This window comes from Periplaneta americana, chromosome 10 (genome assembly GCF_040183065.1).
Source record: "Periplaneta americana isolate PAMFEO1 chromosome 10, P.americana_PAMFEO1_priV1, whole genome shotgun sequence".
NCBI lineage: Eukaryota > Metazoa > Arthropoda > Insecta > Blattodea > Blattidae > Periplaneta > Periplaneta americana.
In genome coordinates, this window is record NC_091126.1 from 34,657,892 (window position 1) to 34,864,254 (window position 206,363).

Genomic DNA, 206,363 nt, shown 5'->3' on the forward strand with positions numbered 1-206,363 from the left:
TCGAAGCTGCAAGTCACGTTGCCATTGTAGAAAATTCTACTTTAAGTGCTCCGTGGAAATTGTAGGCCTACTTACGTTACATCATGGTGATATTTAACGTAGAAACAGTGGGACACTGTGAATAGTAGTACCCACGCAAACTTCCTCGAACACGTGAATTGCACGTTATTCACTGCAAGTTGAGGTAGAGATAGTATGGTCCGTCCCAGGAATGTGTGGAGTAGAAAGACGAAATAAGACCTGTGCGCAAATAATATGTGGGAGGGCTAGAACCAACGACCGCTCTGGGGGGAGGCATTGGTTGAACGAAACTACCAATGGCTTTCAGAGAGGGGATCATTTCTATCTGAACCCTCTTCCACGAGCAACTTACCCCTTAGCGGCCACGAGCTGATGCTGCCCGCAATACACTCCAGCACAGATAGACTTCGCCCCCACATGCGCCAAGTCATTCCACAGATTCCTGATTCCTGGAACGGACCATAGGTGCTTGTCGGGCGGAACATGGAGAATCCCTAAACACTTTAGCCCAAGTAGGCATTTTGCGCTTTCGTTATGGAATGAGTTGCATGCCGGTTAAGCCGACACCACCATCCACCGCAAACACGCATTCCTCACCAGCCATGAAATCCGTATAGCATAACTCTGGTGGTGGTCTGCCGTTTCTCATTGTTTTATCCCTGATCACATAAGTTACTGTATAATGAATTGATCAGCCTAGTGCACTTTCAACATAACCTTTATCAATTTCACTATGCTGTCATCTAGCGACTGCAAAAGAAATCACGTTATAACTCTGATAGAATTGCATGGAGTAATAGCTTCCAGCTGTACTTCAATCTAGCGGTCGTTATCAAAAAAATTACTTTCGACAGTGGAGATCCTAGTGGTTGTTCTTTTTTATATGTTGCCATTTTATAACATGGGAATGGTCAATCTGATATAAGTATATGTGGTTAGGGGTTTTACGTAGTCGTCATTCTTTGCCATTTTTGTTACCCAAAGTGAGATAACTGACTTCAATTTATTATAAATTTACAGTTTAACTAGGCCTATACCTTATATGATGCAGCTCCTAATAAAACTGCTATTTACCAAAATAATCAGAAGGCACCAGTTCTCAAATGTTTGTAATGTTGTAGTTACTTTTCAAGCAACCAGCAGTAGGTAGGTAAAAGGGTACTGTGAGAGGAAAGGGAAAATTATTTTCAGGACACTAGCCGAAAGAACAAAAGTGGTCCTCTCAGCTGACCATGGAAAGAAAAGGTAACCCTTTGTTACAAACAGCGTCCCAGGTTATCTGACGACGTTGTCTACCTTTTAAATTATTTGAAGTGATAAATCAGTTCTCACTAAATGCATGCATTGAGAGTTGTACATAAGATTTACAAATTTATACTGGGTATTCAGTTCAAAATGTGTCTTGGCTCGCTGTATGCCGTCATGTGGCTAGCTGATGAGCCTAGAGAATTCAATCTTCCTACACTTCCGCAGCTCAGGTGTATAATCTAAGAGGCAGAGAAGTTGGCTAGCAAGTACGGCGTTCATTCTGAAGAGTACGTGCCGATACGTACGGTAACGCCGGTAGTGGCAGGAATGTGAACTGTTTGGAAATACGTACTGTCGGGATAAGGGGAGAGGGTTAAGACGATTACTTACGTATTTGTTGACATTAACTTCGACGGTCAACATGGACACGGAGCATTTGATTTGTGTTGTGGAATGTTACCGTACGCAACCGATGATAACAAATACCCTACGTACGACTTGCCGGCGCAAAACACAGTTCGAAAGAGGTTATGGTAGTACACAGACCGTACAGACCGCCATCTGTTGCTACGACGTTCAAGTTATACCGTACACGTTCTCAAGTTCAGATTGAAGAACGCCTTAAATAATAGGCAAATTCTCTAACATATAAGCTGAAACTCGCTTCAAATCGGTGACCCAACAACAGTGACGTCATGACACACTTTGAAATGAACACCCAGTAGAAGAATGATCCTTCCCTGTTCCGTTTACTTTTAGGCCACAATTTCGTTAAATTTACAAATTATAGTGTGGTAAATACCGTAAGCATTAAAAGGTTTGTCAGAGGAAATTTTTAATTTCATTTATAATATTCAAGGTAGCCAGACTTTCATCAGGAATCCAGGACGGGTGATCATACTGCGTACCTTAGCGTGACTATACATTTGAATTAATTCAGTTTGTAATACAACTGATCTGGAGAATTTTTAGGTTAAAGTTATAATTAACTTATTATATGAGTAATAATAAATGTTCTTCACAACAAAAGAGGTTTGCGAACATGTTGATGAAACAATTCATTTATCACTTGAAAAATAAAACTATAAAAATAGACGCGACGTCGAATAAATTACAATATTGTCCCTTCATATGCATAAGGGCCAACGTTTCTTTTTTTCTTCACAAATTGAGTTATGTTTATTATGTAGCCTAATTACCGCATATACCATATTTATCATAAATTAGGAAAGGACTGACGAACGTCAAAATATTGTGGCCATGTGTGAGAAAATAATGTTTGTTGGTGGGGTCACACCTGATCAGCAAAAGTGCCAACGGTCCTATGATCGCAGTGAATAAACAATGTTATAATGAGTTTCATTATTTACTTTTTCTTTTTAAATACATCAGCGTTAGAACGAAGCACAAAAAGTAACTTCCACAAACATTATTCTTCGTTTATAATTATGTAGGCCTATTTGTGCAATAGGTATATTTCTTATTTGAATCCATTTCCTTAGACTGAGCTGTGAATCGTTTATGTTGGATGACGGGTTTTTGCTAATAGATGGCCTATATTTGGAATTATTATTAATATGCCACATATCAAATATAAATCCTATTTATCACCGCTAGATATTTAAAAATGAGCAATATTTACAAGTAAATTTGAATTTCATTCATTGTTTGTGTTTTAATATTCAGAAGCTCTGTTAAATTGTTACAACTTTAATTGCGTGATTCAAAAGTGAGGTTAAGGTCTCAGTTTCAACGTTAATTTTGCAATTAAAATTAAGCTCTTTTACGTATTTTGAAGCAAATACAGCGGCTTAAAATACGGAGTTGTACCAATAATTTAAGAAAATTATTAAGAACATTATTAAACTGGTGATTTTTTAAAACGTTTCTTCTTTGACCTGTAAAATCAACAAATTTGCTACTTTGACTCGTCCATAGGGACGATATTCGGGTTACTTTTCAACATAAACGTCCACTTCGTAGCAAAAATACCTAATATTTACAGAATTATATTCAATAATTTTGTGGCGAGACCCATGCAGTCACGATGTGGGACCCTACGTCGGAAAGAGAGGACAGGGAAGACTACGGCTCCGATGGTCTGACATGTTTGCCAAAGAGGCGGGGAAACAATGGTCAAGGACAGCGAAGAACGGAGTTTTGTTGAAAGAACTAGGGAAGGTCATTGTAAATAGATAACATAATCAGTGTTAAGATATTGTAAATGATATGATATGATATGATATGATATGATATGATATTTATTTGTCATTCAACTTTACAATTCACAGTTATGGTGGACCTTCACATTTCTGTTTTTCGATCCACCATCACTTTAATACATATAACTCTTTTCTATTAATGTATTCTTTGCCGAGAATTTCTTGATTACTTTCTAATGTTCTGTTATGACTGAATTGCTATATGTCCTTCCCCCTCTATCCTCTTCTATTCTCTCCCTCCTACCTAGACTGTCTCCCTTCCATTTCTCTCTCACCTATTAAGTATTGCATATTCCTTCCTTAATAATTTGCGTTATTTATTTATTTTCTTCCCTACCCTCAAATCCTACCTACTCTTAATCATTGTTTTCCCGCTACTTTCTTCTACATTACTTGCTGACATTTCCGTTTACTCTATTTTACAACACTTACATCACTTTTTTTTTCCTATCCTCTGTTTATTTACATATTTATCTCTTTCTTTTCGCTTCGCTTCTACATTTCCTATTTTATTATCTCTTTCCATATATTTGATATTGTAAATAGTAAAGTCAGTATTAGTGAAAGTGTGAGATAAATTTTGTAAATAGTAAAGTCAGTGTTGAGAACGTGTCAGGTAAATGGTGTAAATAGCAATCAGTGTTTGTCAAAGTGCCAGTGTCAGTATAATGTGGATAGTGCAAAAAAAAAAAAAAAAGAACGAAGAACAGAGTGCTGAGACTAATTAAAGTTTTCAAGGTTATTAACCATGTTACAAAAGTAGTATACACGACAAGCTCGCCTGGATTGGCTCACCAAGCGAGTACACTTGAGTCATCCCTGTCGAGGGGGTTCTAACCCCATCACAGGAGGTCTGTGCCCAACATGGCACATCATGGCTAGCATTCATTCATTGAATAATTTAGGAATATTTTAATGTTCGGGACTTCACTTTGAGAAGCAAATTTTTCTGTGAATATTCCATAAATGTAATTATTTAATTTAATATAAATAATAAGTAATAGGCCTATTATTATTACTATTATTATTATTATTATTATTATTCGGAGCATTATTAGTATTGCTATTATTATTAATCCAGCTATAACGGCTGGGGGGATCATCGTGCTAACCACACGATACCTGCATTCTGGTTGGATGATCGTCCACCTCTGCTTCGGCATGTGGGCGTGAGGCCAGCAGCCGGCTGGTCGGTCTAGGCCCTTCACGGGCTGTAGCGCCACGGATTATTATTATTATTATTATTATTATTATTATTAATGATTTTATTATTATTATTATTATTATTATTATTATTGTTGTTGTTGTTAAATTGTTTCTCTCTGGCGTATAGGCTAAAAATAAAATTGATTTGTAAATGAAAATAAGATACTTAATATACTGAGAAAAACAAATGTATTCTCATAGCATAGTACAATATCTTGCTTAACTACACCGTTTCAGTAAATGTCTAATTTAAGAGTTGCGTTTCTTATAGCGCGAAAGTAAAGTATGAAAATGGAAATACATAGCAACACAAATAAGGAATTTCATCTCCCAATTTGTGCGTATGACTGTTTCATAGAAACAATATACAGAGCAGGGAGCTGCGTTCGCTGGATACTTTAACGTCCAAGGAATTTCCATAAGCCGGACTTGGGTGTGCCGAGGCTGAAGGCACGATAATTGTTACTTCCCGCAGCCCGTCTGACGAGAAGCCACCACATAATTGCTGTAGATACGCGGGCGTTGTGGGTCGGGCCAGTGAAAGTTCAGTCTTCGTGTAGTGAGGAATAAATCCGACGTTTCGGAGAAACTCTGCTACGTCTCGAGGGATCGTTTAGGAATGTTGAGTTTTATTATGTATGACACGGCCCAAAGTCGAAGAGGTGGATAAATGTTACCATTCGCGATAATAATCAGGCAGGTTGGTAAACATTTCGATTAAACTTACCGCACTTTGTCGAGAATTCGTTCTCATGTTGAACATTCAGTGATGAATCATTGTACTAGATGACCCCGAACTTCCATACCCGGTCCTATTTAAATAATTTCATTACTTCCATTGTCTACTCCAGAAGACACCAATGTAAAACTATTATCCTACATTACATGCTAGGCTGGTGATAAAAAACAAATTCTAGGGAGGTGATAAAAATTGTAGGATAAGCTTTCCGTACCGTTTTATTGTTGAAAAGTAGTATGATATAGTAAAAGTGTAATAATCAAGGGAAAACATTGATTTGTGAGAGATTATTATTTTGTGCTACATTTTGCCTAAGGACTTCAAATACAGTAAGTTTCTGTTGTACTTAGAATACTTACTTACTTACTTACTTACTTACTTACTTACTTACTTACTGGCATTTAAGGAACTCGGAGGCTCATTGCCGCCCTCACATAAGCTCGCCGTTGGTCCCTATCCTGAGCAAGATTAATCCAGTATCTACCATCATATCCCACCTCCCTCAAATCCATTTTAATATTATTTTCCCTCCCAACTAACACTCTATATGCATTTCTGGATTCGCCCATACGTGCTACATGCCCTGCCCATCTCAAAGTCTGGATTTAATGTTCCTAATTATGTCAGGTGAAGAATACAATGCGTGCAGTTCTGCGTTGTGTAACTTTCTCCATTCTCCTGTAACTTCATCCCTCTTAGCCCCAAATATTTTCCTAAGAATTTTATTCTCAAAAACCCTCAAACTCTGTTGCTCTCTCAAAGTGAGAGTCCAAGTTTCACAGCCATAAAGAACAACCGGTAATATAACTGCTTTATCAATTCTAACTTTCAGGTTTTTTGACAGCAGACTAGATGACAAAAGCTTCTCAACTGAATAATAACACGCATTTCCCATATTTATTCTGCGTTTAATTTCCTCCCGAGTGTCATTTATATTTGTTACTGCTGCTCCAAGATATTTGAATTTTTCCACCTCTTCGAAGGATAAATCTCCAACTTTTATAGTTCCATTTCGTACAATATTTTGATCACGAGACATAATCATATACTTAGTCTTTTCGGGATTTACTTCCAACCCTATCTCTTTACTTGCTTCAAGTAGAATTTCCGCGTTTTCCCTAATCGTTTGTGGATTTTCTCCTAACATATTCACGTCATCCGCATTGACAAGAAGCTGATGTAACCCGTTAAATTCCAAACCCTCTCTGTTATCCTGAACTTTCCTAATGGCATATTCTAGAGCGAAGTTAAAAAGTAAAGGTGACAGTGCATCTCCCTGCTTTAGCCCGCAGTGAATTGGAAAAGCATCAGATAGAAACTGGCCTATACGGACTCTGCTGTAAGTTTCACTAAGACACATTTTAATTAATCGAACTAGTTTCTTGGGGATACCAAATTCAATAAGAATATTATTTAAAACTTCTCATCCTTAGGCTAAATTAAATTCTATGCCTTCGTTAGTCCTTTCAGTTCATGAACCAGGTGTCACATTTTTTTTTAATATATCAATAACTTATCTCCCTGCAAACAGTTCCTTCCCATGCCAGTATGTTATTTTCCTCCTTCAAACCCGATTTTAACAAAAAAAATGCAGCCCACTGAGTGGTCAGACTTTCAGACTATCGAGTAGGCGGTCGGGTTCGAATCCCGGTCAGGCCTGGGGTTTTTCAACACTTGTGGCGAACAAGGTCTCGGGATTCTCCTGTTTTCCCATATTAGGAATCTACATCATTCCGTCAACGTTTGACAGTTTCGTCATCATTAATATCATTCCCAGTCCACACCTGTGGAATAACGGTTAGCAAGTCTGGCCGTGAAACCAGGTGGACCGGGTTCGATTCCCGGTCGGGGCAAGTTACCTGGTTGAGATTTCTTCCGGGGTTTTCCCTCAACCCAATATGAGCAAATGCTGGGTAACTTTCGGTGTTGGACCCCGGACTCATTTCACCGGCACTATCACCTTCATCTCATTCAGACGCTAAATAACCTAATCTGTTGATAAAGCGTCGTAAAATAACCTATTAAAAATATATATATCATTCCCCGAATGCCGGCTGGCGATTGCAGGAGGGGGCTGGTTTAGGGATTAGTGAGGTGGCCTCCTCGAAATTTGGGTACGCAGCGAACCTTAGTGTAGTCAACCGGTGTGGATTTGGGAATGCGCCTAGCTTGAAGGTTAGCGCAATAGAACGTAAAAGGTCGCAGTGCTGGGTCATAGAGTCTCCTCTCAATAATTTCATTCCATTCCAAAAAAAAATGCAATTGACAGTAACTTAAGTCTATTTGAAATATTCGAGGCTACTATTGCTGCAAAAAAAAAGTGTGGCGAAATTTAATGGGCAGTGTTCAACTATTTCGATTCTATAATAGTAATATGCGTTACAATAGCAGTATGTTGAAGTTTTCATGATCGAGGAAAAGTTTGAAAAAGCGAAACGTAGTTGAACTTTTTTAATTTCCGAGAATTGAAAGAAAACATACCGCTCGTGTATCGTACATTATTTTGTGCGAAGATCGCTTATTACATACCTGAAAGAGGAATGTCTAATTAGTTGCAATGAAATCTCCATCTTGGTTTCTGTTCAATGACGGCAAATTTGCAAAACAAAAATATCTATCTTCAACATTGTTGCTTTAAAATGTTTTCTGTGTTTACTATACTCCAGCAGGCCGTGATATACGTTTGTCTTTTTTCCCCCAATCTATAAATGCGAACTTAAAACAAACGGTAAGGTTATGTAATGATTTATTTTTCATTTTAATATTTTAACAATATTATTTATATAACATATTGCAGTAATAACATCGGCAAGTTTAATTTTGCCGGTCTTGTTGATTTTTTCACGGCTTCCTTAATGTTACTTGCATCACGAATGCAGTAACTTTAGTGGAGTTGTATAGTTTACTTAATTTTTGCAAATATTTAAAAACAATAATTAAAAGTGCAATTTAGGTGAAATTGCAGTTGTAAGTTTCCAATTTATAATTATTACTATATTGAACGTCTCTAAACATAATATTTTAAAAGCCTAAAGCAGTAAAATCAATATGTCACTTAAGCGGTAAGAAGAGGGAAATTGTTATGTGTGTTAGGTTGGGAATACTGAATGTGGAATTTTACACTTTCCGCGATTGGTTTTGTGCGGAAACCAAGCAAATACGCACAATCTCGCACAAAATACGTTGACGGAACTCAGCCCTAAAATAATCAGCGTTTCTTAATAATTGGCCCCTTGTAATCGAATACGAAAAATTTGCGGCAAATAACAGCCAGTTCCGGGTTAAAAATGATTCAATTGCTGCCTTAATTCCCTACAGAGTAGAATCAAATGACACGATCTCGCACATGGCAATTACTGTTAATACCAACAATATCAAATACAAGAGAAACTCATTGTTCAGTTCTCTTGAGAACGAAATTTTTGTATTAGGACAAGGATCGGCGTCCTGCCTACCTCACTTTACAGAGTTCCACCGTAAATCCTGTAGCATTAAGTCGACAAACTAATATAGCCTATAAAATAATGTTAAGTAGGCCGAGGTCCATAGGCCTACTGGTCTATACAACCAAGGAAGAAACAATAAGTAGATTGGAGTTTTTCCAGTGCTCATCTTTTATGAGAAGAAACATTCTGAAGGTTCGATTTGCTATCATCTTCGATCCGAATTTGCAAGCATAATTTTGTCCTTTTCCAGTGTCCGGTTCATCAATTGTGAGCGACAGAAAAGCACTGTCGTAACAGCTTGTACAGTATTACAGTAGAGCGTCTCCTTTAGGCACAGTGAAAACGTAAATTACAGGTAACGTGTGGGGGAGGACGAGCCGTACGACAAACACGAGGGATGCACAAGTTTTTAGTTACAACATTTATGGCAGAGCATTAATTATTGAAATTATATTTTCCAAAAACACACATAACAAAAGAACGCAAATTGCATAACGTTATCATACACATTTTAACAAAGGAGCAATTGTAACTTTGAAATAATTCAATATAACAAATCAAATTTTACTACTTATTGCTTTCAAGCAGCATTTTTTATGGTCATGAATTTCATTCTGTGTATGACTAACATAATATCATCGTCTGTAGAGTAGGAAGACGAAACAAGATCTCTGCTCAAGTGGTATGTGGGAGGGCGAGGTGTTGGTTGAACGAAGCTAGCAATCGCTTGCAGGAATTGGATTATTTCTATCTGAACTCTATTCTACCTTTTACCACGAGCATCTTACCCCTTAGCGGCCTCGAGTTGATGCTGCCCGCAATACACTCCGATACAGATAGTTTCCGCCTCCCCATATGCATGAAGTTACTCCATAGATTCCTGTGACGGATCATAGATATACAACATTGAAAACATCATATTCATCATCATTCAAAATCTTACCATTGCTCTTGTTGAATACGCTACCCGGTGACATAAAGAGGCTGACGAAATTTAACTGAATTCAGAAACAATCTTAGTCAGCATCTATTTGCTGAGTAGAGTGTTATGTAGAGAAATGAATTTTCTAACTTTATCGCAAATATTTTGAGATTTTTACTGTTCTGCTTCTCTTAAAACTTCTACACTAAGCTACTTATTTCTTAGACGTTTAGTAATTTTATTTTATCATTAAATATAGGCCTATTAGGCAATCAGTATATTATATTAGTACGTTTTTGTGATTACTGTGATTTTATCTTTGCACTTGCATTTTTTCCTCCCCTCTTTTTGCATTTTTTCCATTAGTGGTTTTTGTATTTCTACTTTTAATTTTATTTTTATTTCTTATTTTACTTATTATCTTTGCATTTGTTTCTTGTATAGGCTTATTTGTATTGTGGTGGTGTGGTAGATGGTCTTAAATCCACCAGACTAAATAAATCATCTTAACTACATGGATTAGGTTTTACAGCCTGTTCTGTAAATAATTAAATAAACAAATAAACAAATGAGTAAATAAGTAAATAAATAAAACGAAGATATAAAATAGACAGAAATACACATTTCTGACCTATGGACTGAAAGAGATTTGACATTTGGAGAAAAAAACTGCATTTTTTATTGAGGAAACATGTGTAATCACAGAAATATTCCTACGAATAAATAAATAAATAAATAAATAAACAAGTAAGTAAAATAAATATTTATTATTATTATTATTATTATTATTATTATTATTATTATTATTATTATTATTATTATTGTTATTGTTATTTGAAGCAAGTTAAAGGATTCCTGTCATTTTCACTAATATAGGTAAAATATGAATGTCACTTGAAATAACTGTCAAAATTGCCCCAAATAATAAACATTCCACCGGAGAATTAAAAATAAGTTACAGTATATAATTCACGTATCATATTAAACGACTTTCTGGCTGAAAATCTAAGTATTTGGACAGAAAATCCCGTTTTGTGGGACTGGGTAGGCCAATATGTCTCTTGTCATGTGTTGCCCTCTGTTGTCTCAGCGTTGGTCCTGCGCTGTGTTAACCGCACGACTAGGGAGTCCTGAAATGTGTGCTTGGTCCATAGACATATACTGCCCCACACCGCATTGTAAAACCGGAAAAAAATATAAGTTATATAAATGATAGTACAAATTTCGCCATTCCAAAGCAAATTTGTTTAAATGTAGGCCTTCGTGCTTTAAAAGGCTCCCTAGATATATTGAACAACCATTTATACAGTATGAACTGAAGAAAAATATGTTTATCATATTTGTTTCTCTTACCATGTAGGGTCTATCAACAAATTTCACCATAGTTACTGTTGCAACAATTGTACCAAGAAATGTAATTTTGTACAGTATTCTTTGTCATTTAGGTAGTCTGTTATGACAGAAAAAATTAATAATAATAATAATAATAATAATAATAATAATAATAATAATAATAATAATAATAATAATAATAATAATTAGAGCCCGGATGTTAGGCAAAATGCGTTTTTTTAACTGAGTGTATGTATGAAAGAACTATTGGAGATAAACACGTTTCCACACATTTGGGGACTATAGGCCCAATTTTTATTTTGCCTTTTTTGCCTATATAACTCCCGTTGCCTATTTTAAGGTTAAATGCCTTTTTTAGCCTTTTACATCGTTATTTTACATTTTCTGTATTTTTAATGCATTTAAAATAAACCGCACATAAATTATATTTAAAAAAAAGAAACAAAAAAAGAACAGTTGTACAAATTAAAAATATATATTCAACGCACACAAATATTTGCTGAGAATGTTATTGTCCAGCAATACATATGTTTCCAAGAAGTCGTACACTTTGCTCCCCTACCGATTCCATTTTTTATGTCACTTAACAACAAAGATGTTGAACAGCCCTCAATGCTCAGGTCATTTCGGGGATTACCAGCGAAAGAAAGGGGATGAAGGAAGTATTAGAAGCAAGTCTCCAGGTCCCGTTACTGTTGTCGCTTGCACGCACAAGTCACGCATACTTTGAAGTCACAAGTCACGCCCCTCTTTTTGAGACAATACACAGTCGGTTTTTCCCGATCTCTGAAAGAAAGTAGAGACAGTCCTTCTGAAATAAGTTCTTTAAGTTTGCTCCAATCACTTCAGTAGAAGTAGAAGGATCTTTTTCCACCATGAAAAACGTTCTCTATGACAGGCGGTTCATATGACAGTTGACAACATAAAAAAAGCATCTTGTTGTGACTTGTAACCAAGGAAAGTGAGTATCGTATGGGATAGTTTTTTTTTTAAGTATTTGTCTATTTTTTGTCTGTTTCCATGAATAATAAATGCCTATTTCACTGCCCGTTTTTACTATTTTCAGTGCCTGTATGCCTGCCTATTTTAACCGAAATAAACGCCTAAACGTCTAGGCCGTATTCATAGACATTTTTAACGCGGGGTTCCGGTAGATGATCAGCGTTTTTCGTATTCATAAACCAGTGTTAGCTATAGGATATGATTTGAATTCTGTACTAAGCCCCATTTCAGTTTGGTTGATAGGCTTTCCCCTCTACTCACACTCTCTACCATCAGTGAAGGGGAAGCTGCTACTGTCCATCTTACTAACGTTCGACTAATTGACTTTCAACACAGTGACAAAATTTTATTATTGAAAATGTTTACAGGTAATCTATATTTGGAAAGTCTATACTAAGCGTTAATATTTCATTTTATTGTTGTTTATATCAACTGGCACATTAAAAAGCTACTGACAGCAGAAGATAAATGTTTTCTTCACCGCTAGTTGCTACTCTAAGCACACACAACGAGACAATCTGCACTGCGTCACTCCCCCCTGACTTCATAATACAAACTAACATTCCTTAATTTAATTATTAGTTGGAAATATTGTAAGAACGACACTAAAATATACACAAACATGTCATTGTCAAACATCTGTGTCACTGTATTTTATATTCACTTATGTACAGGGACATCATTTTATTTTTACTTCATTTTTTATTGTACCTGAGTTTTTTAATGTACTTCACTCCCACCCCTTCTACTAATGAAGTTCAACCGTCTTCCACACAGATCCAAGACCGGATATACAATCATAGTAGCCTTACCGTCACAGTACGTTCCAAAAATATGTTCGCGTTTTCCAATGACGAAAGAGCTTTCAATATTGCATCATTTTCGCATAGGTACTGTCGTCCATTTGCCTACGTCGCATTCCGGTTTTCCCCGCCAGTTTCTATTCGCCTCTCTGTAAAGGCTAGTGGCTGGGCTGTCTTAGCTCTTTTCTGAGAAGATTAATTTCTGTTAGGAACTGGACATCTACGTAATATTATACCCATACAACTGTTTAAAATAACTTAAATAAAAGGGCCTCGTTAAGTAATTAACTGTCATGTGATTTCCCTCCTTTCTACGATCCTGCGACATAACTACTTGGACGGACAGTAGATAGCATGTCTGAGTAATTTTATCTTTTCGGATCGAGCAGAAGTGAAGATTGAATTTACAGTACGTAAGGTACTCTTTTACAGAGTAGGTACAGAATTATTTCAACATGAGTTACTAGTACGAAGAACGAAACTGGTAATTGGAATTACATACATTAGAACTGAAGCCTGTATCAAAATGAACCGCCACCATTTTGAAAAATGTGTTTAAATATCCATATTATGATTATTTTTCAATTTAACTTCATTCTCTATAGTGTACGCTAATGTGCTATACACAGTATAATATACACTGCATAATGAATACGTCCGTATGGACAGCTCAGTTCGTGAGTAAAAACACTCATTGTTAATACTGTATTGTATTCTGATTAAACAAAAACCTAAAGAAAATTATCAAACTCAAAAGCATGATATTTCATAGTTTACGTAAATGGATGAATTACTTTTCTTCCCTCCTATACCTAGTAAAGTGATTTGTTTGTATATTACGCCATCGAACTCCAGTCGTGGTAGGGGATAGCAACCGTTGATTCAAAGGTATAGCCAGGTTAATATCAGAAATGTTAGTAAAAATAAAATGATGTCCCTGTACTTTATTTAATATTTTATTTTCTTGTGTGTACAACTTGGGGGGTGTAGGTATAAGAGGTAACAGCTACCGTTCTGTTGCTGACGGACTCTGGGCAAGTAGAAGGGGAAAGAAATGCCTTCGCATCCTCTCAACTTGTATGAAATGTCGTTTAATAACCAGTGGATAGCCGAGGCTAGCTTAGTACGCTCGTAGCGCGTGCTGCGAAATGTCTATGAATAGCACTCTTGGGCTCTAATAATAATCAAGGAAACTGAAATGTCAGCATCAGCCACAAAATTGAATGAATGTCTACAGAGAAAGTTTCGAATATACATAAATTTTCAGAAGAAATTAAAAGTACACAATTTCAATGTTAGATGAAAAGATAAACATAACCATACGAGAAGCAAGACTTAAGCTGTTGTTAGAAAGTTTCCTGTTGCGATGCATCTAGCATAAACACGTTTGACAACTACGATTTGATTTGTTCTCCACCATAATCATTTGCATATAGAAAGTTTAAGTTAATAATAACAACAGTAGTATTTGTAATAATAACAATAACAATAATAATGAGAAGAAAAAAGCTCTATAACCATCTAAAACGAATTATCTGACGAAAGTCCTTGCTATTGCATCGTGAAAGAAGATCACGCCACTTCCATTGTATTAGACGCTAGTTGACAAAGCGACTGGATGCGCTGTGATTGTTGGCCGGCGAGCGCTGACCTCTGCTACCGCCGATGCGGTTGCCCCAATTACGTTGCCCGTTCCTTTCAGGAATGTGGATGGACCCGTCCCACAAACAGCGCTCCCAAGGAACCGCACTACCGTGCCTTGGAAGAGAAGAGCCTTTTGTGTAGAGGTGCCGAAAATAGTTTGCGTGCGGCGCGAAATACGAGTATGTCGAGGGCATTATTCACCTTCACCCATTTACGACGACGAGTCCTAGAAACATGATTGACAATGGCAATACCGACAACATAATTAAATACAACAAACACACACGTTCTATCTATTTCTCTACCTGTCTGTATGTATGCCTGTCAGTCTCTATCTGTATGTGTGTCTGTATGTATGTCTGTCTGTCTGTCTGTCTGTCTGTGTCGATCTGTCTCCGTGTCTATACACCTACTCACCTACGTACCAGTCTTTCTGCAATTTTCTTCTTACTAACAAAGGCAATGCATGTCTTTCTATGTTTATTAGTCGTCGTAAGTTCTGAATATATTATTTTTTTATTTTATTAATAATATAAATTTAGAATATCTTTTAATAAATAATTTTAATATTTTAGGATTGACCATTAATTCCATAAAATCATATACTTACTGGATTTTAAGGAACCCGGAGGTTCATTGCCGCCCTCACATAAGCCCGCCATTGGTCCCTATCCTGAGCAAGATTAATCCATTCTCTATCATCATATCCCACTCCCTCAAATTCATTTTAATATTATTTTCCCATCTATGTCTCGGCCTCCCCAAAGGTCTTTTCCTTCCAGGACTCCCAACTAACACTCTATATGCATTTCTGGATTCGCTCATACATGCTACATGCCCTGCCCATCTCAAACGTCTGGATTTAATGTTCCTAATTATGTCAGGTGAAGAATTCAATATGCGCAATTCTAATATATTCGTCGTATGTAAGTTCTGAATATTATTTTTAATTTTATTAATAATATAAATTTAGAATATCGTTTAACAAATAATTTTAATATTTTAGGATTCACCATTAATCCCATAAAATCATATACTTACTTACTGGCTTATAAGGAACCCTGAGGTTCATTGCCGCCCTCACATAAGCTCGCCATCGGTCCCTATCCTGAGCAAGATTAATCCAGTCTCTATCATCATATCCCACCTCCCTCAAATCCATTTTAATATTATCCTCCCATCTATGTCTCGGCCTCCCCAAAGGTCTTTTTCCCTCCGGCCTCCCAACTAACACTCTATATGCATTACTGGATTCACTCATACGTGCTACATGCCCTGCCCATTTCAAACGTCTGGATTTAATGTTCTTAATTATGTCAGGTGAAGAATACAATACGCGCAGTTCTAATATATTCTTGAATAAAGTTATATTTACGAACTGGATTTCAATCCATAAGTCGGCCTAGGTGGCGCAGTCGGTAGAGTGCTGGCCTTCTGTGCCCGTGGTTGTGGGTTCGATCCCGGCCCAGGTCGATGACTTTTAAGCGTGCTTAAATGCGACAAGTTTATGTCAGTAGATTTACTGGCATGTAAAAGAACTCCTGCGAGACAAAATTCCGGCACACCGACGACGCTGATATAACTCGGCAGTTGCAAGCGTCGTTAAATAAAACATAATTTACATTTTTTTTTCCAATCCATAAGCATCATGCTAACTTCACAATGCCCCATTATGAAAATGAGCGAAATGGTCGAACATTTGAATGTCGCTGCTTGTGAGGATGAGGGTTGTGGTAATTGGACATTTGCCACTTCTTTTCAAGTAAAGAGGCATTCATAGACCATGACGTCACGATGATAAAGCAACAACAATTCAAGTTTACATGTGGATGCAGTGGAAGTCACAATACTCGGACCAATTCTGCTGCATCTGCATCTAGGTCGATATGGCGTGGATCGGAGCCAGAAGACAAGTGACTCATTGCTGAAATAATATAGTTACAAGAGAACACTTGACTACATTCCAGGGTTAGTATCGAACGTGGTTGGAGAAACATTATGAGCTACAGACCGGATTTTAAAGGGAATTCTTTTTTTTTTTTTATTTCAAGACGAAACATGAAATAATTAATTAGATGTTCAAAACTATCTTCCACGGACCAATTTATTTATTATTTATTCATTTATTTATTTAATCTGGTAGAGATAAGGCCATCAGGCTTTCTCTTCCCCTCTACCAGGGGATTACAACTACAATATTGTATGTATGTATTTATTCACACTGCAATGGGTATATACCCGGTGGCAGTGGTAACTAATTACACTCAATAATGACAATAATAAACTTGTTAATTAAAAATACACTTAATAATAATACCAATAATTAATACTAACAATAATTTTTTTATAATAAAATAATAATAATAATAATAATAATAATAATAATAATAATAATAATAATAATAATAATAATAGGGAATATCCTAAATTAAATTCAACACTATCATTTAAAATAACATTTAAAATAAATCTAATTTCTATCTTAAATCTAAGTTCGAACTAAAACCCACGAGTATGATATGTTCATATCTGCACAAGCACCTTTCCACATTACACTCATTTCGCTGTCAACTCACTCACTGCACTGGAACTACGACACATTTCACTGATTCTATCTTGATTTCACTAACAGTTCAAAAACATTTCACTGTTCAAATACTATGCAATGCCACTATAAACTATAAAGCTTCCCTGACAGGAACACGTTTCACTGACACAACACACTTCACTGACACAACATAATTCTTCACTGATACAACACTTCAATAACAAAATATCATTTACATCCTTTACATACTGTGTATAATTATCGTCTATTAGTAAAGTCCTTAAGACTATTTTTAAATACGTTTTTGGTTGTTGGTAAAGCCTTTAGTAAGTCTGCAGGTAAAGCATTCCAGTCCCTGATAGTACGATTGAGAAAAGAAAACTGGAACCTCGAGCGGGATCCGAACCTGCGACTTCCTGCAATACAGAATACAATTACAATTATAATTACAATTAATATTAAATTTACAAATACAATAAAAATCAAAGTACTAAAAGATTAACTGATTAATAAAAGCTAGACAGTTTATTGTAAAAATTAAGAAGAGAGAATCATTTCTTTTAGCCTATTGATTAAGTAAAAGTTAAACCTACTTTACGCAGTAAGAAAATGCTTAATAAGCTTGCTTTTGAACGCTACTAAATTCCGACAGTCTCTGATGTCACTGGGTAGGGTATTCCACAAGCACGAGAGCGAGATTGTGTATGATGATGAATACGATGATGTCTTATGTGTTGGTATGGCTAGTATGCGGCTATTTTGCGTGCGTGTGAAGAGATTATGATATGACAGGTAACTGAAACGGGAGGCAAGGTAGGCAGGTGTAGAAGTGTGAAGGACTTGGAAAAGGAGAACAAGAGAATGAAAATTTATACGTTCGTTAAGCCGTAGCCGTGATTTTTGAGTTCCTTTTTTTCCTTTTATTAGTTCTTATTCCCTTTTTACCGCTTTTTAAAAACATCTCTTATTTTGGTTCTTTTTTGACAGAATATCGCAAACATTTAGATAATTTTGCTATATTTTTTCCTATAGGCCCAATAACTTCCTGAGAAAGCGAAAATAAATATCGTTCTTCTTCTGATTCCAGACATTCAAAAACTAATAAAGTGTGCTGATTCAGAGTTATTTCAACACGAAACATGAAATAATTATGGTGTTCAAAATTATCTTCCACCGACCAAGTAGAATTTCGCACTTTATCTGGTATAATCGATTCATGCTCATCGATTTACGTGGACACAGTTGGCGACACCGACTAAACAAAAGAACGACCATGCGATAAATTTATAGTGATAAATCGAGCTGCAGAAATTATCGCGAGGTATGACTGATTCGTTGGAATTCAAAATTTCATTACATTTCGTTGGCCGAAAATGGAATGACGTCATGTAAACTTCAGGGTGTTATAGGTGTAGTAGTAGATAGTGTAAATTTAACCACGCTTTCAGCCGCGGTGATTATTCAGTGTCGAAATTAAACATGAGCTAGAAATGGCAGACGACTTTTTCCTCAAGCTCTCTCTCAGGGACAAGGTTCTCTAAAAATCGATACGAGACCCGCATCTTTGCTTGCCTCCTAACGGAAGCCATACTCAGAATTTGGCGTTATTTAAAATCACTTGCCCTTCTGCAGATTTGAACCCAGAACTTCGAATTTAACAACCATCACAATAATCGTAATCGTAATGTTATAATCACCTGGTTCATATGAGAAATAGGATTGTTTCTGTTTTTGGGATAGTCCAAGTAGCAGAAATAGCACGGTAGCTTTCGATAAACGAAACTTACACTGAAATTTTTGTCAGCCAATTCCTTGTAACGATTTGTTTCTTTCCAGTAACACAATCTCAATGTCATCAACGTCCCACTCCAAGTAACCCAAATGCAATAATTTTTGTGCGCGATCGTGCGTATTTGCTTGTTTTCCGCACAGAACCAATACACGGTAAGTGTAAAATACCACATTCAGTATTCCCAACGTAACACACATAACAATTTCCCTCTTCTTACCGCTTAAGCGCGACATTCATTTTACTGCTTTAGGCTTTTAACATATTATTTTTAGAGACGTTTAACATAGTAATAATTATAAATTGGAATTACCACTGCAATTTCACCTAAATTGCAATGTTAATTATTGTTTTTAAATATTTGCAAAAATTAAGTAAAGTCTACTACTCCATGAAACTTATTGCATTCCTGATACAAGTAACATTAAGGAAGCCGTGAAAAAATCAACAAGATTCCGGATGCGGATGTTATTACTGCAATATGTTATATAAATAATATTGTTAAAATATTAAAATGAAAAATAAATCATTACATAAGCTTACCGTTTGTTTTAAGTTCGCATTGGGGGGAAAAAAAAGACAGACGTATATCACGGCCTGCTGGAGTACAGTAAACACAGAAAACATTTTATAGCAACAATGTTGAAGAAAGATATTTTTGTTTTCCGAAGTTGCCGTCATTAAACAGAAACCAACATGGAGATTTCATTGCAACTAATTAGAAATTCGTCTTTGAGATATGTAATAAACGATCTTCGCACAAAATAATGTACGATACACGAGCGGTATGTTTGTTTTCATGTTCTGGAAATTAAAAAAGCTCAACTACGTTTCGCTTTTTCAATCTTTTCCTCGAACATGAAAACTCAACATACCGCTCTTGTAACGTATATTACTATTTCTTCGAAATCAGTAGCTGTGAAATTGGTTGACATTTTATTTTACTACTATTCACTGGTTGTCTGCTATAACCGCTCGAATATAGCCAATGAGAAATTACCATGGTCCATGGTAACCTAGGGCCAAATTCATAGACATTCTTAGCGCGGGCTTCCGGTGGATGATCAGCGAACTAACGTTTTTCGTATTCATAAACCAGTGTTAACGATATGATATGATATGAATCCTGTACAAGTAATCAGTCGATAGCCGGGGCTAGTTTAGTACGCTCGTAATGTGGGCTAGCGAAATGTCTATGAATAGCACCCTTAGTGTTTAAGTCCTAACACAGATCTATGCACAGTAAAAATTCTTAAATGCCTAAGGGAAAAGATTAAAATTGACAATTTTTTTTATTTTAGCCCAAAAATACTTCATAGTATTGACTTCATTTGAGCGAAATTTCAAGGTCGATAGGAAGAAAGTAATTGAAGAGTCCACTGCAAGAATGATGGATGTCACTTTCTTGTCGAAAATGAACCAAGACTGTCAATGCATAGCTTAAGACATATAGAATGTACATACAGAGTTATATGGCATTAACACTGATAGTCATTGTCCAGTAATGATCGGAAAATCACAGTTAAGCTTTGAGCGCTAAGCATTTCAAACTTTCAATTGCTTCTCCTGCAAAATGTATTCCAAATGACATCCATCATTCTTGCAGTGGACTTTTCAATTGCTTTTACACTATGTTTAAACAACCGCTACGCTCCAGTCCCCCTTGAATATTCGGAGTTCATTTGTTTTCCAGTTTTAAACATTTAATATGTAATATTTCAGACAACAATAGAGATAATTGAATAAAATTGTCAGGGCATATTCTCACATTATACATGAATAATACTGTACTGTAAGAGGAAATTGTCAAATTGAAAATTAAAGAATAAGTTAAAAATAGACGTGCAATCTTTCTTTGTGTTTATAAAAGTGCAAAATAAAAATATAAAAATTACAATTTTTAAAAATCATCAAACAAAATTCATTACCAGTCTTTTAGCTTTCATTTAAGGCAAGATTTGTGATTCTGTGATATTCTTGAGAGCAGATATATCATTTTCTTTATAATACTGCATTTTTGCATCTTTTTATATCTGTGAATGTACCATAAAGGGCAAAAGTGAAAATGTTGTATTTAAAATGCTTCATGATTTGATATGAAACTATGTTACGGAAATAGAGGCTCTATTAAAATAATATGAGAAAAGAGATTTCCTGTAGGTCTTTCCCCTTAAGAGGAGAGAATGGTTGTGATATCGTGGAAAATCAGTGAAAAATTTTGCTTTAAAGTAGTTACACTTTGTAAAATATGTTATATAAAATTTAATTAGCATTTATGTCTTTGTCAGATGCTGTCACGTAATTTTTAAAACTTTGCATAGGGTTTTCAAGGGGAATGGGTTGTTAATTATGGTGTAAAACCTGTAAATTGTCAAAAAAAATTGTTTTAAAATTATTTTTTGAATTATGTGAAAAATTTATTAGTCTACATAAAATTTAATGACCATTTATAGCTTTTTCATCTGCTGTGACATTTTCAAAGCTATGGTGCACAGGGTTTTCAAATGACACTGAACTTTGAAATTTCCAGTAACTTTAATTTTTGTTTTACTCTCATAAAATGTGATATATATTTGGAACACACATTCTTTAGACTATTGGGGAACTTTTCTCTGGAATAGAAATGTGTACTTTTGTTGGATTTGAAAATTATCCCTCTATATTTCTATAAAGTTACTTGTAAAATTAATTCTCAAAATGTAATCTTTGATCTTAAAATCTTGAAAGCCATTGTTAAAAATTGCGCTGCAGATATTTTAAAGAATGTGCTTCTATAATTAAAATGCAAAAGAGCTTTAGAATTTATCTTAAAAATGACTATCAATTTTAGTGATACTGGTAATATTTTTCAAAATTTTGGCTCACTTTTTTCCAGGAAAACTAATCTCGAATTTAATATGTTACAGCAATGACATTTCTTCACGCAAAAAATGAAAAAATATGCAGCAGTTAGGAAAATAATTTCAAATTACAGCAACTTCTCCTTTAATCAGAGATTATGTGGCAATTTTAACCGGTGATTTTACTAACCGATGTTGGTACACGCAGCCATTAATCTTACAGATAGTTATTCCTGTACTATTCTTAAACGTTGTGTAAGTTGAGTGCATCACGACGATGCAGACACATTAGGAATCGATGAATTACTTAATGCAGAGATGGGCATCGTGCCTCACTTGAGAATTTGTGCCTCACTGACCTTCACAGAGCGTATCGCTCTGAGTGACATCAACTTCACAGTCCCCGTCCCTCCCTCACGCAGTTCCTAGGCGTGGGCAGGTTCTATATCAGTTTCATAAGCAATATCAGTGGTGGCATAATGGCATTATCAAAGCAGTGTGTACGCGTTAGAAAACGATTATTTCATGAGAAATGGGAGGAAGAGTTTTTTGCTGTTTAGAAGGGGAGAACATACGATGTATGTTATGCTCGAAAATCCTATTAGGCATTAATAAATTTAATATGCAACGACATTACTCCTTATGTCATAAAGAACATGCTGAATTAGAAGGTAAGACAAATATTATTTTTCGTACTATTCCGAAGACAATTTATGATCTTAACATTTGCATAGTATACTAAATACGACATTATACCTTAAACACGCTGCATTAAAAGGTAGCCTACGAGGAATGAAATGTTGTTTGTACGTATTATTTCCAAAAGAAATTTATAAAAAAATATATCAAATGTGCGTAGAAAACGAAATATGGTTTTCTGAAATTATTTTAGGTCGAGAACGTGCAAATCTATTAAGTAATCTTGAGATATGCCAGAATATTCGAGAAAATAACGTAGACAACGTGATGGAATATTATTGGCTAGTTCCGCAATTTCTCGCCTGTGATTTAAATCAATTCAGCGACGGAGAAACAGTAAAGAGGTTTATGATTAAAGCTGCCAAATTAATTTGCCAAATTGAATAAAAGTTTTCGAGTCCTTCACGTAAACCAAGCGCTTTCCTAATAATTCGCCACTGACCGCCTTAGCGATTACGATAAGGTGACGCAGGTCACAGCAGTTTATATTTCCCATCCTACTCTGCAGTCTCCTCTCTTAGTAAACAAACTACGTGGTCATGTAGGGAACACAGGAAACGAAAGAGCAGATCATCTAGCCAAGATGGCCGCAATTTCGGAAACAGAACACACATACTCTAAACAACCCCTCTCTTATGTAAAAATGCAAATGAAGGTGGACATCTTAAATGACTGGAATGCAATGTGGTTAAATAGTACACATAGTCAAATCACAAAATCACTATATTTTCCCACAGTTAAAGATAGACTAACCGTAAAGAATTATGAACCATCTTACATATCCACGCAATTTATGACTGGACACGGAAAATTTAATTCATATTTTGAACGTTTCAAAATTGACAACCCAAATGGCTCTTCATGTCCCTGTGAACACCCCACACAAACAGTCGACCACCTGTTATTTCAGTGCCCACTACAGGAACGCAAGAGATACCGACTAGAAACCCACCTTAGCATGTGCGATACAACTTTCTCACCACCAATTACAAAAGTTCTTCTGAAGCAATGTTGCATAAAGGAATTTCACATATTTATTACAGGTGTATTTAAGACCTTGTAGAAATAACAGTATTTAGTAACAGTGTCCTATATATTCTTTTGCAGCCAAATTTGTAACTTTTAAATGTATGGTTATTGTGTTGAAGTGTATGTGTTGTAGAGGATGCTTGATTTGTTGTGTATGTGAGTCATAGTTATGGGATGCTTGATTGTATTTGTGTGACTATTGTGTATTAATTTATTATGTATGTTAGGGAAAGTTGCTTAATTGTGTTATAGAGTACCGCTATAAGAAATGTTTTGTTTATGTGTTGTAACTGTTTTCTGTATGTCTCAATTGATGACTGATGTTTGATTTGCAATCGCAATGTTTAAATTACGGATTGTTTAGGTTTTATTTCCATTGTGTAAGCTAATTTATTTTTCTTTTCAATTTGTTTTATGGTTAGGAATATTTTTTGTGTAAAACTATAGACCTAGCATACATATGTAAAATAGGGCTACCCCCATTGTAGATACAATAATAATAATAATAATAATAATAATAATAATAATAATAATAATAATAATAATAATAAACAAACTATTTCAAATCGAGTGCCTCACGTATTGTGCCCATGTATGGCTTAATGCGTCGAAATCTTTCTTATCTCTCAAGCCTCAAGTCGTCTTACCGAAGCACACATCTCACTGATCCTCCAGAAAAGGCAGTACAAAAGAGGAGTAGCCAGAACACGACTTTGTTTGCATTGATATACGACCAGCAACGAATGGTCTGTTGTGCCTTTCACGTCTTCCTAGCCCAACCTTCTACCCCTCGCCATCTTCCAAGAATTACAACCTAAACAACTTTCACCCTTTCATGCTTACAATGAACTGAAAAGAACCGGAAGGAACATCTGTGAATTTTGGGGTTTGAGATGCAGCGAGAGTCCAATCTGTCATTTATGGGCACGTTCGTGGTACCCTCGTGGGACAGCTATCAGCACTTCTTCCTTCTCTGTGCTCCTCCAGACAACAGTTACTTTGTTGTTTAGTAAACTGTCCGAAGACAGATTTGAACCTCATAAGGTATCACTCATGAGGCAATTAAGCCAGGAGATAATTGTGTAGGGTGGTTAGTGTCTTTCCCCCCTCCATTTCATACATCGCTGATTAGTTACATATTAGTAATACATTAATGAGACTTCAGATGTAAAGGCTTTACCAACAACCTAAAACGTATTTAAAAATAGGCTTAAGGACTTTACTAATAGACGGTAATTATACACAGTATGTAAAGGATGTAAATGATATTTTGTTATTGAAGTGTTGTATCAGTGAAGAATTATGTTGTGTCAGTGAAGTGTTTTGTGTCAGTGGAGTATGTTGTGTCAGTGAAGTGTGTTGTGTCAGTGAAACGTGTTCCTGTCAGGGAAGCTTTATAGTTTGTAGTGGCAGTGCAAAGTATTTGAACAGTGAAATGTTTTTGAAGTGTTAGTGAAATCAGGATAGAATCAGTGAAATGTGTCGTATTTCCAGTGCAGTGAGTGAGTTGGCAGCGAAATGAGTGTAATGTGGAAAGGTACTTGTGCAGATATGAACATATCATACTCGTGGGTTTTAGTTCGAACTTAGATTTAAGATACAAATTAGATTTATTTTAAATGTTATTTTAAGCGATCGTGCTTCATTTAATTTAGGATATTCCCTATTATTATTATTATTATTATTATTATTATTATTATTATTATTATTATTATTACTATTATTATTATTATTATTATCATTATTATTATTATAAATTATTGTTAGTATTAATTATTTGTATTAATTATTGGTGTTATTATTAACTGTATTTTTAATTAATAAGTTTATTATTGTCATTATTGAGAGTAATTAGTTACCACTGCCACCGGGTATATACCCATTGCAGTGTGAATAAACACATACATACAAACAATTGAGTCGCCTAGAATTAAACTGCGCTTTATAAAAAAAAATCTGACTTTTCACGAAAGACGAAAAACTAGTGCAGTTAGACTGCAAACGGTGACTTTACTAGTAAAGTTAAGGGTCCAAACGAGCAGTTTATCACATTTCCTGCAAAATTATGCACTGAAACAAACCTTAATCCCATATTTCATAATTTGGAGAAACTACAGTTTGATTCTAGATGACTCAATTTTGTTCTTCCTATGACACATATCGTCAAGTGAGATGTACTGCTTGATAATTAAGGAGCGGATTCCTATGTAATTAAATATTCTTTTTGCGTGTGATAAAACACAATTAACGAAGTTAAAAATTCCGAACATGAAGTTTCAAGTTTAAAACCCGAATTTTATTTCGCATAAAAACACATATTTTCACAAAAAAAAATATGTAAATACATATTTTCAGGAAATCTATTATAAACACATAAATCTTAGAGTTTTTTAATTAAATAATTTTTACAAGAAATTTTAAATATTTTAAAACTAAATCAATTATATCAGTCAGACGTACGTTATCTTTTTTAAGAATTCTTGGTTGCTTCGTGTTTCTAAGCGCTGTGTGGTGTATCCGTGATCCATTTTCGTAATAGTATCGCCTCAAGTTCTGAGAACTGCTAGGCAGCATATCAGTGTTATTATTAGAGAATAAATTAACATGGACAAGGAGGAGAGATCTTGTAACACATAATTAGGAATGTTTGTTGTTGCTGAAGATGATTTCATTCCACGTTTTGTTTGTGAAACACAACAGATAAGAGCTCGGGTATAAATATTATTTAATTTAAACAAATCTCTCGCCTCTCGCTCATGCCTATCAAGTAAGGCAATACATCTTGTTGTGATTCCCTGTTATCAGGCTTCGTCAATCGATATCCTTCAAGATATACTGAAAGATGGTTATTTAAAAAACGATTTGGCTTTCCTATTAGCAAATTTAAGCTTTTTGTGTGACACCATAAAAAAACTCGAAACATCCAAAAAAACCTGTTGTCTGAAACAGGGAGGTGCGTGCCGTGGAAATTAAACTAGACTCGCTACCAGGTTCAGAAGCACAATTACTAAGGGACAAATTCCAGAATGTGTTTGGGAAAAACAGTGGATATAAAAAAATATGTAAAGTTGCTTAAGTATTGGAAGATGTGCCTTACGTGAAATTGACAGTGTATGTGTTTGTGACATTCCTCTCTTTAAATATGCACGTCTGACGTCCTGTGATGTGGAAAGATCGTTTTCACAGTGTAAGTCGTTGTTCAGAGATAATCGGTATGCATTTGTGATGGAGAATTTGGAGATGACCTTTGTTGGTCACTGCAATTCTCGGCCAACTACTAGCACTCAAGTGTGGTTGATGAGTAGGCCTACCTAGTAACATTTTTTTTTTCAAGCTAAGTAAGGTATTTTTGTCATATTAAGAAAAAATTTTACTTTTAGCAAATATTTTCGTACTTTTTAGCACATAAAAAATAAATATATTTAAATTTGTTAATACATAAAAATCCGCTCCCTACTGATAATAGATGTACATATCAGCCAGAACCGCAATCAGAGGCACAGACAACAGTAGTTTCCTTAGTTGGATATTTAACGACGCTGTACCAACTACTAATGTTGCTTCTTGTTTTATGGGCAATAATATACGTACTAATGCTGCTCTTATTTCTGCTGTTATTATTGCTGCTTGTGCTATTGCTACGTAATTATTTCTACTGCTTTATCACTTGGGCTCCTGTTGCTCTGGTACGACTGTTATTACCTCTGCTTTATGATCACTTCTGCTCCTGCTGTTACCATCGCCGCTTGTTGCTTTTGTTGCTGCTATTGTGCCTAATTATGACATCACCGCTGCTCCTACTGCTGCTACCGCTACTCCTATTTGTGCTGCCGCTGATACTACTATTGCTGCCGAGTTCTTTATGTCCGTCTAATAATCGTTTTATTTTGCAGTCCGGTTCGAAAATTTCGCGTGTGTCCGCATGCACTTGGTAAACTCGCTCATTCGGGGAAGTCGAAACCTGAGGGACACACTTACTGACGTGGAAGACAGACAGCAGGCTCTATCTGTCAGTTCTAACGGCCTCGCATCGTGTTCCCAAGGCGCTGTTTTTGAATACCGCAGGCCTCAACCTCCGTATTCAGTCTTCCTTCCATTTTATGGTTTGGTTTGTGATACAGTACAACTAACTCGATTCATTTCGTTTTCTCCTTGTCTCAATTAAATTTCAAAACAATTGATGACATTTATTTCATCATATTATAATCGCGAAAAAGTCTGTGTACTTATACAGGGACATCATTTTATTTTTACTTACGTTTTTACTATAACCTGGCTATACCTTTGGATTGAGGGTTTGGAATTGAATGGGTTGCATCAGCTTCTTGTCTATGTGGATGACGTGAATATGTTAGGAGAAAATCCACAAACGATTAGGGAAAACGCGGAAATTCTAGTTGAAGCAAGTAGAGCGATAGGGTTGGAAGTAAATCCCGAAAAGACTAAGTATATGATTATGTCTCGTGACCAGAATATTGTACGAAATGGAACTATAAAAATTGGAGATTTATCCTTCGAAGAGGTGGAAAAATTCAAATATCTTGGAGCAACAGTAACAAATATAAATGACACTCGGGAGGAAATTAAACGCAGAATAAATATGGGAAATGCCTGTTATTATTCGGTTGAGAAGCTTTTGTCATCTAGTCTTCTGTCAAAAAATCTGAAAGTGAATTTATAAAACAGTTATATTACCGGTTGTTCTGTATCGTTGTGAAACTTGGACTCTCACTTTGAGAGAGGAACAGAGATTAAGTTGACAATAAGGTTCTTAGAAAAATATTTGGGGCTAAGAGGGATGAAGTTACAGGAGAATGGAGAAAGTTACACAACGCAGAGCTGCACGCATTGTATACTTCACCTGACATAATTAGGAACATAAAATCCAGACGTTTGAGATGGGTAGGACATGTAGCACGTATGGGCGAATCCAGAAATGCATATAGAGTGTTAGTTGGGAGGCCGGAGGGAAAAAGACCTTTAGGGAGGCCGAGACGTAGGTGGGAAGATAATATTAAAATTGATTTGAGGGAGGTGGGATATGATGGTAAAGACTGGATTAATCTTGTTCAGGATAGGGACCAATGGCGGGCTTATGTGAGGGCGGCAATGAACCTCCGGGTTCCTTAAAGCCAGTAAGTAAGTAAGTAAGTATACCTTTGGATTAACGCTCGAGAACCGGAACCCCCTTCCACGACTGGAGTTCGATGATACTGGCATAAATTACAAACAAATCACTTTACTAGGTATAGGTGAGAATAAAATAGTTCATCCATTTAAGTAAACTAGGAAATATCGCAATTTTGAGTTTGATAATTTTCATTAGATTTTTGTTTCATCAAAATACAGTACAGTATTAACAATGAGTGTTTTTACTCACGAACTGAGTTATCCATGCGAACGTATTCATTGTACAGTGTATATTATACTGTCTACAGCACATTAGCGTACAATATAGAGAATGAAGTTAAATTGAAAAATAATCATAATATGGATATTTAAACACATTTTTGAAAATGTGTGGCCGTTCATTTCGATACAGGCTTCAGTTCTTTTGTACATATTATCGCACTATAGACTTTTGCATCTAATTCCAATTATCAGTTTCGTCCTTCGTACGAATAACTCATGTTGAAATAATTCTGTACCTACTCTTTAAAAGCGTACTACCTTACGTACTGTAAATTTAATCTTCACTTCTGCCCGATCCGAAAAGATAAAATTACTCAGAAATGCTATCTACTGTCCGTTCAAGTGGTTTTGTCGCAGGGTCGTAGAAAGGGGGGAAATCACGTGACAGTTAATTACTTAACAAAGACCTTTTATTTAAGTTATTTTAAATAGTTGTATAATATTTCGTATACATTCAATTCCTATCAGAAGTTAATGTTTTCAGAAAAGAGCTAAGACAGCCCAGCTACTAGACTTTACAGAGGGGCGAACAGAAGCAGATGGGGGAAACCGGGATGCGACGTAGGCAAACGGACGACAGTACCTGTGCGAAAATATGATTCAATATTAAAATCTCTTTCGTCACTGGAAAACGCGAACATATTTCTGGAACGTACTATACTCACTAACTCAGTAATGCATACGCGGTCTTGGTTCTGTGTGGAGAACGGTTGTAAGTTTGCTAGTAGAGGGGGTGGGAGTGAAGTACATTAAAAAACTCAGGTACAATAAAAATTGAAGTAAAAATAAAATGATGTCTCTGTAATGCTATCACGCTGTAATAACTTTTGATCCTTAAAAAACTCGTTTAGTTGGCTATTTCACGACGCTGTATCAACTACTAACTGCTAGGTTATTTAGTATCGATGGAATTTGTGATAGCGAATTGGGTTTTGGCGAGATGAGGCGAGGATTCGCCATAAATTGACCGACATTCAACTTAAGGTTGGGGGAAAATCTCAGGAAAAAAACAACCAGGTAATTAGCCCAAGAGGGAATCGAAACCACGCCCGAGCGCAGCTCCGGATAACAGACTGCTCAGTAATATCATTGGCATAGATTAACATAGAAATTACGCCTGTTTTCAAACGGTCGCATGGCGTGCCAAAAGCGCTGTTCCCGCAAACTCCGTTGGCAATTCTCTCGCCTGAAATTATGATAAAATATTAAACAACATAATTTGAATGTGGCCCAAGTTCACAGCAGTTCCTAGAAATGAACAGTTTTCAAGGGGGCAAGAGTATGCGAATAACAAAACATACGAATGCCATATTGCATTTGTTTACGATGACAATAGATAGATAGGTAGAGTGAAAATTTTGATTATATAGTATATGGCTACTTTGAAATTGCACATGACAACAGCTGGCTCGGCATCCACGTGATGCAGTACGCGAGTTGTGCAGTTGTAATGCACGCTCCAAAGATCTCATCGCACCTTTAAATGACTGCTCAATTTGCATAGTGTTTTAATTTCTCTTCTTAATAAAAAGTCGTGCATTTGTGATACAAACATGCAGACAGACAGGGACAAGAAGGAATGGATGGATGATTGGATGGACGGATGGATGGATTTATGGACGAATGGATGGATGGATCGATGGACGGATAGATAGATAGATAGATAGATAGATAGATAGATAGATAGATAGATAGATAGATAGATAGATAGATAGATAGATAGATAGATAGATAGATAGATAGATAGATAGATAGATAGATAGGTTGGTAGGTAGCTAGATGGATGGATGGATGGATGGATGGTTGGATGGATGGATGGATAGATAGATAGATAGATAGATAGATAGATAGATAGATAGATAGATAGATAGATAGATAGATAGATAGATAGATAGATAGATAGATAGATAGATAGATGGGCAGGCGCGCGAACGAACAGACGGATGGATGGCTGGGTAGTTGGATGGGTAGGTGATAAGTGAGTAGGTAGGTGGATACGTAGGTGGACAGACGGGCGGGGGGCGGGCGGCTTATAGTTGGATGGAGGGACGGACGAATGTATTGAAAGGTTGACAAACGGATGGATTGAAGGATGGACGGATGGATAGATGGATATGGATGGGTGGACGGAAGGGACGGATGGATTGACGGATGTGGGGATGGACGGACGGAAGGACCAACGGACGTAGGAAGGACGATTGAATGGACGGACGATACAAATTTTTTGTGTTAGTGTTTCCTTCTAATTTTCATTTTGTGATTGCTCGATTATTACCATATCATTTCATTCTCTCAGTAAGGATTAGGAATTGCTCTCAGAAGAGCGACAAGAACTTGAACAACTAGCGAACTGAAAACCGTTAAGATAGAGAATAATAATAATAATAATAATAATAATAATAATAATAATAGTAATAAATTTGTATTTCCCCTGGCAGAGTTAAAGCCATCAGGCCTTCTCTTCCACTCAACCAGGATCAAATCACATACAGAAAAATACATACCGGTATACAAATATTAACTTAAAAATAATAATAAACATAATTAAGTAAAAAACAAAGATTGAATACATATACACAATCAGTATTAACTTTAAAATAACAATAATAAAAAATATATAATAAAAAAGAGACTGAATACATAATCACAAACAGGAAAATACATTCTAGTATACAGTATTAACTTTAAAAAAAGAATTAATACATATGAATATAATCTCACAACTAAAGGAATAGTAGAATTAGTATGATCAGCACAGCACGTGTTACATTGAGACATTGACAATTACCTAGATATAAGTTTTAATGGAAAAATAAAGTAATGACTGTGTAAAATAATAATAATAATAATAATAATAATAATAATAATAGTAATAATAATAATAATAATAATAATAATAATAATAATAATAATAATAGTAATAATAATAATAAATAAAAATTATACCTAAAAAACTAATTCTTTGCTATACATCCTTTTACGACCAGTTCCGAAGATGACCGAAAATAGGTCGAAACATGTTAATAAGGTACGTTAATAATATTTTACACAAGAAAGTTCTTATCATACATATTCCGAAGTAATTCTTTACATTTAAAATATTTCTAAACAACCTAATTTTAAACAACTGAGGACTAAGACTACGCCTGATTTCCAGCGGTAGCGAATTCCATGAGCGGGCCATGGCTATTGAGTAAGAACTTGAGTACAGAGATGTCTGATGACGTGGTATTGATAGCAACTCTGGAACTATGATGAATCATGAGTCCCTCTGTGGTTTCTTCTGAAGAACATCATTATTTCTCCTTAGGGGAGGGCCCAGAATGGGACTGCCATCGCTCGCAGGCCACTTGGGTGGGCCCATTATACTTCCCAGGATGGAATGGTGTGCATGTCCTATGGCCTTCGCGATCAGATCCCTCTGGGTGTCGCCTCCAAATTCCCCTACAGCCTATATGATCCCTTTACATTTTCGCGTAGGCCTCACCGCGGTCCTTCAACCCCGGTCCCACGAGTTCCTATAAGCCCGTGGAGAGCCCACGATGCATAGCACTACCACCAACAACGGTGACCACATATTCACGGGGTCCGAGTCCGGCGGTAGACCGCAGCCGACTCTACATCGGAGCAATGTCGGACGCTATAATAATAATAATAATAATAATAATAATAATAATAATAATAATAATAATAATGATTTATTTTAGCTGGCAGAGTTAAGGCCGTAAGGCCTTCTCTTCCACTCAACCAGCAAAACGTATATATACATATGCATGAACTTACAAAGAATTCAACAAGCTAGGAGGGAAACAGAGATGATGAAAGAGGGGAAGTGTAATTATGATGGCGAAATGAGTTCGAGGACCAGAGCCGAAAGTTACCCAGCAATTCTGCTTCGACTGGTTGAGGGAAAACCTCGGAAAAAACCAAAATCAGGTAACTTACCCGAACCAGGATTTGAACCTGGGTCACCTCGTTTGACGGTCAGACGTTACTCCACAGCTTTTTGTTTTCTTCCAAACAAGTTTTAGGTCCCCTACATTTCTAATTTAACGTTTGAAAGTGCAATAGAAAATGTTTATCCATATTTGTCACAAACAAGCTGTACCGCTATAAACAGATTGCCTAGAGATCTATAGGTTTTTGGGTAGAATCTGAACCACTGGAAGTGCAAAATACTACCTCCTACAAAGAAGTTTTATTCCCAGCAAAGTAATAGCTGTAAACAGTATGAATTTATGACAGGGTCTATTTCTCTATTACAGAATGAGTCACTTGTAGCCTACATTTGGACACGTACAATTGCGACCCATACTCTCGACCTCGGTAATAAAATTTTATTATAGGGTTAGTCAGTAGTACGTAAGGCTTCAAATTGTAAATCCGCTGATTAGAAAGCTTAACCATAAGAGTAAGTACACTTTGTCCATAGCCTAAAAACGTAAGTTCTTCAGTCATAGCAAGGAAATACCATTAGGAATATAAATTTTTCTCACATTGACTTACGAAGCGGATGATGAGTATTTGTAATTGTATTTTATACAAGAATGCTGAGTAGTCAAAGAGCTACTTTGAGTGCTGTTAAATTACAGACCTGATATTTTAAACCTCTGTGTTCTAATACTACTAAAGAAAGTTAAACGAACCTGTACCACAACAAGAAAGCAATTTAAGAGTCATTTAATGCATATACGTAGTAAGCAATAATTTTTTTACAGATTTATTTATGAAAAAATCAGGAGCAGCATTCTGATTTTTGCACTTATTTAGGTTTACTTTTCCCAAGAATTATTTGACTTACCTTAATGAAAATTTTCGTCTACATTTTACGGATAAATTCTACAATTTTCAGCTAGAATTATAAGTCAATGTATTTTAGTTGTTTATTTTAAAATAATTTTTATAAAACTAAAATTTAACATTTTCTGAACAAGTTTTTATTTTTTCTTTATATATATATATATATATATATATATATATATATATATATATATATATATATATATAATTCAGGATGCAAACGATATAAAATGCCTAAAATTACTGGTGGTGGAGTACAAATAACTGAAGGAAAATGTCAAATAAGTTTTTCTGTAACTGTCAAGATTTTCTCTGAAAAAAAAAATGTGTTTTGTGAGTCTAACTTGTCCACACCTGTGGAGTAACGGCTAGGGCGTCTGGCCGCGAAACCAGGTGGCCCGGGTTCGATTCCGGTCGGGGCAAATTACCTGGTTGAGGTTTTTTCCGGGGTTTTCCCTCAAACCAATATGAGCAAATACTGGGTAACTTTCGGTGTTGGACCCCGGACTCATTTCACCGGCATTATCACCTTCATCTCATTCAGACGCTAAATAACCTAAGATGTTGATAAAGCGTCGTAAAATAATCTACTAAAATAAAAAAAGTGAGTCTAACTTTTTCGGAAAAGGGAATAAACAGTCATTATTTACTTTCTCGATACATACGCTGAAGCAGTCGTTCCTTACTCTGTTGTGTATTCGTATGTGTTGGGCGCAAGGTCATTGGCAATGGTATTCAGGTTCAGCCGAAATGTAAACAAATAATTTGAGTACTATCAGTCTTAGAAACATAGGGTGCTATTCATAGACATTTCGCTAGCCCGCTCTACGAGCGTGCTAAACAGGATTCATATCATATCATATCGCTAACACTGGTTTATGAATAGGAAAAACGTTAGTTCGCTGATCATCCACCGAAAACCCGCGCTAAAAATGTCTATGAATACGGCACATAGTATTTTACAAATTAAACTTTACAAAAGATTATTAAATTCCACTAGACCAGAGGTCGTTATCACTCGCTGAAATGGGTAGAGTGCATGGAGGGTAAGGAACTCTGCTCCGTCGTGCACAAGGGATAGAGAGACAGCATATCCGCCAGCAGCGACGATCGCACACTAGGGCAGTGTCTTGTCCGCGGGTAAGAGACGCTAGCCCGAGCGTGCAGTGTTTTGATGACCGCTGCACTAGACATTTGGTTGATTAGACCGATATGTATTATCTATATAATTATGTCGTTTACACTCTTTATGAAAAGTTGACAGTCATAGCTCAAGGAGCACCTAAATAACTGGAAACAGCAAAACATTCCGAATTATTCTTCTGAAAAATATTTTTCATAAGGAACCTGTTAATTAATGCTTACTATATGCATTAAATTTTTCTTAAATCGCTTTATATTTTGGCAAAGCTTCATTTCATTATCTTCAGTAGTATTGAAACACCAAGGTTTAAAATATTATAATTTTAAGCACTCGAAACAGTCCTATGACTATCTAGGGTCCTTAGGTTAGGTTAGATAACAGTGGCTAGGGGCGGGTTAGGGACGACCCTTGGCACGTCGGCCATACTGAGGCCTATTGTGCACCCCGAATATTATGGGATGAATGAGGTTGAGGTGTACTAGCTCAACGGCCGCATGTGATCCCTCACCCGCTCACCCAATGGGAGCCCCCTACCCCCGCCGCCCTAAGTTCATACCTCCAAGGTGACCAAGCAGCACAGAATCCATTCCAACGGCCCTTCCGATGTGTCGAAACGCCCTTGGAAGTGCTTTTAAGGGATGATATACTGCGGAAGGCTGGGAACTCAGAAACGATTGCGGAGAGGACCCCCCCCAATAAGAGGACGAAGACATGCGTATTGACCTGAATATGTCTATGAAATGAGATAAAGAGGATGAAAGATATTTATTTATTTATTTATTTATTTATTTATTTATTTATTTATTTATTTATTTATTTATTTATTTATTTATTTATTTATTTATTTATTTATTTATTTATTTATTTATTTATTTATTTATTTATTTATTTATTTATTTATTTTGCTAATAATTGTAAAATAAAATACAATATATACAGAAAAAAAATATGAAATCTAAATTCTTTTTATACACGGGAGGGGAAGGAAAATGGACCGTGGCAATGAAAATTCTATCCCGGCATTTGCCTAAGTAACTGTGGAAAACCGCGGATAAACCACAGTCAGGTTGGTCGGTCTGGGAATCGAACCACGGAACCCCCGAGTAGACTTAGGGCCCTACTGTACATCTCTTTGGAATGAGTTGCATGCCAGTTGTGTGAGCTGTCTCATCAATTGATTTCTCCATCCGACGAATAACGCCTTTCTCTCCATCCTTATACCCTTAGTGCCATTGTCTGGTGTTGACTTACTTCCGTACATGGTATATCTTTAGTTGTCGAGATCCCCAGGAGATAGTCTTCCGTTCCACAAGATCCCTGAATCGTTACCACTACTATAGCCTGCCAGTCGTATACCACGAAGGTACCTGTGTTGTTGCAGGCAGACGAGCTAACACCATACAATACAAAAGACCTCTCGAACAAGCTGCAGCGTGTGCACAATATGAGTGTCAGATTCATCAGCAATGCTCACAAATTTGACCACATTACACCCTCGTTCACATCTTTATCCTGGCTGCAATTTAATAACCGTAGAACACTTCATTCGCTCTCTCTTCTGTTTCGAATTCTCCACACTTCTACTCCAAATTATCTTCGTTCCCGGCTTAACTACTTATCCTCCAATCACAATCTAAACACCAGGTCACAGGAGAGCCAAATCCTAGCAATTCCTGCCCATAGAACATCCCACTATTCATCCTCTTTTACTGTCTCAGTCCCTCGTGAATGGAATTCTCTACCTCAGAAGATTAGGGGCTGCCAGACAACCACTTTCAAGAAAAGGCTAAACGATTTCTTACGGGCGCAGTCAAATTGAAGTTATAATTGTGATCGAGTTTAATAATTTAATTTAATTTAGGTATGACTATCATTATTATTATTACTATTACTATTATTATTATTATTATTATTATTATTATTATCATTACACAATTATTTTATTGGTGTTGTGAAGATGAAAAGAATTGTCATTGTATTGTATTAATTATGTATTATATTGTCTTGTATTGTAGTATTGTATTGCTTTGAATTGTATTGTATTGTATTAATTATGTTATATTCATAGCATTGTAGTAATTTTCTATCATACTGGTTGAGTGGAAGAGAAGGCCGAATGGCCTTAACACTGCCAGTTAAAATAAACCATTATTATTATTATTATTATTATTATTATTATTATTATTATTATTATTATTAGAAAATACCGTATTTTCGGTCCATAGATTATAATGGAGGGGAATGTGAAGAATGTTATGGGAATTATGAGGGAAAAACAAAAGAATGCCGAAAGAGATTGCAGCAACGTTTACTTCGTCCACCACGAATATGTGGTTCACCAGAACCGGGAATAAAACAGCTTAAGGCTGGTTCACAATAAAACGGAAACGAGAATCGGAACGAAAACTAAAACGGTAAAATTGTTAAAATGTGTACATTTAAATGTAGGCGGCCGGGTAGCTCAGTTGGTAGAGCAGCTGGCTACGGACTGGAAGGTCCGGGGTTCGATCCCAGGTGGTGGCAGGATTTTTTCTCGTTGCCAAACTTTCAGAACGGCCCCGAGGTTCACTCAGCCTCCTATAAAATTGAGTACCGGGTCTTTCCCGGGGGTAAAAGGCGGTCAGAGCGTGGTGCCGACCACACCACCTCATTCTAGTGCCGAGGTCACGGAAAGCATGGGGCTCTACCTAAATGTCCCCCAAGTGCCTTCATGGCATGTTACGGGGATACCTTTACCTTTTTACCTTTTACATTTAAATGTAAGCATTCACAATTAACGAAAATCTTGCCGGAGCCCAGGATCGGGAACGGAGAGTTGGCCAAGTTTCAACTTTGGCGTTCACGTTTCCGATCACAGCCCACTAGATTCATTCTATTGCCATCTAAAAGCTATTTTGTCGTCATATATTTTGTAGCAAGAAGACCGTGACATAACGTATGCATTATTTTGTTCTGTGCTGTGCATCATGGAGCAAGTTTTATTTGATGAGATTCTAATATTGAGTGTTGAGGAAAATCCTCGCGTTTACGATAAGCGGCGCGCCTCGTATAAAGATGAGAAAATGAAGGAGAATACGTGGCTTTCAATAGGTGCATCTTTGAACACCGATCGTAAGTGAATCATATTTTATATAAACTTTAAATCAACTTAAACAATTTAAAATTTCTGATGCAACGATTGATGCCATAGGATCTCATGTGTTAATATCATCCTTAGCTATAACTAGTAATCATTTGTACGCAACGAACTTTTATTGTAAATGATTTCCTGTTTTCGTATCATTTATCTTAATGTTTTATTTTTACTTTCAAATTGTCACAAAATTGGTTTTAATGATTATTTTTTATGAATTGATTAGTAGGCCGATCTATTCGAACCCTTATTTAGGGCGGCTTTTTTATTAAAAAATTAATAATTAATTGGTTGTATTACACACTACATATTCATGCTTTAATTAAATAACTACCGTTGTGTTCATTTTTGTTCTATTACAAATGTTTCTTCTCTAATTATTTTACGTTATGGTAGACTTAAAATAGGTTGTGATAATAAAGATGCATGGGCATATTTTGTAGTACCGTACCTAATGAAATTTTTCAGTTGGAATTTCGAAGTTGGTTAACCTGTGTTTATGTTGGCTGCCTTGTACTCGTGAGAGAACGTCATTTGTCATTTATACACGAATAACATCAGAATGCGTAATATCGGCTTTACATATCGTTATTGACATACATATCGATATGCATAGTCGTCTACGTTCTCGGTTTATTGTGAATCAAACATGTTCATATTCACGTCCTCTGCTTCTCGTTTACATTCTGGTTCTCGTTCTCGGTTTATTGTGAGCAAGCCTTTACATGGGAGTCTCACAGGACAGCTGTGAATCACAAAGGCGGTAAACGGGGTGTATTGTTTCGGTTGTTGGCTTTTCTTTGATGGAAGCAATAATAAATTCACAAATGCTTGCTGTGATGATCAGTTGAAGACTGAGACTGTGGTTAGCAAAAAGTTCTGAAACTTGAAACATCGATCATTCATCTCACATCCTGTTTAACGTTCTTGGAAGAAAAATAAATGAATTTTGCCAGACTTGCTAAAGGGGAAAAAAGCAAAAAATAGAAGCTATACTCTCGCGCATACTAAATATAATTTTAATATTAGAGCGTTGTAATATACCTTCCCGTGGGCATCATGAAGGATCTGATTCTCAAGATAGAGAATATTTTCTTAGTATTATTGAACTGGTTGTCATTTATGATCCTCTCTGAAGGTTCATATTGCTAATGAAAAGAGTACATCAAAGTATTAAGAGATAAAAAATGAACTGGTACCTTTTCTGTCAAACTCGATTTTAATATCATTTCTACGTATAATTTAAGAAGTAATTTTCTTCTGTTATGTTGGGTACGGTTCAGAACATAGACCTGGTTATTCGGAATGTGATTATTCGGAATAAGCTCATTGAAAGCCATAACTTCGCGAATCGGATTCTGTGAACTGGGAGAAGAAATTGGAAAAAGCCTTCTGAATTTGAAATTGCGAAGATGTTGGAACGCAACCAATCAGATACAAGTGTCGTGGCCATGAGCTCAGGTTGGCGACTTAAGGTAAGCTTTCACTACATCGTATCGCACTCCTCGTACGAATCGCACGCAACGGATATTTTAAGTGCAGTGCGTTCACTGTAACGGCTCCATCTCATCGCCTCATCGGATTCCCCTATCAGCTGTTTAAAATATGACGTCGTACGATATTGACATTGCTGAAAACAGAGGACTTGAGGTTAGGTCTATTAATTATGACTGTTGGCGAATAAGAATTTGTAATTGCTTCATGCGTCTTAATTGAAGAGGAAGAAACGAAAGAAATATTGGTTACATAATATATATGTAAGAAATGACTTGATTACTGTAATGGAAACGCCTCAAATTATATAATTCTTCGCAATTTTCTACAAGTGAAATAAGTTTTCCGTCTGTCATTTTGGCACGACACTGAACATGGCACAACATAATAGTAACAGTTGACCAATTAAAATTGATTTATTAAAGAAGGCCATGATCGCACGCATCGGAAAAGTTGCTGATCCGAGAAACGTGGACGGATTTGCCGAGAGGCGATCCGTGCGATACGATGCAGTGAACGCGGTTACATAACAATTACAGCAAAGATAGTCTTTTTCCGATCCGTGCGATTCGTCCGATGAGTGCGATACGATGTAGTGAACGCTTACCTTAATACATGTGAGTGGAATGCATCGCTGTCTTCAAGCGTTAATTAATCGAAGATAGATTGGCGAGGTGATCTCCCTGTATGTCAGCACATTACGCGGTAGCCTATATGATATGAATTGTGTACTAAATAATTCCGTAAGTGATATTTCAGAAATTGCAAACTTTTACTCATCTATATTGAAAATTGATATGTTTTTAGTGAAAAATTATCGCAATGACTGAAAATGAACTGATCTCTAGAAAATGAGAAGCAAACGAAAAGCTAAATTTTGTTTTTAAAAGATGGTTCTCACATTTTGACTGTTGATTTGAGTGAGGAATTGAGTTGCAAAAGTGATTATATACCTTCAGAATAGCCTTCTCTTTTCAAACAAGCCATCTGAAGTAAGGGAAACCATAATCATTTTGTCATTCTACGAAATTACTTCACTATCCATACTTCACGACTTTACGACTTAATAAAAATAAGATAAAATCGCGTTTAAAAACAGAAAAATTAGAAAGTTTATTAAAAATAGGAAACATTCAAGGGTCAGATTTTTGCTGGGAACAAAAGAATGAATTCGGAGACTGTTCCCGGGAAACAGGGACGTCCGGTAGGCCTGACCCTATCGCAGATAACTCTGCCACTGCTAGTAGAGTTTCGGGTTTGCGTACAGTTTTGCAACTCTGTCTCACCTTGACGGTGAATATAGTAACATCTGGCAAGCAAACATTCTCATGGAGGCAGATAAAAGAAGTTAATTTTTTCTTCCACTTTGTTAATAATGACAAAAGAACTACTTGTACAAATTTAGGCCACTCGAGCGCAATGTCGAGGGCCGTCCAGAAGTAAGCTTCCCTGGAGCAATTTACAGAAAGGAAATACAATTTCATGGAAAGATTTATTGCAACAGAAACAGCAATTGTTGAGCTATTTTTCAACGTATTCCCCACCGGAATTGAGATATTTTCATACAGTGGGATCAACTTTTGTATCCCTGTGTCGTAGAAGTCTGCCGCCTGGGATCGGAACCAGTTTGTGACAGCCGTCTGCACCTCTCTGTTGATCTCGTGATATGACAACTGACTCAATTCCAGTAGGGAATATGTGGGAAAATAGCTGAATAATTCCTGTATATGCTCCAATAAATCTTTCTATGAAATTGTGTTTTCTTTCTGTAAACGGCCCCAGGCAAACTTACTTTCTGAACGGCTCTTGAAATTGCGCTCGAGTGGCCAAAATTTGTATAAGCATTTGTTTTGGCATTATTAACACGTGGAAGAAAAAGAATAACTTTTCTCTCTGCTCCCATGGGAATGTTTGCTTGTGAGCTATCATCCAGCATGGTAAATGCTATCAAAATAATCCTTGTAAAGGAAGTAGTAACATTGCTATGGACAAACTTGTTAAAAATGTTGCAGTAAAAGAAACAGTACTGCTGTACAAAGCTGTGAGTAAGGCCCGGCTTTCCTTTGTAGGTTTTTTCTTCACTTTATTACAAACATGCATATATTAATTAATCAACAAAATGAATTTCCCTTAATGGACTGTAAATGAATGGAGACTAGAGAAAGGTGGATGGTTATTTCATATTTTCGCAGAGACAGCAATGTGTCCTTAGTCCTGCCTTTGAATAGGTAGCATTTAAAGTGAACATAATAAAACGGACTAGACTAGAGAAACACACCTGAGTTCACAACTCTGTCAACGGTGAACATTTTCATCTACATTCCATTTCATTTCACAACTCAGAGTGGGAGGTTATTTTGTTAATTCTATTGAAGCGATTTTGTAAGCTTATATAGTAAAACAATGGTCCCGCGCCGTGGCGTCGTGGTCTAAGGCATCCTGCCTATAGAGGATTCCACGTTAAGAAAAGAGCATTGAACATATGGGAGCTGTTCAATCAACTATTTGTAAGTATTTTTCTTGAGAACTGGGAATTACTTAGTTTCCTTTAATTCATAGAATATAATTTCATTGAAAACTAGAGCGATTTCATGTGCTAAACTTGTGTTACACCTCTAAAATTACTATATATTTAATTTAAGAATAACTGTATAACAGCTAAATTGGTGGGATAGCCTTCCTCTTTCTTGCCAAACATCCCCGCTGATCAATTTAACAGACAAGTAGGGTGGTACACAGTTGAGGCTAAGATTTCACACTGTTAAAACACGTACAACATTGTCTGCGCCTGTTATATAAAGTAGAAAAAAAATTAACTGTCAGTAAAACAACAAAGGCATTAGGTATGTAACTTAGGTTTTTGATTATAGTGTGAAGTTAAGAACGGTACATAATCTAAATTTGTATTATAGGCACTTCTTAACATTTAATAAAGGAAAACATGTGCTGCACATAATCTTAATTTTGTATTATAAGCGCTTCTTAACATTTAATAACGGAAAACGTGTGCTACACATAATCTTAAATTGGTATTATAAGCGCTCCTTAACATTTAATAAGGGAAAACGTGTGCTGCACGTAAACGTAAATTAGTGTTATAAGCACTTTTTAACATTTTAATAACGGAAAACATGTGCTGCACATAAACGTAAATTAGTATTATAAGCAGTTCTTAACATTTAATAACGGAAAATGTGTGCTGCACATAATCTTAAATTGGTATTATAAGCGCTCCTTAACATTTAATAAGGGAAAACGTGTGCTGCACATAAACGTAAATGAGTATTATAAGCACTTCTCAACATTTAATAAGGGAAAACGTGTGCTGCACATAAACGTAAATTAGTATTATAAGCAGTTCTTAACATTCAATAACGGAAAACGTGTGCTGTACATAATCTTAAATTGGTATTATAAGCGCTCCCTAACATTTAATAAGGGAAAACGTGTGCTGCACATAAACGTAAATGAGTATTATAAGCACGTCTCAACATTTAGTAAGGGAAAACGTGTGCTGCACATAAACGTAAATTAGTATTATAAGCAGTTCTTAATATTCAATAACGGAAAACATGTGCTGCACATAATTTTAAATTGGTATTATAAGCGCTCCTTAACATTTAATAAGGGAAAACGTGTGCTGCACATAAACGTAAATGAGTATTATAAGCACTTCTCAACATTTAGTAAGGGAAAACGTGTGCTGCACATAAAAGTAAATTAGTATTATAAGCAGTTCTTAACATTCAATAACGGAAAACGTGTGCTGTACATAATCTTAAATTGGTATTATAAGCGCTCCTTAACATTTAATAAGGGAAAACGTGTGCTGTACATAATCTTAAATTGGTATTATAAGCGCTCCTTAACATTTAATAAGGGAAAACATGTGCTGCACATAATCTTAAATTGGTATTATAAGCGCTTCCTAACATTTAATAACGGGACACATGTGCTGCACATAATCTTAAATCTATATTATAAGCACTTCTTAACCAAATAAAATAAATGTATCAACGTTTAACATAGTTTCATTATTATTATTATTATTATTATTATTATTATTATTATTATAGAGTAAAGCAATAATCGCACTATATTACATTAATTAAATTGTCCATACAATGCCGCACTCAATACAAAGCACTTCGCTAGTCTCTTCCTTAGTTCTTTCTCCAGAGGTCCACAGAAGGTACTCCTTTTTCTATTAAAAGCTTTCTTCGTCATTACTATCCTTCTTTTGACTTCCTGGCAGCAGCTCTTGTTCCTGCTTATAGTACACCCCAAGTATTTGAAGCTGTCCACTTGCTCTACTACCTCTCTGTATACAATAGGAACTAAAATAGAAACATCGGCAATTTTTAACCCTCATTATATCTGCAACAGAAGCAATACCGCAGTGGGTTTTCAGGAATGTGATCAAGAAGCACCTAAGGCTATTTACGACAACCCTTGTCTATAGCAGAATTAAATTCTGAAGAATACCCCCTCATCCAGGGGCATAAAACTTCTTACCTTACGAAATAAAGTCTATGGTTATGTCTTTAAAAACGCATACAGTATGTCTGAGCCCGCCAACCTTGAAATCCAACGAGGAGCATTGTAACTGTTCAACCGGCGAAACTGAAGCATACCGGCTCCCAGCATAGATGTACGAAATGCGATGCATCATGGCTGCGAATGAGTTTAAAGGTGACAAATGTGCAGCCAATGCGACGCGACGACACCTCGCCCGCTTGTTGAGCTAGGGCATGGATATGTCGAACATCGCTCGGCTGGCGGCGTGGCCAGAGAGGTCAACGCTGCCATTCCAGCGTTGTCGCATAAATCCAGCCGACCGGCCCGAGTGTTGTAAACAAACCAACCGGTTGCCAAGAAAAAGTCACTTCGACATGCAGCTAGCACAGTTTTCTGTAGCGAAGAGGGCAAAAAAATGTCCAAACGGTTCATCTGCAAGGATGACGTGATGGCTGAGTTAGCGGTTCCCAACATTGTTCCCCGCGTCACGGTGCAAGAATGTCGCTTGTGCAGCGATCCCTGATATCTGCAGCATTATTCGTCTGGGTTGCAGTTGCCATTGGTATAAGCAAAGCAGAGAAAACAGTCGCATTGTAAAAAAAACCAGAGTCAATCTGTGAGGTAGGGTAAATTATAAATCTGCAGTGCTTATTTTTTCAAAAAAGAAGAGAATCGAACTGAAATAGACTAAAATATTTCAAAATCTATCACTTAAGTAGCCATTGACAGCTTCCATAAGATTAAGACGTTACTTTTTGAGGCCATGTACCGAGTCTTTTCCATATGATTATCCGTAAACGACTGGTGTATTACGAACACAATTGTATCATTAACATCATTACTATTAGAGCCCGGATATTTGGAAAAATGACATATACTTCTGGGTTGACATATGTCAGAGTTATACAGGATCAATCGTAAGTAATGTCAAGGGCTAGGATTTTGATGAAATTACATCTTTTTTCTAGTAAGCCAGAAACATAACTGCTTTAGTATTTATGTGTTATGTGATAAACCGAGTGTTTTAAGACATATTTGTTAGTGCATTTTTTTTTTCACTTTTTGCCTGTTTCAACTCATAAGTGTATCTTTTCTTTTATTCGGTCATTTTTAGGCATTTTCATTTAATTCTGGTCATAAATCCCCGTTATTAATGTAAAATAATGTCTATTTCCTTTTATATTTTCTTTACATATTTTGTCCATTAATACTCATTATTTTGTATAATATTTTAATCGTTTTTCTACACAAATATTGCCATTTTAACGTAGTACACCCCACGTAATGGATCAGTCCAACCAGCTCTTCAATATAGACTCCTCTATACCTGCTAATTCCAGATAAGAGTAGCCTTGTGGTAGACTACACGGAAACTAAAAGTAAAGTAAATCCATGGTGCTACAGCCCATGAAGGTCCAAGACCCTTCCAGCCGACTGCTGACATCACGTCCACATGCCGACGCAGAGGTGAACGATCATACATGGAAACTACATCAGATAAAATAATGAATTAAAGGGTACTACTTAGAAAAAATTATGTAAAATTTAATTTAATTACTAGTCTAAATATTAAGTAGTATAAAACCTCTTTTCCTACTAAGGCAGTTACGTAAGATCAATTTTTAGGGAATTTTTAAGGGCATTTTTGAAAGATTTTTAGGTCATAAATGCATTGTTTTAGGACATTTTTTCATGATTTATAGGTCATCAAAATCCTAGCTCTAGTAATGTCATTCATTTCAAGGGTATTCTTTGAGATATTTCAAACAAAAAAGTTTAATACAGTTTTGCCCGAAATTAATGACATTACTTACGGTTCACCCTATATAGATGGAAATGCATTTCGAGATAAGGAGCGGCAGGACCAACTTTTATTTTGCGTATTTTTCCTAATTAAGTTCTTGCTGCCCAATTTAAGAATAAGTGGCTTTTTTATTATTTTTTTAAGAAATTGAAAGGTTATTTGCTATTTCAAAGTATTTTAACAACCAACATTTTATTCCTTTGAGAACTAATACTTCTAATGTTTATTGTTGAAAATCCGACAGCTACAACATTTACAGAACTTAATTCGTTACATAAACGCGTTTACAAGTATGCTTAAAATCTCCTTCCCACTCAGCCAATTGTCATTAATGAAAAGTGCAAACTGTATTGTCTCTAAACACTGATTTATATGAAGTAAAATCCACTAAATAATAAAAGGTAATATTACAGTTGTAGTAGACAGAATTCTATCTATACTAGCTCGCTTCAAACATGCTCCAGTGACGTCAGTTAAATTAGAACAATTTCTTTCCTGATGAAAACTCTTCTGTCTGATAAAGTTTTTAGGAAAATATTTGCTTGTTAACGGGTACTTTTTCAGGAACTTTTATAATTATATCAATGCATTATAAAATATACCAAAATCAATACCTAAACTAAAAATTTGCGAATAAGAGAAACATTTTAATAAAAATGTGTAATTTTATCAATATAATTCTAAGACTTTGAACATCCAGTAACATAAAAATATTTAATAAGGGGAAATTTCTCATACAATTTTTTAATATGAATAAAATTACAAAACTTAGCAAAATCAACATGCTGAAAAGGAAGTTGCTTAACAAAGGAAACATTTTTCAGGAACATTTATGATAAAATTACAATAAAATTATGATGTAGCAAAATCATGAAGCTACAGAAATTACTTACTTACGGATACACCTTCAAGGAATATTTATAATTATATCAGAACAGCTGTTATAAAACATACCAAATTAATAAAAAAACATTACATAATAAGGGAAGATTTCTCAGGAACATATATAATAATATAGCAGTAAAATTATAAAACATAGGAAAATCAGTAAGCTACAAATAATTCCTTGATAAGGGAAAAATGTGTCTGTTTATCTAATGCTGCTCACTTCACTTGCGTGATTCGGGTTCCGCATACTGCGGATAGATAGCAGGACTGTGGCCCATTCTAAAGTTGCACACCACTTCGGCGGGCCATGTTATGCATGATGTGTATCTGTGAAGAATTATGTCGTGTACTAGGGTGAGTGTATATAAGTGTTCGTGTAAATGTAGTGTAGGGAATGAGTGAGGATGATGTTGGTGAGGAAGGGAGAAGGGGAAACCCGGTGCCGGCACGTAGCCTTATCCTGTCGAATAGCCTGGCTTAACATCCCCATCCGACCAACGAATCACTATGAACAGTGATATGTGCGTTTTCTTCATATGCGCTGCGAAGAGATTTAGGATTTAACCCAGGCATATTGGTGTACAATTTAAGGATTTGGTGAACCGCCATCTCTCCTAGTCCCGAGGTAGAAATTTTATATGGAAATTTCTGACCCTGCCGGGAATCGAACCCGGGCCGGCTAGTCTGGAGGCAGTTGTGCTACCATATAGCTAACTCAGCGGACTAAGGAAGAAATATTCGCAAAAATTTAGGACTACCTCAGTACAATAATTTATTATTTATTTTAAATTATTATAAAATGTAGCAAAAGAATAAGCTAAAATAATTCATGTTGAATCTTTCATACTCTACTTTTAACACATGAATATAAATAATTGATTAAATGGCGATCTTACTTGTGTTAATTGTGTAAGCATGTGCGGCTTACAGCTGTTTCGGTGCTTCTTCACACCATCCTCAGAGCCTACTAGATCTCGGCGAACAGGCAGCGAAGTTCGAGATGACGCCGAGATCTAGTAGGCACTGAGGATGGTGTGAAGAAGCACCGAAACAGCTGTAAGCCGCACATGCTTACACAATTAACACGAGTAAGATCGCCATTTAATCAATTATCTAAAATAATTGCTTAATAAAGGAACATTTATATCTGTATCAGTACGATTATAAAACTTCACAAAATTATTAAGCTAAAACAATTTCTTCAATGGGAACATTTTGAAGAAAATATTTCTGAAAATTTCTGGAACAATTTTTCAATTAAAATTTTCTGGATCATTTTCATCATGACTCCGGCGAGTCGTGTATTTCACACCTATTTAAGTTTTCATACCTACACTATATATCATTTCTTTTATTCATTCTATACAATAATTGTTAAGTAAGAGAATGATGATTGTTGTTCAGTCAACTGTCCGAAGACAGGTCTGGCCGCCACAAGTGACACCAAAAAGGCATCACTCCTGAGGCAACTAAGCTAGGAGATAATGGGGTAGGGTGACCAGTTCCTTTCCCCTAATGATGACTGAATGTTCTTAATAGTAATTTACAGCAATTCCAATATGCATAACTTAATGTTTACATAAATAAATCAACCTAAATGTAAATACTTTAGACCAAGCCCTTCACTCCCTCATGGGCGCTCATGGCTATACGATTATACCTGGTAAGGTTTATCATGTCTCAGTAGCAATACAACCAAGTCCCTTCAAATGAGGGTGGAGATTATAGGAGGGTTGTAAATTTTCAGGATTCTTTTCAAAATCTTGTTATTTTTCAGGCTACCGGAACTCAATTTATTGAAAGACAAGCTCAGTGACGGAACTACACAGTACGAAGAGAGATATTTTGTTATTTTATTTTGCGCTACAGAATGTATCAACTAGTTCCTTCCGCCACTGGATGGATAGACGGCACCGCTCCACTCCCTCATCGCCATAACAATACAGACGAAGTAAGATATATTCTCCTTTCTCTCTCTTTTCACAGTGAGACAAGATACATTACACAGGCTTTAATATTAGGTATTTTGCTGATTGCTGAGACAACTCTCGGGCTGCAGGCCTCTAGAGGCGTGCGGCCTGATGCGACTGCACTACTTGTAACACCCAAGGGACGGACGGCCCTGATGTTAAATGTCATATGAGGAATACTGCCTGCAGGCTTGTCGAGTTCCATGAAAGTAGCAGTAAAACACACTAGTGTGACTTGTCACTCCCGACGCCTTGTGGGAATATGACGTTGGGTCATGGCAAACAACACCTCTTCTGGGAACACGCCGTTTAACGTAACAAACTGGACACATTCTGATAAAAAACACACACTGGACGGTTGGTGGGGATACACCGGCGCCTTGCAGCACACTAGACGTTAACTGGCTACAAGGCTGTGTCCAATCTTACACTGGGCATCTGAAAACCGACATGACGTAGAACACTATGGACCGTATTCATAGACATTTTTAGCGCGGGCTTTCGGTGGATTATCAGCGTTTTTCGTATTCATAAACCATTGTTAGCGATAGGACATGATTTGAATTCTGTACTAGTAGCCAGTGGATAGCCGGGGCTAGCTTAGTACGCTCGTAGCGCGTGCTGCGAAATGTCTATGAATACGGCCAAGATTTATTTTTGGCAATATCAGTATGTCATGCCACAATGGGCATATGAAAACTCCCATTCACAATGAAAATTAAACATAACGCAAGCGTTAACTTAAGAAATTAAACGTTAATGTAAAATCAAGAAGTCATACCATCATTCACGGTGGGAACATAAACATAACAGCAAACATACTTGGTAACCATGGAAACATATCAACGACGCCATTTCCTCATATTCTGTCGTATACTTCAGCGCTCCACGATTGTGTTCTGTTTGCAAATCACGTAAGCGTAAGTATGAAAGTTTGGAGTTTGCAAACTTTCATGTTAACGTCTTACGGTAATGTTTATGTCAATGCTTATGTGAATCATTGTGAATGATCCCATTTGGTAGCCTGGGCGCGAACTTCTGTGTTTATGTTACGGTTATGTTTAATTTTCATTGTGAATGGGCCTTAAATGTTTTACCTAGCAACACGACGGGGTGCCATCACACAGCGGGCTTCTGAAAATAGAAGTGTCGCAGTTAGTCATGGACGATAGTCGATAGTACTATCGATAGTTATGACTTCAACTATCGAAGCTATCGAGTCAGATTGCTTCCAATACTATCGAAAGTTCAGGAGATATTGGTAGACTCGGAAAAAGGGAAGATCATTCATAATAGAGTATAAGAATTTTAAACTGAAGCTGGGCAACACGATTCTCTTCAGAAGTTGAATCCAACGATTCAGTCAGATATTATGAATCGTTCGTTCACAATTCATCCCAGTCAATGATTCAAAGTATTCTTTTGAACCTTAAACAAACGACTCACACGACTCTTTCCTTTGCAGCTAAGGGTAGACACTGGAAAAGATTCAAAAACGGGCTCTCAAGTGTTGTCGGAAAAATTCACCATTAAAATGGGACACACTCACGGACATTAGAACGCGAATTCGATTATGGGCACTGTTCAAAACATACAGAGGCGAGCCTGCCTGGAGAGAAATAAAAAATAGGTTGCAGCCGCCAAATTACTCTTTAAGGAACGACCACTCATATAAATTGAGGGAAAGAAGACAGAGGACGGACACTGGAAAGTTTTCTTTTCTCAATCGTACTATCAGGGACTGGAATGCTTTACCTGCAGACTTACTAAAGGCTTTACCAACAACCAAAAATGTATTTAAAAATAGGCTTAAGGACTTTACTAATAGACTGTAATTATACACAGTATTTAAAGGGTGTAACTGATATTTTGTTATTGAAGTGTTGTATCAGTGAAGAATTATGTTGTGTCACTGAATTGTGTTGTGTCAGTGAAGTGTGTTGTGTAAGTGAAACGTGTTCATGTCAGTGAAGCTTTATAGTTTATAGTGGCAGTGCAAAGTATTTGAACAGTGAAATGTTTTTGAAGTGTTAGTGAAATCAGGATAGAATCAGTGAAATGTGTCGTAGTTCCAGTGCAGTGAGTGAGTTGACAGCGAAATAAGTGTAGTGTTGAAAGGTACTTGTGCAGATATGAACATATCATACTCGTGGGTTTTAGTTCGAACTTAGGTTTAAGATACAAATTAGATTTACTTTAAATGTTATTTTAAGTGATCGTGCTTAATTTAATTTAGGATGTTCCCTGTTATTATTATTATTATTATTATTATTATTATTATTATTATTATTATCATTATAAATTATTGTTAGTATTAATTATTAGTATTATTATTAATTGTATTTTTATTAATTGTGTTTATTATTGTCATTATTGAGTGTAATTAGTTACCACTGCCACCGGGTATGTACCCATTGCAATGTGAATAAATACATACATACAGAATAAAAACGTTCTACATCTCTCGGATAGATGATAGAGTAGGCCCGGGAAAGATAGAGTCCCTTTATAAGTTTATAATGGAAACTGGAATATTCGATGGTCTCTTTCTGATTGGCTGAAACCAATGTTCATGACCTCCATTGACCTACAAAATTATGGAAGATAGTGATCCTCAGTTGTAATTTATAAACAAAACCTTATTATCAAGCACATATTTTGCCTTACATACCTATTTAATTACTACGCAAATTTCAGGCCTTCATTTTATTTAATATTTTCTCTTTTATTTCTTCATTCCACCAAGCAGTTCTCTTCCTCTTTGTGTTTATTATTGTTTCTCCACATATAGCTTTAGCGCTATTTAGCGTTATTTTTTTAAATACATTCCATAGATGATTTATATCGTGCTCTTCCTCTCCGAATTGTTCTTCTTGTAGTTTTAATTTAATTAGTTTTTTATATCCTTCTCTTTTTTTCTTGTTTTTTCAGTTTTTTTATTTTAATTACTTTGATTTTCTTGGTTCTACTATTCCTTGGTTGTTGGAATCTCGTATCTACCACCACTAGTCTGTGATCGGTTGTTAATTCTGCACCTCTAATTACTTTTACATCCGTTATGTTTCCTCTGATTGATCTTGAGTATACAATATAGTCTATAATGCTTTTAGCATTTCTTTCCTCTCCTTCAAATTTATTTTGCGTGCTTCCTTATGTTGATAAAAGCAATTTTCAGTTAGTAATTCGATCATCCTTTTCCGGTTTTCGTTTAATATTCTTTCACCTCCAAATTTACCTATACAGCCATGTGCAATTCTTTGGTCTTTTCCTGTTCTTGCATTGTAGTCTCCTGATATTATTATAGGCCTACTTCTTCTATTTATTTCTTCTCTATCAATTGTTCTCTGTAGCTCCGCGTTGAATTCTTCTTTTTCTAGTATGTATTCCAATCTTAGTACAATTACTCTGGAATTAACTGCTATCCATCCACTAACTTTCTCTTCACATTGTTCGTTTGTTATTATTCCAACTCCTTCCTTTGCTCTTTTATCAAAGCTCACACTCGAGTACCTTAATGTGTATCCTCCTTCTATAATTTTGGTTCCACTCCCTTTCTCTTTATCCTCGCTTAATCCCAATATTTCAACTTTGTGGTTCTTCATTTCTTGTACTAATTCCGGTTCCTTTCCAACTATGGTTTTAATATCCCAGGTTCCCATTTCAAAGTCCGTTTCCAATCCGTCGTCGTCTGAAAGAAATGTCCGTTCAGAGGCTAGTTATTTGTCTTTGAATCAGTAATACCCCCACATGGGTAATTAGCCCAATGTAGGGTGGTTTGATTTTGGGGTTACCGTCCTCTAGATCAGCTGTCTTCACTTCGACTATTGAGCCTGATCCGCCCATCGTTTATTCAAGTTGTCTCATCCGCCTTCTCCTCTTCTGCCTTCGGAGCCGTTGGACCTACTCTTCTGGGTTACTTCTTCGCCTGGACCTTCACCTTTGGCCTGTCCGACAACGGTGGCCCTACCTGTAGTTACGCTACGGTCGGTTTAGCCCAAAGGATCATTAGGTCACTCAAGCCCTCCCACCAGCGACAAGGTCATGCAACCCCTAGGCGAGAGTATCACCAATCTCATAGACGCTAAATCACCTAGTAGTTGTTACTGCGTCGTTAAATCGTTAAATAAAATTAAAAAAAAAAAAAAAAACATTTAGATGTGTCTGCGCTAACTGCTTTTAAATCCATTCTTGCTTTTATGCTCGTAATTTAGAACTGTCAAATAAAAACTCTCAATTAAACTACAGTAAAAGCGTTTCTTTAATACCTGTCCAGAGGTGATGATGTTTGCGGGAATTTATTTTCCATGCATGTAATTATTAGCACGCAACAAAGAATGTCGACTTTTTTCTTTGCACTTTGTGATAGAAAGAACATTACAAAAATCTCTTTCTGCAGTGATTTCTTACAGTTTTTCAAACAATTTTCACTATAATCACCAAAAGAATCAGCTATTCTTAACACCACCTTCCTCCATTAACATAATTTCTCCCAGCTTACATTATTATTTCTGCAACAATATTGCAAGGTTTTTTCCTCGCGAATTGCGGTACAGTTAGAATCCGATTTTGTAATGATGGCAAAAAAGAAAACCCGACCGAATAATTTTATTTATTATAACGATGTTCATATTTTGTAGTCACATATTTCAAGACCATAAATTCTTCAAGTTTGAGGAAACTGACTATAAGAACTCCATCTCTGACTTTCATTCACTGCTTTTCGTTAGACATATGTTTCCAAATAAAGCTTATCGAACGCTTAATTAGTTTCAAGAATAATTTTTCGGTGCTTCATGTCGATGACCAAGTCATGATTACAGCACATGGAACGGGATGGATTACAATTGCCATTCCTTCATCATTAGTAGGCCTAGAGTCTTGCATTTACAGAGGTGTGAAAATTATTAGAATAATCTTAATTTTAAAGGTTTTTTAATAGTTCCTTCACAAATATTCATTGAATTGATGAATATTGGTATATAATATTACTGTACCGATGTAGGATATATTTACTACTAACAATGCCGGAAAGCATTGTTGTACATTGGTATTTTCTTATTTTACAATTGTTATGGGAATTCAGAAATTATTATGTTATGTTGGCGGAATTGGAAACATAAAAAATTAATTAAGAAATGATTTAAACAAATTGTTCTTTGCGTTTACATTGTTGTGAAGGTTCAAATGAACGTATACATCTGTTTTGTGCATATAATTTTTTATGTTTCCGATTCCGCCAACATAATATAATAATTTCTGAATTCCCATAACAATAGTAGAACCTAAATGTCTCACATCTGCTGGTCTAAAGCATAGCATAAATTTTGGCCCTCGGTTGTACAATGCTTTAACTAAATTACACCCAGAACTTCTAACATGTAACCCACTAACATATAACAAGAAAATTAGAAACGTGTTAATATCTTCAATTTGATTAAATAAATTTATAGCCTATGTGTATGAATTAATCAACCTATATTATATTTGTATTCTATAATTTTGAAATATATATTAGTCCTACTTTTCACGTGCGATATTATTCTTCTATAGTGTTAATATTATATTATATAATTCCATTGCCGCTGTAATTATATTTTAGTTCCTATTTTATTTTACTTATTTATTTACATTATTATTATTATTTTTTATTTTAATATTATATCTGAACTGCGACCGAGCACGAGCGCTGCTCATTCGGTCTCAAATTTTGTTAATACTAGGCCTACTGTATCTTCTTTTTATATTGCTTGTATTATTTTATTTGTATTTCTCTTTGTTTGTTTTGTAATTATATTTCTTTATTCTGTATATTTGAAATAAATAAAATTGAAAAATAAAAATTGAAAAATTGTAAAATAAGAAAAATACCAATGTACAACAATGCTTTCCGGCATTGTTAGTAGTAAATATATCCTACATCAGTATAGTAATATATACCAATATTCATCAATTCAATTAATATTTGTGAAGGGACTATTAAAAAACCTTTAAAATTAAGATTATTCTAATAATTTTCACACCTCTGTAGTTACCTAATGCCTCCAAGCAACTCGCAACAGTGTAGGTATGTATAGAGTGTAGTTTGACGGCATCCCACGCTACTTAGATCAGGTCTGCTGTTCGGTGAACATACGAAAACAAAACAAAGCTAGGCGGTTGAAAATGAGTGCTCCAATAGAAGAATTTGTTAGCGGACACGTCATTAGGAAAGAATAAAATGTATTTTATCAGAAAGTAGGAAACTTTCCTTTCATTTGAAACACTTAAAATGTTTACAGTCATTGATTCTGATGAAGTAGAGACACGTAAAGCACGCACTCATAATTTGTTTTATTTCAAGTTTGTGCTGACATTTTAAATTTCTTAATTACAAACATTAACAATTAGACCTAAAGTATCTAGCTGCGTTTTACTTATTACAAAACTCAGGAGTAGACAAATTCCTGGCGCCAGGTAGCCATGGCGACTAAAAATTTTATGAGGCGCCTGAATTCAATGTATCAGCTTCTTTTGTTCCTGGCTAAGTGGAAGAGAATAAATAATTTCACTTCGCCAGAATAAATAAATAAATTATTATTATTATTATTATTATTATTATTATTATTATTATTATTATTATTATTATTATTATTATTATCAATTCTTTATTGAGTTGAACAGTTTTTAAGATTTCTATTGCTTTCATGACACTACGAATAATACATAATGTTAACAAAAAGCGGTTGTAGGAAAAAATTCGAATGTGATTTTTAAATTAGCATCATTACATTTATAGTGCATCTCAAGATATTTCCCTACATAGCTTCAGAGAGTCTCTGAGAGCGTGTGTTTGCATGTCATAGATACTTAGTATTGTTTAATATATTTCAGTAAATGCACAGTCTAATATATACAGTCACGAAGCTCAATACGTAGTAAATATCCATCCATAGATAGTTGCTAACCACTAGGATCGCTAATATCGCCTCATTACAGACAATGTGAAATAGTACCGGCACAGTCTATTGTTCCTAGCACCCTCACAACTCAAGCTTCGTGACTGTATATACTAGACTGTGGTAAATGTATCTTAATCTTAGTTCGAATGGGTTTCTCATTGAATCTGTAGAAAAATGTTGTGGTTCCTGAAAATAAAGGGGCTTGCTCTTGAATTTTTTTAGTTTTATCTACTGCTGGTAAAAGTTGTCTTTTATTGCCTATATGCTGCCTTTAAATAAATACTTTGTTATTGTTATCAAATCCAAGTGGTATTTTGTACATGAGTACTATAAATATTGTTCACCGACATACACACAGGTACACGAATAAACAGATTTTAAGACATAGTACTGTCATCCTCTGAGGAGTTTAGTGCTGAGAGGAATGCAGTTCCGACTGGTCTAGCGCTGTACTGGAGTGAGAGGGGACAGTGACAGCGACAGTCTGGAAGGAAGTACAGTCATACTGAAAACATTCGCTCAATTTACGAGAGCAGTATGCCTATTAGTTTTCTAACGTATTTTTGGCGAGATGGAGATACAACCATTCGTACTTACGTGTTCAGATAAGGAAAGTATTGTAGAACATTTTATTTATTTATTATTTATTTATTATTTATTTATTTATTTATTACTTATTTATTATTTATTTTGGTGAAGTTAAGGCCATCACAACACCAGGAATGCAAATACAATAAAATAAATAAAAAAAATTATAATACAACTACAATAATATAAATGGAAAGAAGAATCATACTATAAAATGTAGTGATTAGTAGAATTGAATTAAATTTGTAAAGTAATCAATTTAAATATAGTCTACTGTACTGCTGAACTCACTTGAGAAGTATAACTAACATATAACATATTTCAGTAAATGAATCTTAATTTTAGTTCGAATGGCTTTCTCATTGAATCTGTAGACAAAATGTGGTGGTTCCTGAAAATAAAGGGGCTTGCTCTTGAAATTGTTCAGTTTTGTCTACTCCTGGTAAAAGTTGTCTTTTATTGCCTATACCCTGCCTTTAAATAAATACTTTGTTATTGTTGTTGAATCCAAGTGGTATTTTGTAGGCCTGCATGAGTACTATAATTGTTGATCACCGACATACACACAAGTACACGAATAAACAGATTTTAACACATAGTACTGGTGCTGTGTAAACTGTTAACTCGCAACTTGCTCTCCGTACCAAGCTAGTATGATCGATGTACACCTAACTTGTATTCAAATTAACCAAACGCAGGACTGTAATTATCAGCTACGCTTTTTCTCTGGAATCCGGATGTGAAAGAATTATATGCCATTGACATCGCCAAATCCAAGGAGTAGTTGGAATTAGGTGATTACAAGGTGCAGTTTGTTCTCACTCAACATCTTAAAGTCTGAAAAGCAACTCCTGAGACTGTGCACGAACTCTTACTAAAACAATGCAACTCTATACGAGATATATCCTTCAGCAACAGAGACACTGCTGAGATGAATACAGTTTAAAGACTGTCATTCGTGAAACAAATTACAACGCACAGAATTTGCTGGAAGGAAAATTGTAAGAATGAGAAAACACAGGATGCGGGTAGAAGCAGTGCAAACCGCACCTGTAATAAACTCTACATCTGGTGCACGAATTGAGTGATACTCATGATCTCTTGTGTTATGTGCATAATCATGTTAATCTCTGGAGATAAACTGCATACTAAAACTCTATTAATTTTCCAGGGAATAGATTAAACACGGCTAACATGTGAAAAAGGTTTTTCGTACATCTAACAAGAAACGTAGAGTTCTATTCTCCGCTCAAATGTCATTTATTTCAGGCACATTGGGAAAGATTCTAGGCACATAAGAAAATCGGCATATAGCGAAAAAAATACAGCATTACACTTTCTTCTGCGATTATTCTTGAAATAACTGACAGTGTTGCGAGGGTAATGTAGTTAAAATGCGACAGGCAGTGAAAAGTTACCGATACGTTAAATTTATAAGTAATGTTAGCTGATTTTTTTCTTTTTTCAATTTTTGTAATAACATTTTTCTTTAAAAACTTTGAACTCCTTATTGTGGTGTTGTTTCTATACTAGGTTACATTCTTAAGTTGGTTTATTAACAGGATCTATAAAGAAGAATGTCATTAGTTTTTTTTACAATAAAATAAAATTAACATCCTCTTTTCATAGTATTTTAATGTATTTTTCGAAAAATCGGGACTTCATAAAGTATTGTTCAAGCGCCTTGGAACTCCAGGAATTGACTAGCTCAAGCCGCCATTTTAAGTAATTTCATGTCCTATAACTTACTGAAGTAACCTACAATATCATATTGAAAACGAATTATGTGTCTTTCACGTGTTAAATTTTATGTTACCATGTTAACAAGTTTCGGCCCGCTATTGGCCATCATCAGAACTGGTTGTTGCTGATCATGGCGCCAATAGCAGGCCGAAACATGTTAACAAGATGACATAAAATTTAACATGTGAAAGACACATAATACGTTTTCCAAAGTGATATAGCGTTAAAAGTTGTGTAATCAAGATGTATAATATCATATTATTGAAAATCACCATTTATAAAAAGGTGAAATAAGTTGAAGAAATGGAAGAGCCTATTGAACTATAAAAACAATAATTATTAGAGTAGAAAGTGTTTAACTATTATGAAGAAAAGTCCAATAAAAAGCTATGGTCGTGAGAAGAATTGGATAAGTTAAATCTAAGTCCAGAAATTGAGGTTATTTTGCTCTCACATGTTATTGTTAAGAGTCACGAAATTAAATTAAATTTATAAAATATTTCATAACTGAGCTTCAGTGTTAAATATTTAAAATACAGTACTGAGGTGAATTGTATTTCCAATGGTATTAGTGTATTAGGACATAAAAACTACAAAATTCACGTGCAGAACGCAAACATAAGTGTATAGCTTTCTTAAACAGAAGCCTAGATCATATATGTAACAGATAGGTCGACCTTATAGGCTTCAACGTTAACTTTTGTCAGGTTTACTACGCTGCCATCTAGTTGTTACATAAGGAGTCCCGTCATAATTCCCATTTGAATTGCATTAGCGACTGTACTGCCATCTCGTGTTCGTTTACGGCGGATGGGTGGCGATCCTGGCGGTTATTCTCTTCAAAGTGCTGCCGATTTTAACATAGCGATGAGTTATCTGTTACGTATATGATCTAGGACAGAAGGTAAAATATTGCTTCTTATTTATTTCTACATTGAAGTATAAATTATTATTACTAATTATTATTATTATTCGACCACCGGCGTAGCTCAGTGGGTTAAGGCGCTTGCCTGCCGATCCGGAGTTGCGCTCGGGCGAGGGTTCGATTCCCGCTTGGACTGATTACCTGGTTGGGTTTTTTCCGAGGTTTTCCCCAACCATAAGGCAAATGTCAGGTAATCTATGGCGAATCCTCGGCCTCATCTCGCCAAATATCATCTCGCTATCACTAATTTCACCGACACTAAATAACTTCGTAGTTGATACAGCGTCGTTAAATAATCAAGTAAAAAATATTATTATTCTTTAAAGAAAACTTTTATTACAAAAAATTGAAAAAAAATCAGCTTACATTACTTAGAACTTTAACGTACCGGTAACTTTTCACTTCCTGCCGCATTTTAAGTGCAGTCCGTTAGATGATCTGAAGAATTAAATTACATTACCCTCCTAACACTGTCAGTTACTTCAAGAATAATCGCAGCAAAAAGTGTAATGCTGTATTTATTCGCTATATGCCGGTTTTCTTATGTGCCTAGAATCTTCGTAAAAAACGGATTTTATGAAAAGCTTACGATAGATACATTGTCATCCAGGATAGTCCATTGCGAAAGTGCGTTGACGTATAATTGCAAGCTCTTGGTTGACGGCCGAAGATAACGACAGCTATAAAAGATCATAAATTCTACAACATGCAGACGAGCAGATACTACGTACCCAATCATATAAGCAATAAAATTAATTGCAATGGCATAACATCCGATAATGAGAACTGCAGCCGTTTGTTGCAGGTGCAGATGAGAGCGTGTAGTGCCAATTTCATCTGCTTCTGTAAAGTCGGGAAGAAAGACTGGTAGTTTGTCTTGAACACTAATCCTCATTTCAGTTTGGTTGATAGGCCTTCCCCTCTACTCACACTCTCAACCATCAGTGAAGGGGAAGATGCTACTATCCATCTTAATAACGTTCGACTAATAATTGACTTTCAACATAGTGAAAAATTATATTATTGAAAATGTTTACTGATAATCTATATTTAGAAAGTCTATACTAAGCGTTTATATTTCATTTTATTGCAGTTTATATCAACTGACACATTAAAAAGCTACTGAGAGCAAAAGATAATGCTTTCTCCACCGCTAGTTGCTACTCTACAACACACACAATGGGACAATCTGCATTGTGTCACTCCCCCCCCCCGACTGTACAGCAGTAAAATTGTGCAAATATTCAACATATTTTTCCTCCATTACTCTATCTTGTACAATAATGAAAATTAGTATGTGTAAAACACTGTCCTTCTGCTATATGAAAAAAATATTCACATTTTTTTTTTTTTCAAAATTCAATTCACTGTGCAGTGATGAAGCATTTTCCACATAACTAAAAAACTATCCAAAATTCTGTGAAATTTTTTGTGTGTATTTATGCATCTCATATCTATAATATGATGCAAAATCACTTCTCTTTAATAGAGTGTCTGATAAAAATAAATTCATTAAAAATGTCAAATATCAGTATTTTCTTCTAACACAAAATAAAAAAAAATATATATTGTTTATTAAGGGGACACTCAACTTAAAAATTGCAGAAAAAGTGTCATAGAAATGAAAAATTAAATTTCTACACTAATTTACGTGACAGAACTAAATCAATACGCAGAATTCTTCCCCTATTCATTGAGAATTCACAGTCAAATGCACAAAGCCAAAAAATAAAAAATGATAATTAAAAGTGATATTTCAAATAATGATTGATTAAAAATTGAAATATTTTTTATTTTGAAAAGTATTGGACCTGATGAGCTGAGATTTTGCATGTTACTTTCCATGTGTATATTAAACTTTTTCTCCAAATTTGAAAAATATTGGTCAAATAGGAAAAAAGTTACAAAATATAGTTGAGTGTCCCCTTAAGGAATGTAGTTGAAAGAGCATGATATTGTAAACATGAGTTTCAGCAATGAAATAAAGAGAGAGAACATGAAAAGTTAACAAGTTTATGAGTTATGAGGGAAACGCTTCATTACTGCACAGTGAACTACCACCGTTATGAATTTTGAAAAAAAAAAATATTTTTTTTTATCGGAAAAATATGTTCTTCATATAGCAGAAGGACAGTGTTTTACACATACCAATTTTCATTCAATTCAATACAATTCAATTTATTTGGCCATTAGACATACAGTTTTAGGCTTCGTCAGAATACTTTGAAAAACATATAAATACATTTTTAAAAACCACTAATAACAGAAACAGTAAAATTTAAGTAATACAATGAAAACATGAAATAATTTGAAACTTTTAAATTGAAGAAAACTAACTAAATTGCAATTAAACTTATTTATTAAAATACAATTTCATACAAATTTGTGTTGAAAAACTCAGCAACAGAATAAAAAGGATTATTTAATAACCAATTGTAAAATATAGTTTTGAAACTATTGATTGGTAATTTATAATATTGACTTGGGAGCTTATTATATAATTTCATCCCCATAATTAAAAAGTTTGTGTTGCTCTTGTTTAATCTACAATATGGAATATTAATTTGTTCACTATTTCTAATTTCATGATCATGTATATTGGCCACTAATGTGTAATTGTCGATATTTTGTAGAGTGTAAAGTACTAGATCATATATATATACAAATTTATGATTGTTAAAATCCGTGATTGTCTGAAAAGTGACCGACAATGTTCCAGATAGTTTGATTTACATAAAATTCTAATGACCTTCTTTTGTAAAATCAAGACGCTTCCAATTTTTGTTCCATTTCCCCAGAATTATCAACTGAAAGAAAGAAAAGTAGGCACATCTTAAATAATTTTGAGAAACGCAAGTAGTTAATTTCTTTAGCAAATATAAAACTCTTGAAAGGTTTGTGCATATGTATTCGATGTGCTTATCCCATGTTAAACTGGAGTCTATAAAAGTCCCAGAAATTTTGTGTAGTGAGTCTGTTGTTCTTATTTATTACATAGTTTAGGCTGAAAGTTAAGTTGATAGTTTTTCTTGATTAAGCAAGGAACCATTAGATTCAAACCATAAAGCCATCTGTGATAGATTGTCGTTGTTGAGATCATGTAATTGATTTAGAGCAGAGGAAGAACATAGGAAAGTAGTGTATAAGGTACAGTAATGAAGGGAAAAATGTTGAATATTTCCAAAACTTTTACTTCTGTAAGCTGTACCTAACCCCTTAAACTGAAATAATGATTTAAATCGGAGTAAAATTCAAGCAAGAGAACGTAGGCTATTACATTTGACACGTGTGCGAAGTGGAGCCCGAACGTAATAAATATATGATTCGGCAGAATGATATCCCTGATGAGAAATAAATAACAAGAGCAACATCAATTATTAATTTAAGAGAGCAGTGTACTATGATAATAAACGATTGAAAGAATTTCAGTTTTTCCTTACAAATGTGTGGAAATTTGATCCGAATAAATTTAACATTTCAAAATTCCTTTTCAGAACAAAAAGTTGCAATTGCACGGATCAAATTTCTCCACATTTAAAGGACAAAACAAATCCTTCAAATCATTTATTATCATAATACACTTCTCTCTTAAATTGACTGAGCATATTGGGAAGTTTTTTTTATTTTTAGTAGGTTATTGTACGACGCTTTATCAACATCTTAGGTTATTTAGCGTCTGAATGAGATGAAGGTAATAATGCCTCAACCAGGTAACTTTCCCGACCAGGAATCGAACCCAGGCCACCTGGTTTCGCGGCCAGACACGCTAACCGTTACTCAACAGGTGTGGACGGGGAATTAAATCGATAGCTTTTTTAAACCACGCTATGAAATGTTTAATATAAAACAATTTTTATCTCTAAAAGGAAGCAGAAATGATGAACATTGTATTAAAATTTTGTTTAAAATATTTCAAAGAATAACCACCTGAAATTAATGGCATTACTTAATTAATGACTCCTGCATATAGGACTCATAATTGGCCACATCAAACCCAAGTGCAAGAATCCGTCCCGGTCGGACCTTCGAGTTAGTTAGTTAGTTAGTTAGTTAGTTAGTTAGTTAGTTAGTTAGTTAGTTAGTTAGTTAGTGGGGTTTTTAAAAAAGGGCGCGTCAGCTACTATGGCTATTTACGCCCTTATATAAAATCTTTCACCAAACACAAATACAATACAATAACCAGATACTTAAAAGAACTAAAAAGCGTTGACACGGTTAAAACGAGACAAACAAATGCAGTTTCAACAAGGCGATGCATAAAAACCATAAAAGTGAGAAGTTCTCAGACCCTGTGTAGTATTTAAAAAGAAACAACAAAACAATAAAACAAATGCCACCAGAAATAAATTGTCTGGCGCGTTTATAAAATACACGGATGTAAAAGGTCCGAATGTCAAGTTTGTTAAAATCATATACTAAAAAATGTAACCTGCGGATGTAAAGAGTCCGGAGGATAAGTAAAGCAGGTCGTTAAAAAACTACATCACCCTGTCAAGTCCTGTATTCGATAAAAATCTCAGAACTGCACTTGTACAATTAAAATTATTTCCAAGAGCGGGGACCTTTGATATACCAGCCGAAGAGGCTTCTCTTCTTAATATTTTTCAAATGTCAGTTCTGAAATCTCCATTTGCATTATCTCCTGGCATATTCAAATGTAACGATTTCAACTAATAAATTCTCTCCCGTGTCTTAACACGAAACTATATCCGAAAATATCCACACGTTGTCAGGAATGTAAGTCTTTCAAAGAACTTCGTTTCAGAGTTATATTTCCTCAGAAATCAGAGTGAGGCTCGCTCACAATGCATCCTGTTTCGCTTGTAAAATATACTCTACATAAATACCTTACAGTTCGGAGGAAAATCTTGTGACACTGTTTGTGATGCAGTCGTGAGATGAACACGGAAATCTTACGCCGCGCGCCGACAGCTGCGGAAGGAGGGTAGTAGAACTTTCTCATTCGCGCTCTTATCTTCCCACTTCCAACCAGAATTACACGACGAAATTAAATTAGGCTCTTGTAAAATTGCGAACAAAATTGAGTCTGGAACTTATCCATAAATTAACCCTCATGTAAGAAAAGTAGTCCATTTCACGTAATGTGCATACTTCTTTCTACTACAGAAACAGCCCTGTAGTAGGGGTTTATAATAGAAAATTTAACCTTAAAATGATTAAAATACAGTTTCAATAACTAACAAGCCACCGGCGTAGCTCAGCCAGCTAAGGCACTTGCCTGCCAGTGCAGAGTTGCGCTTGGGCGCGAGTTCCATTCCCGCTTGGGCTGATTATCTGGTTGGGTTTTCTCCGAAGTTTTTCGCATATATATATATATATATATATATATATATATATATATATATATACTGTCTTACTAATAAATCGTGTATAGTTTTTATACGAGACTTATGCAGAGTTGAGACAGAAAACGTTACTAATAAACCGTGAATAAGCTATGGACGTATAAACAGGCTGTAACTATACAATGGGAATTGCTTTGCAGTAGTTATATACACGAAATCCCTTGTTTAAGCGTTGTATATAGCGAAAAAATGGCCTCCCCTCTAACAGCTGGTCGTATCGACTGTCATTTTATGATGATGGTTACCTTGTAATCACAGAAAAACAAACCAAAGATCATAGAATTATTAGAATAATATTGCTGTAGCTTGTACTCTTTGACTAAAATGTAGTGAGGTAATCGATTAGAGCCAGTTGTACTATCGATATTTAACACGCCACACTAGAGCGCTCTACCGGATGCAATAGAGGACCTCAGATATTCTATTACCTTTCGTAACGAAGTAATGACGAAACTATGACGTAGGTGTGTAACAGTTATACTGTTATACACGACGTATGTAGTGATTATTAGTAAGGAATTTACACACGACTTATAAACGAGCTACTCATTGGATAAGTATAAGACAGTTAAACGTCTGTATATAGAGTTTTTATTAGTAAGACCGATAGACGCTAAATAACCTCATAGTTGATAATATAGTGTCGTTAAATCATCAAATAAACATATACATACTTATATATACATATAAACATGTGATCAGAAGGTACAGATCGACAGTTCGAGCTCGCAGTACATTGTGCACGAGATCTAGGAACTTAGGTTAACGAGAAGCAATTATTCTTGTGTAAAAGGAACGTCGGGAATGTTACATTTTTACAGTGGCGTACGTGGAATTTTGTCTTTATTAAAATTGTTTACAATATATATTATCGGTATTTTAAATGTTTTGTATTTATTACTTATATCCCTAATTACTTTCTTACTTACTTACTTACTTACTTACTTACTTACTTACTGGCTTTTAAGGAACCCGGAGGTTCATTGCCGCTCTCACATAAGCCCGCCATTGGTCCCTATCCTGAGCAAGATTAATCCATTCTCTATCATCATATCCCACCTCCCTCAAATCCATTTTAATATTATCTTCCCATCTAAGTCTCGTTCTCCCTAAAGGTATTTTTCCCTCCGGCCGCCCAACTAACACTCTATACGCATTTCTGGATTCGCCCATACGTGCTACATGCCCTGCCCATCTCAAACGTCTGGATTTAATGTTCCTAATTATGTCAGGTGAAGAATACAATGCGTGCAGTTCTGTGTTGTGTAACTTTCTCCATTCTCCTGTAACTTCATCCCTCTTAGCCCCATTTGTATTTATTGTTATTATTATTATTATTATTATTATTATTATTATTATTATTATTATTATTATTATTAAAATATGAACTGTCAAATGCGTAAAACGTTAAACGAACGTTTGACAATAAAGTCAGAACTAACTAACAGGTGAATACCGCTCTTAAAATGACTTTAAAATCGATAATGCACAATATTAAACATCTACACTGAATAACTGTCAAAACAACCTTTTCAATGTGTCACAAGTTAAATTTCATATTATGTCGGCTTCATTTCATTACAAAGTCGGTACTAGGCGTTAGGTCTTTCTATAATAAAGATAGCACTGTTATAAATCGAACGTGCCGCAGCACCAAGCACAAGGATTATATTGAAGGAGGGGTAAGAGGACTATGCATTATGTCGATGTAGATTTTGTTACTCTGACACGGAAAAATTATAGAAAGGAAAACAATTATGGATAAAACAAATATTCAAATCTAAATATATATATATATATATATATATATATATATATATATATATATATATATATATATATATATTAAATTCAAGGGGGATGATTCAAACCCGGTAACCCCTCCCCCCTTGCGTACGCTCCTGCATTTCTACATTTTAAATCTTGTGCTAATGATGCAATTTAATTGTATAAGCATTAATTTCAATTTGTCTTTAAACGAAAAAGCAAGTAGAAGTTTTTGGATAAATAAATATGGAAATAAAAGTAATTTGAAGTTCTAAGGAAGAATGCAGTACATACCTTTCTACATTAAAGTTAGTGCGGCATGAAAATACTTAAAGATGGGATTAATATTCAAGCCTTTGAATGAAACTTTTACGCACCACTGGGACAAGTTCACAATCAAATCGTTTCGGGAATGAACGGCTAATGAAAATGAGTCATCCATTACCAAGTCTGAAGCTTTGTCCTGGCTGTGGGAGGTTCCTTATCCATACCCAACGTGTGATGAGCTCATTGACACGCCTTGGACATAGCTTGTGTGAGCCAAGGTCGGCGTAATCTTTAATATAATCCTACGTTAATATGCTATAAAATTAATTTTAATTTAGGCAGTATATTAATTTACACAGCATTGATATTGTGATCCCCAAGTCGGTTGAACGATGCATACATACTGTACTATAGGCGCACCAGGAGAGTTGGCTGTGAAGGGTAGGCGGGGGGAGAAAGGTTTACGCTACACTCAGTACTGAAAATATCACTTCACTAACATTCGTTAACGCCACGCACACAAAAAGCACGTGGGTCCAACATTTGCTGCGTTGGACAAGGAGCAGCACAAGTCCACCAGTCATCCCGACTCATTGCGACTTCTGGCGCGCCCATATTAATTTCACTGAAAATTGATTGCCGTGAAGTTCAACAATGTAATACCAGCTTCTCAAACAACTGCAGTAGTCTGAAAGTGTGGATGATACTCGTATTACCTATAGCCCCTCTCATTGAAGGACAGGGTTCTTTACATTCAATATAACTTAGCTTCATTTCTCACCCGTAGAAAGGCATGCTAGCGATATTGATTGCCTTTATATTTCTATCGCCCTCGGTCGCGAACCTTGGATCCATTAGCAAGTATAGTACCCATTACAATACGGAGGGCGAAAGAAGTCTTGGAGACGTTGAGGACAGGGTTGTCCGCGTAAGTTCATGATACATATTTTAATAAATTATATATAATTTACGCCGCGTAGAAAAAATTTATACACGACTTCCTAGGCGGCGTAATAAATTATTTTCATATAAATTAATTAATGTCATGACAATACAAATTGCAAGCATTTATTTTAAATTGTTTTAATTTATAATCACAGAATTGAAAACAATTTCAGTGGTGAAATGTAATGAAAGTACAGTAAATGTAATATGAATTGAGGGCTCAGAGCCAAAGGCGACTAACCCACAATTACAAAAAGAGTAAATAAGAGTTGAAATTAAGAGGATCCTGACAAAAATGATTGGCTTCACAATTTGTTTTAATTGCTCTACATTGAATAAATACAAAAAAAAAATATCATTAATCTGTAACAACAATGTATAGTTTGGAAAAAGGCTTAATAATGAACAATACAAAATTGTGGGTTGGTCGTCTTTGGCTCTGAGTCCTTCAATTATTATAATTCTAGGCTATCAGATCAAAATATGGAGTCGTTCGCAGAATAATTTTTAAGAGATTGAGTATAGAAGTGAAAAAGCTAAAGTAAGAGTTTTAAATACAAGAGCTATACTTATTATTATTATTATTATTATTATTATTATTATTATTATTATTATTATTATTAGTAGTAGTAGTATTATTATTGTTATTATTATTATTAGTATTATTATTATTGTTATTATTATTATTATTATTATTATTATTATTATTATTATTATGGTGTACAGAGGATACTTGTAGGTTCAATATGTATTAGTTCTTGTAATGTTTGTATAGAGAGTGATGGCGGATTAAGAACTGGAACACATCTAATCCGCCACGACGCGAACAAAGATTGATGAAATAAATAAATAAATATTGATATGGAGTCATTCCACGCCATTTCGGACAGATTAAAGAGAAAAATGGCCTTCGTGTCACCAATTTATTTTTATGAAACTTTTTAAAATTATTCTATGAGTGAAAATACAAACAGAGTTCTTTTTATTGTCCCCAAACTCCTTTAATTGAATAGTTATGAAACTCTTTACGGCATTCTATGAGTGAAAATACAGACAGAGTTATTTTTATTATCCCCAAATTCCTTTAATTGAATAGTTACAAAATATATGTTTCCATAAATGTGTACACATTGTTTCATATTAACTTTAATATCTAGTATTCTAATTGTCGCAGGAGCACCGATATAGAATCGTTTTGAACCTAATTAAACACGCCATCGACACATATGACGTTGAAATAGATGAAATGTATCAGTTTGTCTGTAAACTATAATTGTTTTTTTTTAGTTTTATTTTAAGAAATTTCGATAATCTAAAACAATACGACAAAATTGATAGTTGCATTATCCATTTAATTTTCAGTATGTGTGCAAATTTTCAGGATGGACTTGAAGAAATTCATATAAAATTAATTGGCTTATCCAACAAGACGTTACACAGCCGCTGCGCGCGTGTTGTAAGCAGAGCAGTGTACTATAGGTGATCAATCACAGGAGAGTACATTAACACACGACCCTTGCATTAAACTAATATTATTCACAGAAAAATAAACTGTAAAGAATAAAAGTGCTAATATATCTCTTCATGTGAGGCTGGGTATTGTTTCGTTACTGCATTGTTAGTTGAAACCTAGATCATATATGTAACAGATATGTCGGGGTTATAGGCTTTGAGGTTAACAACTTTTGTCAGGTTTACTACGCTGCCATCTAGTTGTTACATAAGGAGTCACGTCATAATACCCATTTGAATTGCATTAGCGACTGTGCTGCCATCTCGTGTTCGTTTACGGCGAACGGGTGGCGATCCTGGCCGTTGTTCTCTTCAAAGTGCTGCCGATTTTAACGTAGCGAGGAGTTATCTGTTACATATATGATCTAGGGTTGAAATGGGGATGGAAGAATGTATTGTTAGTTTCCTCATTTTTTTTAAGAAATTCATACTATATATGAAACTCGTTGCTGAAAAGTTTGAAGGAATTGCTACTAATACTTTTCACAGCCCATTCGAACAATTTCTTATGTTGACACTCTTGTATGAAATAGATTACAAATGGATGCACCATGACCTGTGGTCTGATCGTTATTTCAGTGAATGCTCTGCACAGAATCTTGAATGACGAAGGCATAATTTTCCGAAACATCACATCCTTTCTGCACGTTTTCGTTCTTTGAGGAATTTAGCTTGCAACTGTAAAATACTGTAAATGCATGGGGTGCAAGGGCTTCTAATTTTTTGGACAACTTCTGTAAAAAAAATACTTATCTTCTGACTATGATTTCTAAATTTGTTCCATCACTGCCACCCATTGCTTGTAAGTAATTTTCTCAATAAAGTTTTCTTCACAGAGATCTTGCATGTTGTTAAATACGAGCCCTTTCTGGAAGCACATCTGTTATACATTTTCGAAATATTAATGGCAAACTTACGGTATTTCTAAACACGTGGAGATAGTATGATATTTGAAGTAGCTGGAGAACTAATTAAGGTTGTGACGAACAGTGGCGTAGCGTCAATGTAAGCTAAAAAGCTCAGCTTCCCCAGTTAATAATAATTTCATAATAAACCTGAAGTTTATGAACAAAACCATTTATTAATTTCAATACAATTTATATTTACGCGTTAAATCTTGTGATGCGGCAGCTCAGGATGATTTTTGATGCAGCAATAAACATGAAGCCTGCACACACCAGCTTCCAATCCCCTCATTCTTCTGTGTAACCCTACCCGCAGATTTTCCATTTCTTTCTAACAAAACTACCCTGGTCGCAAGGCTCGCAAGAAGCTAGCTTTAACATTGAAAAGCATTTAGTTTCCGAGTTATCCCTTTCGTGAGTTGTGTTTAGTTGAAGTGTTAGTGTGCATTGTGGCTGATATAATAAATAATGAGTGAAATAACTGTTGCTGACACTAATTTACTTGAAATTTTAGGACAATTTCATTATCAAAACTGACTTATGAACAAAAGTGCGATTTAAAAAAACAAACGACCGACTCCCTTGCTGCCAGTGAAGGACACAACCAAGACAGACGCATACTTACGTAATTAATTACTAATACTGTATTTATTGACCGTTAATATTGTGACTTCTCTAAATATGACAGAGAGTGAGCTAATGTTAAATTATACGTAAACGTGTCTATTTGTTAGAGATATGTGTAAACCATAAAATCATATTTTACTACGTACCATTTGAGGTAATGCCTTATTGATATTACTTAAGAGGTTCCAACCAATCTTCGGACTCCTGACTTGACATTGACTACTATTTACTTTAAGACTATATTTTTCCAATATGTACATGGAAGAGAATTTGAGTTAGCTTCCCCTGCTCAAAATTTCATGCTACGCCACTGGTGACGAAATATGTGTTTTGTAGGCGAGATCCATAGCGAACCATTGCAATGATGCGTAATACTTAACAAGGAGGGCGTGTAATGCTGCGTCACCACTCAAAATTCTAACCCAAATAGATGTGGAAACGATGGCCAGTCAATCAGTTTCTCTTACTGTTTGATGATTTTGCTGTACTATAATACGCGTGTTTTGTCGATGCCGTACAATGTTAAATTGCGTGTTGATAACGTCCTTCGACATAAATATGTGCAGTAATAGTGCAAGCTATAATTGCTAGCCAGTTACCGGTAATTGAGGCCTAAAACATTAAATATAAGGTCATGAGGAGAAACTCTTTAGGTACAATCCCGTACCTGACGTGGAAATTTAATATTGTAAGTATTTTCTTGTAAAAATCTCGCATGCATTCATTGTTTTATGTTAGGCTGTTAGTTTAAAATAATTATCTGTTTATGTCATGTCATCTGTCTTTGCTCCACACTTGTCCATGCATGCCTCATTTTGCGGCGCGAACACAGAACCAATCATCGGTTGGGGCGCGGAATGATTTTTCGGTATGTTTGTTGAATATATCCGGAGTGTTCATGTGTAAAATGAGGATAAGTGTAATTTTCCGAAATAAAGTGTTTACTCAACAGCATTGATGGATTCTTTTATGATGGTCAAAATATAATCTCACGTCAGATATTTATACCACGAGTAGTACAGGTAGCACACACACTTACTAAACATTAACTTTACAATTCAGTTTCCGCATTTCCATCTTCGCATTACACAAACACATTGAGAAAATTAAACTGGGAATAAATTGAGTACCGTATTTTTTTATTTTTTTGCTTTCATTTCCCGAACATGTTGAAAACTTAAATTTAGAAATGTAATAATATTATATTTATAATAAATGATTCCAAAAAAAGCTATATTAATGATGTGAAATAAAATACAATTCTAAACCTTTCAATTGAACTGTAGATGAGTCTGTGCAGCACATAGAACCAAATACTTCGCTCTTGCGGACCTGCGCATGAGAATGTCGCTCTTGTGAACCTGTGCTTAAATACGTCGCTCTTCTAGACCTGCGTTTAAGTACGTCGCTCTTGTGGACCCGTGCATGAGTACGTCGCTCTAATGGGCCTGTGCATAAATATTTCGCTCTTGCGGACCTGCGCATGAGAATGTCGCTCTTGTGAACCTGTGCTTAAGTACGTCGCTCTTATAGACCTGCGTTTAAGTACGTCGCTCTTGTGGACCTGTGCATGAGTACGTCGCTCTAATGGACCTGTGCATAAATATTTCGCTCTTGCGGACCTGCGCATAAGAATGTCGCTCTTGTGAACCTGTGCTTAAGTACGTCGCTCTTCTAGACCTGCGTTTCAGTACGTCGCTCTTGTGAACCCGTGCAAGAGTACGTCGCTCTAATGGACCTGTGCATAAATACTTCGCTCTTGCGGACCTGCGCATGAGAATGTCGCTCTTGTGAACCTGTGATTAAATACGTCGCTCTTATAGGCCTGCGTTTAAGTACGTCGCTCTTGTGGACCTATGCATGAGTACGTCGCTCTAATGGACCTGTGCATAAGTGCTTCGCTCTTGCGGACCTGCGCATTAGAATGTCGCTCTTGTGAACCTGTGCTTAAGTACGTCGCTCTTCTAGACCTGCGTTTAAGTACGTCGCTCTTGTGGACCTGTGCTTAAGTAAGTCGCTCTTATAGACATGCGTTTAAGTACGTCGCTCTTGTGGACCTGTGCAGGAGTACGTCGCTCTAATGGACCTGTGCATAAATACTTCGCTCTTGCGGACCTGCGCATGAGAATGTCGCTCTTGTGATCCTGTGCTTAAGTACGTCGCTCTTCTAGACCTGCGTTTAAGTACGTCGCTCGTGTGGACCTGTGCATGAGTACGTCGCTCTTGTGGACCTGTGCTTAAGTACGACACTCTTGTGGACCTATGCTCAAGTGTATCGCTCTTGTGGATCTGTGCTTGTGTGTCGCTTTTATGCATCGATGCTTGAGTAAGCCGCTCTTGTGGGTCTGTGCTCATGCACACTGCTCTTGCGGACCTTTGCGTACTTGCGACGCTATTGCGTCTCTTGCCTGATTTCCATAGCAATACATAGGCATACACCTACGTTTAAATATCGTGAGCCTTGAAACACGGATGAGTTTATTTTATTGCGTGTTAACAGAACTCTTTCAGGCAGCCGTTAGCTATATGTAGATTTCATTGTTCAAGCCCTGATCAAATTTTGCATTGACGGGAGGACTAAGTGAGGAATTAAAGCAAATATTTGCAGAAATAAGGCAACGTGACATTCCCATTCATATTAAGAAAACAATATTTTTCTCTATACTGCACATTTATTGGCTATTTTCTATTGACGTGTAGCCTAAGTGCCGATGGTCGTCGTTAATCAGGAACGTGCCACGAAATAAGTTTCCTGGTTTTTGAACTATAGATTGACTCCTGGCATTAATTTTGGAGACGCATTAATTTCATATCTGGAGGCGCGCTGTAGTTGTGTAATTAGCGTTTGAAGTCGGCAGGTCGCAGTTCCGATTCGTTACTACTGATGGACTATAGATTTTCTCCAGTGATTTAATCCGTCCGGCCGCAACGTGACCCTCTGGTTCACTCACATTTGTCAGCCTCCAGATGTGAGTAGCAAGAGTATTTCTTTGATAATAATGGCGAACAGCACATAGGACTGATACCCCTACTGCTACTCAGTACCGATTGTCTATTATGTGGAAGCCTTGACATCATGCCACAGTGAGTGCCTCTCAAAGCGTCAGATGAAATAACTTACGTTTAAACTCTTCAGCTATTTCTAAATAATCCGCACACCACGAACATCTTGATCGTAGTGAAGCTGCGACAATCCACCAAATTGTGTCAATTGGACAATAACTCTCGAGTGGGCGTACACTTTGTGCACCTGTTCGATCGTACTCAAGATTATGCCCAGTTTTCTCCTGTGGCCCTCTGGTTCGCTCACAATTGTCAGCCTCCAGATATGAGTAACAAGAGTATTTCTTTGATAATAATGGCGACCAGCACATAGGACTGATACCCCTACTACTACTCAGTACCGGTTGTCTATTAGGTGGAAGCCTTGACATCACGCCACAGTGAGTGCCTCTCGAGGCATTAGATGAAATAATTTACGTATAAACTCTTTAGTTATTTCTAAAGTATCCGCACACCACGAACATCTTGATCGTAGTGAAGCTGCGACAATCCACCAAATTGTGTCAGTTGGACAATAAATCTCGAGTGGGCGTACACTTTGTGCACCTGTTCGATCGTACTCAAGATTATGCCCAGTTTTCTCCTGTGGCCCTCTGGTTTGCTCACAATTGTCAGCCTCTACATATGAGTAAGAAGAGTAATTCTTTGATAATAATGGCGACCAGCACATAGGACTGATACCCCTACTACTACTCAGTACCGATTGTCTATTAGGTGGAAGCCTTGACATCACGCCACAGTGAGTGCCTCTCGAGGCATTAGATGAAATAATTTACGTATAAACTCTTTAGTTATTTCTAAAGTATCCGCACACCACGAACATCTTGATCGTAGTGAAGCTGCGACAATCCACCAAATTGTGTCAGTTATACAATAAATCTCGAGTGGGCGTACACTTTGTGCACATGTTCGATCGTACTCAAGATTATGCCCAGTTTTCTCCTGTGGCCCTCTGGTTCGCTCACAATTATTGTCAGCCTCCAGATATGAGTAACAAGAGTATTTCTTTGATAATAATGGAGACCAGCACATAGGACTGATACCCCTACTACTACTCAGTACCGATTGTCTATTAGGTGGAAGCCTTGACATCACGCCACAGTGAGTGCCTCTCGAGGCATCAGATGAAATAATTTACGTATAAAGTCTTTAGTTATTTCTAAAGTATCCGCACACCACGAACATCTTGATCGTAATGAAGCTGCGACAATCCACCAAATTGTGTCAGTTGGACAATAACTCTCGAGTGGGCGTATACTTTGTGCACTTGTTCGATCGTACTCAAGATTATGCCCAGTTTTATCCAAAGCAAAGAGCTATGCTACATTATCAATACCAACAGAATGCGCCTAGTAATAGAAGGACGAGGAAGATATGTTCACAATCTTACGTAACTATTCCCTTTGGTTTACGAATACTGTAACGCATGTCTTTCGTGCAAGAATTTCCATTCAATTTTCTACTTAAATCTCCTGTCGGTAGATGGCACTCTGATAAACAAGAAGTAGGATTACTGTTTTGATTTGTTCGTTAACTTCATATTTCTTCAGATTGCAATATGAAACTCGTTAAATTTATGCGGTCCCTTTCATTTGGAGGAAATAATGATTCTATTGCAGATATGCGACACTTCTTTTTCGACTGAGGAGGCGTCCGACGGCGGCACGGCGCGACAAGTTAGGCGTCGTGGCGCTCGGCGTCTCCACTGCCGCGTCCTAGTGGGAGTGGTCCGCGAGACAACATGGCGGCAGGTGCGTGATCGATCTGTGGGCAGTCTGAGCATGGGCTTCCGCCTCTGCAGCACGAGCTAGCATGGACCGACTTTTGGAAAAGCTTCGCCAGAATATGGTAAGAAGAACAAATATTATGGAAATGTCCGATACTGTGGAGTAGTGTTAGCATTGACGACGTGGTGTGCGGATTCGCGGTGGGCCGCAAATGCGAAGTGCGAGGTGGAAACGACCGAGCTTCTTCATTCATAAGATCCCCACACAGCTTGCAAGCACATTCGAATCTCGAGTTTTAACCAAAGTTCTGTCCCGATGGCATGGGTTGTTTTTCGAGACGTTAGCACCTGTTGTGGACGTAAAAACGCGTCAGGGGGTGTATTTCACTTGACCACAGTGAGCCGTACCATTATTGGAAGATTCCAGGCGACAGAGAGTTGCAAGGGGCGAGACGCCTTGCTCATTTCTATGAATGTGTGTGCGAAACATGTTAACTTACTTTAAAGATACCTAAATGTCCATCTTTGTTTCTAGAATGAGTGCAAGTTTTGTGCTAAGGTGTGAATACTGTATATCATTTAACATTTTTTATATGACTAAGCTCTGTTTCTTACGTAACTTCTTTATTATTTAGAATATTAATTTACAAATTGTGAATATTATTAAAAACCGAAGTGTCTGTCATTTAATTAATGCCGAAGACCACGGAAACTTACGATCACGCCCTCTCGGGTATACTAATCCTATCGAATTCTGGAAACACGTAACTTTTTAAGTGAAGACAATGTAGAGTCTATCAATTGTCTGAAACGCAATAAGAGGGAGTTTTTGAATGTGATTTTCCCATCGTCAGATATAAAAAATATGGATCAACTCCCAACTTCAAATAGCCAATGAGAAACATTTTAATAATCCACATTATCGTGATATGAATACATGTTTACACCACTCACCTATTGAATAATTTGTAATACATATCACACTACGAATCTGTGAACGCCATCAATTTGTTTCTTGGTCGTAATGTATTTATTGCTACTGTAGCAAATCTCACAGTTTGTTTGCTGAATAAAGTAATGAATATCGTCGACACTTAACCTAGCACTTAGCTTTATAATAATAGTATTTCTAACTTGTCGATAAATACTCCCGGTTAAATGTGTGAAATTCGACAGCCTTAACCATAACAAATATATTGAAGTGAATTTTAGAGTTTATAATTTCATTTTTAATTATTCTCGATATATTCTCATTATTTTATTTATACTTATTTTTATATACACGACATTGCTTAAGAAGGGAAGAAGGGTTTGAATATTTACCATCACTTAAAATAAGATACGATATCAAATATTATTAATGAGTAAAGAATAATTGAAGAGTCCACTGCAAGAATGATGGATGTCACTTTCTTGTCGAAAATGAACCAAGACTGTCAATGCATAGCTTAAGACATATGAAGGGTACACGGGAAAAAGGAACAATGTCACAATTCCTTTAAGGCTGATTTCGTTATCTAATTCACTGTATTACTACAAACTTTAGTGTTATTTTTACCAAAAGTGGTAAAGGAGAATTAAAACCACGGATACACTCATCATTTCCTTCAATTCAAGTAGAAACAGCAGTAAATTTTGCAGTAATGTACTGAAATAGATCATTATCTAAACCTTAATGGAAATGTGACATTGTTCTTTTTCCCGTGTACCCTTCATATAGAATGTACATACAGAGTTATATGGCATTAACACTGATAGTCATTGTCCAGTAATGATCACAGTTAAGCTTTGAGCGCTAAGCATTTCAAACTTTCAATTGCTTCTCCTGCAAAATGTATTCCAAATGACATCCATCATTCTTGCAGTGAACTCTTCAATTATTTGTCTCTGATTACCAGTGATCTTCCTCTCAAATGCTTACAAATACAGTCACTTGTGAATGGGTGAACACTTATGGAGGAAGAGTAGCTGCCGAAGCTAGTAAATGAAAGCAATGTTCTATAATTCCATGCCGAGAAAGTGTAAACACATTTTACTATGAGTAACGTTACATCTTGTGGAGCTGTATGTGCATCTTGTAATGCATGAGTACTTTACACATGGAGATGGTTAATATGTTTGTATATGTCTTGAATTTGATTTTTCACAGAATAAGTCCATTATAAAGTAGGTGTTCAAAATTTATTAAAAAAACAATAAAAATATTGATCTTATCTCTCGCTTTCGTATAAACATGCAGTGTAAGGGCTCCATTTTAAGAGCTGGAGGTTGCGAATACCGTTAGGAGAGAGGGGGAAGAAGTATGTGAGATGCCCAAAATTCTCCAAGAACTCTAGCGCCAAGATTAACTAACAATAAGTAAGGGCTCCATTTTCATGCGAATTTTTTTGTTATATTCTCATTATGCAAAGTAAAGAGGAATTCAATCTCACATTTTAGAAAGGAACTAAGTCAAATTTTACTACTTTTCAGAGGAACAAAACACCTTTTTCTCATGATTAAACATCAGTGTACCAGTACCGTACTATAAACATCAACTTGATATTAGAGGTACAAGGAAATGTTTGACTCATTTCCTTTCTTTGCCAATCAATACGTATTGGAAGTATTATTAATTTCGTCATTAAAATAGAAAAGGCAAATTTTGACTTGGTTCCTTTCTAAAAAGCGTGATTCAATTAATCTTAATATATGAATGGTGTGATTAAAAAACCTGCTATTTTGCTCAAAAAGCGATTTTGTCCCAATGATATAATATACCTGTATTTTACACTGTGAATCCAAAGGTATTTTTTTTACAATTGCTGCTATTTGTCACTGAAAATAATGTTTAGGGTATGATTGTTTTTTTTTCCAAAACCTTCTATTTTATATTTCCATTTTGAAGGTAGTTTTAACCGATAAGCAGAAGTACAATGAGTATATGATAAATGGGGACGTCAATTTATTTATCATATAATATATAGTGTTATTAACTATATATATATATATATATATATATATATATATATATATATATATATTGGGTTTCATACAGTTTTCTGTTTAGGAAATCTTTCTTTTTGTGCAAAAACTTAATCTCATTTCGAATACGTAACAACTGGTATTGGTGATTAGATCTTTTTGCTGGGTATGAATAAGGTTTGTTTCTTAATGTCGCATATTTTGGTATAACTTGGCTTGCTAACCATTGTTTGTTAAACCATATGTTGGCATTGGCTTTTAAGATTTTTAATTTTGTATTTAAGAATGTACTGAATAATTTTGCTTGACTAGCATTGGACATTTTCATTTTGAAGGTAATTTTAACCGATAAGCAGAAGTACAGTCAGTATAGGATAAATGGGGCCGTCAATTTATCCTATACTCACTTCTATTTTATGTTTTTCAGGCCAAAACTTAATATCTTATATTTTAATTTATCTTTACTATAAAAATAACTGAAAGTGAAATAGATTTTGAGAACAAACCTTTCATATCAAGTATTGGTATGTTTCGGTATAAACAAATTTAATTATCCTTGATTACAAAAATTATTCGTAGTCTCTCTTCGTCTGTGACTGGCTTCTATCTTAAGATACTGGACTGATTCTGAAGGCAGACGAGAAGCCATATCACTCGGAAAATAACAGTACTGTACTCCTTCAAGCAATCTTTTCTTACAAACATTGTGTTAAATTATTTCATTTCTTATTTACTCGTGAAGCTTCACAGTAACAGAATGACAAGGAAGGTCGAGACTAGATAGACTGGACTCTTCAGTTAGCGTGAAGTGATCGTTTAATATGGAGCTAATTAGAAACTACTGTGAAATTTCGATAAAAAGAACTTCAACTCTGGTCATAAAAAATTAAAGTATGATTCATCATCATCTGTAGCTCTGCAGGTCAGACTTTTTTAATTGTTGATGTGATGAGAAGAAATAAAAAATGACTTTCTCCTGCCATTCTTCTCTGAGAACATTTTCCACCGCTTCTTGCCAAAGTAGCATGCGCATTTCCCAGAGTTTCAAGTAAGATTACATTTATTATTTAATGGGAAAGTATGCAGTGATGAACTGGTGCTCTTAAGAGAGCTCAGATACTATAATAGACTGGAAGTAAAATTGAAGGGGTTTTTGGAAATTACAACCATAGTCCAAAAACATAAATTTTCAGGGGAAACAAGAAACTATCTGGCATTGGTATTGTTTACACTTCAAGTATGAAATTCATCATGTGATTTCTTAAGGTGTTGTAGAAACTTGGGAAAACTGAAGTACATTTATAACTCAAATTGCCTCATAGAAATACGTGTGTAAATGTAAGTCACTGTGGACAGTGATTGTTTTAAGAAAAAATACTCTTTTTGGCGGAAGTGTGCCCCTCCTTTAATCTCCTTTGTCTTTATTATATCCTGTTTCTTCTCCTTTCGTTGCTTACGTTTCTTCCATGATGTTACTTCTAGTCCTAAAGATGACTCCATAACTAATGTAACAATTTACGTGCTAAAGTGTTTTTCTCTGAGGTGGCTTTTGCCGCGGACATACGAAGTAGTCTGTCAATATGCTATAGTTTAAGGTTAAGATATTTTACGACGCTTTATCAACATCTTAGGTTATTTAGCGTCCGAATGAGATGAATGTGATAATGCCGGTGAAATGATTCCCGGGTCCAACACCGAAAGTTACCCAGCATTTGCTCATATTGGGTTGAGGGAAACCCCTGGAAAAAACCTCAACCAGGTAACTTGCCCCGACCGAGAATAGAACCGGGCCACTGGTTTCGCGGCTAGACGCGCTAACCGTTACTCCACAGGTGTAGACACTACAGTTTAAAGTTGTAAGGATAAATGTTTCAAGATGATATGAATGGGATATTTGTAAATGCTACCATCGTTCTAGACAAAGGCTATTTTCACAAAAAAAATCTTTGGAATATGGTTGTTTTATGAAAACCACTGAAAATTTCCACTCCTATACCATAGTGCTATGGTATCTTTCCTCACTAAGAACTAATTAACTAGATGGTCGCTACAAATGTTCACCACATGCTTACTATCTCAAATTTGCATTGTTTGGACTATGGTTCTTTTTTAAAAGAACTTCAGTTGCATTGAGACTCTGTATGTGAGCTTTCTTGCGAATTCTCAGTTATCATTCAAGCGACTAATGATCTATAAATATGTGTCAAAAGTTTAAATTCAATATCCACTTTAAGATATAATCAACTGAACATTTCTTGAGGTTGTAATGTCTTAAAATAATAGTTTGTCAATAAAGTAATAAGAATTTCAATAGGTACTGTCATATGACTATTCAAAGGTGTATAAAAACTCTCTTCATATAATTTTGTATAAAGTTTTATCTTATAGGCCCTCATTGTTCAGGCGATATTCTTAGCCTTCCTGTTATGTTCAGGTCTAACTGACGCATTGCATTTATTGAAGTTAATACAAAACGAAAAATAACAGCGACAGTGTGACAGGGCTTTGAGTAAACTTAAAATAATCACTAAGAATACCTTTCATAATTTATATCCGAGAAATATGATAATTCATGAGATTTTAAAATGTGACACGTTTAATACGAATGGATCATATAGACCCGGCGAGGGAGTTGTTTGTCTTGATTTATTAATTATGTATTATCGTAATCCGTTATTCTATTGCGGCGCCACTATATAGGATGAATCGTAAGTAATGTAATTAATTCTAAGGGGTGATTCTTCGCGCTATTTCAAACAAAAAAGTTAAATGCAATTTTGCTCGTTTTTGCTTCCTTTTCCTTTGCTTTGCTCACATGATCTAGTAAGTGTCGTAATATCAATTTTGTTGTGCTATTTTTTTTCTTTTTGTAATATGTTAATATTCTATTCTTTAACTTTTTGTTAAATTTTCACTGCTTGTATACTTTGTGACCTGATAGATTGTAAGAGAAAGCCTTAACTCTGCCAGTATTAATAATAATAATAATAATAATAATAATAATAATAATAATATTAATAATAATAATAATATATTATTATTATTATTATTATTATTATTATTATTATTATTATTATTATTATTATTATTAAGTGTGAATATTCTCCTTCCAAAAGATATGCCCTTGATCCAGTTCATCAAAAGAGAATGTTTGTACAAAATGTTATTTACTGATTTGTTAAGAGTGAAACAAGATCACAAAAAACTGCTGTTACGGAGATGACACATACTTTCCCATGCGATGTACGTTTCGCAGCAAATCAGTATTTTTTTTCGAGTTGCGAGTAATAAACCTATAGCATATCGTCGTTGTTCCTGCAATAACTCCTGTGTGACATATTTATCGATTTTCAGATTTTTGCTCTATTAAATAACTTAAAATAATAGTGACAAAGCAAATAATAAAATCTCCTATATGTAATTCTATTTGTTTGTTTCGAAAATGTAAGAATTCACAATCTCCTATGCACTACTGCCATAGAAGAATAAATGTGTTTTCTCTTCCTACTGAAAAATTTCATATTGCAGGAACAACGACGATATATAGCTTATAAGCTTAAGTATAGTTTATCTGTAAGTATAATTCCAAAGATATATATAAAAAGTAAATAATTTATTATCAATTGAAGTAAGCTGAACTTTTGTTTTCAGCCTTACACACAAAAAGGCACCTTTTGTAAAAACAAAAAATAAAAGCACTGAATTAACGTACGAATTTTTATATTATAATAATTTATAGCATTATTATATTTTCATGCTTACGAAGTGATAAACATTTTCCAGAATATTTGAGGTCCAACAATTTTCCTGATATTTTCAGAAAACTTTAAATCGAAAAATTTCCTCTTAAAGAGCGCTTTTTTTACTGATACAATTATCACTCACTTCTTATCCTGATTGGTACATGAATTAACTGGTGCTCAAGTAACCACAATTTACGCAACACATATTTTTTATTGCACAATCACTGGAATACTGTAATATAAATTTCACTTATGTTCCTACTAATTTAGATATGTGTAATGAAAACAGTTAGTTCTAACATACCTATGTATTTCTTTTTAACAAGAATGTCACTGTCATTATCAGAGTTCCCTGGGGCCTCTTGTACAAAGCTAAAATTACTATTTTACTAGCGACAAATTACTAAATGGGCAAAAAATAAAAAACAGTAATTTCCGTTGCATAAATCTGTATTGGTAAATTTGTCACGACAAGTGACAAGCACTAGTAATTACTAACAGTTTCATTTCTTTTACCAACGAATTATTGCATAACAATTTGTCATTTGTAAAACAGAATCGCGAGAACGTTTTCTGCCAATCCTTTGTGCTTGGTAAACTTACTTAAAAGCTTAGAAATAAAATTTGTAAGTATAATTCATACATAGGCGGAGGTGAACATTTAAGCCAAAAATAGAGGAAATGTTACAAATAGGAAATAGAGGTACAAATATGAAGTAATGTGATATACGACCTGAGACGTGTTGTATTCTAGCGGAAGCCTTCCAGATTACTACGCACTGATACTGTCTTTCGCGGGAATGTGTTGGTTTGTAGTTAGAAGCTGAACTGTTGAATCGTTTATATTTCGAGGAAAGTGTACATTTTGTTAGTAAGTTCCTTTCTTGAATATACATTGCTATTCCTCAATGTTAGAACTATTAATTATATACATTCTTAAAGAGAAATAATCTACGTTTATAGCAATGTAAGTTTAATTGATTTCGTTTTTAAATATGTTTTGAGATAATAACTTACAAAGTCAGTGTATTACCACAGTCTAGTATATACAGTCACGAAGCTTGAGTTGTGAGGGCGCTAGGAACAATAGACTGTGCAGGTACTATTTCGCATTGTCTGTAATGAGGCGATAGTAGCGATCCTAGTGGTTAGTAACTATCTATGGATGCATATTTATTACGTATTGAGCTTCGTGTCTGTATATACTAGACTGTGGTATTACTGTTTCGTTACTGGTATTGGCACCTATGGGAGGAGGGAAAACCTCAACTTCCAACAAACTTAGAAAACAGAGGAATTAAAAGACAATGCAAGAAGCCATAAAATAAGTACGAGAAAAATCGTGAGAGACGATTAATCTGGATTCAGTATTACTGTTAGGAAAACACTAATGAAGATGCTGAATGCTTGTTTTGTGCTTTTCTTAGTAGAGGCCGTTTTGACTTTGCAATTTTGTTAATCTTGTAACTTGTTAATAGTATTTCATATTTGTACGTCCATTTTTATGAGGGAAATATGTTAGATTTTGAGGGAATTATTTTTTATTCAAACATATTATAACGTCTTTCGAACTTCTAAGTCCGGCGTACCATTCACAGGGACATTCAGCAATAAACAGGACGATAATTGAAGGTTTCAGAGCCATAGTGGGCCAAGCGCCATTTATTAAAAACGGAGAAAGCAAGGGTTAAAGTTAAGTGAATACCACAATTTAATGAAGATAGGCATATAATTTAGTTTTAGTGTGCACAATTTATATTATTTGCTATATGTTTCATTGAATTATGGTAAGCACTTAATTTTAACCCTTCTTTTCTCCGTTTTTAATGTATGGCGCTTGGCCCACTATGGATCTGACCCCTTCAATTTATGTTCAGTATTCGAAACATGTAGGTTCCAAAACGAAAAAAACCAAAGTGATATTCCATATTGGTAACGTTTTCTATAAATATTGATTTTAAAGAGTCCAGTTTAAGGAAAGATTTCGCAAGTCAAGAATTAAATTTCAGACATTGCTTGCTACTGCAGAGCCGTACTTACATTCTGCAACACAGAGGCTTTTAAGAGAAGGCTATTTTAATATTAATCAAACGTATGTTTAAAAAATTAATTTAAAATATTCAGTTGAAAGATAATATATAAATGCATACTATAACTCTCTTCCTAAAGATGGTCAAGTTGTGTATCGAATACATTTCGAAAACTTATTCAGTGTACCAGATCATTAGATTGAGCACTGGTGTGGAGTCCATTCCGTGTACTTGATTTTACTTTCTTCGTCAAATTGGAAGAAAACTGTCCAAATAACAACAGTAATAATAATAATAATAATAATAATAATAATAATAACCTTTCTTAATTTTTCAGGAAACATGATGCGAAAATAATTTAGCGCCATTTTTACAACAGTAAAACACACAAATTATTAAATATTTTTGTACGTCATTGACTATGGTTGTCTCTCTTCTTTCGTAATTAAATTGATGCAAAATTAAATAACACCGTACTTAAAACTTATTTTAGTATTATAGCATTGTTTTCTTTTCTCAATATTTTAAAACTGAATTTCTCAGTATGGTTGCCTTCGATTTATAACATATATGCTAGTCATGACAAACTAAGACTTGTCATTTGTCATCCATATATGCCTAATGGTAAATTGCCACTTGTCACTGGTATCTTTTATGCAATAGACTCCGGGAATTGGAGAAGCTGACAAGTTGCTCGTTCTAAAATCTGGCACATCTCTAGAACACGCAAGTGACGAAATTTGTTTCTGACTGTAAAAAAAATATTGATTTCGAGGTATTGCAACTGACTTCTCTGTTCTTTTATTGTTAAGTCTACTCCTCTTTGTGGTGATCAAGTTGAAGCTCTTCTGATTTGTTCACATGGAGTAGCAGTCACTGGAATGCGTTAATATTCGCGTTGCAACAATGGACAATGTCTCATGCTGAAATAACCCCAAGGGAGATAATTATGTTTTCTGCAGGTCACCAAATAATAATAATAATAACTAGGCTCTATGACTTTTTTATTGTTTCTATATTCTGCCATGTCTACCATAACGGCTACTTTATATTCACATTGCTGTGCAGTGTCTACAATAACATCCAAGACTTCCGAAACCTCTTGTTCTGAAAGGACATCACGCCAAACTCTTTCTTTCTTTCTTTCTTTCTTTCTTTCTTTCTTTCTTTCTTTCTTTCTTTCTTTCTTTCTTTCTTTCTTTCTTTCTTTCCTTCCCTTAGTTTAACCTCTCCCTTTTAACGACCCACGCCACACGGGCCCTAAAGCCTTGGTTTCTCTGAACCGACGCATGCGACGTGCGAGGTGCGATGCCCACCTCGCACAAATCCGGACGACACGAGAGATAGTGAGTGGTTTCTATAACTGCGAGATGCGAGGTCTGCGCACCTCGAAACTATAGAAACCACTTACTATCTCTCGTGTAGTCCGGATTTGTGCGACGCGGGCCTCACACCTCACATCTCGCATGCGTCGGTTCAGAGAAACCAAGGCTTTACAGGGCCGCGACACCAAACTCTTGGATATAAAATATTTGCAGCGCACTGAATAGGTTGTGAGCAAAACGATACCTTTTTTTTTTTTTTCAAAATGTTATTGATACTTTAATTTCCTGCGCTATGAACAAGATGGAAAATTTTATTGTTCTTGTTCGCCAGACTAAGCAAAACATCTTATGAATAGGATGGAAATTTTGATCCTGTTCGACAGACTATGCAAAATATAATAAACTTCTGATAAATTAGGATTGTCGTCTTCGAATCTTTGTGACTTCAGAAATCGATTTTAGAATTTCGAGAGCCACTAGCACATCTCCCAGAAGCCATTACTATAATTATCAAATCTTTACTTTGAGGTCCACCAATAACATTTCAAATACTTCTTTCTCAAAAGTAGTACTTTAAAGGCTGCTTTGAGATTTGAGAAAGCTGTCTAAACCTCTCACTGTACAGCTCCATCTTGTTTCAGTCAAGATTGACAAGACGCTTTCTTTTTCATCTTGTTCCTTTTTAATGTTCTTCAGGGTTTGATTTGCCACATTATGGTTAGAAAAGAAATTTACGATCATCTTCTAGAATTTAACGGCATTTTCATTTGAATAAATGACTTTATATTTTTTTCGAGCAGATATTTTAGACCAGCGGTCATCAGCACAGTGAACCCTCGGGCTAGCGTCTCTTACCCGCGGATAAGAGATGCACTGACGTTCATCCGTATCTGCTGGCAGGTATGCTTTCTACCTCTTCCGTATGCACTACGGTGGATATTCCGATACACTTCTTATCTTTACCCGTTTCAGTGAGTGCTGACGACACGACCACTGTTTTAGACCAACAACTACGGATATTTATCTTTCAGAAATTTCCAAGCGAGATTCAAACTGGTAAAATTCTCGGTTACTAATGTTTTTACTCTTGAGGCACTAACACTCTCAGCCTCTGCACTTATTACTTGAGTTATACAGAGTAAACTGTAAGTAATGTCATTAATTTCAGGAGGTATTTCAAAAAAATAAAATTTAAAAAAATTTGCTCGTTTTTGCTTCCTTTCCGAGATGAACATTGTTTTATATGAAACATTTCATAGCGTGTTTTGGGGAAGTCACTGATTTAATTCCCCATATGCTCAGTCAATTTAAGAGAACGGTGTATTATGATGACTATTACACTTTTACTAAGTCACACTACTTTTGACCAATAAAACGGTGCGAAAGGAAGTCTTTCATCCAATCATGGCTGCTTATCGCACAATTTTATCGCGTCCCTAGCATTTGTTTAATTTTATCGCGTCCCTAGCATTTGTTTATTTTTATCACTACCCTAGCATTTGTTTCTTTGTTTGCCAACATTTCAAACTGCACTGGTCTGGACATCAAAAAACATAAAATTACAAACCACTCCTATCGATGCACAGCACTTTCAAATATGACTCGCATTGGCATTCAAGAACAAGAATTAATAAAGATCACTGGACATAGCTATGCATCTTCTCTGAAACCCTATTTACAAATAAATGAAGAGCACCATTCGGAAATCCTGAATAAGTTGAGGAATACACCATGTACATCAACAAGTTCACTTCTTTCACGCACACGTCCAATATAACATCAACTGAACCACCAACCACTAAAACATTCAAATTTGAAAATTGTACTTTCAATAATTGTTTCTTTTAAAATTATTCATGTTTATTTTTTATTTCATCATCGTTAATTAAAACGTTTCTTGTTTATTTCATCATCCCTAATTAAAACTTTTCTAACACTCGTTTATATTATTTAGTTTAAATCTGTTTGAATAATAAAATAATAGAAAGAATAAATACCTTCACTTATCTTGGCTATACACTATCACCTTATGATGAAGTAGATATTGCTGAAAAAATATGTAAATGTAATAAAACAATGGGGATCATTAATAAATCATGAAACCCTCACTAATACAAAGACACACAAGAATAGGCTTGTATAAAACCTTAGCACAGCCAGTATTAAGCTATGGTAGCGAAGCGTGGACTGTGAAGAATAAAGATGTCAGTAGAATAACAGCAAGTGAGATGAGGTTTATGAGAGCAACAGCTGGATATACTCGCTGGGATCATAAAAAAAATGAGGACCTAATGCAAGAACTTCAAATAGAACCCATTATGCAGTTCATCAGCAAATATCAACTTCAGTGGAAGGGTCATCTCGAACGAATGAATCGATGCAGAATTCCAAAAGCACTGCTTCATTACCATCCATATGGCAAAAGATCTCTAGGCCGTCCAAAGAAGAGATGGACTGAAAATTCTAGTTTGAGACCGTAACAGGCCACTTGGCCTAATACTTGTTAGGAAGATGATGATGATGATGATGATGATGACGTTTGTTATAGCTTCTGCTATGATATTATGAATAGTCACGTATCAGAGATTGTTTAATACTAAGATTTATTGAAAATCATCTGTCAAGTGACGTTGATTACTGGGATCGGGATAATTGAAGAGGAATGCAACTGTTTTAATAAAAATGAAACTGAATCAACAAAGCCTTCTTGACCAGTAACCTTCCACAGTGTTCAATGAAGATTCCATAGTTGGCACAACTGATATCAAGAAAAGAGCTAATAATAACACACTATTGCCATCTACTAGCGTAATATTTATAATGTTGAGATGGTACAAATTTGAAGACATTTTTGTATTTTCGTAAGTCAATTAATATTTTATTCTATTGGAATACTTTGTTACTTCTAATCTTTATGTACTTTCTTCTAACCGTGTAATAGTCAGTTAAATCCCACTCGAGTTTTGATTTTCTCTAGACAAATCGAAACCTCTAGTGAGATTACTATTGATAAATTACTGATAAAAAATTGTTTTGTTCTTTAGAATTTTGATCCGAACAGATGTAATATTTTTTTTATTTATTTTCAGAACGAAAAGTTACATTTGTTCGGATCAAATTTCTGTTCATTTAATCAAAACAGATATATATTGGTGTAATTTTATAATTTTAGATGGTTTAATTAATTCATGTTCACACCTTTATGAATTCTAGATTTTATGCTCATCTAAACATGTTCTTTGTAATTTATATTGTTTAATTTATTACATTTTAAGATGATTATACAACACAGCTTCAATTATTGCGTTGATAAGACTTAATTTTATACGCTACCCGATGATGCCTCAAAGATGTAAGTACTCGCAGTCACTACTTGATATTACATGTTGTTCACGTGTTAAGTGATTAACAATAAAATGTGACGTCAAATAAAGATTCTTTATATAATTATTTACTTGATTATATTGACAAGTAGGTTCAATATGTTCTCTAAATTAATTTTATAACGCTTAATCTCCGAAACGAATCTCACTTGAATTTGTTACATGTACAAACATTCGCGAAAAATGTTGTAAAATTATTAGGCTAATTTAATTTATTCCATCTCCTTTCTTTCTTTCCTTTCTACTTCTTTTCTTTCGCCCTTTACTCTTTCTGTGTCATCCATCAATTCGTTCTTTAATTATTACTTTCACACTTCAATTGTTTCTTTTTTTATTTATCTTCCTTCATTCTTTTCCTCTCTTTTTATATATTTATTTGTCCACCGTTGTGGCTGAGGGGTTAGCGAGTCTAACTCCGAACCCATCGGTCCCGGGTTCGATTCCCGGTCAGAACGAGTTGCCTGGGTGAGGTTTTTTCGGGGTTTTCCCCTCACTCCTATGGATAAATATCAGGTAACTTTAGCAGGCGATCATATTTGCCACTTCCTTTACTCCCACATCATCCTTTCTTCATCATCCAGTTTCTAATTTTTCAGATCACTCTACAGAGGCCTCCCGGAACTACTGGCTCTCTCGACCGGCCTCCGTAGAATGTAGCTCAACGACGTTGGATGGCTTCTGTAACGAGCACCCGAGGCGGACCTACTCGGGGGAGGAGTTTCGCCTCGGACCGACAGGGGGGCCTTGGGGGAAGTTGCCGAAGCAGGAATGGTATATGGATTTCTGTTGACTGTAGGGACCGGTCGTCAGGGAGTTATGTGGTTGGGTTGGTGCGCGTAGGGGATCTATGGCACGCAACTCATTTCATATTGAGGGTTAGCGCAATAGATCTCAACAGGTCGCAGTGCTGGGCCATCCGTGCTCCCCTCACTTAAATTCCATTCCATTCCATATATTTTTCCTTTCCGTTTGTCCTTTCTTCTTTCCTTTATTCTTGTACATACTTTCTCTATTTTTCCTTTACTTCTTTCTCTTCTGTGATATAATTTCTTCCTTACATTATTTTTCTCTCCCTTTCTTCTCAATTTCAATTTTCCTTCATTTCCTCCCTTTTCTTCATTTCATTGTCTTTTTCTCGTTCTTTTCTTCATTTCTTTCTCTCTCAAACTACAGGCTACACCTGTGTCGAAATAGGTCCGTCTAACACTAAGGTACATTAACTTTTTAATATATTTTTAACACATTTAACATTTTAATTTTAAGAAAGTTTTATATTTTTAATTTATATTTTTCTTTCTCGCATCCTTTATTATTTCTTCTTTTGCTGTCGTTTCTTTCTTCTTTTATTTCCTACTTCTTTGCCCAATCCTCACTTTATTTCTTTATCTTTCTTCCATCTAACCTATTTCCTTCTTTTCTCTCGCCCTACCTTGTTCATTTATCTTCGTTTTATCTCTTTGTTTCTTTTTTCATGATGTTACGATCTTTGCAGGCGACATAACCTAAAGCAAATTTTTAATAACATCCCTATCCTATACCATACAATCACACAATGCGATTCATGGACAGGCAACTTCTGCCTAAAACAGGGCTGGGCACCAAGAGCTAATTCTACTCCTTCACGGGGAGCCATATGACTCCTCTTCAACCCGTTTCTTCCCCGCCGAACATCGCGCAGCGTTGAAGCCGTGACGGATGAATATTAAGCGTCCCCGTTTAGAGTTTGGATTTGCTCCCGGTGCCCAGCCCTTGTCCCAAAACTTAGCTAGCTAGACAACTGATTTCGAACACACTAACATAACTTACATGCAGCGGTAAATGTGCACGTGCACATTTTAAGTTCTATAAACATTAATAATTTGTCGATACATCTTTACTTGTGATATTATTTCTGTAGTGGAAATAGTTCAAACAAATCCTAAGAATCCCCATGTGCCATTTCTCTCTCATTTTCCTTTTTTTTTTTTGTTATTTAACGACGCTGTATCAACAACGAGGTTATTTAACATTGAAGAGATTGGTAATAGCGAGATGGTAATTGGCGAGATGAGGCCGAGGATTCGCCGTAGATTACCTGGCATTCACCTTACGGTTGGGGAAAACATCCCAACCAGGTAATCAGTCCAAGCGGGGATCGAACCCGTGCCCAAGCGCAACTTCAGACAGGCAGGCAAACGCCTTAACCGACTGAGCCACGCCGGTGGCCATTTCTCTCTCATTCATCCCATAATATTGGGGGTGCACAATAGGTCTCAGTATGGCCGATGAGCAAAGAGTCGTCCTAATCCGCCCGTAGTCACCGTAACCTAACCTAACTTAACCTAACCTAACCTAATCTAATCTCTTGAAAAACTAAACCTTTCATATTTTCCCAAATGACCCGTAGCTCTGATATAGTCGATGAAATTATTCCTTGTCTAATAATTGAAGTGGAAAGAATGATATAATCCAAAGCCACACTTTGAACAAAAATCCTTTTTGTGCGAATTCATTTCTTACAAATATGGAGAAGCTACTAGTAAAAGAGTCACGCGCCGTGGCGTCGCGGTCTAAGGCATCCTGCCTAGGACTCGCGTTACGGAATGCGCGTTGGTTCGAGTCCTCATGGGGGAAGAAATTTTCTCATGAAATTTCGGCCAGTGTATGGGACCGGTGTCCACCCAGCATCGTGATGCACTTGGGGAGCTACGATAGGTAGCGAAAATCCGATTCAGCAAACCAGTTATAACGGCTGGGGGGATCATCGTGCTAACCACACGATACCTCCATTCTGCTTGGATGATCGTCCACCTCTGCTTCGGCATGTGAACGTGAGGCCAGCAGCCGGATGGTCGGACTTGGCCCTTCAGGGCTGCAGCGCCATGGATTTACTTTTTTTTTTTACTAGTAAAATATTATGAAACTTACTCAACAAATAACACAAGTATGAGCTTAAGAATTCGTCATACCGACCGTAATAGCATTGGACTATAAACTTTTAATACGCCATCCTGTAAAATTTTATATTTGTGGCTTAGGACTATATAATTCTCACCCTTTCAATTATATGACCGAGGAATCGTGAACACACCACTGAAGTACGAAAATAAGGATCCACGGCGAAACACTTCATTACCGGTATCCAAAGAAATTGTCAGTGAACTCGTGTCGAAACTTCCCTTCAAATTCTTCACATCTTTAAATCTCCTCAGTAAATAGCCGAATGCAAAACAGCAAGCCACAGCTGCCCATACTAACTGTAAGGTTGAGAATTAAAGCTTGAATAAAGATTATGAAACCTGTGCTTACACACTATTCGTTCGTTTATTGTGCTGGAAGTGAGGTCAGAGATACGTGTGTTCGTCCAACATCACTAATGGAGCCAGGTAAAGAACAGCGAGGTGTAGTGCGATTTTTGACTGCTGAAGGAGTAGGAGGACGATAAATCCATCGTCTGCTGTTTATGACGAACACAGCATGCCATGTTCGCGTGTACTGCAATGGCACAAGAGATTCCAAGGGACGCGTGCCACTGCAAGACGATGCTCTCCCAGGACAGGCTCATCGTGCCATCACTCCTGCTGTTATTGCTGAGGTTGATGATCTTATACGGGGAAATCGACGGATCACCGTGGAAAATCTTCGTCGTTTGGTGGGAATAAGTCACGAAGCACCTGCATTACCGAAAAATCTGCGCGCAATGGGTTCCACATCAGTTGACGGAGGAAAAAAAAAACAAACAGAATGGCTGCTTCACTGGGTCACTTGCAACGATACCATGAGGAAGAGTGTGCATTTCTGTCCTCTATTGTCACTGGGGACGATTCGTGATGTCACCATTTTGAACCGAAGAGCAAACGACAGAATCAACAATGGAAACACATGGATTTCCCCCACCGGAAAAGTCCAAAGCAATACACACAAGTTCCGGTAAAGTCATGTTGACATTCTTCAATTCTAGGGGTCCTCTGCTTGTTGAGTTTCTCGAGCATGGGGCCACAATCAATGTACAGCGTTATGAAGAAACGTTACAGAAACTGAGACGCGCCAAAGTCAAAACGCCCTGGAACACTTTCGAACGGCGTTTTCTTCACTATAATGTCGCCCACATACTGCTAACTTCGTGAGGAATACGATTGAGAGATTTGGTTTGGGAAAACTTCAACACCCCTCTTTACAGCCCAGATCTCTACCCATGCAATTTTCACTCTTGGAGAGTTGAAGAAATACATTCGTGGACTTCGTTTTGCATCGAACGAAGACGTGTGTAACTGGGTAAAGAACTGGTTCGGTAGATAGCCCACAAGCTTTTTCAATAATGGGACTGATCACCTTGTCTCGCAGTGGGATAAATGTGTAAACAATTTTGGAGATTACTTTTGAGATAATAAATGTTCTATTATACTTTTTGGCATCTGACCCGTTTTCATTTGAATGCCCCTCATATTTAAGTAAATAATTAAATATATGCAGTTATTTAACTATATTTTTAACTATAAAACGCTACAGCGCTTGAAGAGAGTTGGCCTCTTTTTTGAGGGGTAGGGAAATTGAATCTGACACTAGACACCCGGATGAACTTTCATGACATGGAATCAGCACGACTCTGATTATGCACCGAAACAATACAGGACATCTCACATTTTTTCTTCTCGTTTCTTTTCTTTCCTTTTCTTTTGTTTTCTCTTCTTTTTTCTTTTCTTTTGTTTTCTTCTCTTTTCTTTTTTCTTTTTTATTTTCTTTCCTTTTGTTCTATTGCCTTTCCTTTTTTATTTTTTCTTTTCTTTTGTTTTCTTCTCTGTTCTTTTGTTTTCTTCTTTTTTCTTTTGTTTTATTCTCTTTTCTTTTCCATTTTTCTTTCTTTTTATTTTCCTTTGCTTTATTCTCTTTTCTGTTTTTTCTTTTCATTACGTTTGTTTTCTTTTCTTTTCTCTTTTTTGTTTTTTTCTTTTCGTTTTTTTTTCTCTTTTCTTTTCTATTCTCTTATTTTAATATATTTTCTTCTCTTTTCTTTTCTATTTCTTCTTTTCTTTTTTGTTTTGTTTTGTTTTCTTTTCATTTCTTGTCTTCTCTTTTTTATTCTTTTCTTTTATTTTCCCTTGTTTATATGTTTCATTTCCTTTGAGCTATTCGCAGCGTAATTTAATTTCTCATGTGTAGATACTTGAATTGCAGGGTTTCTATGACGTTTGATCGACATAGTGTGGAGAGAATGGCAGACATATTTTATCATATATGTGACATACATGTGACATATCTGCCATTTCTCCTCTCGTTATCTTCACTGCTTCCGTTTTGGTTTCCTCTTTCGTTCATTTTTCCTTCTTAACACTTTACTCTGCTATTTGAGACAATTCCACCTTCACAATATAAACTAATATGTGATGGGACTTTCGTGTACTGGTTTGAACACGACGTCGTGTCGGACCAATATAATATAAGACATCACATTGGCAACGGGTAGACATACATATCTCAGGTTGGTTTCGAACACAAGACCATATTCTCCGAGTAACACCAAAACTATGCCTTAAAACCCTCAAGTTTATTTATACTCTACGTTCGATACGATACCCACACTCTAAGGCATGGTGACCCTGTCTGGAGGGAGTTGCCCGAGGTGAGAGTTATTTCTTCCGAAGAGTAGTTTGGTTAACTGTACAAGACCTACTTCAGTCTGATTGAAGCGAATGCCTACGTTGAACTGCTCGTCTTCCTACCTGTTGAGCTAGCAGGCCGGCCTGCCGGCCGGTCGGACGAGCTGTGGTTAGTGTGGAGCGGGTGTCCGTCGTGTTGAGTCGAGAGCAGCTGAGAGGTGTCGTCTAGTTCGCACCTAGCGATTCATCATAAGTTCTGACCACTTCTGTGCGAACGAGAACTGTTATTCCGTTGTGATTTGTTAATAATTCAGTCTTGACAACGTTTCATTGGTTCAAATTACGTACGTATGTATACTCTCATAAATTCTCTAAGTTTTAAACTTTGCTGAATAGTTGAGGTTAAAGAACGTTCATTAGCTACATTCCTATTTTGTAAACAGTATATCTGGAGACTTTTATTCCGGTCCAAGTGCTGAGGAAGATTCTTTGGAAAACAATGGATTCGTTGACGCATAGACTACAGTAGCTTTATCTTTCATTGCGCATATTGTGTTGATGTGTGGAGTTTTGTGTAATAGTGATACGGACAAGAATTGAACTTCTCTGCGGCGAACGACCAATTAGGTAAGAATTCACAGTAAACACCAATTTCATATTAATGTACGGAACAGTCTGCTATTGGCCTGTTCTTGTTATTGTTGACCATATGCATACTAATGAGTAATCGCTCTGTATGGTACGTCTTTTAATTGAACATTTGACGTTTTCGATCAGATAATGTACATTTATATCCAGACACTGGATTAAAGACGACCTCCGTTAAAGAATTAATTTGCTTAGACAAGCGTATTGCAGCATTTCTCCTCGGAGGTATTCTTTCAATCCTGACGTGAATTGATGTGTATTGAAGTTGACTGAACACTACCTACTCCTCCAGACAAGGACTTTCGTATCCCATTTATTACACAGCATTACAAATAGAAGTGTGAACATAACTGTAAAGTTTAACTTGATATTGTTTCCAAGCAAATGGTCAATAAAAACTGAAACCATGAAATGTTTCTAAGTCTACAGGACATTCCATCATTTGATTTTTTTGACGTAGAATGCTGAAATCATCGATGAACCTCGGCATTTCAATAGCATCTAAATTAATTGTTTTCATATTAATTGTCGCCATGAGTGGTGCAGTTGGTATAGCGCTGGCCTTCTGCATCCGAGGTTGCGGGTTCGATCCCGGCCCAGGTCGATGGCATTTAAGTGTGCTTAAATGCGGCAGGCTCATATCACTAGATTTAGTGGCATGTAAAAGAACTCCTGCGGGACAAAATTCCGGCACACCGACGACGCTGATATAACCTCGGCAGTTGCGAGTGTCGTTAAATAAACCATAATTTAAAAAATGATATTAATTAGTATTATTTAAATACTAAAAAATATATGTTATTTAATGTTGCACCTATACATTTTACTTTGAATAGAGATGTTAAATAAATTTGTGGTACTGTGAAATTCGAGTTTCAGATCTTAATGTGTTCTGCAAACCTGCTATAGAAAAAAAGACTGTTCCATTTGTCTCGAGCTGTATGTTAGGCAGTCCGTGTCAGGCTTAATGTTTTCTGCGGTTTTGTTTTGTTTTCTTCCGTATTCACTGTTACGAATAAATCTTCAAAATTCGAATGTGTTGCAAAGATGAAGATCCGCCAAGTGTAATCTTTATTTAAATATATTACACTGAATGAAGCATTTTAAGAAGTCTCATAATAGCCCAGTGTTAAATACGACATTAATCTTTAAGAGAACAATCAGAAATCAGTGGAAGCGATTGATGTCGTATGTCAACATGCCCCCAACCTTGCATTCGGTCTTCAACCAAGATGTGTACCGTTATTTCTCGAGCAGACGTTCCAACACTTCATGACCATTCTTCTTTGAAAAATCGACTTGCAATGAAGACAACTGCAGTATTTACTGGTATGTTGGAGTTATACTGGAAAAATCTATGACGTTCAAAACACAATCCTCCAAATTCTTTGGGACGATAGATCAATGGAATTAATGTTATAGATGAACTTATGTTTTTATACCCTATAAGTAATAAGATGACAATAAATGTAAAACTAGAATCAGGAGCGTTGTTAAAGAAAACAATAAACTACGAAGAATAACTAAATGCGAATTGTTACCAATAGTTCCGGTATGCGTACATTACTGTTTGCTAATATCGCTACGTCTGACCATTGCCTCACAGAAACAACAGTGGCAATTTGCATTCCATCCAAATATTAATACTACATCATAAGCCATGCATGCGATTTGAATATACTCAGTGAGCTGCAGGTACTCCAGGACCATACGTGATCATTAAACTTATTTTATGCGAAGAAATGAGCTTCTGATAAAAATGTCATTGATTGCAATATTTGATTTTACTGTAAACACACCGACTATGAGTAAAAGCAGAAACTCGGGTTTATTTAAAATATATCCTATTCGTTAATATGCGTTCGTCATAATTAACTGGTGGGATAATAAAATTAAATTATGCTGAAAAACGAGCGGCAAAAGCAATTTCATTAGTAAACATAAGGAAATATTATGATAAAATATGAGCAATTATGATTGGGGAAACCTAACCATCCCAGCAAAATCTACCCCACCGTATGCTTCATCCCCCGAAACACCTTATCGATGTCTAATTAATAATTCAGTAGTGTATGAGATTCTAATTTGTATTTGAAATTTTATTGACGGGAACGAGAGGGCCTGAGAGAAATATATATATATGGCACAGGCAGCGAGAAAGAGAAAGTAATGGATGGGAACTACCTCGCTATAATAATTCTAATGATGCTAAAACCGGAAGTTTTCATACCCATAGCTCACAGAGTCTACAACCTTATGTCGACCTGATTCTAGACCAGGCATGTCAATTGATGCCCACAGGAGCAAGCGCGCGCTTTAGAGCTCAGGAGAGCCTGAGCACTTTTCGGCGGAAAGGAAAGAGACAGACGAAAGAGGTAGTATATGCCGCTTGGTCGAGCTATATTCAGGGATGCCTAGCACTGATTCAATAGGTAAAGGGAAGAGAACTTATTGAAACTGTATCCAATGTTAATTTTTAGATTTGCCTGAGAAGTTTAAGTGCATTATAAGAATGTAAGTTTTAATTTTAATGCTCATTTTTCACAAGTTTGATTTTTTTATTCAAAATAAATATTTTCTCAACTTTTCGTATAGAAAAGTAAAATTTTCAGGTATAGGCCTATTTATTTAGTAGCCTTACAGAATGTTTTCGTAAATCTAATATACCGTATATACGTATTACTGAAGATAGTGTATCGAAAATTTTGAAAATATTCGCATGGAAATTGTTTGTAGGGAAATGAATTAACAAAGCAAAAGATACGTGCCATGTGTTGTAAAAATGTCAACTCTATAGCTTCAGCAGATTTAGAGGAAATAATTTAATATTCTGACGATAGGAAGTTGCTCACAAATATCACCTTAAACGCATATTGCGATAAGAGTTTTGTTATGTAATATTAGTTACACTTAAAACAGATATAATACCTAGGTAACTTTGCTTTGTACTGTAATATTGTTTTGATTATTTTATTGATTGCTTTTGTAAGGCTAAAGATACCATCAATATAAATTCCAACTTATGTCATACTCATTCTCTTTCTTTGGATTATCACTTTCTTTATGAATTATGTGTTTCATTCACTTAAAACAGTATAATTATACTACTATGGAATTTAAGTGAATATTCCTTCTTAACTCTCTATTATGTTATTAAGATTTAAAACACAAGTGCAATATTAAGAAATCAGTGTTAGTACTTTTGTTTTACAGACAATATAGATAATATTAAACAGAAAGAAGCCATATAAAAATAACGACATAAAATTTCACGTTCCTTTTGAAGTTTCTGCACCAATGTTTTCTTAATCTAACAGGTTGTTTATTCATATACACAACCCTTCCTCTTTTCATACTTAGCGCTTGCTGCCCGCGCGCGACGTCAAGGTCAGAAAAATGCGCTTGCTTTGACATCACTGTTCTAGACGAATATGTGATAAGACTCCTGCGACAGTCAGCAAGGACGCCGGGCTTTCATCAGAGGCAATACAAGACGTTAGACCAGTGATGTCAAAGCAAGCGCATTTTTCTGACCTTGACGTCGTGCGCGGGCATCAAGCGCTAGATATAGAATGAGAAATAAGCGGCCTGTTGGATTAAGAAAACAGTGGTGCACAAACTTCAAACGGAACGTGAAATTTTATGTCATTATTTTTATATGGCTTCTTTCTATTTAATATTTTCTATATTGTCTGTAAAACAAAGTACTAACACCAATTTCTTAATATTGCAGCTGTGTTTTAAACGTTAATAACATAATAAAGAGTTAAGAAAAATATTCACATAACATATCATTCATAAAGAAAGTGATACCCCCCCCCCAAAATAGATTGAGTATAATATGATAAGTTGGAATTGATATTGACTAATTATGCCTTTCGAGTTCACCGAAATTCACAGCGAGTGTTAAATATCAGTTCTATCAGGGTTTTTGACCCGATCAGAGACCGGGAATTGCCTATCCGCCTTTGTCCCCCTTGTCTACGAAAAAAAATATTCAGATGATTTTTTTATTTTACTCTTTTTCATAACTACTGCGAAGTTATGCATCAGTTTTATGAATTAATTCGTGTAGCTATTTTTAATATCTAAAAATTTAGTCATTGAGTTATAAATATATGTCTAATTATTTTTTCTCTATTTTCATGACGCCTAGTGATTTCTCAATTTTAGAAAATAAAGCTTATAGATATTTTAAGCCATAAAATTGTCGTCTGCGGTTTTAGATGGAGTCATAATTTTCTGAAACTGTCGCCTTGTGGACATGGACAAACCACCACATATTGTGTAACAAAAATCTTCACGTAGAAAATCTATAGAGCCGGTTTCATGACAGCCTCTGTTTTGAAAATGAAAATTATCTTGCTGGAAAAGAAATCTTTCACTTACTTCTAGGATTGCCAGATGTTCCGTATTGTACGGAATGGAATGGAATTTAAGTGAGGGGGGCACGGATGGCCTAGCACTGCGACTTGTTGAGATTTATTGCGCTAATCCTCGATATGGAATGAGTTGCGTGCCATAGATCCCCTACGCGCACCAACCCAACCACATCACTAATGACCGGTCCCTACATCCAACAGAATTCCATATACCATTCCTGCTTCGGCAACTTCCCCCTGTCGGTCCGAGGCGAAACTCCTCCCCCGAGTAGCTTCGCCTCGGGTGCTCGTTGCAGAAGCCATCCAATGTTTAACTACATTCCACGGAGGCCGGTCGAGAGAGCCAGTAGTCCCGGGAGGCCGCCTGTAGAGTGATCTGAAAAACCAGAAACGGGATGATGACAAAGGATGATAGGGGGAGGAAAGGAAGTGGCGAAGATGAGTGGGGTTCCAATCGCCTGATAAAGTTACCTGATATTCATCCATAGGAGTGAGGGAAGAACCCCGAATAAACCTCACCCAGGCACTCGTCCTGACCGGGAATTGAACCCGTGACCGCTGGGTTCGGAGTCTTATTGTACGGACTATTCCATATTTGAGGCCTGAAAATCTTATCTTGTGTGAAATCCTTACAGGCACCAAAAATTCCGTCTATAAAGATATTACATCACAAACGGACAATGTTTTTTTTTTTAATTTTTATTGTATTCTTTTCCCTTACTGTTTGTAGGAATATCCTGTTGTACAATTACATAAAAAAGTCACTTTTTATTAACATCAATATTTGTAGAAACGTAATTTAAACCTCTGTTTCAGTTAAGAGTAGTTTTATTCCCAAGCAATAGCTGCTGATTGTTATTGGTACAGTGATATTGCTGTTGGGTTGTGTGTTGCATGACGCAAAAAACGTTTGAAGCCAAAATGAGTGCTTCTCGTCCACATGAAACAAAGGGGGCCAGTTGCATTTAGAAAAAGAGAACATTATAAACACAACCTTTGCAATTATATCTTCCCTATATATTTCATTAATGCCCCTTGCAAATTTTATTTATATAAATAAACTAATAGTTAATAATACAACAGTTTCAATGGTGTAAGACAATTTTTTTCCTTACACTGCACTTTAACGTGCTATAAATAGTTCCTAGTATGCTCTGAGATGGCGCTCAACAAATTGCGCTCTCTCTCTTTCTCTCTCTCTCTCGCCCTCTCTTAGAAATTCCCTCCTCATATTTTCCTCGAGTTGCATGTTGCAACTGCCCGTTATTTACATTCTGAAAAAACTGACAACCCTACTTCCTTCCTTAATAATATATTTTAACTTAAAAGTACTTTTTATATATAAATTACCGCGGTACAGTATTATGAAGAAGTTGAACAGGTGCCCTATACACGCTCCGTTGTCAACTTCCTTTTGCTTTGTATTCTTAATGCCTTTAAATTCTGTAATTTTTACAAATTTTGAGGAAGGCATTACAATATACGGACTTATTACGATTTTAACATATATTTATGCAACTGAAATTTTTCATGCTGTCTCTGTACACTTACTCTCATATATATATATATATATATATATATATATATATATATATATATATATATATATATATATTGGTCTTCAGTAGCATTGGCGACAATGACGGTCTTCATGTGCCAATATACAGTATGCTGGCTACAAGTTCCTGGATCAGCTGTGCGATGCGCATTCACACATGCAGCAATGTTGCTCTCTTTCCGTTCAGAATATACAGGGCGAACCGCAAGTAATGTCATTAATTTCAAGGTGTTATTCTTTGAGATATTTCAAACAAAAAAGTTTCATATAATTTAGCTCGTTTGTACTTTTCGAGAAAAAAAATATTTTATATAAATTAATTCATAGAATATTTTGGTAAAGCTATTGAATTAATTCCCAATATGCTCAATCAATTTAAGAGAGCAGTGTATTTTTTCAGTAGGTTATTTTACGACGCTTTATCAACAGCTTAGGTTATTTAGCTTCTGAATGCGATGAAAGTGATAATGCCGGTGAAATGAGTCCGGGGTCCAGCACCGAAAGTTACCCAGCATTTGCTCATATTGGGTTGAGGGAAAACCCCAGAAAAAACCTCAACCAGATAACTTGCCCCGACCGGGAATCGAAGCCGGGCCACTTGGTTTCGCGGCCAGACGCGCTAGCCGTTACTCCACAGGCGTGGACAGGGCAATGTATTATGATAATAAATGACTGAAGGAATTTTAGTTTTGTCCTTTAAATGTGGAGAAATTTGATCCAAACGAATGTAAGTTCTCGTTCTACAAAGAAATCTTAAAACCTCGTGGGTTCTGCAAAGGAATTTTAAAACATTGTGTTTCCACTGTGACAACGCTGTAAAGATACCTAGACAGATGCGGCTCGCATATACAAGGAATGGGTGAGACAACGAGAAATGTACACATAACACAATTGCTTTTAAATATGGCTCGGGAAATTTGATTTCTTGTGTGTAAGTTTACCGATTACTACTTTAAAAATTAAAGTGGAAGGGAACTATTTCTAACCGGATGAAAAAAAATGCTCGTAGTGCGACAAAAACGGAGATTTTTTAAATCATTAATTACGTTAAAATAACTTAACATTAACTTTAAAATGTCTTAACATTAACTTAAGTGGAATGGCCCCTGAACACAAGTATGTAACTTACTCTTTCTGGGGGTGCTAGAGAGTTCTTATATAAAAAAATTAATGTGTATCTATTATTATTATTATTATTATTATTATTATTATTATTATTATTATTATTATTATTATTTGTAGAATGTAAAATAAGCATTTCTTTTTGGCTGTGTTCACCGAAGAGTTTAAAGATAATACATTTTTGACTCGATTACAAAACAATCTTCATCGTTAGTGAAAATAGTGCGTAATATGCCACATTATTGTACTAGTGCTGTAAAAACTGTTAAAATACTACCATGCCAACCAAAACGTCATGATTTCTATTAAGAAGGCACAACTTGTATCATAAAGTTAACATTTTGAAACGATTTGCCAATGCTATAATAATTATCATTGTTGTCAATTGTTGTTATAGTAACCTCTTTCTTCATAGATCATGATACCAAAGCACAAGTCATTACAAATGTTGATGTTATTTCTTTATTAATATTGTTTTATAATACTGTCGTACAAAATAGACTGTATGAAACTCATCTATAATGTTATACAATTATTACAGGTATCACCACGTTCGTTTCATAAGATTTACTCATGTAATAAACTGTAACAATTTTAACTTGTTTCATAACATTACTATCTTAATTTTGTTCGTTACTTTAACGTAAAATAAGCATATAGTATTTTTATTTTTTCCTTTAGAGTTTTAGATGTTTCGAAATTTTGTTTTTATAACGTGAAATATGTATCATTATCGCTTACGATCTTTAGAATATTCAATTGAAATGGGAGTGTAGAAATCTTTCATAATCTTTTCACTTTAGTTTGAAATAAACGTGTCTTATTGTCTATGTTCTCTGAACATTTAATTAAATTTATATTGTAGAATTTATTTTAAATGTTCCAAGATTTTAACATGAAATGAGCATTGTTCATTCTCCGTTCTCTAACACAGTTTAAACACAAAACTTAAATGCTATATCGTCTGTATTTTTTCTTACGAGCTTAAAAACAATATACATGGCAATGACCTTCAACAAACCAAGTGAAGGGGTTGCTCAGAGCAACACAACTTAATGTGTACCGCCTGCTAGTGGCAGCGTTGCAAGATCTCATAATTAATGTATTTTAAAAATGCACGTTTTTCTTGCAAACTATTCAAAACATAGTAAAATAGTATGTGACTTTTTTTTTGTCGCTCTTTACTGAAGGAATCACCCACCAGAATTAACGACATTACTTACGGCTCACTCTGTAGAAGTTGCAATGCCATGCATTTTAGCCAAACATATCTCACAGGTGTTCAATGGAATTGAGGTCTAGTCTGCGTGCTAGTTAGCTCAGGGTTCGTATCCTGACGTCGCGATATATTCCGTCACGTAGCAAGCGGCATGTAAACGGGCGTTGTCGTGCATAAAGGTGAAATATTTGCGAATGAAGGGGCAAAGGGGATTACAAGTTCTGGTAACACCCCCACTATATATCGATGTGCATTCAGAGCACCTCCATCGACGAAAACAAGCTTAGTCCGGGCTTCGAAACTGATACCGCCCTATACGAAAAAGAAACCTCCTCTAAACGTTGCTCTCGTGGAAAAATTGCAGAGAGAATGTTACTCCCCAGGCCTTCCGCATACTATCTTCCATTAGGTGACAGTAAGCTCATCTTAAATTCCAACGTGAACAGTACGAGATAGCAGAGTCCTAAGTCAACATTTACGTGGAAAATCCTTCAAGAGTGAGAAGAAAATACTGTTCAGTTTGAGGACGAGTGTGTCTGCCGATCCGAAGCTGCGCACGAGCGTGGGTTCGATTCCCGCTTGGTCTGATTACCTGGTTGGTTTTCTCAGACTTTTCCCGAACGTAAGGCGAATATCAGGTAATCTACAGCGAATCTTCGGCCTCCTATCATCGCGCTCGCTATCATCAATTTCATCGACGCTAAATAACCTAGTAGTCGATACAATGTCGTTAAATAATCAAAAAGATGAAAACAAAATATGTGGTAATAGTGGAAAGTTATTTATGGGTTACATTACTCTTTCAATATTTTTGTGTGTTTCATTTTTGCTTGTCAATATATTATAAAGTATCAAAATAGATGCAATTGTAGTTGGTTTATTTTAACGAACTAACGAAAGTTCCAAGAATTGTCTTTAAAACGCCCACATATATTCATTGTCTCTTCTGTTTAGAATCATGCATACTTCTACTCCGAATTATCTGTTATCGCGCTTTCAATTTCTTACAACTCTTCGAAACCGACATCAAGCATTGCTTTCTATCCCTCATCATAGAACGTCTTTATACTCATCTTCCTATACTGTAGAAATAGGCCTACCTCGCCTCTGGAATTCGTCACCTAATGACGTCAGGGTCTGCTGGACTTTATCACAATTCAAAATTAAATTGGAAAATTTTGTCTTAGTTAATGTTTTTAAGTATTGCTAGAAGTATTGATTTGTGTTTTTTTTCTCTTTTTCTTTTTAATCTAGATTAAAATTCGAAGTTTCTTGTTTATGTTAGTTAATTAGTTAGGATACAATTAATTATGATACTTAATCACTCATTTAAAGTTTGCGTGACTGCAACCTGTGTATATTTTTGTGTGGCTTTACTTTGTTTATAGTGTTTTTTCTCTCTCTTTATTCCTTGTGTAGCTGTATTTTGTATATAGTGTATTTTTTTCTGTTTATTTCTATTATTGTATTTGTATTCCTGGTGTTGTGGAAGAGAAGGCCTGATGGCCTTACCTACACCAGAATAAATAAATAAATAAATAAATAAATAAATGAATGAATGAATGAATGAATGAATGAATGAATGAATGATACTAAAGTTCAAAATCAAGTGGGATTGTTTCGTGAAGGAAAAGTGTCATGATCGGGAAATGCTTTCTGCACCGGTGAAAAAATTGATGTCAGTGAGAAATGAATGATATCAAGAAGAACAAGAGTGACCACGAGAAAAGTTACACGAACATCACCATCTGTATTTATTTCGTTTTGCTTAGATTTAAACTCTGTTGTAAGGTGTGCATTGCTGGTGGTCCAGTTTGACTAACGGTTCACTTCTGCACGCACGAGTACTCCTGAAATAATTGAAATATATGCCATAATCCTTCTGTCAGTAGTTATGGATATAGAGTTTTTGTGATAAATGAATTCTGAAGTATTGGGGTTTTGCAGAGAGGACCAAGAAAACGATTTGGGAACGACTCTAGAATACAAGTAACTGAAAACCTTGCCATAACGTTGAGAGAAAAAAAGGCTAACTCTACAGAGAAGTAAAGGGACATCATTTTATTTTTACTTCAATTTTATTGTACCTGAGTTTTTTAATGTACTTCACTCCCACCCCCTCTACTAGTAAACATCCAATGCAGTCAAAGTCGCCTTACGGTCATAGTTAACATTACTGAGTTAGTGAGTATACAGTAGTATGTTCCAGAAATATGTTCTCGTTTTCCAGTAACGAAAGAGCTTTCAATATTAAATCATATTTTCGCACAGGTACTGTCGTCCGTTTGCCTACGCCGCATCCCGGTTTCTCCCACCCGCTTCTGCTCGCCCCTCTGTAAAGGCTAGTGGCTGGGCTGTCTGAGCTCTTTTCTGAAAACATTAATTTCTGTTAGGAATTGGACGTCTACGTAATATTATACAACTGTTTAAAATAACTTGAATAAAAGGCTCTCGTTATGTAATTAACTGTCACGTGATTTACCCTCTTTCTACGACCCTGCGACAAAACCACTTGGATGGACAGTAGATAGCATGTCTGAGTAATTTTATCTTTTCGGATCGGGCAGAAGTGAAGATTGAATTTACAGTACATAAGGTACTTTTTATAGAGTAGGTGCAGAATTATTTCAACATCAGTTGCTAGTAAGAAGGACGAAACTGGTAATTGGAATTAGGTACAATAATCTGTAGTGCGATAATATGCACAAAAGAACTGAATCCTGTATCGAAATGAACGGCCACCATTTTCAAAAATGTGTTTAAATGTCATATTATGATTATTTTTCAATTTAACTTCATTCTCTATATTGTACGCTAATGTGCTGTAGACAGTATAATATATACTGCATAATGAATACGTCCGCATGGATAGCTCAGTTCTTGAGTAAAAACACTTATTGTTAATACTGTACTGTATTTTGATTAAACAAACACCTAATGAAAATTATCAAACTCAAAATCGCGATTTTTCCTAGTACACGTAAATGGATGAACTACTTTTCTTCCCTCCTATACCTAGTAAAGTGATTTGTTTCCATTTTATGCCAGTATCATCGAACTCCAGTCGTGGTGACATTGTGATACATTTTTGAACTCGTCTTAATGTGTGTAATCAATGCAACAAGATTAAAGTATGTAGTGCTATTTGAAAAATTGATGTCACGTGTATCTTGTAGGCCCTACCATAATGTTGTTACATGCACCAAATCTCCATACTCATGTTAGCCCCTCGTTTGAACATAACGCTCAAAAACAATAATTCCAATACCTCTCATAACAAAGTTATACCAAGGTTGCGGGTTCGATCCCGGGCCAGGTCGATGGCATGTAAGTGTGTTTAAATGCAACAGGCTCATATCAGTAGATTTACTGGCATGTAAAAGAACTCCTGCGGGACAAAATTCCGGCACATCCGGCGACGCTGATATAACTTCTGCAGTTGCGAGCGTCGTTAAATAAAACATAACATTTAACAAAGTTATAATAGGTGCACAAGATAAATGGTACACCCTGTATATATATAGTGTAAATCGCTCTATAGACTATAGACCAGGCCTGCACAAAGAGCGCTCATCGTGCGCGCGCGCTCCTTCGGAGCGGGAGAGTGGTGTTTACCGCTCGCCGAAACGGAGAGGAAGATACGTCAGAATGACATAGACTTGCTACAGGTAGAGGAGAGGGAAACGACCACTCAGTTATCTAGCGGAGTGCAGTGTGTAGCCTATTGTCATTAACTGTTTCACGTTGCTTACCTATGCTACAGTACAGTATGGAGGAATCTAAAAGACAGAACATAACATTTAACATTTAACGATTTACAGCTCGAACTTATTGATCTTCATTGTGACCTAAGAGCTAAAGATCGTTTGAATAATACTACTAGCCTGGTTGAGTTTTACAAGACTAAACATTAGCAATAATATCCACGACTACACAGGCTGGCTGTGAAAATGATTGCTATGTTTGGCTCAACATTTATATTTGTGAGCAACTGTTTTCTATAATCAACTTGGCATCGAACATCTAACTGATGTTTCATTACGACCAGTAGGCTACTGTTCCTTTCAGCTGCCAACAGCATAAAACCTCGTTTTGATGTACTGATAAATAAAAATATAACGAAATGATATTGTACATTTAAGTAGCTATAGAATGTATATTATTTCTGTAAAATAAATATTTCTTTATTAATTAATAATAGTGCAAGATAGTTTTGTAAACACTGAACGGGAATTCATTTCATGAACACCTTGTGTACATTTTGTACGAGATCACCCCTTCTTCCAGTCCACCCTCATACAGAGCGCAGCTAATACCTGCATCCCGCTCATGAGCTGTGAGCCGCCTCGGAGAGCGCAAACCTTGTGCAGGCCTGCTATAGACTTTCCTCAACAAGATTCGGCCCATCCTTTCTTTGGGAAAGAATACATTTAAGTAAGTTTCTTGCATTTTACTGAACTCTGTTCTTGGCTACAGCTTGTCTCTTTGGGGGGGTAACGTTTCCAACTAGTAACCTATGTCTTTTTCTCATTACCTGGCAAAACATGGGAGCTGGATCTACGTTATTGGAGCAATTGATGGAAAAGCTGCACAATAAACGGGGATAACTCGCGAAAATCTGGCCGCGACACCGTGTTTTTCTATCACAGATTGCACTTGGACTGGCTCGTGATTCGAACTAGTGTCTGCGGCTCAGGCCCAAGCTCTTCGATCTACAGAAAAAAATAAGTAATTGGCATTTCCGAACCTAGGACCTCACGCATACCAGTCTCCGACCTCACCCTCGGCTGCACTTGCTATTGGGATTCAAGATACATCCCATGCTTTGTCATAAAACGTAACGACTGCACCGTTTTAAAAAGTATTTTTTAATGGTTGTGCTTCTTAGCTTGTAATCTAGGTGTGTTGGAATCTATCCCTTAAGTCCTGCAACTTGTTATGGATAATGGTTTTTGTTTACTATCGGATTGTTTACGACTTCCCTTTATTAGAATATTATAAATGGATAATCAAGCCTCCGTCATTAAAGCATATGAGATATTTGATCCCAATAGACTAGTGGCTGACGAGATATCACGAGAGCTACGTTTCACCTATAATTTCGTCGTTGTTCTTTACTTGAAAGACTGCTCTTCTTTTAGTCCTGCCCTCATTATTTTGTGGAATATGACTAACATCGGGCTTTAAAAAATAGCGGGACACTCTGTTCATGTGATCAGCATGGCGCAAGAAAACACAAAATTATGTCATGAGGTCACTTCGGAGAACTATACTGTTGCTAAAATGTTTAAGCACACCTTTACATTTCAGAATTTTGTGTATTAACCCTGTACTCTACTAACACATAAAGGGCCTAATTGATTTTAAATATTCTGAAAATAAAACAAAAAAAAATCATATTTCAGGCAAATCTGAGGTCTATAGCTCAAGTAGTTTGTGAGGTATGCACTTTTTATTCTTTTTTAATACCCAAAAACAATGTTTTGCAGGATACATAAGTTTATAATTGAAATTTTACTTAGCGTGGGATGTTGAATTTTACGCAGTTGAATTTGTTACAGTATTTGAGAAACCGTACATGTACAGTACTGGCAAAATGAACCGGACCGACCCTTGTAGCTGGTTTCAGAGCCTTGTTCACTCCACAGCACGATAGACTGGTAACTAAGACTTTCGTGGTTCGAATCCTGCCTGGGAAGGAAACTTTTTTTGTTCCTTATTCAAACTTATTCCCAATACTTTTCGATTGCTGATGAAATTCATGTTCTGGGAATAATAAGTTAATTAAGTAATAAAATATCGCTCCAATCGAAAGTATTGGGAATAAATTTGAATAAGGAACAAAGAAAAGTTTCCTTCCCAGGCAGGATTCGAACCACGAAAGTCTTAGTTACCAGTCTATCGTGCTCTGGAGTGAATAAGGCTCTGAAATCCTCTACAAGGGTCGGTCCGGTTTTTTTGCCACTACTGTACATTATTTAGCCAAAACGAGTTTGTTGAGTTTTTGAAAATACATCTATTTGCAAGTGTGTAGGAGAAAGTATACATGTCCGCTTTATTTTAAGTGATGCTGTTATAACAGTATTTCCCTGAAGAGGATGAAATTAAAAGATTTCATGTAGTGATATTTTTCTGGCCTAGTCATAACAGAAATGTCGCACTTTAAAATATTCTAAAATTTTGATTTTGATTTTGTATTATGAAGGACAATTGCAGCGATATTTTATTACTTAATTAACTTATTATTCCCAGAACATGAATTTCATCAGCAATCGAAAAGTATTGGGAATAAATTTGAATAAAGAACAAAAAAAGTTTCCTTCCCAGGCAGGATTCGAACCACGAAAGTCTTAGTTACCAGTCTATCGTGCTGTGGAGTGAACAAGGCTCTGAAATCAGCTACAAGGGTCGGTCCGGTTCATTTTGCCAGTACTGTACAGTGATATTTTTCTGGCCTGGTCATAACAGAAATGTCTCACTTTAAAATATTCTAAAATTTTGATTTTGATTTTGTATTATGAAGGACAATCATACATTATATACTAAATTTGTACTTACATAGATTTTTTTTTGTTCTCATTAACTTAGATACGAAACAAACACAAATTATTATAATTTTTATTGTAAACATTTTGGGTACTTAAGAAACAACACATGTCCACGAACTTTTAGGGCACCCTGGCGTTTTCAAATATAATTGAACGTTTCTTTAAAATATTCAGAAATATTGCAATTCTTATGGAAAATTCACCTTAAAGATAAGAATGTATACATCCAATATTTATAAGTTTCAGACAGTATTTACAGTTCTTTCGAAACTTATACTGTAGTTAAGGATAAGTGTATTTTCTGAATAACCGATTCAATTTTTAGGAGAGAACATCGCCTTTAAAATGGCGAATAATGTCACAGAAGCAATATTCTTACGCATTTCGCCAATATTTTAGTAAAATTCTTTTTCCAAAAAATTTCATTCTAAACCAGAAGATTTTGGGTTGCTATAACCTTTGAACGAAAAAAGCTAGCACGGCACGGTTTACTGTTTCCACTGCTGGATTTCTTGCTTTGATATCAATCGCCGTGTAAAATGGTACAGCACGCTAGTTGCTTTTATTCAAACGTAGTAGCAAGCCAAAAATTCGCTGTTTTAGACTTAGCCTATATTTTCTGAAGGGAAAATTATTAAAATGTTGGAAAAATGAGCAAGAACTTTTTTAGACTACAAATCACGATATTTTAAAGCTGTAGTTATTTCCTAGCAACTAGGAGACAATCAATACCCTGTGTTAGATAGGCTGGTTCTTATAGACTTTGTTTCTTGAAGAATGGGCTTGTATTAAAGACAAAGAAATTCATAACTCAGGAACTATTCGAGCTGTAGTCTTCATATTTTCAATAAAACATTATATTTTCCTGGATTATTTTAGTATTACTTAAAATCATTCATACTTTTAAAAGTATAGAATCAATCAATCAAAGGACATTATGGAGCATGTCGACTCCATGTCGATTTCACAAAACGCTTTCACTCTGTTCTGTCTTTTGCAGTTCCTTAAAAGTATAGAAACACTTCCAAAATGTTTAAAATATATCGACGTCTAAATTTTTTGCAATACTGTAGCCTACTTTGTAATTGAAAGTTAAAGCCTTGGTTTTTCTGAACCGACGCATGCGACGTGCGAGGTGCGAGGCCCGTCTCCCACAAATCCGGACTACACGAGAGATAGTGAGTGGTTTCTCTGGCTGCGAGGTGCGAAGACCTCGCTTCTCGCAGTTATAAAAACCACTCACTATCTCTCGTGTAGTCCGGATTTGTGCGAGACGGGCCTCGCACCTCGCACGTCGCATGCGTCGGTTCAGAAAAACCAAGGCTTTAGGTATAGTGAAATTAAGCGCATTCAACTATCAATACTCAGAGTCTAGATCCCGTCAATTTCTATACATATTCTCTGAAATATATTACACTTACAACATTCTAGTTGATTGAGTTGCAAACTACTTCATTTATTGAAGTATTGAAGTATCCGTTGTAAATATAAAATTGCTCCACAATTTTCACAGATTTAGACTGTACTTTTGAGACAAGCGGAACTTTTACCTCTTGTAGACTTGACACTGACTTGTACTTGAGCGTCGTCAGGAGGAGTTGACAACCGTTTTATAACTCTTGAGTGTGCGATATATCCTACCAATTGCGTTGCAAGAGCTGTCAGCTGGTAAGTACTGCATTCATCAAAGGTACAGTGCAATTTGTTCTAACTGAAATTGTGTATTCGATCCATTGCTGACCCTCAAATCAACATTCCTCTGTCTTTGTGTTGTGACTAATATCGCACATCATTTGTGTGTTCCTTACATAGCATTATACAATATTACGCGATAGAATAAAGTGTACAGAATGTTACAAATTGAGTCAGATTTGTTGGGTACTCTTCGCACGCTACCGTGTAATATTCAATTTTTAACAGGCTTTCCTAGTATCAAATTACCCATGTATTATGTAAATACGTCTCTAAAATTAGAACAACACATGGCGTACAAAGACGGAAATGGCGATGTAACGTTTGCAGGATGATACATTCCGACACAATAAATTCGTGACTAATAACAGATTGAAATAAATGTGGTCTCGTTCGATCGGGTATACGAATAAGACAAGAGAATGACCTTGAATAGGCCCCGCATATGCACAAGGCGCTGATAAGGGCCCATGGCGACTGGCGGTCATTTTGAGTGTGGGCGAAATTTTCAAGACAGTATCCCATAAGCTAGCTCGCTAATTTTGGTGCCAAGCGAAAAATTGCGTATAGATATGTCGATTTAAGCCAGACGTTTTCACGTAAAATCCATTGCCGTGTTACCGACAGCCTCAACCCAAATTTTTTTCTGAACAAAAAATGTTATATCTAGATTTATCTCTAATTTTCGTTGCAATTTTAGTCTATTATTTTACTACCTTACGCTAGACAGCTACACAGACAGGTAGGGGCTAAACCTTATTAATGAATTGGCGGTCATTTCTTGTGGCATCTCTTCTTATGCGTAAGTGAATTTATCAGAATCAGTAAGTGAACGTGGGTTCGATTCACGTTTGGGTTGATTAACTGGTTGAGATTTTTCCGATGTTTTCCCTAACCGTAAGGGGAATGTCAGGTAATCTATGGTGAATCCTCTGCTTCATCTCGCTATTACTAATTCCATCGACACTAAGTAAATCAGTAGTATATACAGCGTCGTTAAATAACCAAGTAAAAAATAGTCTACGTATGGTGAGGGTTAAAGTCCTCATCATGTACTTATGCAGTGGCAGGGATACAGTAGGCCTATATGACGGTAAATAAAGATATACTCTATATTATCCAGAACACCAACTATAGGTTAGGTAACGGGGCAAGGAACGGGTTAGAGACGACCCTTTGCACGTCGGCCATACTGAGGTCTATCATGCACCCCGAATTTATGGGATGAATGAGGATGAGGTGTACAAGTCCACCGACTGCATGTGACCCCTTACCCGCTCACCCAATGGAGGCCCCCTAACACCCCTTGCCCCAAGTTCATACCGCCAAGATGACCAAGCAGCACAGGATCCATTCCAACGGCCCTGCCAAGGTTCGAAGCGCCCTTGGATATGCTCTTAAGGAATGAATCCTGACAGAGATATTGCGGAAGGCTGCGAACCCAGGAACGGTTGCGGAAAGGATGCTTCCTCCGTAAGTGGAGGACGACATGCATCTTGACATGAATATATCTATGGAATAAGATGAAAAAGATGGATATCAAATCTAAATTCTTTTTCTACACGGGAGGGGAAGGGAAAAGGACCATGGCAATGAAAATTCCAATTCGGCATTTGCCTAAGTAACCGTGGAAAAACCATAGTCTGATTGATCGGTCTGGGAATCGAACCACGGACTGCCCGAATGCGAGAGTCCCATGCGGAACGCATGTGCTACCTCGCTCGGTCAATTATAGGTTTAGTCCACACAAAGCGAGGCTTCTACAGTAAGGTAGCCGTATGTTTTGAATTAGGATAATATCTATTCCAGTCCATTAGCTTCCATTAGTGTACGCTGGTCTTGGCGGAAGCAAGCTTAAGCTAAACATTATTTAAAGTTAGTGATGGTAATGTTTGAAGGCTGTTCGTTCTGACCGTGTTTACTATCCTTTGAAATTACATTTCCTATTGATAAATTCATTTCTCAGTATTTTCGCAAGGAAATGAAGTCAGCAGTTTTCACAATAACCGAGGTAAGCACACCCAAACACCTTCCTGTTGACTGAAGATTGTGGTGGTGGTTGCTGGTCTTCTTGTAGGCTTGCGTAACCACTACTTTTACCACTATTTGTATCATATTCTTGTAATTAAATCGAGATTGAATCGTAACTTCTTCCAATGGCATTTTTTTATTATCCAATTTAATAAACCCTATTTAACCCTGAGGTATATTAGGGTTATAGTTGGCATCAAAATACATATTTTACAACCAATAAACAATAGTAAAGTTATAATATAAAATAGTGGTCACAGTTACAATTCACATGAATTATGTTGAAGAATGCACTTTAATGAAAAATGGATCCTGTTAAAGATTAATGAGATGTTAGAGGAATAATCAATGCAAAAGATATACAAGAATGTCTAACCGTTTCAGAGTAAATACACGACCTAAAAAGATAATCAATAGTAGATTAATATAACAAAGTTTGAATTTCACTTTCAAATTAATACTTAATTCATGAACAATGGAACAGTTAAGAATAATAAAGAGATATTACAAGCAATGATTTACGGTTACAAGTTACATACGTGATTCAGGAACAAGTACAATAATTAAAATAATAAGACAAGTAATGACAACTAACGAATAACGAAATTCTTGAAGGGCAATATACAACATTAGGGGCAATACAAAAGATTTAAAAACAAATGTAAACAATGAAGGATAGTAGATAAATTGACTTAAAATTACAAGTTAAACACATTCTTTTTAAAGCAATAGCTAACAACAAAGAGATACTAACAATACACTGACTGTAGTTACAGATTAAACACATTATTTTAAAAACAAACACGCAAAGGATCAATAGATATTTTCAGGCATTCTATACATGGACCATGACTTTAATTCACATCGTCTTGACGTTACTTCGTATATTATTTTGTGTTTCAATCTGTTTCAATTTATTTTTCACTGTAACAACAAAAATATGTTTCATAAAGCCTCAAGACATTTCTCTATATTTATTGTATCATGGTACTCTTTGTCAATGGCAACCTGTAATGTTTATAGGAAGAAATATATATAAATAAAAATAAAATAGATATTAAACACATTATTTTAGAAGCAATGAATAGCTATACTAAGAGATGACTTAAAATTTAAGAATTAAATACGTTATTTAGTAACAACAATTGGCAATAAGGAGGTATTACAAGAAATGGCTCAAAATTGAATTAATCCTTTCTAACCAACGATTCATTTAAGGACAATATGGCATTTGATTCAATTCAGTCCAGTGAGGTGTGACAATTACTCTATCACCCGTCTTATGATCGGAATTCTCAGTCATGTCTCGTGTGCGCGTCTAGCGTAGCAAGTTTACAAACGGAGCCGTTGGGAAGGAAAGAGTGAAAGTTGAATTTTTTCCCTAATTGATGGACAATTGCCATTTTTACTGCTAGTCCATCTCTGACTCCGACTGCTACTCCATCTTCGTCTCTCGCTCTCTTTCCCTTTATTCAGTTATCCATTCTCTCTTACTGAGAGCCAATAAATGCATTCCTGCTCAAGGAAGGCAGCTCGAAACAATAATCAATTAATGAATTGCTTCACTTCGCTGAAGAGTTCAGAAACTTCGTCTGCATCTAATTTAACGTTGTTAAGGAGCGGGTGCTGTGTTAAAGACTCCGTACAAAGCAACGGTAGGTTTTACTTCCTCATTAATGAAACATACATGGAAAGGTTTGTGATGCTGTTAAAATAAATACAGTAGAACTTGGTTATAGCGACCTCGTTTTGTGCGATACCTCGCCTATAACGTCAAATATTCTGTGGTCCCAACTAATTCCCCATAAGACATATACTTTCCTACCTTGCTTAATACGACAAACGCATATGCGTCTACCTCGCATACGTCATTTTCAACCTCAGTTTGGAATAAGATTTAAGAACCAAAGTATTTTAAGAAATATTATGTTGAAATCTGGCCCTGACAAATTCTCTACAGTCTCCTTCTGTCATAGACCTCTGGAATGCAGGCGGATTCCCCACCCCATTGTAACCTGCCCGAATTCATGCGGTATTAGGTCAGTTTCGATAGGAATTTTTCACTAAGTACACGCATTTTAACGCAGTATGGCCACTAAAAGAAGTGAGTGACGCTTTAGAAGTCATTATAATAATTATGAACATGTTCTATGAAGGTAGGGAAGGGAGCAGTGAAATTGCAACTGAAAGTGTGAACATAGAACGTAATTTAGCCCTAGAAAGTGTGTATTGGGCAAGTAGAAGACAACAGAGTAAAATGACTGATTATTTCACTTCTATGTAAAGTAATCTGGTGAGTACTGAACAAACTGTTTTAACACAGAATACTGTATTTATAATTGTAGGCCTAAGTGTATTTTATTATGTTCATTGTAGGCTTAAAAGTCAATACATAAATCCAAAATAAGTCTAATTAAATTTGTTATTTTTCATTTTCCACCTCACTAGATTGATAATGTGAATCTCGGTTACTACGACACTCGTTTATAACAACATAATTTTTAAGACCCCTTGGCTGACGTTATAACCAAGTTCTGCTGTATACGATTTCTGCATCACAAACACGAAAAGAATGTTCTGACACACCGTTTGTCAATCCGTCCGTCTGTCTGTGTGCTGGTATTTCTCACTAATTACTGGACGGATTTATTTATATTCAGTACATATGAGTAAGTCCCGCGCCGTGGCGTCGTGGTCTAAAACATCATGCCTAGGACTCGCGTTACGGAATGCGCACTGGTTCGAGTCCTCATGGGGGAAGAAATTTTCTCATGAAATTTCGGCCAGTGTATGGGGTCGGTGCCCACCCAGCATCGTGATGCACTTGGGGAGCTACAGTAGGTAGCGAAATCCGGTTGCGAATGCCAGCTATAACGGCTGGGGGGGGATCATCGTGCTAACCATACGATACCTCCATTCTGGTTGGATGATCGTTCACCTCTGCTTCGGCATGTGGGCGTGAGGCCAGCAGCCGGCTGGTCGATCTAGGCCCTTCACGGGCTGTAGCGCCACGGATTATTATTATTATTATTATTATTATTATTATTATTATTATTATTATATATGAGTACATTTGTCCTAGAATGATACACATGTAATATAATTTATGTAAAATATTAATAGGGCTCTACTGAAATCGAAACTCTAATCTGCCTTTGAACTCGGAATCAAATATAGCTGCATTTTTTATTTATATTTTTCATTAAATAGAGGCGTAAATGAAACCAGGTGCCTGGTAAGTACACTGACGTTCAAAGATATCTGACCCTACTATTCGATAGTGATCGATAATTTGTTTGTGTAAGTGTGAATTCTTTCAGTTATTAGTTCTATGAATAGATGGCGATGATAATAGTTAGTGTTGCCAATCGTACATAAATATACCCGCATTATAAAATTCAATTTTTCATATCACTCTACTGATTGTAAAGCAACACTGGGTTTAGCTGGAAACCGCTGATATTGTCAATTATGAGAATAATTTATGCTTAATCTACATCATCATATTCCCCGACTAACGGAACTTTTTCCAAGTTTTTCACTTTGTTATATCTTTGGTTATGATTTATCCCGTGATTAGAAAGTTCGCTTACACGATCATAAAATCGTAGGTCAGATATCTTTAAACGTCAGTGTACACAGTCCTGCTTTTTATTCCAAATCTGTGCGTGTATTCAAGGTCTATCCACTTCACTTGCGTGATTCGGGTTCCGCATATTACGGATAGGTGGCAGAACTGTGACCCATTTTCAAGTTGCACACCACTTCGGCGGGCCATGCTATGTCTTTTGTGTATCTGTGTGGAGAGTTATGTCGTGTACTAGGGTGAGAGTATTTGTAAGTGTAGTGTAGTGTAGGGAATGGGTGAGGATGGTGATGAAAGTGACGAAGGGAGAAGGGAAAACCCTTGCAGACCTCGCATCTCGTTGATATAGAAACCACTTACTATCTCTCGTGTAGTCCGGATTTGGGCGAGGCGGGCCTCGCACCTCGCACGTCTTCTGGAAACACTCGTTACGCGTGAATAAACCGAAACTAAATATGAAATATATCACTTTTGAGCGCCAATATTCATAAATGGAAGAATGTTAGAAATAACTACAACACACAGATTGCTATTTTATGTAAATAAGTAAAATTTATTACAGGTTATCTACTTTAACTGCAGAAAAATAAATAAGTCAAATGACTTAATTTTAGGGTACGCCATTTGTGTAGAACCAAGAAAGGACGTTCATCTTCTTTGAGTGAATATTAAATAATTTCATCCGTGAATACCCTTAGAATAATAAACTGCGAACATTAATATCATTTGCAGCAATATGAATGAATTGAGTTCTTCCGAAACGTGTAAAAAATAATGGATAGTTATAACAAAATGTTTTTGTGTAGTATCAGTATAATACCGCGCCTATGGTTCAAGCGCTAACTCGCCGGTTTTCCATCCAGAGACCCGGATTCGATCTCCGAAAAATTGAGTTGGAATTCGTGGTGGACAAACAGACGTTGCAGAAAGGTTTCTTCGGTGTACTCTCGTGTTCATCATTCCATCAACACACACTGTCTTCCCCTCATTTCACCTGTCCTCTACAATAGTTACATATTGGCTAGGTGAAGTTATGTAGGAAATACGGGTTTTCAGTGCTGATACAAGTAATTATTGTGTGATTTCTCCGCTCTAGCCCTGCATTATGCCGACCATACGGATAGAGTGGTCCGCATGTGGTATATATCTAGTATTGGTCCAAAGACATACTCTCCCGCCGTCGATAAAGAAAAGCTGAAATAGAACAAGGAAATCAATTCCATACGGAACCTTGGAGGGGAATTTTGCCAGAATTTTCAAGTCTACTGGCATGTTTATAAATATTTTCCATCTTTCCGCTACTAGGAAATATTTACTACATAGGCAAGCCGGAAGATCGAGGGGTTCGATTCCTGATGGGTCATGAATTTTTTTTCCATTTATCTAATTCTTCCGTCCACATCATGTGCCTGGAGTCTACACACTCTCTAACACAGTGATGTCAACGAGAGCGCAAACATGCTCATAGCCCGTATGCGCTGATCAGAGCACGTAGACACGCAGGTACAAGTCGCTGGTGAACACAAGGGTTGTACAGTAGTGGCAAAAAAAAACCGGACCGACCCTTGTAGCTGATTTCAGAGCCTTGTTCACTCCAGAGCACGATAGACTGGTAACTAAGACTTTCGTGGTTCGAATCCTGCCTGGGAAGGAAACTTTTCTTTGTTCCTTATTCAAATTTATTCCCAATACTTTTCGATTGCAGCGATATTTGACTACTTAATTAACTTATTATTCGCAGACTTCGCATCTCGCAGTTACAGAAACCACTCACTATCTCTCGTGTAGTCCGGATTTGTGCGAGGCGGGCCTCGCACCTCGCACGTCGCATGCGTCGGTTCAAAAAAACCAAAGCTTAACAGGACCTCTCCGACAAAGTTTGAGCAGTGATACATAACACAAAAAGGATCATTTTTGTTAAGAAACATTTTCTCTATGACATGTTTTTCATGAATTATGCGTCCTTTTAGAAACGGATTCCGGAAGGGCAGGTCATTCACTGCAAACCCAGCATTCTCCTATTTTCTCTATTTTATATATAAATGGCATTAATACATGTATTTTTTACATTTCAATGTCTGGGTTCATTGACACCTTCCGCTGTTTAATTGTAATTAATGTAAGTCATTAAAAGTGTGGGCGATAAACTACATCCTTGTCGTATTGACGATTAGTTCAAATATTTTTGGTTCTGATAGTTCCAGTGTCAATTATTAGGCATGTATTCGCAAATAAAATTCCAATAACTATAATCATGCGTGGTGGGTAGCCCTTACATTCTAAAATTTGCCGTATTTATATTCTGTTTACTCTAACAAAAGCTTTATGAATATGCAGGCACTATAAATGTTTTCTATTCTTATCCCTTATTTGTTCTGTAATTTATGTGTAAAAATAATTATCTGTAGGGTAAAGTTACCAAATTCCGTGATACTCCTAATTCCGTGATACGTTTCTTTCACTGAATGTCACGGGATTGGGTATCTTGGTAGGAAGTTCATCGATGCCTCCATAGTAGGCGAAAGATGTATTCTTTCGAGAAAAATGTCTGGCGCTTTGGTCGAACGGCAAAGCTTTGACTGACCTTGAATTTAAAAAAGTATCACGGGATTAGGGGTATCACGGAAATAGGCAACTTTACCCTAAATTATCTCAAATTTGTCTATTCTCTCCCAAGCATATATTCAGTACCGATTTTTAATCTGTTAGTTATAATTTTGTTTTATGCTTTTTATCCAGTATTAATGAGATGCCTCCATATACCGATTTTTCCCCGATGTAATTTCATAAATATATTTTTAATAGTAGATTATTCATAAATAGGAAGCTCTGCAACTTTACCAAAATTCATTAATTAAGTATATTAATCTTACCTTGCACTATTATGCCGCAATATACATTAATTTTATGTAATCGTGGAGCTTTTCGATATTTCATAGATTTCAGTCCTTCTTAAAATTCTGAGAATGTTATTGGATCTACTTTCATTATTTTAATCGATTTAATTATTCAATTAATATCCTTGGTTTTCATCAAATTCGAAATAAAGTCATCCTCAATACAGACCATAAAGGGGCAGTGGGGATTAGTTTCCTCAGTGTTCGAACATGAAAAAGGTAACCACGACATTACAAACTTCGTTTTATTTCATACGAGAAACCACTCGCAAGATCTGCGCAAAAATGCTTAAAGCCTTGATTTTTCCGAACCGACGCATGCGACGTGCGAGGTGCGACGCCCGCCTCGCACAAATCCGGACTACACGAGAGATAGTGGGTGGTTTCTATAACTGCGAGATGCGAGGTCTGCGCACTTCACAGCCATAGAAACCACTCACTACCTCTCGTGTAGTCCGGATTTGTGCGAGAAGGCCTCGCACCTCGCATGTCCCATGCGTCGGTTCATAAAAACCAAGGCTTAAAGCGGTTGAAACATGAAGGGTTGGGAGTGGAGGACAGTGAATACTTTTATAGCACGATGAAACAAACACTACAGGCCTCCTCGTGCAGAGCGAACATCGGCAAATATCGAACTTCGCCATACTCGACAAACTTGAACCAAATATAGCGCCGTAATGCACGATGTTTGTGGGGATGCCAGTGCTATATGCTCGACTCCTTTACCCCAAAGGTAATACCTCTGGTACTCATTTTTGTTAGAGCCGTAGTCCGACCGGAAAGATTAGATCATTGGTGTAAATCGATGACTCCATCAAGAATCGAACCCGTGACCTTTCGGCTTGAAGCGTTACGTCTTAACCGCAACGCTACCGCGTGCCTTTTATTATCAAGTTCGCCATTGTATTAAGTAGACGTCTTTATAATATTCTGTATGTGTTTATTGCATTTAAACTTGCAGTTTATCTTTCTTGTTTGTTTAAGGCCTGATTGTATAAACCATTTAATCTTAGATCAGAGGTTAAATTGATCCTTGTTTTAGCTGAACTTGGAATTTTGTGTTGTATAAAGTCTAATCTGAGATTAATTTTTCTCAAACTAAAGTCAACTTTGAAGACTGAAGAAATTTCTCCGATTAAGTTAGATGATCCAAGTTCAGTTATTTATTTTCTATTTGAAATATACGAGTGACAGATTGTGCAAATAAAATATCCATTATTATTAATATTAGTAGATATCGTAGGTACATTTACATATATTTCTTTCAATTTCTTGCCTTAATACACAAACAGTCTTATATTTTATAAGGCTCTACCATGTTCAGCAGTGTCAAATAACATAACCTATAATTATATTATGTTTATAACAACCATTAATTATTAATGGATATGATAGGTACATTCATAAATTTTCAATTAACTGTATTAGTAAACGAAAATTGTCGTTTTATAAAGCTTTATTATGTTTAGCAGTATCAAACACCATAACATGATAACAACTTGGAGAACAGTCAACCTTCTTCTTATTGTCCGCCATTATTTACATTGCAAAAAAAAACAGTGTGTAATACGGAAAGTCGGGAAAAAGTAGTTGTAAAGTCGCTAGATTTCTCATTATGAACAAAGAAAGATTAAATTTTGTCACTATGGGGTGCTAAAAAGGTCACTAAATCCCTATTTAAGCAATATAAAAGTTAAAAGAAATTGTTGTTGAAAAAGAGTTAAAGTCGCTAGATTGGCAACACTGAACAAACCTGTATAACATTGTCCGCGCATCACGTATTTCACCTGTTTATGCGATGTTGTCAAATCCTTTTCACTTGAACTTAGATTGCATTTGAACCAAGGTAATTTGATCGCAGAAAAGTTTTATACAATAGAAGAAGTGTCTGAACTCGGTTCACTTTTCGATCTTCGATCAAAGTTGATCTTTAGTCAGGGAGTTTTATGCAATTGGGCCTAAATGTTTTATTAACTTCAATGATTTTAACTCCTGTCACGTGTATGCCACGTTTCTACCGCACTTATAAAATTTTCCAGCGCTTCATCACGAACCTTTCTTACCTATTTTGGTTATTTTTCCTTTTTTATCTGCATTTTTATGTAGTGTTTCCGTTTTAGATTGGAAATACGGTACATTTTTTCACGATCGTGTTTTTGTTGTATTTACAGCTATTGTTGTTAGGCCTTGAAAGTTAGAATACACATACAGAAACTTGTTGTTAGGGAAACCATTCTTCTTCACATAAAACTATACTGAAATAGACCCATTAGAGTGCATTTATTGTTATTTTGTTACCATTACAGTATAGCTTTGCGAAGGCTTTGTAATAATATTGATCTAAATTTTCAATGCAAAATATATTGTATTTACAAATTTTAAAAATATGATCGTGCAAAAAATGTACAATAAACGTTTGTGAAGCGCATTACAAAATCTCGGAAATTGAAAAACTCTCTGTGCTCGTTTTTCAGATTTCTCCTCTATTTTGTAAAAAGGACTTCCCAAACCTTGTATCGTAATGTACTATTATAGGCTTCCTAGTTTTTAATTTATATCTTATCGCTGAATTCCGTATTCTTAATCACCTACTATTACCAAACCTTTTCCTTTCCCTCAATATTTAAATTTGCTCTCTCTGAATTGAGTTATTTTGTCCCATTCCAATAATTTGACATTTTCATCTCTTGGTATTTCTGAAACATGTTGTCCATTGTATTTTTACAGAATTTTCTTACGCTCTTATGTTGTAATATATACACATTTTATGTATTCTCTTTTTTGTGTTTGGGTTTAATTTTTTTATCTCGCTATTATTTTTATTTTATTAATAACGGGGTAGCGATCTGATATTTTCTACTAGGTCTTGTACTAGAGAAGTTAATTTATTACTAGTCATTAATCTGTTAAATAATACATCTAAATTGACGACGGATTTTGCACTGTCAGTAACAGGGTTCTCCTACGTACCATTAATTAACGAGACATGCCTCACGGCTTTACTTCCATACCGGATGAAGCCATGCTCAGAATTTTATCACAGTCTAGTATATACAGTCACGAAGCTCAATACGTAGTAAATATACATCCATAGATAGTTGCTAACCACTAGGATCGCTATTATCGCTTCATTACAGACAATGCAGAATAGTACCTGCACAGTCTATTGTTCCTAGCACCCTCACAACTCAAACTTCGTGACTGTATTTACTACCATAGACTGTGGTTTTATCACAATTTAAATTCCATCGCCTCGGTTGGATTAGATCCGTGAACCTCGTACGTAAAAGTTAGTATGACGTCCGCTAGATCATCGACGACGACTCTAATATATTTCAACATCATTTTAAAGAGTATGACGAATTCTATGCTGTTACTTAAATTTATTTCGAATTAGTACGTTTTCAATGTCCATATTACTGAAAATGATTTAATATCTTTTTGTCATATTTGGTTTTATGAATCTCAGAAAAGAAGGAACACATAACACAATAAGGAATGTAACACAACCAAAAAAGAAAGGGGCCTGCACTTTATTTTCGTTTCATCAGCGTGGAGCATCTTGGAAATAATTGTTAGACAATGGAAAGATGAAAGAATGATAAGTTTGCATTTTAGTAATGGATCCGTCATCCATTACTGTCACTTCAGTCGCCTGAATGGAATGTGAGTGTTTTTGATAATGTTTGTTTCACGAACACGAACAAACAACTTATGCCTGATTCTTTAATGTCCTTTCGTCCATTTACGAACTATATTGCCCCTTTTTGTATTGTATAAGATTGAAGTCGCGCAACATCGCTGGCAACATGGACTTTCGTTAAACAATTACCACTATCGTTTATAAAATTCTCAAGACTAATTTAAGCGTAATTGTTACTAAAGCTGGAAATAGCAATCATTTAGATGTGTTGGATTCTTATTTTCTTATTTCCAGCCATAAAAAGTCGCATTTGTTTTGAGTTGTAGAGGTTGGCACATTATTTAAGCAATATGTGATACGCAATAACTTTATTTAACCCTACTTGGAGCATATAGCTCACCTCGTGTTCGAATAGTAGTCTTCTGCCAGTATTACGTTGTGTTCTCTTCTGTGGAGACGCAACGTGGGTATGCAAGATTAAATTAAAATATGTTAATTAACGACGCTCGCAACTGCCGAGGTTATATCAGCGTAGCCGGAATGTTGTCCCGCAGGAGTCCTTTTACATGCCAGTAACTCTACTGACATGAGCCTGTCGCTATTAATCACACTTAAACGCCATCGACCTCGGACGGGATCGAATCCGCAACCTCGAGCACAGAAGGCCAGAACTCTACCGACTGCACCACCTAGGCTGACGGTATGCAGTCTATGAGGAGAGGCAAAGAAAGACACCTAAAAGTCGATGATACGCTTTCCGGTATATAAGGAAGTAAACTTCTTTTATTTATCCATGCAAACCAAATGTGAAAAACTTAGACAAATATTATTGTATAGTGCAAGGTAACCTGTTAACGACCTTCACGAAATTTTACACTATGTAAATTGTATTATAATTAAATTTGCATTACTGCAGTTAGATAATACATTGAGGATTTTTTAGTTAAACATGTGCATTGCAGTAATAAATATGTTATTGCTTGCACGTACTGTCTGGGATATCCAACTGTATAGAAGTGCTAATGTAGGCCTAAACAAATGGCGAAAACGTCGGCCGTTTACAAGCCACGTATTTGTTTCTGGTGATCTGTGCAGGCGAATGAAACAGACTGCATTCGTTCTATAAGGAATGATTTCGTAAGTTTGTCATAAGATTGAGCCATTTCGCACTGCCTTCATAGTTAGCAGTCAAGTACGTCTAAAGCCTTGGTTTTTCTTAACCGACGCATGCGACGTGAGGTGCGAGGCCCGCCCCGCACAAATCCGGACTACATGAGAGATAGTGGGTGGTTTCTATAGTTGCGAGGTGCAAAGACCTCGCATCTCGCGGTTATAGAAACCACTCACTATCTCTCGTGTAGTCCGGATTTGTGCGAGGCTGGCCTCGCACTTCGCACGTCGCATGCGTCGGTTCAGAAAAACCAAGGCTTTATAGAGCACTTCATTCTGAGGGATTTTTTAATTTAATTTGAGAAGGGGAGCACTAGGACCCAGCATTGCGACCTAGAACATCTACTGCGCATCGAATTCCCTACCCACATACATTGTTTTGTGAAGAATTTTAGATAGGGGCGCAAATAGCCATAGTGACTGACGCGCCCTTTTCAAACCCCACTAACTAACCTACCCACACTGGCTGACCACACTCAGGTTCGCAGCGTACTCAGGTTTCGAGTAAACAACCTCACTCGTCCCTAGGCCAGTTCTCACGTGCCTCACTAGCCGGCGTTCGGGGAATGCTTCTGAATAATATTTTGTCGCCGAACGGACGCGCTCTTGCACGAATACAACACGCTCCAACGTGAACTTATCCCGGGCTACGGTAAAGATGAAAACGAATGTGAATAAATGATAGTGAAACGAGTCCGAGGTCCAACGCCGAAAGTTACGCAACAATTCCACAATTCCGCTGCAATTGGTTGAGGGGAAACATCAGAAAAGCCTCAACCAGGATTTGAACCAGGGCCGCTCGTTTCACGATCTCACATTCTAAACGTTACTCCACAACGGTGCATCATTCTGAGGGTATTCCCCTCGTCACTACAATAGTAAGCTTCCGTCGTGAGTTCGAATACCACCTACGGCATGGATGTATGTTCATCTCTTGTCAACGTGCTGTATTAGGCGGAGATCCGCCATTTAGCGTGTAGGTCGAGTGAAACAACCGCAAGATATGAAGAGGACGGGCTACAAACCAGCTAATGGAACCATTTCTTGTAAAGCGCTCATACTGATATGTCTCTATTCTATCTGCTTACATGTATACTGTAAATACATCGGCACATTTGCTCTGTTATCTTATCTAACGTCGGCCTGGGTAGCGTAATCGGTATAGCGCTGGCCTTTTGTGCTCGAGGCTGCGGGTTTGATCCCGGCCAACGTCGATGGCATTTAAGTGTGTTTAAATGCGACAGGCACATGTCAGTAGATTTACTGGCATGTAAAAGAACTCCTGCGGGACAAAATTCCGGCACACCGGCGACGCTGATATAACCTCGGCAGTTGCGAGCGTTGTTAAATAAAACCTAATTAAACATTAAACTATAATAAAATTTACATGGTGTAAAATTTCATTAGAGTCTTTAACAGGTTGCCTTGCACTATACAATAATATTTGCCTAAGTTGTTCACATTTGGTTTGCATGGATAGATAAAAGAATAGTTTACTTCCTTTGATACCGGAAAGTGTATCATCAACTTTTAGGTGTCTTTCTTTGCCTCTCCTCATATACTGCATACCGTCAGCCTAGGTGGTGCAGTCGGTAGATTTCTGACCTTCTGTGCTCGAGGTTGCGGATTCGATCCTGTCCCAGGTGGATGGCGTTTAAGTGTGATTAATAGCGACAGACTCATGTCAGTAGAGTTACTGGCATGTAAAAGAACTCCTGCGGGACAACATTCCGGCGACGCTGATATAACCTCGGCAGTTGCGAGCGTCGTTAATTAAACATATTTTAATTTATTCTTGCATGCCCACGTTGCGTCTCCACAAAAGAGAGCACAACGTAATACTGACAGAAGACAAACTCAGTAAGAAAATAATTACACAAGACAATAATAACGTTGCCCTTCTTATATTGTTTAGTCAACTGTCCGAAGACAGGTCTGAACCTCAAAAGTGATTCCAACAAAGCACCACTTATGAGGCAACTAAGACAGAAGAAAAGGGGTAGTGTGGCTAGTTCATTTCCCCTCCATTGCATACATCGCCTATTAGCTAAATATTATGGTTTCCATGAATTGTAAATTCATATCAGGTACCGGTATCGGTTCTCTTTCCGACCTCCATGAAACACTTGGTAACTTGAACTTTCAGATAACATCCGGTAAACACGGGAAAACACACAGCTAGATGGAGCCGTTCGATTTGGAAAACGACGTCTGTGTTGCTCAACAGCAGCCAATGCATTGCCATCACAAAATCCATAAAAAAACATATCTGCATATTTATTATGCGAATACACGAATTAAATGTCAAGTGAACGTGTATTCAGTTGCGTGTGTTGTGCTGGCGTTACGGTGCTCAGTGTGCAGAAGATATAGCGTGAAACGTCAAGTATAGTGTATGGAACTGCAAGACGTTCCAATATTCCTCATATTAATTTCTCTCCAACCGTTAGACTTCGGAAATAGATATGTAAGTTTAAATTGATACAGGTTAGCCCTAACTACATTATCCTTAAGTATTTTATATTTCTCTTGAGATACCCTGTATAGGGCGAACAGTGGACCAAAGCAAGTCTAAGTGTGAAACCCTCGAAAAGGCAAGCGAAGAATATCACAAAAGGAAGTACAGGAAAAGTATTAAATATGAAGGTTCAGAACCATAGTGGGCCAAGCGCCATTTACTTAAACCGTAGAAAACTAGGGTTAAAATAAAGTTATTACCATAATTTAATGGAAACATATAGCAAGTAATATGAAGTATACACATTCAAACTAAATGATATATCAATCTTCATTAAACTATGGTATTCACTTAACTTTAACCCTTGCTTTCTCCGTTTTTAATAAATGGCGCTTGGCCCACTATTGCTCTGAACCCTTCATATAATTATTGAAAATAATTAAATAGAAATAAATAAAGTTCCTTTATTAATATGTTTTGTTCCGGAGAAAAGTTTTCCAGTCATTGTACGTATGTAACGAGTTTTCAACAAACTATCCATTCATAACGTGCACAAGCAACGGGATTTCCATAGCTCGCAATATTTCGAAAACAGTTTCTGATTCGGAATTCAAACATATTCCCATAATTCTAGCGTGTGGGAATTAACAGAACAGAGACAATTCTATATACATCAGTGATGATGCGAAATAAAAGACTAAAACTATATCCAAAAGCTGTAGCAATTCCCTCAACTTGTTTCAACTGACAGAAATGTTATCTGTTATTCTCGTGGGAATTAATAGCTTGAAATGCTTAGCAAACTACTGCGTATGTGTTGATTCGGTCGGACAGGAACAATATGATGAAATATGCTGCGCAAGAGATTGCTGATTTGTAAAGTTTTTCGGGCAAGAAGCTCAAACTGAAAAAAAAAAAACCTGAAGCATGAATTGCGAGATTTGCCACTAAATCGTGTCATTTCTCATGGGATAGTAATTGAAGAAGTGGATTCCAAACTGGCCTAGGTCCAAATGACAAGTTATGAGAACAATGACAAAAACTGATAAAATAAATTTGACGTCTTTAGTTTCTGCGCATATATATATATATATATATATATATATATATATATATATATATATTTCTTTTAAACGAATCTAAGACAAGACTTAGGAGAGACTGTCAAATAAACTTACACAGTTATATATGGCTTGAAAAGGACAAATTAAAACGTGAATGAAACAAGTTAAAATCTTACAAAAAGGACTTAGGATACTTTGGAATCTACCTCTTCAATTAATTTCAAAACTGACGTGATTATTCCAATACAATGTTCGAACAGGGCGATAATGCAGTGACGAATTGTAAAGAATTTGCCAGATACTGGCATGTCACCAAGCAAGAAAATAAATAATAAATAAAATAATGATCAAAGACCTTAATAACACCAGAGAAAATTACCCAGTTTATGCAACAATGGAAAAACGAAGTAGGGAAAAAAAATGTGAAAATGTGGATACAATTATTTTAAAAAATAACATCAACAATATGGAATTTTTCCTTCTGATTGAGGTTCTGGCTACATCTATTAACAGGCAGTATATCTCACTTGACGATAAGTTATGTGTCAATTTAAAAAAAATAACATCAACAATCATTGGCGGCTAATTGACTGAGGCAAGTGAGGCCGGGCCTCAGTCACTTGGCTTAACTGAAATCAAATTTTGTGTTTTTATATAATATATTAGTTATTTGAATGAAGCATATATCGCTGTAGAAGCATTTGAAAACTTTTATGTATATAGAACTGTTTTGCAGTAAAATTTGTTCCTGAGGCCGGGATCGCTCGTGCCGGGTCTGGCTTGTGATGTATATAGAACCTGTTTTGCAGTAAAATTTGTTCCTGAGGCCAGAATCGTTCGTGCCGGGTCTGGCTTAATGCATTTCATGTCATTTCGCGGGCTTTGAGTTTAAGTTTAAAACGTTGTAGCTGAGGCACAATTCGGCTGGCCTGGTCAGGTTTCACTCCTCCCATCCATGGGCCGGCCTCAAGGGTAGAGTGGGGTGGGAATAGCAGTGGTGACTTGTCTCCTAAATAGGCCATAAATAACAAAATTCCAGCTCTTTGGCAGGCAGAGACCCACTCGATTCTCTCCCCTTATGTCTCAATTTATGACATAAGCGAGGGTGTTGCACTATTGTACTTCGTAGTACAGTAGTGAATCTGGGCCAATGTTGTTATGTATTTTGGGAAAATATAAACAGAAACAAATGCGAGAAATAATGCTGGTGTAGTTAATTCATTGTTAGAGTGTCCTTTTTCGAGAAGAAATAATACTGAAAGAAAGGAAGTTTTAAATAAAGAGAGAGACTACCTACGACATCGCTGATAATTTTTCTGACACATAATCTTAAAACGCGAGTTTCTATTGCATCCTGGTATGGGCAACATAAATGGTTATGTGGTAATGTGAGGCAAAATAAACTTCTCTTGGCCTTGTTTGCTGTCAAAGGAAAAAAATAAAAAGAAGAGAAAGAAAGGGGAATTTCAACACATAATATGGGTTGCTTAATCACACTGAAACAATCACTGAAACTCACAGCATAACAGCTTATTTGGTGAGTGAAGTCATTATTTTTCTTGATAGTAATAAGAATAGACTAATAATAATAATAATAATAATAATAATAATAATAATACAGTAATAATGACATTAAAATATAACAATAATAATTAATATCATAAACAAACATTTCCTATCGGAAGCACTTAAACTAGTTGCATCTGGCCTCACCGAGGATTTCGATCACCGGCCGCTACTGTCAACAATACGGAATGTTTCCTTCTGATTGAGGTTCTGGCTACATCTATTAACAGGCAGTATATCTCACTTGACGATAAGTTATGTGTCAATGGAAGAGCATTTGTTTGTATAAATCTGAAGTCTGATTAGTGTAATGTGAAGGCTTCGGTCGTGGGCACAGAAACGAATGAAGTTCAGAACGCACGGGCGATACTGTTGTGTTGGTCGAGTTGAGTGGGAGATGGAGCGCGCCGTTACTTCGTGTCTCAACATGTAAACAGTCCGTCACAGTACGGCATAAAATATATTTCACCCAGTACAGATGCAGTATATACAGTACATTCCTAGTGTAAACAATAAATGTCTACCATTATAATATTAACGTGAGTTGTAACCTTCAATCAGGTGTCCCTACGCCGAAGCCTGTTACACCTACCGCAGCCAAGCAGCAATACACACAACGGTAATGCACATTACGGACCCACCTGTGCTGTTGCAGTCACCCTTCCACACGGGTCATGACGTCATTAAATTTATACTCCGTGTGCTCTAAACCTCATACTGGTTACTCTGTGTCCCTAGGCCGAAGCCTGGTAATGTATAACTAGTCAGCGCCCGTAATAATGCAATGAAGGAGGAAAGAACTTGCCACCCTGCCCCATTATCTCCTGGCTTAGTTGCCTCGTTTGTGATGCTTTACTCTTACGTGATCCTCACTATAGTTCTAGTTGCATGGTGCTGCTAAAATATTTACCAATGCGCATTAGAGGATTAAAACCCCAACCGTGGCGCACATGGTATACACCCGCCCATAGATTAGATAGGCCTATCTAGTATCAGCAGTATCCGCACAATAAGAGAACTCGCTGTGTACAGATAGACGACGTGCCCAATATATAGGCGTATATATACGGAGTGAGCCGTAAGTAATGTCATTAATTTGTGAGGTTACTCTTTGAGATATTTCAAACAAAAAGTTTAATACCATTTTTCCGGTTTTTGCTTCCTTTTCGAGATAAAAATTGATTTATGTGAAAGATTCCATTGCGTGTTTTTGGGAAAGCCATTGATTTAATTCCCAATCTGAACATTCAGTTTAATAGAATAGCGTATTTTGTCAATAAATCATTGAAGAATTTTGGTTTCGCCCTTCAAATTTGCACAAATTTGATCCGACCAAAGGTAACATTTTAAAATGTCTTTACAGAACGAAAAGTTACATTTGTTCGGATAAAATTTCTCAAATTTAAAGGATAAAACTAAAATTCTTTGAATCATTTATTATCATAATACATTGCTCTATTAAATTTACTGAGAATATTGGGAATTAAATCAATGCCTTTCCCAAAACACGCTATGAAATATTTCACTTTTTTTTTCTCGAAAAGAAAGCAAAACGAGCAAAATTGTATTAAACTTTTTCGTTTGAAATATCTCAAGGAATAACCTCTAGAAATTAATGACATTACTTACGGTTCACACTATGTATGTATGTATGTATGTATGTATGTATGTATGTATGTATGTATGTATGTATGTATGTGTGTATGTATGTATATATGTATGTACGTATGTAACCGTAAAAGTTATCCAATAAAGTGAAAAAGTGATAAGTGAATCGAACAAGAAATATCAAGGAGGTATCACTAACATTTGAACATTGCAATAATAATTGAGACAAATAATATAATAAGATAAAGTAGATGAGATAGTAGAAATATTAGTGAATACTAGTCAGAGGTAAAAAGGTTTTTAACGATAAACATAAAAGTAGGGATAACAGTAATGAAAGATGACAATGATAGTAGTAGAGATGGAGGAGTAGATGTAGATGCGAATGTTTCTATATAAGAGTAAGGTGGACAGTATTGCATAGCATTCGGGGAGTATATTGAGAGAAGATAAATAAGGTTAAGAGTTGTAAATACTGTACATCAGAAAGGATGGAGGAAGAAATAGACAGAAGCAGGGTTAAACTTTAGATAATTGGAAGATTTGGGGAGACATAGATGATAGGAGAAATATAAAGGATATATGATGTAATGTAAGCAAGGTAGTGGTGGACCGTATGCAGAAATGTGAGGGAAATCACTACCTGAAAGACGTATGATGACAATAAATATGAATATATATATATATATATATATATATATATATATAGCACTTTTTGCCATCAGGTTACTGAAAGAATGTATTTACGCGAAAATCGCGAAATCCTTTTTCTTTCCCCTGTCTCACGATACGTTCTGATTATTCTGAGAAAGTGATCAAGTGATCATACTGGACTAATGGTCGTGTTCAACGGTGCATACACTGTACGGCTCGTTTCGGTAGAAGGAAGCAAGTGTATAAAAATATTTGTTATTTTTTACCGCCACAGTGTTCATTTTCCTATGGTATACTCAAGGTTTACACCCAGTGATATTTCCTTAACAAAAATGTGTCATGGCTCTGGAATTTCGATAGTAGGCTACCGGTAGTAGTCGCCTTCCTCCTGCTCCTCCACATCATCATCATCATCATCATCACCACCACCATCATGATCGTCATCATAATCATTATCACCACCACAATCCGCAGGAACACTTTGGAGTGTCAGACGAAAATATCTCAATTCGAATCTAGATATACAGGTTGTTCGGTCTGAGGAGTAGACTTCAATATGAAATTGTTTAAATATGAATTCAAATTCAAATTCAAATTTATTTACAATTTACATTTGAAATGAATACATATGAATAGATACCCGAAATGAGCATATGCTCGTGCTCGGGCACAGTCCAGTAGTCTACATAAATTTTACAGAGATCGAATAATAATGCTGATGATAGAAATAATAGTAACAATAATAATAATAATAATAATAATAATAATAATAATAATAATAATAATAATAATAATAGAATAATCGTGACGGAGATGATACAAAGATGGTAATACAAAATAATTAATTAATAATAATAATAATAATAATAATAAAACAAAAATATTTACAATAATAAAATAAATACTAACAGGATAAAATAAAATATAAAACCACTAGCGAGAGTTAGCACAACTTAAATAAGCATATAAATAAACGGAAAAAAATGACGAACTCAAAATCAACAGAAAAGTTCGTTGTATCGCAGACGACAGCAACCGCCATATTGACATTGTGTTATGCATTAATGGTAGTAGGGGTGAGCCGAAAGTCTACGTAACTGCCGTTCTCTTCGAATCTTCTCGTACAATCATGGGAAGTTAATGCTGCAAAAACAAAATGTCTACGAGTCAAACTGTTCATTATTACCAGGATAAATACAAATAATACTGAAATATATTAATCAAGTCTCAGTTATAGATCTTCCCTTTTGTGCAAGAGGTATCATATCAAAATATTTTATGAATGGCGGGGAAAATATAAATTTTAAGAACTCTCTTGTGACAAGAGATAGTGACAAGTACAATCAAGTGTATCTGTGGCGATGCTAAGAAATCATTTATTGGAGATATACACTGTTATTAACTAAGAAAAATGATCTATTTATATTTATTACAATGTTTTATCTTATAGATTACACGCATCAGATAAATACAATAATGGCAATAAATACAATGAATAAAATATGATTTTTTATAAGTGCAAATTTGACGATAGTAGGAAAATTACAAAAGTACCCTTGCGCAGCCAAGGCTCGCCATGTCTGAAATACACCCCTGTTTACACTGCAGTTGAGACCAGAAGACGATTTGAAGGAGTTTTCATACATTGTTGTACCCCATAAATGAAACAGGAGATAGAGACCACTGTTCCACATATTTTGAACAAATCTGTTGCCTATTAAATTCTGTGAGATATCCGATACTTGCATGCACAGATACATTAGCCTCCGGGCATGAACTTGAGCCATTGGAGCCAGCGGCGCGGTGCGTCGCGTCCAGCGGATAGCCTTGAAATTTTGACACGAAGTGTCCATCCCCCCCGCATACCCAAGCCTGGGGCTTCAAAAAAGATATCGCCCTAATTCCAAGCACTCAGTCGAGGATTTTTATTGCAGTTTACGTGCATCAGTGTACTCAAATGTAAAGAATGGCTGAAAGAAACTATTACTACCGTATTATTTGTGCTTTGGTAAATATTTTTGAAATTCTAAGGGTGCTATTCGTAGACATGTCACTAGCCCGCGCTACAAGCGTGCTAAACTAGCCCCGGCTATCGACTGGTTAGTTGTATAGGATTCATATCTTATCATATTGCTAACACTGGTTTATGAATACGAAAAACGTTAGTTCGCTGATCATCCTCCGGAAGCCTGAGCTAAGAATGTCTATAAATACGGCCCAAAATGTTTAAAAAATTTCATTTCCTCAAAGGCAAATAATTATAATTTAAATTAGGAACTGCATACCAAGATATCACAATATTCTTCCCACTCGATGTAGTACAGCTTAAAGTGTCCAGACACTAACTACTTCACAAAAAATTAGTGTCCTTTAAGTTGGAGAATTTATAGAAGACGGCAGTTCATGATGTTCTGTTAAGAGTATTAACTTAATACATTCAGAATGCAATAATTATTAATCATTCTAAATTCACGGAAACCGAAACTAATTTTTGTCCTGAAACTTTGAGGAAGAAATTAATTTCTTTGGGTTTAGGTTACAGATATTACTAGGCCTATATCTTGTTTAGAATTTTTAAGGCCAAACCAAAACAATAGTAAGTCGTTAAACAATATCGAATTAGTTTCTTCGTTAAGCCTTGGTTTTTCTGAACCGACGCATGCGACGTGCGAGGTGCGAGGCCCGCCTCGCACAAATCTGGACTACACGAGAGATAGTGAGTGGTTTCTATGGCTGCGAGATGAGAGATCTACGCATCTCGCAGCCATAGAAACCACTCGCTATCTCTCGTGTAGACGGACTTGTGCGGGGCGGGTCTCGCACCTCGCACGTCGCATGCGTCTGTTCAGAAAAAGCAAGGCTATAGGTAGGGTGGAAGTGTGATCGTTGTTTTGTAATGTATTATTGGATGTTACCCAACGGGATAATAGTGTTTGTAAACAGATGTTTCCCTGTCAGCGGTGAAAGCTACGAAGAAAAATGTAATATTATTAAACCATTTTCGAGGTTCTGAAGAAGATATTTTTGTACAGTCTTAGACAAAAGTCCCCTACGGAAGACTTCGGTTGATTCCGTGAGAGCTTAGGTTCACACGTGAAGGAATTTCTTATGCACGACTCCGCTCTGTTTTTCTTTGTTTTGTTTGTTTGTTGCTTCTTCTATCTGTTTATAGGCCAGGTGTTATGAATAATCTGTAACGAAGATAAACCCAAGGAATAAATTAGGTGCAAAATGAACATTCTTTCCCTAGTCGTATGAACCAGGCGCTGCCTGAAGTGGACTTAGGCCTAGACAAATTTTACGCTACAGGAGAGCGGTCATTTTTTGTGTCTAAGTCTGTAAAATTTATCTCGGCTTCTTAAGAAATTTAATGTATTTTATTTATTTTAACTAGCTAGCTAGAGTACAAATTAAAAGTATAAAACAAAAATGTTTCTAGCAACTACGGTAAGAGCCAGGCTCGTGTACGGTGTAGTCTTAGCCAATATATAAATAAATATATAAATAAATGTTAATACGATATTTAGCCATTATGTATGTATGTATGTATGTATGTATGTATATGTAAGAAGTATGTGGCATAAGTCATGGCAGCTATTTTTTTTCGTGAGAATGCGAACGCCGTTCATTATTTTGAAATACGCAAATGAAAGAGCAGGATAATGTGTAGCCTACTAGTAGGGAAGGGTTCGGATAGGGATTAAACAACCATAAACGACACAGCATCATGCTATACAGTCGACTTGGTTGGCAAGTTGGTATAGCGCTGGCCTTCTATGCCCAAGGTTGCGGATTCGATCCCGGGCCAGGTCGATGGCATTTAAGTGTGCTTAAATGTGACAGGCTCATGTCAGTAGATTTACTGGCATGTAAAAGAACTCCTGCGGGACAAAATTCCGGCACATCCGGCGACGCTGATATAACCTCTGCAGTTGCGAGCGTCGTTAAATAAACCATAACATTTTCATGCTATAGATCTTTCGTTATCTCGTGAAACCAAATGCTTTTGTACGCCGTAGCTCATGCCAAGAATCTTATGGTGGGGGTAATTGAGCTCGATAGGTATAGGCATCCGACAAGGAAATCTCAGTGCGCAGAAACCAGCGGGCGTGACTGTCGCGCAGATGACGTATGCTCCCGTTCCCAGCATGCTCTCACGTCTACTCCAGGGGGGTAAGAGGAGTATAGCATGCTCGCCGCGAGGAGTCAGAGCTGAGTTTTGCTTGTAGGATACCTATACCAGTGGAATCGCGGCGAGAGATGGAAGCTTCTCAGTCTACTTTCTTCTTCCCCTGACATGTAGGTAGGTTTCACGAGATAACGTATGGCCTATACTTGAAAGGGCAGGGTATGTACATGTTCTACTTGAAAGGGTAGTGTGTGTACTAGTGGGTTAGGCTAGAATAGAGTAGCAATCAAACATCCATAAACGACACAGTATCATGTTACTCGTGTTTACAGGGTAGTTTGAACAGCATTACAGCACACTGCAGATACTCACCCTAAAACCCATCGGTTCACATCCACTTAGCACGGTGGTCGACTCACAACTGTGTTACGCATTACGTCGATACATTTTGATGGCATTGTTTGACCGGGTTGCATTTCAGTGGCAAGAGAGATTGCGGTTCTTATCAAATCATTAACCCATACCATGTTTTTATGTGTGAAGAGGAGATTTTAACATATCTAAGTTACAGTCTCAGACGTCAACTATAAAAAATACCTTAATTAATAATGGCGCTATCATTACATTCCTTAACTATACATCAGTTGCACCTTGCATTCCATTAGTGGACTAGTGACTAAATTGCACATTAATTTGTATGAAAAGAAACTGATTGAAACCTACAACTTCATACAAATGTATTTTATTAAAAATCGCGTTTCCAGGTCGCCATTTCGCGTTATGTCTCACCCGTGGGCTTACGAAGACCAGAATTGGCCTCCTGGAAGATGCTGCAATTCTCACTTAACCATTTCATAACATCACCAGCTCATCATCTTTGAATAGCTTCTGTAGTTTCAAATGGTCGTTAAAGTTAACCACAGTTTTCAAACTTTCAGTGGGTTTCAGTGTGACACCATGCAAGCATTATGTACACGAAAGACGTTTCCAAAACAAAAACCGGTCGACAATTAAACGGAAATAGTAATGTAAAACAAATGTTTATTTTGCTTGAGCCATAGACCTACTTCAAACCATTATTATTTATCTTTTAATCACTATCACAGTTGAGACATTTTTCTTAGAATGGGTTGAGAAACATGTTGTCAATGAAAGATAGCCAATTCATTATCGCTGCTTTTATAGTAGGTGCTGTCGTTTATGATAGCTTGTCAGCTTTCTTGTAGAAACTTTTTGAGGCACAGAAAGAGGTGGTAATCGCTGGGACCAGATCAGGGCTGTAAGGTACTTGTTGAACAAGTTCCAATTTAAACATAGAAAGCAGCTGAAAGGTGTACTGTGGTGTGTGAATGCGTGGAAAGGAGCGATACAACAAGTTCAAGAGACTCGGTTTTTCGTCGGTCTCGCAATAAGTTTATTAACCTCTTCCCTTACTAGGCCTATATATTTTACCAGTTTTGTGAAAAAAAGTGTCATATGTTTTTATTTTCGTAAAGAGGTCATTTAATATTGCAGAATCACTGTACAGTACTAATTTTCTTATACACCTAAAAAATCACTATGAAATAGACATACATTCATACCTGAATTATTACCCCGAATTATCTCGTGCACCTTGATTCCAGCTCTGATAGTTGTCCCACTTTGATTTTCTCCTGAACTATTTACCAACTTATGTTTTTTTTAATGATTTAATTTATAAGGTACAATACCAGTGCTGTTATTAAGGCGTTAAATGTTGCTCGTCGTGTGATAGGCTCGAAAGCAGGGTATTACGCACAGTGGCACATTGCATTCCATGAGAGCGTTTTGGGAAGAATGGTGTAGCAGCCATTGGATATTTGTACCAGTACATATGTTCTTCAGGTTTGTGAATAATGTTCTGCAGTATCACTATGCAAAAAGGTACACGTATTTCAGAATCTGTAGACTAGTAGGCCGCCACGAATTATTTTCAGCTTTCTGTGAACACTTATTAGCATGCCGAATCGTCTCCTCGAATATAATGTTGATGAGGTCATTATTAAAGAATAATTTTAAAAATTGAGAATTGTCGTTATCAGAAACAATGTTAAAATTTCAGGAAATGGGGACCTCGGAGTTGCAGAAGAAATGGTTCCAGATGTCTTCCATTCAGAGCACTGTCGAAAAGACGCGACACCAACTGATCTGAATTTGTTTCTTCTGATACCGATGTTTCATTTCCTAATCTTCTACAGGAATATATTCCTGATCAAAAGTTTCGGAATCACTAACTTGATCCATCTTTACACAAAACAGCACAAAAAACACTAAACACAAACAGAAACCACCAAAACTAACTAGCATCTACTCACTACTGTGTGTGAATGCTATATGAGCATAGAATTCCACTCTCAAGGAAGAAGTACAAAAAACACCACCAGATATAGCAATATCACTAACTTCTATAGTCATCTAGTGAGGAAAAGGTTAATGAAAGAATGGAAACGTATATATTCGGGATATCATCCTTAGCAGCGAAAATGGGACTCAAACGAGTTAACTCGGGTTAATAAATTTTGACACAAGTTAGCAACCCGAGTTAACTCGGGTTAATCAGGGCAGTGGTTAATTATGGTTCCTCATTCGAATTCAACTAGCAGCACATCTCTGCTATTCTATTCGTCGCCATATGTCTTACAGCACTTAAGCTTTACATTGTGTTTTATGAATGTCCACAAAATTCGTTGCTACACATTTTGCATTGGATTTATTGTACTGTAGTCTATGCGTGACAGTTTCATATAACTTAGTACTGTACAGTCTTAGAAAAACGTTTTGTCGCACAGACACTTTATAAAGAGGCAGTGCACATGGTCAGACATACAGAGGAACAAAACTAATGTTATTACCTTAACTATTCCTCTTGTGAACCAGGTCGATCGTCCTCTCACCATGCACAATGTCTCCTTTCTGTGCTACAATTTTTTTCTAATACAATACATAGGCCTAAAATCTGTGCAAACTGAGGTGCCAGTTGAGAAAATGTGAGATACCTATCTTTATTAAATTTCTTGTTCAGACGCTCCACATCTGATCACTGACAACAGACAGCCGATCACTTATTTCATTATTATGCACGTTTATTCACTCATCCCTGAACTTCCTTTCATTAGTTATATTATCGTTATAATACAATATCTTTTATGCTCGACCATGCCGAAATGTAGTAATTATACACCTGGTAGCAGACCTTTAATGCATGTCATTAAAGTACACCTACTCATTAAAGGTCAGGTTTTTCAGCCAATGACGACTCAGGTTACAACTGTTCAGCCAATGACAGGTCAGCTTTCTACCGTTATAAAACCGCAAGTATCGATTATTCTCGGATATGCAATCGAAAGAGAATTAGCGAAAAGTCACGGAGGCTGGAAATCCAATACTGTCGCAGAAGGTTATGTTCTGTTACTATAATAATTAGCGTTAATTGTAAATAATATTCAAATAAATTCAATTTGTCATCTCGTTTTTCAATGTCTAATTAAATTTCAGTGTTATCTCTGTAGGTTCTTATGGCCTAGCAAGGTCAATGTGGACATCTGTTCCTCGGAAAAAATCAATACTTTCGCGTCTGCGCACATCTCACAACATACGGGACATTGGTCAAGGTCAGATACAAAGAAAATTAATAATATCAAGTTAGAAATATGGTCGAGCATAAAAAGTCGTATGAAACTCGTTTCATAAATATCCATACTCGCTTCTTAATTACCTTCATTATAGGCTCGTTGCATAATGTACTATTAAATTCCTACCAGCCGACACTGGAATTTACTGTTTTATTCCACACAATTTATTTTGGATTATTTCATGTTAATGCTGTTAGAATATAAACAAACACTTCACTTACTTACTTACTTACTTACTTACTTTTAAGGAATCCGGAGGTTCATTGCCGCCCTCACATAAGCCCGCCATTGGTCCCTATCCTGAGCAAGATTAATCCATTCTCTATCATCATATCCCACCTCCCTCAAATCCATTTTAATATTAACTTCCCATCTACGTCTCGGCCTCCCTAAAGGTCTTTTTCCCTCCGGCCTCCCAACTAACACTCTATATGCATTTCTGGATTCGCCCATACGTGCTACATGCCCTGCCCATCTCAAACGTCTGGATTTAATGTTCCTAATTATGTCAGGTGCAGAATACAATGCGTGCAGTTCTGTGTTGTGTAACTTTCTCCATTCTCCTAACTTCATCCCTTTTAGCCCCAAATATTTTCCTAAGCACCTTATTCTCAAACACCCTTAACCTATCTTCCTCTCTCAAAGTGAGAGTCCAACTTTCACAACCATAAAGAACAACCGATAATATAACTGTTTTATAAATTCTAACTTTCAGATTTTTGGACAGCAGACTGGATGATAGAAGCTGCTCAACCGAATAATAACAGGCATTTCCCATATTTATTCTGTGTTTAATTTCCTCCCGAGTATAATTTATATTTGTTACTGTTGCTCCAAGATATTTGAACTTTTCCATCTCTTCAAAAGATAAATTTCCAATTTTTATATTTCCATTTCGTACAATATTCTGGTCACGAGACATAATCATATACTTCGTCTTTTCGAAATTTACTTCCAAACCTATCTCTTTACTTGTTTCTAGCAGAATTTCCGTATTTTCCCTAATCGTTTGTGAACTTTCTCCTAACATATTCACGTCATCCGCATAGACAAGCAGCTGATGTAACCCGTTCAATTCCAAACCCTATCTGTTATCCTGGACTTTCCTAATGGCATACTCTAGAGCAAAGTTAAAAAGTAAAGTAAACACTTCACATTTTTTTCTTTAATTAAACATAAATACTATATATCAGCAGCGTAAGTTAGTGGATGCCAATAAACAAATCACTCTGGATATCGCGTTGACATTGGAATTAAAGTTGTATCTACATTTCAGTTGCTATTATTAACACTGAAGGTTTGGCCATAATTTCATTCAAGATCGGTAACAAAGTGTGTGGCAGGAATACGTGGTAACCGTACATGCAGTGACGGTAGAAGCATGTCGGAAGACTGGAGCGGGAAGGAGGAAATGCATAGCCACCAAAGTCCCTCTGTAAAGCATTAGGTTACTGAACCTTTCATGCAGTTACGCACCTACATAATTTTGTGATTCAATCGCTAGTTACGTGGACACGTCTTGCAATGTTGCCATCTGTTCGCTTTTATTTGTATGTATATCTCAAAAACAGTTCACATACAACCACAATGGTAACAGACCTTTATGTTTAATCCCCTCCATTATTTATTTCTCAAAAGTAGCCTATTTAGTTCCATTCCATCAAAAGGCTATTATAGGTGCTTCTTTCATTTAGTTTCTCGAAAAAATTAAAGAGGACTTGCAAAATGATATACGAGTAGCTGACATTGAAATGTAATGCAATTCAAGTCTGACTTCAAACGAATGAGCAAGAAGACGACGAAGATAACAAGGGGAGTGCAATGTTCTTCAGTCCGTAAGGACTCGCAGCCTTTAATTTTCGATAAGTATTGCTTCAAACGTTCATACTTTGAGGGTTTTCACGTAATGAAATCTCTTCATTGTCTCTTAAACTCGAATTCACAGTCTTCTCTCTTACGAGTTAATTTTCGTGGATAATATTATGTATACCTATATCTTCCTTGTACTTAAACGACGTCCTGATGGAAATCGCGAAAGTGATTTTCTCTTAGCCGTCTTCCCCTCATTGACGACTTGTGTGAAATGAAACACATGTCCTCTATTTTGTCCGCAAGCGCTAAAATATGCACTGAGGAGCGCTGCCTGTTCAGAAAGTTTGAAGTTGGAAATTGACGCAAGAATGGCTGTAGGAATAGACTTTAGAACGGCCGTTCTTGTGATTTTCACTGACGTGAGATCCAACTTCAAACTACTCAATGTCTTAGTCTGAAATATTATGTATCCGGATGGTTGTCATTTTTAGTGATAACTACTTCATATATATCAACATTTTCGAAACAAGTGGTCCGTGACATCGTTTTTCAAGATCAAGGGACTGCAATTCTTCAGTTTTTGTCAGTTCGGAACCTCTGTTCTATATCACTTCCATGTTTGTGGTGGGGGAATTCTAGCAAAGCTCAACGTTCAGCAATAAAATATTTACAACTTGAAGCTAATTGTACTCCATGATACATGTCGAATCAATTCTGTCTCTGTGGCATCATGGTGTAATATGAGTGGAATATACCGCGTTGATGGTAATAATGATATGACAGGGTTAAAGAATGCTCGTATAGCTCTAGAAGACCTCACTAACCCTGAATAAATTTCATCCTCATTGGACTCTCCAGAATCCAAAACCATTCAACTATCATAACGGAGTTTCATTGATATAAATATGAATCAGAGTAAATGCATCAGGACGGTAAAATCTACGTTCGAATTCCGTCTTAACATGAGTGGTTGTGATTTTCTGTTTTACCTTGTCGTCGTGTTGACACCATATCACGGAAGTCCACGCGGATGTACAATGTGCTTACGGAAACTTTTTTCTGGGTTCCGAAAACTCTTGAGAGATAGGTAAGAAATTATCCACCTAGTATGTTATTGTAATTAGGCCTTTATGTATAAACTACAGGATTGATTCGAGCTCTAAAACATTCTGCAAATCGTTTCTCTGTTGCAATTTGTACCGAGTTCCGAGTTACAAATATTGACATTAGAACTCATTAGCTTACACGCATGATGACTAGAGTGTGTGTATGTGTGTGTGTTGACAGGTACTGTTAAATTGCCCGGAGTTCTGAAGTGTCGCATGAAAGCAGAAAGTAGCGTGTTAAAAATGTGATTTAGTTAGCGAACTTCAAAACTACTATTGACATTAATTGCAGTCATTTTAACACCATTAATAATTGGCGTAGTGAGTTAAGAAGAACAGAGTTTGTTGACCAGGCATCATGCGGCATCTTACATCATACGAATGGTGGCTTAATTCGCTTTGAAGTCATTCTGCATTTGGTGAGGTTATGGAATGACTATGAAATGAGGAACAGCAAGGAATTTAAAAAAGACGACCGTGATGAATTTCAGGTACTGCTCCAGCATTTGCCTCTGGGGATTAAGAGAGCCGTGGAAAATATCCTCAGGTATCGAACACTGGACCTTCCGAATACAAAACCAGCACGCAACCCCGCGGCTTGCATATTCGACTAAAACCAAGGGCATTTATGTATAGAGTGGAGGAAAATAAGTGCATTCCTATTCAGATGGGTTTCCTTAAACCACAACGATATAAGAAGTTACTTTGGCCTTCGGTTGGTCTTCATTTAAATTTCTCAGAAAAAGGCAAAGACGCTGGTAATAGCAATATACGTTACAAGAGCGGTATGTTGACGTTTTCACGTTCGAGGAAAAGATTGAAAAAGCGAAACGTAGTTGAGCTTTTTTAATTCCCGAGAACATGAAAACAAACATACTGCTCGTGTATCGTACATTATTTTGTGCGAAGATCGTTTATTACATACCTGAAAGACGAATTTCTAATTAGTTGCAATGAAATCTCCATGTTGGTTTCTGTTTAATGACGGCAACTTCGGAAAACCAAAATATCTTTCTTCAACATTTTTGCTATAAAATGTTTCCTGTGTTTACTATACTCCAGCAGGCCGTGATATACGTCTGTCTTCCCCCCCCCCAGTCTATAAATGCGAACTTAAAACAAACGGTAAGATTATGTAATGATTTATTTTTCATTTTAATATTTTAACAATATTATTTATATAACATATTGCAGTAATAACATCGGAATCTGGAATCTTGTTGATTTTTTCACGGCTTCCTTAATGTTACTTGTATCAGGAATGCAATAAGTTTCATGGAGTAGTAGACTTTACTTAATTTTTGCAAATATTTAAAAACAATAATTAACATTGCAATTTAGGTGAAATTGCAGTGGTAAGTTTCCAATGTATAATTATTACTATGTTAAACGTCTCTAAAAATAATATGTTAAAAGACTAAAGCAGTAAAATGAATGTCGCGCTTAAGCGGTAAGAAGAGGGAAATTGTTATGTGTGTTACGTTGGGAATACTGAATGTGGTATTTTACACTTACCGCGTATTGGTTCTGTGCGGAAAGCAAGCAAATACACACGATCTCGCACAAATTGTGCATACTTTTTCATTTTATATTTTACTTAGTAAGCCTTAAAACTGCTACTTTGCATATAGCTGTGAGAATGAATTTTCCGTCATAATTTCCTTTCAGAATATTTTTCACTGACTATTACACTTTTACTACGTCACACTACTTTTGAACAATAAAACGGTACGAAAACACATCTTTCAACCAATCATGGCTGCTTATCGCACAATTTTATCGCGTCCCTAGCATTTGTTTAATTTTATCGCGTCCCTAGCATTTGTTTATTTTTATCACTACCCTAGCATTTGTTTCTTTGTTTGCCAACATTTCAAACTGCACTGGTCTGGACGTCAAAAAACAGAAAATTACAAACCACCCCAGTCGATGCACAGCACTTTCAAATATGACTCGCATTGGCATTCAAGAACAAGAATTAATAAAGATCACTGGTCATATATGAAGAGCACCATTCGGAAATCCTGAATGAGTTGAGGAATACACCATATACATCAACAAGTTCACTTCTTTTACGCACACGTCCAATATAACATCAACTGAACCACCAACTACTAAAACATTCAAATTTGAAAATTGTACTTTCAATAATTGTTTCTTTTAAAATTATTCATGTTTATTTTTTATTTCATCATCGTTAATTAAAACGTTTCTTGTTTATTTCATCATCCCTAATTAAAACTTTTCTAACACTTGTTTATATTATTTAGGTTATGTTTGTTATAGCTTCTGCTATATGATATTATGGATAGTCACGTATCAAATACAAAGATTTATTGAAAATCATCTGTCAAGTGACGTTGATTACTGGGATCCGGATGATTGAAGTGGAATGCAAATGTTTTAATAAAAATGAAACTGAATCAACAAAGCCTTCTTGACTAGTAACCGTCCACAGAGTTCAATGAAGATTCCATATTTGGCACAACTGATAACAAGAAAACATAATCATAAAACACTACTGCCATCTAGCGTAATGTTGAGATGGTACAATAATACATTTGAAGACAGTCGTATTTTCGTAAGCCTATTAATATTTAATTGTATTGGAGTACTTTGTTACTTCTAATCTTTATATACTTTCTTCTAATCGTGTAATAGTCAATTAAATCCCACTCGAGTTTTGATTTTCTCTAGATAAATCAAAACCTCTAGTGAGATTACTGTTGATAAATCATAACTGAAAATAGATTCAGTCTCTGAACAGCTCCCTTAATTCAGGCTCCAAAAGCCCGGGCTTAATCGTAGATGGAGGAGGAATTATTTATCCCGCCGTAATTTGCAGAAAAATTCGGAGGGCCATTTAGCTTTCTGCCAAATTGATTAACCGGCATTTTTTAAAGGTAAAAGTCTGTGCTATCCACACAATTATCTCATGTTGAGAACAAAAGGCATGGTAGCTTCAATTGAAGAGTGTGATCCTAAACGCGTTCAGTCCATTTTTATGAAAGGATTGGGCTAGTTTTTGTATCCACAATTCTACGAACTGACATGTGACATGCCCATGTGTGATTCTTTTGACTATTATTCGGAAAATTATCTAAGAAATTGTGAGTTCAGAAGTAAAGAATAAAATAGGTGAAGACCTATAAACCCGGTCCATAATCACAACTTTCAAGGTATACTTAGGTTCCATTATATCAACAATAAAAGGAATAGGTTTGCAACTTTACCAGGGATGAAAGAAAAAAACGTGAAATTTGTTCTTTTACTTCTATTGTAACGTTGATAAAATGAACTTATCACACTATACCTCTGAAGTAAAGAAAGGGACTTATCTGCAGAACCCCAGGACATTATATTATTATTATTATTATTATTATTATTATTATTATTATTATTATTATTACTCCTATTTGCTACCACTTTACTACTACTACTAATACTACTCTACCTCTACTACTACTACTACTACTACTACTACCAACACCACCACCATCACCACCACCACTACCACTATCGCCACCGGCATAGCTCGGTCGGTTAAGGCACTTGCCTGCCGATCCGGATTTGCGCTCGGGCGCGGGTTCGATTCCCGCTTGGGCTGATTACCTGGTTGGGTTTTTTCTGAGGTTTTCCCCAACTGTAAGGCAAATTTCAGGTAATCTGTGGCGAATACTCGGCCTCATCTCGCCAAATATCATCTCGCTATCACCAAATTCATCGACGCTAAATAACCTCGTAGTTGATACAGCGTCGTTAAATAACCAAGTAAAATTTAAAAAATTAAAAAACTCCCACTATCACTACTACTACTACTACTACTCTACCACTACTACTACCACCACTACCACTATCACTACTAGTACTAGTACTACTAATAATAATACTCTACCACTACTATCACTACTACCACTACTAATACTACTCTACCACTACTACTACTACTACTCTACCACTACTACTACTACTACCACTACCACTATCACTACTACTACTATTCTACCACTACTACTACTACCACTACCACTATCACTACTACTACTACTACTACTACTAATAATAATAATAATACTCTACCACTACTACTACTACTACTACTACTACTACTACTACTACTACTGCTAATACTACCCTACCACTACAACTATCACTACTATTAATACTACTCTACCACTACTAATACTACTACCACTACCACTATCACTACTACTACTACTACTACTCTACCACTACTACTACCACTACCACTATCACTACTACTACTACTACTAATAATAATAGTCCACACCTGTGGAGTAACGGACAGCGCGTCTGGCCGCGAAACCAGGTGGCCCGGGTTCGAATCTCGGTCGGGGCAATTTATCTGGTTGAGGTTTTTTCCGGGGTTTTCCCTCAACCCAATACGAACAAATGCTGGGTAACTTTCGGTGTTGGACCCGGACTCATTTCACCGGCATTATCACCTTCATATCATTCAGACGCTAAATAACCTAGATGTTGATACAGCGTCGTAACATAACCCAATTAAAAAATAATAATAATACTCTACCACTACTACTACTATTCTACCACTACTACTACCACTACCACTATCACTACTACCACTACGACTACTACTACCACTACCAGTATCACTACTACTACTATTCTACCACTATTACTACCACTACCACTGTCACTACTACTACTAATACTACTCTACCACTACAACTATCACTACTATTAATACTACTCTACCACTACTACTACTAATACTACTACCACTACCACTATTACTACCACTACTACCACTACTACCACTACCACTATCACTATCAATATTACTACTACTACTACTACTACTACTACTACTACTACTACTACTACTACTACTACTACACGACTGTCGTCAATTCGTCAGCTACTTCATTCACAAGTCCTAGAGACATTCCGCTGTACAACCAACACTATAAAAAATATATTAATCAAGTGCCGTAGTGGGTTTTGCCCGCGCTAAAATGATCTCGCAGACCTTTGTCGATTTCTCTATAAGAGAATAATTTACAACGGCTGTATTAAATGACCTTCAAGATACCACTTCTCTTTGGTATTTTCTCCGCAGCCACATTTCGGATTAATTTCCATATTACGATATCGTTTTGTAAGTTCTCTTCCCACGGTTGGAAATAGAAACAGCAGAATTATACATTTTTTCTGCTCATTATAATACGTAATTACCTTTTAATACCTCTTTCAGTTTCCAATATTGGTATCCTCTGACAGGAAAATATTATTATTAATAAATTATACTACATTTATCACTTTTATGACACCGCATTTAAAAGCAGTTTTCAGCCAAAAGAAAGAAAAGTAACTAAGTTTTCCATGTTTTTATTTCGCGGAAATAAAATTTAAAATTATATTTTATTTAACGACGCTCGCAACTGCCGCGTCGCCGGTGTGCCGGAATTTTTGTCGCGCAGGAGTTCTTTTACATGCCAGTAAATCTACTGACATGAGCCTGTCGCATTTAAGTACACTTAAATGCCATTGACTTGGACCGGAATCGAACCCGCAACCTCGGCCACAGAAGGCCAGCGCCATCCAGGTGGACTCGCGGAAGTAATATATAGTAGATCGAGTAGGGTAATTCTACATACTTATACAGAATGCTTTTGATATATTTTACAAACTTCGAGAATGAGTACCCCACAACATATCTGAAAGTCATGAACGTATATACAGGGTGTTTCAAAAATACAGGGCATAATTTCAGGTATGTATTTCCCACATGTAGACAATCAAAATAGTTCATTACAACATGTGTCCGGAAATGCTTCATTTCCGAGTTATGGCTTTCACAACATTGAAATTCACCGGAACGTTTCTCTTTCCGCAGGTCGTTGTCATTACAGAAGATTTTCAAAATGTCCACCTCCTGCTTGAATACAGACCTCACATCGATGTCTCATTGACCTGCGAACACGATCCCAAACTCCAGGAGTATTGCGTATGTCCTCAGAACATGCCACAATTCGATTCCGAAGGGATTCCAAATCAGGCACCGGAGACGAATAAACCAATGATTTTAAATGGCCCCACAAGTAGAAATCGAGAGGGTTCAGATCAGGTGAGCGTGGAGGCCAAGCAATTGGGCCACCTCTACCTATCCATCGATCAGGAAACCTTCGATCCATGTACCTACACAACACTGAATGTAACCTTCGCCTCGGAATGAACTGTCAGAGTGCCCTCTTAATGTCCCCTTTGACAGAAACGACCTGCGGAAAGAAAAACGTTCCGTTGAATTTCAATGTTGTGAAGGCCATAACTCGGAAATAAAGCATTTCCGGACACATGTTGTAATGAACTATTTTGATTGTCTACATGTGGGAAATACAGACCTGAAATTATGCCCCGTATTTTTTAAACACCCTGTATAGAAAGTGTTAGGACTCGTATGCAACAATGCAAGATAAAGGCCGTTTGAGTGTTGAACGAGTTAAAATTGTTGCGGTGAGTACTAAATTGAGTGTTTTGCTTTAGTTCAGAGCCCTTTTTAAGCTCACTAGGACACAAAGTGGGCACCATGCAGAAACACTATTCTGAATACGCACAAGAGATTTGAAGAAGGAAATGTATTGGACCCGTTAGGTAACGGTGGCTAGGGGCGGGTTAGGGATTACCCGTAGCACGTCGGCCATACTGAGGCCTATTGTGCACCCCAAATTTATGGAATGAATGAGGATGAGGTGTACCAGCCCACGGGCCGCATGTAACCCCTCACCCGAAGATATGCGTCTTGACCTGAATATGTCTATGGACTAAGATGAAGAAGATGAATGATATGAGATCTAAATTCTTTTCCTACACGGGACGGGAAGGAAAATGTATTGTGGCAATGAAAATTCCAACCCGGCACTTGCCTAAGTAACTGTGGAAAAGCACGGAAAAACCACAGTCAGGTTAGTCGGTCCGGGAATCGAACCACGGACCTCTCAAATGCAAGACACCTCGCTCTGTTACGTGAGTCTTTCCCCTGATCATATATGTAACAGATTGGCCATCCTAATGTTAAAAACGGTACCATGTGGAAGAGAACAACCACCAGGATCGCCAACGTTGATTGAGAACGACCGCTAGATGGAATTACAGCTGCTCCATGCAAAGCAAATGAGAATTGTAACCATGCTTCGGCGTAGGGACAAAGAGTAACCAGTATGAGGTTTAGAGTACACGGAGTATAAATGACGTCATGACCCACGTGTGGTGACTGCAACAGCATAGGTGGGTCCGTAATGTGCATTACCGTTTTGTGTTACGTGTAGCAGGCTTCGGCGTAGGGACACCTGATTGAAGGTTACAACTCACGTTAATACTTTAATGGTAGACATTTATTGCCTACACTAGGAATGTACTGTATATACTGCATCTGCACAGAGTGAAATATATTTTGTGCCGTACTATGATGGACTGTTTACATGTTGAGACACGAAGTAACGACGCGCTCCATCTCCCAGTCCACTCGACCAACACAACACTATCGTCCATGCGTTCTGAACTTCATGTGTTTCTGTGTCCAGGACCGAAACCTGGTTATAACAACGTGACTTCTTATTGAGTAGCTAGATGGCAGCATAATGAAACTGATAAAAGTTGTTGCCGTCAAAGCCTATAAGGCTGAGGAATTTTTTATATTTGATCTGGGATCTCTTCAAACAGGTCTCGTCCGATGTGTGACCTGCATTCGTTCAAAGCGAATGTCGAATCTTCCAATTATTAAAATTAAGCTGGATCTCATTAGCGTTTACGGTATTAGTCTACTTCAACTTTGAAAATTTCTCTTGATGGATCAGCATTTATATGAAGAGTGATGACACATTCGTAATCGCATGTTTGCAAAGACGTAACTGCAACCATGAACTTCAACACTAAAGTGAGAAACAGAGTTCACGACATATCGAGATATTTTTATCGTCAACCGATCTTTACTGCTCTACCATGATCTCAGTGTCCTTCTGACTTGTACTCCTCCGACTGGTTAGTTACAGGCTGCTTCATAAAGTGGCGTAATGTACTGTACTTATTTACATGTGAACTTGGATTTCAGAAGCGTGCTTTTTTACGTGAATGCGTCTTTAAAATCAGACCGACACATGGGGTGCCAGGACGGAAACGGCGATGTAACATTTGCAAATTGATACTTCCGACGCCATAACTTCGTGACTAATAAATAACACGATTGAAGTAAATGTGTACTCGTTCGATCGGGTATACGAATACGATCCGAGCATGACCTTGAGTTGGCGCCTCGCATGCGCCAGTCGTGGGTGTAAGTTCGCGGCGACTGGCGGCCATTTTGGACGTGGGCGAAAATTTCCAGGCACTCATGTACTAGCGCTCTGATTTTGGTACTAAATAAAATAACTCGTCTAAATCTGTCGATTTAAGCGAGACGTATTCACGTAAAACCCACGGCCATGTCCCCGATATAGCTACGTTCAGATTTTTTAACGGATTTTCCTGTTTTAAAATATATCCGCACTATTCTGGGTTTGCATGTTATATTTAGGTGCCATATTCGTGTCTCAAGCGCTAACGCGCTGTCTACTATTAAGGCGGCCAGGGTTTTATCCCCGTACAAGTCGTGATGGAATTTATGGACAAAACACATGTTACAAAGGCGTTTTCTCGAGGTATTCCCATTTCCCTCTATCATTCCACAAACATACCATATCTTCACTCATTTAAGCTATTATCTGTAGTTTATTAAAAATAGGATTTGGTGACGTCTTTGGGGATTAGTATGTGTTCCCGATTCTGATATAGGAAAGGCATGGAGCTCTGAATACTGAGGCTCATTAGCTACCTATCTGGGAAGGTATAAAACAATAGTACATTATGCAACGAGCCTATAATGATAGTAATTAAGAAGCGAGTATGGATGTTTATGAAACGAGCGCAAGCGAGTTTCATAATTTTCATACGAGCTTCTTAATTACCATTATAGGCGAGTTTCATACGACTTTTTATGCTCGACCATATTTCTAACTTGAAATTATTCAAATGTATACATTTTATTTGTATCTGACAAGATCGGAAGTGACCTTGTTCTAGGTCGTGAATTGTGAGATGTGCGCAGACGCGAAAGTATTGATTTTTTCCGAGGAACAATAATGTCATTGACCTTGTGTAATCCCGTTAAACTTGGTATAACCTTGATTATTGAATTCGACATTGAAAAACGAGATGACAAATTGAATTTATTTGAATATTATTTACAATTAACGCTAATTATTATAGTAACAGAACATAACCTTCTGCGACAGTATTGGATTTCCAGCCTCCGTGACTTTTCGCTAATTCTCTTTCGATTGCATATCCGAGAATAATCGATACTTGCGGTTTTATAACGGTACAAAGCTGACTTGTTATTGGCTGAACACCTGTAAGCTGAGGTGTCATTGGCTGAAAACACCTGTACTTTAATGAGTAGATGTACTTTAATGACATGCATTAAAGGACTGCTACCACGTGTATAATTACTACATTTCGGCATGGTCGAGCATAAAAATATAAACACAGCGTAAAATAAAATCTTAAAACCCCCTGAAAATTTCTCTGACCACTGACAGCAGTTATCTCCCCTCTGAACACTGCCTAAAGTCCACCATATTCAGTGGGAAACCACCGAAGTTGATAGCACATGAGTTACGAAATAAAAAATTATAAATTTAAACATCTCAGCAATGGAATTTCATGAATCTGATTATTTAACCCCCCTAAATATGTTTTTCCGAAATTCGGGACCTGACTAAATCGCTTTCTCACACCAGAAGACTGTACATTTCCCCATTTCATCAAAATCCTTTGGCCAGTTTTCAAGATAATTTACAAATGTATAACATATAAGAATTGCTCCTTTAATAATATAGGTTGAACAATGGTTGATGTATACATTGTCTGTATCGAGTAAATACGCATTTCACACTAATCTCATAATTTTGTATTTTGCTAATTTTCCGAATAAAGCAATGGGCTTTCTGGGGACTAGGCATCTAAGGACCAAAATAGTAATAGAGGATAAAATAATTGAGCAGGTGAGTAGTTTTAATTATTTGGGTTGCAACGTATCCTATTGCGAAAATAACGATGTTAACAACAAAATAAATAAATTCCAGAGAATGTGCGGTACAATAAAAAGAACTTTATCCCGGAAAACACTAAAAGAGACCCAACTAAAATTCTATAAAGTAATGGCAGTCCCTGTTCTTATGTATGGCAGTGAAAGCTGGGCATTGACTCGATCAGAAAGAAGAAGGATAGAGGCTGCAGAGATGAGATTTTTGAGATCAGTGGCAGGTTACACTCTATTGGACCAGAAAAGAAGCACAGACATAAGGACGGAACTGGGAATTTTCAACTTAAACGACAGATTAGCAAGACAAAAGAAAACTGGAAAGAACATATATTAAAGATCAATGAAGACAGATTCCAAAAAAAAATGCTGAACTACAGACCGGAAGGAAGGAGGAATGTCGGAAGACCCCGCAGTAGATGGGAGGACACTTTCCAAGAGGAAGGAACAGGCACCAGGCCTAAACCTTGAAGATGATGATGATGATGATGATGATGATGATTTTCCGACCCGTAAACATCAATGTACTAATTCCATGTAACAGCAGAAAAACGAAGAGGGATATACGGGGTGTTTAAAAAATACGGGGCATAATTTCAGGTATGTATTTCCCACATGTAGACAATCAAAATAGTTCATTACAACATGTGTCCGGAAATGCTTTATTTCCGAGTTATGGCCTTCACAACATTGAAATTCACCGGAACGTTTTTCTTTCCGCAGGTCGTTGCCGTCAAAGGAGACATTAAGAGGGCACTCTCACAGTTCATTCCGAGGCGAAGGTTACATTCAGTGTTGTGTAGGCGTTAGATTGTGCGACATGTATTCAAATCAAGAGCTGGCAGAGATACACTTCATGTACGGTAAGGCGGACGGCAATGCTGCGCTGGCTCGTCGTTTGTACCAGGAGAGGTACCCACAGCGACAATGTCCAGATCGGAAGATATTTGTACGTCTCCATTACCGTCTGTGCGAGTATGGAAAATTTAACTCTCCTGGTTTGGGAAGGGGATGACCAAGATCTACAACTCCAGAAGTACAGGAGGAGATTCTGGAGGCTGTGAACATGACCCCTTCTATCAGCACACGAAGGATAGCGTTGCAAGTCAATGTTCCTCATACGACTGTCTGGAGACTGTTGAAAGAGAAGCAATTGTATCCTTATCATTTGCAACGTGTACAGGCCCTGTCACCAGCAGATTACCCTGCACGAGTTAGGTTCTGTCAGTGGTTCTTGCAGCAGTGTGGTGTAAATCCGAACTTTCCTGCCTTAGTATTATTTACAGATGAAGCACAGTTCACACGAGATGGCATAACAAATTTCCACGATCAGCATGTATGGGCGTATGAAAACCCACGTGCAACTGTTCCATCTCATCACCAGGTGCGGTTCTCCCTCAACATGTGGGCCGGTATCATTGGTGATCGATTAATTGGACCCCATGTACTTGTAAACAGACTTACGGGGCAGGCGTACACAAACACCATACAGTACCTCATGTTTTGGAAGACACTCCACTGATCAATCGTCAACACATTGACTTCTTGCATGATGGCGCTCCTGCACACTTCAGTCGTACGGCTCGCCGGTACTTGGATCGAAGGTTTCCTGATCGATGGATAGGTAGAGGTGGCCCAATTGCTTGGCCTCCACGCTCACCTGATCTGAACACTCTCGATTTCTACTTGTGGGGCCATTTAAAATCATTGGTTTATTCGTCTCCGGTGCCTGATTTGGAATCCCTTCGGAATCGAATTGTGGCATGTTCTGAGGACATACGCAATACTCCTGGAGTTTGGGATCGTGTTCGCAGGTCAATGAGACATCGATGTGAGGTCTGTACAGTATTCAAGCAGGAGGTGGACATTTTGAACATCTTCTGTAATGACAACGACCTGCGGAAAGAAAAACGTTCTGGTGAATTTCAATGTTGTGAAGGCCATAACTCGGAAATGAAGCATTTCCGGACACATGTTGTAATGAACTATTTTGATTGTCTACATGTGGGAAATACATACCTGAATTATGCCCCGTATTTTTAAACACCCTGTATATTTTTTGAATTCCTACATTGTTAATGCACCGTTAATTTCGTACTGACCGGGTAAATGAATAAATATGTGTAAACAGTCTCATAAGTAGAGAGCGGAATTTTAGACCCTGAAAAGTGGCATTTTAGGCGCCTAAAGTCCTTTATTTTGGCTCTATAAAATAAAAAAATAGGCTTTTTTGTTAAAGAATGACACTAATATAAGAGTGTTTTTCATTCACATTTCCACAGCTAGCTTCACAGTAGATGATCAGCACCTATTGTGGCTATTGTGTCGCTCACTGTTGTACTTACAAATGGTGAGAAAAAAAGGAAGGGGGTATCTGTCTTTGAATGTAAACAATGCTTATTCGGGTACAGCTCAGCGAGTTTGTGTTAAATTGCTGACAGACAGAGGAAGATATAATAATAATAATAATAATAATAATAATAATAATATTAATAATACTTACTTACTTACAAATGGCTTTTAAGGAACCCAAGGTTCATTGCCGCCCTCACATAAGCCCGCTATTTGTCCCTATCCTGTGCAAGATTAATCCAGTCTCTATCGTCATACCCCACCTCCCTCAAATCCATTTTAATATTATCCTCCCATCAACGTCTCGGCTCCCTAAAAGTCTTTTTCCCTCCGGTCTCCCAACTAACACTCTATATGCATTTCTGGATTCGCCCATACGTGCTACATGCCCTACCCATCTAAAACGTCTGGATTTTAACTTCCTAATTATGTCAGGTGAAGAATACAATGCGTGCAGTTCTGTGTTGTGTAACTTTCTCCACTCTCCTGTAACTTCATCCCGCTTAGCCCCAAATATTTTCCTAAGCACCTTATTCTCAAACACCCTTAACCTATATTCCTCTCTCAGAGTGAGAGTCCAAGTTTCACAACCATACAGAAGAACCGGTAGTATAACTGTTTTATAAATTCTAACTTTCAGATTTTTGGACAGCAGACTGGATGATAAGAGCTTCTCAACCGAATAATAACACGCATTTCCCATATTTATTCTGCGTTTAATTTCCTCCCGAGTGTCATTTATATTTGTTACTGTTGCTCCAAGATATTTGAATTTTTTCACCTCTTCGAAGGATAAATCTCCAATTTTTATATTTCCATTTCGTACAATATTCTGGTCACGAGACATAATCATATACTTTGTCTTTTCGGGATTTACTTCCAAACCGATCGCTTTACTTGCTTCAAGTAAAATTTCCGTGTTTTCCCTAATCGTTTGTGTATTTTCTCCTAACATATTCACGTCATCTGCATAGACAAGAAGCTTATGTAACCCGTTCAATTCCAAACCCTGCCTGTTACCCTGAACTTTCCTAATGGCATATTCTAGAGCGAAGTTAAAAAGTAAAGGTGATAGTGCATCTCCCTGCTTTAGCCCGCAGTGAATTGGAAAAGCATCAGATAGAAACTGACCTATACGGACTCTGCTGTATGTTTCACTGAGACACATTTTAATTAATCGAACTAGTTTCTTGGGAATACCAAATTCAATAAGAATATCATATAATACTTCCCTCTTAACCGAGTCATATGCCTTTTTGAAATCTATGAATAACTGATGTACTGTACCCTTATACTCCTATTTTTTCTCCATTATCTGTCGAATACAAAAAATCTTATCAATAGTCGATCTATTAGGCCGAAAACCGCACTGATGATCCCCAATAATTTCATCTACGTACGGAGTTAATCTCATAATAATAATAATAATAATAATAATAATAATAATAATAATAATAATAATAATAATATTTCCCGCAGGAATTCTTTTACATGTCAGTAAATCTACTGACATGAGCCTGTCGCATTTAAGCACACTTAAATGCCATTGACCTGGGCCGGGATCGGGATCGAACCCGCAACCTTGAGCACAGAAGGCCAGCGCTATACCGACTACGCTACCCAGGCCAACTGAAAGTTGGAATTTTAGGATTGAAAGATTGTAAGAATGAGAAGGGGTGTTCCGGAGGTACTTCTCTATTGTGTTGTTCACTGCTAGGAAGGAGTTGTTGTTATCCGTCTTGGAATGTAAACAGTACAGGATGTTAACAAAAACAGTAAATAGTTACGAAAAAGATGCAAAAATTAAAAAAAAGAATCTTAAAAATAGGCACTAACGTTTAAATAGGCATTTTAGGCACTACAAAACTCCTTCATTTATACATATTTTCCCACGAAAAATGTAAATATTAAATCTCAAGCCTGTATGTATCAAGGAAAAAGATAGATTTTTGTCTAAATTCCGCTCTCTACTCATAAGTCATAACTTTGTTATATCTAAGAGCTTCAGTATTGTGTTCCGGAACACGGTCTGAGAAGAAGTAAAGACAGACCTTGCCTTCTAGCAACGTAACCGATAAATACCTCATAACACGTTCAGTTTCATTGAATTCTTTTTAGGAAAGGGGCATCAACACAGCCTGAAGCTCTTCCAGTTAAGGGAGAAAAACTTACACGGAAAGAAATAGTCTTAGCAGGCGATATGTCGTGTGGCGTCAGAAGAGTGGTTATCTAAAGCCAGGAAGAGTGCATAGGTGTTCTTTAACCGTTGAAAGTTTCAAGTCGCTTCTATTTATGGGTATAAGGTATTTATCAGAATGCGTACAGTATGTGGGCAGACATGCCACTGAACCAGCAGGTTTAACGTTGCGTGAGTTCGAATACCGGGTAAGGATGGATGTTTCCCACAGTCATTATCAAGTCGATGCCGTGTTATGTTGTGCGATATGAAAGCTCAGCGTCGCGTTAATAACATGTTACGGTCAGTGTTGGGCGAGTAATTAACTATACGTATTTTACGTATGGTTACATCAGCTTCTTGTCTATGTGGATGACGTGAATATGTTAGGAGAAAATACACAAACGATTAGGGAAAACACGGAAATTTTACTTGAAGCAAGTAAAGCGATCGGTTTGGAAGTAAATCCCGAAAAGACAAAGTATATGATTATGTCTCGAGACCAGAATATTGTACGAAATGGAAATATAAAAATTCGAGATTTATCCTTCGACGAGGTGGAAAAATTCAAATATCTTGGAGCAACAGTAACAAACATAAATGACACTCGGGAGGAAATTAAACGCAGAATAAATATAGGAAATGCGTGTTATTATTCGGTTGAGAAGCTCTGATCATCCAGTCTGCTGTCAAAAAATCTGAAAGTTAGAATTTATAAGACAGTTATATTACCGGTTCTTCTTTATGGTTGTGAAACTTGGACTCTCACTTTGAGAGAGGAACATAGGTTAAGGGTGTTTGAGAATAAGGTGCTTAGGAAAATATTTGGGGCTACGCGGGATGAAGTTACAGGAGAATGGAGAAAGTTATACAATGCAGAGCTGAACGCATTGTATTCTTCACCTGACATAATTAGGAATATTAAATCCAGACATTTGAGATGGGCAGGGCATGTAGCACGTATGGGCGAATCCAGAAATGCATATAGAGTGTTAGTTGGGAGACCGGAGGGAAAAAGACCTTTAGGGAGGCCGAGACGCAGATGGGAGGATAATATTAAAATGGATTTGAGGGAGGTGGGATATGATGATAGAGACTGCATTAATCTTGCACAGGATAGGGACCGATGGCGGGCTTATGCGAGGGCGGCAATGAACCTTCGGGTTCCTTAAAAGCCATTTGTAAGTAAGTACGTATTTTACGTGTAATATACATGTAAAATACATAATGTAGAAAACTGTTTTATACGCGGAGTAATAAACTAACATTTATTTATTATGACAATCTAGACATCAATTACTTCATCCCTTTTAAGTCCTGATAACAAAAAAATGTCTGTTGCAGCAGAAAAAGTTTATTATTTCATTTTTTTGTGATTTTATACTTTAGCTATTACATAGATTATAACATTTATTCATACTTACTTTCATTCACTCTAATACTTAGAAAAGTAGCAATGCTTTACTTACTTCCAGTTTAATATTTTAGGAGAAAAATGCGCTCCGGCGCCGGGGATCGAACCCGGGTCCTTGGTTCTACGTACCAAGCGCTCTGACCACTGAGCTACGCCGAATTCAATCCACAGCACCGGATCGAACCTTCCTCCTTCGATGTTTCCCTTTGTGGCCTGACACCAAGTTAGGCATATATGTTGACGTGTATCCAATGTCAACTGCCATTATACTAGGAGCGCACTCAGCTGAGTGACTTGTTGGCCGGGAATCCGCAGTTATTATGCACTGCTAGCTGAGAGACTATTATAGATATATATTAATTTGTCCTACAGAATTTATCTGTAATATTGACACTTAATATTTTAGGAGAAAAATTCGCTCCCGGGTCCTTGGTTCTACGTACCAAGCGCTCTGACCACTGAGCTACGCCGAATTCAATCCACAGCACCGGGAAACATCGAAGGAGAAAGGTTCGATCCGGTGCTGTGGATTGAATTCTGCGTAGCTCAGTGGTCAGAGCGCTTGGTACCAAGGACCAGGGTTCGATCCCCGGTGCCGGAGCGAATTTTTCTCCTAAAATATTAAGTGTCAATATTACAGATAAATTCTGTAGGACAAATTAATATATATCTATAATATACTTTCAGTTTGTTTGTTGGAAAAATCCCGTAACTAATTTATTTTTGGGGTATTTTATGTATATTATAAAACACAACTAATAGTGAAAAAAGTCCACACCTGTGAAGTAACGGTTAGCGCTTCTGGCCGCGAAACCAGGTGGCCCGGGTTCGATTCCCGGTCGGGGCAAGTTTCCTGGTTGAGGTTTTTCCCGGGGTTTTCTCTCAACCCGATATGATCAAATGCTGGGTAACTTTCGGTGTTGGACTCCGGATTCATTTCACCGAGACGCTAAATAACCAGAGATGTTGATAAAGCGTCGTAAAATAATCTACTAAAATAAATAAAAAATAAAATAGTGAACAAAGCTAACATTTAGCAACTCATATCACTTGTAAAATACATTTTGACAATTAAAATGCAATTAATTAAACTAAACAGTTTTTATTGATTTCCCGAAAGTTTTGTTTTTGTCACTTGTGGAGATTTAAAAATAAACGATTCTAGTGATAAGGGCATTTTTATAGTGTAACAGTTAAAGATAAATATGATTTGAACATAATAAGCCATTAAATTTAATAATCTTCAAAATTGTATGTGGTTAATGACTAATCATCAAAGAGTTGGGAAACATGGCTGAATAGAATAATTTTTGAATGTCAGAACATTAATGAACTCATTTTTTTCAATCTTCGCTTCCGTTGGTATTACTATCTTTGTTGGTTGTAGGCCATGTGTACAATTCTGTGTAGAAACCTTTCACTTCATCCGGTATCTATTGCAAAATCTTCTCAAAGTCTATATTTTTTTAACATTAATTGGTAGCCTCGAATTATTAGTTAGGCTTGTTAGCAGTTCAAACGGTAAATTTTCATCACAAACTGAACAAAGAATGACTAAAATAAAAATTCTTGGAGGTTTTTTTACGTATTTCATATTTATTACGTAAATTACCCATTACTTACGCGTATTTTACTGTAATGTAAATAGCCTTTTCTTAAGCGTAAAGTCCCAACCCTGGTTACGGTAAAACCGTAATGTGTTGGTCTAAAAAGTATCAGATCTCGAGAAAGTCCAAGTAACCTATTGTCCTTAACCAGGACGCAATGGAGGAATCTAGTCAGTCCGTGTTCAGCAAGCAATTGTGACATTCATGAATGCATCAATAGTCACTGCAGAAAGTTGAAGGAGAGATAGGACTGAAAGTTTCAAATTCTGTAACGTTGTAGCAATCGTTACCTAACTTCAACCACATACTGCTAATATTCATAGCCAACGTTATGCAAAATTTCTGTCAACTCAATTAATTAGTTTTAGTTAGTTACAATTTCCTCCTTTTGTTTAAAAGTTTAAAAAATATCTCGCGTTGCAATGTTCAGTTTGATGAGCAGTAAATTTGTAGAATAGTATCACATACATATATGTACAAAAATTAATATGAGTTTTGTTGTGTAAAAATTATTTTAAGAGAAAAAAAATTATATTGCTTTTCTGATTTTTATATGGAAAAAAAATATATAGTTTGTTACTACTTCAGTATTTGGAAATATACAGTAATATGCAAGTCATCTCAAAGCTTACAATCAGACCAATTCAAAATATTTTTACACAATATTACAGAAATTCATGAAGAAATGTAACGTTTCGTTATGAAAAGAAATTTTAATGTAATTACATTTGTTCGGATCAAATTTCCGCACAATTAAAGGACAAAACCGTTCATTTATTATCATAATACACTGCTCTCTTAAACTGCGTGAGCATATTGGAGAGTAATCAATGGCTTTCCCAAAACACGCTATGAAATATTTCATATAAAACATGTTTATCTCGAAAAGGAATAAAAAACGAGCAATTTTGTATCAAACGTTTCTATTTTCAAATATATCAGAGAATAACCCCCTGAAATTAATGACATTCTTTGAGATATTTGAAACAAACAAGTTCAATACAATTTTGCTTGTTTTTGCTTCCTTTTAGAGAAAAAAAATTGCTTTATATGAAATATTTCATAGCGTGTTTTGAGAAAGCCATTGATTGAATTCTCAATATGCTCGGTCTATTTAAGAGAGCATTCCACTGTATTATAATAATACGATTGAAAGAATTTCAGTTTTCTCCTCGAAATGTGCAGAAATTTGATCCGAACAAATATAACATTTTAAAATTCCTTTTCAGAACAAAAAGTTATATTTGTTCAGATCAAATTTCTGTGCATTTAAAGGCAAAAACTAAAATTCTTTCTGCCATTAATAATTATTATAATACACTGCTTTCTTAAATTGACTGAGCATATTGGGAATTAAATCAATGTTTTCCCAAAACACGCCATAAAATATTTCATATGAAACAATTTTTATCTCGAAAAGCAAGCAAAAGCGAGCAAAATTGTATTAAACTTTTTTGTTTGAAATGTCTCAAAGAATAATCCCTTGAAATTAATCACATTACTTACGGTTCACACACACACACACACATATATATATATATATATATATATATATATATATATATATATATATATATATATATATATATATATATATACACAGTATATTTTGGAAAATGTTGAAAATAGGAAAGCGAGAAACATGAGATCGAAGTTGTGTATTATCACTTTAATAATGGGGCTTAAAACATGGCAGATTGGCAAAATGCTAACTTTATGTAAAGAGGAAGAATTAAAAAAAACTTTTACACGCGGAATAAAAAAAATAATAAAAATGCTCAATGACCCCATGTCAACTAGGCGATCAATTTTCGCGAACCAAGGATCTGTTTCATAGTTTTGATAGTGCTGATGTAATAATACCGTGTAAAAAGTGCACAAAATTATTATTATTATTATTATTATTATTATTATTATTATTATTATTATTATTATTATTATATAGAAACAGATATCGAGTTTTCAATATTATTCGGAAAGGGTAATCTATACTAATAATAAATCTGTAGCCAAAATTTTTCTGGTAATTTTCGATTTTCCAAAAATAATTGGTGTCAACATGTATAATTAACCGCCCTGAAACTGAAAATCGCTTTCTTGAAATTTTTGTTTGTATGTCTGTCTGTCTGTCTGGATGTTTGTTACTTTTTCACGCGATAATGGCTGAACCGATTTATATGAAAATTGTAATATATATTAAGTTCGTTGTAACTTAGATTTTAGGCTATATGTCATTCAAAATACTTTATTTAAAAGGGGGGTTATACGGGGGCCTGAATTAAATAAATCTAAATATCTCGCTTATTATTGATTTTCATGAAAAATGTTACATAACAAAAGTTTCTTTAAAAATAATTTCCGATAAGTTTTACTCTACACAAAATTTTGATGGGACTGATTTTAATGAGATAAATGAGTTTTAAAATTTACATGCTCGTATGAATGTAAAACCTCGTAAGTCCTGAGAACCAAAATTTTCACGGATGTAATTTAACTTTTCTGTGTGAAATTTCCTTATATGAACAAAATATGATTCACAAAATGACCTCAAACATCATTTCACATACATTTGTAAAATCTCCGCAGTTCTCTCTCGTGCTCTGTTTCGCCAATTTGCTGATTTCCACTAAGAAACCCGATTTTGATTTTCAGTTATTTTTCTGTATCAAATATTTAACTTCATTACCGACTTGCAATAAATCACTCTGATATGAATACACTGGCAGAAGTTTCGCTGCAGCCTGGCGCGCCCCTCTCGAATGTAGCCCTACGTGTTGCCTCTATGATCGATCGTCTCGCGAAATGCGCTTACATACGCAAGGAGCGATTTAATACGACAGTGATTGGGGCGCACTCGAGCGTAGCGATGTAATTTGAGCTCTAGTGTAGTAGGGAGGAGCTGAACTGTTATTTTTGGTAACAGTTATAAGTATCCCCGTTACATAAGCTTCAGTTACAAGTAATTTCTAAACAGATTAAGTCTCGAGATGTTGAGTTTCACAACTGGTAGCACACTATTGAAAGAAACAATTAAGGGGGCATGAACCAGTTTGGTGAAAAAAAATCTGTATTTTTACTCTTATGCTTTTATCTTTTGAAATATTACCTCTTTATTCATGAAATTTGGAAAGAATATAGAGTACATGCTGATACTCATGTGTGCATGATCACAGTTTAAAAAAAGTAATTATGTAACTGTTTACGCTTGATAATTTAGTAAAAAATTGTATATAATTTTAAAAAGTACCTTTTCTCTGTAACCACTGAACCTACAGACTTCAAATTTTTTCTATAGGCCTATGTATTAATAACCCGTACTAATAATTCTAATAAATTACATTTTCCATTGAACCTTCAGCATCTGGCAATTGAGAGCGCGGTGCTGGCTCTGTCACGTGGTCAGAAGTGGATTCATACATTTCATTGCAGTAGATAGCACTTTAAAATTGAACAAGACGAAATCCGTCGTTCCGAATATTGAAAAAACTTGTCGAAATGAAAATGCTTCAAAGAAACTTACACCTAAAATCTCCTAAATTAACCAAATAAATTTTTAATACATTTTTATCGACTGAAAAATATTTAAAAAATTGGTAAGAGAAAAAATATTTCTTCTACTAGAAATTGGGAATTTCTTTAGTGCGTTTTGTAAATATTTAGATATGAACAAATATATAAGGATTGTTTCAAATTTGTAGGATACAGCAGATATTTAGGCGTATATTTGTCTTATATTCTTAACAGAGTTCAAACTTATTCAAATGAAAAAATCTAAGTTCTTATAACTTTTGTGCACACTCAATTGTTTCATGAATTTATATCAGCATTTATTACTAGTTTGAGAATAATTACTATAAAATTGATGAGAAAATAATTATTAATATCTTGCCCAACTAGAAAATTTGATATTTCACAAATACGTTTTATTAATCTAGCTGTTTGTAACGATCCCAACAGTAGGTTTTCACCTGAAGACGAAGAGAGATCCACTCTTCGAACGTTGAGTTATTTCTGACAATTAGCAATGGAAAAAGTCCAAACAGCTCAACCATTGAAATACTTTTTAGTTCATTATTGTACATATTTAAATTGTAAATACATAGGTATAGTTGTCACATATTCTTTGGAGAAATGAGACAGATGAAGAATTTTTTTTCAGTAAGAGAAACGAAGATAAATGGAATTAATTTTTGCGTTGTCACCTTACCTTGAAGAAGGAAAAAGGGAACAACTGGATAATACGCACGGCAGACCAATATCGATAGTCGACTCTACTCGCTGGCCACTAGTCACCGGGCCGTACCGAGCCGTATCAAACAAAATATAATCGAAATGGTGGTAGTCAAATTCGCGACTATATTCTTAAATAATTCACTCCATTAGTCTGGTTCAAGGTTTTATGTAGTACAACGGCGGTTTTTTGAATGCATTAAAAGAAAATGAAGATGTAATAAGATAATAAACTAGGTTATCACAAGGAAATTAACAGGAAAAAAGGTGTGTTTCACGGAATACAATTAAAATGACGGAAAGTAAATTTCCGGTTAATGTTCGCCAAAGCGTAAAGTACGTAATTATGACGGCGTTGCTGTTTTATTTCTGGCCTATCGAAAAATACCTAGCCTTTTACGAAAAAAAATTTAAGGACTATGAAATTATTCACCGCTTTCATTATAGGCCTATTATTTTTTAACAATATTACGAATCAAAAACTGTCATATTATATAATTTTAACTACTACATGGACGAATCAAATCAAGCTAACCTAACCAAAGCTAACCTAACCTAACCAAAGCTAACCTAACCTAACCAAAGCTAAGCTAACCTAACCAAAACTAATCTAACCTAACCAAAGCTAATCTAACCTAACCAAAGCTAATCTAATCTAACCTAACCTAACCTAACCTAATCTAAGCTAACATAACATAACCTTCGTAAATGCAAGGCCTGTAACCGGAGCAAGAAGGGATCTCAATCATTTAATCTGCAAGTACACGCAAAAATAAATTCAAGTAAGGATCACGCTCCCACTGCATGAGAGGTCCGCGCATGCGCTACAGCAAAACTGTTTCTGTCCCGAGCCTCTCATCTAAGGCACTCGTCATAATTTACTCGCAATATTTACGCAAATACACATTGTCGCTAACAGTGGTGCTATCTCTCAATAATGTTCAGAACGAAGGAGGTAGACAGAGAGAGAAAAAATTTCTCCCGCCAACTACGCCACACACCAACGTCATGTTCTTATGTTGGTGACATTGTGTATTTACTTAAATTTGGTGGTAAACGTAACGGCACGGTTCAAAGTGGCCGTGCTAATTCTCCAGTATAGCGGGAAAAAGAAACTAAAAATCATTCCTGGAAATATGTGATTTACGCCACATAAAAGAATCCTTCAGGTGTGATAGGTTTCTCTCGGTAAAATTATTGTTTAATAGTCCCTAAAAGTGAATTTTGACGCTACATAACCCAGTTAAGAAATGTCGTTAACTAGGACAATATTAAGTATCACGGATATTTATAATATATTGACTGTTGACAGTGTTTTGTATTTTGTTGCATAGTATTGAATTATTGTATGTCACTAGGAGAATGCCTGACGGTAGTTATAGAAAAAGTAAGTCATTTATGCATACATGCTGTATACTGTAGTTGAGCGTCATTATAATATTCATACTATGTATGTATGCACTCTTATTAAACCCTAGGCATACCGATTTTTATAAATTTATATACTCAAACACGAATGTTGTAATTATTTGAAATATGTTCATTCTAAATCCATTGAAAGCCAGTTAATTGTTGAGATAGTGAATACAATTCCTATTATGGCCATGCGCGATAGTTATCTGTAATTTGTAATCCGCGTCCACACAGCTGTTTCGCACTGGAGAGCTGGCAGCAGTATTTCGTGAGCAAGAGCTGCTCTCCGTTGCTCAAAGGAGCGTTCAGTTGCTCGGCCCTGTATTATATTTAGTGAGGCCGATAAGTAGTTCAATGTGACTGGTTTCGATTACATCGGATACTTTTAAATAAAATATTCATAAAGTATTCACACTTTGTTTTTCTTGAACATCTTCTCCAATCATTTAGGCTACCGGTAACTCGCCGGCACTTAATGTCTTAAGTATTGTAAGAAATATTGCAAAATAAAACAGTAAACAAACATGTGTAGCAATTATTGTTCAAACGCACCTCGAGTTAATAGCGGCTAATTAAATGCATTAAAAGCTCGCTGTAATTATAGGTAGCAAAAACTATCACTCTTTCACACAGGTTACCATTTTCGAAATCCAAATGTTGTGTTAAATTTGCAGTTAAAACGTTCTTTAATGTGTTATGGAAGAAATCATTTAGATGCTCTGAAAAGGGATATGCAATTTGCGCAGTTTCTCTTATATCGATATATAATGCGTATTTTGCGTAGGCGGCGTCATGCTGACCCCATGTCATACAAGAGAGACAGCAAGTCTAATAAGACTGTTTATAGGCGTCATCTTCGAATTGTTTACACAAACGACGACTATTACTTCTTTTTGGCCGATTTATTTCAAAATGTCTCCAAAACCCTTGCACCATTATCGCGAAGTCAGGCTGCTGTGGGGTGATCGAGCTGCTGTCAAATGTGTCCTGTGCACAGAGTTGCAACCGTGTCGCTCTCATGCTTATTGCAGGCGGAGCTGTCGGTGCAGGGCGACGACTTCACGCGGCAGATATGGCACATGTACGCCACATTTGAAGAGTTCATCGACACGCACACCAGCTTCGGCAAGTTCGGCGAGCCGAGCGAGAGCCCCAAGACCAGTTCGAGTCCCGGCGGGAGCAGCAAAGGAAAGCGGGATGACCTGTCGGCGGGGGCGTCCCGTCCTCGACCCCGCACCGGCAGCAGACACCGCAGCAGACCCGGACCCCGGCAGGTAATCGGGGGGAGCGCCCTCGAGCTGGCCGTGCCGAGCCGAGACATGGCGGCCCCCGCACCCGTGGCGGCGGCCGTCGAGTTCAACATGGAGACCGCGCCGCGGCTCGGCAACTCCAAGGACGACATGAGCCTGGTGTACAGGCGCCCGCACCACCGCTGTCGCTACCGCCGCAGCCGTCGGCGCGCGGACGTGGCCAACCCGCTGCTGGAGACGATCAGCGCCATCCAGGACCCCTGCGAGTCCGACGACCACGACTTCGGGGACCCGGGCCCGCATTACCACCGCCTGGCCGGCGCACGCTACAGCGTCGACGCCGACAAGGATTCCGTGGGGTACGCGGGTTCCAATTCCATCGACTCGGGCTACAAGAGCTCGTGCCCCACGCCGGAGCCGTCGCCGGGCGACGCCCTGCTGTACGACGCCGGCGGCAAGCGCGGCACCCAGAAACCGCGCATCGCCATGGGCACCAAGGTGATGGCGCGCCACGCACGCGACCTCGACCACCTGATGTACCTGCGCCAGTCCATCCTCAGCGCCATGCAGCGCTACGAGCAGGCGGCGGGGGGCGCGGGAGGGCCCGGACCGGGCTTCCGGCCCCGCAGTTCCAGCGCCAGCAGCCCCGGCTACCGGTCCGCCAGTCCCAGTCCCGGCCCCGGGCCCGGACCCGGCGGCGGGGGCCCCAGCTCTAGCCCTCTGCCACAGCGGCGTCCCCCCATGGCCAGCTGCCCCAGCTCTCGGACGCACAGCCCCTGCTACAGTAGCGCCAGCAACGGGAGCGGCAAGAGCTCGCCGGGCTACCACCGCTCTCGACTTGCCACGGCCGAGGAAGACATCGACAGCCTGCTGTACGGACGCGCCGAAGACATGCCCTGCAGCTACGTGAGCATGCGCAGCAGTTTGGCGCGAGTCAAGAAGCTCAGAGGTATGCTTGAATCATTGGAGGAAGTACAGATACCGGTAGTTTGGTAGTTGCTCCTCGGTAAATTGAATACCAGATAGGTAATACTCAAGAAATGTGATGCTCGGGCATTTTTGACATTGTCACTTCAGACATCGCAACAAGTTTAACGTAGCCATTCATTATGCACTGTTTAATAGTGAAGAAATACTTCCCGGTATTTCACGCTGAAAGAAGGTTAAAATCACTCCTGTCAGCATTAAAGAAAACGAGGGAAGGTAATTAATTTTGTTTTATATTGCTTACCGATGGCTGAGAAGTGATACCTCGTATCCACAAAAGGGTCATTTAGTTTAACTACATCATTGTGTTCGGAAAGTTGGACATTTAGGTAATATTTTGTCGTAGAATAGGTCTTGCAAAGCTGAAATATACGTATATAAAAAGTATATTTTGAGAAAAATCGATTTTTAAAACAGTTTTTTTTATTCACCTGCAAATTCACAGAAACGAGGTATCACTTCTTACAAAACCATCGCTACACCCTATCTCATATTAATAAGCGCCACCATGACCTACTCGGTATATATATTCCCATTAAACGTGATTTCTTGAATGAGGTGTTGTTCATTGTATCATAACCTTAAAATAGCCCAGCATTTTATTTTACGTAGCCTATGCAGAAGCGAAATATTGAATTCAAACATCTCTTTCGTAATGCGAGTCCTATCAATCATGCGAGTATGAATGAGTTAGCTTATACTGTGACCTGTAAAAAGTATGTCCTTAAGGTGAACGTTTCTCATACGTCATCAACATTGAAAACAATCAAATACACGAATAAAAATATTTGCCGTGCACCCAAACAAAAGACAAACTTGCGTCATACACAGAGTGAACCGTAAGTAATAGAGAGCTGTGTATTATGATAATAAATGATTCAAATAATTTTAATTTTGTCCTTTATATAATAAATGATTGAAATAATTTTAATTTTGTCCTTTATATAATAAATGATTGAAATAATTTTAATTTTGTCCTTTATATATAATAAATGATTGAAATAATTTTAATTTTGTCCTTTAAATGTGCAGTAATTTGACCCGAACAAATGTAAATTTTCGTTATGCAAAGGAGATTTACATTGTTACATTTGTTCCGATCAAGTTTCTGCACATTTAAAGGACAAAACTAAAATTATTTCAATAACTTAGTATAATACTCTGTTTTCTTAAATTCATTGCGAATGTTGGAATTAAGTCAATGGTTTTTCCAAAACATGTTATGAGATGTTTCATATTAAACAATTTTTATTTCGAAAAAGAAGAAAAAACGAACAAAACTGTATTACACTTTAATTAATTACTTACGGTTCACTGTGTATATTGCATCCCAGATGAATAATTATAGTACCAAAGCGTTCGGTATCTGACTTACTTTATAAACTGTACGGTTTAAATATTTTCTTCTATTTCTGCTCCGAAATAGACTTTAATAGCCCGCGTTGGTTTTCAGATATTCCCGCGACTAGTTCTTGAGCATTCCACGTCTCGACGTCCACATGATTTACTTTATAAAATAATATTTTTGGCCCACTTTGATTCATATGTCGTAGGTTTATATTATATAGTGTGTATATTCAGTAAAATTCAGTGTACAGTACAGTACAGTAAAAAAACCTTACCGACCCTTGTAGCTGATTTCAGAGCCTTGTTCACTCCAGAACACGATAGACTGGTAACTAAGACTTTCGTGGTTCGAATCCTGCTTGGGAAGGAAACTTTTTTTTGTTCCTTATTCAAATTTATTCCCAGTACGTTTTGATTGCTGGTAAAATTCATGTTCTATTTTACTACTTAATTAACTTATTATTCCCAGAACATGAATTTTACCAGCAATCGAAAAGTATTGGGAATAAATTTGAAAAAGGAACAAAAAAAAGGTTTCCTTCTCAGGCAGGATTCGAACCACGAAAGTTTTAGTTACCAGTCTGTCGTGCTCTGGACTGGACAAGGCTCTGAAATCAGCTACAAGAGTCGGTCCGGTTTTTTTGCTACTACTGTACAAAAACGCATTTCTTCCGGCTCAAATTTTCTTTTTCTTGTCCCATTTGAGATCCAATTTTCACTTCCATACATGAATAAATACAGACATCGCCACTAATTTATATTTTAAGATGGTATCTTTCCTCGCTTTATTCTCTAAAATTTCCGAACTGTTTCTTATACAGTATATGTTGAAACTTTTAAAAACTCTGCTGTAGGCCTTTATTGTAGCCATAACATATTTGGCTCCCTAAATAGTAAAGATGTGCACCTGCTCGAGCAATGGAACGAAGTGGGTGTGACCTATACAGAGAACATACCATTAGCGAGGGTTCTTCTCTCGAGGGTGAACCAAAACAGGAAACGAACATTCCCACAAGTCGCTCCAAAACGCACGTAGCTCTAGTGCTGGTGGAACAATTTCTAGCTTCTGGTACAGCTAAGTATTATTCACCTGCACTTTCATAAAATGATTTCCACATTTCAAAATTAGAATGTAGAAATTCTAAAATCAATATATTACTTTAGTATTTGCTTTTGGTGTTCACTCAGCATTGGTTACGCTTATACCTATTTTCGATCAGAGAAATAGCTTGTTTAGAAATACTACATTCCAATGCTTTAAAAATAATAAAATTCAAGCTATTTAATTGTATAACCTCTTTTTATTCCTCTCGCTTTCATTTCCATTTTCGATTATAATTTCAGTCTCTTGTAGCTATCACCAATTAGTTTCAAAATTATGTTACAATTAATTTGAAATTTGTGTGTGTATTTAAATCGTAATGTGTAAATCTTGCGGTATTTATGTATGTATGTATGGCATGCATGCATGCATGTATAGGGTGTTAATGAAGTCATATTACAACGTCTCAGGTTAGGACGCAGGTACTATAAGAAATATATAGTAGAAGAGATAAGACTTGTCCTCTGTCCTTATCATGTGTCGTTACTATATCACCAATGGAGATAGAGGGGGAAGATACGTTTTAGTCTGAGATGAACTTCCGTGCCTGTAGATTTCTATAAATTAACCATCATGAAACAAACTCTTTCTGATAGCTCATTCATTCCCCTATCGCACAGCTTATATGCCAGGTAATGCCTCTTCATCTATATTTTCATATTAAACCTGTAGTCGGAAATCCATCCTTTCTCTACTAAACATGAGAAATATCACTACTAATGGGTAAGCCATCCATCGTGACCGACATTCAAAAGGTTATTATGGTCCGTCCCAGGTATCTGTGGAATAACTTCACGTATATGGGGGCGGAATGTATTTGTGCCGGAGTGTATTGCGGTCAGAAACAGCTCGAGGCCGCTAAGGGGTAAGATGCTCCTGGTAGAAGATAGAGTAGAGTTCAGATAGAAATGATCTAATCCCTGCAAGCGATTGCTAACTTCGTTCAACCAACACCTCCCCCCAGAACGATCATTGGTCCTAGCCCTCCCACATAACACTTGCGCAGAGGTCTTGTTTCGTCTTTCTATTCTAAAGATTCATGGACGGACCATAGGAGGGTTGACCTTGCGATAGACTAATTGTCGTTCCATTTCAGACTATTCGTGAAGTAACCATTGTAGAACTTTTTTTTTATTTTTATTTTAGTGGGTTATTTTACGACGCTTTATCAACAGCTTAGGTTATTTAGCGTCCGAATGAGATGAAGGTGATAATGCCGGTGAAATGAGTCCGGGGGCCAGCACCGAAAGTTACCCAGCATTTGTTCATTTTGGGTTGAGGGAAAACCCCGGAAAAAACCTCAACCAAGTAACTTGCCCCGACCGGGAATCGAACCCGGGCCACCTGGTTTCGCGGCCAGACGCGCTGACCGTTACTCCACAGGTGTGGACTGTAGAACTGGGTGAGCGGGGTTGTGGAGGGAGTACAAGTAGATTCATCAGCGCTCTATTCATTTATATGTCGAGTGGCTAGCTGATAAATCTGTAGCACCTCACCCAAACGTTTGGTGGTCGCTGGATAGGTACAAAGGAGCCTTACAATATGACCGACCACCACGTTCACCTGACCTCAGTCCCTCAGATTTATTTCTGTGGAGATACATGAAGAGCCTCGTGTACGAGATCCCCCTGCAGTTCGAGGAGGATCTGATCGCCAAGATTCACGCCACTATCGTGGCGATTAACATAGTCAACAGCTAACGTAGAAAATGTAATACTTAAATGTAAAATCACATGTAAAAACTGTCGTGAAAGACCTGTAAAATAAATGAAGACCTAATACCAGGAAAATAAAAACAAACCCACACACAAATAAAACATGAAAACAGTCAAGCGAAACGCAAACATCGTCTTGCGAGTGTTCCGTGCACGATGGGCGGCCTAGCCATCAGGAGCGAACTTTCGTTTACTCTAGCGGCGAAAGGAGGTATTTCCGACTACTAGTTTATTACATGTGTTTCTTATAATTGGAGTCCTGCGTTTGGTTACCTAAAGCCTAAAAACGACCCGCAACAGTGTAGGAAGCATATGTATGGAGTATAGATCGGCGGCACCCGACCTAATACACAGTGCAGATCTGCCGTTCAGTGAACATGCGAAATGAAAACAAATCTGGGCGCTTGGAGATCAGTGCCCTAATAGAAGAATTTGGTAGTAAGCACTTATTTAGGAAAGAAAAATATGTTTTATCAGAAAGAAGGAGACATTTTTCATTTGGAACACTTAAAATGTTGACAGTCATTGACTGTAATGTGTAGGGACTCGTAAAGACGCAATCATAAATTATTTTATGCTCGACCATGCCGAAATGTAGTAATTATACACCTGGTAGCAGACCTTTAATACATGTCATTAAAGTACACATACTCATTAAAGGTCAGGTCTTTCAGCCAATGACGACTCAGGTTACAACTGTTCAGCCAATGACAGGTCAGCTTTCTACCGTTATAAAACCGCAAGTATCGATTATTCTCGGATATGCAATCGAAAGAGAATTAGCGAAAAGTCACGGAGGCTGGAAATCCAATACTGTCGCAGAAGGTTATGTTCTGTTACTATAATAATTAGCGTTAACTGTAAATAATATTCAAATAAATTCAATTTGTCATCTCGTTTTTCAATGTCTAATTTTATTTCAATGTTATCTCTGTAGATTCTTATGGCCTAGCAAGGTCAATGTGGACATCTGTTCCTCGGAAAAAATCAATACTTTCGCGTCGGTCACATCTCACAACATACGGGACATTGGTCAAGGTCAGATACAAAGAAAATTAATAATATCAAGTTAGAAATATGGTCGAGCATAAAAAGTCGTATGAAACTCGCCTATAATGGTAATTAAGAAGCTCGTATGAAACTTACCTTCATTATAGGCTCGTTGCATAATGTACTATTATGCTAGACTATGCCGAAATGTAGTAATTATACACCTGGTAGAAGCCTTTTAATGGAACTCATTAAAGTACACCTATTCATTAAAATTCAGGTGTTCCACCAATCAGAAAATACCATTGTAGCAATATGAAAGCGCAAGTATCGATTACTCTCGGATATGCAATCGAAAGACAACAATAAATCAATAAATCACCTATATTTGGAATAAAATCAGTTCTGTTACTATAATAATTAGCGTTAATTGTAAATAATATTCAAATAAATTCAATTTGTCATCTCGTTTTTCAATGTCTAATTCAATTTCAAGGTTATATCAAGATTAATGTTTATTTTACTCTCTAGATTATATCAAGGTCAATGACATTTGTTTCTCGGAAAAAATCAATACTTTCGCGTCTGCGCACATCTCACAATTTACTAGGTATTGCACAAGGTCAGTTCCGCTCCTCAGTCAGATAAGAATAACATGAGTACTTATGTATAATTTCAAGTTAGAAGTATGGTCGAGCATAAAAAGTCGTATGAAACTTGACTATAATGGTAATTAAGACGCTCGTATGAAAATTATGAAACTCGCTTGCGCTCATTTCATAAATATACTCACGTCTTAATTACTACCATTATAGGCTCGTTACATAATGTACTATTATTTCATCTTTGTGCTAACATTTACATATATTTATTAATTTTATGTTAAATTCCAACCTTTAATTAAATCTAAAGTACTTATGGTAAAAATCAGGAGTAGACAAATTCCGGACAGCATGTAGCCATGGCGACTAAAAAATTTTATGTGGTGCCTGAATTGTTTATTGAGTTCAATTTTTTTTAAGACTTCGATTTCTTTTATGTCACTAAGACTAATACATAATGTTAATAAAGCAGTTACCGGAAGAAATTCGAATGTGCTTCTTAGGTTAATATTGTTATATTTGTTGCGCATCTCATGATATTATCACTACATTGCTTCAACGGAGAGCACAGAGCTTTGCATTGCATAGACATTTAATATTGTTTAATATGTCTCAGTAAATGTGTCGTCTTAGTTCAAATAGTTTTCTCATTGCACGTGTGGGCAAAATGTGGAGGCTCCCGAAAATCCTGAAAATGTTTAGTTTTTTCTAACCGTGGTAAATATTATCTTTTATTTCATATACGCTGCCTTTAAATAAATACTTCGTTATTATTTTTATTAAATCCAAGTGGTGATCTGTGCATGAGCACTATTCCTGTTGTTCACCGACTTATAGACACAGTTACACGAATACTGCGTGTTCAGTTCAAAGTGTGTCATGGCTCGCTGTATGACGTCATGTGGCTAGCCGATGAGCCTAGACAATTCAATCTTCCTACACTTCCGCAGAGGCGTATTACCTATGTGCCAGAGAAGTTGCCTATCAAGTACGGCGTTCATTCCGAAGAGTACTTACCGATACGTATTCTAATTCCAGTAGTGGCAGGAATGTGAACTGTTTGGAAACACGTACTGAGGTGAGTTTTTTTCTTACTGTCGGGATATGGGGAGGGGGTTAAGACGATTACTTATGTACAGTATTTATTATTTTTATTTTATTGGGTTATTTTACGACGCTGTATCAACATCTAGGTTATTTAGCGTCTGAATGAAATGAAGGTGATAATGCCGGTGAAATGAGTCCGGGGTCCAGCACCGAAAGTTGCCCAGCATTTGCTCGTATTGGGTTGAGGAAAACCCCGGAAAAAACCTCAACCAGGTAACTTGCCCCGACCGGGATTCGAACCCGGGCCACCTGATTTCGCGGCCAGAAGCGCTGACCGTTACTCCACAGGTGTGGACTGTACAGTATTTATTGACATTAACTTCGACTGTCAACATGGACACGGAGCATTTGATTTGTGTTGTGGAATGTTGCCGTACGCAACCGATGATAACAAATACCCTGCGTACGACTTGCTCGAGCAAAAGACAGTTCGAAAGAGGTTATGATAGCACACAGACCGTACTGACCTCCATCTGTTGATACGACGTTCAAGTTATACCGTACACGTTCTCAAGTTCAGATTGAACGCCTTGATTAATAGGCAACTTCTCTGACATAAAAGCTGAAACTCGCTTCAAATCGCTGACTCACAACAGTGACGTCATGACACACTTTGAAATGAACACCCAGTAGATGTAAACACAGTACCGGAGCGTGCGGAGGCAGACCGTAGCGTGAACTGTTAACAGCTAAGCTAGGCTAGTATGATAGACGTACACCTAAGTTGTATTGAAATAACCAAAAACAGGACTCTACTTACAACATTTCCTTCTTGCTTGGACGTTGTAAAATGAGTTCCTTAACACCCTGTATGTATAGCACTTAGCATGCAGTCTAATCCTGTTCCGTATCTCTGCAACTTCAATAATAATTATTCTTCCCATACTTTTTCGTTTTCCATCCATCGCAATGCGGATAATTTATTGATGACAGGCATAGATATGCTTAATGCCGTCAACTTAAACATTTATATACGTTATCAATTAACAAAAAAATCTCACAAGTCTTCAAACCATTATGTCATAGTATTAATTCTAGTAATATTGATGTGGCTACGGATAGTATTATATTATAGAATGTCAAAAGTGGCAAAATGGAGATCTAAGATTGATTTTGAAATGTACGCGGTTAGTATGACCTATAACGTCCAGGGACTATTTTTTATCCAATTTAATAAACCCTATTTCACCCTGAGGTATATTAGGTTATAGTTGGCATCAAAATACATATTTTATAACCAATAAACAATAGTAAAGTTATAATATAAAATAGTGGTCACAGTTACAATTCACATGAATTATGTTGAAGAATGCACTTTAATGAAAAATGGATCCCGTTAAAGATCAATGAGATATTTGAGGAATAATCAATGCAAAAGATATACAAGAATGTCTAACCGTTTCAGAGTAAATACACGACCGAAAAAGATAATCAATAGTAGATTAATATAACAAAGTTTGACTTTCACTTTCAAATTAATACTTAATTCATGAACAATGGAACAGTTAAGAGTAATAAAGAGATATTACAAGCAATGATTTACGGTTACAAGTTACATACGTGATTCAGGAACAAGTACAATAATTAAAATAATAAGACAAGTAATGACAACTAACGAATAACGAAATTCTTGAAGGGCAATATATAATAGTAGGGGCAATACAAAAGATTTAAAAACAAATGTAAGCAGTACAGTAAAGGAATAGTAGAAAAAATGACTTAAAATTACAAATTAAAAACACATCCTTTTTAAAGTAATGGGCAACAACAAAGAGATACTAATAACAATACACTGATTGTAGTTACAGATTGAACACATTATTTTAAAAACAAACACGCAAAGGATCAATAGCTATTTTCACGCATTATATGCATGGACCATAACTTTAATTCACATCTTCTTGACGTTACTTCGTATATTATTTTGTGTTTCAATCTACTTCAATTTGTTATTTTTCACTGTAATAACAAAAACATGTGTCATAAAGCCTCAAGGCATTTCTCTATATTTATTGTATCATGGTACTCTTTGTCAATGGCAACCTGTAATGGTTATAGGAAGATATATATATATAATAGTTAGAGGTGGGGTATGATGATAGAGACTGGATTAATCTTGCACAGGATAGGGACCGCTGGCGGGCTTATGTGAGGGCGGCAATGAACCTTCGGGTTCCTTAAAAGCCATTTGTAAGTAAGTAAGTAAGTAAGTAAGTAAGTATTAAACACATTATTTTAGAAGCAATAAATAGCTATACTAAGAGATGACTTAAAATTTACGAATTAAATACATTATTTAGTAACAACAAATTGATAATAAGGAGGTATTACAAGAAATGGCTCATAATTAGAAATCAAATACCTAATTTAAAAAATTAAAACCAGTAGTACATTATAGTATGCGAAATTGAAGACTTACAGTTTTGTAATAGTTGATTAGAAGTAATACGATTTTTTTTCCCAGAATAATTTAACATTTTACAGTTTCACGAATATTCTATTCAAGAAGGACATGAAATAATTAACTCATATGACTTTGTTCCATTTACTTGTATGTAACGTTCTTTTGTGAGAACCAGTTGCGACCACCAAATTTATTTTATTTTATTTTTTACTTTAGTTTACTTTACTTTTACTTTTCTTATTTTATTTTATTTATTTAATAATATAGCAAACATAAAACGTTACGTGAAAGTACCCCGAAAGAGCAAAACTTTGGGTTAACTTATATCGATTTAAACTGATCTACTTATGTGCGAAGTCTAACGTTTTTGCGTATACCTTAAATATAAAATTGTAATGATAGTTCCTCCACCTTCCCAGCCACCGGCGTGGCTCAGTCGGTTGAGGCGCTTGTCTGCCGGTCTGAAGTTGCGTTCGGGCGCGGGTTCGATCCCCGCTTGGGCTGATTACTTGGTTGGGTTTTTTCCGAGGTTTTCCCCAAACGTAATATGAATGCAAGGTAATCTATGGTGAATGCTAGGCCTCATCTCGCCAAATATCATCTCGCTATCACCAATATCTTTGACGCTAAATAACCTAGTACTTGATACAGTGTCGTTAAGTAACCAACTAAAATAAAAAAATCCACCTTCCCCGAGGAGTTATGTCCCTTTCCGGACACAATCTCAGCCCAAATTGCGTGCTTTCTTTGACCCGACCACGCACTGGACGATAGAGTGGTATCAGCACAACGACGTAACTCAATACAGACATCACGATGAAACATATATCCTTGCCCCAAACGGGATTCGAGTTAACAATCGTGTCTTCCACGCAGCATCACAACAATGCAGCCTACTAGCCGGAGCATATACAGCGACACACCCCTCTAAACACAATAGGGTTTTATTACGATTTTGAAGGAAAAGTGGAGGAGAAATAGCAATGGGAGCAGAGAAAACCGCAGACACTCCAGGGATTAAGTCCTGGTTTCTTAAGCAAGACGCCATCATTTACCAGAGAAGCATCAAGCCTGAGTATGTTTGAAGTAGTTAAGAAAATGAAGTGTCAGCCTGTGTTATTTCTTGTTTGTTTTGAAATTGCTTCACATTTCGTCTGTTCGAAATATTGGTTCATACGCATGAGAAAATTTACGCTTAGAAGTGTGTAATTGTTTCAAAATTGACCTTTCTTAAAAAAATACCGGTACCCGCGTGTTCCCCCTTCATTTATATTTCGATTGATTTTACACTATTTTGGTTTTACTCCTGTTCCAATTTTGGACAGTATTCAAAATTGATCTTTCTTAAAAAAAATACTGGTACCCGCGTGTTCCCCCTTCATTTATATTTCGATTGATTTTACACTATTTTGGTTTTACTCCTGTTCCAATTTTGGACAGTACAGATTGACAAATGGTGAGACCACCGTGATTGTGGTCAGCACGATTGTGGGCATCCACAATTTCCTATTGATAACGAACAAATGTCTATTACCATACGGATTTCTAAGACTTCGGCCTTTGCTGTGTCTTAGTCGTTGTAGAGTAAGGTTGCCTATATCGCACCACTTTAGCATTTATAATTTTTATTGAACAATACAGTTTTTATTTTCTGCATTCCATTACAGAGATACATTCCCAGAACATTTGCCTTTGATGTAAAAAAGAATCCTTGAATTTGATTTAATATTTTTTAATTAAAATGACATTTTCGAAACACGTATCAGTGGTGTCATTTAGGCAACTAGTTTCCTAAATAGCACCTGCGGTTTCTTAAATCGCACCTCTTTATCTGCAGGGAATAGGATGAAGGAAAGCTTTTAATATTGAACATATTGAAGAGTATTTGAATGAATAATGTAATAAATGCAAATTACAAGCTTATTAAAATTAAGGAAAGAGAGTAACGCATCTTCAAATGAAATTGAAAAAATTGAGCGTAAATTACGTAACATTTAAACTTTCTGAATGCATTTTTATTGTTATACATTTGCCATGTGCTTCACCAGGCAGTTCAGACTGTAAACTGCGTCACCTTTTCTCCACGATTATCTCGAAGCCACCTAAGAACTGCTTCATGATATAGCTGTCTGAAATGATTTGAAGATAGAAACATCTAAAGGCTGGGCCTGTGAATATTATGACGAGGAAGCTGAAACAGGAGCATACCATTTTCCCGTGATAATATAGCTTCTAAATTTTGGAATGAGTCGCATAGGTGGACATACAGAAGCAGCACTTTTGTCTATGACAGGTTTGAGTGGCAAATAAAATGTTTGAGCTATTCGACAAATAGTTCGCTGTTGATGTAACCTGACTCAGACCACACAAATAACGATCCTGGAGGAGCACCAGCTGATAATGAAGGATGCACTGTTTGACGTTTAAAAATTATCACAGGTGGCACAAAATACCTGGTGCTCTTGTACAACACACACTTGTTGTATTAACGATCTTTTCACCACTTGATATTGCACCCACCTGATGCATTCCTAGTTCAGTTAAAAATTTTGGGGCCTTCTTTTGTACGGTTAGAATTGCTACAGTTGCTCATATCGCACCGGTGCGAATTAGGCACCTACAAAGTGGTGCGAATTGAGAAATTACGCCATAAGTTATTTCCTTCATTCTAGCCTATAATCACCACATGTTCGAAAATCCTACTAAGTTAAATGTTCTTTAATACCTCTTTAAACGAATAACATCTTAAGATTATGGATTCCTTTGCATACAAATCCGTTATTTAGTTACAAAATGTTAGCTAAATATACATCCACCTGAGCGATTATATTAGATACACTATCACCACGCTGCTGACACAAAGAAGTGGCAGAAATCAAGTTACATGGTGGAAGTTCATATGGTAGATTGTAACAATTCCATTAGATGCCACACTACTATAGTGAATGAATGTGAATGTTGAATGAATGAATGAATGTTAGCCATGATGTCCCATATTGGGCACAGGCCTCCTGTGATAGGGTTAGAACCCCCTCGACAGGGATGGCTCAAGTGTACTCGCTTGGTGAGCCAATCCAGGCGAGCTTGTCGTGTACACTACTTTTGTGACATGGTTAATAATCCTATTAGACTTTACCTAGTCTCAGCACTCTGTTCTTTGTTCATTTTTTCCTGCATTACACACATTATACTGACACTGGCACTTTGACAAACACTGATTGCTATTTACACTATTTATCTGGCACTTTCTCAACACTGACTTTACTATTTACAATACTTATCTTACACTTTCACTAATACTGACTTTACTATTTACAATATCTTAACCCTGATTACGTTATCTATTTACAATGACCTTCCCTAGTTCTTTCCACAAAACTCTGTTCTTTGCTGTCCTCGACCATTGTTTCCCCGCCTCTTTGGTAAACAACTACTATAGTAATTTGTTTTAAACTAGCAGTGGTGCGATTTAGGAAGCGGTGCGATTTATGCTACTATACCCTATTTGGCATACAAATCTTTTATCCGAACTCCGAAGTGGCAGGCCTATAAGTTCATCATAAATATTTCAAAGCGATGGACGGAGCATGAACCGACAATAAAAGGATGGCTGATGTCAGCTGTGTTCTCCGAAATTTCCTCCCCTAATCACACCACTGTGTACTGTCCCTTTCTATGCGAGTGAATAAATTCGCTCGGTAAACCCACTGGAATGGAATTCGTCCGAGAAAGCAAATTTTACAGCACTGCTGGCGTTCTGTTAAGAGCAACTTGTAGAGACACAAAAGAAATTCATTAGCATATCTGAATACTTGGCATAACGGTGAATTATAGTGCTAGTGTTTTTGTTGTGTTGTTGAGAAAAACTAGTTCCCTCTCTTCTAAGAACTGCCCGTACTTCATGGACGCATTGCATTTCTAGATCCTTTGATCGAGATCATTTCCATTTCCCCATGTTCGAGACCTTTCGCAAGATGACACTCGGGAGACATATTGCTCACATGACATTACATGGCTTTCACTTCACTTCATTCTAGCTTAATGACGCTTCTGCCTACTAAAATGGCTACTGTGTCCTAATTCAATATTGAAAAAAATTCTAGTTAATGCCTCAGTGGACCTACTTGATAAAAATGAAAATATTCTAGATTTATACTGAAAACTAGCGTTTCTCAAACTTTTTGAAGTGGGGACCACTTTTTTAAGTCAGAACAGTTCCGCGGACCACCTTACTCTTGTTCCCTTCGAAAGCAAATTTATCATTTTTGTAGCATATTTTAATACCAGTATACTTATATTTTAAAATAGAATTAATTAATTACAATACTTTCGTAATTATATTTTTGTAGCCAATCACAAGTAACTTATAACAAATTCTATACATTGTTGATTCATCGCTTGCCTGTTAGCAGTTAGTTGTTTGAAATCCTTATGTGATACACGCTAGTAGTTGTCCATGTCTCTCTTAAATAATGCCCATTATAAATAATGAAAAACTGGCTTCGATCCGGATCTTTGAAAAGAAAGGAACATGATGATACGCTTCATTTAGGCAGTGCAAATAGTTCAGAAGCTGTGTGTGAAGAAATATATTAATTATAGTGCCATAAAGAAATATCTAGTCCTAGTGGTAGCTATTCAAAGAAAAAATACTCTCGTAAATAGCCTATAAAAGAGTTATTTGGAACTTGGATTTACTTGGTGTGGCAATGAGAGTGAACCAAAACCTCGGTGCGTTGTTTGAAACCCGCGAAATTGAAACTGCACTTAGAGACGAAACACGCAATTGTAAAAAGTAAATCTGTCGGATTTTAAAATAGGCGAATTCTAAAGTTTCTTATATCGTCATCTGGAAAAACAAATACAAAAGTTAATATAGAAACATGTCCGATTTTAAACAAGTAAAGATGCCATTTCGAAAGTTCTATTATTGGTGTACGACGTACAGTATTTGCCCATTTCAATGTGCAGGCTGGGTGTTGGCAAAACTATTAAGAAAGTCATCAATACATGAAAAGGTTCGGTACTTTGGTCATCTCTTATGAATTCAGGTGGTCCCTCGGCGCCAGATATGCAGGAAAAAGATGGCGAGAAACACCACGTTCATAGTGCTTTAAATCCCTCTTTTGTTGTTGAGAGTAGAGTGGGAAGTGGGTAGACGGGTAGGATAAGAAATTTCATAAAATATTAGTACTGGGAGAAAAAGTGAAAGACGATTGCCATGTGTCATTTTCAAACTCTGAGATTTTCAGCTATAGTGTGATACGCAATTCATTTTAATCTTATTTTTCCTTCTGTCTTCTTTGAAGGACCACAAGGGCAGAACTCGAGGACCACAGGTGGTCCGCGGACCATAGTTTGAGAAACGCTGCTGTAAACGAATCAATTAATCCACGTAGTATACGAATTATTGGTAGTGCATTTATAATAAATGAAATTTCATGGTACTAGTTATTAAAAATCTAATGGTTTAAAAATATCTACTATAGTAGGGCCTAACATTTGCACTTTACTGAAATGGATTATAGACCGACATCACATGAATAATAAATTCTAGGCGCAATTGTGATCCAGGATAAGTGACGGTAAGTAGAGGGAAATTTCCCTTCTTGGGGAAACTGGGTTATAGATTTTAAAAGAAAAGGGGAAAAGCAAATTTTTTTATGATTTTGTCTGTATTTCGGAAAAATGTGTGTTGGGGATATTGTAGGGGATTTTAAAAATTTTATAAGCATGATGGTAAAAATAAATTTGAGGAATTAAACCAAACATTAGGTGAGTCGTGTGGATAACGAAAATTGGTGGAAAATATGGTGGAGGAAACGAGCTTTGATAGTATGAGGAAGAAAATCGAGTGAAGAAGGGGAGAAGTGACCAGTGAATGAGGAAGAGATAAGTGTTCATAACGACCTGGTTTACTATGACTATAACACTTTTACTACGTCATACTACGTTTGACCAATAAAACGGTACGAAAGGACGTATTTCGATCCCGGTCGGGGCAAGTTACCTGGTCGAGGATTTTTCCGAGGTTTTCCCTCAACCCAATATGAACAAATGCTGGGTAACTTTCGGTTCTGGACCCCGGACCCATTTCACCGGCATTATCACCTTTATTTCATTCAGACGCTAAATAACCTGAGATGTTGATACAGCGTCGTAAAAAAACGTATTTCGACCAATATTCATGATTGTTTATCGTTATAATTTTATCACTTTCTAGAATTGTTTTTATCACTTCCCTAGCATTTGTTTGTTTTATGACTTCCCTATCATTTGTTTCTTTGTTTGCCAACATTACAAAATGCAAATTTCTTACGGTACTATAAAACATGCTTTGCGATCGTCATTTGTTTCCCGCATAGATACTGAAAATGACGGATCCGTTCAAACGTTTTGGTGAAGCTAACATTAGTGAAATAAAATTTTAGTAAGTCAATTAATATGTTATTGTATTAGAGTACTTTATTTCTTCTTCTAATCTTTATACGAGGCGCATCTAGAAAGTAAGTTTCCCTATTTTTTTAAAAAAAAGAACACACACTTCCAGGAAAACATTTATTGGCAACAGGTATAACAATGTTTCAGCTATTTTTCAACATAGCCACCATCAGAATTGAGACACTTGTATCGTGGGATCAACTTTTGTATCCCTCTGTCGTAGAACTCTACCGCCTGTGAATGGAACCAGCGTGTGACAGACGTCTTCAGCTCTTCGTCGTTGCCAAAACGCTCACCGGAGGACAGAAATTTCTTGGAGAGAGAGGGGGAGGGGGAGGGGGAGGGGAGGTGGAGAAATGTTCGGCCCATAGACCTGACAGAGCTGCCGATGAATTTCAATTGGCGCAATGCTTTGTGCATTAAAGAACTTTATCACCGACCGAACCTCGCAGGCGGCGGGAGAAGGAATAAGAGCTTCCATTTCGGATCACTGCTGCCACGCTACTGGCACCAGGCGGGACCTGTCCGGCTGGCACATGATTGATACGTCATAGATCTGTTACGCATGCGCAATTGACACTGCTATTTACGTTTACTTTCAAGGGGGAAAAATCGGAAAACTTACTTTCTGGATGCGCCTCGTATGTTTTCTTCTAATCGTGTAATAGTCAATTAAAACCAACTCGAATTTTGACTTTCTCTAGATAAATCAAAACCTCTAGCGAGATAATTGTTGAAAAAAACTAGTGTAGGCCTATAGTATTTTTCGAGTTAATGAGTGACCAATAAAGATGAAGAAAAGAGCAGATGGAAAGATTAATATCAAGGCGTTCAGAATAACGAAGGTGTGAATGGTAGGAATTATTGAGGGTCCACACGAGTTATTATAGACAATATTGAACTAAAAAACGAATCGGTAAGGTTTATGTGAACTAGTGAATAATTAATGAATAGCAAACACACGGTAGGATAAGTATTAAATAGACAATAGATTGAGCAGCAAGAGGGGAGATAGCTAATGGGATTAGGGTAGTTTTAATAAAGTGTACTGCAAAGAAGTGTTATTTTTAATTATTGTTAATGGTGGCACCATATACGTGATAATGTGAGGTCCACCATTACATGTAAGAAATTCTGTGACGAAATGTCATCTCATAACATTTCGGGAAAATTTACGAGTTTAGATAGAGCCAAAAAAGTACATTGACTAGGCATAAATGACAAAATAAAACAAATAATTAATCTTAACAATAGACAGACCTACTTTAACTGTTCAAAACTTTTATTTAACTAACTAGCCGTACCCGTGCGCTCCGCTGCACCCGTTAGAAATAAATATAAAGTAATTACATAATTAAAATAGGACATTTGATCCAGGGAACATTCGTGTTTGATAGAAGGATAAATCGTTTATTATGTTACTTAATTTAAATTGTATTAAAAAATAAAATGCGATCATTTGATCCGGAGACCACTCATTTGGTCATAAAAATTATTTTAGAAAATACAGGAAACGAATGCCTATCAAGTTTTCTGTGCATAAGAAGCTATTTTAATCTTACCTGTCCTCGATTTATTTAGAAGTTACTGTAATAACATTATAGCATTATGTCCATCTAGAGAAACTACACTTTCCAATGGTGAATTAATAATTAATCATACAAATCGGTTAATTTAGCTTCCGATATTACTTCATACAAACACAGAAACATTCTCTGTAGGCTATGTTTCATAGCTTTCTATTGTTGTCCAAGGCCCCTTATAGACGAAGTCATTTGTTTTTTATTTCGTTACACCAACTTAGATGACGTTGTTATTGTAATTTTGAAACTCATTTATCTCATTAAATATCAGTCCTATCAAAATTTTGCATGGAGTTAAACTTATCGGAAATTATGTTTAAAGAAACTTTTGTTATGTAATATTTTTCATGAAAACTAATAATAAGGGAGATATTTCGATTTATTTAATTCAAGCCCCCTTATAACCCCCCTTTTAAATAAAATATTTTGAATGTCATATAGCCTAAATTCTAAGTTATAACGAACTTAATTTATATTCCAATTTCCATGATAATTGGTTCAGCCACTATCGCGTGAAAAGGGTAACAAACATCCAGACAGACAGACAGACAAACAAAAATTTCAAAAAAGCGATTTTCGGTTTCAGAGCGATTAATTATATATGTAAGGACCAATTATTTTTGGAAAATCGAAAATTACCAGAAAAATTTCGGCTACAGATTTATTATTAGTATAGACAATGTCAGAAACTATGACATTTTAATGTTGTCAGCAATTACTGTAAACCAGATAATCTTGAAATATAAGTGTCACGAGTTGCTAAACATGTTGAATGAAAGTCAGGAAAAAATTATCTACTGAATATTGTATATTATTTCGATGTACCGAAGTACATATGATATTTCCATGCAGATATTCTGCGTCATCATATGATGAAAGAGTAATGGAACGGAGAAAAATTCTCTCCGTATGCGTAAATCACGAAGTGATTTAAGACGGCGCTTATTCCGTCGGATCCCGGCCAACTAGTCACTCATAACGAGTGCACCTCAGCACATGTGTGGACTTCGGTCCTATGTTCATAGACATCTATGACGTAGTGCAGAGGGCGGCCACTAGAGGGAACCCAAGAGTTGGAACTCAATCAGAGACGATTCTGTTCGGCGCCGGGGTTGTATCCGGCGTGGCTTAGTGGATAAAGCATCAGCACGTAGAGCTGAAAACCCGGGTTCAAGTCCCGGCGCCGGAGAGAATTTTTCTCCGTTCCATTACTCTTTCATCATATACTGAATATTGGTCAAAATGTGAAAAGGTCTATAAAACAGTGATACGAGTTTTTTTTTTTTTATTGTTGCACTTTGTTATAATTGAAGACACATCCAACGTTTAGGGACTATATGTCTGCTTCATCATTAGATCAACACGGAAGGGGATCCCTATCTGCTGCATTCGTAGTTACAAATTATAGATCTCTTGGATTTTGTTTTTACCAATATAAAGCAGAAGGGAAATTTGCGCTATAAAAGTTAATGTAAGATAAAAAGAAGGGAAAATTTTTTCAAAAGGACTTGCAATCACTGCCCTGGATAGCTGGCTCCAAATACGGCCAGACTGCTCCTTCACCATTTACTGCAGTCTTAGAAAAAAGTTTTGTCGTACAGATACTTTATTTGTAAGTTCCAGAAAGGAGGCATTGCGCATGATCAGAGGACGAGCGACCTGGTTCACAAGAGAAGGTCTAATTGTATGTATGTATGTATGTATGTATTCATTAGCATTACAATTGGGCATAGGGGAGAGTCGGGTAGTATCGGATAGCGGGTAATATCGGACAGTGAGTTTCTTCCATCTACCACACGATGATAGTACCTGATTGACATGGTTACGTTTCTGTGATGTCGCAAAGAGAAACGTAACCATGTCATTCAGGTACTACCATATGGTGGTACATGAAAGAAACGCACTGTCCGATACTACCCGATGTCCGATACTACCCGACTCTCCCCTACACCCGGTGGCAGTGATATATAATATACAATAATATCATTACAATTATACAATAATTACAGCAATAAAAAAATAAAATAAAATAAACCAAAATTTATTTCTAACTATAAATAAACATATGCAATAAACCTAGGACTATAAATAAAAACTATTCTATAATAACGCCTAACAATAAGCAAAAGTAAACCTAACTTATAAGTACTTCCATTTCACTCAACTATTACCAATTTAAGTAATTACATATCACATTAATTAATTACAAATCAACTTAAATACATATCATCTTAATTAATTACATATCACCTTAATTTATTTAATTGAGGTAATAAAATTAGTTTTGTTTCGTTGAGAATCTGATCATGCGCACTGCCTCCTTTCTGAGACTTATAAATAAAGTGTCTGTGTGACAATAGTACATTATGCAACGAGCCTATAATGGTAGTAATTAAGACGCGAGTATGTTTATGAAACGAGCGCAAGCGAGTTTCGTAATTTTCATACGAGCGTCTTAATTACCATTATAGTCAAGTTTCATACGACTTTTTATGCTCGACCATTAGTTAATAAGTTATTAGTCACATCGAGTGCTTTTGCCGAAATTTCCGGCGGTGTAAGTTGCAGCTCGTTATCACTAGTGTCCGCCATTTTTACTTTGTCTAATCTCGCGCTAGTTGTCTTTCGATTGCATATCCGAGAATAATCGATACTTGCGCTCTCATATTGCTACAATGGTATTTTCTGATTGGTGGAACACCTGAACTTTAATGAATAGGTGTACTTTAATGAGGTCCATTAAAGGACTGCTACCAGGTGTATAATTACTACATTTCGGCATGGTCTAGCATAAAATAATTTATGCTATTTTTCATTAAAGGTCAGGTCTTTCAGCCAATGACGACTCAAGTTACAACTGTTCAGCCAATGACAGGTCAGCTTTCTACCGTTATAAAACCGCAAGTATCGATTATTCTCGGATATGCAATCGAAAGAGAATTAGCGAAAAGTCACGGAGGCTGGAAATCCAATACTGTCGCAGAAGGTTATGTTCTGTTACTATAATAATTAGCGTTAATTGTAAATAATATTCAAATAAATTCAATTTGTCATCTCGTTTTTCAATGTCTAATTTAATTTCAATGTTGTCTCTGTAGGTTCTTATGGCCTAGCAAGGTCAATGTGAACATCTGTTCCTCGGAAAAACTCAATACTTTCGCGTCTCCGCACATCTCACAACATACGGGACATTGGACAAGGTCAGATACAAAGAAAATTAATAATATCAAGTTAGAAATATGGTCGAGCATAAAAAGTCGTATGAAACTCGCCTATAATGGTAATTAAGAAGCTCGTATGAAAATTATGAAACTCGCTTGCGCTCGTTTCATAAATATCCATACTCGCTTCTTAATTACCTTCATTATAGGCTCGTTGCATAATGTACTATTCTAAGACTGTACGTAATATTATGATGACCTTAGAAGGAATTTATTGTGCCTTTTTTCAGTCTGATACTACACGGACACGTGACGTGTTTTCACAGAGCCTAACCCTATCCCACTGACGACGACAAACTCTATACCCTAATTGAATTCGAACCAAAGATCACGGACCTAAGAAGCATTGAACAGCATGTTATCCGTTACCTACCGGTCGGCTGTAAAATCTCATAAGATGTGTAATGGCATGCGGCGACTGAGATTGTAGGGTGCACAGAAAATTGGTGCTCCTGTAAAAATTTATATAAGCGAATACTTCCGGTTCAGGAGTTGACGACATGCCACCGACCTGACTCCTGCGCCGCACATCGCTGTTCCTCTTGGATCCTACCTGGTCACGCAGCGATCTGGCCTACTGAGCAATATGTCACGAAAGTACCTCAATCAATTTCCAATATTAATACATGAATGGCAGTGGCGGCTCCTGCGTATTTCTTAAGAGGAGGAAAGAAGTTAACAGCTTGAAATTACACCTTCTTGAATGAAACATGCTACAAATTAGTCTATATGCATACATGTAAGACCAGGTAGTGTTGGGGTTGGCCTTCCCTTCTGTATAGCAATAATCTGTCCTTGTAAACTGAGTTTCCTAAATTTTTCAAAATATATTATGTTTTCACTTCCATTCATTGTTGAATAATTGCACAAATTAACAATTACAAGGAAATTCACAACCTTGCAGCATTTTTCGAGCACACTACAGCATCACACGTATTGGAAGAGATTATAGCTACTAACACGTAATCGGAACCGTTTTACGGAAATGGGAATGGGAAATAATCTGAGGAAAGCGAGAACACTGCACCTACCCACGTGGTCTGTGTTGCCACATATACATTTTATCAGTATCACATGCTTTTGAAGAATGTCAGTTCTTGTAAAATCATATTACCATTATTGTTCAAAGCTGCCGGTGCCCGATTAATTTTTTATGTAAAAAATAATGCAGTTTGGAGTACCTACTTTCAATTTCAAATATATTTGTAAAAAAACTGACAACTTGGCTGTTGCACTGTCTAGTAGATAATGAACGGAAGTGAATTTCAGGGGCCAAAAAGATCTGCGATACTAACGTAGAACTAACTACTTCCTCTTTGTTTTATATAAACCCAACTTTAACTTTCAAATATCCTTGAAAGTTTCAAACCATGAATAGTAGCATACATAAAGTGCAATGAATAATATTTTTGATGTATAATTTCAAAAAAAAAAAAAAAAACAAAAAAACAAAAAAAAAAGTTTATACAGGTCTTGCATAGCTTTGCGTTAAAACCGTTTTTATTGTGCCTCCTCCTAGATGTGTTATAGTCTGGTTGAATGCAACATCGTTAGATGGCAGCGGTAGCGAGCTTGCTGCACGACCAGTCGGTTTCTATTTCCCGCCCATGCGCTGACTCAGAGGAGGATCTCCTCCCTATCCGTTCATTTACTTGCTTTAAAACTCTGCTTCTTTCTATGGCCGCTAGTGCGCTGTTGTCTATGTGTGTTAACTGCAGTAAAGCAGGAATTAATTGGCTTTCCTCCACACAAACAATCTCGCAGCTTTCTCACAGTTTTCTAGCAGCACATGAGCGCGCGTCGTTTGAAACTCGTTCAACCGATGTTTTCTTATAGCTGAGAACTTAAAAATTATCGAATCTTCCTCGACTTTCAAGGCACTATTTTTTTTTTTTTTTTTTTGGTATTTACTTTCAAAAGAAGAAAAATGTGAGGAGGACGTTCCTCCCTTCCCTCCCCCGAGGAACCACCACTGATGAATGGCTATATATATATGCTTACGTACATGCATACATAAATACGTACATACACATACAAAGTCCACCGCTGTGGAGTTATGGTAGCATGTCTGACCGTCGAACGAGCGAGACCTGGTTTATATCCTGGTTGGTACAGTTTGCCTCGAGGTTTTTCCGTGGCTTTCCGGCAACCCATTAAGAGCAAATGCAGCAGAACCTCGATTATCCTATTAATTAAGGAGAGAGGAGGAACAGCTAATCGAAAAAGACGGATAATCCGTACTGTTTGTTCTTACTTTATTTTTATACTATTTTAAAGAAGCCTATCGCTTTTTTTCTGAGCTTTACTATCAGATTTTTTCTGCTCTCCATTCTTATTCTCACGTCAGAAGTAAAACTATGTCCGGGAATTAAATGTCAAAGCCTCATGAAGGTCTTTCCTGATTCAAGTGCAGTTTGTAGTGAAACACGAGATTCAGACATTATCTCTTCCAAGCCCCTACAGCCGAGACTGCGCAGAAGTTTATGAGTAGGGACAAATTAAGCTTGCGTCCGCCGCCATGTTTTGGTAGAAGTACCGGCTAGCAGACGGCTGTACTGTGCAATGTTGAATGTTTAATATATAATGTTTGGTGTCTCTTATAAATCAATCTGAATGGATAAGTGAAAAAATGCTATTAATATTTAAAGCGACCACGTTATGGACATAATCAAGCTTAGTTACCGTTAGACAGGAAACGAAAGAAGACTGGAACAATTTGATATCGTAACCAGAGATATTGTATAGTTATTTGACAACATATAGAGCGAACAGAAATACAAATGCATATTGTAGTAACAGTTTCGGTGAAAAGAAAATTATTAGTACCGGTATTAACTATTATTAACAAAACACTGTCAGCTGTGTAAGACATTACATTAGGCCTATATTGTAAACGCATGTTTGCTTTGATGTGGACGAGAAACGAACAATTATTATTTATCTGGTTCCATATCACATAATATACACCTGTAAATAAAAACATATACCTAATGTTTTAGATTGAATTATGAGTAGGCCTACTCGTGGATTTTAGTTCGAACTTAGGGTTAAGATACAAATTAGTTTCACTTTAAATGCTATTTTAAGTGATCGTTCTTCATTTAATTTAGGATGCTCATATTATTATTATTATTATTATTATTATTATTATTATTATTATTATTATTACTATTATTATTATTATTATTAATTTATTATTAATTGTCATTAATGAGAGTAAAATTAATTAGTACGTAGGTATTAGTGTTTTATACAGAGATTCAAACTACAAAACACGATGTTTGTTTCAACTTTCCGTAAAATAACATTTTAATAATTACTGTGATACTGATATTTTCCATACGATTATAGATGTATAAGGGAAATATTTTTTGTAATAATTGTATCAAAGAATACTTTAATTTGATAGCATATTCTTGCGAGTAATTTGACGACAGCAAGTGATTACAGTGTTTGTTATCTTAGTAGACATGATCATCATACTGAACGAGTTAAACTTTGAAAAATCTTGATAATTAAATTTAATAGGTGCAGTAAATATTTATCAAATAAAGTTTAATTGAGAAATTCCCTGAAAACAACTTAACATAAGTTGCATCGTTTTTCAGTTTCCAGCATAAACCTTAGTACCGGTAACACATCTTCCTCCCGAAAAAAAAAAAAAATATATATATATATATATATAAAATTTCCTTCCAATAAACACAGAGCCCTCTAGAAATATTTGAATGTCGTTTTGCGCAATGCTGTTATACGAGATCTACAATATTTGATGCCCTGTATCTCAAATTCAAGATTTTGTAATATAGAGCTTGTTCCAGAGAACGCCTCAATTATGAACTGTGACCTTTAAAAGAAGTCACTCTCATTTGTGACAATTTCAGTGGCGAATAGTATGACCTCTTCTCTTTATCCATTAGAACTGGGTTCAAAACCAGTTATATTCAGTTTCTGGTTTCAAATGAGCGGTGGTTTGTAAATAAAAATCCGTCTATTTCAGTTAATGTAAAAAAATCACGAGATTGCTTTGTGAAGGCTCTATTAACTATAAAATCCAAGATCTAAAAAGTCCACCACTGTGGAGTAATGGTTACCATGTCTGGCTGTGAAACGAGCGGGCCTGTGTTCAAATCCTGATTGGGGCAAATTTCCTCATTGAGGTTTATTTCGGAACTTTCTCCTAACCCATTAAGAGCAAACTGCTGTACAATTTTCGGCGCTACCTACATTTCACTCAGATGCCAGATAATCATCGCAGTTGATAAAGCGTCGTAAAATGAACCAAATAAAAATGAAAACAGCTTTTTATACCTGACAGACTCGCACATCTACGATGCGTTAAAGAGTTCGGAAAAATATCAAATCTCATTAAACTTGTGTTGGAAATGCAGCGTTAAATCCAACAATAAAATTAAGCAACCATTACAAATTTTCTTGTACATACATTTTTGTGTTAAATAAGTTAATAGGTGTATTTTTTTAAATACCAGTACAATTTGTAATTTGTCATCTAATGTTTTTTTTTCAGTAGGTTATTTTACGATGCTTTATCAACAGCTCAGGTTATTTAGTGTCTGAATGAGATGAAGTTGATAATGCCGGTGAAATGAGTCCGGGGTCCAGCACCGAAAGTTACCCAGCATTTGCTCATATTGGGTTGAGGGAAAACCCCGGAAAAAACCTCAACAAGGTAACTTGCCCCGACCGGGAATCGAACCCGGGCTACCTGGTTTCGCGGCCAGACGCGCTAACCGTTACTCCACAGGTGTGGACCATCTAATGTAAATATCACCATAACTAATTACTATGTAAATATCACCTACTTCTAGTAATACTACTACTACTACTACTACTACTACTACTACTACTACTACTAATAATAATAATAATAATAATAATAATAATAATAATAATAATAACTGCATCTCGACATGTGTCTGAATGTCGTAAAATAATCTTCTCGAAGAACACTGGTGTCAGAGAAATCAATTACTACACTTCCATTAGTAACTTCAACAAATTTTTAGAGCATAAAAATATATCTAGTAATTTGTTTGTAAAACTGAGTAGTAGTTTCAGAAGTAGGGAAAGTAATTTCTGTCAGAATTTTATCTTTTATAGAAATGAAAAATGTGGTCACTGAGTTAATAAGACAGACAGGGCTGTTGTACCATCTAAAAAAAATTATTGATTAGCTTTTATACCCCATGACTGAATTGTAAAGTATAAGTTTGCACTGCGGGAAATGTACAAGTTAGATTATAATTTTAGATTTTGCACTTAGACAGCTGCTTTCAGAACACTGATCGCAAGTTAAGCATCGTCTAATAACACCGAAAATATTTAGTAGGAAGTAATTCGATAATGTAAAGTTCCTTTTTGCAGGCAAAGGAAAATGTAATCAATAGTGTGAGTCTTCAAAATGTGAAACATAATCACTATTTGCTTTATATGTGCGTATCCTGAAAGTGAGCTTTTTCTTTCTTACAGAGAAAAATCGAGGAGGTTTGACAGCACCCGAGTCTTCATCGAGCAGTGAAAGCAGCTGCACCAGTCCGACAGGTCCAAATTCACAATCAGGCCGTTTCTCTGAAGTGGCAAAATGTATGCTAGAGATCATCGAAGATCTTCAGAATCAAACCCAAATTCCAGGTCTGGTACCACCTGGAAGCACTCCGTTATCCCCACCTGCACCAGCACCTTCTGCACCAACACCCGAGTCAGGTCCTCTGCCAAATTCCCCTTTATCTTCCTGCACCGAAGCCACAGGTATATGGGGTCCAGAAATGTCTCCGGGCATTTTGCTCAGACAAGGGACAGGCCCCGACTACCATGTCTATGAAGAAATAATGTATGAACTCACTACAAGGCCTAGATCAGACCCTGGACCACCACCTCTTCCTGCACGGCCTGATGGAATCTTCCGTTCTGGCACAACGGTGAAAAAGCCTTCACCACCACAGTCTCATCGACCCAAGCAACGTAGCAACTTGTATTCTCTGTTTCGAGAACCCAGTGCCAGACGGGACATCTCTCAATCTCTGGAGCAGGAGTTCCGGGGTGCTGGGCATCCCAGACGAATAGTGGGACCCAGGAGTCACACGGATCAAGACCGCGTCATACAGTCTGAAGAGGAGGAATATGGGTTCCGTGTTGGCACTTGAATGCAACGACAGAGGTCTAACATGACGGCCTTGTTACTCTATAAATATTTCTGTTGTTGTTTTCGAGTCTAACCTACGAAAACTGAACTTGTTGATTCTTTGTACCACGTAATAAAGTGTTGATTTTCTTTATAATATTCATCTGCTCGTTAAGTTGACTTGTTGGAATTTTAATTGGAAATGTTAGCCTAGAGAACATTTATAGTTTTGGTGTTGTGATCTAAGCACTCACAATGTAAGAGGAAGGTGATACCATAGTAGGAAACCTGCTAGTATGTTAAATCTTTTTTCCGAATGTTCGCCTCACTCGTATAATGGGCCTATTTCAACACTTGCATGATATTAAACACTGTGCATAATGTGGCCTATGTCGTTGCAGATTAGAGTTTTAACTGGAGAAAGCAGTGGTGGCTTGTTTAAAGAGGCTCTTCATTCGATTATTTCAATTGCTATATATGCCTAAAAACATGACGACTCGAAGGTTGCATCTATTATAGTTCATGTGGGTGCATGGTTGAAATGAAGTTCTCACACTTGGCTAGTAAATTTGTATAGCAATTTTTAACAGTTTCAATAAGTACCTAAGTACTCTTCTCGACTGATAAAAATTTAAGTTCAATCATCAAGTGATCTGTTGTTCAAACATATTTACAGCAATGGAATTAGTCAAATCAAGACCTGTTCGAAGACATTGCAGATTAGCTTGCTTGTTGTTGCCAGAGGAATCTTGCCACTACATAGTAATATTTCTATTACTATTAATTGCCCCCTAATTAGGTATTTCACAGTCTATTCATTTCATTTCACTTTCATTTCATACATAATTTTTGTGTTAGTGACATTCCTTACGTTCATTGACGAGGATGAAAATGATCTAAACTTGAGGTTAATTAACACATCACCATATCCATATTTCTCAGGTTGAGGTCGTAATATGCACTCAAATTGCAAATGAAATTGCTGAACTACAGAATACTGACTAATAGCCAATCAATACCGTATGCGACATCAATTAAAATATCACGAACAGGGATCTTAATCGAGTCTACTCTTTGTACTTGTCCTCCTGTGCCATGAAGGAGGTACTGCAATTCTGTCGTTCCCTCAGTTCAGTAACAAGCTAATATATTTCTAAGAGATGGTGGTTGCTGGCTAAAACGATATTCAAGTGCCTGTTCAGTGATTCAACTTCTTCTTCAATAGACCAAAGATGATAGAAGTTTTATACCTTCCATTACAACTTTGTTAATACTTTGTTTGGCTCCATTTTCTTAACTTGATCAGTTCAGACGTTTAAAAATCATTTTGGTCTGTATGCTTAATTGTGTTATGCAAATTGAATACTATTTTTATGTTAGTACATATGATAAACTATAAGGAGTAAATAATTACCTGAATGTCGATATTGTTTGTAAAATGTGTAGGCTAATCCATACAAAGCTAGGTCTTCAAGTTGATGTTCTCTCAGACAAATTTAAAAATGCACACACACATATATATATATATATATATATATATATATATAAACAGAATGCTAAAGCAAGAAAATGTATTAAAACAGGTACCGGTACATAACTATTTCTTCCCTGGCTCATTATTGTAAAACATGTTAATATCGCATTAGCTAGCATTGTAATAACAGCTGTTATTCATATTTTTACTTCAGTTCGGTAAAGAAAACAATGTCAATTGAGAGAAGGGGAAATGTTGCTGTTCTTTGAAATGAACGCGAAATGTTTCATATGCACATTTATTATTTTACAGTTTATTTAATTTCATGAAAGCAAATGAAGCAGATTCAGTGAAAAATGATCCACGTTTTGAGCGGCCATTTAGATTTATAATGAACTGACTTATCATCATTGCTACAATATGATACAGTTTGTCTGAGCCTTCTAGTTCGGGAAATTGGTCAGCCACATACCAGATAGGAAGTCAAGTCTCTACTGCTAAACTAGAATGCATGCTCTTGGGAGTTAACTGGATTAAAACTTAGGTATATACAATCATATAACACAACTTTCGGCACTTTGTACAATATTAAGATTATTTGATAGACTCAATAAGATGGGTTCTTTAAATGACAGAAAAGAAGACAGAAGTGCTTTGTTCTCACAGTAGGGAAAAATAAATCGCTGAAATTGGAGCTGCTATGAAGCAAGTCTCTGAGACATTTAGTACATGAGACAGAAATTTGTAAAGCATTGCAGAAGTGGCAACAAAATCATTGGAACTAAAACCGTACACAATTCCAGTACCAGTATTTCATTAATTGTAGCTCCTAGATTACAATTGTAAGGTTAAATTTTGTAATTGGGTGCTAGGAAAAGTTAATAATGAAGAAATTGGTCTGAAATCAATTTTCTGATGAGTTTGAAAAACATTGCACAGTGGTCTCAAACTTTAATCTGAGTCGCCAACAATCATGTTCGCATATTAATGTTCACTTCACAACAGTATCCAAATTTTATATAGAAGGGAGATGTTGACCTTGACTGACTGTAAACTAGTACTTTTAAACATTTTTCTTCACTTCTGTTGATGAATATCCATTTCTGCAATGTCCTTCTAAATTTTACTGCAAGATGTTCTTTCATTGTTTTTCCTGCAATTAAACTGTTACCTGCCCGGAAGTAGCTCAGGTCCTACTTATAATCTTTAAAATATTGCATGTCCTTTACTTTACAATTTATTGTGATTATCCTTTGATTTTATTGCAATTTCAGATATTTGACCTAACTGGGGTTGCCAGATTATTTTAATGAAATGAAGGACACAATGGTTCAAAATGCAGGACATTACACCAAAATGTAGGACATTTTAGGATAATGTAGGAAAATTGAGCATCAAACCCTAAAATGCAACTAAGAGCTATATATCATAATTACATTTATTTTAATATTTTATTAAAATATTCAAACACACAAAGAACAACTATGAATGAACCTCATCAATTATACTTCTCAAAAACTAATACCGGTATTACAGAAAAGTAAAACTTCTATGAAATATAATCATGAAACTCTGCACAACTGAAGCTTTTAAAATTTAGTCTCATATTAAAATAATATGTTAGGCTTCATTATAAAACGTCTCATTATAAATATTTCAATAATTATTGTCACAGTAATATGGCAGCCCAAGTGGCTCGATTAACACCAAAACATAAAAATTATTTTGTAAACTTTGTAATAGAAACATTGGCCTATGTTACTGGAGGATAGGTTAAGTTAGGTTAGGTACTGGTAACAGTGGCTAGGGGTGGGATAGGAATGACACTTTGCACGTCGGCCTTACTGAGGCCTATTATGCACCCCCGAATGTATGGGATGAATGAGGATGAGGTGTACCAGCCCACCGGCCGCATGTGACCCCTCACCTGTTCACCCAATGGGGGCCCCCTACCACCCCCCCCCGCCTCAAATTCATACCTCCAATTTGACCAAGCAGCACAGGATCCATTCCAAGGTGTCGAAGCGCTCTTGGAAGTGCTCTTAAGGAGTGAATCCTGACAGAGATATTGCGGAAGGCTGGGAACCCAGGAACGATTGTGGAGATCCCCCATAAGCGGACGAAGACATGCATTTTGTCTTGACCTGAATATGTCTATGGAATGAGATGAAGAAGATGAATGATATGAAATCTAAATTCTTTTTCTACACAGGAGGGGAAGGGAAATGGACTATGGCAATGAAAATTCCAACCCAGTATTTGCCTAACTGTGGAAGCCACCGTAAAATCACAGTCAGGCTGGTCGGTCCGGAAATCGAACCACGGACCTCTGAAATGCGAGTCCCATGCAGAACGCATGACCCACCTCGCTCGGTTTGCTGGAGGATAAGTGAGGCACTTTGCTTTGTGTTCATTTTTCCCTGGTGTAAACATGCATATTTTTTTGCCGAAGCCTCAGTGAATCTACTTTTTTTTTCCCCCGGCATCTTGGCGCACATATTACAACTGAACCACTACCGGTACTCATAAGTTTCGTGCTTCAGCACACTGCAAAAACCAAAAAGCAATGAACCAGTGCAGTGTTTGTATTGCTATCCACTCCAGCACGTTTCGGAGGGCCACTGCACTGTTGCAGCATCTTTTACCCACTGCCATGATAGCAAAGACTATTGAATGACTGTGATCTGTAATGATAGCCATGTTGTAGTGGTGAATTGCAGCTAATTCCGTTCTTTTCCAAGTCACTAATCCATTTTAAAACTAATGTTTTTTTTTTTTCTCAAAATGTAGGACATTCAAAATTTTTCAGAAATTCCCCTCAGATACTGGACAGAAGGTTAAAATGTAGGACACATCCTGAATTTTCCGTACGTCTGGTAACCCTAGACCTATGGGAACTAGGAAAGACTTTATAGTATCTGCACCATAGATTAACAGTTTTTGCACATTAGTAATCATACCTTCAATTAATCCTACTAGTAACTACAAATAGCTTACTTGTATTCATGACCACACATCTGAAATTTTTCAACATTACAAGATCTCACTGCATGAAGGAGAACTGAAAAACGCCGTACTAATTGTTCATTAAAGCACCATACCAGCTGCCCCAGAATTATTAAACAATAATTCATCTGTGCTTTTGTTTTCTTTACGTTGTCAATTAATCCCATCTTCTCACAAAAGTTCTATATCACATCCCATTTTCTTACTGAAGTGTATATTTTTTATTCTCACGGTCTGATTTTCCATGTTTTAATTCCAGTTGTGTAATTAATACCTGTACTGTCATTGCAAGTTATCTTGAACCTTACATCCCCTAAGTCTGTCTTTGGAACTGCTCGGTACGGCGTGTACTCATCAACGTAACGGCACGGCAAGGATGCCCCTCCCTCGGGTAACGTGACTCTTTTCAAAAAACGTACGGCTCTCTACTGTAAAAGAACTTGGTTCAATACAGACATCATCTTCTCTCGAAACTCCGGTTTTGAGAGGAGAACATAGTTTCGTTGCAAGCTTTAATTAACCTGTTATTTAAATATAATCGTGTGCACACTCCTCTCTCATCCGGGCTGGGGACCGGCAATGGAGGAGTTACTACAGCTACTTCTATACATTATATAGGCCTGCATGACTTACACCTTCAGCTAATAAGTACATATTCTTATAATAATATTTTACAGGCTTATTATTTGAATTTGCATTAATTTACAATTATACACAATCCATATCCCTATCATTGCCGTCATCATCGCTTGTTCCAAAATTAATTATTTCGCCAATGGCATCATCCATTCAGAATTATCTTCTTAATCGTAGGTACTACTTTCTGAACACGATAGAATTCTTCGATTGTATCCCGAATAACATATTGATCGAAGTCGTCCACTTCAACTTTACACAAGTCTAATTCTGGAATGAAATAATATGTTTAGTAGAACTATAAGAAAATAATAACTTGCAACAGTAATTCATTATGTCGCTCTCAATACAGACACTATTGTACATAACTATTATAGCAATAATTTCTAAACATTACATACCTATTCTTTCCCGGAGTAGTGTGAGGTTCATTCGGTTGTAATTCAATATTATTTTTAATTGTCTTCACGGAACTAATACTTTTGCCAGAGTATTTAGCCGCTTTCTTATATTCCTTAGAAAGAGGTTCCAGCAAATATTTGTTTAATTTTTCCTCCTCGCAACGCTTGATTTTATTATATTTGCAATAATTTCTCTTTCTCGGCTATGGATAACAGTTACTTTTTCTCCGCGTTGGTGTGATTTCACCATAATTACTACCCTGTGGTTGCTGCTCCATGGTAACACTACTGGTACGCAGTGAAGGAAATAGTTCTATGTTTTTCGACAAGAGATTATGCTGCGGAGCATGTGCAAACAACTCAGTTGGCTCCACCCGCGTTACGCACTTCCTTCCCTCTGCCCCTCAGTCCCCGCTCAGAAGTATCAAGATAACTTGCAATAACAGTACTACGCAAAAAAAAAAAACAGTTGAAATGCCTTATAAAAGAAAATGACTTGTAGTCGATTTGATACACTCGAAGTTAGAAGAATTCACTAGATACTTTGCTGTTTTGTTATCCTTTATACTTTCTGGGAACTATTTATTTATAAGAGCTATGTTCACCACTTTCATCATATTTCCACTCACAGAACATTTCTAAACATTGCAACAGAACTACCTCTGGAGCATCCATTAGATATTTTACTAAAATGTCAAGCACTATTGTAGCTTAATTTCTTAGAAATTACTTGTAATAATGATCGGATTTTCTGTATGATAGTATTTTCTTTAGCTGCAAACAGCTGTTTGTAAGGTAAAATATACGTATATCAGTGTGGTATTCTTTCTTTATTTTTTAAGTCAGATCTCACATGAAATAGTAGGCCTATTTATTTTTCAACCAAATACCAGTACTTTAGCAATTGATTAAGAGTAAATGAAATGAATTCCTGTCTTATAAGATATAATTTGCACGAATCTTCTTTTATTTTCTGGTTTTTGATGTCTAGTGTGTTGAAGTTTCCTTACTTTTTTATAATCTCAGCAGTATTCCTTAATTTACTCTGATCGTATAAGAAAGTACTTTGTTTTTCTAAGGTGTTAAAAATGTCTCTTATCTTTCTTCTACCTACTTCTCAGGTTCGACCCTGATGCTTGTTAGTGCTACTTTAAGTCCATATCCAGTGCTACCATATACATTGTGGAAGCACTTTAATTCAATTTTAATAATTTTTTGGAAGTTTATTAATATTTAGATTATTTGTAACTCATCTTCCAGACAAATTCTTGCAAAACCCCGAAATTTCGGAATTTAATCTCTTCTTTACATTGTCACTAATGGAGATGAGTGAGCTGTTTTGTATAATGAAATGGTACAAATACTGTTTTGAGTACACGATTCTTGAGCACATATTTCCCATATTTCTAAGCACTCCATGTGCCTCACTGCTAATACGTTCCCTTAAAATTAAGGATGATTATATGTTCAATCTCATCACTGTTCCTAACCTCTTTTCTAATGCTGAATTATTATAATCTAGCTAATGAAGATTTATTATACTATGTTACATTGAAATTTTAGCTGTTACAAAAAAAAAAATATATTTTTGGTAGTCTAAATTTGTGATTGGGACCACGGTGCAATTTGGAGGTTATAATATGAAATACTTATTTGGGAATAATGTACTCGATGTAAGCTGTGTAGCAAGTCAGTTATATGGGAACAAGAATAATACGATTGAGAAGTTTGTTGAATAAAATGTTTTGCAGCGTCATATAGAAATCACATTAAATTTAATTCGAGTAAAGTTGATGGATCACGTAGGTATGTTTTCAAATTAAGTTGGTTGTATTTCTTTAGGAACTTCATAATAATGGTTTTCAATTTTCATGTTATTGTTTATTAGTACCCTAACAAAACCTAATAAAAATACATTAATTTGGATGCGCACATTAATAATTGTATTCAGTAATGACCTATATAGTAAGTACACATCTGCAGAATGTTGCAAAGTACCAGAGCTGTTCTAGCATGTAATGAAATTGGCTTGTTTATGCCTACACGTTGCTTATAAGACTGAAATAGACATACAATGATTTGAGTGCTTTTGTTAAAATTTTTTGTAATACAGTACAGTGAAACCTGTCTAAAGCGGCCATCTGAAGGTACCTTGTAAAATGTCCGTTTTATCAGGTGGCTGCTTGATTAAGGTTGCGTTTTTTTATGAATCAGCATGAAAGTACTGAATTTCACTGACTTTTTAGGACTGTTCGCGTACAACAATCATGCATATTAATGTCAGCCCTTTCCATTCTTGCAACTATCCGTTTCAAAACTCGCTTGCGGTACCTCAGTTTAAATGATTGGATAATACCTTGATCAAGGAGCTGTGATGTGGTATTTGGGAGAAGAAACACCAAGTTCATGGATCACATTGCGATCGTTTAATCTTGGAATTGAAATCGCATAGCTAATTCTCAAACAATGATGATGTCATCCAAGCTTTATTGTTGGCAGTCCACTTCACCTCCAATAAGCCCACGTCAACATTTTTCAAACATCTCGGTTTCAGTGATTTCCCTATCATTAACAGTGGTTCTTTTTCTCCTGCAGTATTAAAATAAAAGAGCAGGGTTATTCTGTCTTTTGCCAACTTCCCCCCTCTACACTCTTTTTTCTTAAAACTTAAGTTTTGTTAGGGAGGGCCCTGAAAAAAACCTGTTTCGTCAACACTGTAAATGTCTCTGAGTTCATATTCCGCAAGAATTGAAGGCAGTCTATTTTTTCCATTCTTCAATAACATTGGTTGCATGTCACCTTCTTCATCAGACACAGAACGAAATGCAATGTTATGCCGTTTTCTAAAGCACTCTAACCACTATTACTAGCAACAAAATTTCTTACATTGAGTTCTTTGGCAATTTCAAGAGCTTTCTCTTGAATCATAAGCCCACTTATTGGCAATTTCTTCGCCCTCGCACACTTGAACCATTCGTAAACGAAATCATTCACATTATTAAACACAGATTCTCTTTTCCTATCATTCTTTTAATATTTCATCTTTATTCTTAATTATACCGTTTATTTGTGTCCTTCCATATTTGAATATTTCTGCAATTTTTCTCGCAGATGTTCCCTTCTCACTTTCTTCAACCATTTTTCGTCTCACCTCTAAACTTAACACCACTATAAATTTATTGTTAGACATGATTTCTCTCTCAAACTAACTTCACAATTCCTCTGAATCAAGTGAATGAAAAGAAGAAAAAATTCCTAAAAGCTGGTCCATATAGAGAAAGATAGAAAGAGGAGAAAGAAAAAAAAAAAATTCGAATGGTTAACTACCTAAAACATACTGTGACATTTTCGATAGAAAAAATCCGTGTTTCAATCCTTAAAAAACGAATAAGAATTTATAGCTGTCCAGGGTCGGAGTGGAAAGTGACAAAAGAGTCATAAAACAGTAACCAACTAACCCCAAGATATGGAGGGTGTACTGTTGTACACTTAGCTTCCTATCGTCTAACCATCGAAAAAATAGGTCAGACAGTATCCATGAAAAGATTTTTTGTTGGACAGTGACCGTTATAGTCAGGTTCCAATCCAAATAGATCCCGGCCGCTGGCCGGCGCATAAGGTGGCCGCTAAATAAAGAGAGAATTTGTATTGATCTTATGGAAAATCCAATTGGTTCCAGAGAAAATTGGCCTTTTGGCCAGGTGGCCGTTTAAATGAAGTGACCGCAAAGGCAGGTTTCACTGTATATTGATCCTGCCTTATAAATTGCAATGGTTTTTCTGAATTTCATGAAGATATTCATTACAGGTATAATTAAAAAGAAGCCACTGGCGTAGCTCAGTTGGCTAAGGCACATGCCTGCAGATCTAGAGTTGTGCTCGGACATGGGTTTGATTCCTGCTTGGGCTGATTACCTGGTTGGGTTTTTTCTGAGGTTTTCCTCAACTGTAAGGCGAATGTAGGGTAATCTATGGCGAATCCTCGGCCTCATCTCACCAAATACCACCTCTCTATCACCAATCCTATCGACGCTAAATAACCTAGTAACTGTTACAACTTTGTTAAATAACCAACTAAAAAAAAAAATGAAAGAAAAGAAGGGAAGAAATGAAACATGAGAAAGAAGAAAGACCATCAGTCTTACATATAAATGCTTTAATGAGTACTTTCATTATTTTACATAAAGTCATGACCAATTATTTATGCCTGTCTGAATAATATTGAGTCCATTGTTTATATTCTTATAGAAGGGATCAGCCTTGTGTGAAATTGAAAAAAAGTGGGAAGGAGATACCCGATTGAGAAACAGAACTTATTCATGTTACATGAAAAATCATTTAAATTTAGTCATAATAAGGGATTCTTTTCTTATTTTACTGTACTTACATTAAACACATTTTTCAAAGTTTTTCGTGCATATTTTAAATTCAGAAATGTGCTGCAAAAGTCTTCGAATTTCAGATAAAAATTTAAAATTTTGGTAATGCAGACGAAGTCTAGTATGACAAGCCCCATTAACATTAATATTAAGATCACAGAGATCAGGGTAAAGGTGGCCATAATATTTAGAGCCAAAGACGGGAAATGTGCCATAGAATATTCTGACAATAAGTTAAGAGCACTTACTGTAAACATTATAACAGTACAGTATATCAAGTGACTTCACTCTGATTCTTATGCCCTCAGTCTTTCTTTTCTTCTTATACTAACACATTATTTGAAAGAGACAAAATATCTCGAAAAGCTGAAAGTAAAACAAAGAGAGATTGATAAGTAGTTAAATATATGAAGAACTAGACATAACGTACTTCCTCCTGCAGGATCTGATTAGCTCACGTTCACATTTACTATAAAGAACCACTTATTCCAGAAAGGCCCTATGTCCATCTGATATAGTTTCGAAAAAAAGTGTAAACAACTATTAGCTTTCCCTGAGAAAATAGCCTATTTAGATGAAAATAAATAATTGATTAAATGGCGATCTTACTCATGTTAATTGTGTAAGCATGTGCGGCTTACAGCTGTTTCGGTGCTTCTTCACACTATCCTCAGAGCCTATTAGATCTCTGCGTCATATCACACACGCTATTTGACACCACATTTCAACACTTTTCAACAATTGAACACACCCACACAACAGGCAGCGAAGTTCGAGATGATGCAGAGATCTAGTAGGCTCTGAGGATGGTGTGAAAAAGCACCGAAACAGCTGTAAGCCGCACATGCTTACACAATTAACACGAGTAAGATCGCCATTTAATCAATTATTTATATTCAAGTGTTAAAAGTAGTGTATGAAAGATTCAACATGGATTATTTAGATGAGTTTGAAGTTAGTACCTGAGAGATATCAGTACAGTACAAACTAATACTCTGAATATTTTCTCAGGGAAAGTTAAACAGTTGTTTACACTTTTTTCGAAACTGTATGAGATGGACATAGGGTCTTTCTTAAATAAGTGATTCTACTATACAAAACACCTCGTCATTGGTTCAAATTCAGTAAATGGTGAGCAGCGGATGAAGCAACTTCTATGATCACTGCCAGGATCTGTACACTCAGTATCGTGTTATTTTCGGAGAAACAAGATAATTTGAAATGGAAACAGAAGAAAATGTGATTTTAAGTCAAACTTATAGGACAGTCCCAGTCAAAACTTGACATATAGTCACCCTAACCATCGAGCAGAGTAGACTTCATAACCAATTAGTGATCAAGAATTAGTAGCATGTTTCAGCGTATGCAACAATTTTAAATCTTTTTACTTACAATGTGAAATGAACTTGCTGCACCAAATTCTATCCTTGGCATGTTTTTCTTTGAGAGGGAAATATAGCAGGAGTACTTTTTCATAGTTTTGCAGGACGTGAAACAAATTCTGGCCCTGGCATAAGTTGCCTTTGTCATCATATCATCGGAGATAATGAATTCTCCACTTCAGACGCACCTAACTTAGGAATGATACAGTACTACACTAGCAAAGGAGCAACTCCAAAAGTCAGGCTGACAAGTAACCAAGAGTATCAATC

At 36.4% G+C, this 206,363-nt stretch overlaps 1 protein-coding gene across 2 annotated transcripts; it reads left to right on the forward strand.

Moving 5' to 3' along the window:
- The first annotated feature begins 75,064 nt into the window (after window positions 1–75,064).
- LOC138707588 (uncharacterized) lies at window positions 75,065–196,318 on the forward strand. Of its 2 annotated transcripts, none has more exons than XM_069837195.1 (3): window positions 75,065–75,168; window positions 166,957–168,124; window positions 194,165–196,318. In XM_069837195.1, exons 1-3 carry the CDS (start codon window positions 75,133–75,135, stop codon window positions 194,836–194,838), a joined length of 1,878 nt encoding a protein of 625 aa, XP_069693296.1. In that variant the 5' UTR covers window positions 75,065–75,132; the 3' UTR covers window positions 194,839–196,318. The 2 variants fall into 2 exon arrangements, with proteins under 2 accessions (XP_069693296.1, XP_069693297.1); XM_069837196.1 differs by lacking the exon at window positions 75,065–75,168 and adding an exon at window positions 94,255–94,694.
- The last annotated feature ends 10,045 nt before the right edge of the window (window positions 196,319–206,363 follow it).

Coding starts and splice junctions, on each gene's coding strand:
- LOC138707588 (XM_069837195.1), top strand. CDS start 75,133: ATGGACCGACTTTTGGAAAAGCTTCGCCAGAATATG. Junction 75,169..166,956: donor AAAAGCTTCGCCAGAATATG/GTAAGAAGAACA, acceptor TGCTTATTGCAG/GCGGAGCTGTCGGTGCAGGG. Junction 168,125..194,164: donor GCGAGTCAAGAAGCTCAGAG/GTATGCTTGAAT, acceptor TCTTTCTTACAG/AGAAAAATCGAGGAGGTTTG.